The sequence below is a fragment of the Brachyhypopomus gauderio genome, chromosome 6 (genome assembly GCF_052324685.1).
Source record: "Brachyhypopomus gauderio isolate BG-103 chromosome 6, BGAUD_0.2, whole genome shotgun sequence".
NCBI classification, from domain to species: Eukaryota; Metazoa; Chordata; class Actinopteri; order Gymnotiformes; family Hypopomidae; genus Brachyhypopomus; species Brachyhypopomus gauderio.
The window spans coordinates 8,804,066-9,031,565 of NC_135216.1; the positions used below are offsets into that span (position 1 = coordinate 8,804,066).

Sequence of the window (227,500 nt, forward strand, 5' to 3'; positions counted from 1 at the left end):
TCCAGAAACCCATGTGGGTGCAGGTGGCAGATGGCAGCCATGCTATAAAGCAGCACTACGACCATAGTGAGGAGCAGGAGCAGCTAGAGAAACCTTTACAAGGGCTAGTTGTGCATGCCTTTCAATGTTACGACCACTATCTATGCAGCAATTCAATCACCGGAGATGTATGTGTGCATATATACTGTTTTTTATGAGGAAGACCATTTGTTTATTAGCAGTAACTGCTGTTCACATATCATGCATGATCTTTGCAAAAATATATATCTAATCTCTCTTCTAGCTCTTTTTTGACAATTAGTAAACAATAATTGATCATTGGTTACTAGGTAGTTAATCAAGGTAGGTACAGCTGCTTTTCAGTATACAAAACAAAATAAAACACACCTTGTCACCTGGAAGTGAGTGCGCCCTCCTGTTGTCGTGGACACCACGGGTAGCCCATGTGAGTAGAGGTTTCAGATCTTCAGTGTTTACAGCTGTTTGGTGTGCACTGCAGGAGGACCTCACGAGACAGACACTGGTTCCACAATAATTCAAGATTAAATAAACCAAAGAATCACACACACGCACACACACACACACACACACACACACACACACACACACACACACACACACACACACACACACACACAGTGAAATATCCTATGTTGTACATTTAGGTTTTGCACGGTGATCCTAAACAGAAAGGGATTTCACAAGATCCTATTGTGATTTGCTGTCTAAGATTTTAATAATGTTCTCTGGGGTCGTAATTATCTACTGTTACATCACAGAGATGTTAATCAGTCCAGGGATGTTGTGACAGATTGCATAGCACACCTAGCTAGCAACGACGATTAGCATCTTATCTGCTTTGCTTACTCAAACACTGTAATATTACACCTTGCATTAAAGGTGCCGTTTTTCCCCTTCAGTGCTTTTGTAGCCTAAATATTTATACATCAAATGGTCATCTATACATTAATGATCATAAGATCATAAGATTTGTATAGTGAGACACAGTGTTGCCATGTCTGCACTAACATGGCATAACCATACCCACAATTACTGACATCAAAATATCTATCATTTATGAGCTTGCTGTGTTGTGAATGACGTAGTAAACTGATCACATTCAAATGAAGTTTTACTAAATACCCCTCCAGGATTAGCGGCACTGATGGCGTGATGATCAGGGGCAGATGTAGCCTACATTCCCTCGTGCCCCTCTGCACTCTGTGTTATGTGAAGGGGCCTGGTCTACTTGATCTTCATCCAGCCCCTCACCTTCGAGCTCCACCGTTTAACCACACCTCTGCTGAACGTGGCCCGTTCATGTCCTCAGATAACGCGTTTCTCAAACAGGGCCGATCCGAAGGTGCGTCTCGTCACCCAATGTGTCATTTCATTCATTGTGATTCATACACAGTTTCCAAACATTTTCTTCAGTGTGAAGGAGAATAACGGGAGACGCGGGGAAAATGTCTAAAACTCACAACCCGTTCTTCTGGGACACTGCTCCTCGCTCCCCCCCGGGTGGGCTGCAGACTGCTAAAGACCTGCCGTGGATGCTCAATGCTAGAGGCAGAGGCCCTAGACTCATCCCCAGAGTTCCCACAAACGCACGTGTACACATGTTCGTGTGAGCAGGCGCCCAGTGAGCCGGCGGTGACACAGGGCTACTGTCTTGCTAACACTCACCGCTGGTATTTTTGCAGCATGCTTTTCCTCAAAAAAAAAAGGAAAGAAAAAAGAGAGAGAAGTCTATTTTGAAAGCAAACTCCCACACCTCGAGGACCTGTCAACGACTGTCTGCTGTTGAGCTCCTGCACTATATCAAGCTAATGGGGGGGAAAGTGGGTCATCATGAATTATTCACTAGCTTCCTCCATCTAAAAGGAGATTTTTTTCAATATGTCTTATGGAAATACTGGATAATAGGCCCGGAATTGCAATGTAGATAAGGCCGATTATAAATCAAACACAGTCATTAGTTTAAACTGCACCGATACATGCGTGCATACTGTTTTTAGATGGCATGGTAAACTCTAGGCAATTAAAAGTGCAACGCTGCCACCTTAGACTGGCCAAATAACTCATTAATTTCTGCAAAATGAAGGAAGCTGTCACTTCCATCTGCAAGGATTACTCCCAGCCACCTCTACACCTCAGGCCGCCATCCAGGGAACCAGGCTCATGTAAGGAGGAGTGACATTTCGAGGAAGGTTTTCTACCCTCCACTGTCTCCTCTTGGGCATGATGCTGACATTTAATTAGTAGTAGAATGGAGACAGTACTCCAGATTGAGCTTGTACTAGCTCTGACCTTTTCAGCCCTTTGCTCTGCTCTGTCATTAGAATACCAATTCCCCCCCCCCCCCCCCCCAAAAAAAACACTCTCACGATAAGAATGCCAAATCATCGGCCTTGGTGTGGACAGCGGCTCAGTTTAACGCTCGACCACTAAATCCTGCGAAGTCCATTCAGTCTTCCATGGGAGGCTTCCTGGTAATAGAGTGATATCAACACTGCATTTCAGTAGTCTTTCTAACATGTCCGCACACACTTCGCCTTGCCATGTCCTCTTGGGGGAACCACTAACGCCATCTTCAGGGCCATTCCACTGAAGTGAAGTGCGTTAGACTTCAGAGGGGGGCGGTGAGCCGAGGGAACACACATGTCACGTCAGCAGCAGAACTTACCCAGAAAGCATTGCATCCATATCAACAGTGAAATCAATGACAGACAGAGCATGATATAAAACAAAACTTCACTTTGACTTCAATTATTATTATATTATATCAAATTATTAGAAATTATGGAAAAATTAAATAAACTCACCCGATGTTCAACTATTGCAATCAGTTGCTGAACTCTTAGACTTCTCACCAGACTCTGTAGACAGTCCTTCACAAATGTGAAAATTGCCAAAAAGAAATAATAATCTCAGTGGGATGTGGTGTTTGTGTTTACTGCTGAGAGTGAGCGTGTTCCAGATTGAAAACACGATCCTGCTTCCCTCCTTATACTGTAAGCATCCACTGGTGTGACGCAGGCACTACGCACTTGTGAGCTGTCGGTGGAAATAGACGAGTGCATGTTAAAAAGACGAAGCGGACAAGGCGATAGGTCACTTCATCTTTTACGTCACGACCCGGGCACACTCTACCGGTCATGAACACTGAAACTAAGTGCAAGGCAAAAATATTCGAACACAGAACGCTGACATTTTTTTTTCCATGTGTAATTTGGACCATCAACAATTATTTACGCAAGACTCTTTATCACTGCTCCACCGCCAAAGGTAATTATCACAGCATCCAGAAATCACTGTAGTGCTGCAGTGGTTCGTTCTGTTTCTGTAGATGGCATAGAACCCTCGGGAAACATTAAGGGCGAACAGTTCATTCCTTCATGCTTTCATCCCTATCAAGAACCATTTAAAAACCCTTTAAGTCCCCCTTAAGGATACAGATCTTAACAGGCAGAAGTCATGAAAAATTAGAACTGGCTGTTGCTCAATTTAAAAAGATGACAGTGTGCAAACATAAAGCCCATCTGCTGCTAATATACCCACTCTAAGCTATCGAGTAGGTTCATAATGATCAGATATGTGGGAGACCCTGTAAGGGGGGGGGGGGGGGGGGGTCACAGGAGAAAGGGGTGGACATGTAAGTCAGTGTAACTACACTCCTGATATTTTCACATCATTACATCACCCAATCGTGGGATGAGGCGATTATTACTGTACCTGTCGTCTGTGAAGAGAAACATCAGCTTCCAGCCAGTTCGAACCGGTTCTGGTTGTTTTCCCCTGCTGTCAATGGTGTCACTAGCATGTTTTTGTGGGTAGAACATGCAACGTGAGAACCCCCTATATGTTCTTAAAATGGCACTCCTTACCCTGTCATACCCACCAGCCCTTGGAAATGCAACCCCGATACCAAGGACCATTGAGACTTGGCATAGCCTTGGCAGTCAAAAGCACCCAGATGTCCCTGCGATTTTGGGCATGAGTCCAGCTCGTCTGAGAGGCCTGAAATACTTCCGTTGCGTACAGATGGCAAGAAGGAGAGTAAAAAAAAAAAGAAAGTCTGAAATGGCAACAGGAGCAAGTGAGGGCAGGAGAGAAGGAGAGAGGGGGCAGAAAGGATGCAAGGGAGGGAGAGAGAGAGCAGGAAAAAGAAAACAGCAAAAGGTGAGTGCAATGTGGCAGGCAGATGAACATGACGGATGGAAAGAGGAGACAGGACCAAAAAGAAGACAAATCTGACCTGTGGATGCTTCCTGCGTGCATGCGTGCGATGGGCAGGGGGTCAGGACACTGGACATATGGTGGAGAGTGTCATGGCTCCTGTCCCTGGTCCTCAGAGGAGGCAACACGCTTGCGCAACACGTCTGGCCAACCATGGACCACCATGTTCTGCATAATTTAGCAAGCAAGGCATAGGATCGGGCAACGGGCTCAATTAGCCATGTTTACCCAGACAGACGAGGGCATGATGGAGATGCCTGGAGTGGCTTTAGCACTATGGGAAAGTGTGGGAGAAACGCAAGGCCTGTCCTCATACTTATTATGGATATCAGTCAACACCTTCCTCCCACACCAGAAACACCTCTGCTCCCTTGAAACACTTAACATGTTCATGGTGTAAGCAGGCACAGCTGGGGACTCATACCGCGTCTCAAGTCTGACTGGAATGTATGCAGACGTTTCAAGAGTGCCCGCAGAGAAAGAGACGCGGGGACATCTTGGGATCTCAGTTTGTGGGCTCTCAGCAAAACCAGCTCCCGTTTCTGTCTCAATCTTGGTCTTTTCAACTAGCAGACTCGCCCTGCTGTTTGAAGGCAGCGAGTGTAATTTAAATAAAAGTGCCACCTTTTAAGGCATTCCATCCAACGCGCAGACGAGGTTCCTAGGGCCCGTGGAGCTGCAAATTCTCCTGGACTTTGGCACCAAGAGATCGTTAGACTCGTCTCAATAAAGCATCAAAGATCACGCAGAAAACAGAAAGTCAAGGGGGTTTAAAATCTTCTATGCTGTCAGCGATGGCTTTTCATGCGGCCCCATCTTCACTCCTCCATTTTTCATTCGTCTCCATCCCTGTCGCTCGCTCTCACCTTTCCTCCACTTCACTCCCTCTCTCCCTCCCTCCGTCATATCTCGCTCGCTCTCTCCTCCCTTTCTTTCTTTCTCTCCCCCCCCCCCCCCCCTCTTTACTTCTGACACCTAAATCATGGCGCGGGATCTGACAAAATGATGAAAAAGCCAGCACCCCATATCGTTAGGCCCATCAAACGCAGTGAGCTGCGATGTGTAGACAGCCCCACCGCCCCCCTCACCCAGCCTCTCTACCCCCCCTCCACACCACCACCACCACCACCACCACCGCCACCACCTCCACCCCCCACCGGCACACACACTCCTCTCTCCAGCAACGCACTCAACCAAAGGAGGAAAATCAAAATGGCAGGGGAAAAATATTCCCCACACTGCACTGAAGGGAGGCCTTTTCTGGTGTGATGTGGAAATACAAATTGCCCCAGCTAGCTTCCCCCTTGTGTAAATATTGGTGCTCATTAAAAAAGAGAGAGATTATTAAAAGTGATAGAGCAGGGAAGGAATGGTGAGGCTTCCTTCAGATTAATAAGAGAGAAAACCTCTAGGAGTTCCAGCTCAGTAAAACTAAAGAAATCTGGAGGGTTTTCATCAAAGAGTCTGGGATTTCTGTGGGAACAGACGTAGCCGCAATAGCTTTTAAACAAGCAGGATAAATGTGTTTATAGAAATATTGGTTTGACTCGTCGAGTAGGAATTCACAATGTTTCAGGTTCTACCAAAATGAGCGTTGTGCTTGAGTATTTAATCACAGACAAATTATTAAATCAACTAAAAAATGAAAACCAGGGCACAAATATGGTTTATTATCTGCATATTACTCACAGGTTGGTAGACAGTAGTGACTTGTTCTGTGCCCAATCCTGGTTCCTCGTGAGTGATCTCTTCAGAGTCAAAGCAGGTGGTGTCTGGGTATTTCTGGGATGTGCAGTGCAGTCAACAGGCAACTGGACGATATATTGTTGTTTACTCCAGAACATTCATTTTGAAATAAAACAATGAGTATGGCTTCAAAGGGCAGAATGCAGCTTTAATCTGTGAGTATTTATCACACAGCCACAGTATATTGTGGCATAATATATAGGAGGCACAACCATTTTTATACATTGTGCCCCATTTCAGAGGACTTTAATTTGACATAATTTTTACATGTCATTTTTAGAACTTGGTTGCAAATCTCTTACAATTGATGCCCATATTTCTCCACACGCTGGATATGTTCCCAGAGGAGGCTCTGACCTGTCATTAATGCAGCCATTTTTATTTTCTGTTTGTTTCATGAACTTGTTGCCATTGGTCTTGTTTTCAGGAATTAAAGCGCATGTTTAAAATAGCCCGGGTCAGGTCACCAGTTTTGCCGGATGAAAATGCTTCATTCTCCAGATCCAAGTCTAGCTTGGTGTACGTCATACATAGGAACTACAGGAGTGGCTTTCTATAATTGTTCCCAGCCTCAATTCTCAGGCAAAACCCTAATCTTAACCCTAACCCTAACCCCTAACCCTAAACCTAAACCTTAACCCTAACGCTAACCCTAGCCTACCCATCTAAAATATATTATCTTTGGATCATCACTAACCAAGCAGTTTTCATGGACAGTGAATGTTTGCATAAATACTATATAAATGCATTTTTGAAAATCATAAATATGTATGCTAATATGTATAAATGAATATTAAAAACAGACAGCTAACACCTGCCTTTGGTCAAAACATGGTCATGAAAGACACTGTAATGCACATAAGTCAGAGGCGAATGGATGCATATGCTGGAGTTATTTTATTAGGGCAGCAGGGGTCAAAACATGGTCAGCATAATCATAGCAGAATCCATGAAAAACATCCATAAACAGGCTACCAGGGACAAAAAATAGAAACTTCTAGAAAAGCAACGGTGAGGAGAAAAGGAGGAACCAAACTAGAAACGTGACTCAGAATCCTGAACACAAGCAAGACTTCAAAGGTCAAAGGTCATTACCACATGAAGTCTCGCAGAAGAGACAGGAAGACGTGGAGCTACGGGTTGTCAAATAAAATAGCACGTAATTAAAAGTGAGCCCGGCTGGTCCATATTTTCAAGTTTGTCATTGTTTGGGATACCTGACTTCTTTTAGCATACAATAGAATAGAATTTCATCATATACTTTAAAGTACATGTCTTAAATTGCACATACTACCTAGCTTAACGAGGAGCATATACTCTGATAATCATAGCACAATTTCAGACACAGCTAAAGACTAAGTGGACCTATTCAGGTATGATAAGGCCGTAATGCAACCACAGATGAAGAAATGGATCTGGGGCAGATTTAATGGAGAAAGGAAGGAGTCCTGTCCAGGAAAGGCTGGTAAGGATAATAAGATTCCAGTGGAATCAGTTAACTGATGGGATGCCAATTAGTTACAGATACAGAGTGGGGAAACTTAATAACATGAAATGTTTCACTGGCAGTTAGTCTTTGTTCATTAAAACTCACGTCAACCAAGTTACTTTTCTCATACGTACAACATGCTCTCATTTGTCACACGCCGTTCCGGTGACACGTTTTAACCAGTAAGCTCACGACACCGCAACCTTATCCCCTGCTATTCTTAGGGAGGCGTCGTCTTCTCCCTTCCCAAAATGCTCCACTGGCTTCTCTCTCCTTCCCCCCCTTCCTCCTCGCTTGGACCTTGGAGCTTCCCGAGCCCCGAGCCACAGCAAAGGGCATGCACAGAGGAGAGGCTCCCATTAAAGATTCATGGCCTGCCTGCTTATATCTGTCACATATTAATGTGAGCAAAATGCATGGGGGTCTGCTGGGGATTGTTGGCTATGTCACCACAGGTGGAGGCTCGCTGACAGAAATCAATAGAGCTTCTTGTCCAGTCCTTACACAGGGTACCTCGGAGGCAGAAATAAAGGGAACACAGGGAGAGAAAGAGAAAGGCCGAAGGAGTTGGAGTAAGCAGATTTTTATTTTTACATTTTTTTATTTTTTTTGCGGCTCAAGTTTAGCTTTCGCTCGGACATGAAGACCGGCATGGCACTGGGCCAAACCAGCAGAGATCCGGCATGCGTGCTGTGGTCCAGACGTCCCGAGCAAAGGGGCTGGGTGAATTTTCCCATGCCATAACCTCGTAAGCTGCTGAAGAGAGATCGGAGGGGATACGTCACGTTCACCTCTAAGTGTGAACGTAATATCTGGGAATATCTACTGCGTATGATGTTCCACTGCACATTATCACAACTAGTCAGGATCTACAATAACTGAAGCATATTCCTTATGACAGGGTTTGATTACACTGGCCAAACAAAGCAGTTAAAGCTAATGGGATTACACATGGCAACTGAGAGAATTCCTGCTTGTCAATATGTCAAAAGAATCACCAAGCAATGACTGTGGAGTGAACTTGGGTCTCCTCAATTTTGCGTTGTGAATGTTGATAGCCTATTGTCGGTTGACTTAAATGTAGGCGGCTTTAATCTTCTTCTGTGGTTAATGTACTGGCAGACAATCCTAGAAGAGGGTTATGGGTTTGTCTGTGGCAGCCCCATAGAGCCTGTCCTGCCGTGAGGACGAGTGGGAGCATATGGACTGAAAGAAGATGCCATTTATGACTGCTGATGTATGGAGCTGCCTCGTCCAGGGGAAGAGAAAGAGAGAGAGTGTGTGTGTGTGTGTGTGTGTGTGTGTGTGTGTGTGTGTGTGTGTGTCTGTTAACTCTAGTGCATCATCATGCTGCTAGCCTAGCACTGACAGTACTGTTGTCTGTAACACCTGCTGCTTCTATCCATAAACAGACAAGACTTAGTAGAGTCCCACTATGTCCCAGTGTGCTCGTGTCTTCCCGCATGTCCACAGAGTAGGGAGAAGACGTTCGAGAGGGACGACGAGCCCCTAAAAAGCCCGAGACACCTAGACATGTTGAGGCAGAGATGGCTGTGTGAGAAGAGAGAGTGTGTGTGGATCTGGGGCTAGCTGGATGTGTGGGTGGGAGGTAATTTTGCCCGTGGGGCAATGAAACAGCTCAGACGTGCATCGTGCTTATGTGTGGCTAAGGACAGGTGCACTCGGGTGCTTAATTGAGTGGGATCTACGCCAGCCTTGGGCATAATGGTCCCTTCTTTCACCCAGCCCCAGTCCCTCCAGACCAGGCAATCGCTATTACAGGCTGCAGTCTCATACATATAGACCACTGCCTGCATTACACTCACACGCTTCATACTTAAACTCCAACTAGATATTACTCAATATTAATCAATTACATACTGTACTTTCCAACCATATATTGATCTATCATACACACACACATATTGAGAGATAGGTAATGTAGATAAGTGTAGATATCAAGACCTAGCTGGGCAACTCTTTCCGTGCCCATGGACCAGTACTGCTGAGGTGAGACTAAAGCAGACAGGTTATGACAGGCGGATTGATTCCTCCAGTCTGGCTCCATCACGTACCGTTCGACGCAACTACCACTCGCCCTTGTCCGCTCCGCTGCTGGGAAACACACGGTGCGATGGGAAGGGTCGCAGGAGAGGGGAGATGTGAAGACCTTGCCCGACGCACCACCTAAAGGGCAACGGACGTTTTCTGTGAAGCAGAAACAGAAGGGAGATAAGGCAGCAGAGTGGACACAGGTCCCCTCTCACCAGCAGACTGCAGGGCATTTACTTCCAATACGTTTCACCCTTGCGCTCGCTGGTTTGGTTAAGAATCAAGGCGCTGAGGCACTTCCAGGACTGGATTAGTCGCACGCTCCGATAAATTCCAGTGAAGAGCTTTGCTCCCACCTCTTTAAGAAAAGAGAATTAGTCATGCTGTCTGTCGTCTAGAGCCTGTGTGATGTTGCGGGCTCATTTTCCGCAAAGAATGTAATCGCAACGTCTTGCTTGTGTCACAGAAAAAAGACAACAAGGCAATAGCACAAAAGCAGAAGGATTGAGTAAAGGTCACCACCTGGATCAAGACAAAGATCTGTCTTACCTTTAAACTCCTCATTATACCACATACAGCAACACGTAACTAAAGGTTATCAGTAATAGTGACCTAAATGATGGAGACCTCCACAAGAACACATGATCAAAACTTCTGAATTTCCAAAGGGTCTTCTTCATGAGGAAAAAAGGGCAAAATGTGATGTTTGATTACAGTAGCAAAGACAAACAAACACAGCAGGATTCATAACAAGCAGACATAACCTGCTTAAAGGTTCAAAGTCTATGACCTCTCTTTGGCTTTTAGCCCACACCTACCTGAATCAGATCCTTTATCCTCTCCAAAGCAGTTTACCCTTTATTACCAGGACATCACCAGAGCTTTTCCTAACGTCTCACTTTGTATGTGCTTGCATCAATAAAAAATGATAAAGAACACATTAAAATAGTAAAGAACACATTTTAGAGCATTTTTAAACAACTCTCCCCAAGGGCAGAGCCGGAGTGGCTAATCGGGAGATTCGGGAGGATTCCCGATGGGCCGGCTCATGTCAGTCTCTAGTTTGGGCCGATTGGGAGGGAAAAATAATTTTGGGCCGGATTTGGACATGAAACTCCCGGGCTGAAAATGTGTCCCACTCCGGCCCTGCCCAAGGGTATCATGGATTTATATTACATATGAAGCCATCACAATCCATCTGTGATTGTCTAATTGACTTGTGAACCACTGGTCTTCCCACTCTCACTGGAGCTCTGGAGCCCTGCCCGAGCTCACTCTCCTCCGTCGTGCCTACACCTGTTTGTCATTCGTGGCCTCATTAGGACTCAGTTATGCGTCATATCATGGGTCAGTCTTTTGTGATGTTGATTACATTCATACCTCAACCTGTTGTCTACCTGTTGTCTACCTGTTGGTTGCTGTGATGCTGTGTTGTCCCTGTCCTATTTCACCTGGGTACATTTCCCAGTTATATATTTGAGTACACTGGTGGATTTGAATACTGGTTCCACATACTCTGCCTATATTCTTTATCCAGTGTGAGCCCTTATGATTTCCCCAGTAAACCTTTAAATGATTGATATCTGCATTCCTGTGACTTTCTCCACTCTCTCTTCTAGGTCAACATTGAAAACTGTATTGTAATTACTTGTGTTACAATTTTCACAGCTTTAGTGACATAACTGAGCAGGAATTCGTACACCACCACCACCACCACCACCCTGGTCTTGATCTCTCCATGGCTCCTACAGGTGTGGGGTCTTCTACCTTGGTCACTTCATCCCACAGACGCATGGACTCTGTTGTACCAGCTGGCATTGAACTTAGCACCAGAAACCTTTTTATGCTTATGTCTTGTTAGACTACCATCTGTTCATACTTTATACCATCTTATAAACCCACACATACATCCGTATATGCATGCAAACACCTTATTTAGTATTATTTTAACATAAATTGGTTGCAAGAAACACTCGAACTAGCTGTCAAATCTGTGCAATTATTTACAATATCATCCTGCAGCTAGCTGGAAAGGCTGTCACGGAGTTGTCTTCACCTCGACTCACGCAGACAGAGTTCATAAGAAAATGAGCTGTAGTCAGACTATTCACATCTATATACTGAGATCTGGATCAAAAGCTACTTGAAAGACTCTCGGTTGATGGCAACTCTGTGTTTCAGGACTTGAAACTACTACCATTCTTAAAGGGCATGAATTTCAAAGTAGTACGCCCTCAAGTAGAAACTAAATACACACAAACAAACAGAAGAAAGGATTCAATCTGTGTATTTGTGTCATTCTATGTATCGTGGTTTTCTATTGTGGAGGACCACGATCAGTAGAACACTAAAAATCTGGAAAAATAAAACAAAACCATAGTCAAAATATTATCTCAAAATCAATTGTTTGGTGCATTATTTAGGAGCAATAACACAATGGTGAACTTAGCAACAAGAAAAGAGCATTAGTGCCTGAATGAAAACAAAGGGTTGTCAGGGCTTGAGCACACGCACACGTCTTGAGCATGCACACTGCAACAGCAGAATAGATCTGGAACTCGTGAACTGTAGACAAGCTCTTTATCCACTCCGATGCGATCACTTCCAAACCCTTATGTACGGTTGACGGCTTGAAACTGTGGGGTTTTTGGAGGGGCGGGGCAGGATGGGGTGGGGGTTCTTTACTGGCCAAGTCAATTACCCCTCCCTAGTGCCAGCATCCATTTCACCCCAGTGGGGAACCGTCAGGGCCCTCTACGCCCTCTCAGAGGGCCTAAAATATTCTTAAAACATTATATATATAATTATCCAATTTTATTTTATCTACTTACAGTTTTACAATCGACATCTAAACAATTACAAAAATATAAGCAAATAAAATATTCAACCGTGTCTATTCAATCTGTGTTGGAAGGTGAGGGGTTAAGTGGAAGCCCCTGTGTCTCCCCCTATCAGGACTGTGATGCCCGCTGTTCGTTTACAGAGGGCCTGGCAGTTATAATTCAACGCAATACCAGTTTCAAATGACAGTAAAATTGACCAATCATATCTTCCCTCTTAGTGGGCGGGATTAACTGTATGATAATTTCCGCCCGCTGTGGCGACGCTAGCTGTCGTTACCCTACCGCCGCTAGCTAGTTTCGATTCGGCCCTTTGACGTCCTCATTTACATATTCCGCTTGCGAGAACCACGGAGCTGTGAAACCTTATTTTGTTTGGAAACTTATTTTGCTTAACAAGTTATCTAGTACAAATGTTATTTGAACGCACTACATGCGTTTCTAAAGCTATACTGTCGGTTTTTTCTTTATTCTTTAGTGCAGTTTATTAGGAGAGGAAAAAAAATCGGGGGGGGGGGGGTGTAGCGGGCCCAGGTTTAATGGTCACGGTTCGCTACTGTTTCACCCACTAAAGACTCAATCTCCAATGTGGCTGAACTGGACCGCAGAGTGTTTCTAAAGGAGATATCCAGTGTCTGGAGATGTCTCTAGGTCACAGACTTTAAGTAGTACACATGACACACTTAGTTTATGGATAGAGTATGAAGGGGTTTATGAAATGTGTGTGGTTCACTTGGCATATACAGTATGCAAATAACCTGAATTTAAAACTAGCACTTCACACTTTAGCGTCCTGGTTATTGTTCCGTGCGCAGTCCCACGTCCTGGGGTCCAGACTCTGATCACGGAGAGCCGATCGCAGTGAGCCGAGCCTACCTTCCAGCTCCAAAAGTGGTTTACACTGGCGAAACTCCACGCGTTCATTAAGATGCCAAACAGTTCAGGTGAAGCTTGCAGCGTGTTTATCATTCCACAGCCAAAACCTCAGATTCTCCATTCATTCATTTATTAAGAGAAAGCGGTTATACATCCAGTGTTTCAGGATAGCAAACGCCGCCCACGTTTTAAAAGTGTTTTCATGCATAGTTTGGCATAAGGCTGCATGTCTGCCTGTCTACAGCAGTTATTTGTTTAAGTGAAGAAGACATCAGATTATGCTGTGTTCTGTTCACAACAGATATGGTATGTCGACACACATTTACTGGCGTCTCTTACCAGCTATGCAAGCCCTCCAGAGAAGAATGACAGCTCAATCACACCATGCTTTGGTTTAGTAAAAAAAAAAAAAAAAACTCTTTTGAGAAAACAGGCCCAGTCTCTACTTCAAACGTTACTGCTCAGTACGCTCTGCTATCAAAAGCAGGCGTGCCATCGCAGATTCACACAAACGGTTCGGTTTCTTAGATTCTATCATAATGTGACACTTCAGCCAAGGATTGCCAGCAAGAAAGAAACCCAAGAAGTGTGCTTCAGATACCTGCTATAAATAGCCTGGATCCCATGAGAGCAGTCAGTGTGTTAGAGAGGGAATATTTTTATTAGAGGATCTGGGGACATATTCAGGTTAGTCTGATGTGGCAGAGTTCAAAGACAGAATCGGAGGACTTCAGGCAGTGTAACATTCTCCTTATACGTCAAGCTGTTAGCCCGGACTACATCTATAAACACTCCATCATAATCAGAACTTTTTAAACTATTATTATTATTATTCCGTAATGCCTTTAACTTTGGGGAGAGGTTCAGGACAGTTCTTCTGTTTTTTCTGCTGCTGCAGTGCCCCCATGACTGTGCAGGTTAATCCATTCCTTTTGAGCAGCCGGTGCTGGATGGTGCTTTCAGTCGTGGGTCCTTCTTCCCGTCCTCTCCCTTCCCTTCCAGCCCTCCCGCTCCGCTCTTATCTGCTCATCCAGCAGGCCCGACACGCACGGCTCCGCCTCCCCGACCCCCAAACTCTCTTTCTGGCCCTCACAATACTAAGAGTGTAAACCTTCTCCTCAGCTCGTGGAACGCCGCTGTGTGTTGCCGCCTTTGGCCCAATTATTTGATAGGAATCAGATTATTTCTATTTGTGTTCACCAGTAGAGCAGAAGCTGAACACCGTGGAAGTATAAAGTATAGGGTTGTTACCAACGATTTCAGTTGTTGGTGTTATCAGGACAATTAAGTGCATTATTGAACTTCAGATATGGTTTGTGAAATTACTGGAGCTAATAGAGATCTCACAAGTCTTCATCCGTGAGTGGAGAAGGTTACATGTTCACAAGTGGGATTAGTCAGTAAGAAAAGGTGAGTAGATTTTACCACATTATCTTGATCATTTGTTTTTAAATGCAACAGTAGCTTAGAGCTTCGAGTCTGACTCATAGTAAAACTTGCCAAAAGGCAGCATCCTAACCACTTAGGGCATTAATTAACACCTCCCTTTGTTTATTTTCACAAATTTCAACTGTAAAGCTTCCGAGGTGCCAATATCAACCAATTCCCACTTATATTACTATATACACAAATATTAAAACAACCAGCTGACTGTAGAGCTACAGCAGGGAAGCAGAAAGTATGTTGACCAGAGCCATGACAAATGACAACGCTGGATGGTTCCAGATCGATAGGCGAACTAACGTAAGACCCGGTCAGAAGCGATGTGCAGTGTTAACTTCTTATCTGCATTTTGCACTGGACACAGTGGTCCTTCAGAGAGCAGGAACGCTCAGGCGCAGGACAACACGCAGGCGTGTGAAGACTTCTCTCCCTGTGATCTGCCAGTGCGATGCAATCAACAGCACCCTCCAAACCCGCTGAGCAGAGGATTTAAAAAGAGAGGGGAAGATGAAAATACAGAGAGGCCTCTCTTGTGTTTGTAATAACTCTCTCTCTCTCTCTCTTTCTCTCTCTCCACTGGAGTCTGTCTCTCACACTGTCAAAAGGACAGCAGGACACCCTTGCAGTGAGAAAGCATGTGCAGTCATATACACCACGACTGTGACTCCAAACCGAGGAGAAAGGCCTCCCGCCATGCTGCAGGGAGCAGGCGTCAATAAAGAGGGGAGAGGCAGAGTCTGTTACCAAGCAAGCAACGCTCTCAGAATCACAAACAAAGGAAAGCACAGTCATCTTTGTCTGAGTTCCCAGGACAGAGATGAGACCGGCCCACTAAGGCCCAGACCACGACTGCATTAGTATGGATTGAGAAAGAGAGTGACCACATCAATGGGGAATTACTGGCCTATTGCAGCTCCGGGCCTGTCCTCAGTCTGTATGGCTGAGCCAATCTGATTCCCACTCGGTGAGTTTTGGGGTGTTAAGGTGACTGCAGTGCTCAGAGCTGCTGTCCAACTATGCTTCACAACGCAATTCAGGGGAAATTGTCCAAAAAGTGGGAGAGTTGTGAGAGAGTTAAAAAATCATCAGTTGCAGTTAATCAAATACAGGCTTCTCTGTCCATTACATTGTAAAACAAAATATAACCTAGACCTTCCTGAAGTAAAAACTAAAGTAAAAAAGTTGAGGAGATCAAAACACTTTATTCATTAGCTCATCCTCGAGGCTTGTATAAAACCTCCCACTCATTTTGTCCGAGGTCTCCAGGGCCTGACTCCAGGAATCAGTCAAACTGAAAACTGTAGCTCTAGAATAGTTTTATGTGCCTTTTAAGCACATCGTTTGTAAACCTTGTTTTTCAATTTAACAAGACTTGCAGTGGTGGTCTGTTTGACCTCTACTGTAGTATTACACTTAACCAGAAAAATTCTAAAACTTTTTTTAGATTTTGTAGAGCACTGAAAGTAAGCTCAGTAAGTCCAGCAAGTCCATATATATACTACATAAATACATACATACATACATACATATATATGTATGTATCATATATATGTGTGTGTGTGTGTGTGTGTGTGTGTGAGTGAGAGAACAAATGCAGGGATGAAAAGAGATGGATGCATGGAGAACAAAAATGAATTGAGAAAGAAAGGAAGGAATAAAATGGAGAAATTAATGGAGAGGAAAAGGAAAGTGAGAGAGAGATGGAGAGAGAGACGGAGAGAGGAGGAGAGAGGGGTGGAGAGAAGAGGAAAGAGATGGAGAGAGAGGAGGAGAGAGCTGGAGAGAAGACGAGAGAAAGATGAGAGAGAGGAGGAGAGATGGATAGAGGATGAGAGAGCGATGAAGAGAGGAGGAGAGGGAGATGAAGAGAGGACAAGAGAGAGACGGAGAGAGGAGGAGAGAGACAGAGAGAGGAGGAGAGATGGAGAGAGGAGGAGAGAGAGAGATGGAGAGAAAAGAAAGAGGAGGGGAGTGGGGGAGTTGAAGAGAAAGGAAAGGGAGGAGTGATTGAAGTAACTTGTGTTGACTGGATGTGTTTGCAGGCCGGCTGTCCCCCCGGCTGTGTAGTGGGTTACCATGATGGCCTTGAGTGGAGACTCTGATGGCAGAGCAGTTGGTCATTTCACAGCTCCTGCTTCCTACAAAACAATGCTGAAGTAATTATTCTTAATTGCATCCTAATCACTCCCTTTGCCTCTCATGTCTTTAACTGGCTGCTGCTCTCATCCACTCCAGAGCTCAGTTTGTTAATAAAAGCACCGTGCGCAGATGTGCACACGTGTATCTCTGGAGGTTGATGTCAACGTCACGTTAAAAGCACCTCTCATTCTGTGTTTTTACTCTGTGCATTGTAGTTTTGTTTTCTTTTATTGAATTGCATTCCTTCTGAAAGATATATTTGCTAAATGATGTGTGATAGTGATTCAGGGCACAGTCCTGCGGGAGCAGAGGTCCTATCCTGTGATAGGAAACATGACCAATTTTACATTCCTCACTGGCTCTTTATGTGAACCTTACCTGCTTTTGACATTTTGGCTTCATGTGAAGAGAAAAAAGTTGTCTCTATCCCCTCTGAGCAAACACCCCCCACCCCTCCTCCCCAACCCGTCGCCCAGAAATCCACAAACGGCTTGTATCACACATTGGCAAGTTTGGGGGGGGGGGGGGGGTTTTTGCTCTTTTTACAGTGAGTGGTGAAGCAATTCAAAAATAAAAAATAGGAAATTATGTCACATAAAACAAGGAGAGATGAACTTGAACTTTATGAACTCAAACAGATGGGATTCTTCATCTGTATCCACAGAAAATGTTTAATCACTGAGTACAATTCCCAAAACAACAGGATGTATTGCCCAGAAAACATGAGAAAACTCCACTGGCATACACTCCTAAGACTGATTCTCCAAATATGGGGCCCTTGGAGTAAACCTGCACCACACGCACACACACACACACACACACACACACACATACTAAAATTAATAATTCATCTTAACATTTACAACCCAGGTCACATGCAGTAAGGCGGCCCATTGTCTATAATATTCTGTACATCTTTTACTATAAAGCACAGCCAATTTCACCCTGTTCTAATACTGCATGTTTCCTAAGTGAATCCCCTGCAATGATACACACACACGTCTACAAAAACTTTGACTGCAGGACAGTGAAGCTTGTTAGATCTTCAATGCAATTAGAGGCCAGTGAGCACAAAAGCAGGCTTACCCACTGCTCAGCACACTGCATTATTTATTTATTTACCAACAATTTATGGTGTTAAATTTGCAGTTCCAAGCATTATGAAGCAATTCCAAACATCTCAGCTATCACTCCAACACAACCCCCCGGGAACACGACAGATTGGAAACAGAGACGCTCGCAGATAACATCAATCGAAGAGGTGTTATTATCAATGGGATTATCCCGAGCCATGGTCAGAGGACACGCGCAGATCAGAAAGGATGCACGCGGAACATATGGGGGTAGGCAGAGGAAACAGGAGAACAGGTTAGTGAACCACAGATCAGTCCAAAAGAGCGAACCGAGCAGGGAGGGATTAGTCAATAACCAGGGTACAAAACCTTAAGCAGTAAGACGTGCAGAGAGACCATTCAGCGTGTACGAGACAGACCCGACGATGCTTCACAAAGTAAACGCAGAAACAATCAGGTTTAAATAGGCAGGTTAATGACAGGAGTGACGACAATCGATAATCACGGGAGGCAGAACAGATGAGATTGAGGCATTTGGTGGAACTGGATGGAGTGACAGATGAGCTGCTAGCAGGTGCATGCTGGGAAATGTAGTCAGGGCCAGGGAGCACAACACCTCCCAAAAAGAGAGGGAAACACATAAATAAAATTGTCTGCTTATTGTAATTATAACACTGCCAACACTATAAGGTTTAATAGATTTTTACATAGCATATACAGTTTAAGCAAATATTACATAAATAAAAGTCTTCCCTGTCCGGATCTGGTAACCAAACGTGACCATGTTAACACCTAAAGGGAACCAACTATTCTATTAATATTAATCTATTAATAAGTAGAAAATGATACAGAAGACAGCAGGACAGAGCCACAGATATGCTCAGCCAAGCACACGCTATGAACCAAAGTGTTCCAGCTCAGTGCAATAATCAGCAGTAGAGTAAAATACATTTTATTTCAAGGTTTTCTTCTTCTCTTTGTAATAGTCTGCACAAACAGGTTCCAGTGCTATAAGTAAATCTGGTCTGATTTCCACCTGGTGGACTGAAGCTGCCTTTGGAATATGAAGTACATTCATTTCATTTCCACCCTTGCCATCAGCAAAATAATGTATTACCATCATAAAAATATTTGTTTGGCTTCAGGTAAACTATCTACTGTTATATTTAATGATGCTGGTGTTGTCACGGTGATGGTATATCAGCATTTTAGTTTTTTGTTGTGTTGTTTTTTTCAGTTTTAGAAACACAACCCGACCACCAATATCACCACCAATAATAGTAATAATAAAAATAGCTGATGGCATATATTAATTAGACAAACACACATGTTGTGCAGGTCTTCTGTTCAGAACGCTAGTTCCCCGTGTCTGTGGAGGCAGTACTGGTTACCTATGAGCAGCACACAGCTGGGCTTCAGCAGAACACCTGTGCCGGGCCGGGCCGGGCCTGGTGGAGCCCTGTGAGGACAGGTGCGTTAGGGGACACACATGCTGTCACTCCTACAGCCACTCTGGGCCAAACTTTTGCCCCAGTTCTCTGTTTTTGCTTTTGACAGGTTTTGTTTGTTTTTTCTTTTTCAGTCTGACCTGCTCTCTTTGTCACAGAGGTGGCATTTGACAGCTATGTCAAACAGTGCATCAGGACTCACATTTGTACACAGGCCCCCAGCTGGTCCTTGCCCGCAGTGGGTTCGTTTTGGGGGCGAATCCCTCTAGCTTGGCAACATCCCCCCCCCCCCCCCCCCCCCCCACACACACACACAGACACACACCCCCGAGCAGCTGTCAGTCCGGACGGAGCGTGCAGGGCTCGGGGTTGGGGAAGCACTAGACAGAGGAGAGTGCCTCAGAGCTGAAGTACATGCCTCCAAACAGACGACAGCATCTAAATATGATCACGTTATTGATGGAACAACAAAAGGACGAGAGTGCCCACAAAGTAAAGCCAAACTCTCAGCAGAGGGAGCTGAGTCTAAAGGAGATGTCTAAAGGAGTCTAAAGGGATCTAAAGGAGATGTCTCTCTCTCTCTCTCTCTCTCTCTCTCTCTCTCTCCTACGTGTGTGTCAGCATGTACTTGTGTCTTGTACTGTAGCATCTGTCCCTGTGCGCATGACCATAGGACATCATCAAAATGGTTTAGTGCCCTCATAATTGAGACTTAAGATCTGACCATCACATTTCTAGGGATGAAAACGTCTGCTTTAACGTCACATACAGAGGATTATCTGTTCCTTCTTTGCGTTCTCATTTTTTATGCCAGCTTTTCATTCAGGTGATAATCCACTCTTCCATTTCTTAAGTCACAGATGAACATTATGTCGGATGTGGCTGTCTGTGGTACACACACATGTGCCTACACACGGTCACACATGGGCCCTGCCCTGACCAAGTGTCACCAGACTCAGGTCTTAGGGGACTCGTAGGAGTTCCATACCAAAGCTGGTTTCATTACTGTACATCTGTTGCCTTGAGAATGAGAGTCACCCGTAGCAGAGAGGAAGCAGCAACTGGCAGAGAGCAGTTTAAATACTTCAGGATGTCTGTCAGAGACGAGCCCCCACAGACCACAGAGAACACATACAGGAGAACAAGAGAATTCCACTATCACTCCACTCCCTCTCTCTCTCTCTCTCTCTTTCTTGCCCTCCCCTGTGTGACATATTCGTCTCTGTGTCTAACTCTGACATGGTGTTGACCAAAGAGACTAAACATTTTTCAGTTTCAGTTTTTTTTATTCTATTCTGATCACTCAAAAAAACTAAAACATTTGGGGGGGGGGGGGGTATATAAGCTTAGTCTTCTAATCCACTTCAGTAAATTTCATACTGCTAACATTTTGTTCACCCAGACAGCTTATGTATGTGAAATAACACTTAAATAAAAGGCTCATACACTCAACACTGAACGGGGCCTTCAGAGTAAAAGTTGCTACATACAGTTTCAAGGTCAATCTTTTAAGAAATAAACAGGCACTTCATTTACACTATAAAGCGTCCTTTCAACTCAGGATTCTGTCCAATTGCAATGCACACCAAGCTCTCCCTGTGTGTGTGTGTGTGTGTGTGTGTGTGTGTGTGTGTGTGTGTGTGTGTGTGTGTGTGTGTGTGTGTGTGTGTGTGTCTTGCAAACTATGGTGTCTGGGAACTGTTCTTCGAAGCAGCCTGTCACAGATTGTGTAGGGTTATGTGCTGAACTGGGGTGGGTGGGGTGAATCAGCATTCCTGAGTCCCCTAAAGGGGTGCTCTTCTCCACACATTAACAGAATGGCACACACACACACACACACACACACACACACACACACACACACACACGCACACACACAACTTGACTTTCTGGAGCTGCAGGCCTTACAGTCTAATGGTTTTTTGGGCGTTTAAAGACTCTCCTTTCAGGCAGCAGGAGATAAACTCCAGGCTTTCAGATAGACTGTGCTGTGAAGAAGAGGAAGAGAGAGAGAGAAAGCAAGAGAGAGGGCAAGAGAGCACGCAAGAAAAGAGGCAGTGTTGGACAGAGCTGCTGTGATGCTTCTCACTGAGAGGATTGTAAAAGGGCGAAGAGCAGAGGGGAAAGAGTGGGTGAGAAAACGAGAGAGTGGAAGAGGTGGAGGCAACGGGAGTGAGAGAGAGAGGGAGAGAGAGAGAGAGAGAGAGAGAGAGAGAGAGAGAGAGAGAGAGAGAAAGCCCTTTAGATTCTTTTGGATGTATAAAAAGCCTGTTGGGAAGACGTGAAGTGAAATCGGGTTCATGTTTGCTGTGTTCTCTCTACATGCAGGCTGTCCCATGCTGAGCTGACAGACAGTTATATGCACACGTCAGCTTTATTAATGCCATTTGTCTTTATGAGCGCCAGTTATCCTGTGCGAATGAGGGCTTGGACTGAGTTTGAGAGGAAATCAAAAGCATTCAGACCAAACTGTGGCAGCTGGAAATGCACTGACCTCAATATCCTCAACACCGTGGCGCCCAGGCACACAGTAACTCCTTTCCCAATCCAACCAATGCCATAGCGGCCTCCTTTAACAAAATAAGCATAAACCATATAAAGATAAAGGACTGTTGCATTGATGTGCAATCATGTAACAAGTTTTACTGTTCCAAGACCAAAACGGAGTGTGACATATCCGCTGGGGAGATGCCCAAACTCAGCTAGACAACACTTAGAACAGAAAGCAATGCTATGATCATACCACTCTATGACTTATATACATGTGTGCGTCTCTCGTTCTGTCACTGCCTCTTTGATTCTTTTTCTCCCACACACACTCTCACATGTGTAATAAGAGGAGTGCATTCGCTCTCTGTATCTCTCTCTCTCTCTCTCTCTCTCTCTGTCTCCCTCTCTCTCTCTCTCTCTCTCTCTCTCTCTCTCTCTCTCTCTCTCTATGCATATTTAGATGCTTAGTGACTCAGTGAAGAGGTGAGTCTTCAGTCTTCATCTTGTCAGTGACTCAGCTGTACAGGAAGCCAGTAGAAGTTCATTTCACTGCCTGGGTGCCTGGACAGAGAAGAGCCTTGATTCGTGCCGTATGTGTGTGTTGAGGGATTGTGGTTCAAGTAGAGCAGTACTAGTGGTTCCACAGCAGTGTGGTGCAGAACGGAACTTGATTTGGGTTTTTAAGTATGTGGGATGTGGTCCATTTATGGCTTTTAGAGATCATGTGAGCCACTACGCCACGTCAATGGAGGTAACACAGCAAGGTCGTCACGGAAATGACATGGGAGAAGCTGAAAACAAGCAATGCAGCTGCATTCTAGATTAGTTGCAGGGGTCTAAAGGCACCGTGTGGAAGGCCTGCTAGGAAGGAAGCTACAGGGTGACGAGGGACTGGACAAGCACCCGAGTAGCTTCAGAGAAGTGGCCAGACTTTCCTGCTGTGGTAGAGGAGGAACCTGCAGGAACCATTCAAGTTAGCACTATGAGAAGGTTTTGATTTAGGGAAACATCTCCAGTAATATACAGAAGCTGAGGTTTTGCTTCAAGTGATGAGCTGTCATCCATAATGAGATATCAGCTAGGCATCCCAAGACACAAAGGGATGTAATGGAGAATATCAGTTCAATACCATTAGCATAGAAATGATATGAGAAACCATGTATGGATAGAACTTCACTAGTGGTAGAGTGGAGAACAAGAGAGAACCAAGCACTGAGTCTTGAGGGACACCAGAACAGAGTCTCTGTGAACAAGAAATGGATCTACTCCATGTTGTCTGATATGACCATCCCTCAAGTTATGAATCAAACCATCGCCTGAGCTGTGCCAGTAATGTCTGGCATGTGGTTGAAGGCTGTTGGGAGATGAAGAAATATCAGAACCAATGACAGCTCGGCTGATACAGCTGCGTGCACCTTCTCAGTAACAGCTACAAGTGCCACTCAGGTAAAGCATGCCACTTTAAACATTGACTGGATCCTGAAGTTCATACTGCATAAGGAAGCTGATTAAAACCAGAACATTCAAGAATATTATAAAGGAAAGAGGCCGGCCTGTGGATGCAGAGAGCTAAGCTATTTCAGAATAAGACATGTGCTGTTTCGAAGGCCCTCGGTACTTGACCAGATCACAAGGAATTATTCACGGTGGATGCGTTCAGACACAAACACACACTCACTCACATGTGTACGCGTGCACACACACACACACACACACACACACACAAACATTCTTTCCAGTACCTGCAAGCCATCAACCAGTTTTACATGTAAACTAGACTCTAAAAAGAGGAGGTTCAAATTGGGCCCAGTGTGGGGTGATGGTGGGCCCAGCTCCAGGGAGCTGCCACTCAGCAGTCCTCCCCAACACAGTCGGTGCTCTAACTCATCTTAGTTCGTTTACTTACATTTATTTGGTTCAGGCTCTTTTAAAAGATTTCCCCTGTGAATATGTAAGCATCAAACACAAGCACACACACAAACTCACACACGAACAAACAAAATCTTCTTCTGTGCAGGAGCTGTCAGGGTCCTTATCTGTACAGCATTAGATCTGTGTGCAGAAGGGTTTGAACCAGTATGGAGGCATCTATATATGTTCTCCATACAGCACCGTCACTGCGAGCGAGGTCTGGTTCACTCCATCACCCACGCAAAATACCCCACACTGATGATTCACCAGTAACATACATGGAGTTTACTTCAGAGGACACATCCCAGTTGTTTCATAAATATACATTATTTGCTTATTGTTTCTGATGTATTAGAGTTTCCAAAAGCCTATAGGAGATACTATATATATGCACTGTATATATGTGTATATATATATGGAGAGAGAGCAAGAGAGAAAGAGAAGAGAGAAAGGAGAGAGAGAGAGAGAGAGAGAGAGAGAGAGAGATATTAAAAATTGTAGTGTACCCAAAGTTTAGTGTACCCAGAGTTTCCAGGACATTTCGGACAAAGGTCCTTCAACAGCAAGCAAGCAAAGTGCTTCTGAATTAATAGGAGGAGGAGCCCGTTTATACAGGAAAAAGTAGATGTTAAAATCATCACATTCATTTCGTAGGGTTCTAAAGGACAACAACGTGCTATGCAAACAGATATGGCGTTAATATAATGTCCATTAGTATTAAAATGACTTGCCACTGGAAATGACATACTTAATCCTGATGGTCTGAACGTGTTCAACAAACCAATCAGCAAGTCTTCTGTTGATTTCTCCAATATAACACTGATTACATCTCTTGCAAGTAATACAGTAATTGCAAGTAATTTCCTGCAGAAATGCATGATGATGAATGTGGGATGACAATAGATCCTTTTGGGCCAGTTATTTTTGTGGCTATGTGAATTAATGTACATATAGCACATCTAGATCGGTAGAAGGCTACAGTACCACAGGTGAAATCTGAATGGTCATTTATATCGCTCTTAATGAGCACATCTTTAACTTTTTCTGTCTAGTCTATGAGATTAGTGGATGATGGGTCTGTGTGTCATCCTGGAGGATCCTAAAGTATAATATTAGTCACTGTTGTATGATGAGTCTCCACCAAAGAAATTATTATCTTGTTAATATCTTGTTAATTGTTATTTGGTCAGTGCATCTACTCTCTGAATAGGGAAAATATGAGCAAAAACACCATCTACAACTTCCTCAGGAAAACCACAGTTGTGAAAATTTAGCATTTTGCCATTGGAGGATTGTCTTCATTGTCACTGCAAAAGCACTTAAGATTGAGTAGTTGCGAGAAAGGAATGGAGCTTTGCAGTTTTTGGACTGTGAAGAATTGTATTGTAGATAGGAGTGAGTCCATATTATTTAAATTATTATCATTTATGTATAATAAAACATTCATGATAATGCGATGATGTGTTCCTTCTTCACCTCAACACTACTTTGGTGTCAGATTAGGATGCAGCCACGAAACGAAGAGAAATGAAACGAACATGGAACATCGAAACGAACATCGAGTATCTAGCATTACGCCAGTGCCCTCCCGAATGGGTCCAGCCAGCCGAGATCAAAACGGATGTCTGGAGAAGATGGCACGGCGAAGAGAGCCCAGCTGGCACCTGGTGAGAGATAGAGAGATAGAGAGATGACATCCATGGCAGAGACAGCAAGCATCCATCTTCCGCACTACAACGGCACGCTCGCCTGCGGACCGTACTCCGCACAGCTGTCGTTCAGCATCACGGCCGTGCGACGGCCGTCACCGTGGTGCAGCTGTCTGGTGGCGGAGGGGAAGGCAACAGGTGCTCGCGGATCCGCTCGGCACGGCGAGCTAGCGCCGTTGACCGCGGCCCTCCCTCGGGCAACTCTTCCGGCAGGTGGCGGGGGTAAGGACCGGTCAAACGGCTGCTTCCAGAGAGGAGGAAGCGGCAGGGAGGGCAGATAAGCATGCCGACTGTGGAGCTGAGCACGATGGCAGAGCTGGTGTTGAGGAAGTCTGCACAGATAGAGCGGCCCTCGGCAGCCCTCGGCGAGGCAGAAAGATCTCGGTACGGCGTAGGGAAGGACACGGCGCTACATGGCGAGAGGTGGCGGAGCAACTGGTATGACGTCAGTGCAGGAAGTGAGGATACCGTGTTAGTCGGGGTCACGACCTCTCGACAGCAGGGCAATGAGAGCAGACAAACTGTTTGTGTGTGTGTGTGTGTGTGTGTGTGTGTGATAGGAGAGTGCATATTCTGGCTTGCAGGTATACGATGCAAACGAAGCTGTCATCGGCGACGAGAGGCAGAGAGCAAGTCCCTCTCTGAGGACGAGCTGAAGACGGCACGTCAGAGCCAGCCGGCGGGACAGGACAGCCCCGTTGGCATGGACACCGCAGCAGACGACGGCAGACACTGGAGGAGGGGGCTGAAAGACGAGCTGCTCCTGCAGTCGTTGTCCACGGCAACACCAGACCGGACAGCTGTGAGCTGTGAGGAACTCCTTTCCTGTTTCTGCGTGCCAGGTCACCCGATACCAGCCCCGTGGGCTCAGGACTGGCAGAACCTTGGGGAGAGCGCGGCGTCTTCATCTATCACAGACCAAACATGTGGGCCATTTGGGAGAGCAGAGAGCAGCAACGAGGACTCCCAGAATGCCTTGCAGCTCTGCAAGTGTATTTAATAAAAAATCTGTTTTAGATTTTTGAAAATGATTTAGTACATGTACACATCTGGTTTTGTTAGTCATATCTTTTATTTAATCCTGTGTTGAAAATGTCTTACAGGCTTCGTGGCACATTTTTCTACTGAGTGACCATCAGCTGTTTCCCCCATTACTTTGACATTCCTTTGTGTAACGGTGTGTAATCTGCTGCCGCTAATAAAGTGTTCACTGGAGCCGAGATATCTTCTGACTCGTCCTTCTCCGGGCCGACAGTATCCTTCTTTCTCTGCCAATCACTCCTTCTGGCTTTCTGACTCACTTTCTTTATTTACTTTGTTTCTCTCATGGACACCTACACACACACCTACAGACACGGAGACTGAACAGATAATCACAAAATCCCATTGTTATGGTCAAGTAAAAAGGGTGTGCATGTTGTCATTTTGGAAGCTTGAACACTATATCATGCAATAGCTTCCTCTGTCAGTCATAGGGGCACGAGGGGGAGAGTGTGACCCAGTGAATACAGTAAGTGAAATGTGGACACAAAAAAAAGTGCCCCAGAATCAATTCATTTATTAAGTCTGTTAGAGTTTATGGGCCAGTGTACAGTTTATTACTTTTCAATCTTGCCAATCTTGAATAATAAAAGTGCCATTTTTCATTTTCTATTTCTTTACAGTTCCGATCATTGAATGGTTCAAAATTGGTATATAAATTTACAAGAAGCTTGGAAGCGTTCAGCGCTATGGTGTAATGGAGGTTGTTTTATTAGAGTGCATGTTTCCAGGAAGCAAATATTAATGTGAAAGTCGTAAGGCTGTAGTGATCTCAGCGAGGACCCATTCTAACTCACTACAGTGCCTGAATCAACGTAACTCTACACTGACAGATCATGAACTGAATCAAATGTCAGCTTCAGGTGAGTTAACAGTTTGCTTAGCATGTGCACACACACAACAGCTCAGAACATCAGTACAGTGTAATGTACACAGGGCATCTCTCATCTCCCTGGCGAGAGTTCTCCACCGCTCCTGCCATGGAGCTCACGCCTGCTACTCCTGCAAGTCTTAATGTCTCTGTGTGCACTGTTGTCTTCCTGCTTCTCCTCTGCCAAAGGTCTTAAATATCAGTCACGTATCCTTCACACTGCCCTAATGATATGTATGAGGTAACCAGGTCATTGGTGTCCACTGTGTTGGTAATGGAAGTCGAAAGGATCGTTGAAGACGCTACGTTATTTCTACATGTGATAGAAAAAGAGAAAGCTTTAAATTGACTTTAACTGAATTTAACTTTGAATATTGGTTCCACACGAATTGTTTGGTTCAATCCCCTATACATCTATGCTTTCTTAAACACTCTAAGCTTCAAACATTTATTTCTTAAAATAAAAACATGCTGTCTGGTCTATAATATTCAACAGTGCTCCATTTCAGTCCTTCCAGCGTACGAACATAATCAATGGTTCACTTCACATTTTTAATGCCCACTGTGTACAATGGTGTTTCAGCACCCTGTGGTTTCTGTGGTCAATAGCCCTCACGCTTCCTGACTAGAACAGCACTCAGACCAATTAGAATAAACAGAGAACTCCCTTGCATTCATTGACCCTCCTTACATCTCTGCTGCATTCATGATCTTACCCTTTTTTACCACTAATGCCATTTGGGATGTATCTTAATCCCTGCAGGCAGTGAATAAACACGTGCCTCTGTCTCCATGATTACACGGAGCCTACACAATCCCACAATCCCACACTCCCAACTCCCCAGGGTCCAGCTTGTGCTGAACTGGAGCGGACAGTAATAGATAGTCTTCAAAACAGCTTCTCGAACCAGGCCAGTTAAGGTTTAGGGACAGGTATCATCTCACTTGTTGTCTTTTGTAAATGAAAATACCCATTTATTTTAACTGCTGATGGCTTATGGTCAAATAAACCATTTGAATAAACCCAGTCAGGCTTGTTCTCAGGAACGTCAACAAGGATCTTGTCCTTGTCAACCCCTGCTGACTAATAATATGTAATAGCTATGCTCACATTTTTTTTTACATTGTGTAGGAGGGGTATAGGTTATATAGATATCACTTTGCGCATACAGATGTAGACTGACAGACAGCTTAGGGCTAATGATAGCGCTATCAGAGCCTCTGTCGTGGCCACAGACTGGTGCACTTACTGTGGGATGGTCTTGACTGACAGGGACAGCCCACTTCAGCATAAGCTGTTATCTAGAGGCCTGCAACACGACGACTGGATGGGAGAGGAGTGTGGCTGAGGGCCCAGAGGACCGACATGTCCTGCTATATCCTGACACAAGCAGGACGGTACCAGACTTCAGATCCATTAACATCATGTAAGATCATACTGGCAAGGCCAACATGTGACTGAAATAAATAAAAAAACAATTTAAAACTATTTCTATTCTGATCACAAAACATTTTTTACAGAGTAACTCTGAATCAAAACGTTTCTTTTTATGTAAGTTTACCCTTACGTAAAACAGCTATGTATATTCAAGAGGATTTCACAGAACTCAAACTAACCATTAGGTTTATTCTAAGAAAAGACAGAAATAGTCAGAGTCAGAAATGCAGTTCACAACAGAACACTTTTACCATCTATCTAGCCTAAATCACATCAAGGCCCACGACTACAACGCAACCCATCATCAGAAACCCAGAAAGTACCCAGTGAAACTCCATGTGCTTATATTCCAACACAAACCCCTTTTGACTTCTATTTTAGTGTAGTCACCTTGAAACTAATGGGTCTCAGCTGACAGTATATCAGAGCAGCATACTCAATTCTCATTTAGGCCACTTTATTAACTCACACGTTTTATGATCTTCTTTGTCTAAAGCAATCACTTCCCCTATCAATATCAAGAGAAATGTGGTTCAGTAAAGAGTTAGTATGAACTCCTGAAACATAGGATAATAGTTAAAGTTCATAAAAACAGTATATACAGTAAAAATGATAAAGAAGGGGCTACGTGACTAAAGGTCATTAAGTAAATGTGTGTTATTTGACACCGTGGGACACGTGAGATCGGCCAAGTGACGTGAGCTTCTCACACTGAACCGACAACTAATCCCTCCTAGCTGGGTTACCTAAGACTGCCGTGACTAAACAGCTTCTCTCTGCCGTCCTGGGAGGAGGTGGGGGGGGTATGAGGCTAACGCGTTCCTCGATGATGAAAGGAGAGAAAATGAGCTGCTGGTGGGGAGAGAAACCGGCTCATTAAAAACACGTGTTGCTGGGCTGTTGAACGGGACCCAGAACAGAATCCAATTATCACCTGCCACTTTTCCCACCGCTGCATCAATAATCCATTACAAAAGAATCCTCGGCAGAGATGTGCTTCAGTGGGTGGCCACCCCCCTCCGCCACCTGTTCCGCTCCGGAGCCGCGGTGCCTTCTCCGACGCGGCCCTCTCTCGGAGCGGCAGCCATCGCTTGTCTCTCGCTCTCTTCCCCCGCTGCCGTGGGCCCGGGGTCCTCTAGCGCCCCCCTTGGCCACGCGGCCGCCACGCCGGTGCAGCCCGGCTGCACTTTACAGCCTTTTGTGGAGGAGAGTGGTTATTAAACAGAGGCAAGAGTTTTAATGGGATCTTCACCTCTTTCATCAGACGCAAACACGCATAGACTCACTCTTTCAATAGAGAGTCATGGAGCTGAATGCCTCCCTGTAATATGGTGGGAATGCAATTATGCCTTTGCAGGCACTGCTAAAATATGCAATCTTTTTATCAGATGGCTTTTATAGAAAGCAGATCATAAGCATAATCTAAATTGATAGGTTTTCACAACCACACAATAATAACATGCCAAAAATTGGATTATATATGATCTGATCACTACTATTTAATTCTTTGTTTAGTTCCTGTGTTTTTTTATTTATTATTATTTATAATAACAGCAAAGTACAGTGAAATACAGGCCATGAACTTGACAGTGAATCAAACGGAAGACAACGAGTTGCCAACCTGACAGAGCTGGTATGTGAAATGTTGTGTGATGCTGAAGGAAGGTGCATGGCATATCGCACCTACGCCCTGAAGGTCTCTCAACATTACACTCACATCTCTAACTGCCTCATCCGGCATCCTGCCTTTCAAGATGAGACAAGTTCAATGATGCCTTCTGTAATGCCGTAAGCCCTTAGGACCTTAGAGGAGAATATCTAAAGGGCAGAAGGGTGGGGCAGATCAGGTCAGACCACTCATAAATCGCCTGCTTGTGTGTGTGCGTGTGTGTGCGTGTGTGTGTGTGTGGGGGGGGGGGGGGGGTGCAATCGATCAGCTGCTCAAGCAGATCGTCCAGCTGCTAAGAGATCTGGGGAGATGGCAAAACGAGAGGATCAATTTAAGGCCTTGTTTTAAAATGTCATTATGAATTGCTGGATCATTGAAACTGTCATTAAGGTTACTTATCTCAATAATTACATATAATGACCGCACGCATTCTGATCTTATGCAGGATAATAAATGTGATACCATATGGCAATTTGATACAGTGCAGAGTTTAAGTTATATTAAACCTGGAGTAGAAAAGTACCAAATTGAAATCAACTACATTTTCTAATCAACATAAAACCACTAACAGTGAAAGTATTTTGCGACTGAATTTCAGACACTGAAATAACAAAAAGAAAGAAATAAGAAAATACAATATCTGAAACAAAGGTCATACATATGGTCATACATATGGTCATACATAGGAATAGTGTGAAAGATGGCGGTAGACGGAAGAGTCTGAGAGGTTTAGCGAATAGCGGAAACTCAACCACAAAATCATCAAAACTGTAATGAACATTGCACATCCTTGGCTGTGTCTGACCTGAGCAATCTATCTAAGAGAGCTCATGCTTGGGACAGAGCTGTCACCTGAAAATCAGAATTAAATCAACTAAGCACAACCTGTAATCCAGATTACATTACTCTTTAGGATCAAGGCGACCTGTGCCAGTCTGAGTCTTCTAAATTTGCAATGGCTGGATAGTTTATTTTTATTAATATTAAAAAACCCCTGGCCACTCTGTCTGTGCCCCATTTTGGTAGCAGATGTTTTATTGTCTTAAATAACTCAAAGCCAGAAACTTGCAGTTCAATTTATTCATGACATTTTTCCACTGAAAGATTAAAGGCATAGTAATCCCGTTATTCAAGTTAATGACATTACTTATGACTCATTTATGATGCTTGTTATACCTTATATAAATCGGTGTCAACAATTTATAACGTCATTTTCTTATGTAAGTAATCAGTTATGATATTTATTGCTTGTCATATTCAGATGTAAGTGTGAACAGTTCAGTGAGTTCAGCAACAAATGGTGCACGAGTGAAGAGTCATAGTGCAGATCGTGTGTGATCGTACAGTGCTGGCTGAAAAGGTTTATCCAGGGCAGAGCAGTTCCTGCACTAAACAGTTTATCGCAAATCCAACAATCTCACACATCAACCAGAGAAAGAACTCACAGGGAGAATAAATGCGCTGTAATATCTCCGCACTAGGTCTACAGTTCTAACACTCAGCATTTCTGCCAGTAATGTTCTGTGCTCTTATTCCTTATTTCTGCCACACTATTTAATAAACAATCTGTTCACCGGCAGAGGCTGAACGCAGACTGAACGCAGAGACAAGATGGACCAGCAAAAGGCAGGCTTCTTTCACAACAGATTAATCATAACCTGGAGGGGGGGGGGGGAGACAGAGGCAGAGAGAAAGAGGAAAAGGTAGAATGAGAGAAAGAGGGAGAGAGTGAGATGGAGGGACACAGAGTGACCTCATTAGTAGGCAAAGTACACTTAGACCCGAGCCCTTTATGTGACACTGTGTCTTGACACATTGCCATGGAGTTCAAGGAGAAACACAGTCCCATGGTTTCCATTTCCATTAGAATCGCTCCCAGGCAGACAAGCATGTCTCTGGTGTCGGAGTGCTTATGGCGCACGTAAGCTTAAGTAACAATCTGCGGCGTTAATGGCTGTAGTGTTCGAGGCGGCTCTGACACCTCTCGGCGCTGTAGCCAAGTCTTGACGCTGCCAGCTGTGAGGTGGGGGGGTTGACCGTTCAAACCGCGGCAGGTCAGAGAACGGGTTGGGGGGGGGGGGGGGAGGGGGTGTCCAGGCAGCCCACGGAAACAAGCAGACATGCAGACATGCAGGAGCTTTTCACACTCAGATAGGCTTCTGCTGCACAATTAGCCTAATGGAGAAAAGAGAAACCAAGGGGGAGAGGAGAGGGGAGTGAGGAGAGGAGGGGAGTGGAGGAGAGGAGAGAGGAGGGGATGGAGGGGAGGAGAGAGGAGGGGATGGAGGGGAGGAGAGAGGAGGGGATGGAGGGGAGGAGAGAGGAGGGAACTTGAACGGGAAATGGATGTAGATATTATGTACCAGTGGATGGTGGGAAATCTGAAATATTTACCATTAAGGATTATCAAATCCTGGATAAGTAATAAAGATTACCAAAAGATTACGGCCTTTTAGCATCCATCCTCTGCTATCCATCTTAAACGAAACCATTACAAAACATTGCAACCATGCATTCCCCGTCCACCTGTCCATCAAACCGGGGGTTACGTGCTGCGAATGAGAAGGAGCAGTGGGATCGAAGCCCACAGCCGGGGCGGTGAATAGGGCCAGTGTTCTACAGCACCCTGCAGTAGTGGAGCCAGAACCGCACCACAGCCACACGGAGCCCCCCCCCCCAACGCGTCGCCTCCCACTAACGAGCAAAGAAAAGACTGGGGAGATCAATTAATTGAGTGGAGCTGCAGGAGCCTGAAACTGGCAATGCTGTGACTCGGGGACAGGCAAGCCTGTCTGAGAGAGTATAATACCAAGAGAGACTGAGGTGGACCAGCAGAGACAGAACCAGTGAGGGACGGAGGTTTAGCGCGAGACATGGGGACTGAAACGGGGGAAGAGCGATGGAGAACTGCAGGAAGAGGTGAAGGAGTGTTGGGTAGTGTGGAGGGTGATCTGGGTAGAGAGAGATTGGGAGAGAGGGAGAGAGAGAGAGAGAGAGAGAGAGAGAGAGTGAGGGAGTCAAATAACCATGCTGGTCAAATGCAGTGAAATAGTCAAGTTGGTGGTCCTCTCTCTGTCCTCCTTTCTACACCTAAAAACATTGCGGCTTGCTCTACCATCCGCTGGTAGATTAAACAAATCTATTTCCTCTTCCTCTAAGACACCGAAACCAGATGCGACTCAGTTCCAACTGACAGCTAGAAGAAGGAACGTAACAGAGATGGAACAGCAGATAAATTCTCATTTCCCCCAAAGTAGGAACATTTCCGTACAGGACTGTACAGAACAGATTGTATTGCTGAAGCTTGTGTCCAGCTGCCTGTAGACTGGGGAGGTTTCATAACAAAGTGTTAGGGATTCTCCCAAGACACTCCTGGGGAGGATTAAAGCGGTTGGTGCTGCCAGGTCCTTTGCTCTGGGCATGCTTACCATCTGCAGGCTGTTGGTGAACGTGGGAGGTCTGGAATTAAGGGGCTGATTTAATTTTTTCAGTCATGTATTTCTGCAATGAATTATGTTGATGTCTTCATTTGTGAAGTACAATCTTCTAGTTTAGGGTAAACAGCTGAACACTTGGTGTGAGAGAACGAGAGGGAGATGTAATTCATGTTCTTGCCTAATCTGTGGTGTTGAATTGGAGAATGTTTTAGATTTCCACAGATGATAGAAAAATAAACCGACAGCTACACAGTCCGGAAGAGCCTCCGAAAATAGCACACATAAAAAGACCTTTGGTCTGGGAACTGGTTTAAGATATAAAATACAAGATACAGATTGACTTCTGTTTTATTCAGAATTTATACTAAATACCTGAATACTGTATTTATTAAAAAAAACAGAAAATACAATAAATCCTGAGCTTTTCCTTAGACCGATTCCTAAACTGGATATGGGTCGCATGGATTCTGTTACCGTGGTGACTGGATGGGTAATTAAGATTGCAGGCTGTGTGCTACTGAAAGAGCTTCCTGTGTTTGCCTGGCCAAGCACACATCGCACCCTCTAAAATTAGAGCCCTTCCAAGGGCAGGGTCCGGAGACGTCCAGGCTCCACACACAGCCACACGAGAGGACAGAGACTGGGGGTTGGGAGGAGAGTGCAAAACTCAACAAAGCAGGATAAAAGGAGCAGGTAGGAGTGCAAAACCTGTGTAAAGTAAAGAGATAGGACAGAGAGAAAGAGGGGGGGGAGAGAAAGAAAAGGAACCTGAGTTGGTCAGCATTATGGCTAAGGCACAGGGACATTGCCGAGGCCAGGGCTCAGTAAAGCTGCTTTTCCCCTTCAACACACACTCCTTCCACTGCAGCTACTTAACAGGAAAATGAGCTCATATAGAGACCCAGATTGTTTTTGAGGGATTTGCCCCTGGAGTCTGGACTCGAGTGCTGCAGTTAATGAGAGACCCTGAGTTTCCATGCTAACAGAAATTAGAATATGTAGGGGGATTTGTTTGTGTGTGTGTGTGTGTGTGTGTGTGTGGGTGTGTGTGTGTGTGTGTGTGTGTGTGTGTGTGCACGTGCTTGTCACAGAGTCCTGTAGACCACAAAACTGACCTCTGATTAACCTTCTAGCTGAGCCCTCAGACCAAAATAGGATTTCATTTTGTTTCGCCTGCTCCAGTAGAAGCACGGCAGGAGTGCACGCACGTCTTATTACGAAAATACCGTGGCCATTTACATCGCATTTGCACTACAGCAACTAAATAAATGGCACTGAAGCAACTTTAGAGTGTTAGCCAAAGGAAGTGTTCACGGACGACATCAAATTCTGCACTCCAGAGTACTCCACTGAAGCCTGGCTACAGTGTACCGCCAGGAAAGCAAGTCACCAATCTGTTATGCTGCAATTACTGCGTGGTGGGTGTCAAGCTTAAAGTGATTCATATTCGAGTTCGGTCCCTCGCAAAGAGACAAAATCTTTTCCATCCATAACTAATGTACAGTGCTTTGTGTGGTGAGAGAATGGAGGCGCCTCCTTGCCCTCAGAGTGCACAGCGCAGGAGGAAGAGTAAATGTCTCATTGATCCCCGCCTGCCACAGCATTAGAAACCGGAGAGGCCATGGTGCACCAGTGAATGCACATCCCATTAAAACGTCTAGACTTTCACATAGAACCACTCTCAAAAGAGCGAGGTCATTCAATAAGCCTACTTTCTACTGAACATAAGTTTCTGAAGTTGAAAAGGACCGAGGTTTTCTGGACTAGGGGTTGGTGGACGGTGCTGGGGAGGCTGACCAAAAATCTAGAAAAACTTCAGAGTTCACTATGGTAACATTTTTTGGTGTGGCTAACCAGATAATCCAGCACAGCAACCTGTTACTCTTAAGGACAACTGATGTCAGTATAAATGTGATTTGACTAGATTGCTTATCTGAGAATGTGTCTGGTCTTCCACAGAAAAGTAGTCTAGACTTAACTAGTGGCGCTTAACTTCATGTCGCAATATCATTATTCGAAAGAACACAAAGCGACAGTAAAAACATACTGCCTCTGACTTAAAACAAGGCCACACATTGATAAAGTCGCTTACACGAACACGTGCGTGCGAGTCCCCACAGCCAGATGCAGCTCGCCCCCGCCTGCGCTCAGGAGATGTTTATGGGGCTCAGATATATAAGTATTTCATAAGAAAACTGCATGGTTTAGAGCCACGTGTCTCGGGGACCCGCACCAGGGGAGACAGGTTTGCACGACTGAGTGCTAAGCAAGCATTGACTATGTTATCAGTACGTGTTGGCCAGAAAGACGTTAGTTCATATCACGTCCCTCTTTCTGTGGCGTTTGCCGCGCACTCTTGGCCAACTACTCTGAGATGCCTTCACGCGGCTTTGTTAAACCTCTACTTATCGTTGTACGTTTAATAAATAAGTTATACACACCCTATGGACAATTTCTTTTCGACTCTTCTGCTGCTAACTTGCTGCTTCTAAACATCCCACTGCTTAGTCTAAAGGTTTCAAATGAATCATGCAATTTCAAGAGTCAGTCAGAATACGTCTGAACCATTAAACAAGTCCAACTGTTTGGATGAACAATAAAAAATAACACACTAGTATATCCCCACTCATGATGCTTTTTACAAAGTGACGAGTATTCACTACGTGATTGTATCTAGATGTTCTCTATTGCACAAGTGAGCTGAAAACGCGACCACCTTCGGCAACCCCCTTCTTGAATCATCTTCGAGCGCCTGATGAAAGGGCAATGCGCGCGGAGGCCACGAGCCAAACACGCACGCGCGCGTGCACGTGCAAAATAGCGCTCGCGACATCTGCACTTTTTTCTGCTTCTGTATGTGGAGAACGCAGCTGTTCCGCCAAACCACTCCAGATACACACAGATGGGGCCTTGGGTCACGCGTGTACAGCGTACAACATCATATCTCTCTTTCTGTCTCTCTCTCTCACACACACACACATTCTTATTTATTTATTTAGGATAGCCTACATGGAATCGTTAACTGCTGAAATATGGCCTCGGTGCTGTGTTTTTCCACAGAGTTCTCCCGTTTACCCTCAGCAGAACCATGAATGCATTATTATGTCCATTATCTGCTGTTCCTCATTGCGGCGGAGGCAATTTGGAGACCGGGCACACCACCTACCCACACAAACAAGGTTGCCCAGTTGTTCGACGGAGCTTGAGCGCTCGTTAATGCTTATTAAAGTCCGGCAGGAGGAATGTGTGGCATCGAAGAGAATAACGGAGAGCCCCGTTAGGTTGTCAGTAATCAGTAAAATCTCCTCCAGTGGATTGACTGATCGTCAGCATTAATTGCCTGGAACGACATGCAGACCACGCTTTCGTGTGGGGAGATGGGTCTATGAAAGGACATAGAAATACCTTTATTCTTTAGTTCTCAGACAATACAGACCTGCTTTTGATGTCACGGTTTCTCTGACTAGTAATAATGCTCTTAAACTAAAGACCAAAATGTTAACCAGAAGATACATTGATTAATTGACTATTAATACGTGCCATGACATAGGAGCTTTCTACAAGGATCACGCAACCCTGTTCCTTCTCCTGTCAGAGATTGTGTTTTCAGTTTTATTTCAGACACTTTTTAAACATCTTTCCTCAATAAATATCTGAATGTGCTCCATTCAGACATTTTAAACCACGATTTTTAAACAGGGATGTCTGGATCCAAGTTTGACTAGAACCTAGTGCAACAAAATCTTTTTGCAAAAGATGCAAAAGTGTACATGCACTCAAGTGCACAAGGAAAGGCCTATTGATAGCCATATTAGTGCTACACTTGTAGGAGAATAAAATCACTGGTGTGTATTTTCAACACACCCTTTCCCCAAAAGGGTTAGGGATTATTCCAGCTCAGTGGAGCTCCAAGCCCTGGTAACACCAGCCACAATGAAATTGAGACGTACTTTTATTAAAACCAACAGAGTAACTCTGATATTTCCATTTGTTGAGTGAGCTGAAGCACATACTGTACGTCCACAGACCAAGAGAACACGTGTCTTACACAAACATGCCACTTGATTTTATGAAGCAATCTTTTCTATTGTGTGGGAGTCACTGTGATACTCAATGCAAATGTTCAATAATATTTTATTATTAAATTGTTCATAAAAACTCATACATACACTAAAGCCTGAGGTGCCCCTTTTACATTTTCAGTTGTTCACACATTGATCTACATGCAAAGCAGCTGCAGAGGCACACAGGCTTAACCCACTCAAAAGGAAATCTTTGGCACAGAAGAGCACAAAAGGAAATCAACATGGCGGCTAGAGTGCACAGACCCACGGGCGTGCACGCTGCTCCAAGCGTGCACGCCCCCAGGTGCGAGACGGGAGACAGACCTGAATTGTAGAGTCAAATACTGTGCCATTATCTGAGGTAGATAAGCAGAGCACGAACAGGTGGATATGTGGTTATGTTTGGGGGTCGTCATTAAAAAACAACAAAAAAAACTACAATCGTCATTTTTAGGACTGCATGTGTGTGTGTGTTTGAGCGTGTGTGTGTTTGTGAGCGAGTGTACACTAGCACAGGCTTTAGGACAACACTCCAGGACAAGTAAGCTCTTTTTTGCTCCAGCTCAATAAGTGGTTCCTTCTGGATGCTTTGGCAGCAGGGCTGAAGAGCATCGATTTCCTTTGTCTTCCCTTTTAAGGTTGTGCCGATGCCCTTTGCTAGCACTCCACTCTGGCCTTTTGAAAGATGTCCAACGGAACTTCTGTTCAACTCCGTCTCTTGGAAGTCTTGTGCTTTACTCCAAAAAAAGTGGTGAGGTTCAAAAGTTTGAGCTTCTATAGCACAAATCAAGAGTCCTCCCTGTAGGAGACGTGCAATCAAGTCAGCAAAAGTGACCCGGAAAGGTTCCGATAGCTGCAACACAAACACGAAGCCTTCAGAGGACTCAGCCCGGCTGGATTAACCTCCTAACATGCATGAGTCAGCACAGAGCATCCACGTTATTATTACCAACACCTACACGATCTGCTCTCCATTACACACCTCATGTACAGGCACATTTTATAGGTGCACAACTACATCTGTGGCCCATCTGCAAGCTCACCTGTACCCACGGCCCAGCTCATTAATTACTGGCCACAATCATTGCTGAACAGATATGTTTTTTATGTGAGACTTTTCTCAGCTCAAGGATGCTATGGTGGTATTGGCATGTTAGTGGCTGTTACGCTGGTTTAAGTCCATCACGAACAGCAGTTTCACATATTACAGTCACTGCTGGTTTGATGTTTGATGTATGTCTCTTACCCACCACATGTGCTACAGTGCTAACTTGTTAGGCATGCTAACCTAAACCTAAAAACCCTAGTTTTCTAATAAATTTGGTAGCATTGTATACTCTTTAGCCTGCACATCAAGGCATTACAATACAGCATTTATGAGAGTAACTTGCCTGAGAAAGGGGCAGAAGCAGAGGTAAACCCCCGAATCCAGGCCTGGCGCTCTTGAGGAACCGTTCCCTAAGGGAAGAGAAGAGATTCTCTGAGCTCCACGTCATAACTGACCACAGTGCAGTGCAAAAGAATCAGAAGCAATCTAGCAGTGATTTGTGTGTCATGCAACTCGAGCATTTCGAGAGCTTCTCGTTAAAAGCACAGGAAATGTTTAACATGTTAACAACTTGTACGTCGATCGTGCAAAAGAAAGGAAAAAAATGTAGCAGCAGCGTTTCCTGCGGACACAGATACAGATTCAGTGCTGACGACTTTTAGCAAGAGTTGCATTACAGTTCTGATCTAATATGTTAGTATACCAACATTTTGAAAAAAAAAAAAATATATATATATATATATATGTATTACAGTGTATTTGAGTAACATTTTGTCTATTACTTTTATTTTTGTGACTGAAGTGTTTAATTACACGCCAAGAGGTTTATGGAAATGTAAGCCATAACACACTGGCCATGTACAGATTTAGATTTAGAGCTACCATTTCAATGCTGCACATACTGTTTATCATTCCTCTCCCGTGCGGCACCATTACTTTCATTAATAAAAGCAGTATCAAACTTGACATATAAAGCCTGACTAAACTTTATTAAACTCAGTTATTTCAAGCTAGTCAATACATTTCCCATTGTAAGACCAAAAATAAAATGTCATTCAAAAAAAGTTTTATACATACCCAAGCACCCAATGCTTAGCTGTCTAAAGACATTAGGAAGCTATCCGGGTTATTTTAAAAGGCACAGGTCTTACCTCTAGGGTCCTTTTTAAGTATAAAAAGAGAGAAAAAGATTAAAGTTGTGCTTTTTATTATCAAATGAAACACTTTAAACACTTTAGCGTTGTTTACGTCTCCAATCTACATGCAGTTTTAAATTTAAAATTTCTTTTGAAGATGAAGAAAACGTTAAGGCAACTAATGGTTATAAGTTATTTAAAAGGGCATTTCAGCTTTTAAAATGACAGAAAAGGAAAAATAAACCAGGTTAAAGTTTCATAAAAAACAAACTAGGCTTTATTGACAACTGCTGCAAAACATTTTTTGGACAGATTTAGTTACCTATTTAGGCAAGCTTACACACGTAGCATTCTGCATTTTATGGAGACTGTACAAAGACTAAAAGGCAGTACGTACAGTTTAGGCGGTTTGTTTTTTTAATCTATGTACAAAAGACTTGGATTTAGCTGCAGTATCCCTTTACATTAGAAAGAGACGACCCTTGTAGAGATTGTTGTCCCAATCCTTCTTAAGCAGTTGCATGCGGTTTATACGACATGAGATCCTCCATGAAAATCTTATTTTATCTTTTACAGTTTTTTTACTTTTTTTTTTTACTACGCAAGTAGCCAAACACTAGTCATTCTACAGAACAGTTTTGAAGAGCCATGACTTATTTTAACAAATTAAGGATTTGAGGACAGTCCATCTCAACAGTGTCTAATAGGGCTATATTTCAAAACTCTAAAATAGAGTGAAAAATATTGAAGCCTAAGTCTAAATTTACAACTTTTAAGACTATTTAAAACAAATAAGAAATAATCCATGGTTGTTGGCAATGTCATTAAAGAGTCTTTTTCCTCTCCTTAATTAAGGTTCTTTACATTACATAAAATACATGATTTGGTTTAATGGCCTTTTGATTTCCTAATATTGAGCAGAATTTTGAAATGTAGCCTAAGTGGGAATCTGCAACTCCACCTCTATAGATTCTTTTAAAAGCAACACAAATTAAAGTGGTGTCCTTGGACACCCAACAAGTTATACAGTTGTTAAGCTTCAACATTTTTAAATTAAATATTTTTATCCAACCACTAAGGAAAAAGAAACAAAAAAATAATCTATCAACAATGCAAAAAAGCAAAGAGAGAGCAGGAGAGAGAGAGTAGCAATGTAAAACTTAAAAGAACAGCTTTCCGTATTTAAATATCTAAACACTTTTAATCTGTCTAAAAACTTTCGATTCTTGAAGCTTTTCGGTTGCCGATTTGTGGAGTTTCCTTTAAAAAATGTCCGGAGTAGAAAAAACGAAACCAAAAGACGGTCAATTACTTTTGTCTGGGTTGCTTAAAGCGTGAGCTGCCGTGGGAGACAGTCGTCATGGAGACACATTATGGGTGACGTTCTGTTTGATGAGTTCAGTATCGTCCATATGGGTGTTCCCTGTATGCACTCTTGGTTTGTCTCTGAGCAGCAGCCTTCCCAGCAGCAGAGGTCCTCTGTGTCCCATTCCAGTCATCCTGAGCTGTGCACACACACACACACACACACACACACACACACACACACACACACACAGAGTATAAGCCTATAGCATGAAGAACCTAGTTTCAGCTGTACTACTTATTTTTTAAAAATCTAAGTAATATATGTAATACTCCCAATATTGATTTAAAATCATGATACATACCATAACTCTCATACCCCTCCTGAGTCTCCCCGTGTCCATAGTCATAGTACTCTGGTTCTCTGGAAGAATTCACGCACAATGCCAACACTTCAAAAACAAGCAAAGTGCCAAGAACGACTCCACATACAATCAGCTACAGCAGGCTACTGGGATTAAGACACAGTGTCTCGCCGGGAGAGACGGAATGTGGTGCCGTTTCAACTTACGCCTGCGCCTGACTGTAGTAACTGTCGTAAGACTCGTACGCCGGTTCCGTGTAGCTCTCCTCGTAGGACTGGGTCGAGCAGGAGGGAAACGCAGTTGCTGTGTTAGCATGTCTCTGCTCTAAGCGTATATGCATAATTAGTCCTCGCGGAGAAGAACGGTGCACACACAGCACCCCGAGCATGCTGGGTACTTACATATTCATCGTACGTCTCCTGGGCGGGAGGCCGTGGAGGCGGAGGGGGCATCCGTTGGGGTCCAGGGGCAGGGGCCCGAGCACGGCTGGCCGCGGCCCCTCGGGTCGGCTGGGCCGGGGGTCCGCCTCGGCCTGCCGGGGCCCCCCTCACTGCTCCGCCTCTGGCGGGTCCACCGCGAGGAACCCCACCGCGCAGTGGAGGCATGCCCCGCCCCCTGACAACAGGAGTCAGAAGAACCGCCAGCATCACAAATTACGCATTACGTTTGGAGGTCCGGCATGTAACAGGTTTATGGAAACCCTGTGTGTGTGTTATACCTGGGGGCAGCAGTAGGGGGCGGGTGTGCTCCTCGGCCCCTGACGAGTGGGCCCCCTCGGCCCCTGGCTCCATGCTCCTGATTGCCATTCAGATAGCTCATCTCCATGAACTGCTCCTGGCAGATTTCATCCATCATATCCTGCAGAAACGCACACAATGTTCCTGAAGAGCCATCAACACAGACAGCGGGGGGAGGGGCGGGGGACACACCCCAGGTGCACACGAAGCCATCAGGCATTGGGATTTAACACAGTCACTCCCACAGCCCATAATCAAGAGCGAGTAATGGCCGCCACTATGCAAATCTGACTTCCGTGCGGCTAAGAGAGGACAGCACGAAAGCGATTTACCAGATTAAATATTAATCTGTAGCCAACGGCAGAGCGAGCCGAGCTCTAATTCAACAGTGTACGCGGTTAAGCAGTGTTAAACAATGACTTCTTTTGGGTCTAATGAACGAGGCGGTGCGGTGCGCTGGGAAGCCGAAGTATCCCCCGCCGCAGGGGGTAATCCACTGAGGCCAGAGGCTCTGAGCGGACGCTTACGGGGAACAGGAACTTCTTGATCTCCTCCATGGCGTGGGCCATGCGCAGGTAAGCCTCGGGAGCAGGGGCGAACACCTCGATGAAGACGTGCAGCTCCATGGACAGGTGGGCGTACTTGGGCTCGCCGCTCCGTCTCAGGTCCTCCTCCTGATGGAAGGAAACGCAAGAACTTCTTAAGCATCGCGAAACGAACGCTTCCTTCTGCCCGACGAGGCTTTAAAGTGAAAACCGCTGACAATTTCCAGAATAGGAGTCTTAAAGGTTAAAAAGCAAAGCATCGGTTTACGGGTCAGTGCCACGATTGCCCTGCCGACAGACATGTGGGAGAGAATCACACATTCTTCTCTCATTCTGCACAAGACACAAATCCTCCACAACTGACCCTTGCTAACTGTCCAGACGTAGCACAGTGACTGGTGAATACCGTACATTTAATTTATTTAAAAAAAACCTTTTACTTTAAAAACTGGATGTATTTTATGACCTCACTCTATTGTTAAGCTAAGACACTAAAGGGCCAGACAGAATGTGTAGGAACAGGTCTTATTTAAAACCATTAAACTCGAGCCATAATAATGACACATTACCCCAAAGACAGATAGTGACAGGGTTTTGCAAAGAAGCCACCAGTCTATCCTAACAGGCCTGACTGCTAATCCATCACAGGGATCTACCGTCAGTGTCTGGAGAAAATACAACAAGTTCATGTCTGCACTGTAGGGCAATCCCATTAACAGGGGTCAGATAGAAAAACCCTAGTCTAGACACTATAATACAGAAAACATGGACCAAATCATTTCAGCCATCAACAGTCTCACATGATCAGATCCCGGATATCATTAATGTCCCATTATAGTTACATGTTAATTGTTTTTAGAAAGCCAAAATGGAGAAAAATTGATCTTAGTAGCAGCACATGTTGATCTGAGCGTTTCATTTCACAATTCTCTCCAGCAGAAGGTTTCTTCTCTTCAAGAACAGGGATAAATGTGACATCCAGCACTGGAAAACAAAATACCACATGTACAACAACAGGAACCGCAGGCTACAAGACTCTAGTTGATGTATCCCGACTCACAGAGAACCTCAGAGCAAGCGTTTGATTCCATGTGCACAAGAGAACTTTCCAGTGAGGGAAACTTCCACCTCTTCATCAGCCCTGGACGCAGCTTCTCCGAGCTGCTTTAAGCTGTGGTAACCAGCATCTAACCCTGTCCATAATCCACACGCTCACAGTGGTGTGTACCAATGCTGCACACCCAGAGTCTTTGATGCATGTGAACTGCAAACAAATATTCCGATGGCGTACTTTTAACAAAGTGCATTTTACAATATATCTGCCACAATGGGTCTGAGGGACAGAATATTTAACAGTGGGTACTGGGGAAATGGCTGGAAACATCCTGGCATTTTAAAGCCCACAGAGCTTCTACAGCATGAACATATTGTTCTTACACTAATAGTTGAATCAGGTAACTAATTCCACCATTAAGCTGCTGAACTAGATACCCAAGATCTGGAAGGTAATCGAAGACAACTACAGGCCTCTGTGTGTGTGTGTGTGTGTGTGTGTGTGTGGTCAGAGCTGGGATGCTCAAACTGCTTCTGAAGATGACCTTGTGTCTGAACAGATTAGCTATAGTAAACAAAGTCATTGTAGAAAACTAAATGGACAAATTGTCCTAATCAGACACGGCTGCGTGCCTGTGTGGCAGTATTTCTTTATCAAGTGTAACAGTAAACCGTCTCAGTTTAGAAACAAATGATGAAACTGTCCTTATGTGGAAACGCAGCAAGCTTGGGTAACAGCAGTATCGGTATGTGCACACAAGCACATTTTACTGACAGACTGATCACATTTTACACGACTACTAGACTGTATGAAACAAAAAGTTCACTGCTTCAAATTGTGGGGGTTTCAGGTTACACAGATTTGTCTGCATTCGAGTGAAGGAAATTGTATTTGGGGTGGGGGATGCAATTCACGCTTACCAAGGCTCGGTTAAATATCACTAGCTGACTGTTCGGGTCTTCAGGTCTGACTCTTAGCTACACAACAAAATGATCTTCAAGTGCTCTTCAAACAAGCCTCTGATTTGGTTGGCAGCAACATGTTGACATGACCACCACTCTGCTCTGAAACGAGCTGGGAAAAACAAGCCTTTCAAGCACTCGTTTTCCTTGCAGATAACATTTTAACCCCTCAAATGCTCGTCTTTATGGATGAGCTGCTTGGAGATTCAGACCGATTACACGGTCATGCATCCTGCGACCGAATCAAACTGTGTTTTCCACAGCGGCGCACATTTCTCCACAGCTGTCCCTGCGTGAACCATTACTAACGCGTGAGAGTGCCACGTGCACAAGTGAATAAGAGCGCTCGGGTGTGACGTCCTGCTCCGGCGAGAAGCGGGCCCTCGCCATCCCGCGGTGTCTGGACTCTGCTCACCTTGGCTTTGTCCCTCATGGAGCCCTTCCCCAACACGGAGATCTTGGCACCCGTCTCCTCCTGCAGTCTCTTGATCGTGTTCCCCTGAGGCCCAAGAATCTTCCCAACAAAGTTAAACTGCAAAAAAGGCAAAAGGCAAGAATAAAAACAAAATTAAACTCTGAGCGTGAAGGAAGTGCTTCACTCAGCCTGGCTAGACTTATTCTCAAGGTATCAGCATTCAATAATATTTTTATCTGTGTGATTAAGGCCAGATTAAACACAATAGAAAACCAATCATTGGCTCTGCAATAAACCTAAGAAGGATATAAGAACGCTCAATAGCCTCCAGGAGTCTCTGCTCCAGAGCACAGCCACTCCAACGGAAAGCAAAAGAACTCAACGAAAAGAAACTCCGGTCTACCAACATCTGGGCTGCAACGTGGGAAACATAAACCTGTTATGCCACCCAGAGCTTGCCGCGGAAAATCCGCCTTTCTGATAAAGACGCTTCGGCTGGTCTGATACCACAGGCTATGACGTGAACTCTGACAATGACATCGACTTTCGGTAAGAGCACTGGCCACAAGGGCTCCAAGACTAAACACCCTCTGCTTCAATTCAGAGCTGGACAGGCTTGTTCAAAGGAGAATACAGCTGGGAATATAGCTCGTTCTTCTTTTAATACTCAACCTAAACTAAAGGAATTCCATCTGCATGACTAAAAAGGGTGGAAAGACTGGGAGGAGGAAAATCTAACAGAAAGGAAACGAACACAGAGCAAACACACGTTTGCAGGGGAACCATTTTACACGCTGAGGTGTAAATGCACAGCATTGTAAAACATTAAACCCAAAGCTTTAAATGTTATATTAAGCCACTATTGACAAATCCTTGAAGTAGGCTATATCTGAATGTCTCCCATTTTCAACTTGATTACATAATTTGTTCGTTCGTGTTTAAAAGGACACAGACAACAACAGAGAATGAAATTCAGCATCAGAGTGTGGGAAGGGAAGCACCAATAAAATAAGAGGAAACCATTTGACAAATGCAGACATATTTCTCATCGGAGACATTAGTTCAAGATGTGCTCCCTCCATAAATTAATGCATCACAGATCAACGGATTACATTGAACACCACTTATTCAATGCACTACCCAACTGTAGGTGCAGAAATCACTCAACCTCTCAACGCAGACCATCTTAATCTCATTAGGGCTCAACAATGTGCACCACGTACCTTTGGGTATTGTTTAACTGGTATAAGGACTCTTTCCTTCAATTTGATATTCTTTGTTGTAAAGAGATCCAAATATGTTTCGGTGTCTTTTTCGGTCTCCTGTTTCTGAACCCTCTCAATTTCTGAAAGGGAGAGGGGGAAAAAGACAATTAGCACCCTGGCTGTCGCAGCTGTCGGCGTTGTCTGTAACCCAGCATACCGCATTGTGGGTGAGACGGCACACTGGAATCACAGCTGCTGAGGGCTTTCAAACAGCACACATGAGCTTTAACGCGGGGAAACAGGCTACATTCAGCTGCGCTGGCAATCAGAGGCAACACTTTCCTGACGATCAATAAGTCATTTTAAATGTTTTGGATGCCACTTACAATAAACAGTGCACTTTCTCACCTTCAAAAATCAAGAAGAACAGACACAAGGGTCAAAGGTTAAGTAAGGCTTAATGTTCGAAGTGCTAATACCATCTTTAGACATTCCCAACAAAGTAGAAATGCCAGGGGCTACGGCTGTGATTAGTACTTAACCTCAGCATAAAGAACAAACTCTCTAGTCATTCCCCCCTGAGCCCCAGCAGTCATTAGCCACGCATGTCCTGAAAGCGTGAGTGTCTATACATGTCATATCTCAGTTAACGACAGCACAAGTCAATGTGTATGCAGCAGTTTGATTAGACTGGTCAAACTGCTACTGCAAAAACCTTGAGAATTTCCTGAACAACAAATTGGGAGGTTTTAACCTAACCATCCTAAAATCTTAGTATTCCCGAACATAGAATGATATACATTTTGAGTATATTATTATTGTATTACACTGTTCACTGCATAGTAATTACATGTAGTTCATAATGAGTTGTCACAACTACTTTAAAGATATAATCGTAACTACAGGTACTCCAAAGATAAGACATAGGTCAAAACGTCCTTTCTTTGGGGTCAATGCAAATCCTCAAAAACTGCTATGCGACCGACACATGTGAAATTAGAGGGTTAATCCGTTACAGCCCTGTTGGCTGATAATCTGAACCATCTGGAGGAACAGTACCAGATCTGGTGAAAAGAGTACATTTCCTTTTGGGAAAAGAGATCATGCTTCATAGTTCACATTCAACACTTCCCATACTATAGCTGAAGGACTAAACCCTTCTAAACCGCACAGCCGGGCCAGATCAAGAGAACCACACACTCCAGATGAACTAGAGCTGGACAACCTGTCCTGCAGTTAACAGGACATCAACCATGTGAACCCAGAACAACGTAAGGGGCAATACAGCTTCATGAATCATAATACAGCCCCATGTATCATAATACAGCTTCATGAATCATAACACAGCTTCATGCCCAGTTGCAAGACGTTTCCAAATGGGTATTAACTTTATTAGACTTCAACATCTGTGTAGTACCAAATAAATGGGCAGTACTACTTTCTGTGGGCGCTACGAACACGGTTTCCCCCGAGCAGCCCGTCAGGATGACGGGCGGCACGAAGGCGGCGAGCCGGCTCGCTATTCGCGGGGAAAAGCGAAGCCACGGAGACGGGGGACCATAACCTGCCGCAATTCTACAACTAAATCACATATAAAAGGGGGATAAAAACAGTTCGTAGAGGCGAGGAAGCCAAATTCAGGACGTTAAAACGTTAACGTGTGTGTGTGGTCGCCGTTTCGCCTCAGAAAATGTTGCACGGGACTTGGAAGTCGCGCGAACAGATTGTGCACGCGCCCCCGATGCCAAAATAAAGGTCCCGTCCGCTCTGCTACGCGGGACGGTCCAGCTGGCGGACGTGCTTCAGTACTAGTTTAAAACGGACCTCCGTCCTGGAAGCGTCATCCTGTATTATATCACCCCAGGGAGAAGCCCGTTAAAGCGTTAAAACAGTAACTACATAACCACAGCAGGACTGGGTCTAAAAAAAATAAAGAAATACAAGCAAGAAATTGAATTTACCTGCAGATATAAGTTTCATTGCATGTATGAACGAGGAGTCCAAGCTGTCTCTCTCGGCCAGCAGCTGCGGGAGGTACTTGCTCTCATTCTCCATTTTGAGTTTGTGAATAAGTTAATAAATCAATCTAGCTCGTTAGGAACCTCGATCGGAGAACAAATCTGTACCGGTCCAGAGACGAAACTACCGAATATCCACTTTCCAAGGGTGATATACTCTTGCTTTGCGTCGACGGCGTGGTGCGGGAGCGACCTGCGGACGGCGGCACGGTTCGGCGGCGACACTTGCGCGGCTCTCCGGGTCGCGCTGGAAATGGAAGAACAATAAACGCGACTCACACACACGAGCCCCGCGAGCGGAAGTGACGTCACACGAATGAAAGTCTCGCAGCCCCGCCCCAATCTGAAAGTTTCTCACCGAGGTGTCCAGAAAATAATGATATATACAAATTAGGCCCTTTATATAACCGTCTTTATCTTCATTCTGTTATGTGTATAAATAAATAAAATTATTCAAACGTGAACTGGTTTTTGATTAATAATTGATTTTTTAATCGAGTTATTTGTATTAAGTACACTGTTAAAATGAGACTTAGAGCAACTGTCACTTAAAGCAACATTTATTGTGCACGTATATGCAAAATTAAAGGATTGAATAAAGTATTATTTATTGACAAATGTGCGCACACTTGATCAACGTTAGTTCAGTGTTTTCAGACTAGAATTAATGTGCTGACAAGATGTATGAATTATGTTACGAGAAGAAAATCCCATGTACCGAAAATAATTGTAGGTAAAAGACTAATGTTTGCTGCCCCCGTGTGGCTCAAATGACGTTAGTGAGGCCTGTAGATTTCCGCCATGTGTTCAGTATAATCGACAATAATGTTTGTAGTAATAAAACTGTAGTATGCTTTTCATAATCATAAGTAAAAAAAAAACACTGAGTAAAAATTCTTCCAATAAGAGTATCTGCTAATTATAGATTAGATTTTGATTATAGTAAATTCATTTTGATTAAATGATCAATGTGTTCATCAACCAACAAAAGCTATGATGCAACATTGAAATGTAACTATATTACATCAATAAATAATAATTCATTTCCCACAATGCCACAAGTAGCTTCTATCACCCAACCAACAAGTGCTGAGCACATGTAGTAACTTTTTCAAGTCTGTTGGACAACCATCCCAGCTCACTCAGATCTCTGAAAGAATGCCAAGAGTGTGCAAAGCTGTCATCAAAAGATGTGGCTGCTCTGAAGAATGTAAAATGTGAGCTAATTTATGTGAGATAACACATTTTATTGGTATTTTATTGGTTTTACTTGTGAACCATATGTCTTCACTATTATACAAAAGTGTGGAAGGAAGTAAAATGCAACCATTGTGTATTGGTTGTTCAGTCATTTGATGATGAAAGCTGCCTCATGTAATAACATTTTAATAAAACTGACAGAAGTATCCTTCCTACACGTCAGGTACACTCTCTTTCCTCATGATCTGCCAATCAACCAATCTACTTTGACTGTCAACAAGCAAGGACATTATGGTAGACTTATCTCCTAACCAAATTAGAAAGTATGTACCAATCAAACTGTATTAAATAAACTAGTAAACTAGTTTTAGACTAATTTAATGCGAAGGCTAGGGTATTTTCTATTAAAATAATTTTCCTCTCTGTAGGTAGAGGCACATGGTGGGGTCAGGGATAGGGTCAGAAACAATTTAGCATCGCTTGGAGGCCAGAAAATCTCTTTGTCCTGTGAAAGCTCTCATAGCTGTCAAACCTGCTTAGTTTTTTACCAGAATACTCCCCATCCATTTCTCTCTCTCTCTCTCTCTCTCTCTCTCTCTCTCTCTCTCTCTCTCTCTCTCTCTCTCTCTCTCTCTCTCTCTCTCTTTCATAGTGTCTCAGTCTGCAGACTCAGGGTCAACTTATTTTTATAGCTTTATATTAATCTGTCCTTATCCCTGTTTTTCATGTCTATCAGTTCTGAAGTAAGATAATGGATGCAATCTGGGCAGCTATACTACCTTGGAATCAGTAATATTTTCATTCAGAAATACCTGGGGGCTTACAAGTATTCAGGACTATGGTGTGTGTGTGTGTGTGTGTGTGTGTGTGTGTGTCTGTGCAGGGGTGGGTGTTAATAACTAGTCAGACAAGCCGAGCTAGATTTGGGTAACATGAAATGAACTAAATGGAATGAAAAGTATATTCTCCTCTTAAACACACCATTCACACTACTGCATACATCAGTCACAATATTAAAACCACTGACAGGTGAAGTGAATAACATTGATTATCTCATTACAATGCCACCTCTCAAAGGGTGGGGTACATTAGGCAGTAAGTGAATACTTTGCAAGCATATCAGCATATCACCATAGGGACAAGGTACAAATTGTGATGGCTGTACAGTTGAATTAGGACATTTCTAAAACTGGGGTGTTCCTGGTACTCAGTGATGATTAGTACCTGCCACGTTTTCCAACCAGTGAAGAAGCAACAGGACCACAGGTGTCCAACAGTCACATGACTGTGTGGGGAGTGACTGGTAGCAGCAGTAGTAAACGCTGAAACAGTTCATGCTGGCTGTGTTAGAGACGTGTGCGTCACACAGCTTGTCGCATGCGTTGCTGTGTAACCGCGGAAACTTCAGAGCGCACGTCGTCGCCCTCTATACACCCGCAGTGGGCACACGAGCCTCAGAACTGAACCGTGGAGCAATGGACCAGGTGACCTGGTCCAATGAGTCACACTGTCTTTGATATTGCGCAGATGGGTGGGTGGACGTGCATTATTTACCTGGCAAGGAGATGACATCTAAACACACTCCAGGAAGAAGGCAAGACACTGAAGGCACCATGATCCTCTGAACCCAGTTAATGACACAGTGTTCCCTAGCAGCAATCATGTCCCAAGGAGTATCCGTGGGGAAAGGCCTATATGTGAAGGCACCACCTCACAACTTACAAGACTTGAAGAATTTGATGTTACAATGTTGATTTCAGCCCCTGCAGGAGTCAGAGGTCAGAGGTCTTGTGGAGACGTGTCAGGGTGGCACTGGTGGCACGAGAGTCACCTATGCAATATTAGGCAGGTAGATTATATGTTACGTATGATCTGTGTTCAAACCACACGGAAAAGTGAGGTATTGAATACTCTCAACGTGCTTTTGATTTTTATTCCTGGTTTTAGCAGCTCAAAACTGGCCCAAACATTTAATGTACTACAATGTTATATTACTAATCTTTGAAAAGCTTAACTGCCCATGCAATTCACTTGTACATGCAAACTGTAAGAATGTTGCTTTAGATTCACCAGGCCGAAACACTTGGACAGGAAAGGCTGGTGTGCATCTGCATGGAGAGGCACACAACTAAAGACAAATGCAATTCGGAATCCTTTGGTAGTGCAGATGTGCTTGCATGCTTCTGTAAGTACGATTACAGAGGGAAACAGACATGCTGAGAGCTTGACTTTGTTCAGGTCTCAGGCTTTGCTTTCTCCCAGCATTGTTATATCAGGAGTCGTCCTTGTAATGTGATTGAAATGAATAGTGCCTTGATTTCCCATGTTAGTGAGGAAATTCTTCGAGTGCCTCCATTTCCCAAAACCAAGTACCACTGACACCGATCATTCATCATTTTAATCTCTCTCTCTCTCTCTCTCTCTCTCTCTCTCTCTACCTCTCTCACTAACTTTCAGTGCATGCATTATTCTCGTTTAAAATTGCACATAAAAAAGTGAAAGCCTTCCAGTTTTTTCAGTGTTTCAGTATCGATGTTTGTTTAGACTCAAAAGAGAAAAGCACCCAACCGGAGAAGCAAATTAATAATATATTCCACGCAGGGTATGTCCACAACAGGCTACTTTAAATGACACTTTTCAATTTTTTCACAGAACAGCAAAAAAGTCTCTCATACTGCATTGGCACAGAACCATAGAAATCCACTCATTTATCCATGCAAGTCCTGATCCCTTTTTCACCTGCGAAATGCCTCAAAGTAGTGCGTGTGCTGTTAGACACATAAAATGAGTGACACATTCTCTGATACACTAATGACAGGAATGATCTCTTCAAAGAGAATCATTTTCAAATGACTCTAACATGCGCAAGCTATGGCGGACCACGCAGGCTCACACTCCCTCTATGAGGGAGAGAGGACAACAGACTGTAACCTGCTTTTCCCCCAGCGCTGTGATCAGCATGGCTGCACATGTCTGCCCACAGTACCGTTTAAGCCAGAGCTGTGACGACGCGGGAGTTGGGGGGGGTATGGAGGTGGGGGGGTTGAGGGTGGAGGTGTGAGAGACCCCCCCCCCCCCCCCCACTCAGGCGCAGAGAAGCTGAGGTTATCAGTCACTGTAATGATAGTCACAAATTCTAGTCACAAATGCTAGAAAGCAAATGGTATGCCAGTCTGATTTACAGAATTTCCAAGTCATAATAACTATGACTATTTAAGTATTTAAGTTGTGTGTGTGTGTGTGTGTGTGTGTGTGTGTGTGTGTGTGTGTGTGTGTGTGTGTGTGTGTGTGTGTGTGTGTGTGTGTGTGTGTGTGTGTGTGTGTGTGTGTGTGTGGATCTGTAAGTGAGTAGATAAGTAAGGGGTGGTGTTTGTGATCCAAATATTGGTGTGTGTTTTAACACAGATATAGCCTAGTGCAGGGTACTAAGAGGAAATAAATATGTAATTGATTGCATTGCAAGATATCAGAACTGACTGTAAATTTCTGTGACATTGGCTGGACCCCTACTGTATGGGAGTAGTGAAATGATTGGGTACGCTTGGCAAACCCGGTGTATGTTCTCAACTTCTACATTTATTTTCCTCTTCCCCTTCTGTTCAACCGTTTGTCTGTCTATCAGTGAATAATAAAAAACACAGTGACACTGTAAATGATAAGAACAAGAAAATTAAAGTGCATGGATTCATGCATATGCATCTTACACGATGTTCATTACATGAATCCTCTTTGTATTACGATGTGCAGGAGATAAGGTGTAATTAGCTTCAGCTTAATTGCCTGCCATATCGCTTCATAGACCTCACTGCAGTACGTCTGCAGTGTGTCCTCTGCAGTTATAGCACGAGGCTTCAGCTCTCCACTGTCTCTCATTATCAGTGCATTCATGAAGCTTCACCTCGAGTCCATGAGGGGACGGACACTGTTGTAGCATCAGTTAGCTCTGGCCTTTCAGATGAGTTTACTGCCCCAGGCCCAATGATTGCAGCTCCCTAAATCTTGCATATTGAGCCCTGTGTTATGCAGTGATATCGAGCCTTAGTCCTGTGTTATGCAGTGTTATCGAGCCTTAGTCCTGTGTTATGCAGCATTATTGAGCCTTAGTCCTGTATTATGCAGTGATATCGAGCCTTAGTCCTGTGTTATGCAGTGTTATCGAGCCTTAGTCCTGTGTTATGCAGTGTTATCGAGCCTTAGTCCTGTGTTATGCAGTGTTATCGAGCCTTAGTCCTGTGTTATGCAGCATTATTGAGCCTTAGTCCTGTGTTATGCAGTGTTATCGAGCCTTAGTCCTGTGTTATGCAGTGATATCGAGCCTTAGTCCTGTGTTATGCAGTGTTATCGAGCCTTAGTCCTGTGTTATGCAGCATTATTGAGCCTTAGTCCTGTATTATGCAGTGATATCGAGCCTTAGTCCTGTGTTATGCAGTGTTATCGAGCCTTAGTCCTGTGCTATGTAGCGTTATTGAGCCTTAGTCCTGTGTTATGCAGCATTATTGAGCCTTAGTCCTGTGTTATGCAGTGATATCGAGCCTTAGTCCTGTGTTATGCAGTGTTATTGAGCCTTAGTCCTGTGTTATGCAGTGTTATCAAGCCCTAAGTATGGGCTGTGCTAAAAAGTCAGAGTGGCGTCAAGTTGTTTTCATTTGTTTGTTTGTTTGTTGTTGTTGTTGGTGATGGTGGTGGTGATGTTGTGGTTGTTGTTTGTTGGCCATGGTCAATAGTTTCTAATTAGTTTTCCTTCCCTTGGAGTTTGTTTTGTCCTTGAGTTGACCACCATATGCACTGATTGTCATTCATGTCACTCAACCTTGTCCCTCATTGGGCAGCCAGCCAGTGCATTAAGAGCCCTTTTAATTACCCGCGAATCAGGATTAGCTCCCTGGTTGCCTGTCTGAACAGTTTTCGTTTTTTTCACCCTTTCCCTGACTCCAGGCAATCTATCTATCGGAACAGAGTAGGCAGTTAAGCAGGTCCAAGGTCAGTGGCTTTATAGTTCCACAGACGCTCCTGGGGAGGCGTGGTAGTGGTTAGCATGCTAAAGGTGTTAATTAACTAGGTCAAGCAGCAGTGACTGTTCATAGAGCTGACAGTGCGGAGAGCACTGCCTGGTCTTAGAGAGGAAGGGAGGAGAGGAGGGGAGGAGAAGAGAAGAGAGGTGAGGAGAGGGGTAGAGAGAAGATGAGGAGAGGAGAGGAGGGTGAGAAGAGAGGGGAGGCGAAAGGAGAGTAGAGGAGTGGAAAAGAGAGAAAAGGAAAGAAGAGAGGGGTGAGAAGGCAGAGGAGAGGAGAGGAGAGGAGGGGAGTGACCAGACTAGCCAGACAGTGTCTGATCTTAATCGCTTGTCAGCAATTCAACATGAGCTTGTGGAACTTGACAGCTTGACCTTGACTGCAGTTATCACCGCCAAGTCCTTCCTCAATGGCCTAACACACACACACACACACACACACACACACACACACACACACACACACACACACACACACACACACACACAATTGCAGTCAAACAAGCCAATGCTCAAAAGATGGAGGCAGTAAATGACCTTTTGCATAGGATGTGAAGAGAGGCAAGACTGAGATGATATCACATCACACTCCTAACAGCCAGCACCGGTTCACACACTCACAGAGGTCTGCAGACATGACCACTGGAAGGAGCAAACTAGAGCCTTCCACCAAAGTTGTTTGTTTTGGATGGTTTTTACACACCAAGAAAAAGAGCTAATTGCTCAGATCAAGCTTCCAATATTTGTAATGATAACATTGAATGATGAATGCTCACAGTAGTCACACTCACAGAGCTATTTGAGCATTTTTTCATATCATAATGTGGAGCCATTTCCATCAAGTCTTTTCTACGCGTATCCTAAAACTGTTATCCTTGAGCCAAGACTCCTGCTGATTAGAGGAAGGAAAACCTCTGAAAGACTCTGTTGTAAATGGATGGTTTCCTGTAGTTGAAGATTCTCAACTCTAAGCTGCCACAACAGGTTGCTAAAAATCTCTGCGGCTGTGACGTAAGTGAGAGAATGCACATTCATGGACAGCATAGAGGGTGGTGAGAGCAATAATGTGGAATAAATGCATGTTTAAGAAAAGGACGAGGGCACCCATAAGAGGCCAGAACTACATATCTTGGTGGCCTCATACTGAAATGGTTCTCCTCTGGTCTGACAGCAGTCCTGTCACGGTGGGTTGTATTTACATGCTGTGATGTGTGCTGTAGGTCTCCAGTAAGGTGAAGCTAATGTGCTCAGGGACATCACAGTGCTCATTAATTTCATTTTTTCCCAATTATAAAACTTGGTCTCTCTCCAGGTAATGCTTATGGTATAATTTACATCTTTGCATAAAATATTTATTCATATATATATTTTTCCACAGGAAGTTCTGCCTTCCTCTATGACACTTTTAATCCTTTATTACTGACACTAAAAAGGAATGTTGAACAAATGACATGTTCTCCTTTGACGGATTTTCAAGGAAGAGTGAAGTGAACTACCACTGGGCCCTTTCAGGCAATCATGATAGAACTTTGCAATTCCTGATCAAAATGCAAGAGGCAGCTGATAGAAGCTAAAAGAAAAAATCAACAAGAATAGAAGAATAAAAAAGCACCATGACAAAAAATACTCTCTAATCACCTGCTAGTTTTTATCAAGTCCTAAAATGAAACTTGTATTTCATGATCCTTGGAACATGTTTGAGGTGGGGGGGGGGGGGGGTGTTGGGGGGATTTGTTTTATTTATAGGTCCTCCACATGCCGTCCCCACGCCGTCCCCACCCCCCAACACTGCAGGTTGGTATCATACATATTTTAGAATATGCATAATATACATGATAGCAGTTGGTGAAGCAGTTAGTGTGGCCATTTCACCACATAGATTTTTGTGTTCCCATTGTTCATATATGCACTTCATATAGATTTTATATATATAATTAATCATGCTGTGAGGTTAGTACATTGTGCCAATGTTTTAGCAGCACATCAGCAGTTTAAAACAATTCTATGTGAAACTCAGTTAACTCAGTTAGCAGAGTCCCAAAGTCCCAGCTGAGGACTGTGGGACATGTAGTATAGAACAGGAAGTACATTAAAGGACAGGAGAGATAGAATAGAGGACTGGAACAGAAGTCTTTCCCGAAAAATTAGGAGAAACGAGATCCCAAATGCATTGTAAACTGTGAAGTGAATTATAAGATCGCTAGTTCTGTAATCAGCATTTTCTCACTGAGACGTGACTAGCGCAGCAGTTCGTCTGCAGGTGTATCAGTGACCATTATGTCCAAGGGGAGGTCAAGGAGGGAGAGCAGGAAGAAACAATGTGGGGGGGGGGGACATGTTTCCCTTCAGGTTCTGAACAGCCCTAGAAGACGCTGAATAAACCATGGTCAAGTACTGCTCCCTAGTGGTGAGTCTGGGAAAACATAATGCAAAAAGATGCTCTCTCTCTCTCTCTCTCTCTCTCTCTCTCTCTCTATATATATATATATATATATATAGATATATAGATATATATATATCTATATATATATATATATATATATATATATATATATATATATATATATACCTTTAAATTATCCTCTCCTCTACTCTCCTCTTGGAAGATTCGAGGTAAGTAAGGAACTGCAGTGTACTTAGGTAAAATATCTAAAATATAGTTTTATATATTTTTTGCCCGCTTACCCCCTTAAATATTTCAACCCCTTACACTGGAACGTATTTTAATGCTAATAAACGTTACATATTACGTGTGGACGCTCGCCTGTAAGTCAGAGTAATTGGTGTTTTATGCAAGCGAAATTAACCAATCAGGTCACATGGGCGTTCCCGTCTTCAAACAGGGTGGCCATGTTGGATAAAAAAACGTCTGTAAAGTATTAGCAAGGGAAATATCTGTTGTTAATATATACTAACAAGTTAAATGTATAATGTATTATTCTAAAAGAAATCAGATAAGTATTGTATGGCAGTTTAGAAAGATTGGAGATTGGCTTACGTCTGTTTTGATCTAAATGTGCTTTTCTAATGAATGTATTATACTGCTTAATAGCCAAGCATAGCACGTTATAGTAAGAATGAAGAAAACAGAACTAACCTGAAGCTGTGCTGATTTTCTAAGTAAAAAATAATTAGTGGAAAAGTTTTATTATTGTGAATTATTAGCCTAATTTATTCTTAATTATCAAGACATTTTCTAATCAGAGAAAATTCAACTCAAGTAAAAACAAAAAAAAATCATTTTTGCAAGTCAAATCTACATTGAAGGCTGCGTGCACAAATTTTGGTAGCGATAAAATGCAGTCAGCGGCATCCTCGTGTAACTTCAAGCGTACAAACGACCAGTCCTACCAAACTACCGCGCAAAAGCCACCTGGAATGTCATCGATGCTTTTGGAGGATCTGGCAACCTCGCACGCAAGACCGCTTGTGCTGCGTTCTAGTCTGACGCGTTATTTACCCACCGGGATATTGGCTCGAGCTCCGCGCTGTGCTTTGAAATTGTATTTATTGGAGTATTTGCGTGTCATGTCACTGCAGTAGGTGACTGAGGTTTAGAGTACGCGTAGTGTTGTGAAGAAACCGCTCAAGATGGGCTGCGTGGGATTCACCTGCTCCAGAAACTCCCTGTGCGCACTCAACATCCTCCACGTTGTGAGTGGTTTCACACTACAGACCCATATGGACCCGTTTATCTGCAGCTTTAGGAACCTTTCCTCCGGGTTTACAGACATAATTCTGCAGTGGCGGCGTTGCTGATGAATAATAGCAGCAGTGTGAATTATTTATAGTGCCTCATTGTGTGCATTAGGTCCATGTTTGATGAAACAGCGGTTCGGTTTCAGTCCCGGGCGGTTCGGTCCGCTTCCACACACACACTTGGGGAATAACGGAGTCTTATTTGCGTTTCCTTTTAGTCTTCCACTCTGGGCACAGACACATCCTGTCTTTGTCCTGTGTCTGATTAGAGATCATGTTCTCTTGAGCCTTTGTAGCTGTGTTCATTGTGTAGATTTTACGACGAATGCATTTTAAGTCCTGTTTTCACATCGTGTAGTGGTTATGGTGATGGAACATGTTTTGACCCAGTTGTTGGACTGTGATATTTGTGTGACCACGTTCAGATTTCTGATTTTACACTCTTAATGATCGCGGTTGTGTAAACGGGACCCATTGGGCCAACGTCGAGGTCTCTTCCTATCTTAGCGTCCCACTGGACCCATTACATCATCATCATCTCCAGTTTATGACAGGTTACTTGTCACATGTTGTTTTCACCGGATAAGGTTCATTTGTGGTGACGAGCTTTATTTTAGCTTGATACTATTTCATTTTTGCTTCCAATATGTGCAACCACTGATTATTTTGGTGGATAATCCTAATTAATCCTACTGTTTAAGGTTAATGTAAACGTAGTTTAAATTGGTCACGTTATTTCTTAAGTTAAATAAAATGTCTTGGTGGCTGAATCTATTGCAGAAGCACTTAATTTTACACCTGCCAGCCGTGTCTTGTTTTACATTTCCCATAGCATTTCCCATTCCCTTGTCCTGAGGTACCTTTAATGTCTGTTGTCTTTGTGTTTTAACTCTCCTGTTCTTTCTCCTCCTTCTTAACTCGGCCCTCCCGTCTCTCCTCCTGCAGATGGTGAGCATGTTAATGATTGGTATGGCTGCCTGGGGAAAGTGGTTTGGCTTGGTCTCGAGTTTCCAGGTGGTGGGGGGCATCATCGGGGTGGGGGTCTTCCTCTTCCTGGTCGCCTTGGCGGGTCTCGTTGGTGCCATGAAGCACCACCAGGTTCTTCTTTTCTTCGTATCCTTAACCATGGAGTTGTGCAGACGTCTTCACAAACACGTGAGCAGCCTGAGGGGCAGCCATTTTCCCAGCTTGACTGGGGCTTGCAGGACTTACCCTCCAGTACAAGGCAAACGCAACATGACTGTTTTTCTTCTTTCTCCTTGTCTCACTCAAAGGTGCCTCAGTGATTTGCATGATCTTAGCTTTTTATGTTATTTGATGTTACTGTTTGTTCTAAGAGTCACAGAGGTCTGTTGCTTCTGGTCAAAGATGGACACTTTTTTCCATCTACATATGCATGACATATTTTTATATATATAAAGAAAATTACTCAGTGTTCAGCTTTGCACTGAAATCAAGCCATAGTACAAACACTCCGTTAAACTCTGTCGGAAGAAGACATGGAAGTGCCCAATTTCTGTTTGACTTCCTGCACGCTGAACCATTACTCCACCCTCCTTAATTGACGATTATTAGTACATGATCATCCTGTTTCTAGTTTTTGTGGTCCAGTTCTCTGTCTCCAGCGCCTGCCTGACCATCAACAAAGAGCAGCAGGTAGGGATACTCGGTCTTCTGGGTTCTCACACCACAGTCATCCACTGCAGAAATATAAACACTCCCTCCAGCCTGAGCCTTTTATTTAGTACACATCAGCTTCACTGACCTCAAAAGCATGAAGTTAATTAATTATTAGCTATTACGGCATTGTATTGCATACAGCGGTGAATTAATGAGAAGAATTGCAGTCTGTTACTGGCTTGAGTTTTCCTGGTAGCTATTTGCATGGTCATTTAACCATGCTGAGGAGTTTTACAGAACACAGTATGTTTTTAGAGACATTTTTTTAGAGACCTGCTAAACTACTGTTAATGTTTTATTTTTGCCAACACAGCATTTTATCTCCTGATGTTAACTGGGTGCTTAGTGTATTGTGTAGATAAATAAATCTTTGTTTTGTTGAATGAAATATGAAATGATTTTTTTATATAGCATGACTTAAATTCACACCATGTTATATGAACTTTTAATTTATGGCACAATGATTGATAGCGTGCATGCTTTTCTTTGCGTTCCCGTGTGTGTGTGTGTGTGTGTGTGTGTGTGTGTGTGTGTGTGTGTGTGTGTGTGTGTGTGTGTATAGAGTCAGTTGTTGGAGGTGGGCTGGAACAACTCCAAGTTCACACAGCTGGACGTGGAGAAGAGCTTGAACTGTTGTGGTTTCTACCACATGGCTCTCAATGAGACCTGCACTGCTGTAATTCAAACACATGCACGCTCAGGCACTTTTTTCACTTTTTTTTTAGTTATTAGTATTTCTGAATCTTGGCCTTTGCCTGCTTGCGCCCCCTGCAGGCCTGTTTCCCTCATGCAACCTGTGACACCTGTGCGGTGAGGATCCAGGAGCATGTGGGTGAGGTACTGCGCTTCGTGGGAGGGACTGGACTTTTCTTCAGCTTCACTGAGGTAAGCTTCCTCCTCCTGTAAGCTTCCTGGTCCCTCTGGGTTTCTCCACTTTTTCTCTGGTTTTCTCCTCTTTTTCTCTGGTTTTCTCCTCTTTTTCTCTGGTTTTCTCCTCTTTTCTCTGGTTCTTATCTCTGAGGCTTCATTCAGATGTTATATTGTTATTGGAAATGAAAATACACTTTTTATGGCTTTCAGTTTTCATTGTCTGATCTAAAATGGGCATGTTCCCTTTGTGCATGTGAACGATCAACTCCCTAAGGATCATTTTTCTCTTTGCCTTCCTGTTTCAGATCCTGGCGGTGTGGTTAACGTACAGGTACAGGAACCAAAAAGACCCACGGGCCAATCCCAGTGCCTTTCTGTAATCCACGCCATGGTTGTCACAGTTACTTCCTCTGGTCTGTTCTGTGATGTCTAACCACTGGACTTTTTACTGGAGCTCTGTAAGACAAGAGATGTGTGTCTACTTTCCCTGATATGGAGATCCGTGCTAGTTTTGCTGGTTTATGTGTGAGCGTTTGTGTGCGTGCCTGTGTGTGTGTGCGCATCAGTGTGTGTGTGTGTGTGTGTTAGTCATTTTTCAAAGGTGCAGTGTGCTGAGGCTAAATAACGCCTATATATTATAACGATATAATTTTGTTTGGAGATGATTTCTGAATTGAGCTACTGCGAAACCAAATGTAATATTAGAACTGAGAATTTACGTTGTGCTGAAAACCTTCGTCACACATATGGACTAAACGAAATATGTATTTACAAGTTTATACTAAAACATGGATATCAATGTGGAAAAAAACATCACTGTATTACAGTAAATGGGCTATCTGTCTAAGACCAATGTGTGCGTGCATGACGATATTCATATTCCAAGTGGGCCAGGTAACTTTTGATTGGATGAAAACTTTTAATTGCTAGAACCTAAGAAATTAGTTTTCTTTATATGCAATATGCATATCTACCACATGGATAGAGTCCTGTGTACATGCACAAAATCAGTCACTCAGAAGTTGTAGGTAACGTAAATGCAATAAGTTGTCATCATGCATTTTTCCTTTTTTCTTGTCAGGCTTTGTGCACTTTATGTAAACTTATGCCTGATTTTATTTTTTTTTTTAGAACTGATTATTTGCTTCGCGTATCTGATTATGATAAAGATGAAAAGATGCTGATCTTCATGCATTATCAATTAACAGTTAAACAATGCAATCTGACAGCCATTTTAGTTTATTGATATTAGTTTGACACAGTTTGGTAATGGCAAATTTCATCTAATAATTCAATGTTTTATGGAGTCTCTTTATTTTGTGCGTGCGTGTGTGTGTGTGTGTGTGTGTGTGCTGTCACTGCTAAAATTGTGTGGTTTTGGCCTTTTGCATGATGTCTTCACTACAGTGTGCATCCATACCCTATGGTTCTGTGAACTATGCACTCACACTAAAACAAGAAAATCACACACCAGAATAAAGAGTAGATGGATAATCCATGTTTTGTTCAGTCCAGTTTTTATTCTGCATAATTGCAGGGTTGCTATAAGGCTCAGAGTTTAGGTTTTCTTCTCTTACGCTCAGTCAGTTCCCTCGGGCCCTCTGACCAATCAGAGACTGACACGCGACTCTTTGTGCATCCAGGAACTCCCTGGAGAACAAAAGGTGCTCTAGGCTGCATAATGGTAACCAGGCAACAGTGACTCAGGAAGGCACCTCACTGGTTTCACTCTGGCTCCTCCTTGCAAGATATAGACCAGACCTGCGCACTCCAGGCACACTGATCAAACGTCGTCCAATTCCACCAATTCTAGTCATTTTTCACTTTCCTCAATTAACGTTACGTTCATTTCTGTTACCAGTAGAAATGCCAGCACAAGTGTGTTTTGAAGCAATGTATTTTTTATTTATTCAAAAAGGAGTGCATCACTGATGCAGTACATTTAGATGAATAGCTCGTCTTTAAGGCCGACCGTAACATAGGGTCAAAAAGGACATGTCCAAAGTGAATTCAGAGATTTACAGTGTTTTTCTTTACATCAGTAAACAGGACGACAAACAATAAGCACTCAATGGGAAGAACGTCCACCGTGGCACGAAGGCACCACCCGCTCTCACTTCACAGCTCTGTTTTCAGGAATTTCTTGGCTCTCATCATGTTGCTCAACACTGTTAGAATGAATAGAAAACGTGCACAATTACATGTTGGAGTCATTTCCGTAATGCACATAGAACGATTTTGGGATCTGTGAAACACTGAATTGCAGAATTACGGGGTGGGGTTTTTTTTTTTTTTTTTTTGTACTTACAGAGTTTCATGTCAGATGTTTCGTAGGCGTACATGCGGTTGGAGTAGCGGCCAGTGATGTCAGCGCGAACTGTCATGGAGGGGTCTGAGGAAACACAGAGAATGATTCAGTCATTTGTAGAAGAAAAACTTGCCTTATCTGTATTGAACAGCCTACATCTCACATATGATACACTTACCGACAAAGAGAATTCTGGGAACATACTGCCCATCAGGGGACAAATGCTTGTCTGTGGTTTCATACTGTGGAGATTTTTTTATATATCAGGTTTACAAGTATACAAACATGTATTTCAGTAGCATAAATGTGTGCTTTTCACTTCATTAGTATAAAATAAACTTAAAAACTCACCACCAGGTTCAAGATAATAAAGTCTTCGTCGGCTAGCTTTTGAATCTCCTTATCCTCGGCAAAAGCCTTCTTCACAGCTGATGAAGTAACAGAACAAATATTTGCTTTGCTAAAGTTTGAGGAAGCTCCTCATAACCCATTAACATGCACAAAACTTCAGAAGAGCAACGAGCCCTAAGGAACAAGGTCCCGTTTGAGTTCCCCGTCAGTTGAGGTTAGACTCTTACCCTGACTGTGTGGGCAGTCCTCCAGGTGGAAGATCACCATGAGGGGCTTGTTCCTGTGGAAGTAGTTTGGTTGATTAAAATCGCAGCTTGCAGTCAGAATACACGTAGACACAAACGTCGCATGGGCCACCAGAAGGTACTAAGAGAAATTAGGCAGCATCGAATGAAATGAATATGTGAAGTGAAATGAGTGAAGTGAAGGTAAGCTTCTCACTGGGAGCGTGCCCAAAAGAGAGCCTCTTCATACGTCTGGGCCCAGATCAGTTGATCACCCCATCCTGCAAAGGAAACGGCGCAATTCAAAACCACTCATGCAGATTTCACTGTTCAAAGGCTGTTCAGAGATGAACAGGCAAAGCCTTGATGTCCCCAGACTCAGTGGCCAAGGGGTCTCACTGGACGTACTGCGGACGTAGCTACAAATACGCCTTCGTGTGGACAAAAAGCGTGTTGGAAAAGAGCGGCTGACCTCTGGAGAGAGTCTGAGGCACACGTTTCTCCTTCTTCACCGCCGCTTGCTTCTCCGGCTTGCCCAGGGTTGAGCTCAAGGCCACCAGGACCAAAACTACTGTCAACAGTTCTCTAGTCATCTTCTCAAGCTGGTCGGAGAAAATCAGTCATCACGCAGCAGTTAGAAAAAGAGTGAAAACCATTTTTGCCGTCTTGCAAAATTTCCTGGAAACAGCAGCTCAACAGATGATACAGCACATTCTATGCCTTAAAAATGACACTGATAAAGATACTGGCTCAAATAGCTAATGTCTGAGTGAACAGCAGTAAAGCAAAAGTGAAAAACGTAAGGTTTAGTGGATGTGGAGAACTCTCACCTGTTCCCTGGTTTCCCTCTCGTGTGTGTTTACACTCAGGTTCCTGATCCTGCTGCAGTTATGCCCTCACCTGAGGGGCATTTATACACCTGAGCACCTGTCTGTCCCACCCCTTTGCTGTCCTCTTCTGGAATGTGTGATTCAATGACCCGGGTGCTTTCGTTAAGACTATTCCTATATATTTACATTAATATTGTTGCATATGGCACAGCATTTGTTGTGAATTATAAGTTCAATGACGTTCAAAACTAAATGGATTTTGAAGGTTTAGTGATCTTCAAGGTTGAAATCAAAGAAATAGTTTAATTGAATACATTTTGGCTTTGGTCCAAGGACAGGTCAGCATATGGTAATGAAATTTAACTGGAGAGTACAATGATTAGGCCTTCTATGATTGGCTTAGATCTTGTCTGTGATGTCAGTTTTGCATTAATAACCTGTCATCATAGTTTTGGAACATCTATGATGTTTTAGTCTGAGTAAAAAAGTTTAATAAGTAATTTACTGCATTCTGCTTATTTATTATAACTTTGAATCTTTGAATGAATCAAATAAATGAGAAAATTTGTAAATTAGATAATAAAAATCATGCAGGCATTTTTCTGTTATAATCAAACCAATGTACAGTACTTTACAAAAGCCTTATGACAGTATTTATTGTTTTACCAATGGTATAATGACCATAGATAATTATAAATGATTATTTCTCACAGTCTCTTTATTAGAATACAGCCAGAAAATACAGGAAAGTTTTAGAAATGTAACATAAGATTTAAACATACAAATATAGATATTAGTTATCATCTTGTAATGAAGATGAATAAAATCTGGATTTTTTCATGAACTATTATGTATCATTGCACCTCCATCTATATCATTTTCTTTATATAGATGAAAATATGTCATGCATATGTAGATGGAAAAAACGTCCATCTTTGACCAATGTTAGACTTAGACTTGGGAGTTTGTTGGGGTGCTTGAGCACATATGGTATTTTAATCTAACGTTTCATCATTGCTGCATTATTGTTGAAGCTGATGTCTATCTATCTATCTATCTATCTATCTATCTATCTATCTATCTATAATCATCTATTTATTTTTTCTCACATCACATAATATATATTAATGCCTTTTAATAAAAGAAGAAATAACTCTCTCTCTCTCTCTCTCTCTCTCCCTTTCTCCATCTCTCTCTCTGGTAAAATGTTGGGTGTGTTTTATGTACAGAACTTTAATGTGTTCATGTCCATAGCAACCAGCAGGAATCAACTTTTGAAAGCCCATCCCCCAAACCGAATGGGGCACCCAGGAAGCAAGTTGCTTGACACATTTAGTAAATCTTGACGTGTCCTTACAAGTGTTGCTTCTCTAATGACATTTGATACAATGACACATTATATAAGCTAAGATAACATAGTTTATAAGTTGTAAAATAATAGCTAAATAAAGCCTGCAGAAGCAGTAGAGCATTTCGCTCATAGACGAACACCTCCCCGTTCACATCGTAAGCAATCCACCTCTCTGAAGGAATAATGCTGCGATTCAGGCCTGACAAAGCCCTTTCCTTGCTGGGGTCCTGGGATACTATGACCACTGTGAATCAATGCTGTCTTTGTCTCAGGTTCAAACATCTCCAGGGCCAATAGCACGACAGCAGAAGTGAGCTTTTTGTGTTATTACGTTTTTGTCCTTCAGAAACCCCCCCCCCAAAAGTGTGTTTGGGTTGTTTTTTTGTTTGTTTATACTGCAACCTCATTATGAGGTATCTTCAGGTTGACCAGACGAATCTCTGAATGAATATCTACTGTTTAAGTCAGGAAAGGAAGCATTGTGCACTGCTATGGAGATGTGCATGAAAATTCACTTTTTGGTGAATGGGTTTGCTCATCCAGTCATCAGGACATTTTTAATTATGTGCAGTATTTACCAAATGTGTTTTGTTCCATCATCTTGGAGTGCTACATATAATTCAGACATTCTCCAGACAGATCACAAAAAGCATCTGTGAATGCGCTGATATGCTATGGGTGCTTTGCTGAGGTGTACTAAAACCCGTAAAAGCTCTCCCTACTTCATGTCAATATTTGTCTTCAAGGGTGGGGAGCAGAGACCACTCCTGTTCACACACTGCTCCAGTCATCTTTGCTCAGTCCCGCCTTTAGAACACGGATATGTCATCCAGGAAGTCAAATGCCAGGATATCTGATTGGGGGAGCAGGACATTATTCAGCCCAAACTATTGGCCATCAGCGCTGGCAGGTGCAGAGGTCAAATACAGCCCTGCTAGTGGTTGAACAATGAGGATTTTGAAGGTTGAAAAACAAACAAAGAAAAACAAAGTGAGAGTGAACACTACTTTGGTTTTATCAATGACGGAAATGTGGGCTGAAATATTTGACATTATACAACAACTTCCATCAGGAAAAAGGAACTATAAATTTAGAGTTTTTTGAGCTTAGAAATACTGCAGCAATAACTACATAAATTGATTTTGTAACATTTATTAATACACGTAGAAAAACCTTTTACAGATATTTGAATATGCTTATAAATGTGTTTCTGCACTATACTCTGACCATAAACAGACTTAGGTCTCTAACACCTCAATTGGATAGAGGCAAAAAGAAAAAATATTACTAGACTTTTAAGAAAATAAAAACATAAGGAAAAAAAAATTTACAGAAAAAAATTTGTCCCAGAAGAGACACAAAGGCCACTGTTTTCACAGAAAACACTTTGGATAATGTTGGCCCAGAGAGTGGTTCCAAGCCCAGGTTAGGCCCAGTTGAACACTGATGGACGAGAAAATACATGACTCAGCAGTGACTCATGTCCAGAGGTCCAGTCATGCCGTACAGCTGAGCGTGTGAGTACATGGACACAGGCTGAGTGATGAAATGAGAGCAAGAACATTGACTGGAAATGAACGAAATCTATTCACCTTGATTGTCACACTGTGTATCGGCTGTTTTCTTTAAATAAGTTTGGTTTATGTGGCTCAGACATATTCAACAGTGTTCCAAAAGCTTGTGTTTCCCATTATTCTGCATCTAATCAACACCTTAGTAACGATACGGGACAGCAGGGCTCCTACATAACGTGCTCTTCGTAAACACCTTCTTATATATTGTAGGACCTGTGAGATCTTCTGCCAACATCACACACACACACAGACAGGGAGCCTGAGCTCGGTATCTGCCAGTCAAGGGCCAAGGAAACCTGCTTGGCCAAGATGGGTGGGTGGAGAAGTGTGGCATTGCATACAATACGGATTAAGGTGCTTTTCAAGCCAAGGGGTTAAACCTGCGTCTAGAGGTGAACAGCGAATCATTCCACCTCTTCCACAACTATAAAAAAAAATAACACATTTCTTTCACAATGGAGATTATATGGCAACACATCCAGTCTTCTCAAGTTTTGTAGTGCCTAAGCAAATTCAACCCCCCCCCCACAAAAAAAATGATATAAAAGGAAAGAGTTCCCAATAACACAGAGAAATACAACTCCGCTTTTACAGTCCAAAACAAAATCCAAGACTTCCTCATAGTGGTCATAGAGTGAGTGGGACATAATCTTCAGCAGTTATTATAGTACATATAATCACAAAAATATATATTATCTACACAAATCTTCTCGCTAAACACGAAGAGTCTTGTTTTACACAGGAAGCGCCTGCGTCTGCCAGTGCTTACACTCTCGCCACTGACATTACAGAATCACCATCACTTTCAAGGGTTGAATGTTCAGGTCTGGTTATCCAGTCATAGCTTTTATTTCCAAGAGAGAAGAAAAACAAGTTGATATCAGGACCAGGTTGGTGCTTTGTCTTCATCTCTGAGTAGGCAGCTGTAAACACTGAAGAGGGGTTAATGGCCTTGTCTCGTCAAAAATGATCCCGTTTATCCTCTGGGGCTCATTTTAAGTCCTACTGCCCCCTGGTGTGGATGTAGCACCACTAGTGTTGGTGTTGGGAAGGGATTGGTTTACATTAATGCCCGTGTTGTGGGGGCAAAGGTGGTCCGTTCACACCCGGGTGGTAGAATGCACAGTTGTTTTCATATCTGCAGTTACCCTTCATCATGAAATGACGACACACTGGCCTCTTTGACATGTCTAGGCAAAAGGAAGAGCAAGCAATTAAAACGAGCTTACATTTCAAACAAACACCATTTTGCATAGGATCGTGCCAAGAAAATGGTCCAAGACCTAATACTTTGATCAGACCGACTTACCACCCATGTTGTTGTGACCCCCTCGTGGCCCCCCTCGACCTCCTCTTCCTCTGAAACCTTGCTCTCCTCCTCTTCCTCTGCCACGGTGAAAGTGGCCTCCCCGGTGTGGGCCACCTCTCATGGAGTCGTCGCCCCAGTAGTTGCCGTTGTCTCCTCCCCGGCCCTGGGGCCCAGGTGGAGGCCCCATCATGCGAGGGCCACCGCCTGCGTTGAAGGGGGGTCCGTGGCCGTGGGGTGGAGGTGGGTGATTGAAGTGAGGGCCAACGGGGGGTTTGTTTGGGGGGTAGCCCCCGTTCATGGGCATCTGCATGTTCATGGTGTTCATGTTCATGCCTGGACCGTGGCCCAGCAAACCCGTGTTCACTGTAAGGAGAAGGCAGCGGACATGACTGTTAGTCTGGGACAGTGACACTGTTGTGTGAAACAAACAAACAAACAAACAGAAACAGTTCAATGCTGCTGTAAATATTACCGTCTAGTTAAGTGTGGCTGGATTTATTATGATGGAAACGCTTACTGGGTGGAGCATTGACTGGTGGGTTCTGGTTCTGGTTCTGATTCTGGTTCTGCTGTAAGGAGCCCAAAAGCTGCTTGATCTTGTCAGAGAAATCGGGCTGCTTTATCAGATCCTCTGCCGACTGGTTGGAACCTTGTGCACCCTAGAAAAGACATCACACAGAAACAACTCAGATGCAGGAAGCTAAAGAAATGGACAATTAAGAAGAAGGCGATTCCTAAGGTAGCAATAAGGTCAGAACTAGACCACTCCGCTCTGCTTTACCCACCATGATGGAGTTGAGCAGCTCATGGACGTTGACTGCAGGGTTGTTGGGCGGGGCCGCGGGACCCTGTGTCTGGGGGCTGCGGCTGCTGTTGCCCAGGCTGCCCATCAGGTTAGCCAGGACGGGGGGCAGCTTTGAGCCCTCCTGAGTGGCGGAGGGAGCTCCCGCCCCGGCCGCACTTTCGGCCGTCTCCATGTCTTCCATCATAGTGCAGTCCTGGGTCGGCAAACACAGGCAGAAACTCGTCAAATTCTATTTTAAACGTTGCTCCAATTCGCCCTGAGCAGAAAGTGACACACTTAAAAGTGACTGAAGGCTGTGAAAGGGGTCGTACCTCGTCCAGAGGAATGAGTCGTGGAGGCATGGGCTCGTAAGGCTCCGGGTCGGGTTCATGGGGGCTGTCTGGAACACTACACACAAGAGTGGCAGGGACAACAGCGTTACACTCCACACTTAACACATAAAACACAGAACTGCTGCAAACAGCCACAGTGACACAAGACTCATGAGAACCCCCCTCCCACCCAGCAGGGCAGACGGACGGGACGCTCACCTCTCCTTGTTGAGGAAGATCTCCTGAAGGATGCCCATCTCTCGGTCCCTCTGAGTCATCTTCTCGCTGCTGTTGGCGCCCGAGATGACCAGGCAGCCCGACAGGGTGAGAGGTCGCGGGGGCGTCCAGGGCACTCTCTCCTCCATGGTGTCGTGCGAGAGCCGGCGGGCCATCTCGAACGTCTGCCTGTCCATCATCAGCTCCCTTTTGGCCGCCTCGCCAAAGTCCTTAATCTTATTCACGTTCACTGGGCAGAACGGAAAGAGCGTGAGGCTCATTACACCATATTTAGGCACTTAATGGGAAGAGCGCTCACCACCGCGAGAGACACGGTTCCTTCCTTACCTCTCTCGGTCTCATCCAGGTCAAAGTAGAAGTACTCTTTGAGGTGATCTTCTTCTGCCCAGCGGACGGTCTTCTTTTTCTTGCCTTTCTTTGTCAGGCTCTCTTCCTCTCCACGTGGCTCTGAAAGTGCATTGGGTTTATCTCCTGGGATAAAGAAAGATGGGGAGAGAGGGAATTTGTATATTAATTCGTCACCCACGACGTACAGGCAGAAGGTCGCGTAAGACCCTGAACGGTTGCCCCGGGACAGAACTTCAAGCGCGCCTATGCGCGGCCTGCACGTCGGTTCAAACGACAGTTTGGGGGCTGTGGACTTTCAGGGCGGTGCGTTAACGCACCTGTGTCCATAGCCTCAGGGTCCTCTGTGGGCACGGGTGTGCCAGGCTGCTCCAGGTCTTGGGGCTCGTGAGGAGGGGTCTGAGAGGCTGGAGCCTCAGGGGAGTTGGGCTTGGCAGGCATGCTGGAGTACACCTGAGGCTTGCTGTCAAACGGACACGGCTGTGGGAGAGACAAAAGGGTCAGGACAAAAGAGTGAGATTGGGGCGGGCGGAGGACAGGATGTGAGATTTTGCTGAGACACCAAAGTTGGTCAGGACATCTGATTCTACCTTATTGGAGGTAGGAGAGGCTGCCTTAGGTTTTTTCTTCTTGATCTTGATGCCAGGCACTGGAGCAGAGTTAAGAGCATCAAGGAAGCCAGGGCTCTCCATAGCTAAGGGTATAGAGAAACAGTCAGTGCAAATTTAGTACTGATTGCAAGGCAAATCTTAAAATAGGATTATTTCAATCTTTACATTAGAATAAGTTTCAATTAACCCAAGGAACATTACATTAAATGAACAAACAGCATATTTTAAGGTATGAAGCAATGTGGGACAAATACAGAAACGTGATGAAAATGCCTTGCACAAGTAATATAATATTCATTAAAAACTAGTGCTTACGTTGTGGAGGTATGAGCTTGACTTTAATCTCTTTCGTAGAGTTGGGGGTGGTGTTTAGGGGCTTGTATTTCTTTTCCACAGGAGGTGCGTCAGACAGTGAGGAACTGGAGAGGACAAAGAAGTGTCAAGATAAAAAATTAACCAAAAACACCAGAGGGGATCAAATGCAGTCATGCACTGCTTAATGTTGAGGTGTGTTAAATCAACGACAAAAAGACATGAACGAAGAGTTTTATTTACTTCGGCCTTTTAAGGACAGCTGGTTTGATCATGTACTTGTCCCCAAGCTGAGGCACAGTGGGAGCCTTTTTAGTAGGGACTGGTGTTGGGGTCTCCACCTCCAAACCTATTGAAATTTAGATAAACAAATTAATACACCTAAATAAAATACACATAAAACACCCAAATATGTGCATTCCTACAGGTGGTAAAAGAAAATGTTTCTCTATAAAGCCATCCTGCTGATGACTGGTTTGTTCAAAAGTGGGAGGCGGACCTGTGGAGCGGATCTTGGCGTGGCTCGGAGCGTGGGCTTTGGGCTTCTCTCTTTTTCTCTCTTCTTCAGCGCTCTTCTCCCCAACCTTCACCTCAGGACGTACTCTACTCTCTTCTTTTTTTCGTTTCTTGTCTGAAAAACAAGGCAACGATGGTGACTAACAAGGCACAATCCATGTGCACACACACGGCATTCATATTGATGAGGCAACAAGTCCGCGCGAACATGAACTACAAGAAGGCGATGAAATGGCTGCCAGGGAGAAGATAGGTTTAGGAAAGGGAGACTGGGACAGGGAACAAGTACCATTGGGGGAGGCTCCACTGGTAACGCTTTGAGAACGAATAATGGCCATCCAGCCATCCACAAGTACCGAGGCAAGCTTCCTCAGTTCTGAAAGAAAAACAATAAATACACAAATGAAGATAAGCACTACGCACCAGAGAGAGCTGTGCGAGTGGGCCGCTGTGGAAGACTTCTAGGCATGATCTGAACCGTTCTTACCTTCAGTCTCGCCACTCTTACTCAGATGCTTAACCAACTTGGCCGTGTTGTTCTAGGATGCGAAAGCAAGCATATAGCGATAAATAAACAAATTCTGAAACGTGTTTTGTCAGCAATGTCACAGTGCCAGATGAACGGTGGGATCGGAGAGCTACCTGTTTGAGGTGGTCGACCGTGAGGGGCAGCTTCTGGAGAGTGAGCAGAATGAGCTGCAGCTGGGGTGTGTTGTTGGTGGTCTTAGAGTAGGTCAACCACGAGTTCAGCAGCTTGTAACCGCCCACACGGATAAATCTGTGGGGTGGAATCAAACAATTTGAACTTCTTCAAATAAAAAACAAAAATATGGTATTGTTGTACGTCATTATTATATATGGTTCTACATACCGGTTAAGGATGTCATGAGACTTGGTCTGCATCAAGATGTTGAGGTACATGCACCTACTGACCATTTTATGAGAGGCCTTCATGAGACTGTTCCAAAAACAATAAGGAAAACATGGTGATTAGGCTGTGTAAGCAGAGGAAGACCAGCAATCTGTCGTATGTACTTTATTGCATGTTTGTGTGCACGAATGTTTCCACATTTCTCACCTGAACACTTTGGCAACACCTTCCAGACTGCGGAGCTCTCCATCCTTTCCAAGCAGAGACTCCACCCCTTTCAGCACCTCCCTAGGGTCCACGGCGCCCACCGCCATTACAGGATACTGGCAGACCCAGGAGAGAGGGAGGGGGAGATTAAGTGACATTTATTATTTTCCTTCCATGGACAGCATACCCAAAAATGACATGGACTGTTTACCGGGGACGGTCTGTGCAGGACGTGATTCACTTGGTCACTGTCGCTGAATATAAGCAGGTTGTAACGGGGAGCTCATTGGAACAAGGCGATACACACAGGGCAAAAGCCGACTCAAAACACCGCAAAAACCAACTCATTCCATGACACTCGGTCCCACTTTTGTGCATATCACAAGAACGTCCACAGAAAATAAAGCCTCAGAAAACGGAGCTCGCGATGAACAAGGAAATATGGTCGCATGACCAGTCATACCAGGCACATTGCAAACATAATTGCCACCTCAATGTAGTCAGTCCAGATGAAAACCTGTCTGTTAAGATGAGCTGTCAAAGTGCATATGTCTGTAGTTTAGTCATGATTTTAGATAGACAACACAAATTGATAGGAATGACCTTGTATGGCTGTCTGGATCCTGTGGATGATAGTCACCATAGCCACTATAACAGTATTCATAATCTCAATTACCTCACTTCTGAAGCAACATGTCATTTTTATGAAATGTGTATGCAGTTTCACTGACACAAGGTCCGTTTTGATCCATGGACTGCCAAAAAATGGGATGGTAATGTACACAAACTTATACTGTAACAATAACAAACCTGTACACACTTGTAACAAACCTGACTGCCAGTTTCCCCAGACTGTCCTCTAGCAGATAGCATGGGTATGTTTTCAACAAACTATATACATTTTATGATACGATACATCTTATATTTTGTGTAATTAAAGGCTAATAAGCAAATTTCATATACCATCTCAACACTCACACATACTGTTCAAAACAGACTAAGGTAGTTTAATGCATCTTCAATCCTGAAATCACATTATTGCTACTTTGATCCATCAGAAGACCCACCTGATATCCTTATGTGTATATACATGCATTTTAGATGGCAGGTTCCCTTAAAAGATATAGCCTAGGGTCAAACACACATACCACACACACACACTAATATATATATAAATAAATAATACACACATACATACCTACATCTATATGCATTATATGCATACATACATCACTTCTCATTGTCAGAATACCAAGTCAGTCATGTGCAATGTTTTTACAATACAGTTGTAAGTTTTACCAAACAATGAAAACATATTGGAGAAGTACATAAACTAAAGGTGGGTGCTTTTTTATTCATGGGCTTTCTATAAGCATAATAATGTGATCGTTGTCAGATTTTTCTGTGTAAAGTCGTGGTAATTCAAGAACACACTGACAAAAAATGTGATTATCTAATCAAATCTTTACAAACCTGCTGAAAAATGAAATTAAAATTTAAAAGAAAGCATGTGAATTACTCAGTCCAGCTACCTAGAACACACACGTGTGGCGTTAAACCTGTTTCAGACAATAAATGTTTTCGGATAGTTTCTCACAAAACAGCTCTCATTGGCATCAGTGAACAGGATTAATTGTTTTGCTAAGATTTAAACTCTGAGGCACACAAACTTGAAGGCACAAATTTTACATCCTTTACTATGAATATTGAAGTACATTTATTTATATACACGTTTACTATTAATAGTTTTGTATTAAACAAATATACATTTTTAAATGAAAATACTTCAGGTTTATTCATTTGTGCCTTTATGGAACTGATCTGTCTCCATCTTGTGGTTAAAATTATGACTAAATCAGGTCAAGGTTGAAGGGGTTTACAAACAAACCATAAGATTCCCCCTAAGTGTTGCAAGAGCTTTAAAACCCATATGTTGTAAAATAACTGAAAAGGCACAATTACAAATTTCATTAGACGTACACATTTGTTGCAAATTATGCTGCCATTATTTACAAGGTAAATGAATAGAAAAACGAACTGCGTCAGCACTACGTGATTGTGACCACTTACGACTCATACAGCCCATTACGAAATCATGCTTTTTGAGGAAGCAACCTAACGCATACCCGAAAGCCGAAAGGGGGTGGAGTGGCGAGGAGCATAGACGTCATTTTGCCCTGCCCATGCAGGGGCATTGCTCTTTAAGACTCTCCTCACTTGATAGGCCTAAACAGAACGGAGATCTCTGAATTCCACTTTCGGCGAAACATGTGTTACTATACCCAGGCAAAATTACACACACAAAAAAAAAACCTGCCAACTGCTACACGTTCTCTGTACAAACTGGGGTTCAGCATGCAACTTTTCACTAGTGCATTATTCTGTTTAGTCGTCGTATGCTTATATCCCGAGGGAGCTGATAAAACTAGCCTATGCGTAGAGAAATTGAAAATAAAATCTAATAACTAATAATTTGTTATCGGACAAATGTCATGTGAGAAATCAGGTTTTGTCTTACCCGTAAAAGTGTTGTTGTTGAAGTTTTTATAGTCTCAGAACTCCATTACATGGAACATTAAACACAACTCCTGAAAATGTCACAACTGTTATAAACGTAAACACAATAAACAAGTGACAATCAGTCTGAAAACCAATGTGTTTACACTGCAACCAGCAGTGATAAACATTTCTACCACTGAGGAAAAACGAACTGGAGATTTTCATGATCAGAAACCGCTGGTTAAATTGCCAAAACATTACATATATTTTGAACAGTATCTCATACATGAAAGTGCTCTTTGCACCACTCCCCCTCTGCACTTCACATCCATCATTACCAATTTTATCTGTGATTTAGTAGAAATGTCATGCCATCTTCTTTATGTTTCACGTTGTTTTTGAAATTACTCAAAATCATTCGGCATGACAAAATATTTGACAACAATATACTGCACTAAAGACTTAGTTATATAATGGGAGCCCTAACAGCTTACTGAGTCCGTTTTCGCCATCTGTCGGACTCCCGCCTTCGTAAGCTCGCTAGAGGACGGCCCCCGAGTTGTGATTCGCCGAATCCCGATCTAAGCCCCGCCCTCCTTTGTTAACCAACTGTTATCAAGTGAACTCCAAACAAGGAACCGTGATGAAGAAGCAGCTCGGGCGCCATCTTGAAATACAAATAAAAAAGCTCAAAAATAGTTACGCTATACAAATAAAAGCTCAAATAGTAGTAATTTCATCCGACGTCCGTTCACGCTTGCAGTTTAAGCACACACGGAAAGTCGAAATGATTACTCTTGGTTGTGCCACGACACACAACACCAGACAACCGAGCTGAGCAAATAAACAGCCTAGTTTCAAAAACAAAGCCACCATTGCCTGCAGTGATACCAGCAAAGGACAACCTGTCCGCCATGTTAGAGCGAAAAACCGACTAGACAAAATAGCCTGTTCTACTCGGAATTTCACGGCTAACTTCAACCGCTTGCTAATCATAATAGGCACAGGCGCAATCTTTATATCAAGACTGCCGTATATCCTTAATGGGAGGTTTATTTCACCTACAACAAAGGTTCGCCAGTATCGACCGATAGAAAAACACGTCGCTTTTTCAGTCCCGTTCGACTAAGTCCAGTCGCCAAACTTGCAATCTTTATGTGTAGATTGCGTTGTTCCAATGAGCTCTCCTCTCGAACAAATTAGCACGAATTTAAGACATCCTGCCTGTGTTGAGGCAATCTTTATGTACAGATTGCTTATGAGAAGCGATCGCTAGCTTATGTCCTTGACTGCTAGAGTTGCAGATCCGTCTCACACACAAAGAGAAACAGGGCTTTCCGCCACTGCTAACTTTGCAGTGTGAGCTCATACGCTAGCTGGCTTACTCGCTTTATCTCCATTTTATGTTTGCCACATTTAAAGGGCTAACTGACTCACGTTAGCTATAGATGCCTCGTTTTTATATCATTTTCAAAAGACAATTGATTAGTTATCTCTTAAATTTCGATTCAAATTGGTTTGAAAAACACTTACTATTTATAAATCTCCTCTGCGTCACGGGTACCTATATATTGTGCTTAACAGCAACAATTTTCAGAATTTAACAGTTTAAGAGAGCCTAAACTGTTATGTCTTTACATCATTATGGCTGAAAAATGGCTTAATGGGCGGGATTGTGGTGGCTAGGATATAATCTAGCTTTTCTCTTCTTGGAGCCAAAAATAGTAAGCAAATGTCCATTACTCGAGTAGAAAAAACATGTTTTTTGGGGGTTTGATCTTCAAACACAGTTGAAAAATCCTCGACGCCAGATCTTCACTGAGACCGTTTTAGACCTGCAACAAAGAACAAGAATAAACGTCGATTATAAAAATAGCCAGGCAAATGGAAACGAGTTAAAACTCAAAAATATACCAATACAGCTTACATGTGTCGAAATCTAATCGAATACAAGCAAGAACGTTTAAATTAACGTTAAATACGTCGTTTGAAAATCGTGGAAACCACCTCTAAACCCCTACTTACCTCAGACAAATCCAGGAATGATCTAGAAGGGTGGGACTCACTATATGTACTTGTGACGATTTTCACGTCACAACATGTTTCGTGAACGAGCGTTCGCGCGTGCAGCAGAACGTTGCACGCGCAAATGCTAGATCACGTGGTCTCTCGAAACGACCTCTCCCTTCGTCAAGGACAACCCATCCCCCCTCGTTGAATGGCGCGTTTGAGAATGGTGTGGACACAATGTACTACATAACAACACAATAAGTGTCATTCTCTCAGTAGTTTAAACATGTAGTTATTAAACATTATTATTATTACACATTGTCACATTATGGCATTGATTTTAATATTGCGAGTAACACTGGTTAGACTATATATAACGTAAAAAATATATATATAATGTAAAAAATAATAATATATAAATAATATATATTATTAATGGAATCTTTTCTGAATGTGTATATGTATTGCAGAAAATATTCTGTTACGCCTTAAGGAGATGTACAAAAATATTCTGCGCACATTATTGACTCTTCTACATGAACTTTAACCTCCTCACCGGGACAAAATGGCAGCCTCCGCTCATAGCATCGTGAGAGCTACTTGTCGCATCTTTCCCGTTGTTTTTCAAAGAGCTCACCTAGCCCAGGTTTGTTCAAAAATATGTAAGCAGTTAGCATTTCATATGTCTACTATTTTCATATGCTATACTAACTTCATTGCATGTTTGTTTGAGAACAGAGCATTGTTTGCTAACTAGCTAGCTAAATTGTTGTTGATGAGTAATGAAAGGCTGTGTTGTATTTCAGAAAATACACAGAGTGTTTAGGGTACAGTTTACTGCTCCAGCCGCACGACACATTTTCTGCTCTGCAAATTTGACATCTGATGGAATCGGTGGTCCTGAACATGAATCCATAGAGGCGCTGTCCCGTTACAGAGACAGGCCATGGGAGTACTTGAAAAGCGAAGGTACAGGCTACTGCTTTGTTGGAAATGATGTGTAAATATAAATTTGACAGCTTCTAATACAATTAAATTCTTCTCCAGAGTATATTGAGCGCTACGGATTAAAACCTGTATGGACTGGCTACAGACGAAACCACAAAGGAGGAATACCTCCTCAAAAGACAAGGAAGACTTGTATCGTAAGTGATTTTTATGTATAATTATTTTGGTTATTTCAGTATTCACATGTAAACTTTAGGTGGTGTGTGAGTGTGTATAATCAGTTACTGGAAGTTGTTTCTTATTGCAACAGAGGGGAGATAAGATATGTGGGAACCCTTGTCCAATCTGCCGTGATCCAAATATCATCATCCATCACCAGGTTTGCACACACATTCTTATTAGTCATCGTATTGATTAGTACAGTTTTGACTGCTCTTTCATGTACCTCGTGTAAAGTAAGATGTTTACTTCTGCAGAATGTGGACCTGTTGCAGCAGTTTCTAAATCCTTACACAGGACTTGTATATGATCCCACTAGGACTGGTAAGTCAAATTTTAGTATATTAGACATTACTTCCTTTTTTGTGGATATTTTCTAAGCCCTCACCTAAAAAGAGCAACTTTTTCATTTTAGGTGTATGCATGAAACAGCAAAAACTCCTTAACACAGCAATTGAAACTGCAAGAGCTCATGGTAAGAAAACATTACAATTGCTTTGTGTGTGTTTCAATGGCATATACTGCAAGTACTTTGAGAGTATGCATTTCTTTTCAGGCTTGATTCCCTCCCAGTTACCTTTTGTTGACTACTCTGGAGAGGACTATTCAAATTCCCATGGAGCTGTGGGACGTACACCTCCTCCACCCAATTACACCACCGCTGAACCTTGGTATTCTTGGTATGGCAACATAGAACCAAATGAACAAGAACTGGCTAGAGTGAAAAAGACGTACAAAGCTTACCTGAAGTCCTAAAGATTACAAACCCTTTCCAGGTCAAGTTAAATTTAGCCATGGATCAATTTACTCTAATTTTTCACCAGAAATCCAGTATTGAGAACCTTTGAACAGATTACTAAATATATACCTTTCTCCATTAAACCAAGAATACATAGTTAAGGGAAATATTTATATGCAGGGTTCATTTAAAATACTGGGGGATGTGGGACTTGTACTAGAAAAGGCTTGTACAATAATCACATGTTTAAGCTGGGTTGAGTGCTTGAATATGTAGAACTTCCAAACTTTGTGTGGGTTTGTGTGAATACATCCATAATAAAGTCAAATGAAATACTGCAAAACTCATTTATTTTGATATTCCATATCAATATGCAAGTGCCTACTTCTCAATGACGTTAGTTTCTTGTCAATGGTTATTTTGCATTCTTTTTTTAACATAGTCTAGCCAATATGGATGCAGTACAGATTATTCAACCATTCTGAAAAACACTATAGTTTATAGCAATGGCTTAAGGGCCTAATAAAGTTCAACCCCAAAGCCTCAGATACCACAAATGAATTTAACCACCACTTAATAGTGAACTTTTCATTACGTGCCCAAGTCAAACCTTGTCTTGATGGAATCAACATTTGGGACAATGCAACTGATTACAGTTAAGCTCAGCCTGTATTAGTTCATTTCTGTTCTAGTCCTGTTGTGAGCTGGCACCAGTCCTGTAGATATGCATTACACAACAACTATGCTGAGATGGTAATCATAAGATATATTGTACATTATATAGTCTCAGATGCCAAGACTAAAGTACTGATGTTTTTATCTTCCCCCATTAAATTGGCAAATTAGTACATAAATGTCTTTGAAATGCTTCTGTGATGATGTCTGATGTCCTTGGGGCTGGTTTTATTCAAGGTCACTCTTTGGACTTGCTAACCAAGGTTTCTCCAAGGGCCTCGAGCACTTCCCTCTTATAGTCTTCGAAGTCTCCATCAATCTGGTTTATTGATTGGTCTTCCACCACCCACAGATGACACTGGGTCTCGGTGATCAGTCTGGCGTCATGGCTCACAATGATCACAGCTGGAATAGACCAGTCAGTTTAGACAAGAAATACTGGGCCCTTCATCCCCAAATCATATCAGTACACTTATCACAAAAACAATTGAATACATTTAGTGTTGACCTAGTACATATTATAATCTGTCTTTACACCGCTGGTACAGTTATAACAATTATTCCAAAAGAAACATAAGACCAGCCTTAAATACATATTTACCGTGGTAGGAGAATAAATACAGCAACTGAATTTGTATTGCAGTCATGGACACTGCTAAAACTCACCTCCTTTGTATTCATTGATGGCTTCGGACAAGGCATCAATCGACTCAATGTCAAGGTTATTGGTGGGCTCATCCTTTGCAGCAAAATAAAAGCGTACATAAATAATATTAAGGAAAAGAAACATTTCCTCAACTTCATATAATTGTATTTATGTTCATTCAGCATAACAATGAGCCCTGCTTACCAATATTAAGACATCAGGTTGCCGACAGGCCAGTTCAGCAAATACCACTCTTGCCTTCTGGCCACCTACAAAAGATTGAAAAAAGTAGTGGTGGTTAATTACTACGTTTACAAAAGAGTTGGAGCACTCTAGTGAATGGCTTGGTTCCGTACCAGAGAGTTTGGAGATCTGGATAGTGTGTGCGTGGCTTTCCAGGCCAAAGCGGCCCAGGCACTTCCTGCTGTCTTGATAGGGCAGGTTGAAGTTCCTCTGTAGATACTCAGTGGGCGACTCTTCCATGTTCAGCTGGTCTGCGTACTGCTGGTTGAAGAACCCTACTTTCTGTAGATGTAGAACGAAAATTGTTTTATTTACCTCAAACCCACTAAATTTCTACATTTTCAACAATTAAAAACCTCTACTCACCAAGCGGTGATTCTTCCTCATCTCGCCTTTAGTCTGAAATGTAAAGGTGAATACTCTATCATTACCATGTGCACAGATTACACCGAATTAACCCTGTATTCATTTTACAACTGTAAAAGCAGGTCAACTCAAAAAAGGTCCTTGCATTATGCACATTTCTGCTTATGACTATAACACAATAAGCACAAAAGGATCACAAAACAGATCCTATTACATAATACACAAGCCAGGAATTTAAAGACTACTTACTGGAGTTAATTTTCCTGTCAGTAGGAGGAGGAGTGTACTCTTTCCAACACCATTTGGTCCAACAATACAAACTGAAACAAGAAATGCAAGTTGTAATTGTAAGTTCTCCGTAAGTATACCATGCAAGTTCTACGTTTAACTCATTAAATGGGCCAGGAACAAGACAAATGTTAAATCAGCGGATTTCGATTTTTAAATTTCTATTCAAAACAATTCTGGATTTCTTTTCGATTCCTCCCACTTTATTGTCTTTTGGGTCCTTTCTGGTTTTCCCTCCACGGACTTCAAAGAACCCATTCTCTTGTGCACACATTTACATAGCAGGATGCTAAGCCTCATCTCACAGTGGTATGCTAAACATCTTGGTGCAAACATGAAAAACTGACCTCATTCAGTTTTGTTTTGTTGAGAAACGACCTGAGAAATGTCCTAATGAATGGTCTACATCAGATTCATGATGTTCTTAAACCACAGAATTGTTTCTATCTTTGTCTTCGTACTTATAATGAATCCCTATGCCATCATGAATTTGAATACTTGTGCTAACAGTTCTTGATTAGCATAAGTAAGCAGCCCACCAATCCCTGTAAAAGGGCATGAAACTGCAGGGCTGTGTACGCACCCAAATCTATGGAAGCCCATTTTGACCACAAACCATTTTCCTTTCTTTTTTATTTATTGGACTTTATTTCTCAGAATTCCAATTTTGTTTCTAAAAATGCTGTCTTTAATATTGGTAACTCCAAGTTTATTTCTTTTTTATTTAAATTCTGACTTTTTTTCCCCTAAATTACTAAATGCAGACAAGCACCATGGATGGCACTCATGTGAACTGAGGTACTATAGTAATGTTTATTTTATAAGACCATTATGCTTTCTATGCTTTCTAATGAAAATTATTCAAAATATTATAAATTATAAAAATACCAGTAATTAAATCCTATATTATACAACTGTAGAATGGAAGACGGTGTGTAGAACTGAACAAAAAAGCAATGGATTATATTTTACACAGACACAGTGCTCAAGTGTGTGTGGGTTCTGCCATTACCCAAGAACAAATCCCATTATAAAAACACCGGTCAATGTCAGAATCTTTGTAAAAACTGTGCAAGTGTGTTTTAAGAACTTTCTTCTTGAATGTTAATTCCATTAAACCCCAACAGAATGCCAAATTAAGCCCTTTTAGTCAGTCTCCAGATCCAGAAGGACCTGTGGCGCTGAGCACTCATTAATGGTGCTAGTGGGCTCAGGTGCTGGGCAGGCGTTTGGATTTTATGGGTTAGGAAGCAACTGGCTGCATGGGGCACTGCAGTATTGTTTGCTACAGTCTACATGAAAGGCAATGAGTGTGCAATGGCCATGTCAGTGAAGCTGCACTCAACCTTATTCATCAGGGAGGCCAGTTTGGGTTGAGGCTCAGCTTGGTTTACAAATGAGCCACAGATGAACACAGATATTTTTTGCATAATCCAATCAGCCCCAAAGGTGCCAGAGTGTAGTTTCCTGGATCTCTCTCTCTCAGCCCCAAAGGTGCCAGAGTGTAGTTTCCTGGATCTCTGGATATCTATCTCTCTCTCGAAGGGGCCAAGACAAAAAATATATATATATCCTATATATATCAAATATCCTATATCTACCTACATATTAACACCTCTCTGTATTACCATAAGCTGGGTCACATCTCTGTTCACTCTGCTGCAATCTTGTTAATTATGCTACCTGCCTCAATGTGACTTTGCCTAAACTGGCTTTTTCTTCCAAATTGACGGTGTCCTTTTGACACAACTTACTTCTAGACTCCATGTCAATTCCAAAGTCCACACTTTTGAAAAGAGGTTTCTGACCCTCGTAGCCAAAGTTCACACCTGAAAAGAAAGAAATAAGCATTAAATTCTGTTCCCCTCAACAAGAAATCATGTGACGAAACCAAATTACCAAGTGAACTGTCAAAGTGGGCTCTTAAGTACTTAACTGTACTAATTGAACTCTTAATGTAATTATCATAATGTATGCAATGCAGTTTTAAAACTGGTTTAAAACAGCAGTGCTTTTTAGTTGTATTTAATTGTGAAGTTATGAGCAACAAGATTAGTTCAACAAAGGTTTCCTCAAAACCTTCCTTAATTTCATCTCCTTTGAAGCTAAAGTATTTGTTCTACCTGGTAAAATCTCAAGCCACGTTTATTTATATAGCACTTTTTACAATTTTTTCAAATCCTTCTGAAAATCTGACTTCAATCTGCAACTAGCTTTATGCGGACATTTAAACAATTAATCAATGACAACTATGTCATTTCAATGTCTATAGACATTTGCTGGGAGCACATTTTTTGTTAAATGTTATAGGAGAATCTGGTGAAATGTGTTTACAATCCAAGCACAAAGTTAATTTATGACAAAGTTGATTTGGCACTTTGAGTACGTAACATTTTGACATAGTATTTTGAAGTATTTTTGCTCTATTCAGAGGATTTCCTTTTCCAAAAGTAATAGTATTTTTGTTTGTTTAGGATTTTGCAGGACTGGCTAGTTCAGAAAGGTGTTTAGTAAAACATTACTAATGTTTAGTAAAACATTACTACAGCCAGTGTGCTTGCAGCTACTCACTATATATTTCTGAGACTACAAAACACTTTAAGCCACCCTGAACAAGAATGTCTGGTAAATACTCTACATTTAAATTAACACGATCTGTTATAAGCCTATTCCAGTTACCAATGGGTAGCATAGTGGAGCGGTCTAAATCACTGGATCTCTTTGAGGACACGAGTTGTGTCAGGTTAGGAATTGCTTGCACAGCCATCAAAACATCATATTCTGTCATCGGTCTAATGTTGAAGGCACAGGTTTAACTTTCAGGGCAAGTTTGGTCTATTGCTGATAGCATGTAGTGCTCTTACAAAGTAAACACACTAGTGCCAGCTTTCTAGAGGAACAATATGATGCCTTTAACCCAGTGGTTCCCCCTAGGTGGGGCGCGGAGCTTGGAAGTAAAACGTGCACGTGTGTCAATATTGGGGGGCTGGTTTAATCATTCAGAATTTGTGGTTATCCTTCTCTGAAAGACCACTGCAAATCTGCTGAGGGTACCAATACTTGAAATAATCTGAACGCACGTCAGTAAACCATGAACAAGAAGGAATAAGATGGACAGGGATGCAGCACTCACTGTGCAGACCGAGAATGGGTGGAGACAGGGGTGGAGGGTTTGGGAAGGTGAACTTCACGGTGTATTCTTTGGGCCTCTTCAGTAACTCCGGGGCTTCGTGGCTCTCCTCCTCTTGTCCTTTCTTCCTACCCTTCTGCTGTTTCCTGGTCAGGGCCTCCTTGGTCTGCTTCTCCTGAGAAGAGACCGAACGAGCAACAGGGGTCCATCAAACACGCATGACACGCAGGAAAATGTTCAAGCGGTTGAAACATTTTCATCAAAAGGTAAATGAAGAGTAGCTCACAGCCTGTTTAGTGGACTTGCCCCCTGCTTTCAAGTCTTTGAGCTTTTTCTCTTGTTTCTCATATTGTTTCAAGAGCTCCTTCTGTTTCTGCACATACATCTTCTTAAAAGTCACTAAAAACAAAGGGGAAAATTTCTCACAGGCACAATTTTTTCTTACCTCACATATGTAATATCTTTTAAAACATGTTTAAAGCTCTACAGATAGGCAGTAATATTTCTAGAGAGCCAGTTTGAGGATACAAAGTCTAGATTGTTCTGTGCCAACTAACATTTTGAGTACAGTGGTACTCACGGTAGTTGCCCCTGTAGTAGTAGAGTTTTTGGTTATCCAAATGAATAATATCTGTACAAACATCATCTAAGAAACTCTGGTCATGGGACACAATCAGAAGGGTCTTCTTCCAACTCTGCAGGTAGCTGGGGAAAAAGGAAAACAGGAGACAATCACTTTAGACGGCATCAGTCAGAGAGTTTTAAACCACAGAGAAAACCTTGTAAATGTTGTCCATTTATAATGGATTTAAAACTGAACCTTATTACAACATGAGTGATTCAATGAGGAAAAAATGCACTGAAAAATTCCTACTGAGAAAACTGAAAAGGACATTCTATGTAATCTCTGAAGCCATAATGAAAATACACTCATTCAAATATTAGAATGCATTACCAAAGACACCTGCAGTTTTGTGCTTGAGGGACATCTTTTAAAGTCAAAACCATGAATATGAAATGTGTGTAACCAGCAAGTGCCTGCATACCACATTAAATGCATGCAACTGAGAACTCATATAGGCTAAGCAGACACAGCCCTAACCCTAACTCTATCCCCCAACCCTTGCACTCAGACATCCAGAGTTCATGTTTGGACGTTACTTATTGAGCCAGATGACAGCATTAAGGTCCAGGTGATTTGTTGGCTCATCCAGCATCAACAAAGTGGGTTCCATGAAGAGAGCTCTGTAGAGAAGACAGAAGCACATTCAATTCAAAATGGGGACGTGACCAAGTCCAACCAACGTCCTGCCAAACCCCCCCCCCCCCCCCCCCCCCCGCCCATTACACGGATACTGAATAGTGAAAGGCAACATTTTCCTGGACTCTTAATGGCAGAGACCATATTTTCTGACCTGGCTAGTGACACTCTCATCCTCCAACCACCAGAAAACTTCTTAGTGGGTCTGTTCTGCATCTCTGGGGTGAAGGACAAACCAGCCAGGATCCTACGGGCTTTGGCCTCTGCTGCTGCGGCTCCGATCGCCCTCAGCTCTTCATACACCTGGCACACGTGACCAAATGGGCATCATTGTTATTATTATTAGTTTGTTTTTATACGCGATGCACTTGTCTACTATACATCCCCTCTAAGGAAGCTTTTAGAGGCCTTAAACGTGGGGCTGGTGGCGTACGCACCTTCTCTAGCCTCTCGGAGGCGCCGTCCTCCCCCCTATCCAGGAGGTTCTGCAGACGCCTCTCCTCCTCGAGGAGCTTGAGGCGCCTGGTGTCGGCCTTCAGCACGGCTTGCACGGCCGGAGTGTCGTCGGCGGTCACCTCTGAGGAGAAGCACAGCTTAATACGCCGGTCAGCCCAAACACGGACAGAGCAAAGCACAGCGAAACAGCAGAGAACGCGAGAGGAAAGGGTCTCTGTGGCATACGAGGCTTACAACTTACCCTGTTCGCAGAGCAACACGTCGATATTGGGGGGGATGCTGAGAGCCCTGTTGGAGATGTGCTTCAGTAAAGTGGTCTTCCCTTTCCTGACGAGAGGAAGATTAGCATGTTGAAAGTGTAAAAGCAATACAAGAAATTCATTCGCATTTCTTTTTTAATGCTTTGATATGGCTGTTCAAATTAATAATCGATTCAACCAGTTTGTGGTCCACTAACCCATTTGGTCCGACCAAGCCATAACGTCGCCCTGCTACAATCAGAAGATCGGCATTGACAAACAGCTCCTTGCCGTGAGCAGAAATGCTGAATCTCTCCAGCTACGAATCAACGAGACAAATCTTTATCTCAAAAATGACCAAACTACATAAAAAAAAACAGACCTTAAATCACTTCTGGAATAATAATGAATAATAATACGCAATAATAAAAATAACCTGAATAAGTTCAGTGAGCACACTTTTCCTCAGATTAAATAGTTTTTTTGTTTGTTTGTTTGTTTGTTTTTTTTTTTTGTGGGGGGGGAACTGACCTTAATATCAGATGCATTCTCCAGCATGGCTTGTCTCGAAGACATCTCAGCCTGAGACACGGAGAAGTCTTCCTCCGCAGCGCTCTGAGCGCGGACACTAGCCACCTGCCGCTCATACTCCATCTGTAGAACGCAACACAATGAAGTATCTGTGGAAAAATACTTAGCATATCGCAGCAATCCACAGTAGGTTAAGTGCTGCTGTTATGTCAAGAGACATATACTCATATACCAGTCATGCTTGGCTATTACCACATAACCATGTTGACTGGCATAAATGAAATCGTGCAGCAATTCAATAATCTCTCCATTCCAATATTCACCATTTTCTTTTTCTTCTTCTTCTCCTTTTTACTCAGGTTGGCAAAGGGGTCGTCATCTTTTGCTTGGCCTTGTTCTGCTGCAAGAGCATCTTCTGCGCTCTACGGGAGGGGAGAGGCAGAAACGTGAGTTCTGGAGCACCAGAGAACAACAGCATGGTCACCAAATCACATGGGTGACGGGTGAGGCTACCATCATGGTGTCGTTGTCATCACTCTTGTCCTCCTCTTCTTCATCATCATCACTAGGAGGAGGACGAGCGGGCTTGCCTTTCTACAAATGAAATGGTGACGGGTTGACAATTTGGAGTTAACATCTTTGGCATTTAACACAAACATGTTAAAGCTGATGCTGAACTCTTCCAAGACTTCAGAATTTGTGTTAAGAGGCTACGTCATGGAGCACAGGTCAAAGTAGGTGGGTTTTTTTTACTGAGTAAAACAAACAAACAAACAAACAAACAAACAACACCCTCCACTCACCTTTGGCTGTTCTTTCTTTACTGTCTTCTGAGACTGTACCTCTTTACCCTCATTCTCCTCCTGCAAATATTTACTTTTACTTCACTTATTTCAAAATGTACAAAAAAAGAGGATGGAGACCCCTAAGGCAATAATATTTAGCAGACACCATTATTCATGGCAATTATTACTACAAGGATATTGGATTACATATTTATATATTCCTAGAACAGCTTGAACTGGCTTTGAAACAGGTTCATGTTGAAGATGTAGACAGCCCCAAAACTCCTCCGCATTTTCAGCACCAAGCACTCCACCAAGCTCTCAGTATCGTACCTTCGACGGTCTGCTGCCTGTGTTCTTGTCCTTTTTCATCTCTTTCTTCTCTTCCTCATCTTTCTTCTCCACATCTTCATTGCGTTTATCCTCAGACACCTCCTGTCAGAACAGAAAATGCAGAAAGAGAGAGACCTTCAACCTGACCTCTTTGGTAAGTCTGCCCATTGAGGGTGACAGGTTCCAAAATGATTCTCCAGAATCGGTCTGTAAAAGATTGTTAGTCAAAGAAAAAAGACAGACAGCAAGAAAAGAATAGGGGGTTATTACACCAATGTGTTCTGTAACTATATATATATAGGCAAAATTATAAAAATTTGTGTGCAGGCGGTAAGTCAGAAATAGAAAACATGTATGAAACATTGCCATGTACCCACCTTAGGTTTCTTATCTTTTTTCTTTCCTTTGGAAACCTGCTCAACCTGAATCACATACATACAGTTATAGACACATGTACACATATCGAGTGCTTCTGTCAACCACCATCATTTGAAGTTGGATGTGGATCCATGTTACTTTAAATCAAGTATGGTCCACCTGTTTTCACACCAACAGGGCAAATCTCAGAAAGAATGTCAAAATTAAGACCATCCATCCCACAATCAAAAACAGAACTGTACTGTGAAATGGTGAGTGGCAATGCTTCTAAATGCAAATACCCAATATTTCATTTAATTACCGCTACAGACACTGAACTCATCAGGTTTCATTCAGCTTTGGTATGAATGTCAGAAGGAATGTCATGAAAACAGAGAAAAGAATAAGGGTTTGAACATCTTCAGCACAGGGTTGCAGGCATTCACTAATGTAATATTTTTTGTCAGATTATGATTCTTATAATAATACAACATTTACTCAGTATAACTAAATGCCTTTTTTTTAAACCATTATTTCCCTAAGAAGTAGAATGTTTTCATCAAACATGAATGGTATTACTGTCACTTATTATTAGAATAAATAATTTCAAGCTATATATCTTCACATACTTCTGCTAGCAAACCTGGGGCTAAAGTCTAGTCCAGTGTCTTCCTGACTGGCACTTCAATATCATTATTCATGACGTTATTCATCGATGCTATTTAAATTGTGGCAAAAGGAAAACCTCAGGCTTTAACCTGAAATGCATACAGAATCCAGCAGACAGGTGGCAGTGCATATACAGCACACACGCACACACACGCGCGCACACACACACACACACACACTGTGCAGACGCTCACCTTAGTGTTTTTCTTATTCTTGGGTTTTTCATCATCATCATCATCATGCCCATCCCTGTCTGCACCGTCTTCTTCATCTTCATCACTCTGACTAAGAGCAGCAAATATGTTGCCACCCTGAGAAAGAAGGGAAATGGGAAAAAAAACACTCAAAACAAATTTATGCACAATGACTAGGGGTGCACGATATGGACTAGAATTACGATGTGCGATAACATTGTTGGATATCCCGATATCGATGTGAACCACGATAAATTAAGATTAAAATACAGAGATGTAGTGTCTCTCTGAACAGCAGCACGTTAATTAGTTTTTTTTTTTTACTGTGTAATGAATCCAGAATAATTCCAAATATTTTGCAGGTTTATTCAACAATAGATTCAATCTAGGTTTATACTTTCACGAGTGACCGTAGCGCGACTCCGCACACCTCGCGTAAACCTCCGCGAACGACGGAAGCGTTTAATCTTGCCGTGTCACATTCTTTGCAGTGTTGTCCGAAACGATATGTAGACCTAGTAGTATAAAAAAAACACCTCTCAAATACAGGGGAATGAACATTTACCTGACCAATTTTAATGTTGCTTTGTGTATCAGGTTTGAAAAGTGCTGGAATTTAGGCTAAAGTACTTGAAATTGTAACTACTTCGTTTCACAACAAATATCTGTCTGACTGAAGAGTTCTCTTGTAATTACATTAACAAATACGAGCCTCTTGTAATTCCAGGACGAAACATGAAAGAACGTGAAGACGTTAAGATTGGGCGTTTTGAAAATAAACAGCCATTAAATAATGTGATAAAAAAGCGAATTATTTCGAATCATAGAGTATATGTATAAATATTTAACTCAATTAAGTTTAACGAGCTGGAAATTATTGAAATGGACCTTGAAAGTGACGTACAAGTGCTTTAATTCCACCTTGTATAGGTGTATGAACCCGGCAAACATGACTGTTCTCATTGCGCTGAGACGCGGCGCGCGCGAACTTACAAAATTCGAGAGGTGCACGACCTCGTGAATCGACAGCGCGCGAGACCATCGCGCACGGGCGAAGCCACCGTGATTACGTTATTTTCGCCTTGCGGACCCTCGCGCTGCGTCAAGTGTAAACCAGGCTTAAACCAAATCGCGTGTCTGATGAGCGTGTTCACCTCACTCTGCCTCTTGCCTACTTACGTCACGTGATCATAGTCTGCAGCGCGAATAGCTCCCTCTATTGCTGGACGAGGATAATGCAATTTGAGTTTGCTGTTATTCAAGGAGTTATCGTGGCTCTTTCGATGTGTTTATCGTGAAACTTCACATCGCGATAACGATAAAAATACGATTCATCGTGCAGCCCTAACAATGACAGACAAGAAAACTGCCTAATCTAGAAGAGTTTGACCACATATTGTACACCAGATGTCAAGATGTCATGAAACAGCCTAATCTAGAAGAGTTTGACCACATGTTGTACACCACATGTCAAGATGTCATGACACAGCCTAATCTAGAAGAGTTTGACCACATATTGTACACCAGATGTCAAGAAACAGCCTAATCTAGAAGAGTTTGACCACATATTGTACACCACATGTCAAGATGTCATGAAAGAGCCTAATCTAGAAGAGTTTGACCACATATTGTACACCACATGTCAAGATGTCATGAAACAGCCTAATCTAGAAGAGTTTGACCACATATTGTACACCACATGTCAAGATGTCATGAAAGAGCCTAATCTAGAAGAGTTTGACCACATATTGTACACCAGATGTCAAGATGTCATGAAACAGCCTAATCTAGAAGAGTTTGACCACATATTGTGCACCAGATGTCAAGATGTCATGATTCAGCCCAATATGACGGTGAGAAATAAAGACTTGCCTTGTTTCTCGTTCCAGCTTTCATAGGAGCTGCTATATAAAGAAAAACGTACAGAAAGTTCATGAAAACACGTTTTATATTATGGACATCATGAACAGGCTAAAAGTGATTTTCTTTGTTGCCACTACCTTCAGCCTCTTCCTCTTCCTCATCACTAGGCTGTACAGACAGCTTCTTGAGTCGATGCATGACGTCTTCATCTTCCTCATCCCCTTCTCCACCTCTCCCTTTCCGCCGATCTTTTTTTTTCTTTTGAGGCTAAACACATAATACAAATCTAGTATTCTTCCTAAATAGTCTGCCTCTTGGTTTACTCAACACTGATGCTCCTAACTTTTGTAATTAAATCTGACACCTAAGTTCCATTAGTTTAACTATCCAACACCATGATATTTCCAAGCAATGGCAATAAGGCAAACCACCATTTTCTCATAAATTCTTAATCTAAAATGTACATTGTAGAATGTATAAGCAGGTTTATGACAGAACAAATCCACAATTGAGAAAAACCTCAACCTAAAAAAAAAATTGAGATAATTAAACATACCGTGCAAAGAAGTACAGACCAACTTACCTGCTTTCCTTGTGTCTCTTTCACTGCCGTCTCATCTGTCTTCTCTGATTTACTGTCTGAAGCCAGCTCATCAAAAAACTACAAAAAAACACAGAAAGAAAAAAAACACCAGCTAAAACAACACCTGGTACTAGGCCTACTTACTTGAGGCCTCACTCAATGTTTAATGTCTCATTCAACCGAAGCGCATTGTTGCAAAATTTTGACTTACGCTCTTCTTCGCTTTCTTGTCTTTCTTTCCTTTCTTGACTGGTTTGTCTGAAAATCATGACATTGAAAACTTTTTAGGGTATCCATCTTTAACACCCAAGTCATTAACAAACTGTTGTCAAGCTAATGAAACATTGTTGTAAAGTCCTGAAATTCAAATAAATTGCGTGCTTTAGTTTTGCCCGTCATACAACACAACGAGAAAAATGAGTGAATCTGGACAAATGAATCTGGAAAGTTTGTGAACAAACTAAGTTAGCTTGACAAAACCCATTGTGACAGCATGAAAATTATGTTAAATGATAATTAGAATAGTAGTGGTGGTTTATTATGGGAGAATGGAGGGATGAATAAAAAGATAGAAGGGGTGGATCACGAGTCCCATCAGTATGAAGTGCACCATCATGATAGTGCTTAGTAGTTCAATCAGTTTGTCAAATGTAGTTGTTCTATGTTTAGAGCTGGTGGAGTTATGAAATCAGTGGATTCCTATGGGGGGATGGAGGGATGAAAGAATGAACAGAAGAAAATAAAAGGCTGTTTAACTATCCAAGACCATAATTAGCATATATACAGTTGAGTCCATATCATATATAGCTGTACTACCAAAACAGCTGAAGAAGTTATAAAATCAGTGGTTTACTATGGCAGGATGGAGGGATGACTTAAAGGGTAGATGGATGAATGCAGTCAATATAGAATATAGCTTGGTGTTTGGGGTCAGCTATTTGAGTACTTTCACCAGATTAGATCACTGTAACTTGAACATTAAGGGACTGATCAAATCAATGGTTTCCTATGGGAGGATTGAAATGTGTTTGAAAATTTGCCATGTTTAAGTTCAAAAGTGGTTGGTTGGATGCACAGAGATGAGGCTGGTATATCTCTTAAAAAAAAGAGAGATGCGGCTGGTATATCTCTAAAAAAGAGATATGCGGCTGGTATATCTCTAAAAAAGAGAGATGCGGCTGGTATATCTCTAAAAAAGAGAGATGCGGCTGGTATATCTCTAAAAAAGAGAGATGCGGCTGGTATATCTCTAAAAAAGAGAGATGCGGCTGGTATATCTCTAAAAGAGAGATGCGGCTGGTATATCTCTAAAAGAGAGATGCGGCTGGTATATCTCTAAAAGAGAGACGAGGCTGGTATATCTCTAAAAAACACAAGCACGTTTTTCGGATATAGGGCGGAGGTGCCAACAAAGATAGGTGGTCCTAGCTATAAAACTAGAGGAAATAGCGTTGTGATCTTCGTAAACGAGCTTGTCCTGAGACATCAAATATATTATGTATATATAATACATATTATATAAAAGGAGCATTTGCTGCTGTGTCGACAAATGCCACCGTAACGAGAATCAATAGTAAATTGATGCAAATCTACAGAATTGACCTCCTCATTTGGTTCCGTTTCCAGTTGTGCATGTCCCATAAAGGTGCAGCCTAACTCTCACAGAGTTATCTTTTAATAACATAAGTTATTAAACTGAGTGCTGTAAGACCACGGGAAGCATGTTTGACATGTGTTTATTTTAATAAATGAAGGTGTAGCATATCTGGATAGGTCCATATCCACGGATTTAACCAGCCAGCACATGTGCCACAACAAATCTGTGACTAAACATATTTTTTATATTAAGAGTAACTGAGCAGCTGACAGAAGTGTGCCGCCTCAACTCACATATTTGATTTATTCAGCCGATGATGCTAAGCTAGCTGGAACAGTCACGCGAGCTAGCGCTCGTGAGCTCAGCGTTCTGTACACTATTACTGGCGTGACTTCACTTACCTGTCTGTGGTTCTTCATCGCCCTCCCACTGTGCCACGTCTTTAGACTTCTTTGGCATCTTCGACTTTTAGCCCCAAAACAAATGAAAACGGCAATTAATTCGTGAAAATGAACTGAGGATATAACACTGCGACTGATGACTACACAAGCAGCTGTACGGGAGCCCACATGAGGCCTAACTCACGCCTAACTCACTACAGAAAAAGTACCACAGAGTTTCAGACGCCGGCTGTGTGGTACATGACAGCGACCGCGACAGGAGAGGCGCGGTAACTGCGTGGCTAGAGTTTATGTTTGTATTAATTGCTATTATGAAACTATGTGATATTACTTAATATGCAAATAATGACAGCAGCGGGGTGCGAATATATTTATTAGGGATTTCAAAATGAATTCCTTAATTCGCTTTAGTTAAATAAGATATAATTAAATATAGGTCCTTAGCTCTGGAAAAGTAGTTTTTTAAAGGGCAACAATTAAGTATAACAATAAAATAAACCCCATTATAGGCTACATCGAATCCCTTAATTAAGACTCTAGGACAAATTCCACCAATGCAATATCGGATAAAATAAAGCGCGTTCACAAAGTTTTGGGGCAGTCGCCAACGGACCTTTATTTTGCACAAGCCTGTCAAATTACGTCACATCCGGCATGGCTGTTGCTCAGAGATAGGTGGGTTCCGTTGTAGTTCACGCATGCGCACTACCGTTGCGGTGGGCAAGGGCATTGAAGAGATGTGACATTTGAGTAACGTTAGCGAGAGATTCTGATGTTATAATATTCATATTTCAAAACACTCTTATCGATTCAAACATTCCTGCACAAAAGTGACTCTTCACACAAGTGTCTGTGTACAGGTACGCGTCAAACTACATTTGCTAGGAGTCAGGCTAGCTACTTTACTTGGCTAAGTTAGCCGACGCAGCTAGGTTAACTAGTTGTGATTAGCCGTGTAACCAGCTGGTTAGCTAGGCTGGCTGTTAGCTCTCGGCTCGGACGTTTGTGTGTCTTGTGTTTCTGCAAGAAATTCTCGATATAAAATCAATCTAAGCTACACTGACATCTCACTCTCATCAGTTCAGATGCAAACATTGTCCAGTTTGTGTGTGTGTGTGTGTGTGTGTGTGTGTGTGTGTGTGTGTGTGTGTGTGTGTGTGTGTGTGTGTGTGTGAGAAATGATACTTTAAAAGCTGAGATCATTCTTTTTCTCTTTATAGATAAGCTGGATCACAGATCGCACGCTGACAGTGGATGGTAAATTAAACTTTTCCTCATCACTGATTTGTACAACTATGCCAGTTTACTGATCGTCTAATATTGTTGGGTTCCCCAGCACCCTGACCTGAATGGCTGTGTGCAGAAGGGGGGTCTCATTTTGGGTGGGTTGTATCAGGAGCCATTGTAGCAGACAACCAGTAAAGAAACAGAGCTGGCAGGTAGATACACGTCTGTTCTTTTGATTACACTGTAAAGCTATTCATGTACTTAGAAACTAACTATGTTACCTTATTTGCAGAAACTTGGTTCCCGGTTGAATGGCACCTGTAGAGTTATTAGCAGTGCATCATGGGCTTTGGCGCCCCCAAATAGCCTGAATTACCAATCTGCCAAGAAGCCAATCCTTTCTTACCCGCTCCACCATGCCTGCCAGCCGTGTAGGGTGCACAGTCTGGATGAGGAGTGGGAGGAGACCGTTAGCCTGTGTGTGCTGTTTACACCCAGGGAGAAGAATGAGCAGTGCACCCTGGTCAAGGTGCCCTTGTTTGGACAAGTCAAGTTGAGTGAGCTCCATGCGTTGGGAACCAACTGTCCCACTGACCTTTTTTTCCCCTTAACCACTGTTGACGGGAGGAGAGACGATGACATTAGCGTTACTGGAAAAGTATGGACTGAGAGCAGACCGCAGAGGGAGCAGGTCTCGTTCCGGAGTTTGTTTGAAACCGAAGGATGTCCCAGTCCGTTCGCTTTGGGCTCGCATTTCTTTAGCTTCCATTGCCCCGGGATGGAGGTTGCAGACAGCCTGAGAGTTGGACATGAAAGACAGGCCTGCACCCCGATGTCCCAGCTCTCACTCTGCAGTCACGCACAGATGGGGAGCACGCAGAGCGGATTGAGTGAGAAAAACAAGGAGAACGATGAGAAACTTGCACTCATGTACGAGAGACTCAGGATTGAGGTAACACTTCAGGAAGTGAGCCGTGCCGGCTTTCTGTATGTTTTAAACTGGGTTCGCTCTTGAGTCACTATGTGGTCACGTTGTCTTCCAGCTCCCCAAATTTTTTGTGAAGAATCACGACTACAGCATGTATTCCAGTGATTTAGAGTTTATCAATGGTCTTCTCAACACCAAGACTAGGTGAGATTTTTTTTTTTTTTTTTTTTTTTTTATGAATTACATTCATGACCACTTCTTTAGTATATTTATTACGTTTTGGTAGAGTAAGTGTTGCAGACAGCAGATGAAAGGCAGCGTTCTTCTCTCTACTTCCTTAGAGGCCGTTGGGCGTACCAGCTGACCCTGTCGCTGTGGCGATTGCTGTGTCTGTGTTATTATGCGGACACGCGCATGGAGGTGTTGAAGTTGACGAAGCACCCGGAGGACGGCTCCATCAAAGTGCGCTGGCGGGTCAAGGGCCTGCCCTTGTACCTTCTGCTGCTTCGCTTCTACAAGAAGGACAAGACCCAGCTTTATAGGTACAGCTGTGTACAGGGCAAGGCTCTTTGTGTGTGTGTGTGTGCAGTATCCCTATGAGAACTTGTTTTTTGTTGCTTTAACAGGACATATGACGCATTCTCCACCTTCTATGTGGGCTCCGACGGACTCGTACGCTGTCATAAGGTCGAAAAGGTCAGAGTGCCAATCTTTTGCTTGCAGTGATTCTGCTGGTCTTTGCCGATTGTGGTAGTCATGAGCACTAAAACATGGCCGACCTGGAAAGATGGATTCTGAGTCATTGATGGTGTTTTTTGCACCTGCAGGTGATGCAGGCCCAACCACCCGTGCTTCCCAAAGTGACGACGCTTCTGGCGGGGGCCCTGGTGGCCCTGGGTGTTCAGGAGCCCCGGCCCGCCCTCAACCTCCTACCACCACTGCTCTCCTCCGCCACACAGAGCCCAGAGTAAGGAAGGGAGCGCAGACAAGATCCTGGGTGTCCGGGCGTGGCTGTGTGTGCCGGAGAATGTTGTTACTGTCATCAGTGAGTGTGAAGAGGAAACGTCCTCGAGAAAACCTGAAAGAGAAGGCAAATTAGAACTGAAGTGAAAAGCCAACAACCAAGGATAACAACAGCTGGAAATTGAAACTATATCACTAGAAAACAGCTGTCGGGTCCACTGTCTTACCTGTCTGATGTATTTAATGGAATACTGTGCTATGCCTCAAGCCAAATCTCTGTAGCTCCGTCTGCTAATGCCTATAGGCAGCGTCTCGTGCACTGGAAACCACTACTGCAAGCTTTTTTCCCCCGCGCCCCCCATTTTCTTACATTGTGTTTACTGTGTCAGGTGATGACAAGCACACACAGCTCTAGAGAAGAAGAGTGGTGAAGTTACTGAGCTTATGTCAAGGAACAGATTCATGCTATTCATTCATTCTCTCTCTCTCTCTCTCTCTCATATATATATAAATTCAAAATGCATTTCACGTGCATACCAGTCATTTTTCATACAGCTTCATTAATCAAATACAGTAATGTGAAGCGTGTCCTGCTGTCTGCTTCGTATACGCGAGCTGCTGCCACCCACCAGATGTACACCAGATGTACTCCACTTCCACAGTGATCCTCACGGCACTCAGCGTGTGTCTGCGGCATTTCTATCACCTCCAGTAAAAGCAGCACTCCTGTTGTAGCTGTAACCTGTTGGGACATGGACTGAAACACTGGTTCCATTTATGCTATGCTTCAATGTGTTTTGCCTTCACAAGCCATGTCTTCACCGTATGCCATAGCTTATATGGACAAATTACAGCACAGCCCAGTTATTGGATTGGTTAAAGTGAATTAGATTCCTGATTAAATGCAAAAATGGAGGTTTGGAAGGGTTGAAGCCCCAGTTTGGAGTAAAGTTGGTAACTGGTAATGAAATACACTAGTAGAGTGGCATTACATCATTGGCCTTCTCTTGAACTGAGCTGGAGCAGCCAATGGAAAGGTGTCCAGCATGCACCCAGACACAGTGTATTAAACCATGTTGTCTTTGCACAAGTATCACACCTCTGCACTACTAGCATGTAAACTGCTTTTGTTGGTGACCCATCCTGTCATTGTAGAAAAGCAAGTAAGCATGTTGTGGATGGGTGGGTGGTTCTTACATAAATCTGAAGCCTTGGCCTCTTATTTATCATTACTTCCCAATACAAATGGAGGCTCATTTGTTTTGCCTTTCTTTGGTGTCTGATGAGCTACCATTTTTTTTTGCTAATCATTTATACCGTTGAGATTACAAAGTGATAGTCATTTTTCTTTAACACCCAGAGGTAATAGATAGCATTTTCAGATATGTAAATTTACCAGTCGATTCACCAATCTAAATGTTTTGTGGTTCATAAAATTGAGAACGCAGATTGCATTCATAGATGGTAAAACACATACACTGAGGATACACACTTAATCTTGCTACTGTGACAAAGAAAAACACAGGCATAGCTCTTTTCTGTGGTTTCTGTGAGTACAACATACTGCTTGCACTTTAAGTTATTGAGGCTTATAGAACTATTGCAGTTAAACTTTCGATAATTTATGAGTGTTAGGATCCATAAAAACTTTATCATTCTGCTAAATCCTTGGTCTGTTGCTGTAATATTTATTTGCTGATGTTAACACAAATTTGGGTATGAAAGTGTGAATAAAGTGTAAACACAGCATTAACTACTTGGAATGTCAAATTTGATCATGATTATGATTATGAATAATAAGTGGAAAGGTACTTTGTTGAGTTTGTCTTTAGTTTTGGGTTCATGTGTGTAAAGACAGATCAAATTCAAATGATTGTGTTCACATCACATTACATTCTCCTGAACATATTAATACAGACATCATGCTATTTGTTAACCTTTAAATGTTAATTTGAAACAAGTTTCATAGAGGTTGAAATGAAATATTTAGGGCTACATTTTTATTGTAGAACAGCCACATTCACAAGCAACATTAACGTGTAGATTTTGAATTTATGAAAGAAAAGTGGTAGTCGCAAGTCCCAAGCACCGGGAGTTAAGCACAGGGAGACAGTGATGGAAAAACCACAGCAGTTTGAGGTAAATGCTCATCATAGTGGGCTGACTTAAAACCATCCATTTATCCCGCTAAAAGAAACCTGATTGGTCCTTTTTATTAAAAACCTCAGACCACTCACTGGTCATCCTGTAATGGAGAAAGTACACTTGTTTCAAGTGTGTATGGTAGCACTGAGGCTGCATTTATTGCCACTAATAAAAACAAATTACACCAATATACAGCTAATTTACAACTGAAATTACACAGGAAGCCTTGAGGATATACACAGATGCAATAAGAGTGAAACTGGATAGAAGGTAACTGGTCCCAAATACATGGTCTACCAAGAAGATTAGGAAGTGTTCACAATAAACGTTGCCTTCTGCATACGAAGTGAAGAGTGCGAGGATCAGTCACGTTCACAGAAGAATCCAGTTCCTCTATTGCCCGTTTGAGTCCCTAATGGGTCATGTGAACATCTGAATTGGTAATCGCGTGCAAAATGAATCTTTACAGTTAGGAGTCATCCGAGAAAACCTTGTGCGTGTTGGGGAAACGCTGCGAGTTGTAGTCGGGGTCTTCACTGACTTTTTTCTTTAGGTCACTCTTAACCTGAAAGGGACATACAAGGAAAGAATTTTGTTCAGAAACTTTCATATCCACTTATTCATAACTTTCATATCTTACTGTACCGCTCCAGCCCCATGTTTTTGTGGGCTGTAATGTGTGCTCCCCCCACCCCCACCCCCACCCCCACCCCCTTATTTCCAGACTAAAAGTACAAAGATAAAACGAAGCTTAGTTGAAGATACTGAAAGCAAAGCACTGGTAAAACGAGCCATTTAGATCCTGCGTCACCTGATTTGTATAGGCGTCCTGAAGTTCTGGTGTTTCTAGCTCCACCTGCAGGCTGTCTGGGGTAGTGACGGGCCGCACTCCTACGGTCCTGGCAGCACGGTTCACAGCGTCGGAGAGAGAAAGGTGTGGTCCCTCACCCTGAGCAGTCTTCACGACACAGTGCAGACTATCATGAGTACGGTTCATACAGTGCACCTACGTGTGTAGTATCTTTCTATAAAACGTGGCACATCTTTCAGGATTCATTCCTACACTAAAATCCAAAAGGTTGCCAGCACCAACCTTCCTCCTCTTTGCAGGCATTCCCTGAAGGTAAGCATCCGACATGGGGGGCTGAGCCTTCATCTTCCGCTGGGACAGCATGTCGTGCCTAATGATGGGCACCCACTCCTGACAGAACACACACACATACACACACGCGCCTCTGTCATTCGGAGTAACAGCAGACCTCCTGCGAGAGTCTCGTTGAGAAGTATGTAGTGAGAAAGTGAGGAGGGAGGGTCTCACGGGAGGGACGGCGGCTGCCCACGGCTCCGCCTGCATGCCCGACTCCTCTCCGCCTCCTGCTCGCGTCTCCCCTGACGACGACCTGTGAGGAGCGAGGTCCGCGGCAGGCTCCGCCCCGTCTCTACTGGCGCTCTCGCCAGACGATGCCAAGGCTTCTTCAGCGGTGGTGGCAGGAGCTGGAGACAAACCCTCCTCCATCTGTAGGACACAGTCATGAATCACATCAGTCCTGCATCTGTGCATCTTGCAAGGCGTTAAAAAAAAATGTCCATAAAACCACTGACTAGTTTCACTGAACATAATTGAACTTGATATTATTTAACATGTATTAAGAATAAGCAGGTTAGTGTTGAAACAAACATTTCAAACAGTGTTTTGTTTTATCAGACATTCTATAGTGTGATGATAATCATTTGTTGAAATATGTGAGCAGATGTATTACATGGCTTTCAACATTTTCAGTGATGGACTGCAATGTTAGAAAGCTTCCACTTGTGTTATGACCTACATGTTCGTTTAAACTCTGAAGATGTGAGCGGGTAACTTCCCACAGATATTTAATGTAGCCTTTGCAGTGAATGCCATTTAGTTATCTGTATGTCTGCTAATGAAAGATACACACTAGTAATTAGAAACGGCACATCTCATTAGAGCTCTTCTGCATATTCGTTCACCTGCACATTCTGGCCCTCTGCTGGTTGGCCGTCTTGAGCCTCTGACTCCTCCCTCTCAGCAGATTCAGCCTATAATTAGAAGCAACAAATATATTTAGAAAAACAGGTATGGAGAGCTAAATTAAGAACAAGTGTTTGAATGAGTTCTGAAGGCATTCGTATGACCTGTGTGTGGACTACATAATGCTGGATCTGGTCCTCTGTAACTGGGTTGTGGTCTAGGATCACATGGAGTCTCATTGACATCATGCTGGTCAGCCAGTTTACCAGACTGGGGTTCACCTCCGCAGACATCCTCCTCTGTACGAACAAACACAGTTAGAGCGTCAGTTGCCGTCCTTCAAAGAGGAACCGGCATCATCAGAGAGCGAGTGTGTGGACGCTGAACTAACAATGCGGTGGTTGATGACTGCAGTCAGAGCCCTCTGTTCTCCTCGTAAACAGCACAGGTTGAGAGCCAGACATTCAAACAGGCCCTGAGTGCACAGGAACAGCAAACGGGGACCGAAGGTGTGATCTGCAAAAGGAGAAATCAAGACACTCAGTGTCTATAGTGTTATGGCAAATCACTTAATAGTGGATCAGATGTGACAAAGCCTCCCCTATTTAGACTATCCTGCCTCTTACGGGACTCTTATCCTGAGTGTATTCATGCTGATCATCAAGAGAGTCGTACGTCTTCTCAACAAATAAGTACACGTACGCGTACGGTCTTATGCAAACGTGGGTGTCTTATACAAGCACGGTGCATGGCCGCATTGTGGTTTTGGCCTTTGGCGAAAGCGACTCACTTTACCGTGTGCCTGCTAAAACACAGATGGCCCATGTGTGCACTGCTGTAGGTGGAGCCGGTGGTACCTGTACAGCGGAGGACGTGTGTGGCCATGCGTGTGAACTGCTGCCTGAGGAAGGACATGTTGGTCTGGATGATGTCCACCCCCTCTCGCACCGTGACTGTGGACTGACACCCAGCCATCCAACAAAAACGTCAGGTCTCTTGTTGCGAAAACGGTTCGAAACGGTGGTACGCGAGTGTGTTGAACTTACGAAGCTCTCGGCAATATACTCCTCAAGTCCATTGATCAGGTCTTCTGCGGCAGTCTAGAGGGAAACATATATGACAAGTTATGACAATAACCGGGTCAGTTTTTGGTCCATATCTGCAATAAATAGTAGCCTGAACTAATTCTGCACTCAAGTCTGGTAATAATGGGGATGGTAAATATAATGACTTCTCGGAACAGAACAAACATGGGGACGGACGTTTACACTCCAGCGCAGTGATGGTGCGTGGCAACTCCGCGGATGTGGGTTGCTTACAGCGATGTTGGCGTCGGTAGGCTCCACACCCTGGAGATAGTGCTGGGTGAAGAAGGCTGTGAGTTCGGGCTGGATGCGAGCGAGGGGCTGGGGATTCCCGTGCAGCAACAGCACCATGTCTACCATGGAGAAGCTCTGACATACCAAAGACAACAGGTCTCCAAAGAAACCTGGCACGGAGACACAAGAGCGTGAGACCCCCGCGCAACAGCCGGGTCCCCTAACCCATGGACACGCCGTCCACACTGGACCGCTGGTTTTTATTCCAACCAAGCAGAATTACAGCCCATGTAAAGAACCACTTGTTTGCGAACCATCCAAATGGTTTACTAATAAGGATGCTTGTGACAAAAACCAAAATGCTGAAAACAATGCTGCCCTTTGTGGATAAAACTGCTCAATACTTCCCCAACAACCTTGACTGACTTAAGGCAGTGTCTTATGTGTAAGTATAATGTCTAAAGGTGAATGAAGTTTACAGTGTTCCTTAATCACAGTTCAAGTACCACACACACACACACACACACACACACACACACACACACACACACACTCACCCACAGCATCCCCAGTTCCGGGGGTGAAGAGGTTACTGGTCTGGGACAGCCTCTGGATGAACTGGGCGATGCTCTCGCTGTTCCCCTGCCCTGCACCCAGAGAACCCATCATGGTGGACAGCACACCCTGCACAATTCCCGTGAACAGCTCTGGGCTCAAAGAGTCCCCTGTTCCACTGGGCGGGGCCTGTTGGGGGCTGACGGGCGACGCTGACGGTGCGGGTGGGGCGGCAGGGGCGGGTGGAGGCTGGTTTGGGGGAGGGAATACAGGTTCATTGGCCTGGAGAAAAAACAACATAAATTCTGTAAAAACTTGCTATTTTTAATACGTGTGGGTGAATCTATAGGAAAAACACCAACACTGACCTGGATGAAATCAGACAAGCCCTGGATGAAGGCAGGAACACCAGGCACAGTCACTGTAATGGATGGAGTGCCTCCAGAGATGCCCCCACCCACTCCAGCAGCTCCTCCCAAGAGGGACCCAAGCAGGTGGGGCAGATTCCCCTCCGGGACGCCCTCCTGAGACTGGCCTACGGAGGCTGTGCTGGTCGTACGAGTGGTCGTCTGGCCAGACGTGTTGGCCGAGGGAGGGGGAGCGGTTGCGAAGGACGGCGAGGAAGAAGATGAAGACGTGGAGAAGGAGAATGAGTGGGATGAAGAGGTAGTTGAAGTTTGGACGCCTGGGAAGGGAATAAGTCAAGTTCAGTTGACGGTCTTGATCAACATCTGACAAGAAAGCTCTGGTTCCAACGTTAGTCATCAAATGAAGAACAATAAAGGCTCAGTAGGCAGAGGTAATAGCTTGTTGGCTTGTTGTTATCTTGAATACAGTTCTGGGTTCATTTCCACTTCTTCATGACAGAAGGTGCGATATCTTTCATAATGTGAACATTGTACAGGGACTCCAAAGAAGGTGTTGGGCCAGAGATGAGGTGTGTTTTGGCTATAGAGCACGCCAGGCAGGAGTTACGCGTGGAGATCTTACCGGTGTGCATCGGCATGAGAAGCTGCCCCACCAAGCCGCTCACCATCTGAGTGAGAGGAGAAGCAGCCATGGTGTTGCCCTGGAGACAAGAACGTGCGACACAATGACAGAGGTGTCAAACTACAAATAAAAACACGTACAAATTGTGTCTAAACTAACTGAACCGAAGAGCTTCACAACGATTCACCTGCCCGGGCTGCTGGCCGCCTGTAGGGGGCACTGCCGCGCGCAGGTTGATGGTGGCTGCTCTGGTGCCAGCGGGCTGGGGCACGCGCGGGGTGAAGGAGGGTCGAGTGATGACGACCCTGGCCTGGGGAGGGGGCGGGGCAGCTTGGCCTTCTACGTGCTGAGCGGCAGGAGGCGGAGCACCCGGCTGGTGTGATGCTGATGCTGCCGTCGCCATGGCAGCAGCCTGCTGAGAGATCTGGTGTACGATGGCCTGCATGAACTCTGGAGGCAGGCCCGGGATGTGGATGGGCGGAGTTCCTTCGGAGAAAATGAGAGACAAGCAAAAAATAAATGAATGTTGATACCAAGAACACTGAAAGAAACCACCGATACCAAGTGAAATCCACGTTGCTGGACAAAGGACACTTCTACATCTATAAGGAATACTATAACATCTATAGCAAACATGTATAACCAACAATAACAACATAAAATGTTATTTGGATTTAAGCAATAGCAGATTCCTGAGATCACTGTCCCCAGGAATTGCTGCATTAAATCTCAAGGTGAGTGTGGTTAGTTTGCACTTTGAGGAATAGTGGACACTCACCGGCCTGTCCAGCAGCGGTGCCGTTCTGCTGGACCGGGACTTGAGGTCCATTGCCTGAATCTGTTGCACAAAAATGCACAGATCAGTGGATTACACTACTGCCCCAACCAATCAGATAACCTCTGTTGACATTCTGCTCAGTGGAGCACATATACCAAAACCGAAATACGGTCAAATGAATGACAGATTATTGTGCCAGTAGTGAAATGAGACAACGGCATTCGTTAAATAGTTTCTGCCAGACCAGGAATGGACAGCTGAACTATAAGACTAAACACAAAAACACTGAGAGTGACTCTGGACGCACCATCCAGGTTCATCTGCATCATCACCACAGGCTCCATGGTCTGGTGAGTGATTCTGATCACCCGAGGAGCTCCCTGACCAGGCTGTTGATTGGCTCCATTGGATGGAGGAGGTTGTTCCTGTGCCTGATTCTGCACCTCTGATTGGCCGGATGGTTGAGATGTTGGTGGCTGACTTTCACCTGCCTGTCTGCCGTTGGAGGTCATGGTAACAGTTGTGCCAATGTTCATCTGTAAATAACAGCGACACAAACACTTGAAAACAGACATTCTGCACATTTCAAAAATCCACCTGGATCACAGACAATCATACTCACAATAGCATAAACCAGGGGTCACCAACGTGGTGCCCGCGGGCACCATGTCGCCCGCGAGGACGTTATGAGTCGCCCGCGGGCTTGTTTTAAAAACAGCTCACTATATTGCCATGCACCAAAGCGCTGCATCGTTTATGTTTTTGCTGCTATTAGCGATTGTCCGCGGTTGCTAGCAGTCTTCACATACCACCCCCCCCCTACCCCCCCGCTCAACAACTTTCGTTCGCGCCCCCCCCCCAACAACTTTCTTTCTGGTAGCCCTCCGCAATAATTGGTATCCAAGAAGTAGCTCCCAACTTCAAAAAGGTTGGTGACCCCTGGCATAAACAAACAAATAAGTCTGGTAGCTCACCGGTATGGGCATGTGGGGCAGTCCACTCTGCAACAAAACGGGGGACGTATAGTGGGAAATAGGCCGAACCACATGCAGGTGGCGGGGAGGTTGAGCAGCCAGATTACACCGGAGATCGCTCAAAGCAACCAAGGTGTTGCCTAGGAGACGGAGGGATTCTCCAACCATATTGAGAGTGCGCTGATCCTCCTCGCGCTCTTGAGTCTATTAAAGAACGGAGCGCAGTACGTGGATTTAGAGCACATCTGATTACAATATTACCGTTTCTCTGACCAATGTTAAATTGTACGTGTGTATTTTGTTATACGTTGTTATTGTAATCCGCTGATGCAGCAGCTCCCAGTATGGAGTGGGTTCTCTCCATGAAGGGGCGAAGTCTCTCCTCCACCCTCCGCACCTCAGACAGAACCTCTACCAGCTCCAATGGACTTGGATGACTGATCACAGACGAAGGAAAGAAAAACAACGTACTTTACAGCTCTGCCATGCAGTTTCGATTTTCCACATAAATGTTCTAGCATTCTATGGTGCAGCACCTTTCAATGAGACTAAATCAGATCATCAAAGTCAAAGGTCTTACTTTGGTCCAGAGTGAGGGGGTCCCTCTGTCTGCGTGGATGCAGAGGAGGAAGAGGAGGCAGGAGGTGGTGGTGGAGAGGTGTCCATGGGTTGCATGGATGAGGAGGAAGGTGTGGAAGATGGCTGAGGAGCGACAGACGCCTGATGGGTAGATGCTGCGCTTGGTTGACCCTGAAACCAAATTTATATTTTACCGTAACTGAATTCTTTATACTGTCACAGTAACCAAGCACATCAAGGAAATATACATAACTCAATGACCAGTTCTAATGGTTGTTACAGGCTGTCGAGAGAAGACCACACCTCCAGTCTGTGGATCAAAGACTGAGTCTCTCGCAACAGGTTTTCAGCCAACTGGAGCCTTATCCTTGGTTCACTGTGCACTGATTGGTCCAAGTTGATATGCACATCCACAGATCCATTGCTCTGGAGGTATGAAAACCAGTACACAATTGTTAAAGCTCCAGTCTGGATCTACGGAAATGTGTCATGGACACACCAGGATCAACTCCGGCTTTACTAAGACAAAACCTGATAAATATATATATTCAAGATTTTATTTGTAAATCCTCTATTACTGCAGTACAAATAACATACTGAAAGTTCTACTGAACCTCTCAGGTGTCTTACCCCAGTGCTGGTACTGACTCTGGGATTCCGCCCAGCCTCCCCAACACCAGCCATCATCTGTTGCACAGACATCTAGTAGACAACATATTAATGTTTAATTGTTAACAACACGTAACTTCCCATGCTAATAGTTAGCACTAGACAGTTCTGGGCTCTGTACTCAGCAATAACAACCAAACTACAGAGTTCCACACAAGGAGGAAGTTCTCACTGCCTGTTTTTATCTCGCAGTGGATAGAAAGGCAGGGTGAATAGTAAGTCTCCAAATTTTTGAAGGGAGGAGCATTGGAAAATATATTTTAATGGAAATCATAGGATTGAAGAGAGAGGGTTGATTCTGTTGACGGCTAGGTCTGGCAAAAGTTAACCTGAATCTGCTGGGGATCCATGATGTTAACAGGGAGGTTAAAGGTTCCCAGCATGACGTAGCTATTGCCGTTGCGGTCGTGCGGAGTTCCTTGGGAGGTGGAGGTAGAGGAGTGAGAAGAGCTGGAGCCTCCATCTGCTCCTCCAGATGAGCTAGCCTCCGCTCCTCCCCCACCTCCAGACTGTGCAGTCTGAGGCGGGGCCCTCTCAACGAGATGAATAACCTTTCCATCAACGTCTGAGAAAAAACAAAGGATACAATGCAACAACAAAATGTGAGAAGTCACATACCACTTTTTTTATGATCTTCGTGCCTTCAGAGTAACCAAAAGTGATGAGGACTACTCTACAAAACCTGTTGGTGGGCTACATCTTAGTACCTAAGTACTTTAGTACCTTTTTGAGACATTTCTATGTATGCAACGAGACTCACTGTATTCTGTTAGAGTCCTTTCATCCTGCAGCACCCTGCCCTGGTATATCAGCCTTTGCTTATCCATAGGGATCTCAACCGAGGAAGCAATATGCTCTTTAAACTCTTTCACTGTCCACTGAAAAAAGGAAAGAAATAATGAATTAATCAGAATATAAACAAATAAAGCTCAGTTAGGTCTTCATGATATGATCTGCATCAGTTTAGGTCAAGCCAAGATGTTTTTCCATCTCCATAGTTAATACTCTCACTAATAGCACATATATAATAATAATTGTTTATGTTATTAGTTACTAGTTACAGAAAGGGTGTTATTAGGTGAAGTTTAACTGCTGACCCAGGCAGGATTACATTACCTCTCCCCGGACAGTGTAGCTCCTGCTCTGAGAGTCTAGAGTTTTAACAGTGACCTCAATAGCCCCCGGCTCCTCCATGGACCCCCACTGCCGAGACAACCGTGTAAATGTAACTAGTTCACCTCTTCCTCTACCTAAGAGCTGGTTTAAGACCACAAGGTGACCACACGTACTTTTCAACGCTGTACTATATAAAAACAGAGACAGTTACAGGGGCACAACATTCAGGTTTTAGCGCCGCTTCCTCCTCACAGTCAACAATGGGCGCAGTGAATGAACTCCACCGACCCACTAACACTTAGCTGGCTAGCTAACTAGTTAGCCGGTTTAACTGCTAGCAGCTGGCTAGCTAGTTACTATGGATACATCACGAGACATTAGGGTCGCGAGCCAAGCGGGTAGCTCGAGTACGTTAGGCTGCGTTAGCTAGCGGGCTAACTAACTAGCAGCAGGTTTAAATGGCTACGGCTAACTAGCCCAGCTAACGCAGCCGGCGATTAGATGCATTTGATAAGTGTAACCTTGCCGCGTAGTATAAGAAAACAAGAGAACACGTCTGACTACAAAACGACCCAGTTGGGATCAAATACCTTGTTTCCCCTGTGCTATTGTGGGAAGATTAAGACGAAAGGTCCTCTTTTTAATCCCGATTATTTGATGCCAGCTAACGGGACACAGCCAGCTAGCTAGCTAACCCACAGTTGCGTACGCCGTCACCGCGACGTGATGACGCACACGCGCGATCTACACCGACTACGCAGCGCCAGCTGGTTCTCGCCATGGTGTGAAGATCAGCGGATTTGCGCTGCGCTTCGCTACGAGCTACGAACCGGGTATAACAAATTAAGGTGACAAAGTTAATATTTCGGTTTTAGTCTTTGAACATAAAGGTCGTATGAATATTAATTTGAAACAAAATAAACGATAATATATACGATTAAGTAGATAAATATTTTAAATATAAAAATAGGGCTATTTCTTAATACTGCATTTCTTGTCATATTTGTCACAAAATTGTTTATGAAACTTATATGTTTATGAATCATATACAATATACTATTGGGATTAATTCAATAATGGCTTATCATTTTAATTCCTAATTGACGTTTTATTTCTTCAGAACATTAAAATATATCACAAATAACCATATCCTCATACAATAATCCGATCCCTATACGTTGATAAATTCTTATAGCATTTGACGTGTTATCTAGTTCGCCTTTTAAGAGATTTTGAAAAAAAATGCCAATATTGAATCCCTTCTCCAAATACTGGTCACAACTAAAAGAAGACTCGAGTTCTACCCGGACCACTATTACAGTTACACCAGGTTAAAAATGTCCCGCCGTATGCAGCCACTCGGAGAAACGGGCACAAATTAAGACATTTTGTAATGTCGGATAAAGAAGTAACGCCGATGGAAAATTTAGAGGAGTCAAGGTTGCGTATGTGCGACAAATTTGCTCATGTCACTGGGTCGGACAGCGCTGTGGCTCAGTGTTACCTTGCTGAAAACGAATGGGATATGGAGGTTGGTAACGTTACAGGTGTACTAGTGTAACCTGTTACCCCGTTAAAGGCATACAGGCCTGAGTGATCGTTATATCCACCCATGTGTCTCCCCCTCTTTCTTTAGACAGCTCTGAATTCTTTCTTCGAAGCGCATATGGAGTCCGTTTTTGACTTGGAGGACACAGAGGAGAGAAAAAACAGACCGTTAAGTAAGAGAAAGGACGCAGGTCCCCCAGAGAAGGCTCATTCCCCTGAGCCAAAAAGGAGGATGATCTCTGAAACTGATTGGTAATATATAGCTAATTCTGCATCACTGCACTACAATATATATATATATATATATATATATATATATATATATATATATATATATATATATATATATATATAATTGCTGCCCTAGTCGTGAACATTGGGAATCATAATTTACAGCTCATTAAATTGTCTTTTACTTTTGCACTCCAATGTCCTACATAGTCAGCCAACCAGGATCATTATCATGTGTTTTTTTTCTAAGCTTTTAAGTTTCAGTTGAAGAAGAATGATGATTTGATATATTTATCATTTATATTTCTCTGGATGGAATTGAATTGGCTCATTTTGCACTGTCTAGTATTGACCTGACTGAGGATGAGCCTGCGTGCACCAGCAGTACTGGGTCCAAAGCCACTGGTACTGATGAAGGTGACCACAAGCTTTCTCTTGTCTCCTGGAATGTGGACGGCTTGGACACATTAAGCATTGTGGAACGTGCAAGGGGCCTTTGTTCTTATCTGGCTTTGTGAGTTCAATTTGATGCTCGATTTAAAATCTGAACCGTTATGGACAAAATGCTGTATTGTGAGTGTATTGCTACATTGCTATATACAGCAATGCATATATATATATATATATATATATATATATATATATATATATATATATATATATATATATATATATATATAATGAAATATATATTCATGTTCCAACATTAACACGAGATCCCCTGATGTGGTTAAAGACTGGCCTTCATTATTTTGAGAGAATGTTTGAAAATTGTGTTTCTTGGACCATTGTGATTCATCAAAACATTCTCAGAGCAGATATTTAAAATGTCTCAAATGTGTGGTCAGGATGCCCACAGTACAGATGGGGACTGCAGCTTTCTGCATATCAGTATTGCTAAATGTCAAACAAATGACAACACTGCAAATATTTGTATAACATTACTGCATTAATGATTAAGAAATTGTATTTTACATTAATTATAATTAACTGTGCTTTGGCCTCTTGCAGATACACTCCAGATGTGGTATTCCTACAAGAACTTGTCCCATCATATATTCAATATCTTAAAAAGCGTGCTGTCAGTTACCTGTTTGTTGAAGGTAAAAAAAGGAAAAGTTCTTCATATGTATGTTCATCTTGTATGCTTTGGAGTGTTGTTTTGATGAAAGCATTTTTTTGTGTTATCCTTAAAGGAAATGAGGATGGATACTTCACTGGCCTGATGCTGAAAAAATCAAGAGTAAAACTACACAAAAGTGAAATTGTTTCATACCCAACAACACAGATGATGAGAAATCTTTTATGTGCCCAGGTGGGGTTTTTTCTAAACGCTGTTTGTTATGTAGCACCATTATAAGTTTGTTTGGAATTTCCCTAATGCATGTGTAAATAGGCCCACAAGAACTGTATCAGTGATTGACTAATCCACATCTAACCACGATTCTGTACTACATAGGTAACTTTCTTTGGTCAGGAGCTGTATTTGATGACATCTCATTTGGAGAGCTGTAAGGACCAAGCTGCAGAGAGAATGAAACAATTGAAGGTGGTTCTTCAGAAGATGAAAGAGGCACCAGATAACATGACCGTCATTTTTGGAGGAGACACCAATCTTAGAGACCCTGAAGTAATTTTGTACTCTCTCAAACAAATTCGTACATTTCCTGATACCGATAAGGCTCTTTTTCTTTTTTTCTTAACTAAACCATTTAAAAAAGATTCATAATAGCATTCAGAATTCACATTGATACAGAATTGTAGATATATAAGCTCTGAAAGACACCAGAGCCATGCAGTACACCCATGCAGAAATGTTGAGCAAGAATTTTAGTTCTAGAAGTTTTAGTGAGCTAAGAAGTCCAGAGGTTTTTGTAAAACTGGTGCACATTTAAAACTAAAGTGGAGTTCAGTAAATATGGCCCTTGAAGTGACTGAAGTGTTGTCTTTAATGTCATAATTTACTATAGTTTGTGTCAAAACTTAGATCACCATAGATGTATAGTCACTTATCTTTTATTACACTATGTTCTGTCTCTGAACAGGTGGCAAAGGTGGGAGGTCTACCTTCTGGTGTGACTGATGTGTGGGAGGAGCTTGGCAAGCCAGAGCATTGCAGATTTACATGGGACACCAAAATTAACAGCAATAAGGGAGTATCTTATGTCAGTAGGTGTCGCTTTGACCGTCTCTACCTGAGACCTGCTACAACAGGCCCTAAGATGACTCCTGAACACATGGCATTGATTGGAATGGAGAAACTGGACTGTGGCCGTTACACAAGCGATCACTGGGGAATCTACTGCACTTTTACAACTTGATTTTTCAAAGGAGAAAGGAGAGTCATAGTTGGCGGTCTTTGAAAGATTTTAAGAGCATTTTCACAAGAAAACTGAAGAGTATAAGAAGAGTATAATTTCACTTTGTTTATTAACGGTTTGGTCACAGTTTGGCTGTTTGTTTCCACTGGTTTGTTGCAAATTTGACTACCAAAATGTATAAAGAGGCATGCGGGGACGAAACCCGTCGGGTGCTTTAGACCAAGCAGATTAATGTAGGCATGCTAAAGGGTCTATTTTTACTTTACTGCTCTTCACAGTTTTGATGGTTTTTAAAAAATCTTTTCATGTCAGTGTTTTTTTTTTATTTTTTGGTTTTTTTTGTTTTTAATTCACTTCCATATTACATATAGCATATAATATTTATTATGACATGATAAAAGCTTAATAAACTAAATGAATGACTTCAATTTACTGAAACCTTACTTAAATTCAGAAGTTCCTTATTTCTAATAATTCTAAGGCACCTTGCATTCTAAGTCCAAAAAAAAATAATTTAAAGAATAATATTTAATATCTAATTTCTAAACAATCATATACGTCAGTGTCACACACACACACAGTGATCACACTTAAGGCAGACAAACACTGAAACGGCCATATGTGGACGAACGTAGACATTCCCGAAGGGACAGTTGTACAGTGACAGTTGGCATGACAATATTGTCTTTTACAAATCTAATTAGGCAGCAGGCTACAATATGCTAAAGAGCCTTCAAATTAACATTTTTTAAAATGCTTTGAGTATTTTGTCTCAGTCCTTCCAGATATTATTTCTTGTGAGAAATCATGGATCCAACATTACTAAAGTTAATGTGGACCAATCAATAGGGTCAGTTCTCTGCAAAAAACATTCAGTTGTGAAATCATTATGTACCCCTGTGTAGTAGCATGTTTGCACCTTGTTTGACCTTTGCAACAGCGTGAGTTTACCCATGCATGGATTCTGGCATGCAAGAATGATTATTTTGCATAGTTGCTACAAATTGACCAACTGAACAGTCTCTGCACATGCTAGATGGGGTTGAGATCTGTGGAGATTGTACGGTTCACTAAACCAATGAAAACCTGCTGTCATGATCCTGGATGCATTCAGTGAGTTCCAAGTGATTCCAGAGATTAACAGTAGCCCTGCTGTACTTTAGTGCCTTAAGGGATTGGGAATTGTAGTCAACAGCCATAGTTTGATTTAATTTCATTCAGTTTCATTGAATATTGTTCTTTTAACAAAGTCTTCAGTAGCTTCACACAACTCCTGGTATAATCCAAAGGTGATGGTGACAAGTAAAACTGCCTCAGTGACATTAAGAAGCAGGAGGGGCCAGCTTCAAAAGGAATCCATCTTTGGACAAAGGGTAGCACCAATCAAATTAATGTCCCTTATGTAAACAGAAGAAGCCACAAGCCAAATGTTGATAGTCTGGTATCTAGGTGGTCAGTCTGCCAATTTGCCGGTAAATATTACTCATGATGATGAAGCCTGTCAGATATGAAGTACGTGTCATATCAGGCAGGAGGAACTACAGCAGTCATGCAGGTTTGGTCCAGGATGAATTACCTAATGTTCATCTGTTGGGGAAAGACTTGGATCATGAAGCTGCACAGTGTCACGTGACTGGGGATCATGTGCAAACATCATGTATTCCAGAGGGCAGAAGGAACCACCAGTTGAATCACACCGCAGTGGTGCACCAGCAGTATGTCATCGCAGTAGGAACACGTATACAACTCAGCAGACGTAACTAATGCACTGAATTTGCTGCAGTTCCCACACGATACATATAGACATAGTCAATGCAAAATTTAATACACAGCCAGCATAAATTGATATAAGTAATCAATGCAAAACTAATAAACAGCATAAATCGAATAAGAAGTATAATAAATAAAGCTGTAACTTTGTTAGAGACCTGCATTCTGAACTAGCCCAGGCACTCAGGGAAAGTCCGTGGGGCAGCCATCATATGGCAATAGTCTAATCCACAAGGAAGCAGGTACTAGTTCCTTCGTCATGCATTGTTATTTTGGATACGTCTCTTAAACAAAATGCAGTTTTAGCGATGCTACTTGGATGGAATTCCAATGAAAGACCAGCATTAAGGATTACAACACCAGTCCTTAATGGTCACTTTTGGGTTTTACAGATTAATCATCAAGGTTTGGGGTCAAATTTAACTACAAAAAAATAATTTTGAGCAATAGTAGCAGTAGTAACCCCATCACTTACAACTGGATATTGGATGTTCCTACAGGTCTTGGAATAATGCTGAAATGTCAAAATGACATACTTGTGAAAATGGCCTGTACTTGGTCCATGAAGTCCAACAAACTGATAAGCATGTAAGAAGGGGCAGATAAGAAGTGTGCTATAACAGGCATTGCTCATACTAAGTTTGTACGTTTTTTAGTATCTTAATAATTGTGTACAGAAACTACAGCAGGTATTCATCCAGAGGTTCAGAAAGTCAGACCTAACCATATTTCCCATTTTATTCAGCAATTGATGAGACACATGGACTTTAAAATCAGATAGCAGGCTCTTATCTGAATGCACTTTGGAGGGAGCAGTTCAAATGGTCTGAAATTTATTAGCAGACCTGCTGGAATGAGACTTCTGAGATGTGGACAGTGTATTTTTTGTTATCCCTCTTGGTCCATAGCTGATTTTGAAGTAGCTAACAATCAGTGAAGATTGTGGCAGTAACTATCTTGGGTAAGACAGACTTGTGACTGTGTGACCTAGAGGCTGATCAGATATTAAGGAGGTGGCATATGCAACATTATACGATCATACCTACATTATACCTTAACGACGGCAAAGCGTCATTAGATCTGTATCTAGCAAACATCTCTGCTTTATGTTCTATGTGATAACTCTAGATATTAGATCCAAAGTATCGCCTTGGGCATTATTTTACTGCTCTTTTATTAGACACCACCTTGTCCAAAAGTCCACCTTTGTGGTTTATGGCCCTTTCACTTCTGATTATATTCTTATATCAAACTAGTTCATCAAAATTTCAGTGTAGCTCTTTTTTCGATGTCATTAGTCCTTTGTAGTTTGAAAAGGATATTAACGTACCACTATGACACCATGGAAGTACTTTTAGTGCTGTGTAGTTACAGATCAGTGCCACAATGTAGAAACTTGTATTTCTGTGTGTAAATGTAATGTTTTACAAACTATCTACATATAGAGTGGAAAGATTACAAGTATCACTTACACTTGTGCTCATACATTTACATACCCTGGCAAAATTTGTGATTTTCATATTTTTTCAGAGAATAATAATGATAATACAACTTTTATTCATGTTTAGTGGTGGGGTCAAGCATTTATTATCAAACAATTGTTTTTGACCTTTTTTAAAATCATGACAACAGAGACTACCCAAATGACCCTGATCAAAAGTTTACATACCCTAGTCCTTAATACAAGGCATATTGCCTTTACCATCAATGACAGCTTTTGAGCTCTTATCTGGTAGTTCTGGACGAGGCACCCATTCTTCTTGGCAAAATTCCTCCAGTTCCTGTAGATTTCTAGGCTGTCTTGCATGAGCTGCACATTTGAGATAACCCCAAAGTGACTCAATGATATTGAGATATTAAGATATTGACATGGCCATTCCAGAACCTTCACTTTTTTTTCTGCTGTAGCCAATGACATGTCAACTTGGCCTTTTGTTTTGGATCGTTGTCATGTTGGAATATCCGTGAACATTGCAATGCGCAGCTGATGAGTGCAAATTTTCTTCCATTTTCTGATAAAATACCATATTCATCCTGCCATCAATTTGAACCAAGATCCTTGTGTCTGTGTAGCTCACACATCCCCATAACATCAGCAATCCACCTCTGTGTTTTACAGTATGATGTATTTGTCATCTTTGTTGACTCCTCTCCAAATGTTGCCTTTATGGTTTTGGCAGATCAATTTTGGTCTCATCACTCCAAATAACTTCCTGAAATTTCTAAGCTTGTGGTGTTGGTGTAGTAAGGGCCGCCTTCTTCTTTGACCATGCAGCCCATTGTCTTCGAAAACTATTTTGAATAATTTTCCTAGCTGAAATTTAGTTTGAACACTACTGACTGGCATCTATTTCCTTTTCCTGTTTTGTAAAGTTCAACTATCTTCTCACGCAGATCCTTTGATCATTCTTTTGCGTTCCCCATGTCTCATGCAGGGGTCTGTCAGGGGATGAGTAACTTACTGATTCTTTATACACAGAGTGATTGACAAGCAAACAGACCACAGGTGAGGATGGTTACCTTTAGTATGTATTAACTTGTGTATGTTATCATGCCAACATGTTCAAGGTATGTAAACTAATGATCAGGGTCATTTGGGTGGTTTATATTGTGATTATGATTTTTAAAAGGGCAAAAGCAATTGTTTGATAATAAATGGCTTGACCCAACCACTAAACATGAATAAAAGAAAAGTTGTTGTATTATCATTATTATTCTCTAAAAAAAACCTTTAAAAAATCACAAATTCTGCCAAGGTTTGTAAACTTGTGATCACGGTATGTGAACTTTGTCTTTGAAAAAAATGGAGTTAAGAGAGAAAATGTTTAAATCCTCAGTATGTAATCATAGTACCCCACTTTCAGCCAGTGATAACGATTATCCAGTTTCTACTAAATAATGTCCTTTATTCAATGGATGTACTGAACGCTAAAAGTAAACGTGATAATGTCAATACTCGATAATCTTGCATTGAAACAATCACTTTATCTTACATTTTTATTTCATAAATAACACAGAACAAGCATGGTACAGCGATATTCATGTACACACTGTAAGAACCTGTATTAAAAATACAGTATAATTGTAATGCACTTGTTTCATGGGGGCAGAGGTTTCAACAGTACCTGATATGACGTTATCTGAAATTACATCTGTACCTTATTTTGAATGTGCTGTAGCCATATGCGTAATCTCAGATAAAAGCTTGTCAAGAACCATGTAGCGTTACCCCCACATCACATTTCATAGAGCGCCTTGTTGCATAATCCGCCTGCAAATTGGGCATATGGATTAAACAAAAGACACCATATATCTCTCTCTATAAATTTTTTGCATTTGACACCATATCATGTCCTTTAAACTCAACAGAACTCCATGACCATAGTGTTGGAGCATGCCACAGGCTAGTGTCCTGTAACTCAACAGAACTCCATGACCATAGTGTTGGAGCATGCCACAGGCTAGTGTCCTGTAACTCAACAGAACTCCATGACCATAGTGTTGGAGCATGCCACAGGCTAGTGTCCTGTAACTCAACAGAACTCCATGACCATAGTGTTGGAGCATGCCACAGGCTAGTGTCCTGTAACTCAACAGAACTCCATGACCATAGTGTTGGAGCATGCCACAGGCTAGTGTCCTGTAACTCAACAGAACTCCATGACCATAGTGTTGGAGCATGCCACAGGCTAGTGTCCTGTAATGTTAGAGGCAGCAAGAGGTTCAAGGCAGGTTGACATCGTAACACAAGACCAGGAATGTTGGATTTCTCCATTTAACTCAAGGATGTTTCTGCAAGTTCCGCTTTCAGTTATTGCTAAACTCAGAAAACAGGGCCCCATTCATTTTCCAAGGTATAAATTAGTTTGGGGAGATAAAAAAACAAAAAATATCATCCAACTGATTTGTACAGAAAGACCAGCCAGGAATGTGTTCTTTTGTGTGCCATTTCATACGACATGCAGGTTAAAAAACAAAAGTAACAAATAATTAGAAAAGTTCTTAGGTCTACCTACCGGTGTTATTAATATGAGTTTCAAAATTAAGTTGCAATAGTAATTTGAGCCCTTATCAGCATTTTACTCAGACCCTCAAGTCTAAGCAGCAGCACAACAACAACATAAAAGGTGTAAATACAGGCACATGCACGGAGTCATGGAGTTCAAAATCATCAATGTGACACTTAACACGTCGATTGTCAGTATACAAGAAGAGAGGATGCACTTTGATGTCTGTGACAATTTTGGAAGTATCAAATACTGCCATCCTGTCAGTTCCAGGAGTACATTTCGGTCAGTGTTCAAACCAGTTACTTTTTTTGCAAACTAAAAACCTATATTTATTTTATTTTGTGGGGAGACGGCTGCAACTTATAGCAAAAATCCCTGCAAATGAACAATAGTTCTATTATCAGCCAACTGCTTTTGCTATGTGAAATGCAGTTTACACATACTGTCCTTTGCATATATATTAAAGGGACTGAGTGAGAGTTTTGTGTTTTTTTTAGGTTATATATTAATAGCTCACTGCTGGACATCTGATTGATCACATGACTTGTAATGAACTGTAATTGAGCTGTGGCTCTTGACACCATTGGAGGGGGCGGCACTTTCCTCTTTGTGATTAAAGGTACTATCATGTGATGGGGGAGGAAGCCTACACTGGGAATTGATAAAAATCAGTTCACAAAAAGAACAAAATCTCCCCCCACACCACAAAACACCAAACCAACCAGAAAGGCAAGGACGTGCACCCAAACCTACATTCATTAAAACCCTAGTATCCATTTATTCTGATGCTATGACCTTTGCTACCCCTCCCCCAAAATCAATGTTTGTGTCAACGTTATGCTTAGAGTACTTATAAATCAACACTATCCAATCATTCCAGTAGTTATTATTATTTGTTGCACTGATTTTGCCAAAGTATGAACATGTTCAGGTAACATTTTACATTAGACCACTACAGTTACAGTGTAACTACACCATTACATGCAACATACTATACCAAGTTACAATCACTGTTGTTACCAGAGGTGGGGACTCGAGTCACATGACTTGGACTCGAGTCAGACTCGAGTCATTAATATTAAGACTTTAGACTTGACTTGAAAAAATATTCAGAGACTTAGACTTGACTTGGACTTTTACACCAATAACTTGGGACTTGAATTGGACTTGAACCTGTTTACTTGCAAAGACTTGATTTTTTTTACCCCAAATCTAATTTTAAAAACGCATATTAATATTTATAAAGTGCGCCCTATTAATTTCATTTCCGTCCTTCTGACGCAGACCAGTCCTCTGCTTTTCCACACTCTGTACGTGTGTGTGTGCATGAGCTGCAGCACAACCAATCAAATGGGGGGTTGGCGAACGTAAATTTTTACCGGGCGGGGTGTAAAATGGACACAAATTAAGTATTATATCGCGATCGATCGATCGCCAGTGGTTGGTACCAGCGTGAGAAATCGGATGTGTGGCGTGAGAGCGTGTGAAGACGGTCAAATGCGTGTGTCTCACGCTCAATGCGTGAGAGTTGGCAACCCTGGGTTCTGTATCTGAACTCGGGGAAGAGAGCCTCTCTCTGTCACCATCATAATATCCAGTTCTATCTCAGCATGGATTGTGTATTTGAAGACATCTACGTCGAGAAAAAAATATATTGACAAAAGTGGAGCGAGTTTTCAGCTATGTGGACATCATTCATCGTGCACAAATGACATACAGACTTTTGGCCAGCAAATGCAATGCAGAATAGTTTACTGAAATGTCTAAAGTTGCAGATTCCTGTTAATTCTTCAGTTCTTATATTTGTTTGTCTTGTGTCACTCATGTTCTCCAAGAAACCAGATAAGAGAAGAGAGGGAAAATGCTGTTATGGTTCTTTGTATTGTACTGTGAAAATATCAGCACTTTTTATTTGAACATGGAGTTCTACTTATGACTTTTTCACAGAATATTTATTTCTGGAAAATTGTAGTTTAAAGTATGAATATTTTTGCAGCTAAGTTTAACAAATTGAACTGTGCAATAAAGAGGTGTAATTTTAATTTTTTTTTTATACTTCGTGTTTTCAGTTGCACATGTTTTATCAAGATTTGAGGAGAATACAGATTTAAAAAAGAACGCATGTCTATTATTTACATTTAAAATATACCTGCAACATTGGTAAAAAAAAAAAAAAAAAGACTCGAAAGGACTTGAAATTGAAGGTTTCAGACTTGGGACTTGACTTGACTATTGCCTGTCTTGACTCGAGACTTGACTTGACTTGAGTGTCTTTGCTTGAGACTTGACTCGGGACTTGAGGTATAAAGACTTGGACTTACTTGAGACTTGCAAAACACTGACTTGGTCCCACCTCTGGTTGTTACACATTGTTACCCTGTATATTATACTGTAAATAATAGTACAGGTACATGCAACGGCAGTAGTGCTGTGTAAAGTGTTACCAAATGACTTTTCCAGTTTTATATATAATAATTTAGACTACCTGAAATATTAACAGAGATAGCCTAATAAGTATTGCACAAGATAAATAATGCAATGCAAATTTGTTCCATTGTAAAAATCTAAATAAGTGAGCTGAGAGAAAAAAAAAAAAAAATTTCATAGCAACCCTATAAAGCTCTCCGTTAAATAATAAAAGAAAAAAAGGCCAGGGGCTTGGACAATCCTCTGCATAGCAGAGTATGAGAGACTGAACGCAGATAAAATCCCACTGTTCAGTTAATCGTGCTGTATTCGAGGCCCTTGGCAGTATATTAATAAATATCCTGCTGAGAAACTTTCCTTCCTTCCCATCTGTCCCTAACAGAACGGTAGAACTGCATAAGTGATCCTAGTTTGTCAAAAGCAACAAACGCTTTTCTAGCCAGGTGGTACAATTCCTCCCATCTTAATAATAATAACAATAATATCACTTTGTTTATGGTTTTGAGCAATACCAAAAAGAAGGCTAAAAACAGACAACATTTAGCATTTACAGCTAGGGTAATTAACCTAATATTAGACCACTAGAGATCTCTATGTTGCTCACTGAGCACCATCTGATATACAGTAGTGGCTGAGCCCTCTACATCGGTATCTTCTAAAACACTGTAGTGTTCTTGTACACACAAACTTTGAACCTGCTCCAGTTTTATTTAAAAATTCTAGTTTAAATTTATACCATATAAAAAATAACTAATTCCAAACCAAATGTATCAAAGAAACTATTAGGCTCTGCTTTAACTTGCGTCTTTCAGTAGAAAACACTGGCCCTGTGTCCAAGTCTTCGGGGCGACCTATTCAAGCGGTGCTGGTCATGTCTGGAGAGGGTCTTCAGCGGTGTGAACTTCCACAAACCAGCATTTAACCCTCTGCGTGTCCGACTGAGCAAAGCAACAGCTTCTCCTGCTGGCCCACACGCGAGGACATGGGCTTCCTGATGCTGCCTGGCGAGCCCCGGTGATCCATCTTCTCCTCAGTATTCCCGTCAGGGAATCTCGTATCCGGCGGCAAAAGGCGCTGGCGACGGGCGGGATGTTGACACGAGGCATCAGACCACGTTAATCCCCCCACCTGCTGAGGCTCTTTTGCTGCAGTAGACGGAGGCCCCGTGGCTCGCCATGCTGCCGTTCATACGCGAGCTTTTCATCTCCATCTGACAGGCAGCGATGGCTGCGTTCAGTTCCACTTGTGCGCGATGCACGACGTAAAACATCAGACCGATACTGATAAAGATCTGTGGAGAGAAAGAGAGTAAAGGCTTTTCACAAAACAGACTTGATGGATTTTTTGTGATTTCAGCATTGTTCTGACGGCCTTGTATTTAGCGGCAGCTTCTTCTACTTCTACAGTCAACAGAACATCGGAATCTGTTGGTGTACATTTCTAGAGAGACATCGGTCACAGATATGGAACAAATCCTTAAAAAGTTCAAAGGTTGAAGTTTTGATAATAGCCACTGAAATATAATGAACACAGAGGGGGGTTTGGGACACTGAGTCACAACAGCGCTGGCAGGGTAATTGAAGGTTGCTTACTTGTAGACTGAACACGAAGTAACCACTGACGCTCTGCTCAGCTATAACGTCCTCCATTGTGCGTAGTGTAGTCCCTAAATAGGAGTTTAAGAGCTGGGTGGGCAACAGACCCACAGAGGAAGCCACCAAGTAGTTTGGCAAAGACACATCTGTTATCTAAACAGAGGGAGAGCAGAACATATTGAGAAAACCTGCAGCAGATATGTCCTCCACATCAAATTGTAATTATGCAATTCTCCATCATAAAAAGCAGCATGTGGGATTTTATGTAACACTAACTAGTCATGTTTGCAGATGAACAAAAACTGGCGACAATGAATCTGTGTTCACACTGACTTGGCGTCCCTAGGACAACTCGACAAACACTAAAGACACAGCGAAGTAAAAAAAAAAAAGTTAAAAACCCAAGAAATTAAAAGTCAGCTTTATATATCTACCATTTGTTTTTGGTTCAAAAATAAACCATTTTGACTCATAATATTTAATGACCCAGACAGTCTCAGACATTGATACGTCCTATCATTTTACCACAGATGGTGTAGGCCTACACGTTTGTATCCCAAAGTCATGGCTCACCGTCAGCCTCTAGTTTTGCTAGATAGTTAAATTAACCATCAGTGTCATGTGCACCCATAGTTAGAGTGGTTGGAGTGTATTCTTAACACCTTTAGACATGTGTAAACTTACACCTCCTTTCATGCAAGAAACATAAACCTGACTTACGGTAAGGATTTACAATCCCTGTCTAATGAATAATAGACTGGGATCTAATGTGAAGTTTGAAATCAGAGAACAAGGGTTTGTCATGCAATAAGACGGTGGTTCACTGATGACTCACTAGAGCGATGAAGTCATTTGGCAGACTAACGGTTTCTTTTTTTCCTTGGGCTTTCTTGTCAATTTTTTTTGGAAAAGACAGAAACTGTGTAATACATTAAATAATAATATAATAATAAACAAATTATTTGTTAGTATTTTGGCATTGTGTGATGCTTTATAGGCAAATCACTTTAAAACTCTATAAAGTGACGAGATATCACTACTGTTCCTGTATGGCCCCTCTCCCTTAAAGCAATGTGCCCTCCAAACTGTGGCTCCAGCCCACACAACCTCTGTAGCATGTGTTCTCATTATGCTAATGAGTTACAAATGGGTCACATCCCGTAGCCCAGCGTCACAGGCCAGCTCGTCTCCTTTCCTGACCTTTCTTCTTTCTGACAAAAAAAGAAGTCTGGGATCTTTTGAGGAGGACCATTTTGGTGTCTCCTCCACCTTTCGATCGTCTATTTTCTGTTTCAATCCAACAAGCGGAATGACAGTTTACATCCACTCAGCCATTTTTTTGCCTAGCATGCAGTCCGCATCGTGTTGGGTTACTCACATAACGCAGCATATTCAACTTCAGCGGAAAATGCAGGACACTGTGTAATGTAGACTACATAAAGTGCTTACTGAAGGCAAGTTCAGCATCATTCCTGTATGACTGGTTAAGTACACATTATATGATGGGCCGGTCACACCTCTGGTTATGTAAAATGAAAAAGCATAAAGTGTTCACGCCTCAGTGTGAATTCTTAAACGCACATTTTCAATTACCAATCTACAGCTAGAAGTCTGTCACCTTTCAATGGCGAATGTTAATGCATGTGAATTGGAAGTTTTAAAAGATAATTGGAAAGCCACCCAAGATATAAATCTACCAAACTTACCGCAGATGCAATCTGGACAAGAACCAAACTGCCGTCACACATTATTTAAATATTTTGTATTCATTTTAAGTTCCTTTAAGGAACTTTCTACATATGACGCACACCGTAGTTAAGGGAGTGATGTGTGAGTTCACACCTCATTATTTCTCTGACCTTGGTCATCTCAAATGGTAGCATTTCTCTCTCATGTATCAGTTAATTAAATATTGATAAATGTACCATACGCAACACTTCAAGGAGCACAAATACTATGAAAGACAGACGGTGCTCTTCAATGTATAAAGAACATGTCCCACTTAGTAAAATAAGAGGGAATAATGAGATTTATAAAATTATTTTACTCCTAAGAAGCTTCAAGGCACCAAGTCTTCTCTTCAAGTTCTTCTCTTCAAGAATAAACACATGTGTCCGAACCTGTGTGGACTGAGAGTGTTCAAAAACGTCCAGAAACACCATCATGAGGGAGTTCATACCTGATATTCAACACACTTACCGAGAACACCGCGTTTTGGAGCCCAAAAGGTATCGGGGTGAGTCTGGCCAGGGCCACCACTTTGAGCCCACTCCCACCCTCCACGACCCGGATGACGGCGCCCAGCTGCTCGCTGGTTCCGACCCTGTTCAAAACCCAGTCGGCCAGCAGCCGTTTGCAGACCAGGTGCGCCACGAAGGTCCCGATCAGAACCCCCACCATCACCAGGCCCATCCCCAACACGAACCCGTACAGGTACCCCGCGGCCACGTTCAGGACGATGTATCCCCATCCGCAGGGGAACGACACGGTGATCAGGCCCACCACGAAGAGCAGGGCTCCCACCAACCCGTCCAAACTCTCGACCCACACCAGCAGGTCCTTCAGGTACTGGCGAACCAGGGCCACGGAGGAGAAGCACAGCGCCGTTAACACGCACGCCAGCAGGGCGCTTCTAAAGCAACAGGTCGGAACGCAGCACGGATTCCTCAGGTCCGTCAGCCCGGTTCCCCCCACACCCCCCAGGTCCGGTTCGGACCTCCCGACGCTCCCTCGCTCCTCACATATCAACACGTCCATCTTCTCACAGTCCACCGGGTCCGGGGTTCGCCGCAGCCACCGACCCAGCTGGACGTGTCCCTTCCCCGCTGCGTGTTTGAGGGACTTGACCAGAACCTGCTGGGTGGCCGCGGCCAGACTCCACATGGTCCCCGGTTCGGGTTGTCCGGTCCGGTCCGGTCAGTGTAACAGCCCAACTTCCACCACTCCACACACTAGGCTGTAGTCCAAAGTCCCCGCACTAACGAGTCCCGCGGTCATTTCAACGATGTCCAGTCATGTATTATGTGAATGTTCTGGATATTAAGCGAGGTTCTGTTGGGTCCAACACGTCCATACGCCGCTAGTCCGCCATGTCGAACCACCGAACCAGCCCACAACACACTAACGATGTTGACGCGAACGTAGCACTGTTTATTTCCCACAATGCCACGCGCTCCCCCCTCCCCCCCCCCATGATCACGTCTTCTTATGTGTTATCGCGAGAACACGCGAGTTCACGTGGACCCAATAAACACGTGTTCATTTAGGTTGTCCAGCTGATACACGCACGATCTCTAATGCCGCGGGTCAAATATGATACGAACGAGAAGAATGATTGATGCAATGTATAGAAACATTATTTTCTATTGATGCATTCGCCTAGGTCGTCTGAATATAAAATTAGCCTATTTTAAATGACTGTGCAGTCGATCGTTCAAATGTTCTGAAAAAAAATTCTGAGGCTGTAAAAAAATCCTTAAATTCTTTACTGGAATGTCTTAAAGTAAATCGATCCTTTTCATTAATCACGTACGTACGCACAAAATGTTTCTAAATGTTCCTGGCCTAAGGTAGGCTTACTTTGTCAGCAATTCAAAATATATATAGCTATAAAAAGGTAAGATATTTTAATATTTTGTATTTTTTGATTTTATACGAAGACTGTTAGGCAGAGAACTACAAGTATATATAACCCAGGAAGTTTGAGCAAAATCCTGGTGAGGACTTTTCTGAACCTGGAATGTCTAGGTGGAAAACGTATTTGAAAATGTCTGAAGTATTTGAAATGACAAACCTATTACACACCTCCTGTAGCATATTAGTTGTAGGCCCCATCTACCGTAGCATACGCTCCAGAAATGAGATCAGGGTTACTCTGCTCTACCACAAGGTGGCACTGCGGTTTAAATTCCCCCCTTGCAAGCGTCAAACGTTTTTTGACGCGTGTTGTAGCTTATTTGTAGGCGAGTGTCCATTTGGGATTTATTATTTAAAAATGCAGTCAGCGATCAAATATGATTACTAATTTAATACTGAGAATATTGATTGAATACCTTCTACTGAATACTAGGAATACAAATGACTGTAGGCCATGCACACTACATATATTTTTATTGCTTACAATACTCTCTTTTTATAAAAGCATTAGAAAGATATCTACCTTGTTAAATAGCATTTGAAGTATGTTGGTGTCCAATAAAGTGCTGTTCTAATAAAGACGCGTGTACCAATGTTGTTTGATAAAATGCACTTAAGATAAACCTTACTTGTTGATCTCTTCTGTGTGTCAGAGTACAACGACTTAACCGAAAATGGCAGTTTTATAAAGCTATTGCTACAATACGGAGATCTAGCAGACGTACACAGAATCACGCATCCTCTAGGGTTATATGTCCTTATGGTCCATATGTTCTTCCCCCAGCAGCGTGCACCGAGTACATCTTTCACGCGCAATTCGCTCGAGACGCGCATAGCCGCAACCAGCTGCGCGCGAGTTCAGACTGCAGACAGTTGTTGGTATTTATAGTGAGGGTAAGAGCGTTATTATACTGTTATTTGCTGCAGTAATTAAAAATGGATTGCTCAGAAGAGGTACAGCCACTTTCGGATGAAGCCAGCACTCCGGTGGAGTTAAAGAAAGGAATGTCAATATTTTTGGATGTAAGTAAAACCAGTATCTCAGGTGACATATTCGATGGAATGGCTCCTTAGTAATATAATGTATACATGCAATGAGTTACCAAATGTTAGTTGACCTCATGAGCTTTTTTTCAGTTTATTGGCATTTTAATTGAAATATTGAATTGGCTTTAAGAATTTGGTTGTTAAATAATTTGGTATTTTATCGTCGTTTATTTTATTGTTTGAGTTTGTATTAATCTAATTAATCTAATTTAATCTAATAATGTAATCGAATTTATTTAATTGCTTAATTTATTATTAATTTATAAGAGATGACATCAACCAAAGTTTTGATGAGAAATCTAGAAAATGATTGCAAGGTGTGCTTAAACACTCTGAGAAGATATGATCCAAGGTTTTTATTCTTATCCAGGGAGTTTGTGCTTGACATTGTTACCTCTTGCTAAAGCCTAGACCTCTTTAATGTGGAAATCGTATTTAATGGCGTTTTATAAAATTTGGCAAAGTTTATGCAGACATTTGCATGATTTTAGCTGAGAAGGTACTATTTTGTGTTTTTGTTGTTTACTGCATATATTAATGGCATATGAATTTTATATATATATTTACACACACACATACATGCACGCACACACACACTCACACACAACACACACACACACACATCCACACATAAGTGTGTGTGTATTATTGTGTTAACCTTTATATGAATTATATTCATGGGATCTAGATTAGATTTGTAACAACATCATGCATCTCTGTCAGTCTATTGACTACAGTGCTATTGACACAGTTAAAATAATACAACACAACATTATTGTTTCAATTAATTGGACTAAAACCTTTCAACCAGATCTACAACCTTTTGGTAAATGTACAAAAGAAAAAAAGAAAATATATATTTAATTACAAGAAAAAGCATTGGCCTACATATTTAAGTTAAAGTAAACTGGGCTAATCATATGCCCAATCACTGATATAGCAGTGGCATACATTCACAATATTGCTCAAAAGGAAGCTAAATATAGTCCACTCTTGGCATGCACACCAAGGAACCATTTTTAGGGTGTGAATACTCCTACTGTGTAATAAAACCGTAGTTAATGGTGTGCTATTGAGCTTTGGGACTATCCTTCAGATCCGTTCTGTTCTTAGACGCTTCGTGGTAATACACGTAACGTATCCTCAGGCATCCCTCAGTATTCTCTTTAATGGTTAAACATGGTCTTAATACTTTTGCTCTGTAAGGTACAGCAATGTTTTCTTACATAATAAAAGACCAGTTTTTTCTCTTCTTTTTCAGATACTGAGAAGAGCTGATAAAAATGGTAAGGCTTAAGAGCTCATGCATGTCTTTGCTTGTAACTCAACACCTAATTCATTACAAACATTTATTAATGTTAGAGGATACTGGCCATTTGAGGTCATAAGTCATTTGTTATGGAAAATAAACAAATCAGTGGTCACATCCTGACCACAGGGCTGCTGTCAGCTACGTATTTTTGCATGTCAAACCACTCTTAACCCATTCAGATATTGATGTATGTAAAAATCTTAGCAGCACTGTTGTTTTTGACACATTCACTGTCACAACACACACGTCAGTCTCATTGTTGTGTTGAGAATGGCACTGCACCCCCAGTTTTACGCACGTGATGAATTGGTTAGATTGGCTGACAAAGCATTAACAACAATATACAGGTTACAGTCTATAGTTACACACTTATGCAACTATACACTCATTGGCCACTTTATTAGGTACACCTGTCCAACTGCTCATTAACGCAAATGTCGAATCAGACAATCACATAGCAGCAACTCAATGTATTTAGGCATGTAGACATGGCCAAGACGATCTGCTGCAGTTCAAACTGAGCATCAGAATGGAGAAGAAATGTGATTTAAGTGACTTTGAACGTGGCATGGTTGTTGGTTCCAGACGGGCTGGTCTGAGTATTTCAGAAACTGCTGATCTACTGGGATTTTCACGCACAACCATCTCTAGGGTTTACAGAGAATGCTCCAAAAAAGAGAAAATATCCAGTGAGCGGCAGTTCTGTGGGCGCAAATGCCTCGTTGATGCCAGAGGTCAGAGGAGAATGACCAGACTGATAGAACGGCAACAGTAACTCAAATAACCGTTACAACTGAGGCATGCAGAAGAGCATCTCTGAATGCATAACATATTAAACCTTGAGGTGGATGGGCTACAGCAGCAGAAGACCACACCGGGTGTCACTCATGTCAGCTAAGAACAGGAAACTGAGGCTACAATTCGCACAGGCTCACCAAAATTGGACAACAGAAGATTGGAAAAACATTGCCTGATCTGATGCGTCTTGATTTCTGCTACGACATTCGGATGGTAGGATCAGAATTTGGCGAAAACAACATGAAGTCCAATACTGCCTTGCATCAACGGTTCAAGCTGGTGGTGGTGGTGGTGTGAGGGATATTTTCTTGGCACACTTTGGGCCCATTAGTACCAACTGAGCATCGTGTGAATGCCACAGCCTACCTGAGTATTGTTGTTGACCATGTCCATTCCTTTTTGACCACAGTGTACCCATCTTCTGATGGCTACTTCCAGCAGGATAACCCACCATGCCATAAAGCACGAATCATCTCAGACTGGTTATTTGAACAGGAGATTTGCATCATGGATGTTCAGCCAACAAATCTGCAGCAACTGCGTGATGCTATCATGTCAATATGGACCAGACTCTCTGAGGAATGTTTCCAGTACATTGTTGAATCTGTGCCACAAATGATTAAGGCAGTTCTGAAGGCAAAAGGGGGTCCAACCCAGTACTAGCAAGGTGTACCTCATAAAGTGCCCAGTGAGTGTATGTTCATGTAATAATGTCCTTTGAATGTAATAATCATTGGTGTTTCTTATAAAGAAACACCAAGTGTATATGTTGTATGTGTATATGTTGCACATAGCCAACTAATGCCAAAGCATTTAGATTGATTCAGATCGGATCTGTGCAAGTGGACCTCTTCACCCAAAAACTGCTGTGTTGTCATGGAAACACTGGTCTTTCCATATGTCTCTTAATGTCAGTCAATATTTTAGTGCTTTTAGGCAAGTATATGGGCACTAAAGAAATGTCAATGTGTTCTTTCCAACACTCTGCATGCATTATCTTGTTGTGCCACATTGCACTGGTGTTGATGTGAGAGAAATTCACACATTAGGCTTTAGAGGCATATTCTTCAGCTGAGTATGTTTTGTTGAGTATGTCAGTACAGTTGAAATGCTCACACTGCTCTCTCTACCCCACCACACTGCTCTCTCTATCCCACCACACTGCTCTCTCTTCCCCACTACACTGCTCTCTCTACCCCACCACACTTCTCTCTCTATCCCACCACACTGCTCTCTCTTCCCCACCACACTGCTCTCTCTACCCCACCACACTGCTCTCTCTACCCCACCACACTGCTCTCTCTTCCCCACCACACTGCTCTCTCTACCCCACCACACTGCTCTCTCTACCCCACCACACTGCTCTCTCTTCCCCACCACACTGCTCTCTCTACCTCACCACACTGCTCTCTCTACCCCACCACACTGCTCTCTCTATCCCACCAGTGCTCTCTCTTCCCCACCACACTGCTCTCTCTACCCCACCACACTGTTCTCTCTATCCCACCAGTGCTCTCTCTTCCCCACCACACTGCTCTCTCTACCCCACCACACTGCTCTCTCTACCCCACCACACTGCTCTCTCTATCCCACCAGTGCTCTCTCTTCCCCACCACACTGCTCTCTCTACCTCACCACACTGCTCTCTCTTCCCCACCACACTGCTCTCTCTTCCCCACCACACTGCTCTCTCTACCCCACCACACTGCTCTCTCTTCCCCACCATGCTACTCTCTCTTCCCCACCTCACTGATCTCTCTTCCCCACCACACTGCTCTCTCTTCCCCACCACACTGCTCTCTCTACCTCACCACACTGCTCTCTCTTCCCCACCACACTGCTCTCTCTTCCTCACCACACTGCTCTCTCTACCCCACCACACTGCTCTCTCTTCCCCACCATGCTACTCTCTCTTCCCCACCTCACTGATCTCTCTTCCCCACCACACTGCTCTCTCTTCCCCACCATGCTACTCTCTCTTCCCCACCTCACTGATCTCTCTTCCCCACCACACTGCTCTCTCTTCCCCACCACACTGCTCTCTCTACCCCACCACACTGCTCTCTCTTCCCCACCATGCTACTCTCTCTTCCCCACCTCACTGATCTCTCTTCCCCACCACACTGCTCTCTACCCCACCACACTGCTCTCTCTTCCCCACCTCACTGCTCTCTCTTCCCCACCACACTGCTCTCTTTTCTCCACTACACTGCTCTCTACCCCACCACACTGCTCTCTCTTCCCCACCTCACTGCTCTCTCTTCCCCATCACACTGCTCTCTCTACCCCACCACACTGCTCTCTCTACCCACCACACTGCTCTCTCTACCTCACCACACTGCTCTCTCTTCCCACTACACTGCTCTCTCGACCCCACCACACTGCTCTCTCTACCCACCACACTACTCTCTCTACCCCACCACACTGCTCTCTCTTCCCTACCTCACTGCTCTCTCTACCCCACCACACTGCTCTCTCTACCCCACCACACTGCTCTCTCTTCCCCACTACACTGCTCTCTCTACCCACCACACTGCTCTCTCTTCCCCACCACACTGCTCTCTCTACCCACCACACTGCTCTCTCTTCCCCACCCCACTGCTCTCTCTACCCCACCACACTGCTCTCTCTACCCCGCCTCACTGCTCTCTCTTCCCCACCACACTGCTCTCTCTACCCACCACACTGCTCTCTCTACCCCACCACACTGCTCTCTCTACCCCACCTCACTGCTCTCTCTTCCCCACCACACTGCTCTCTCTACCCCACCACACTGCTCTCTCTTCCCTACCACACTGCTCTCTCTTCTCCACCACAGCTGGTTTTTCCTTCAATTCTCTTGCACATCTTTTTTTTTATTGAATATTACTGGCTGTGTCTCTCCTGAACTATGTGTTTATTCTATTTTAAGTGCATGGTAGTATGACTCATCCCAGTACACACTGTATGGCATCGTTTGAGACCAACCTGAGGCTAACACAAGCGTCCTGCACTTGGGCTGTGACTTCCTTTGCACACAGTTACAGAGTGCCCACCCAGAAACCTCTGCATATCCACACTTTCATCTGACTTCGTGAAATGGCTCTGAATGTTTAAACATTTTGTTCACCCTCACAGATGATGGCAAGCTGTCCTTTGAGGAGTTTAAGGCGTATTTTTCAGATGGGGTTCTGTCAGGTGACGAATTGAAGGAGCTATTCCATACAATTGATACGCATAACACAGAGTAAGTAGCGGGCATGACATGACTCAGATATTTCCTGTTTGCACTTATCCTTACATGATCCACGAATGCTTCATACGAGTGCTGCAGTGTGACTTCCACATTCAGTGATTGTAATTTCAACATGCTGATTGGCTAACATCTCTGCCAAAAAAAACCAAACAAGCATAGACAGAGGTTTCCGTCTATGCTCCTGTGATTTGATCTTTGCTGACAGAGCTGAAGGCACTGTGTCATGTGTCTGTACCTTGCGCACTGTCTGTGTTGGCTGATGGAGGCCTTTGTGTTCCTGAAGTCCTGCATCTTCCGTCCCCTGCCTCCTGTGATAGAAGATGTCGTGGCCACAGGTTCTGCTGTGGCTCTCACAGCCTGCAGTATTAGGGGGCTTCTAGCTTTTTCAGAAAAACTCCAAGGACTCAACCTAACACCTCCAAGACATAACGCAGCTCTGTGATCACAGCTGAATATGCGTCCTCTTGTGTAAAGAGAAAGTGCGTCAACTTTCTTTAGCATCATTAACAGAAGCGTGCTAGTTTAATCATTTGCTAAAAGCCATAAAGTTGATGCATTGCAAATTTAAACAGATGAATACTGATTACATCCTTGGGCATGAGAAAGGTGCAATTTAAATGAAACATTATTATTATCGGTGCAGTTTTACTTTCATGCATATTTTTCTCATAATCTTGCTCTCGCTGAATTAAGCTGTTTATTATGCATAGTGCAGGCATATAAACACATGTTAAGAAGTACTTTATGATTGATCTGACATCTCCACGTGATTGAATTGCTTATGACTGAAGTCATCTTCGTTTCCATGGCAGCAGCTTTCTCAAATGGTTCACAGACCTTCTGTAGTATACGGTTTTGAATATGTGAAAATGACATTTTGTTTTAAACCACACTGGAACTTCTTCATGTATGTGGTTGTGCTTTTATTAAACACATGTGACCTTTTTTAAAAGCTGTAAAAGCCATAATTAGCCTTAAAAGCGGAGCAGCCAAGGTCCATGAGGGTCATGTGAACGGGGTGAAGTTTACTTGTTTACAAGTGACCATGCACATGCCCAACAGGTGTGCACGTGCAGTATGATCCTCAAAAACAGGGAGCATGCTCTTTTTCTCCTCTCAGCACACAGGCTGTTTTCTTCGGTTCTCTGTCCAGTGGCGGGAAGAGCTGCTAACTTAGCTGCAATCAAAGCGGAATAGCTCAGTTTACCTTGACCTTTAGAAATGCCCCTCTGAAGACCTTTTTGTTTCTCAGAGAAATAATTACCTACACGTTTGAACCCAGAGCACACTGAGCTGCACAGGGTGAGACGTCAAGTTCTTTCCCATAGAAAGTATCCACTTTAAATTCTAGTGTGTAGTCAAGCATGGTGTGAGATGAAAAAATGAGCTAGTATAATAACCCTAATTAGTAATTTTTTTCTTTGGATTGATAAAATCTAAGGAGTATTCAAAACCTGGAAACCGTCTCTATGAATGAGTCATTGGTACAGATTTCCTTATCAAGGTTTTCTGATTGTAAATGATCGTGACTCAAGTATTACACTCACAGGCGATGTGTTAGAAAAAATAGGATGTGTTATACTGGTGTGTTCTTTTATTAGTGTCCTCTGGTTGTAAAACTAGAATCTCCAGGGCTGAGGAGATCTCAGTCTTGAATATGTCCATGGAGACCAGTTCAGTGTGTTGCGTAAGAGGCAGCCAGGCTGCGTTCGAGTGTTTGAGACACACAGTGTGACAGTCACACAGAAATAATAATGGTGATTTAGCAGTCTTTTTCTAAACAGTTTAAACCCTTAATTCTCACGCTCTATAATCCTTTAATTCATTTAACACTTTGCTCTGCTGTAATTTAGTATCATGCTGTTATTTTCAGTGTTTCGCCAAACAAAATTGGAGTGTTTTGTAACTTTCTAACTGACAAACATTTTCTCCTACGAGGCTTAATGACAAGGTCTGCTGTTTTCTGCTTCTGTCAGTTTGTTTACTGAATTCTGTGCCAGCTACCGGTTCTGACAAGGTATAGGCAGCAGGGTGTCCCATGATGCCAAGCCTGAGCTCTGGTTAGGGCCCGTGGAGCTTTGTTAAGTTCTGCCTTTCCCTGAGGGGTCCAGTGAATGCAGTCTTTACTACTAGAGGACTGCCAAACTTTACACATCCTGATAGGAGGATTAAAACAACTTTACCTCACCTATATTCAGATCAAAACAACAGATGAGACATTTCCCTCCTTCAGTTGCTAGAAGAGAATCCCTCAGAGTTGCAACGTCTGGAGACCGGTGCCATCTGCCAAGTACACTTGTGATTGATACAAACTGTTAGTGTTAGATCACAAGCTAAACCTGCTCATCACTGTCAAATGGGAACAACCAGTTTGCTCTGGCATCGAAATGTGTGTCTTTTAGTAGAAAGCATTTTATGATTGTAATATAGAAATATAGTATGCACTGGTACACCGTAGGAGTTGCACTCTAGGTAGTCTTTAAGATGAAAAGATGTCTATCTTATCATGAGGGCTTTTAAATGCACAAATGCTCTATTCATTGTTCTAATTCTAGTGGCTTAAATAAATTTTATAATTATCTTTCTCTTCCAGCAATGTGGACACAGATGAATTATGTGGTAAGGAAAGTTTTTTTATTCAACATACAGTTGATGTTTTATGGTCATGGTATTAAGGATGTATATTAAGGATGTACTTTATATGTTATTTTTGATTGTGAAACTGCTGAAATTCTCCACATTTAATGTTTGATATCTGCTTTTGAAACCTTAAAATAGCCACAAAGCAGTGGAAGGTATAAAATGGCTCAGAGATACAGGATTTAAAGGTATTGACAAGGTGGCACTGGACCACGTCTGTTAAGGAATCTCTGTGTCCTTAGACTATTTCTCTCAGCATCTTGGAGAATATGAAAACGTCCTTGCCGCCTTAGAAGACTTGAATGTCTCTATATTGAAGGCTATGGACAAAACCAAAAAGGTGAGTCAGTGTTGTGATTTCCTCTGCATTGTGGGGCTCTGTCATCTCTATTGTGTCAGTGTGCCCTGGCTTGTCACAAGTTTATTTAGTGTCCCTGTAAGGCTCCCATCACACTGGAGGCGTGTCCTCACCACATCTGTACATCAAACTTTGTTGCAGGCCTGTGTTTGTGCTTTTTTTGGGGTTGTTGATGCTGATGACAGGTTTGTGGTCTTGCGGTAGGGCCCATGTAATTTTCCTGTCAAAGTCACGTATGAACAGTAGAATGTTTTTGCACGTTTTTTTTTCCAACTCTGTTTAATTTATGTTTTCAATCACACCAATTTAGAGTTTTTTTTAGGAAAATCCTAATATTGATTTTTCTATTTTTCTTCAGCCAACATTTCTGAGTTATGATTCTTTGTAATTTTTTTCTTTCAGAATGCAAATTGTTGGTGTCTCTTTCTCCACGTTTCAGATTAGTTTCCTTCTAGAAGATTTAGAAAGTATTGCAGTGAGGGCAGGAGGTTGCTGTTGCTGGCTTGTAGTTATGACCAATACAAACTGTTCACCTTAATATTTGTTTTAATCCTTGTGTAAAATCTGATGCCCGAGTACAAGTTTTTTCTTTTCAAAATGATAATGCACAGAAAACTATCTGAAATAATGCTTTCTCCATTCATACTTGTCTGTTATCATTTGGAGTTAGATCTGATTGGTTATTCATACATTACTGTCTCATTTTGTATGGGGAGGGGGTTATTCTTGTGTTCTTGTAGGTCCTATAATCATCAGGTACTATGGATATTTGCTCGCTTGTCTTTTTTCTTGTCTAGCTTTCCAGGAAATTAGAAGTGAAAACTAAGGATTTTCAAAATAAGCATGACTAAAATCATCAGCAGGTTCTGTTCTAACTCTTTGAGAGAGGGTTAGACATGAAGCGTTCCATATCATATTGCAGCCACTCAGCCAGAACACGTCCTACTGCCACACGGCTATACTGCCACCCACGCACTCAGACCACCACAGCTCAAGATCTGTGTAAGTGGATCTTCTTGACCTGATCTTAGATCGGGCATTTTCAGAATATTACGTTAGCACATTAATTCAAAAATATGGTTGTGGTTATTTTCATTACTTACCAATTATAAATTAATACAGCAAGTCAGTACTGGAAGACTGGAAGTTTCAGGTTTCATTCTGCATCAAAAGACAGATGAATGCAAGATTATGTGCCATTTTAAAATGACATTTAAAGGACATTTGGTATTCATTGTTATTTGTTACGACCTCCATCCCAAACCGGTCTGCTACGGACTACGTTTCCTAGAAACCTCTAGGGTGATTCCAATCACCAGAGTTCTAATATTGCCTATTCATAATTAACCACTAATCTACATGCCTATATTAAGACTCTTGTTACTAGGTCCATTTGCCTAGTCTCGTTTCGGATAGCCAAACATGTCTGAGCCTCATACGCATATCATTTTGTGGATTATTTAGAAATACATACCTTTTGTCTATTTATACAGTTTGTCTTACCTGTCTTTTTGCCCTCCCTGGTGTGGATCTGTTCATTGTTCCTGGCTATCAACCCGGTTGTGTTTCCTGGTTTTTGCGCTGGGCCTCCTAGTCATTGGAGCAATAAGGCCCTAATAATGCACTTGTGAGTTACTCCCATTTTGTCCAGAAAATATTGAAAGTAAAGTCTATCACAAAAGTGTACCTGCATTTGGACAATTTGGAAAAAAGTGAAAAATAAAACACTTCATTCAATTTTGGTTAAATATGGGTCACAATAGGTTGAAATTGTTTGCCACTGTGAACACTAACCTAAATGCATAACCTCAAACTATGTGCTGTTCACTTCGAAGATTGAATATATATATTTTTCTTAAGATTAGTAATTCTACTCGCATGCCTTAAAACCCTTCCTTTCTTATATTTATTATTAATTATGATGCTGATATATATATATCCCCTCATTATTCTGTTTCTGTTCCTAGCAGAGCCAAGTTTGCATGTCTCTGTTATCATGAAAGGCCAGTCTTAACTGTTAGGGGAATTCTTAGGTAGGAAATACATGCTTCATTTGGCTAGAGAGGCACTTAACTGAGTCTGGTTGCTGTGTTGCTCAGATAACGAATTGCAGAATCATTGGCTAGAAGCCCCAGTAAATGCCTACCTGTGTCTTGGGAGGCCAGATGTGAACATGGAGGCACAGTGGTGTTTGTTATTTCATTATACCGTCACGCTGTAATTTATCCTTCTGTTCAAAGCTGGATGTAGATGCTTGCCTAACCTATTTAGCTCATCCATCTTAATTAGCATTTGTTAATTTCTGTACAACACTGGATATTTTTTAAAAGCTTAATTCAAATTGTTTTACTTTCAGTCAACTGGAACCCTAGATTTTTAATGACTGTAAAAAAAGCTCAGTGTATGAACCCTGATACAAGGAATACAGTTACTTCTTAAATGTTGAAAATAATGAGATAGTAAGATTAGTGATCAAATAGGTGCAGAATATTTAAACTGTATTCATATTTTTGAGAAGAAGTTTGATGTTTTATCGACATGTAAAAGTCCAGTTTAGACAGCATTAGAAGATATCAATGGTACACAATAAAAAGGCGGAAACAGACAACAGATGACTGCAATATCTAGAATTAGGTTACAAACAGGATACAGAGATATTGATGGGCGAAAAAGCTTCAGGAAGAGCAACACTAACTTGATGAATCCCTGAAGATAAATTCTGAAGAAAACAGTTAAATGCAGTTTGCGTCAGCGATCATTTATTATAGTGTAGATTAGATTAGTCCCAGTAAACATTAAAGCCAATTGGATAAAACAACCAATAACCATCACCATCCACACTACACCAGTTTCAGGCTTTTATGTTTTCAGCAAGAAAATGTTTGACTGGGTCTTATGGAGTCACAGCTATGAACAGTGTTGCCATAGTTACTTTGAAACAGTAATCCGACTACTGACTACTGACTACTTCTTTAAAAAGTAGCTCAGTTAAGTTACTGACTACTTGCTTTTAAAAGTAACTAAGTTAGATTACTTTTAGTTACTTTCAGCAGAGGCTGATCCCCCGCCCCTATAACAGGAAAATGACTACCAGTTCTGCCAATACTCACTTTATTGACATGTATTTTAACCGGAACATCAAAAATGACACTGGCATTTGTAAACTTTTTCTTGAAATAGGCTTTGTTGTTTTTAAAATAAATAAATAAATAAGACAGTCTTTCTGTTCAACTCCGCCCACTTACAGGGTTGCCAATTCTCACGCATTGAGCGTGAGACACACGCATTTGACTGTCTTCACACGCTCACACGCCACACTTTCGATATCTCACGCCGAAAAAAAATCTAGTTTATTTACCTCTGATCCATATCTATGATTCAATGAGTTACTAGTTCGATCTGGCGCCAACCACCGGCGATCGATAGATCGTGATATAATACTGAATTTAGTCCATTTTACACCCCGCCCGGTAACAATTTACGTTCGCCGCCACCCCCCGGTTTTTTTCAGGTTTGACGTTGTGTTTTTGAAAGTAGACAGCACTCTGTCGCCAGCACAGAGTGTACAACGCACCTTAATGTTGTCATCCTTAACCGAAATAAAATCAAAATAATGCCTGTATTTCCAGCTGCTAAAGGCGACCCTCTCCTTCCATCTGACTTTGGCGCCGCAGAAATGACATAACCGCGCAAGAAACGTGTAGCCAAAAAATAAGAATGAATAACCTACGTTCCCCCGAAATGCAGAAATAGTAACGCACGATGTTTTAGATAAGTAACTTTAATCTGACTACTAGTTTTTAAATAGTAGTTGCGTTAGACTACTCGTTACTGAAAAAAGTAGTCCGACTACAGTAACGCGTTACTAAGTAACGCGTTACCGGCATCACTGGCTATGAATAATACTGAGCAAAAGAACTGAGGGAATAGTGAAGAACTGAGGGAATAGTGAAGAGCTGAGGGGAATAGTGAAGAGCTGAGGGGAATAGTGAAGAGCTGAGGGGAATAGTGAAGAGCTGAGGGGAATAGTGAAGAGCTGAGGGAATAGTGAAGAACTGAGGGGAATAGTGAAGAGCTGAGGGGAATAGTGAAGAACTGAGGGGAATAGTGAAGAGCTGAGGGAATAGTGAAGAGCTGAGGGGAATAGTGAAGAACTGAGGGGAATAGTGAAGAACTGAGGGAATAGTGAAGAACTGAGGGAATAGTGAAGAGCTGAGGGGAATAGTGAGTGAAGGGGTAGATATCTATGGGTACATTAACCTTTTCTGTCTCTTTGTAGTGATTTAAGGACACTGCTGTGCATACAGGCTGTAATGCCGTAGGTACAGAGTGATCAGAGGGCGGACACGCACGCTGAGAAGAGCAAGAACAGTCATTAGAACAGTCTAGGATCAATGTACTTATGTGTAACACGGAATGAGACATGTTTAACAACGAACACACTGAAAAACAAAGAAAACAGGAGACTAGAAAAGATTACCTGAAAGGGTAAAAACACACAAGAAAATGAGGGAACTGAACCAAACACAGGTGACACTAATAACACTAAGAAGGGGCGGAGTTACTAATTAACAGACATGAACCAATGAAATGACAACACAAGCACATGGAATATGACTGACAAGTGGGGGCGGGGCCAGGTGTGATACAGGATGTAATATCCACAGATTACAATGGAAAGGTTATTATAAATTTTTTAATTATTTAATTTAATTTTATTGTATGTATTATTTATTTATTACATTTTATTAATTTTTATTTTAACCATTCACCTCAAAATCAATTAATTGTTAACTGTTTTATATCTGTGTTCTGTGAAGATCCTAAGGCAGCTAAAAGACTGCTGTAACCAGTGCAGTGTGTTCCATATAAGGCCTTATTTGACAACATACATGGGCAATGAAAATGGAAAGCTGCTTTGTAGAAGATGTTGGCCTTGTATAGAGCCATTTGGGATATGAGTTTTCTGATGGATAAAATGGCTGGCAGAGATGGAGCTCCAGACCTCTGTGATTCATGGCTGCACTCTTAAAGGTCACCTCTCTGTCTCTATCACTGCCTCTCCAAACTCTCTTCCACCCGCTTTGATCTCTGCTCTCCAAAACATGTGGTAGGGCCACTAGACTCTGTTCACACTGAATAGATTGAGTGGAGATTGGGTTTTTCAACATGGTGTCAGTGGCTTGTGAATGTTAGCAAATGTAGTTCAGCACCTGCTCCATTGCTGCGTCTTCAGGAAAGTCCATCTTGTCGTCATTTGAAGCTGTTGTGTTTAATTTTAGCTGTAGTTGGTGGCAGTGTCTTTTCTCTTCAGCTGACACCGTGTTCCTCTAAAAGGAACAGCGCTCATACAATAGGGACGTGTACCTCATAATAATCATACAGCTTGAAAATATCACAAATAGTCTCTGGAATCCACCAGGCAAATCCAATTGAAAAGCGATAAAGAGGCAGCTTGCACTTTCACTTATCATGATTGTGATCTGGCCCTTCTATTTAATTGTAAGACCCGACACATGACCACAGTTACCGGTCACCCTCTCTCTCCACAATCAGATGCCTGACTGACTATTTCCCCTAGGGGATTAGATGTTTGGCATCAGGTATTTGTACTAATTTAATTCTAATGCATTTTGGTTCACTCTCTTTCATCAGTTTCATTCTGTGGACAGGGAGTGCTTGTAGATATTCACAGTTTAAAATAAGATCTTCTTTGATAATTTTTTATCAAAGAAGCAGTTTTACTATTTGACATAGCAGTAGTACTTCTGTTTTATCAGTAGGCATTTCTACTAATTCAAGCTTTTCTATCTCTAACATAGTAGTTGAACTGTAGAATCTAGAAGCCTAGAAACCCAGAAACCCAGAATCTAGATGTACTCTGGTACCTGGCACACTACACAAGGTTTGGAAGACCCCCCATGACAGCCGGTGCTGTTTCTGGAGTGAGCACACGCTTCTTGCATAGACAAATACCAGTAATATCACTTGCCTATGCAGTAATTAGCCCCAGTTTCAGAACCCATATTTATTTCAAAACAAATATCATGGTGATCAGATGTAACTTTGTGGATATAATGAGTTCATTTTCATGCCATATGTAATGACCAGACCAAAGGTGTGGTTAGATTTGTGTGCAGGACCTATTACGCTGGGAGACAAATGTATAGAAATGCTGTCCTTAAAGGGTCAGATATGTTCCCTATATGTACTTGAAGTCACTAACAGCTAAAAAAATGAAGGAGAGCTAATACTTCATGAAGTTCTTCTCTCTGATGTGCAGGTGTACCAGGAGGCCACGCACCTGGAGCAGAGGCGGGATGGGAGCTGGTTCTTCATGAAGTTCTTCTCTCTGATGTGCAGGTGTACCAGGAGGCCACGCACCTGGAGCAGTTTGTCACGCGCTTCCTGCTGAAAGAGACCACCAGCCAGCTGCAGTCGCTCCAGAGCTCGCTGGAATGTGCCATGGAGACTACGGCAGAGCAGACGCGGCAGGAGAGGTGAGTTCCTCACCACAGCACACCTCCACCACCCCAACACACCTCCATCACCCCAACACACCTCCACCAGCCCAACACACCTCCACCAGCCCAGCACACCTCCACCACCCCAGCACACCTCCACCAGCCCAACACCCCTCCACCACCCCAGCACACCTCCACCAGCCCAACACACCTCAATCAACCCAGAACACCTCCACCACCCCAGCACACCACCACCACCCAAACACACCTCCACCACCCAGCACACCACCACCACCCCAACACACCTCCACCACCCCAGTACACCTCCACCACCACAACACACCTCCACCACCCCAGTACACCTCCACCACCTCAGCACACCTCCACCACCCCAGTACACCTCCACTACCCCAACACACCTCCACCACCCCAACACACCTCCACCACCCCTGTACACCTCCACCACCCCAGTACACCTCCACTACCCCAACACACCTCCACCACCCCAGCACACCTCCACCACCCAAACACACCTCCACCACCCCAGCACACCTCCACCACCCCAGCACACCTCCACCAGCCCAACACACCTCCACCACCCCAGCACACCTCCACCAGCCCAACACACCTCAATCAACCCAGAACACCTCCACCACCCCAGCACACCACCACCACCCAAACACACCTCCACCACCCAGTACACCACCACCACCCCAACACACCTCCACCACCCCAGTACACCTCCACCACCACAACACACCTCCACCACCCCAGTACACCTCCACCACCTCAGCACACCTCCACCACCTCAGCACACCTCCACCAGCCCAACACACCTCCACCACCCTAACCCACCTCCACCACCTCAGCACACCTCCACCAGTCCAGCACCTCCATCACCCCAACACACCTCCACCACCCCAACACACCTCCACCACCCCAGTACACCTCCACCAACCCAGAACACGTCCACCACCCCAACACACCTCCACCACCCCAGCACACCACCACCACCCCAGCACACCTCCACCAGCCCAACACACCTCCACCAGCCCAACACACCTCAATCAACCCAGTACACCTCCACCACCCCAACACACCTCCACCACCCCAGTACACCTCCACCACCCCAGCACACCTCCACCAGCCAGCACACCACCACCACCCCAACACACCTCCACCACCCCAGTACACCTCCACCACCCCAACACACCTCCACCACCCCAGCACACCACCACCACCCCAACACACCTCCACCACCCTAGTACACCTCCACCACCCCAACACACCTCCACCACCCCAGTACACCTCCACCACCCCAACACACCTCCACCACCCCAGTACACCTCCACCATCCGAACACACCTCCACCACCCCAACACACCTCCACCACCCCAGTACACCTCCACCACCCCAGTACACCTCCACCAGCCAGCACACCACCACCACCCCAAAACACCTCCACCACCCCAGTACACCTTCACTACCCCAACACACCTCCACCACCCCAGCACACCTCCACCAGCCCAACACACCTCAATCACCCCAGTACACCTCCACCACCCATACACACCTCCACCACCCCAGCACACCACCACCACCCCAACACACCTCCACCACCTCAGCACACCTCCACCACCCCAGTACACCTCCACCACCCCAGTACACCTCCACTACCCCAACACACCTCCACCACCCCAACACACCTCCACCACCCCAACACACCTCCACCACCCCTGTACACCTCCACCACCCCAGTACACCTCCACTACCCCAACACACCTCCACCACCCCTGTACACCTCCACCACCCCAGTACACCTCTACTACCCCAACACACCTCCACCACCCCAGCACACCTCCACCACCCAAACACACCTCCACCACCCCAGCACACCTCCACCACCCCAAACCACCTCCTTTACCCCAACACACCTCCATTACCCCAACACACCTCCACCACCCCAAACCACCTCCTTTACCCCAACACACCTCCATTACCCCAACACACCTCCACCACCTCAGCACACCTCCAACAGCTCAGCACCTCTGTCAGCCCTGCATTCCCACCATCCAGAATGACCACTGTGCAAATACTACTGTAATCCAAAATGAGTTCCTTTGCAACCTGCTTGCTAAAATATGGTTTCTGAATAGAGTCCACCTGTTGCATAATCACTCGGTCAACTGGCCCTGTTTAAATCCGCACAAGATTTAAAGAGGAACATGTATTTTGGGTCCCACATTTGACACTGCATGTCATAACAAAAATAACTGTGTACACTGCTGAAAAAACAAACATAGAAGCACACAGTATCAGTTGAATACCGAGTCTACAACAAAATGTGTGAAGGAGTTTTACTTTCCTTACCAGACAGTTTTTTATAGCAGTGTGAGTGTAAGTCTGTGCCCTTAAATAATGAGGATGTCTCATACACTTACAAAATAAAAGCTTTTCCTGAAATGTTTTTTTAAATTATTAAATATCCCTCAAGAATCTTCTTTCAAAGATACCTTTCAAAATATGGAGAAGAAGCTATTTTGGGTGAAATAATTTTATGCCCTTGTCACCATTTATCACAATTGTCCTTGTCAATAGTTCTGCATTAGACTAGCTGGCCTGACACCTGTAATTACCTCTGCCATTCAAAGGCTTTCAGATCTCAAGTAGGTCCAGACACAACCCACCCCCCCCCCCCTTCGACCCCCGACCCCACGCACATTTATTGCAATCATGCAGACATATTGCCTGAATGTGTATGCTTACTGATTTTTGCTTTTTCCTTTTTGAGAGCTTACTATAATGTGTCTCCACTCTATAATGTGTGAAACCATGAAACATGGTACTCCCACGTTATTGTTCATCAGTGTATGTCTAATACAACCACAGCTTCACAGGACTTGAGCAAGGTTGATATAGTGAGCTGTTGTAAGCCTTTATGGAGCTGCTCCGTGTACTAAAACATCGCAATAATTGCACGGCTCATGCTAGCAAAGAGGTAAACCCAGGTAATGTTTTGCAAAGCCGTGCGCAGAAAAAGTGACGTGTGGAATTGCACAATTGATCTGCAGCTCAGATATATGAAAGCAAACCAATGATAATAAGTCCCTGTAGGAAACAGGTGTAGAGTCCTGGGTGTAGACGCAAGTGATAAGAACAAACACACCTGTAGAGTACAGAATGAACTGGTTTGGTTGGTTTCAGACCAACACTTGCATGACTTCACGGCCTAGAATGATGTGTATGTGTGACAGTGAGCACGTCTAGTATTTTGCCCTTTCCTGTGGCATCATTATTAGCAAACTGATCGCACACGCATTGAAAGTGTGGCGGGGGCAGGGCCCGGCCCAGGAAGCACCAGAACCCCTCTCCCGTCTTCTGCAGGCTGAGAGGCAGCATCAGCCACCCTCACAAAGGGCGTGCGGCCTCTTCAGCACTCCCACAAGGCCACTCAGGGTCTCCTCCACTCCAAACCCGTCTGCCTTCCAGCGCCACTCAGCTTAGGGAGACTTTTGTTTCATACACAACATGAGCGGATAATGGTTTCCTCTGGAACAGTGAAGAAAGGGAACAGAATAAAAGGAATCAAGAATGGAACGTCACCTTTATTAATATTTGTATACGTTTGTGAAGTGTATGTGTTATGTATGTATGGTAATCCTGTAACTATCTAAGATTCGGGAACAGAACATCGGTATATCTGTTGTGTGGTGGGTGTTGGTGATGTGGGTTTGATTCCCCGTGTGTGAAGCTGTGTTTAAAGTGTCCAGTGACCATAGCAAATTGAACCAGGGCAGCCGATTGTCTATTCTGTGTGAAGTGTTCAGCTGCACTCTCTTGGGAGAGGCACGGTGCGGCACGATGAAACGTGGGGGGTGAGTGGCGGTCTGTGGCCGCTCTTTATTGGAGCGCTTCTGGTGTCTGCTCGTCTGCCATGCACCTTTCATCTGAGCCACACACACACACACACACACACACACACACACACACACACACACACACACACACACACACACACACACACACACACACACACACACAAAGGCTCTCTTAGATGCCATTAGGTATCATTCCTGCTGATGGTCCACTCTTCTGAATACGAGTACTGAGTATCAGAAAATAGGGGTGGTGTATCAAAGGCACTGCTCTGCTGGTTTTTGACTGAAACCACACCACACTCCTGGAGTCACTGGCTGTGAAATTCCTTTGACTCCTTATTGTGTTAGAAAAGTGTGATTTTCAGATCAGCATTAAAGATTTGCATAGTCTAATAGGGTGTGAAGGTATAATGAAGGCCCAGCTGAGCGGTAATCTTTACACCTGCTTCCCCCTGTTTGTTTCAGCTGAGCAGTGTTCAAAAATAGACTCAGTACTCTGTCGCATGAAGCTAATGGGGAGAAATTCCCCTCTAACTGGCAAAGTTAGATGATACTAATTATTCAAATGCTTTACCAAACCCCATGACTGGCACTTTGACATTTTGTAAGGAATAGAGTCACTAGAAGATATCTTAGCCGTTGTAGCGCACTACTGTATGGTCTTTTGAAAGTTTTGGGAGCGCCAGCAAAACATTTAAAAACATGGCTAACTTTTAATGGCTAATAGCAAACTAACTGATGCTAGGTGATGACATCGGATGTGACTAACGATTTATTGATATGTGCTTATTTCCCATAGGAGACTGAAAGAGGTCTAGATCTGATATAGCCATTCTCTGTTCTTGCCCTTTCCACTTTGTTTGTATGTGTGAGGGTTATCTCTCTCTCTCTCTCTCTTCTCTCTCTCTCTCTCTTTCTCTGTGTGTGTGTGTGTGTGTGCGTGTGTGTGTGTGTGGTCTCAAATCACAGACAGGGTCCCGTGAAGCCTGAGGTGCTGTCGATTCAATGGTCAGGCAGGCGATCCAATCGGAGGCTTCAAAGGAATAACAGCTTGTCTCCAAACAACCCACTTCTCAGTCTCGTCAGTTCAGGTGTTTATTCTTAGTCCCGGCACTCCAGAGGACTCCATCCTTCCCCCCCCCCCACCCCCCGTCTGGGCCAGGACACAGGAGGGGGTGATGACTCGCCTCACCACATCTAGCGCTACGGCTTTTCTAAAGGAAATTGTAGTATCGATCCACTGGGTCTTTGCAATTTTTCAATAGTGCTCTGGAATGCCTATTGATGAATGTTATTTAGCGTGAAATTGCATGCGGTCTCCAGACAGAAGGCGTGCGTTTGGCACAATTGTCACGATTAGCAAGGCAGTCTAAGGGCGGAAAGGAAAGACTAGCACAGAATTCTAGTGACTTTGTGCCATAACCCTTAAAATCTCTCACATACTTCCAGACTCTAGCACCACTGGACTGGATTTAATTTAATTTAGATCAGAGCAGCCCTGAGAGATACAGAGAGAAAGAAGAAAGAGAGAGGGAGAGCTTGAAGTACAGAAATATTTACTTCTTCAGGTCTATACGAGGAGGACAACCAGTGGATAACCCAGGTCAACAGACTGCAGAAGCTAATCGATCGCCTGGAGAAGAAGGTATCTGTTGGTGTGCTGTTACGTACATATACTGTCATCTGCACAATTATGTGTAAGGGTGGGCTTGGGCTCGTTACATACATTTCACTGTTCACTCTTCACCCTCTCTCTCATTATCACCCTCTCTCCCTCTCTCTCCCCTCTTCCCCATTCTTCCTCTGTCTTCCTCGTCCTCACACTCTTTTTTTTTATTTTAAATTGCCCTGTGATTTTGCCACACGTGTCCTGATGTGGGGTTAATCATGCAGTGTGGCGTGAATGTTTCGCGAGGTTTCTGTGTTTTACACTCACTGTGCTCTTTCTTGTCAGGAGCTGCGTCTGGAGCCAGTAGAAGAGGAAGTCTTGGAAGGCACCACCAAATCAGTAACCCATCTACACCTTTCTCTCTCTCTCTCTCTCTCTCTCTCTCTCTTTCTCCCCTCTCCCTTTGTCCCTGCACTCACTCGACATTCAGAGTCATTTCTACACACTCTAGATGCTGTTGTCTAGGAAACAGTGGAGCTCTCAAGTTGTTCTTTTTTTCATCTCCGTCTGTCCATTTTTCTCTCAACTGGCTGTTCTATTTTTCTCAAAGTACTTTTCCAGCCCCATATTGCAGAGTTCAGGGACAGAATATAGTATGGATGTGTGTGAGAAAGAGAGGGAAGGAGAGAGAGGCAGACAGACAGAAAGAGAGAGAGAGAGAGAGAGAGAGAGAGAGAGAGAGAGAGAGAGAGAGAGAGAGAGAGAGAGAGAGAGAGAGAGAGAGAGAGAGAGAGAGAATGGAAGAATGTAAAAAAGCCCTGTGGTCCCCTGTGGTGATTGGTGGTGAGCAGTGGAATGTGTGAGAACCTGAGAGAGAGACAGCAGGAGGTTTATTTTGTTCAACAAAAGTAAACAAATTGAGTGATATGAAAACACATACACACAGATTCAGGAAACAAGAAACCAGGTACTGACATCATAGCGTTTCTCAGACATACACCTCCAAGTAAAAACACTCCCCCCCCCCCCCCCCCCACCATTTGAGAATCTGTATGCTGGCCTGAACCATGAAGGCCACCTTCCAGACTCATTAAGCCTAGTATGACAACTGGGGGACAGGACTGTGTTAACGGCCAGGAACCAAGCAGAGGCTCAAGAGCACACACACACACACACACACACACACACACACACACACACACACACACACATACACATTATTCAAACACTAGTGATGGTCTAGAGCTGTATCGTTAACCAGAAAACGGCCCTAACTGAGATGACCTCAGGTACAGTTCTCCCTCTGTCCCAGGGTGAAGATGCTCTTTCCCATCACAGCAGCTCCCACACTAGAACCCCCTGGAGCCTGTGGAGACAGGGAAGAGACTAAATCTCAACACAGGCTCACCAGCACAGAGTCCCAGCACCTTTACTCCAGTTCCAGACCTGCTTCTGCCGTCCAGTTGTCTGGGCTGCTGCCTCTACACTGCGTGTCTGATACATCTCTAACCCTCAGATGGTCACTGGCCATCTGGCCCTGTGTTCACACAGAACCTCCGAGCAAGAGTTCTGATCTTCTGAAGGTTGTCCCTCATGTATAAGGACCATGTCTCCTTTACTGAAGGGAGATTGATTGAATTCGGCGGTCAGTTCTCCTGCACTGAGATGCTGTGAGGTGCCGTGGTGTGAGAGGGGTTTATTACCCATCTCTGAGTCTCAGCTCAGTCCTGCATCTTCCCTCTCCGTATCTCTCTCCCTTTCTCTCCCTCTCTTTTTCTCTCTCCCTTTCTCTCCCTCCTCCAGCACATTCTGATCGTGCAGCGCCAGCTGCGTGTGCTGGAGGACGGCCTGGACGACTTCCGTCTGGCCCTGCGGCAGTATGTCGACTGTGCTAGTGCCCAGACCGGATGCCTGCAGTGAGTATGCCACCCCACCTCCACCCCTGGGCCTCCGCCCCTGGGCCTCCGCCCCTGGGCCTCCGCCCCTGGGCCTCTGCACCTGGGCCTCCGCCCCTGGGCCTCTGCACCTGGGCCTCCGCCCCTGGGCCTCTGCACCTGGGCCTCCGCCCCTGGGCCTCCGCCCCTGGGCCTCTGCACCTGGGCCTCCGCCCCTGGGCCTCCGCCCCTGGGCCTCTGCACCTGGGCCTCCGCCCCTGGGCCTCCGCCCCTGGGCCTCTGCACCTGGGCCTCCACCCCTGGGCCGTCTCTGTGCTACATAGCTTGTACACGCAAGAAAATCAAAGCGGACAAAAAGTCGAGGTCGAAATTTTAACTCTGTATTTATTGGGTAAGGGTAAAAATGAAAGCAGAACTCTGTGTCTCACTGTGTGTCCTCATGTGTGTCTCGCTGGGTGTCCTGCTGTGTGTCTCGCTGTGTGTCCTGCTGTGTGTCTCGCTGTGTGTCTCGCTGGGTGTCCTGCTGTGTGTCTCGCTGTGTGTCTCGCTGTGTGTCCTGCTGTGTGTCTCGCTGGGTGTCCTGCTGTGTGTCTCGCTGTGTGTCCTCATGTGTGTCTCGCTGGGTGTCCTGCTGTGTGTCTCGCTGTGTGTCCTGCTGTGTGTCTCGCTGTGTGTCTCACTGTGTGTCCTCATGTGTGTCTCGCTGGGTGTCCTGCTGTGTGTCTCGCTGTGTGTCTCACTGTGTGTCCTCATGTGTGTCTCGCTGGGTGTCCTGCTGTGTGTCTCGCTGTGTGTCTCACTGTGTGTCCTCATGTGTGTCTCGCTGGGTGTCCTGCTGTGTATCTCGCTGTGTGTCCTGCTGTGTGTCTCGCTGTGTGTCCTGCTGTGTCTTGCTGTGTGTCTCGCTGTGTGTCTCACTGCGTGCCCTGCTGTGTGTACTCATGTGTGTCTCGCTGCGTGCCCTGCTGTATGTCCTGGTATGTGTCTCACTGCGTGCCCTGCTGTGTTCAGCCGTGCATCCTGCCGTGTGACGGTTCACGTGTCTATTCGTTTGTGCTGCAAAGATGACTCCACATGTTTACAAGTCCCGAATCCCGGTCTGATGTTTAAAACTGGGTTCTGATGAAGAGTGTCAGACAGCATGCTGTCACATGATTAGATTTTTCCCATGACCCAGGGCACCAGGGGCGTAATCATCCGCTCATCTCCAGATTGACATTAATTGCCCCTTAGAGTACGAGAGTGCAGGGAAAGATATGGAAAGGTGTGGGAGTGTAGATACAGATGACTCAAGCTGACTTTAATGTCTCCCTCCAAGCTGATAATTGAGAGCGAACCTCTCATATGGAAAGCTAATTACTCAGATTCACACATATTTTTCCGTATTTTATTTCAGTATCATTTTTGTTTTCCTATGTTATTTCTAGCAAAATCAAGCTAAGGCACTCGCATACTGAATTAAGATGAGCTGAGCTCAACTCGGCTCTAAGGCTAGTGAGGGGTGACTAGTTCGGTTTGCTCTCAGTGAGAGGAATGCATGGTCTTCACTGATGGAAGAACTATTCTGGAAGGCCTGGGTTTATTTCCTGGGGATGGTTTGAGTAAAAGAACCTGGCCAGTCCAGCACAAAGCAGTAAAATCCAAAGACCACATCTGACTCTAGACTTCCAGGATTTGAGCTGGACACTCCTGATTTAGTTACACAGAGTCCAGGAGGTGAGGAGCAAGAGAATGACTCACTCTCCATTCTGAATGACCGCACAATTGACGTTCACTGCTTGAGTACACCATAGCGAAGTCTCAAAGCCAGAACGTTATCTAATCATTGTGTCACCTTGTTCGAGCAGGTTGAACTGTACTGGGCTATTCATCTAGGTCCACGAATGATGTACTATAGCGCTAAAGGTTATTCATTTGCATGTTAAGGATTTTACTTTGCAACAGTCCTTTTGACAGAAAAGAAAGACTTGAACGGTGCTACTCACAGGTAATAATCCTAAATTTGTTTCTCTGTTCCATGAGCAGTATTGCAGTCCAGAGGATTGCTAATGAGTCTTGCTTCATACTGTATGAATTCTGGGAGCACAGCAGCGTGTGGAAGAAGTAAGCTCAGTTTTCATTCCTTATTTCTTCTTCTCTGTCCATTTGATTCCTTCCTGAATATATATACACAGTTGAAAAGATCACCAGTGCATGTCACTGTGTTTAATTAGATACTGATGTATTAATGCTCAAGTATTATTGCTCGAGTATGCATTTCTAAGTTGTTTATTGTGTGCTAGTCATCTGCAGACAAACTACAGCAAAACCTTCCAGAGGGGTAATGTGGATTTCTTAGAGACTCCAGAGATTACAACCACCATGCCGGTACCAGGTATAGTGGATATTCTCTATGGTGGCATAATCATCAGCCTAATTCACTGAGTTATCCAAGAAGGAAATGAGAACCGATCATATAATTTCACTAAACTGCTAACTTCTGTTGTAATCGTGTTTCTCCACAGCATCATGGTGGGTCCTGAACAACAATTAGAATCACGGATATTCTGACAGAAGTTACAAGGTTCTAAACAAAACCAGTATGGCATCGATGTTTCTTAATCATCTGGAAACGCACCCTTGTGTTAACGTTTGGTGTCAAGTCATGGTGATATATCATCAGATACCCATGTTGCTACATCATTAGCTCCTTAAGCTCTATACATTCCTAGATGTTAACTTCTTAAGCAATGACCCTGTCATTTGGATGGTGGCTCACCGCGCCATCATCACTCTCTTGATGTGTCATCAGGATTAGCACTTCAATCTGTCACTGGACAGCACCGCTATGTGTGAGCAGCAGTATCCTGTGCTGTTATAGCCAGTCTGTGTAAGTGTCATGGCCAGCGTCAATGCCTCCTTATGTAGCAGAACTTGTGAGCTGATCAACGAACAAGATTTGGACTCTGCTGATTTTGCATAAAGATGCACTGTTCTTGCTGTACGCCACGTAGTTTGTATACTTTGAATAAAGATGAGGCTACTGTACTCTTTTGCTTTTGTTCGGAATAGTATCATGAGCTTGGAGCTGTTTTGAGATCCTGCAAAACTCAGACTGTCCCGCATCAGTCTTGCAGATCAGGTATTACTGTAATCCTCACAAGGACACTTGACTCATTCATGTCAATCAATATGGATATGTAAAGATAGATATGTAAAGATGTATAGATCTGCATCGAGTGCTTTTATTTCTTAAATTACAGAACGAGGTTACTCATCAATACCAATTTAGTGATACAACACTGCCTCCCTGTGGAGGTTTATGATAAACAAACCTTGGTTTAACACAGGATACACACTATATCAGCCAAACCTTTTGAAAAAGTACATCTCACAAAACAAAACAAACAAAGCAGTGATGCAATTATGTCGCCCCCTCTTGTCTTGAAGAATCTGATGCGGTAATAGAAGCACTGATACATGACAGACTGCCTGTACGTCTTACACCATGACATGCATCAACATACCTTGAGAGAAAGGACTCACTCAGAATAAGTCGGGTTAAATGAGACTGCAGTGGAGATTAAGCAAAGAAGGCCTTATGAAATGCATAAAGATACACATTAAATAAAGTCCTTCGCTTTAAAAGTCAGATTACACTACAATTGTTATCAAGGTAGGACCTCTGTAATAAATAATCATTTCTTTGGCTTTGGGTATAGATATAAAAAAATCCCCCTGAAACACTTTCACATTATATAACATTTGACTGACTACACCATATGAGCTGGAATTATTACGGAGTCAAATTCACGCAAAGTTTTCCCACGCAATCTATAACCATCCTTTTCTTTGTAAATTACCGTCACCATGGAGGAAGAATGTAAATGCTCTTAATTACACACAAAGAACCACACATATGGTAGATTTTATTCATTTTATTGATAAATTATCATTTTTAAAAAGGCCCAAGCCATTTTTCAACTCAAGCTACAGTCTCCGTGTACGGAATATACTATGTACATGTATCGTGTTGTCACATTGAGAACAGGATTAGCAACTACAGTTGTGCCCGTTTGTCCTGACGAAGTTAGGGCGACCACGGCGACAACAGCCAGCTCTGACCACACTGGAGCCGGGCAGGCGCCAGGGGCCAGCAGACACCCGTGGTGCCCCGTCAGCGGCCCAGAACCAGAACACTGCTCTGCGGTACAAATGAACCAGGCTAAAATCATGCAGTATATGTACTTCTCGCTTACACCGATGATTCAAACTGGGAGGTTGCAGCATTTGTGAGCATGCTGTTCATCGTACTGGGAAAGACACGAGACTACAAGCTTATTGCTCACGGTTGAGTATCACAGAGTGCTTTCATCGAAATGGATCTGAGGAAACATCTCCATAAATTTGAAAGAACTAATGCATTTTTCATTAAGCAACCTCCCCTAAGACACACAAATAGGAATATTGGCACAGGACTGTAAGGAAATTTACAGATAACTGAACATTTGAACACAGTACCTTGTTGGGTGTGGGTTAATACGTAACGTTCAGCTAGCAGCAACAAAAACATAATAATTGCATAAAATTGTAGTGCAATGGGCAAGTTGTTCATACAAGATCATTTCTTTTGGTCAAGTCAGTAACAAAATGTATGTCCATCCAGTAGGGGTCATAATGACTCCATGCCAGTCAAAATCCACCAGGAATACCAAGCTGAATTTAGGAATTCCATTCGATCAAAATGAATACCTAACACCACAAATTTAAACGTATTCAAAATTCTTAATTTATCGGACCATTTCTAAGGTTAATTCAACAAATATCAGAGCCAATCGGTCTTTAAGCGTGTTTTCATGTTTACAACCCAGACTGGATTTCAGCTCTCCTAAACGGCCATTCACACGTACGCCTTTTAAAATCAGGATAAAACGAAATCCTTAAAAGGGCTCCTTAAGAGGATGGACGGCGTTTATGCGAAGGTGTTTTCCGGATAGCTGACTTTAATCGCTCCCCAGTAACAGGCTCGTACCAGGCAGATGAGACCCAGCAGATATGCGAAGACCCAGGACACATAGGTAGCGTGGTAACGACTAGCAAAGTCTTGAGTGCCCACCTAACAAAGGTGAAAAACAGGAGATTAACAGGTAATGGGCATTGGATGCAAACTAACACGATACATGAGATCTCAACTTTGAAATCTGTAAAGCTTTGATATAACGCTTACATTTTTCAGATTTTTTTTCACCGTGCATGTTCAGTGCATACTCTTAAATGGGTCAGAGCAAAGTGGATTATTTTGAACCGCATATAAGAAACAAGCCCTTTCTTGTTCAGTCATGTAACATTTTAAGTCTGGCATGTTACCGTCAGAGGATTTTAGAATTTTAAATCCACTTAACGATCATTACAAAATGTTCATAAATCAGTAACATACATGTCAGTAACATACAATGCGACTAGAACTCTCTCTTCAGGACCAGTTTATCAAAAATGGACAAATACCTTTATCCTTACAAATGCTAAGATTTCACTGATCAAGTATACAGTCACTTGCATATTACTTTATAACATAAAAAACTGGTTTTGGGGCAAAAACTCTACTGCCATTTGGGTAATCTTACATGTAGGGTGAATAATGCATTATTTGTCATACAAAAACAAAAAGACAGAACAGAGTGGAAAAGAAGAAAACACCATTGATCCAGTTGATCGAGTACTCACCGTTAATCCAATTCCGATGAAGATGCAGATCATTCCTACCGTGATGTAGGCACAGCAGCGTCTCCTGGGCAACGCACTGCCAACGGATGAGCTAGGGATGAGGATGGCATACAGGGTTAGGCTGAGGTCAAGGGTCAATGCCCCATATGGTGCCAAAACAAAGAAATCACAGCAAGCATCATCCCACAACTGTACACATCAAAAGGATCAGGAGCTTTAGCAGAACAACTAAAAGGGTCTGAAAAAGATTACCAGACATTATCAGACACTGCTAGCTGCGGCCATCCATCTGACAATGTCTGATCTGCCCTGTGATGGTTTTTGTCTTCGTAAGGCACTACTAAAACCACTGGGTATGTACCGGTAATTCTTCATATATCTGCTGTACAGAAAGAAGCAAGGGGGCATATAGTCTTAACCTGTTCTCTACAGGCCAGATGTAGGGGGGGGGGGTGTTGTACAAGCGTTTGTGATCAGATGAGGAATCACATGTCTCCCTCCCCCACTATGAAGGGTTCACAGCAGCCTTCACATGCCTCTCATGTGACTGGCTTCTCTTTTGAAATCACAGCGAATCACACGATGCGTAATCCCCCCGCAGATTTGCTGTTTAATTTAAGTTCCTGTCCATCGGTCCGTTGTCTCAGTGGTGTCTCAGCGGCGTCTCAGTGGTGTCTCCGCTTCGTCCTGCTCTTGCTGGTGCCCTCTGTGCTGGGCACCTGGTATCACATCGCTCTCAGCATGGCACAGCCACCCCAGGGGCATCTGCCCTCCCTCTCCCCAATACCCCCTGGGGTAAGTCCTGACCTCAGGCCAGTATTTCATGTCACACGCTTGGCCTGCGATGTGCAAATCAGACGCTGGCCTTGAAACACAAACTCAGCAACTCCAGGCATAAGAACCCAACTGCAAGAACCTGAACAGGGAAGCCAACATCGCCGTCATCCCAATATTGGGAGCCTGCACATTTGGCATAAATCCACATGGCAGCAGGAAAAATGAAAGCCACTTACATTTTTTTGCAATGCGGGCACTTGGCCAGTGTGTTAAATCTCAACTCCATCCACTGTGGGTAGAACAAAGAAAGTTTCAGAATCGCAATGAATCAAATAACAAAGAAAAAAATGTAAATAAACAATAATAATTTAAAAAATCACCCACTCTATTATGAGGTTAATAATCAAACATTAACTGGACATTTGATTATGACGAGAGTACAAGATGCTAATATGAGTTAGAAAAACTAGCTACCTTTGTTTCAACAAAATCAGTTTTTAAGATAGTGAAGTAAATGACACATTAAATTTGGAATTTCGAGAAGGGAAAATTAATGTTCAAAGGCAAAATGCAGTTATACTAAACAGGGTACATTTAAAATTACCCTTAAATATAAAATCACAGGAAACAATAGAGATTAAGAAAGAATAGAAATCCTTTTAGTCCATTTTATAAGGTCCTGCATGATGCCTCTGTACAGGAGACCAGTGATACGCTGGCAATTTACTGCTCATTTCTACACGATCATTAGTCTGTATGGGAGCAGAGAACGACTGAACACAGGGAGCATTAGGACCTGGAGGGCAGCGGAGGCACCATCAACAGGCCCACCAGGGGGGGACAGGGACACAGCCGCATCACTGTCCTGACACACACACGCACAACAGCAGTGTTCAGTGTTCTGCCGCACGTAGCAGCACAATAAAAGGGTGTGGAGAGTGAGGTCACCGGAGCCTCCTGTCAGGGAGGAACCTAGTACACTTTCATGTGTACTCTGGAGCTGGACGGGCCGGTTAAAGTCAGGCTACGGAAACCCGATGGTGTGGTAGGGAGAGAAATGTTTGTGAGGATTACACAGGACAAAAAAACTCAAAGCGGCTGACAAAATTCCTGGATATTTCTAAAGCACTATCGATTCTGGGTTGAAAAAATGTAAATATTTCCCCCAGCGCCGTGTACCGAGTACAGCGTGAATGCCTGGTGAGCGCGGGTGCGTGTACGTACGAGGAAGGTGTTACCGCAGTGGCCGCAGACGACGCGCAGGCCCTCGGGCTGCACGGGCAGGGCCGGCTGGGCGGGCTGTTCCTCGGGGATCACCATCACCGGGCTCAGGTTGATGATGCGTCTGCTGGTGGGTCAGTGGGAAGAGTGATGTTGAACACACAGGTCTCCCCAACCCCCCCACACTACTTGTGTCGTCGTACTACGAGTGCCCCTGGCTGTTTTTTTTTTACATCCATACTTAACGTCTAGACTCTTGAATACCGACAAGAACATTCTGGAAGCACCACTAAGAATACAAGCGCTTTTATACGGTTGAAACATGGAGTCACGCCTCACATGGAGATGTAAGCTTTGATGCTGGAAGGAGAGCATGCGTCTTGAAGAACGGACTCTGTATCGCCACACAGCACCGTGAGCTACCTGCCTGACGTTCTCAAAGGCCTGCCTTCTCTTCTTCTCCGGGGAACGGTGCGCTGTAGCCAATTTCTCACACTTACCAGTTGGGCCGAGGGCATCCTATCCTTCTGGACGTGTCTTTGCAGATTAGCAGGCAGTTGCAGGGACATCGAACGTACTTCTTTCCTGTTGGTGGGTTTTTGATGGGCTGCAAAAAAGTGTATAAAAAAAAATTAAATAAATAAAAGAAAAAAGTAATGCCACATTTATTAACATTTCATTTCACAAAGACCAAATGTAAAATCTTATTAAAGCCCCCCCCCCCAAAGTGAAAGTTTATCTAGGTGAAAGCATTATTTGCACATAAAGTTGCTGCCTCTGTTGAAATGTGTTTTATAGGCATGCTCCTTCATAATGGTTCTATGGTTACAGACGCTGCAGTATTGTCAGCGTGAAGATGTGCCGAGTCATAGCTGTGGAGCTCAGGCGAACACACGAAGCCCTCTCGTTTGAGTTAGACAGAACACCTCCGCACTCAACACTACCACATTAACGAGGTCAACTTGTTATGCAAATGGATGAATATTTAATCCATCTGAGCTACGATTTAACCAGCAGTGCGCAGACTGAAAGAGAGAGACACTCTAAAATGTTTTGACTCATAATGTCGGGAAGGAACTGAAAGGCAGGAGAGGAAGTGAGCACAGGATTACTTGATATACAATAACGCATTTCACATTCACAATAACAGGTTACAACACTCATCTAATATATTTAATAATGATCAATAGGATTGTACATGCAGGAATAAAAATATTGAAAGCATTTTAAAATGTTATACATGTCACAAAACATCTAGTATATATCTTTGGCCTGACCAGTACAGGTGATATACTATATATTTTTATCCAAATTCTCTTGCTAAAGATACAGAATGACCGAGAATCCATTCAGAATGCATTCTTGTTGAATGGTTGTAAAGTTTTCATCCGTCACATCGAGTTCAGACTCCTGGTGGACTCTCCCAGCCACATATAGTCCGAATCCACGAAGAGAAAAGATACGTGAAGCCACTGCGTTTCCCTGAACTCAAGGCCACGATCCCCTGTTGAGCATCCCAGTGATCTTGGCGCAGTACAACTTTAGATGACCAAGCGTGCAAGCTGATTGGCTGGTGAACTGCTAAGTGCCGAGAGAAAGAGGAAGTAGTCTTGGATGAGCCATTTGGACGTCCGTGTTATCGTGAAAGAAGTGGGTGACTGATGAAACCAGCCTTGATCTTCTTGGACCTGGACAGCCAGATCTCCGTCAATGCGACTAGAACACAGACTCCATCACACAACCACCCAATTTAGACTCCATATTATGCAATAGTCATCAGTGCGAGATTCACAATGCATATTTGTAAGAGCAAATGTGCATGTGCCTCACTTTAAGGAACACAGTTCCAAAGTTCCAAATCCAGCAGTAGGAGGATGATTGAAATCTGATGTCCCACGTTGGGTGCCCAGACTATGTCATGGGTGTGTGGGAATCCTGAGAATTCTGACCTTTGAATGACAGAGCCGTCAATGCCTAGCAGATCTCATAGCTTCCAGTGATAAATGTGTTCTGTTTTAGGCATCAACAGTATCAGTAATGTCATTGACAAAGTAGCTGTATCCCAATCTGTGTGCAGAATGCAAGTTTTGGGGATAAAACATCTAGTTTGAAGAAAATAAATACACAAGGCAGTGAGAAGTGAGAAGGAGACGGAGAGAAGGACACAGGGAGATACAAGATGTCTTGTGACTCCAATTATATTCTACTGTTCTCCTTTCCTGTGTAGGATTTCCTTATTTCAAGAGGTCGTTTAGGTCTTCACTCCCTGGATCCCAGAGAGATGAGGAGAATAAGATGACCACAAAACAATCGAAGGGCCATCTGGTCCTGAACCGACAGCACACTGTTAGCTGACTACCAGCTCAGAGTGACTTACAGTGAGGAAAATATATATGATATTTATTTGTGTGTTACTGCTCGGTGAACACAGCCTGATCATCCAGACTAGCTGATATAAGAAAGCACGACTACCCAGAGATTAGAGGCTCTGCCTGCAGCGCAGTACTGAGAAGGCTGCACTCTCTCAATGAATGAGAAACATCCGAGCAAATAAGTCAAATTTAATTTACAAATTTACGAAAGTTGAGATGATACACCTTAACTGTGTTTCGGTATAATGCTAACAAATATAATGCCCATTCTGTTCAGAGAGAAATGAGAAAGTAGCAATTTGCCTGGGTTATATATACGTATGTGTCAAAAATCATGGGACAGGAACTAGTATGATGTAGGCCCAGAAAAGTACAGCGGTTCAACGTATCGGGGACTCCACAAGTGTACAGAAGACGTCCGGATACAGTTTGTACCAGAGTTGCTCTTCTGTTCACACAGAAAGTTCTAGCCAGATGTCACTGGTCTCGTTCATTAAGCCCCCGTGGGTGGCTGGCGTGTTGCTGACCACTGAGGGTGGTAATGCCCTCTACGACATCTTCACGCTGTGGTACTGAGGACTGAAATGTTCGCACAACTTTGGAAATTGAATGTCCTGTCCGTCAGGGACTCACCACCATGCTTTGCTCGAACTACGATAATTCACACTGCCTCGCCATGAGCTGCCCAGGGTATTTATTTATTTACTTACACACCCTTCTTTTCATTATATCATCCCAATTGGAGTTCTTTTCAAGTATTACAAAAGTTACACATTTCCTTAATTGCAATGATCTACTCATGTTGTTTTGCTGCAATGATGCTTTGGCAATGCCGTGGTCATACCAATAAAGCTTACTGAACTGAAACAAATAGAGATTGAGACAAAGAAGAAAACTTGGAGAAGAGAGAGATTCAAAGTGCGAGAGACGCAGAAAGAGTGAGTGGAGAGACATGAGTGGAGAGAGGCCGTCTTACCGTGGCCTCGTTGCAGACCGTACACTTCACCACGTGCTGATGGAGTTTGCCATCCAGGTTTATAAGAGACTGGCACACACGGCAGTTAATGACAGGAACCCCTCCTGCATCTGGACTGGCGATGGCTGTGTACGGGGGAGGAAGCTCAGCTAATGGGGTGGAACCACACACACACACACACACACACACACACACACACACACACACACACACACAGCTGTTTCATTCCAAAGTTTTATATACTGCTACCATGGGCATCCTGATCCTGTTCATCCAACACTGATAGTTTGTTGCTAGCGTTTCTGACACCGATGTGCTTCCTTAAAATGAAATGAGGTGAGTGCGTGTCAAGCGTGAAAGCATGCCAAGGCTAATACCTTTTGAATACCTTGCAAGCAAGATATTTCAGCAAACTCCACCGCCTAAAAATAAGTGTGTGTGTACAATCATGACAAGATCTCATCTGGCACCACAAATATAAACTACTGCCTCAAATACTCTGAATTTTGGCTGCATGTTATAGTGAAATATAGGATTAGCAGTTATATTGCTTTATATTGAGGTTATGATATTCCACTTATTTCAAGCTTTTGCAATATCAGTGTTGCCACGAATGTTTAACAATTACTTATTACACAGCCCTCCCCTCAAATATTATTATTATAATATGTTAGGATACACTGTTCACTGCTGATGTTTGCTTTTTGATTCCATAGTTTACAAACAGTGTAATGAAGCTATTAAGAGTTTTCACACATTTAATCAGATTATTAAGCATTTGGTTTTGACTCTGAGGCATGACAGGGGCACCGTGGCTAAACCTTTGCACCACACTGCCCAAAACTAACATGCACACAGAGTGCAGCATTACTGTAAGGAATAGTATGATCCTATAGGTATACTGTTAAAACAAAGGCCCAAACCACGCCTTTACTTGGCTAATTAAACATTGAGCTATGTCCCCTCACTGAAGTCTAGACAGAGGATAATTATAATCACTATTATGATTACATTTCAGGTCAAATAAATGTCCTAAATACTAAAACAAAATTCTGGTTGATTTCAATGAGCCGTTTATAAGATTTCGGAGGATCGATTTGTAGAAAAGAAATACACAGGGAGTGAGTCCTCTTCCAACAGAGACTGCCATGTTGTGCCACCATGTTTTTACAGTAGCCCACAAAGGCCAAACCAAATATTGGCTCTACAGTGTGCCTTTCACATTTTTAGGTTGAAACGGCAGCTTGAATTTAGCGAACATGAAGTAGCAAAACAAAATTAGGACAGGTGATTGCAGAAAACACTGGAGTGGCTTTTCCCAGATTGCTGATGAGGGACAAATGTTTCCAGAGCGATCCTAATTTACCTGTTTTCTGCTAGACAGGTGGCCTAATTTAGTGTGCTAAAATAAATGCAGCATGTTTGATAGCTTAGAAAAACATTAATTGGTACCAAGATTCATGTAAAATGCATAATTTTACATTTATGCAGCAATTTATCTTAATATATCTGGTTGTTGATACTGTAAATGGGAGAAAATATACCGGTAGTTATATTCTGAAAACGTACTGGACTAAAATAAATAATATTTTTGCCATTAGCATGTAAAGCTGTTAGTTCCTCTTAGCAATAAAGTACAACTATAACGGGGAACAATTAACAATATTTACTACCTTTCATGGACTCTATAAACCTCTAGTTTTACAGACTAAATAATTAAATGCAACTTCTGTCTACCTAAAGTAACCTCATTACTGCAGGGCTGATTTTGAGTGGCAGTCCACTCTCAGCAGTGACAGTGATGTGTAAAAACTCTGATGCGCTCGTATCAAATTCACTGCTGTACTGCCACCGTGTCAGTGTTGTTGATTTGGTACATGGCTTACATCACTTCCTGTCAACGGGAGCCCTGTGGTTCTCAGTGTGTAATACAGTATTATTATTTATAGGTATTTATAATAAATGTAAAAAATATATATAATTTTCTTTTCAAATGTTTGAACATAGGAACTATTTGCTACATAATCCTATGCTGTAAAATAATAACAATTTATACATATTTAATAGAGACAGGAGAGAGAGAGAGAGACAGGAGAGAGAGAGAGAGAGAGAGAGAGAGAGAGAGAGATATTTATAGTGAATTCAGCACATACACAGTGTAAATGATTCATGGTAATGCCGTGATGTTAGCTTTTTGTGTAAGAACAACACTGTCATGCAGCAACCTGTGACTAAACACATGTTGTCCAACTCCAATATTGGCTAAAGCAGTCTAGTTAGAATGCCTTTTGAATCCACAGACCTGGCAGTTTAACGGACACCGGACAACCCAACAATAATGCCTTTTTATTCTTTCCTTCTTGTCCGAGGACTCTCTTAGGATTCCCCATAAAATGTCCTGGCATCAGTGTTACATCGAGCTCAAATAGATTGGTCACCTAAAACATTTCAGTTTTTAGGGTTACAACAACAACCACTGAACTCAATGGAATAAGTTCATCTTACTAATGGTCAACACCAACTATAACTATATACCCAAGCTAATGCAAATAAAGGACTACATGAGATCTCTAGAACTGCCCCCCCCCTCCAATAATAGCAGATAAATTCACAATATTACATTGCTAAAGAATGGCAAATTTCCATTTGGTTTGTGATATACAGTTATACAATTAAAATGGGACCAGTTCACAGACACTTTAACTGTGGACTTGCAGGCTTTCTTTATGCCTTAAATACCAATATAGCATCTGCCTGTCCTGGTATGGGGGCATTTAGTTTCTGTGCCATTACTTTGCACTCCATGTAAAACGAGAGGCCTATTCCCAAGAGAGCGAAGAACCCTGGAGCCAGCTGCTGCCCAACCTCAAATCTGCACATGGCAGAAGACTTCATGAAATATACATATCGAGTCGTGTTTGGTACTGAACGTTTGGCAATTTCACTTGTAGGTCTCCACGTCACCCTTAAATATGCAGATCTATTCTTGATAGTTTACTTGCTACATGCTAACTTATGGGGCAGGTTTTATGTTCATTCATAGCACCGCTGTCTTAATGTTGCTTTGCATATTAAAGTAAAGGAATGTGGCTGCACTGCATGGCTTAGCTATTGCTTTTCTGCAGGGTAAAAACAAGAATAGCTGTTGTAGGGTCGTTTGTTTGCAGATTTTGCAGAGATGTTTTTTCTACAAAGCCTCTTTTGTTTATTTGCAAAGCCTCTCCGAGACCTGCTGAAAATCACAATCCAAATCACAAGAACGGAGTCCTCTGACTGGACTTCAGTTCTGTTATCCTACAGCCGTAACCAGAAGCTGATAAAACAATTCACAGCTTTCTAAAGACTAGCTCATAGATTTCTTAATTGAGTACTAGGTTTATCTCAAAGTCAACACAGTATATGATTCAGTAAGTGAAAAACAAAGCCTTTTAGCGATTGTCATGGCAAGTCACTATTTTAAGAGGAGAAAACCTTGTCATCCTCACACATTATTTAGAATATACATTTAAATTGCATACTTATCACTGGAATAAGAATAATTCTATTCAGCGTCCTTATACTGCAGAGCAAGAACAGTGTTGCTGGGATTGGTTTCCACATGCTTGCAAGGAAGAGAAATGGAAAGTCAAACAGAACCACAACAATTACAACACTAACCAACACTGTCCCACACTGACCAGAGGTCAGCCGAGCAGTTAGTTCTTCATTAGCTGTGGCTCATGCTAAGCTCTCTTACACATCAGAATTAAAGCGTGTAGGTAAAAAGAAACAAAAATTAGCTTTAATACAGCATTTGGAAAATTACTGACACAAAAGCTAAAATCTCAGCATAAACATCTCTCATGCATGCATTGGACAGAATGTTAGTAAAACTATCCTCTACAAATAAGAGGTTTCAGGTTTCATAGGCTGCTCCTCAGATGTGTGTACATGCACTTTATTGTAAAGGAATATTTCTTGTCTGATTCATATCATGACCCTGCAAACACAAAGAAAAACACCCTGATGCTCACTGATCACTGGGGGACTGAGACTGAATAGACGATAACTGCAGGTCTATCTCAGCTGATCCACTTATACATTTATGGTCCTTCTACAAGTCATTTTTTTATTTTTATTTTAGTTAGGTCTGTAACAAGCTGTAACACAAAGCAATAATCAATGCACTGGCCCGTTTAAGATGATAAAAATGATGGAGTGAATGGACTGTTCAAAATGGAGTCTTGCAGTGCTAATGGGTCTGGACCAAGCCTCAAACTTAGACTGGGCAGGATGAGGAACCCAAGAGGAACACATGTTGACTGGGGGCATTTACAGTTTAATTCCAGTACAAGTGGCCGTCATAAACCACCCAAATCACCTCTGGTCATGTCGTTACTACTTCTGTGTGTCCCAAGCTGATTTCAGCCCCTAACGCACGACAGGAGGGGCGGTAAAGACTCGCCGGCGTCCTTCACACAGCCGACAGAGACTATATCTCAACCAAAAACCCAACATAAAGACCGAGAAGATAGATGTACGTGCGTGTGAAAGCTTCTCGTTGATAAAAACCTGCAGCTCAATTCACTCGCAGCGTAACGGCGGCAGGCTGCAACAACCCGGCGCAAACCTGCATCATTACTACAATTTCTCCTTTATTTTGGGCCTTGCGCTTTCCTGCCTTGTCATTTTATTTTATTTTATTCTTTTTATTTCCCCGGTACTGGTTGTGTAAGGTCTCGGACACACGTTATGTGGATAAGGGAGCTCGGCGTGGTTCACCGCGCTACGCCCGAAATGATTCAGCAGCTCGGCGGGTGTGTGTATTACCTCTGGGGCTGGTCTCCTGCAGGTACGGCGGGGCCGTGGGGGTCACGTTCCCGGAGTTGTGTGCGGACAGTAGCGGTGAACGCTCGTCCATGCCGTCGGAAGCCATTATTAGCAGCGGTTTGACTGAGAATTACAAAATAAACAACGTCTATGACTAACCGTTCCGGCGGTACAGAGTGGGGGGCTGCGAAAATCCAGCGTCGCTCCAGCAGCACGAAGATGAGGCAACGGAGGCGGGATCAAGGGGCGGGGCTGAGGGCGGGGCCAAGGGATGGCAGGATGGGGAAACGTGGGGGTCTCCCGCTAACCCGGAATATTCCGTGTACAATATGGTAATCAGTGTTGTGCCTTTAGCTTTACTGATTACTGATTGTTGGCTGTTGTCTTCCTTTTCTAAACACTGTATATTGACTTTCAAAGGCCGACAATAACAACAATAATAATAAATGTTTATGCGGCTTTAAGAAAACCTCAAGGACATAAATTCCAGAGCACGACGGTCTGTTGATAGGTGAACACGGATGATGAGAACTGTATCATCTCTCACAAACCTTTGATTTCTCCAAACAGGGCGTATCTCCAGTGGATAACAACTCACAAGTTCAGCTCCTAATGTTCTGGAAGTTTAACCTGTGGCTATATACAAATGATCTAACCATGGCTGAGCATTGGTTCATACTAAAAGATGTTGTAGGTGTTGCTATTAATGAATATTGGTGGCTCAGACTATTTCTCATTATTTAGTGTTGGGTTAGATCTTCTTCTTCTTCTTTCAGCAATTCCTGTTTAGGGGTCGCCACAGTGGATCAAACTCCTCCATCTGGCCCTGTCCTGAGTGTCCTCCACTGACACACCAGCCACTCTCATATCCTCTACCACTGCATCCATAAACCTCCTCATAGGTCTACCTCTACTCCTCTTGCCTGGAAGTTCTATCCTCAAGACCCTCATACCAATATACCTCTCCTCCCTCCTCTGTACATGTCCAAAAACATTTTAATCTCGCTTCTCTAACTTTATCTCCAAAACATGCTACATGTGCTGGTCCTCTAATAAACTCATTTCTGATCCTATCCTTCCTCGTCACTCCAAATGAGAATCTCAACATCTTCATCTCCCTCACCTGTCTCTTTGTCAGTGCCACTGTCTCCAGTCCATACAACATAGCAGGTCTTACTACTGTCCTGTAGACCTTTCCTTTCATTCTAGCCGACACCCTTTAACATTTTAATATTACAGTGAAAAAATACAGCAATATATATAAATGTTTGAAAAAATCCTGAATATATAGACATTCAAACATAAGCACAAACACAATGTCAAATAAATATGTAAAACAAATCAAAAGACCTATAACTAGATTTGAAATTGATGAGTATTATGCTGTTTTTAATTTGATTGTGATTGTGATTTGAATTAAGACCTCGGGTTTTGTGGTACAAAATTCCGGCCAATACCAGAATGCTATGGTAAAAGGTTCTTACTTTACGAGTATAAATACATTTTTGTGTATAACTTGTTTAAAAAATGACTTTGTAAGTTATACATTTCTCAAAACTTTGTATTCACATTATACCATTAAACTTTACAGATAACAGCTAAGATATTTACAGGAAATGATCTACAGGATATTTCTTTAAATATTCCATAGTGCAGTTTGGCACACAGTCAGACAACAGGCTTATTAATTCATGGGACTGTAACTAAATCTTATTTATTTTGTGAAACGACACAACATTGATTGCTTATCATTTATCATTTATCTACCTGTTTTACATTTAATTGTTTGGCTTATAGTTTGGCAATGATCGACAGTTTAAGCGTACAGCACCCCCTAGTGGACTGTATGACTCAATGTAACCTGGATTTGCATTTACTTTGCATTTAGCCCATGTTAGATGTTACACAAGGTGGTGATTCAGCATGAAACATGAGTGGTTATAAAGTTCATGATATTCAGACTTGCAATCCAATCCCATTAAACAATGTAATTGTCACAGATTGTTGCAGTAATAAAAATATAAACCAAACATAAAGACTTTAATACTTAGGCCTATAATACAATATAATAGGATAGTTTCTATAAAATGTGTGATGGTTGTTGCACATTTTACATAGAAAAGCATGAGCCCCAGTAAACACAAATTAGTGATGTTTTATGGATTATTAAAATGTCAGGAAAATGTTCTTATTAAAGCCTGCAAGCAATGACATTCAACAGTGAAATAGCAACTGTGGCATTTCTAACAGTGAATGAACATCTTAACTTGAATCTTCTGTAGCATGGCTACTAGTGTTGTGCCAGAGCAATATTTTGAAAGGACAAAATGAAGCTCAGTAATCAGTCACTTTTCTTTACATTACCTTACATTACATTACCTATCTTTACAAAACTTTGTAATGGCACTTTTGTTATCATGAGAATGTGACTTTAAAGTCTATACGTGTGTAATATGCCCAGGGTTGAGGGCATGGAGCTATCGTGAGGCTTGGAAAGCCCTCAACTATCACACGTAATTCCTCCTTATCAGAGGACACCAGACTGGCGTGAAAACACGCTTTAAAACTCACAGCCAATCAAAGGTAAGACAGGACTCTCTAATCCAAATTGGTGGCCACCAGGGGAGGGACTTATCAAGATAAGTTGTTTATGAGAATTTGTTTCACTTGCTCAGTTTCCACCATAACTCAACCACCAGACTACTACTACCCGGTTTACAGAATTAATTCAATTCACCGAAAACACCTGAAAGGTAAGCCTATAAAGTAAGGCTTTGCCTGTAATGTAGGTGTTGAATACAATATGCAACATATGAAGACTGTTTAATTTGCTTGTCTCAGAAACAATTTTTAAAATCCTTATATAAACATTCATCATAAAAACTGCATGCAGTATAGCATTCCATTGCAAAAATCCCCTAACATGATGCTGCAGAAATAGAATGTGCCCTATTTTTAAATTCTTTAAATGTGTTTCATACTAATAAAAACAAAACAAAAAAAGTTATTGTTTATACATCTAATCTTTATGCTTATGAGATGCATTGTAGGAAGCATCTTTTTGCTTTTGTTTATGAAGTCAAAATATGTCATACATGTATTATAGTAACAGTAAATACATTTTCCTTTGTAACCAGTTCATGCATTAAATGGGCACCTCTCCTGGCAAGCAGCCTTGTATAAGCCATGGCAGAATCCAGAGACTACGGTAAAGTATTAATAACATACTGCATCCCACTATAATCTAAAGCAGGGGTCACCAACCTTTTTGAAGCCGAGAGCTACTCCTTTTTGAAACCCTATACAGCATTCCTGGTACGAGGTAGAACAGGCTGTACAAAGCATGTCAGTACCTTTATTTAATTTGTCTACATGTGACACCTAGTGGGTCTGTACCATGACGGTTCTGAAGTGCACAATTAGATCACTGTGTCTAATAAAGTACATTTATTTCATTTAGGATACTTTATTGTCATTGTGCTGCAGTGCAACAAAATTAGAGTGTGGCACCCCATAGTGTACTTTGCATAACAGTGCATAAAATATACAATGCCAGTAACAATGCCAAGAAACTATAAACTCTAAAGATATGGCTATAAATGTACAAACAATTTGCAAACATTTCGAAAATATACAAAGTATTGGACATTTTGCAAACATTTATTGCACATTGGTTTCATATTGCACATAGTAAAGTCATGTTATATTTAGGATAATTTTCATTAACAGGATGAAGAAAACATCATGTTACAGTAGTATTATCCTTCTGCATTTTAAATACATTTACAAATATATGTAGTGTGCAACATTTCCTCCTGAAGTAACTTCAGTGGTGTTTTCCTCGATCGCTTGTGTGATGTGATGTTTGACTGTTTAATGCTATGCATCATTGAGAGCCTGATCCACTGCTTATTACAGTTAATATAACTAAACCAAATAAGGTTATAGCTAGATACAACACTAATAAATCAGCCTCCAACAATCTGGCGCCTCCAAAACCAAACGGATGATCATTAGTAGTAATGGAGACAAAGTAGAGAGAGAGAACCCAGGTTCAAAGACTCTTCCTGTTTTGGAAGGATGTTGGCAATTACAATGCACATATGTAAATGTACACAATTTATGTTTATTTATGTAAATGTATTTATTTGAACAGTATCTGCTGTACATCCAAGTTTACTGGAAATATACTTTATTCCATCCATAATGAACTGGTATTTAAAGATGTTTTGCTTTCTCTACCTCATTTTTACAACATTATTTTTCAACATTAGTAAATTTAGAAATAAACCCATTACAAGGGTATATGTTATGTAACTTTCAGTATCCAGTATCCTATAGTTAGTTTATGACTGTGTGAACTATCCTTTATTTGTAATGCATAATCACACCTTCAAATTATGATGACAGACTAAACAACCATATCACTGGATTTTGCCTGTTCTGTCTGAATCTCTCACAGTTGGAGAATTCCTCACAGAATTCAAAGAACAGATCATCCAACGGGTGACACGGGTCAGTGACATCACTGAGGCCGTCATTTCACAGAGTCTGATCTGTGACGGGGCGGCCCAGCAAGTCCAAGATGCTTCTGCTGGACAGGAGGCAATGAGGCTTCTGTTTCAGGCCTTGGAAAGAGAACCTTCCCAAAACAGAGTGTCCTTTCATTTAATACTAAGAATGACTGAACCTGAACTCATTCAAGAGCTAGGTGAGTTTATGCTATTTTTTTTATCACTAATCAATAATCCCTCAATTACAAAACATGTATTTTTGATTTAATTGCAATGGCTTTCATTATTTATTATATGTATATATTGTTAGCATTTACTAATGTAAAATCATTACACTTTGTGCACTCTTTTTTTGTTTGTTAATGTAAAGCATTTACATAAATTTTGTGTAAATGTGCACAGCATTTATAAACTTCCTTTGTCTTTACATTATCATTGAATGAAAATTAGCCACATATGATTAGTACATTGATTAAATGAGATTCTTCCTATATTCCTAACTGCAAAACACAGGTATGTCTTGAGGTGCCCTTGAGCAAGACACCTAACCCCAACTGCTCCCAAGGCACCGGGCTAGGGCTGCCCACTGCTCTGGGCACATGTGCACCACAGTCCTCTAGTAATCACTAGTGTGTGTGTGTGTGTGTGTGTGTGTGTGTGTGTGTGTGTGTGTGTGTGTGTGTGTGTGTGTGTGTGTGTTCTAACTGCACAGATGAGTAAATGCGGAGGACACATTTTGATTGGGGCGAAAATCACAATTGACAAATATGGCAACTTAACTATGTCTGATGCCTCTGATATCTCTCAAGACTTAACCCTTCACTCTAACTCACTGTTATGGAACTTGCTTATGTAGTTTTGCCTGTATTCAATTTCAGAATTAACCAACTTTGCTTTAGTTATGCAGTAACTGTGAAAAAAAAACAAACCAAAACAGGAAACTAGAAACAGTCCATTCTTTTTAGGCCAGTGTGTCAAAACCTGAACCTGAGAACCCAAATGTCTTTATAGTACAGGGATTTATAGTGAGATGTTTAAGACAAAGACATTCAGATTCTCAATTTGGGAAATAAACCTTAACTAAGCCAAAGTGCTTCTTCAACAGAACAGAGACAACGAAACAGCAAGCATACACAGACAGAAATGGATCCATCTTCCAGAGAAAAGAAAAAGGAGGATGATAAGTGTGGACAAACGGATGATGGACAGACAAAGAAAGACTCGCTGAAGAGAAGAAGATTGGAAACGATTCAGGCCATAGAGCACATTGAGAAACTTTGGGAAAGAACAAAACACGAGAGAAGTGAGACTGAAAGGTTGAAGGAAAGAATCCACAGACAGAAGGACAAATTATCCAGGATGACGGAGGAGAAAAGACAGCTAGAGAAGATGGTGGAACAAATGAGGAGAGCTCTAGAACATGACAGAGAAAAGATGCACCAGGAAAGGGAGGAGATAAACCAGGAAAGGGAGGAGATAAACCAAGAAAAAGACAGGATTGAGCAAATAAGAGCTGACCTGCAGATGGAGAGGAAGGTACTGGAAAACAAGTCTGATGAAATAATTAGAGAGAGACAGAACGTAGAAATGATTAAGTATGAACTTGTGCAGGCCAAGGAGAAAATGGAAAGTTGTCGTGATGCAACAAGGCACGAGACAGAGAAAATGGAGCAAGCTAAGACTGACCTACAGATGCAAAAACAGGAAATAGAAAAAAAGGATGAGGAGACTAAACAGGCTAAAGAAAGGATGGAGCGAACCAGAGCTGAGATCAAAGAGGAAAGGAAAGATCTAGAAAGGAAGAGGGATGACATTAAGAGGCAGATCGAGCAACTAGAACAGATCAAATATAACATAGACAGAGTGAAAGAGGACGTGGAGCAAAGATGGAACGAAATAGAGAAGGGGGAACTGGAACAGAGGTCTGTAGTCCAAAGAGAGAAAGATGAACTGAGAAATGCACAATCTGAAGTTCGGAAGGCAAAGGAAGAGGTTGAGAAGAGCAAAGAAGAATCGAAGAGACTTGAAGAGCTGAGGGATGAGCTCCAGATAGTCAAAGTGGACATACAGATGAGCAAGAAAGAGATACAGCAAGAGAGAGAGAGTCTTGAAATACTGAGAACTCAAACCACAGAGAACAGAGAAGCTGCAGCTCAAAAGTTGGAGGAAGCGAAAGAAAAGCTTGAGGAGTTAGCGAATGTTAAAAATGAGATAGACAGAGAGAAAGAAGACATTCAGAGAGATAAAGAGAGAATCAGACAAGAGTTAATCGAAATTAGCCAAATGAAAAATTATCTTCGGATTTCAATGGCAGAAATTGAAATGAAATCTTCAGCAGCAAAAAGAGCCAAAGATGAGGCAGATGAAGTCAAGCGTAATGCCAAGGAGACAGAGCATCTGCTGAAAAAGCAAAGAGAGGAGATGGAAAAGAGAAGATATGAAACAGCGAAAGAGGAGTTAGAGCAAAGAGCTGAGATACAGCGAAAGAAAGAAGAGTTAGAGCAAATACACGACGAGCTCAAAAGAGCTCAGACAGCACTGCAACAAATAAGGGACACAGAAAATAACACTGCTCAGCAGATGTTACCATATTCAAAGCATGGGCGAGAGGATGCTCAGCAAACCAAAATTACACTTCAGGGAGAAATGGTCATTCAGGAAAGGCTGTCAGGGGAGATGGAAACATATAAACAAGAGCTGGAACAGCTTCAGATCCAGATACAAGAGAAGAAAGAGGAGCTAGAAAAGAAGCAGTATGAGACCATGAAAAATGATCTAGAACAAGAGGCTGAGCGACAGAGAGAAAAAGAAGAACTCAATAGGCTCCGGGTTGAACTAGAGATGGAGAAAGCTGCTGCAGACAGAAGCAGACAGGCCACAAGTCAAGACAAAGAAAAAATAGAGCAGATGATGATTGTGATTCGGGAGCAAAGAGAAGATATCGCAAAAAAACTAGAACAGACCAGACAAGCAGAAGATATGATAAGGCAAATGAAGGAAGAAATTGATCTTGAAAGAGAACATTTAGAGAGGATTCGGATGGAAACAGAGATAGAGCCCTATGAAAAAGTTAAGGACGAACTAAATAGACTGAGACAAGAAATAGAGACACTGTGGGATGAGGCCGAAAGAAGAGAAAAAGAGGACAGAGACACATTTCTGAAGGAAAAGGAGGAGATTAATAAAAAGACAATAGAGATGAAGACTGAGATGAGGAACATTCAAGATATGAAAGCGGAGTTAACTAGACAGAGGGATGATGTCGAAGCCAAAATGGAGAAGGCCAAGCAGGAAATAGATAAACTTGAACAACTGAAGGAAGACCTGCAAAGACAGAGAGAGGAGGTTGAGAACAAAATAGCAGAAACTAAGAGTGAGCGAGATGAAGTGGAGCAGATGAGGGTTGACATGTTGAGGCAGAAAGACGAAATTGAATCTAAAATGCAACTAGCAAAAATTGAGATGGAAAAGATGCAACACATCAAAGGTGAAATACAACAACAGCGAGAGAGACTGGAGGAGAAGATGTGGAGGGCAAAGAGAGAGATGGAAGAGATAGAAATCATGAAGAAAGAGATGGACAGGAAGAAGAAAGAGCTTGATCAGAGAATAAAGCGGGACATGAGAAAAAAAGACGAAATGGAAAGAATGAGAGAGGAGTTTCAACGATCAAAAGGAGGAATGCTACGTAAAAGATTTGAGACTGAGAAAGAGAGATATATAATGGAAAGTGTTAAGGCTGATAGCCAGAGAGCACAAGAGGAATTTGAGGTTAGTGCTGTGGAGAGAGATCTAGGTCTTGAAGGAAAAGAAGAGATGAATGCAGAGATCATTGATCTGATTGATCAGATTGAGAAAACCAGAGAAATGGTATGGAATACAAAGTTTCACATAGAAAATGGGATGAGGGAAAATCGAGTAGAAGCGTCAGACAAAGAGCTGATGAATGCGGAGATGCAGAGACTTGTTGCAGAAATCGAACACATCCAAGAGGCACTTCGAAGGCTTAAAAAAGAAATGGAGCAAAACAAGGAAGTCATCAGGAGGGAAAAGGAAGAGCTGAGAATGTTGAAGTTTGAGGTGCAACGAAAAACTAGATACCTAAAATACAAGGAAGAAAAAATTCTCAGGGAACAGGGAGAGTTGGAAGTCATGAGTGCCAAGATACAGCAACAAAGACATGAGCTGGAGCAACGAAAAGAAGAAGTGTTAAGGATGACTGAGAAGAGAGAGCTGATGAAGGCAAATACGCAAAGGGATATGGAGGAAACATTGGATACAGTGGTGACACTGAAATCAGATATGCAGGTTCAAACTGAAGACTGGGGAAGTATAGCTGATATAACAACAAAAGAGACCTACAAGGAAGATAAAACCACAATGATCAAGAAAGAACTTGAGAAAGAACGGGAGGCACTGGAAAGACTGCACGACGAAATTCTTTTGCAAAAAAGTAATTTAGTGCAACTGAAAAAAGAAGTAAAGCTGAGAGAAGATGAACTTGAACGTAAACAAGCTGCAATTCAGCAGCGGCAACATAAAGAAAAAATAAATATCCAGGAAAGAGAGGGCAGAGGAGATATCTTGAATAAGGAAATCAATGAATTAGAAAAGACAAAGTTAGAAATAAAGAAAGCAAGGGAAGACCAACATGCTCAACATTTAAAAGACATAGAAAAAGAAGAGGTGCTAAGAATGGAATTGGAGCAAGAGAAAGAAAGACTAACTCAGCTCAGTTTTGATATCAAAACACAAAGACAAACTATAGAGGATGATCAACATAAACTCAAACTTAAAGATGAAGAACTGAAAAGACTACAGAACAAACTGCAACAGCAGCAAAGGGAAATTGAAGAGGCGCAAACAGCTAACAGTACTGAGAAGTGGGAGCTCGAAAAAATAAAAAATGACATAAGTGTACAAGAAAAACAATTAAAAAGTATACAGGATATCAATAGGAGAGAGAAAGATGATCTTGAGGAGCTAAAATCTGAAATTGTTATGGAAAGACAAAAAATACACGATGGCCTAATTGAAGAATTGAAGAATGAAAGGGAAAAACTGGAAAGCATAAAACTGGAATATGAAGCTGTAAAACAATGGAAGATCAGAGTGGAAAATGATCTAGAATTCCAAAAACAAATGACTGAACACGAGAAGAAAATATCAGAGCAGATGAAATCCCAGGTAATAAGAAAAGTTGAGGACACGACTGAGAAGTTGAATCAGGAATCACAGGAAAGACTAAAAAAACAGGAGATGGCTGCAAAACCTCAAAGAGAGAGGGATAGTATAGTTGGTCTTGCTGAGGAGACCAGAAGGAGAAAAGAAGGCCTGGATCTAACGCAGGTGGAGATTCAGGAAACTGAGAAGGAGAAAAACGTGTTTGATAAAGACCAGATTCAGAAAATAAGACATGAGATGACGGAACTGGAACTCTTGAGGACTGAGATTAATGTGGAGAAGAAAGAGCTTGATCAGAAGGTGAGACAGGTTATGAGAAAAAAAGACGAGATGGAGAGAGTTAGAATTGAGATAGAAAAGGCCAGACAAGGACTACAACGGGATAAAGAGATGATTGAAGGAAAGAGTTATGAACTTAAACAGATGAGAGAAGAAATTAAAAGTGCAAGAAATTATTTTGAACTCTTCATGCAAGTGGATAGAAATTTAGATCAGGAAGACACAAGAGTACAGATACAAAAACTGACTATAGAGGTTGTGGGAATCATAGACATGGTGCGGAATTTAAAAACTGACATGGAACAAAGAATTGATATGAGCAAAACTGAGACAGAAGACAGAGAGAAAGTGACAACTGAAATACAATGGTTGATTCAAGAGATTGAAAAAATCAGAGAAAATCTTGCAAACATCAAGGAAATGGGAACTATTTGGAGAATAGACAAAGAAACGAGAATTATTGGGACAGCTGAATGTGACATAAAGGGAGAACAACCAGATATCACAACTGCAAACCTGCAGCAAGAGCAAGAGGTGTTGGATGAAGTAACACATGACATATCTACACAAAAGGATATGAAAAGCAAAAAACAATTGTTCAAAAGACAAATGACAGAGGACACAACAAAGGAGGATAAAGACATAAAAACTACAGCAGGACAGTTACAAAAGCAAAGAGAAGAACTTACCAGAGTCAACGAAGAACTCCGGATGTGTAAGCACGATCTAGAAATGGTTCTAAGAGTTACACAGGGGCAAAAGCAAATTGCAAAAGACATGGAAGACATGCTGAGAGAGAGAAAGAATGAACTGGATGTGATAACATCAGAAATAGAAAGGAAAGAACAAACTTTTGAAAAGCAGAAATATGACAGAAAAAATGTCAGAAAGATCAAAGAGGAAATTGACAGGAAAAAGGGTATCCTAGAACAAATAAATGCAGAGATATTAAGAAAAAGAAAATGGTTGGAAAAAGAGATGGAAAGCATTAGAGTAGAAAAGAAAGAATTAGAACTTACAAAAGTAAAAGTACAACAACAGATGGATGATGTGCAATTACTAAGAAATACTACACTTCTAGAAAGAAAAAGATTACAGCAGCTTCAGGAAGAAGCTCATCATCGAATACAAGGAGATAAAAAGATCAGGCATACAGCAATAGAGCAGAGAGACTGGCAAAAGACGTCATCTGAAATGGAGGGTGTAAAACTTGAGTCTGAGAATAAAATGAATGGAAGGATTCAGATAGAACAACAAAAATCAGAGGAGCGAAGACGTGAAATTAGAAAAGAAAATAATACACTTGAAAAAGAACGAAACAGGATTCTTATTGAAGTAACAAACAGAAAGAATGACGACCTGGAGAAGATGGTCGCTGAGATAGCAAAGCAGAAACAAGAAATTGAAAATGCCAAAGAGAAATTGGAGAAGGAGAGGGAAGAAGTTGAACAATTAATAAGAGAAAATCAAATGGAGAGGCACAACATTTCAAAGGATAAAGACATTACAACAAAAATGATAAATGAGCTAGATGAAATGAAGGCAAAGATAGATGCTGAACAAGAACATATTGACCTGGAAAACGAAAGAATGCTGCATGAGAGACAAGATTTTGAGCAAGTAAGGGAATCTACACAGAAAGAAGTTGAAGCTATGAAGAATGATTTGGAGAAGGCCAGGAGTGACATGAAAAAATTGGAGGAAATAGTGGCCACACTTGAAAAAGACAAAGAAGAAAACAGGATCCTTGTTGAAGTAACAACCAGAAAGAACGACGACCTGGAGAAGATGGCCGCTGAGATAGCAAAGCAGAAACAAGACATTGACACAACTATAAGCATTCTTCAGGAAGAGAAAGATGAATTTGAAAATAAAAGATTAGAGTTACAAAGCAAAGAGGAAGAGTTGCATATGCAAATACTAAAACAAAATGAAAACATGAAAATTGACAAAATAGGAATGGAAGAAAAGAGAAAGGAAATTGAAAAAGAAATGACCTTGATCCAGAGACAGAAAGAAGAGATTGGTAAAGAAAAGGAAGACATGGCAAGGAGGCGGCAAGAACTAGACATGATGAAAGATGAAATGGAAAGGGAGAGAGAAGAATTAGAGAGAGTCAAAGCCAAATTAGTAACCGAAAAAGTTTTATTGGACCAAAAAGTGAAAGATCTAAGCCAAGAAAATAAATTACTGGTGGAAAAGCTGAATGAAATAACAAAGGAGAGGAAGGAAATGGAAAAGACGAGGGCTGAACTTGATGAAAAACAACAAGAAATTAAAATGATGAATGAGACAGTGAAACAGGAAAGAGAGGATCTTACTCAAAAAGCGAATGAAATTGAAAGACAGAAGCAAAGCATGAGATTGAGTCCAGACTTTACAAGCCAACTGAAAAATGAGGTGGAAGAAATGAAGACCAAGTTGGAAGCTAAGCAATATGATTTTAATCTTCAAAGGCAAAAACTGGAAGATGAGAGAAATACTTTACAGCAGTCAAATGCATCTATGCAAAGAGAAGTTAATGATTTGAAGAATGCTTTAGAGAAGGCCAGAATGGATATTGTGAAGAGACAAGAACATGAAAAAGAGCAACACAGGATTCTTGAAGAGGAAATGTGCAGAAAGAGTGAAGAATTGGACAAGATGGCTGCTGAAAGAGCAAAGGAACTCAAAGAGTTTGAGACCAAGAAAGTGCTTCTTGAAGCTGAGAACCTTGAGCTCAATAGCAAATGGCTGGAGTTACAGATGACAGTTGAGGAATTGCAATCGCAAATCAAAGGGGACAAGGAAAAGGAGCTCACTGACAAAATGACATTGGTACAAGAGAGAGAATCTCTTGAAAAAGACATGAGGGAAATAAGGAGATGCAAAGAAGAGATGGACAAAGAAAAAGAAGACATGGAGAAGAAGTGGAAAGAATTAGAAATCATGGATTTGCAAGTGAAAAAAGATCAATACGAAATGGAGAAAATCAACAGCAAGGTAATGAGCAGTCAAATGATACTCGATGAAAGAGAGGCTGGACTGAATCAGAAACAGATATTTCTGAATGAAAATCTGAAAGAAATAAAGAAAGAACAAAATATGCTGGATAACATTAAGGCTGAACTTGAAAAGCAAAAAGAAGAAATTGAAAATGCCAAAGAGAAATTGGAAAAGGAGAGGGAAGAAGTTGAACAATTAATAAGAGAAAATCAAATGGAGAGGCACAACATTTCAAAGGATAAAGACATTACAACAAAAATGATGAATGAGCTAGATGAAATGAAGGCAAAATTAGATGCTCAACAAGATCATATTGACGTGGAAAACGAAAGATTGCTGCATGAGAGACAAGATTTTGAGCAATTAAATGAATCTACAAAGAAAGAAGTTGAAGCTATGAAGAATGATTTGGAGAAGGCCAGGAGTGACATGAAAAAATTGGAGGAAATAGTGGCCACACTTGAAACAGACAAAGAAGAAAACATGATCCTTGTTGAAGTAACAACCAGAAAGAATGACGAGCTGGAGAAGATGGCCTCTGAGATAGCAAAGCAGAAACAAGAAATTGAAAATAACAAGGAGAAATTGGAGAAGGAGAGGGAAGAAATTGATCAATTAATGAGAGCAAATCAAATGGAGAGGCAAAACATTTCAAAGGATAAAGACATTACAACAAAATTGATGAATGAGCTAGATGAAATGAAGGCAAAATTAGATGCTCAACAAGATCATATTGACCTGGAAAACGAAAGATTGCTGCAAGATAGACAAGATTTTGAGCAAGTAAATGAATCTACAAAGAAAGAAGTTGAAGCTATGAAGAATGATTTGGAGAAGGCCAGGAGTGACATGAAAAAATTGGAGGAAATAGTGGCCACACTTGAAACAGACAAAGAAGAAAACAGGATTCTTGTTGAAGTAACAACCAGAAAGAATGACGAGCTGGAGAAAATGGCCTCTGAGATAGCAAAGCAGAAACAAGAAATTGAAAATAACAAGGAGAAATTGGAGAAGGAGAGGGAAGAAATTGATCATTTAATGAGAGCAAATCAAATGGAGAGGCAAAACATTTCAAAGGATAAAGACATTACAACAAAATTGATGAATGAGCTAGATGAAATGAAGGCAAAATTAGATGCTCAACAAGATCATATTGACCTGGAAAATGAAAGATTGCTGCATGAGAGACAAGACTTTGAGCAAGTAAAGGAATCTACACAGAAAGAAGTTGAAGCTATGAAGAATGATTTGGAGAAGGCCAGGAGTGACATGAAAAAATTGGAGGAAATAGTGGCCACACTTGAAACAGACAAAGAAGAAAACAGGATTCTTGTTGAAGTAACAACCAGAAAGAATGACGAGCTGGAGAAAATGGCCGCTGAGATAGCAAAGCAGAAACAAGACATTGACACAACTATAAGCATTCTTCAGGAAGAGAAAGATGAAGTTGAAAATAAAAGATTAGAGTTACAAAGCAAAGAGGAAGAGTTGCATATGCAAATAATAAAACAAAATGAAAACATGAAAATTGACAAAATAGGAATGGAAGAAAAGAGAAAGGAAATTGAAAAAGAAATGACCTTGATCCAGAGTCAGAAAGAAGAGATTGGTAAAGAAAAGGAAGACATGGCAAGGAGGCGGCAAGAAGTAGACATGATGAAAGATGAAATGGAAAGGGAGAGAGAAGAATTAGAGAGAGTCAAAGCCAAATTAGTAACCGAAAAAGTTTTATTGGACCAAAAAGAGAAAGATCTAAGCCAAGAAAATAAATTACTGGTGGAAAAGCTGAATGAAATAACAAAGGAGAGGAAGGAAATGGAAAAGACGAGGGCTGAACTTGATGAAAAACAACAAGAAATTAAAATGATGAATGAGACAGTGAAACAGGAAAGAGAGGATCTTACTCAAAAAGCGAATGAAATTGAAAGACAGAAGCAAAGCATGAGATTGAGTCCAGACTTTACAAGCCAACTGAAAAATGAGGTGGAAGAAATGAAGACCAAGTTGGAAGCTAAGCAATATGATTTTAATCTTCAAAGGCAAAAACTGGAAGATGAGAGAAATACTTTACAGCAGTCAAATGCATCTATGCAAAGAGAAGTTAATGATTTGAAGAATGCTTTAGAGAAGGCCAGAATGGATATTGTGAAGAGACAAGAACATGAAAAAGAGCAACACAGGATTCTTGAAGAGGAAATGTGCAGAAAGAGTGAAGAATTGGACAAGATGGCTGCTGAAAGAGCAAAGGAACTCAAAGAGTTTGAGACCAAGAAAGTGCTTCTTGAAGCTGAGAACCTTGAGCTCAATAGCAAATGGCTGGAGTTACAGATGACAGTTGAGGAATTGCAATCGCAAATCAAAGGGGACAAGGAAAAGGAGCTCACTGACAAAATGACATTGGTACAAGAGAGAGAATCTCTTGAAAAAGACATGAGGGAAATAAGGAGATGCAAAGAAGAGATGGACAAAGAAAAAGAAGACATGGAGAAGAAGTGGAAAGAATTAGAAATCATGGATTTGCAAGTGAAAAAAGATCAATACGAAATGGAGAAAATCAACAGCAAGGTAATGAGCAGTCAAATGATACTCGATGAAAGAGAGGCTGGACTGAATCAGAAACAGATATTTCTGAATGAAAATCTGAAAGAAATAAAGAAAGAACAAAATATGCTGGATAACATTAAGGCTGAACTTGAAAAGCAAAAAGAAGAAATTGAAAATGCCAAAGAGAAATTGGAAAAGGAGAGGGAAGAAGTTGAACAATTAATAAGAGAAAATCAAATGGAGAGGCACAACATTTCAAAGGATAAAGACATTACAACAAAAATGATGAATGAGCTAGATGAAATGAAGGCAAAATTAGATGCTCAACAAGATCATATTGACGTGGAAAACGAAAGATTGCTGCATGAGAGACAAGATTTTGAGCAAGTAAATGAATCTACAAAAAAAGAAGTTGAAGCTATGAAGAATGATTTGGAGAAGGCCAGGAGTGACATGAAAAAATTGGAGGAAATAGTGGCCACACTTGAAACAGACAAAGAAGAAAACAGGATCCTTGTTGAAGTAACAACCAGAAAGAATGACGAGCTGGAGAAGATGGCCTCTGAGATAGCAAAGCAGAAACAAGAAATTGAAAATAACAAGGAGAAATTGGAGAAGGAGAGGGAAGAAATTGATCAATTAATGAGAGCAAATCAAATGGAGAGGCAAAACATTTTAAAGGATAAAGACATTACAACAAAATTGATGAATGAGCTAGATGAAATGAAGGCAAAATTAGATGCTCAACAAGATCATATTGACCTGGAAAATGAAAGATTGCTGCATGAGAGACAAGACTTTGAGCAAGTAAAGGAATCTACACAGAAAGAAGTTGAAGCTATGAAGAATGATTTGGAGAAGGCCAGGAGTGACATGAAAAAATTGGAGGAAATAGTGGCCACACTTGAAACAGACAAAGAAGAAAACAGGATTCTTGTTGAAGTAACAACCAGAAAGAATGACGAGCTGGAGAAAATGGCCGCTGAGATAGCAAAGCAGAAACAAGACATTGACACAACTATAAGCATTCTTCAGGAAGAGAAAGATGAAGTTGAAAATAAAAGATTAGAGTTACAAAGCAAAGAGGAAGAGTTGCATATGCAAATAATAAAACAAAATGAAAACATGAAAATTGACAAAATAGGAATGGAAGAAAAGAGAAAGGAAATTGAAAAAGAAATGACCTTGATCCAGAGTCAGAAAGAAGAGATTGGTAAAGAAAAGGAAGACATGGCAAGGAGGCGGCAAGAAGTAGACATGATGAAAGATGAAATGGAAAGGGAGAGAGAAGAATTAGAGAGAGTCAAAGCCAAATTAGTAACCGAAAAAGTTTTATTGGACCAAAAAGAGAAAGATCTAAGCCAAGAAAATAAATTACTGGTGGAAAAGCTGAATGAAATAACAAAGGAGAGGAAGGAAATGGAAAAGACGAGGGCTGAACTTGATGAAAAACAACAAGAAATTAAAATGATGAATGAGACAGTGAAACAGGAAAGAGAGGATCTTACTCAAAAAGCGAATGAAATTGAAAGACAGAAGCAAAGCATGAGATTGAGTCCAGACTTTACAAGCCAACTGAAAAATGAGGTGGAAGAAATGAAGACCAAATTGGAAGCTAAGCAATATGATTTTGATCTTCAAAGGCAAAAACTAGAAGATGAGAGAAATACTTTACAGCAGTCAAATGCATCTATGCAAAGAGAAGTTAATGATTTGAAGAATGCTTTAGAGAAGGCCAGAATGGATATTGTGAACAGACAAGAACATGAAAAAGAGCAACACAGAATTCTTGAAGAGGAAATGTGCAGAAAGAGTGAAGAATTGGACAAGATGGCTGCTGAAAGAGCAAAGGAACTCAAAGAGTTTGAGACCAAGAAAGTGCTTCTTGAAGCTGAGAACCTTGAGCTCAATAGCAAATGGCTGGAGTTACAGATGACAGTTGAGGAATTGCAATTCCAAATCAAAGGGGACAAGGAAAAGGAGCTCACTGACAAAATGACATTGGTACAGGAGAGAGAATCTCTTGAAAAAGACATGAGGGAAATAAGGAGATGCAAAGAAGAGATGGACAAAGAAAAAGAAGACATGGAGAAGAAGTGGAAAGAATTAGAAATCATGGATTTGCAAGTGAAAAAAGATCAATACGAAATGGAGAAAATCAACAGCAAGGTAATGAGCAATCAAATGTTACTCGATGAAAGAGAGGCTGGACTGAATCAGAAACAGATATTTCTGAATGAAAATCTGAAAGAAATAAAGAAAGAACAAAATATTCTGGATAACATTAAGGCTGAACTTGAAAAGCAAAAAGAAGAAATTGAAAATGCCAAAGAGAAATTGGAAAAGGAGAGGGAAGAAGTTGAACAATTAATAAGAGAAAATCAAATGGAGAGGCACAACATTTCAAAGGATAAAGACATTACAACAAAAATGATGAATGAGCTAGATGAAATGAAGGCAAAATTAGATGCTCAACAAGATCATATTGACGTGGAAAACGAAAGATTGCTGCATGAGAGACAAGATTTTGAGCAAGTAAATGAATCTACAAAAAAAGAAGTTGAAGCTATGAAGAATGATTTGGAGAAGGCCAGGAGTGACATGAAAAAATTGGAGGAAATAGTGGCCACACTTGAAACAGACAAAGAAGAAAACAGGATCCTTGTTGAAGTAACAACCAGAAAGAATGACGAGCTGGAGAAAATGGCCGCTGAGATAGCAAAGCAGAAGCAAGACATTGACACAACTATAAGCATTCTTCAGGAAGAGAAAGATGAAGTTGAAAATAAAAGATTAGAGTTACAAAGCAAAGAGGAAGAGTTGCATATGCAAATAATAAAACAAAATGAAAACATGAAAATTGACAAAATAGGAATGGAAGAAAAGAGAAAGGAAATTGAAAAAGAAATGACCTTGATCCAGAGTCAGAAAGAAGAGATTGGTAAAGAAAAGGAAGACATGGCAAGGAGGCGGCAAGAAGTAGACATGATGAAAGATGAAATGGAAAGGGAGAGAGAAGAATTAGAGAGAGTCAAAGCCAAATTAGTAACCGAAAAAGTTTTATTGGACCAAAAAGAGAAAGATCTAAGCCAAGAAAATAAATTACTGGTGGAAAAGCTGAATGAAATAACAAAGGAGAGGAAGGAAATGGAAAAGACGAGGGCTGAACTTGATGAAAAACAACAAGAAATTAAAATGATGAATGAGACAGTGAAACAGGAAAGAGAGGATCTTACTCAAAAAGCGAATGAAATTGAAAGACAGAAGCAAAGCATGAGATTGAGTCCAGACTTTACAAGCCAACTGAAAAATGAGGTGGAAGAAATGAAGACCAAATTGGAAGCTAAGCAATATGATTTTGATCTTCAAAGGCAAAAACTAGAAGATGAGAGAAATACTTTACAGCAGTCAAATGCATCTATGCAAAGAGAAGTTAATGATTTGAAGAATGCTTTAGAGAAGGCCAGAATGGATATTGTGAACAGACAAGAACATGAAAAAGAGCAACACAGAATTCTTGAAGAGGAAATGTGCAGAAAGAGTGAAGAATTGGACAAGATGGCTGCTGAAAGAGCAAAGGAACTCAAAGAGTTTGAGACCAAGAAAGTGCTTCTTGAAGCTGAGAACCTTGAGCTCAATAGCAAATGGCTGGAGTTACAGATGACAGTTGAGGAATTGCAATTCCAAATCAAAGGGGACAAGGAAAAGGAGCTCACTGACAAAATGACATTGGTACAGGAGAGAGAATCTCTTGAAAAAGACATGAGGGAAATAAGGAGATGCAAAGAAGAGATGGACAAAGAAAAAGAAGACATGGAGAAGAAGTGGAAAGAATTAGAAATCATGGATTTGCAAGTGAAAAAAGATCAATACGAAATGGAGAAAATCAACAGCAAGGTAATGAGCAATCAAATGTTACTCGATGAAAGAGAGGCTGGACTGAATCAGAAACAGATATTTCTGAATGAAAATCTGAAAGAAATAAAGAAAGAACAAAATATTCTGGATAACATTAAGGCTGAACTTGAAAAGCAAAAAGAAGAAATTGAAAATGCCAAAGAGAAATTGGAAAAGGAGAGGGAAGAAGTTGAACAATTAATAAGAGAAAATCAAATGGAGAGGCACAACATTTCAAAGGATAAAGACATTACAACAAAAATGATGAATGAGCTAGATGAAATGAAGGCAAAATTAGATGCTCAACAAGATCATATTGACGTGGAAAACGAAAGATTGCTGCATGAGAGACAAGATTTTGAGCAAGTAAATGAATCTACAAAAAAAGAAGTTGAAGCTATGAAGAATGATTTGGAGAAGGCCAGGAGTGACATGAAAAAATTGGAGGAAATAGTGGCCACACTTGAAACAGACAAAGAAGAAAACAGGATCCTTGTTGAAGTAACAACCAGAAAGAATGACGAGCTGGAGAAAATGGCCGCTGAGATAGCAAAGCAGAAGCAAGACATTGACACAACTATAAGCATTCTTCAGGAAGAGAAAGATGAAGTTGAAAATAAAAGATTAGAGTTACAAAGCAAAGAGGAAGAGTTGCATATGCAAATAATAAAACAAAATGAAAACATGAAAATTGACAAAATAGGAATGGAAGAAAAGAGAAAGGAAATTGAAAAAGAAATGACCTTGATCCAGAGTCAGAAAGAAGAGATTGGTAAAGAAAAGGAAGACATGGCAAGGAGGCGGCAAGAAGTAGACATGATGAAAGATGAAATGGAAAGGGAGAGAGAAGAATTAGAGAGAGTCAAAGCCAAATTAGTAACCGAAAAAGTTTTATTGGACCAAAAAGAGAAAGATCTAAGCCAAGAAAATAAATTACTGGTGGAAAAGCTGAATGAAATAACAAAGGAGAGGAAGGAAATGGAAAAGACGAGGGCTGAACTTGATGAAAAACAACAAGAAATTAAAATGATGAATGAGACAGTGAAACAGGAAAGAGAGGATCTTACTCAAAAAGCGAATGAAATTGAAAGACAGAAGCAAAGCATGAGATTGAGTCCAGACTTTACAAGCCAACTGAAAAATGAGGTGGAAGAAATGAAGACCAAATTGGAAGCTAAGCAATATGATTTTGATCTTCAAAGGCAAAAACTAGAAGATGAGAGAAATACTTTACAGCAGTCAAATGCATCTATGCAAAGAGAAGTTAATGATTTGAAGAATGCTTTAGAGAAGGCCAGAATGGATATTGTGAACAGACAAGAACATGAAAAAGAGCAACACAGAATTCTTGAAGAGGAAATGTGCAGAAAGAGTGAAGAATTGGACAAGATGGCTGCTGAAAGAGCAAAGGAACTCAAAGAGTTTGAGACCAAGAAAGTGCTTCTTGAAGCTGAGAACCTTGAGCTCAATAGCAAATGGCTGGAGTTACAGATGACAGTTGAGGAATTGCAATCGCAAATCAAAGGGGACAAGGAAAAGGAGCTCACTGACAAAATGACATTGGTACAGGAGAGAGAATCTCTTGAAAAAGACATGAGGGAAATAAGGAGATGCAAAGAAGAGATGGACAAAGAAAAAGAAGACATGGAGAAGAAGTGGAAAGAATTAGAAATCATGGATTTGCAAGTGAAAAAAGATCAATACGAAATGGAGAAAATCAACAGCAAGGTAATGAGCAATCAAATGTTACTTGATGAAAGAGAGGCTGGACTGAATCAGAAACAGATATTTCTGAATGAAAATCTGAAAGAAATAAAGAAAGAACAAAATATTCTGGATAACATTAAGGCTGAACTTGAAAAGCAAAAAGAAGAAATTGAAAATGCCAAAGAGAAATTGGAAAAGGAGAGGGAAGAAGTTGAACAATTAATAAGAGAAAATCAAATGGAGAGGCACAACATTTCAAAGGATAAAGACATTACAACAAAAATGATGAATGAGCTAGATGAAATGAAGGCAAAATTAGATGCTCAACAAGATCATATTGACGTGGAAAACGAAAGATTGCTGCATGAGAGACAAGATTTTGAGCAAGTAAATGAATCTACAAAGAAAGAAGTTGAAGCTATGAAGAATGATTTGGAGAAGGCCAGGAGTGACATGAAAAAATTGGAGGAAATAGTGGCCACACTTGAAACAGACAAAGAAGAAAACAGGATCCTTGTTGAAGTAACAACCAGAAAGAATGACGAGCTGGAGAAGATGGCCTCTGAGATAGCAAAGCAGAAACAAGAAATTGAAAATAACAAGGAGAAATTGGAGAAGGAGAGGGAAGAAATTGATCAATTAATGAGAGCAAATCAAATGGAGAGGCAAAACATTTCAAAGGATAAAGACATTACAACAAAATTGATGAATGAGCTAGATGAAATGAAGGCAAAATTAGATGCTCAACAAGATCATATTGACCTGGAAAATGAAAGATTGCTGCATGAGAGACAAGACTTTGAGCAAGTAAAGGAATCTACACAGAAAGAAGTTGAAGCTATGAAGAATGATTTGGAGAAGGCCAGGAGTGACATGAAAAAATTGGAGGAAATAGTGGCCACACTTGAAACAGACAAAGAAGAAAACAGGATTCTTGTTGAAGTAACAACCAGAAAGAATGACGAGCTGGAGAAAATGGCCTCTGAGATAGCAAAGCAGAAACAAGACATTGACACAACTATAAGCATTCTTCAGGAAGAGAAATATGAAGTTGAAAATAAAAGATTAGAGTTACAAAGCAAAGAGGAAGAGTTGCATATGCAAATACTAAAACAAAATGAAAACATGAAAATTGACAAAATAGGAATGGAAGAAAAGAGAAAGGAAATTGAAAAAGAAATGACCTTGATCCAGAGACAGAAAGAAGAGATTGGTAAAGAAAAGGAAGACATGGCAAGGAGGCGGCAAGAAGTAGACATGATGAAAGATGAAATGGAAAGGGAGAGAGAAGAATTAGAGAGAGTCAAAGCCAAATTAGTAACCGAAAAAGTTTTATTGGACCAAAAAGAGAAAGATCTAAGCCAAGAAAATAAATTACTGGTGGAAAAGCTGAATGAAATAACAAAGGAGAGGAAGGAAATGGAAAAGACGAGGGCTGAACTTGATGAAAAACAACAAGAAATTAAAATGATGAATGAGACAGTGAAACAGGAAAGAGAGGATCTTACTCAAAAAGCGAATGAAATTGAAAGACAGAAGCAAAGCATGAGATTGAGTCCAGACTTTACAAGCCAACTGAAAAATGAGGTGGAAGAAATGAAGACCAAGTTGGAAGCTAAGCAATATGATTTTGATCTTCAAAGGCAAAAACTAGAAGATGAGAGAAATACTTTACAGCAGTCAAATGCATCTATGCAAAGAGAAGTTAATGATTCAAAGAATGCTTTAGAGAAGGCCAGAATGGATATTGTGAACAGACAAGAACATGAAAAAGAGCAACACAGGATTCTTGAAGAGGAAATGTGCAGAAAGAGTGAAGAATTGGACAAGATAGCTGCTGAAAGAGCAAAGGAACTCAAAGAGTTTGAGACCAAGAAAGTGCTTCTTGAAGCTGAGAACCTTGAGCTCAATAGCAATTGGCTGGAGTTACAGATGACAGTTGAGGAATTGAAATCGCAAATCAAAGGGGACAAGGAAAAGGAGCTCACTGACAAAATGACATTGGTACAGGAGAGAGAATCTCTTGAAAAAGACATGAGGGAAATAAGGAGATGCAAAGAAGAGATGGACAAAGAAAAAGAAGACATGGAGAAGAAGTGGAAAGAATTAGAAATCATGGATTTGCAAGTGAAAAAAGATCAATACGAAATGGAGAAATTCAACAGCAAGTTAATGAGCAGTCAAATGTTACTCGATGAAAGAGAGGCTGGACTGAATCAGAAACAGATATTTCTGAATGAAAATCTGAAAGAAATAAAGAAAGAACAAAATATTCTGGATAACATTAAGGCTGAACTTGAAAAGCAAAAAGAAGAAATTGAAAATGCCAAAGAGAAATTGGAAAACAGGATCCTTGTTGAAGTAACAACCAGAAAGAATGACGAGCTGGAGAAGATGGCCTCTGAGATAGCAAAGCAGAAACAAGAAATTGAAAATAACAAGGAGAAATTGGAGAAGGAGAGGGAAGAAATTGATCAATTAATGAGAGCAAATCAAATGGAGAGGCAAAACATTTCAAAGGATAAAGACATTACAACAAAATTGATGAATGAGCTAGATGAAATGAAGGCAAAATTAGATGCTCAACAAGATCATATTGACCTGGAAAACGAAAGATTGCTGCAAGATAGACAAGATTTTGAGCAAGTAAATGAATCTACAAAGAAAGAAGTTGAAGCTATGAAGAATGATTTGGAGAAGGCCAGGAGTGACATGAAAAAATTGGAGGAAATAGTGGCCACACTTGAAACAGACAAAGAAGAAAACAGGATTCTTGTTGAAGTAACAACCAGAAAGAATGACGAGCTGGAGAAAATGGCCTCTGAGATAGCAAAGCAGAAAGAAGAAATTGAAAATAACACGGAGAAATTGGAGAAGGAGAGGGAAGAAATTGATTATTTAATGAGAGCAAATCAAATGGAGAGGCAAAACATTTCAAAGGATAAAGACATTACAACAAAATTGATGAATGAGCTAGATGAAATGAAGGCAAAATTAGATGCTCAACAAGATCATATTGACCTGGAAAACGAAAGATTGCTGCATGAGAGACAAGACTTTGAGCAAGTAATGGAATCTACACAGAAAGAAGTTGATGCTATGAAGAATGATTTGGAGAAGGCCAGGAGTGACATGAATAAACTGGAGGAAATAGTAGCCACACTTGAAACAGAAAAAGAAGAAAACAGGATCCTTGTTGAAGTAACAACCAGAAAGAATGACAACCTGGAGAAGATGGCCGCTGAGATAGCAAAGCAGAAACAAGACATTGACACAACTATAAGCATTCTTCAGGAAGAGAAATATGAAGTTGAAAATAAAAGATTAGAGTTACAAAGCAAAGAGGAAGAGTTGCATATGCAAATACTAAAACAAAATGAAAACATGAAAATTGACAAAATAGGAATGGAAGAAAAGAGAAAGGAAATTGAAAAAGAAATGACCTTGATCCAGAGACAGAAAGAAGAGATTGGTAAAGAAAAGGAAGACATGGCAAGGAGGCGGCAAGAAGTAGACATGATGAAAGATGAAATGGAAAGGGAGAGAGAAGAATTAGAGAGAGTCAAAGCCAAATTAGTAACCGAAAAAGTTTTATTGGACCAAAAAGAGAAAGATCTAAGCCAAGAAAATAAATTACTGGTGGAAAAGCTGAATGAAATAACAAAGGAGAGGAAGGAAATGGAAAAGACGAGGGCTGAACTTGATGAAAAACAACAAGAAATTAAAATGATGAATGAGACAGTGAAACAGGAAAGAGAGGATCTTACTCAAAAAGCGAATGAAATTGAAAGACAGAAGCAAAGCATGAGATTGAGTCAAGACTTTACAAGCCAACTGAAAAATGAGGTGGAAGAAATGAAGACCAAGTTGGAAGCTAAGCAATATGATTTTGATCTTCAAAGGCAAAAACTAGAAGATGAGAGAAATACTTTACAGCAGTCAAATGCATCTATGCAAAGAGAAGTTAATGATTCGAAGAATGCTTTAGAGAAGGCCAGAATGGATATTGTGAACAGACAAGAACATGAAAAAGAGCAACACAGGATTCTTGAAGAGGAAATGTGCAGAAAGAGTGAAGAATTGGACAAGATGGCTGCTGAAAGAGCAAAGGAACTCAAAGAGTTTGAGACCAAGAAAGTGCTTCTTGAAGCTGAGAACCTTGAGCTCAATAGCAAATGGCTGGAGTTACAGATGACAGTTGAGGAATTGCAATCGCAAATCAAAGGGGACAAGGAAAAGGAGCTCACTGACAAAATGACATTGGTACAGGAGAGAGAATCTCTTGAAAAAGACATGAGGGAAATAAGGAGATGCAAAGAAGAGATGGACAAAGAAAAAGAAGACATGGAGAAGAAATGGAAAGAATTAGAAATCATGGATTTGCAAGTGAAAAAAGATCAATACGAAATGCAGAAAATCAACAGCAAGTTAATGAGCAATCAAATGTTACTCGATGAAAGAGAGGCTGGACTGAATCAGAAACAGATATTTCTGAATGAAAATCTGAAAGAAATAAAGAAAGAACAAAATATTCTGGATAACATTAAGGCTGAACTTGAAAAGCAAAAAGAAGAAATTGAAAATGCCAAAGAGAAATTGGAAAAGGAGAGGGAAGAAGTTGAACAATTAATAAGAGAAAATCAAATGGAGAGGCACAACATTTCAAAGGATAAAGACATTACAACAAAAATGATGAATGAGCTAGATGAAATGAAGGCAAAATTAGATGCTCAACAAGATCATATTGACGTGGAAAACGAAAGATTGCTGCAAGAGAGACAAGATTTTGAGCAAGTAAATGAATCTACAAAGAAAGAAGTTGAAGCTATGAAGAATGATTTGGAGAAGGCCAGGAGTGACATGAAAAAATTGGAGGAAATAGTGGCCACACTTGAAACAGACAAAGAAGAAAACAGGATCCTTGTTGAAGTAACAACCAGAAAGAATGACGAGCTGGAGAAGATGGCCTCTGAGATAGCAAAGCAGAAACAAGAAATTGAAAATAACAAGGAGAAATTGGAGAAGGAGAGGGAAGAAATTGATCAATTAATGAGAGCAAATCAAATGGAGAGGCAAAACATTTCAAAGGATAAAGACATTACAACAAAATTGATGAATGAGCTAGATGAAATGAAGGCAAAATTAGATGCTCAACAAGATCATATTGACCTGGACAATGAAAGATTGCTGCATGAGAGACAAGACTTTGAGCAAGTAAAGGAATCTACACAGAAAGAAGTTGAAGCTATGAAGAATTATTTGGAGAAGGCCAGGAGTGACATGAAAAAATTGGAGGAAATAGTGGCCACACTTGAAACAGACAAAGAAGAAAACAGGATCCTTGTTGAAGTAACAACCAGAAAGAATGACGAGCTGGAGAAGATGGCCTCTGAGATAGCAAAGCAGAAACAAGAAATTGAAAATAACAAGGAGAAATTGGAGAAGGAGAGGGAAGAAATTGATCAATTAATGAGAGCAAATCAAATGGAGAGGCAAAACATTTCAAAGGATAAAGACATTACAACAAAATTGATGAATGAGCTAGATGAAATGAAGGCAAAATTAGATGCTCAACAAGATCATATTGACCTGGACAATGAAAGATTGCTGCATGAGAGACAAGACTTTGAGCAAGTAAAGGAATCTACACAGAAAGAAGTTGAAGCTATGAAGAATTATTTGGAGAAGGCCAGGAGTGACATGAAAAAATTGGAGGAAATAGTGGCCACACTTGAAACAGACAAAGAAAAAAACAGGATTCTTGTTGAAGTAACAACCAGAAAGAATGACGAGCTGGAGAAAATGGCCTCTGAGATAGCAAAGCAGAAAGAAGAAATTGAAAATAACACGGAGAAATTGGAGAAGGAGAGGGAAGAAATTGATCATTTAATGAGAGCAAATCAAATGGAGAGGCAAAACATTTCAAAGGATAAAGACATTACAACAAAATTGATGAATGAGCTAGATGAAATGAAGGCAAAATTAGATGCTCAACAAGATCATATTGACCTGGAAAACGAAAGATTGCTGCATGAGAGACAAGACTTTGAGCAAGTAAAGGAATCTACACAGAAAGAAGTTGATGCTATGAAGAATGATTTGGAGAAGGCCAGGAGTGACATGAATAAACTGGAGGAAATAGTAGCCACACTTGAAACAGAAAAAGAAGAAAACAGGATCCTTGTTGAAGTAACAACCAGAAAGAATGACAACCTGGAGAAGATGGCCGCTGAGATAGCAAAGCAGAAACAAGACATTGACACAACTATAAGCATTCTTCAGGAAGAGAAATATGAAGTTGAAAATAAAAGATTAGAGTTACAAAGCAAAGAGGAAGAGTTGCATATGCAAATACTAAAACAAAATGAAAACATGAAAATTGACAAAATAGGAATGGAAGAAAAGAGAAAGGAAATTGAAAAAGAAATGACCTTGATCCAGAGACAGAAAGAAGAGATTGGTAAAGAAAAGGAAGACATGGCAAGGAGGCGGCAAGAAGTAGACATGATGAAAGATGAAATGGAAAGGGAGAGAGAAGAATTAGAGAGAGTCAAAGCCAAATTAGTAACCGAAAAAGTTTTATTGGACCAAAAAGAGAAAGATCTAAGCCAAGAAAATAAATTACTGGTGGAAAAGCTGAATGAAATAACAAAGGAGAGGAAGGAAATGGAAAAGACGAGGGCTGAACTTGATGAAAAACAACAAGAAATTAAAATGATGAATGAGACAGTGAAACAGGAAAGAGAGGATCTTACTCAAAAAGCGAATGAAATTGAAAGACAGAAGCAAAGCATGAGATTGAGTCAAGACTTTACAAGCCAACTGAAAAATGAGGTGGAAGAAATGAAGACCAAGTTGGAAGCTAAGCAATATGATTTTGATCTTCAAAGGCAAAAACTAGAAGATGAGAGAAATACTTTACAGCAGTCAAATGCATCTATGCAAAGAGAAGTTAATGATTCGAAGAATGCTTTAGAGAAGGCCAGAATGGATATTGTGAACAGACAAGAACATGAAAAAGAGCAACACAGGATTCTTGAAGAGGAAATGTGCAGAAAGAGTGAAGAATTGGACAAGATGGCTGCTGAAAGAGCAAAGGAACTCAAAGAGTTTGAGACCAAGAAAGTGCTTCTTGAAGCTGAGAACCTTGAGCTCAATAGCAAATGGCTGGAGTTACAGATGACAGTTGAGGAATTGCAATCGCAAATCAAAGGGGACAAGGAAAAGGAGCTCACTGACAAAATGACATTGGTACAGGAGAGAGAATCTCTTGAAAAAGACATGAGGGAAATAAGGAGATGCAAAGAAGAGATGGACAAAGAAAAAGAAGACATGGAGAAGAAATGGAAAGAATTAGAAATCATGGATTTGCAAGTGAAAAAAGATCAATACGAAATGCAGAAAATCAACAGCAAGTTAATGAGCAATCAAATGTTACTCGATGAAAGAGAGGCTGGACTGAATCAGAAACAGATATTTCTGAATGAAAATCTGAAAGAAATAAAGAAAGAACAAAATATTCTGGATAACATTAAGGCTGAACTTGAAAAGCAAAAAGAAGAAATTGAAAATGCCAAAGAGAAATTGGAAAAGGAGAGGGAAGAAGTTGAACAATTAATAAGAGAAAATCAAATGGAGAGGCACAACATTTCAAAGGATAAAGACATTACAACAAAAATGATGAATGAGCTAGATGAAATGAAGGCAAAATTAGATGCTCAACAAGATCATATTGACGTGGAAAACGAAAGATTGCTGCAAGAGAGACAAGATTTTGAGCAAGTAAATGAATCTACAAAGAAAGAAGTTGAAGCTATGAAGAATGATTTGGAGAAGGCCAGGAGTGACATGAAAAAATTGGAGGAAATAGTGGCCACACTTGAAACAGACAAAGAAGAAAACAGGATCCTTGTTGAAGTAACAACCAGAAAGAATGACGAGCTGGAGAAGATGGCCTCTGAGATAGCAAAGCAGAAACAAGAAATTGAAAATAACAAGGAGAAATTGGAGAAGGAGAGGGAAGAAATTGATCAATTAATGAGAGCAAATCAAATGGAGAGGCAAAACATTTCAAAGGATAAAGACATTACAACAAAATTGATGAATGAGCTAGATGAAATGAAGGCAAAATTAGATGCTCAACAAGATCATATTGACCTGGACAATGAAAGATTGCTGCATGAGAGACAAGACTTTGAGCAAGTAAAGGAATCTACACAGAAAGAAGTTGAAGCTATGAAGAATTATTTGGAGAAGGCCAGGAGTGACATGAAAAAATTGGAGGAAATAGTGGCCACACTTGAAACAGACAAAGAAGAAAACAGGATCCTTGTTGAAGTAACAACCAGAAAGAATGACGAGCTGGAGAAGATGGCCTCTGAGATAGCAAAGCAGAAACAAGAAATTGAAAATAACAAGGAGAAATTGGAGAAGGAGAGGGAAGAAATTGATCAATTAATGAGAGCAAATCAAATGGAGAGGCAAAACATTTCAAAGGATAAAGACATTACAACAAAATTGATGAATGAGCTAGATGAAATGAAGGCAAAATTAGATGCTCAACAAGATCATATTGACCTGGACAATGAAAGATTGCTGCATGAGAGACAAGACTTTGAGCAAGTAAAGGAATCTACACAGAAAGAAGTTGAAGCTATGAAGAATTATTTGGAGAAGGCCAGGAGTGACATGAAAAAATTGGAGGAAATAGTGGCCACACTTGAAACAGACAAAGAAAAAAACAGGATTCTTGTTGAAGTAACAACCAGAAAGAATGACGAGCTGGAGAAAATGGCCTCTGAGATAGCAAAGCAGAAAGAAGAAATTGAAAATAACACGGAGAAATTGGAGAAGGAGAGGGAAGAAATTGATCATTTAATGAGAGCAAATCAAATGGAGAGGCAAAACATTTCAAAGGATAAAGACATTACAACAAAATTGATGAATGAGCTAGATGAAATGAAGGCAAAATTAGATGCTCAACAAGATCATATTGACCTGGAAAACGAAAGATTGCTGCATGAGAGACAAGACTTTGAGCAAGTAAAGGAATCTACACAGAAAGAAGTTGATGCTATGAAGAATGATTTGGAGAAGGCCAGGAGTGACATGAATAAACTGGAGGAAATAGTAGCCACACTTGAAACAGAAAAAGAAGAAAACAGGATCCTTGTTGAAGTAACAACCAGAAAGAATGACAACCTGGAGAAGATGGCCGCTGAGATAGCAAAGCAGAAACAAGACATTGACACAACTATAAGCATTCTTCAGGAAGAGAAATATGAAGTTGAAAATAAAAGATTAGAGTTACAAAGCAAAGAGGAAGAGTTGCATATGCAAATACTAAAACAAAATGAAAACATGAAAATTGACAAAATAGGAATGGAAGAAAAGAGAAAGGAAATTGAAAAAGAAATGACCTTGATCCAGAGACAGAAAGAAGAGATTGGTAAAGAAAAGGAAGACATGGCAAGGAGGCGGCAAGAAGTAGACATGATGAAAGATGAAATGGAAAGGGAGAGAGAAGAATTAGAGAGAGTCAAAGCCAAATTAGTAACCGAAAAAGTTTTATTGGACCAAAAAGAGAAAGATCTAAGCCAAGAAAATAAATTACTGGTGGAAAAGCTGAATGAAATAACAAAGGAGAGGAAGGAAATGGAAAAGACGAGGGCTGAACTTGATGAAAAACAACAAGAAATTAAAATGATGAATGAGACAGTGAAACAGGAAAGAGAGGATCTTACTCAAAAAGCGAATGAAATTGAAAGACAGAAGCAAAGCATGAGATTGAGTCAAGACTTTACAAGCCAACTGAAAAATGAGGTGGAAGAAATGAAGACCAAGTTGGAAGCTAAGCAATATGATTTTGATCTTCAAAGGCAAAAACTAGAAGATGAGAGAAATACTTTACAGCAGTCAAATGCATCTATGCAAAGAGAAGTTAATGATTCGAAGAATGCTTTAGAGAAGGCCAGAATGGATATTGTGAACAGACAAGAACATGAAAAAGAGCAACACAGGATTCTTGAAGAGGAAATGTGCAGAAAGAGTGAAGAATTGGACAAGATGGCTGCTGAAAGAGCAAAGGAACTCAAAGAGTTTGAGACCAAGAAAGTGCTTCTTGAAGCTGAGAACCTTGAGCTCAATAGCAAATGGCTGGAGTTACAGATGACAGTTGAGGAATTGCAATCGCAAATCAAAGGGGACAAGGAAAAGGAGCTCACTGACAAAATGACATTGGTACAGGAGAGAGAATCTCTTGAAAAAGACATGAGGGAAATAAGGAGATGCAAAGAAGAGATGGACAAAGAAAAAGAAGACATGGAGAAGAAATGGAAAGAATTAGAAATCATGGATTTGCAAGTGAAAAAAGATCAATACGAAATGCAGAAAATCAACAGCAAGTTAATGAGCAATCAAATGTTACTCGATGAAAGAGAGGCTGGACTGAATCAGAAACAGATATTTCTGAATGAAAATCTGAAAGAAATAAAGAAAGAACAAAATATTCTGGATAACATTAAGGCTGAACTTGAAAAGCAAAAAGAAGAAATTGAAAATGCCAAAGAGAAATTGGAAAAGGAGAGGGAAGAAGTTGAACAATTAATAAGAGAAAATCAAATGGAGAGGCACAACATTTCAAAGGATAAAGACATTACAACAAAAATGATGAATGAGCTAGATGAAATGAAGGCAAAATTAGATGCTCAACAAGATCATATTGACGTGGAAAACGAAAGATTGCTGCAAGAGAGACAAGATTTTGAGCAAGTAAATGAATCTACAAAGAAAGAAGTTGAAGCTATGAAGAATGATTTGGAGAAGGCCAGGAGTGACATGAAAAAATTGGAGGAAATAGTGGCCACACTTGAAACAGACAAAGAAGAAAACAGGATCCTTGTTGAAGTAACAACCAGAAAGAATGACGAGCTGGAGAAGATGGCCTCTGAGATAGCAAAGCAGAAACAAGAAATTGAAAATAACAAGGAGAAATTGGAGAAGGAGAGGGAAGAAATTGATCAATTAATGAGAGCAAATCAAATGGAGAGGCAAAACATTTCAAAGGATAAAGACATTACAACAAAATTGATGAATGAGCTAGATGAAATGAAGGCAAAATTAGATGCTCAACAAGATCATATTGACCTGGACAATGAAAGATTGCTGCATGAGAGACAAGACTTTGAGCAAGTAAAGGAATCTACACAGAAAGAAGTTGAAGCTATGAAGAATTATTTGGAGAAGGCCAGGAGTGACATGAAAAAATTGGAGGAAATAGTGGCCACACTTGAAACAGACAAAGAAGAAAACAGGATCCTTGTTGAAGTAACAACCAGAAAGAATGACGAGCTGGAGAAGATGGCCTCTGAGATAGCAAAGCAGAAACAAGAAATTGAAAATAACAAGGAGAAATTGGAGAAGGAGAGGGAAGAAATTGATCAATTAATGAGAGCAAATCAAATGGAGAGGCAAAACATTTCAAAGGATAAAGACATTACAACAAAATTGATGAATGAGCTAGATGAAATGAAGGCAAAATTAGATGCTCAACAAGATCATATTGACCTGGACAATGAAAGATTGCTGCATGAGAGACAAGACTTTGAGCAAGTAAAGGAATCTACACAGAAAGAAGTTGAAGCTATGAAGAATTATTTGGAGAAGGCCAGGAGTGACATGAAAAAATTGGAGGAAATAGTGGCCACACTTGAAACAGACAAAGAAAAAAACAGGATTCTTGTTGAAGTAACAACCAGAAAGAATGACGAGCTGGAGAAAATGGCCTCTGAGATAGCAAAGCAGAAAGAAGAAATTGAAAATAACACGGAGAAATTGGAGAAGGAGAGGGAAGAAATTGATCATTTAATGAGAGCAAATCAAATGGAGAGGCAAAACATTTCAAAGGATAAAGACATTACAACAAAATTGATGAATGAGCTAGATGAAATGAAGGCAAAATTAGATGCTCAACAAGATCATATTGACCTGGAAAACGAAAGATTGCTGCATGAGAGACAAGACTTTGAGCAAGTAAAGGAATCTACACAGAAAGAAGTTGATGCTATGAAGAATGATTTGGAGAAGGCCAGGAGTGACATGAATAAACTGGAGGAAATAGTAGCCACACTTGAAACAGAAAAAGAAGAAAACAGGATCCTTGTTGAAGTAACAACCAGAAAGAATGACAACCTGGAGAAGATGGCCGCTGAGATAGCAAAGCAGAAACAAGACATTGACACAACTATAAGCATTCTTCAGGAAGAGAAATATGAAGTTGAAAATAAAAGATTAGAGTTACAAAGCAAAGAGGAAGAGTTGCATATGCAAATACTAAAACAAAATGAAAACATGAAAATTGACAAAATAGGAATGGAAGAAAAGAGAAAGGAAATTGAAAAAGAAATGACCTTGATCCAGAGACAGAAAGAAGAGATTGGTAAAGAAAAGGAAGACATGGCAAGGAGGCGGCAAGAAGTAGACATGATGAAAGATGAAATGGAAAGGGAGAGAGAAGAATTAGAGAGAGTCAAAGCCAAATTAGTAACCGAAAAAGTTTTATTGGACCAAAAAGAGAAAGATCTAAGCCAAGAAAATAAATTACTGGTGGAAAAGCTGAATGAAATAACAAAGGAGAGGAAGGAAATGGAAAAGACGAGGGCTGAACTTGATGAAAAACAACAAGAAATTAAAATGATGAATGAGACAGTGAAACAGGAAAGAGAGGATCTTACTCAAAAAGCGAATGAAATTGAAAGACAGAAGCAAAGCATGAGATTGAGTCAAGACTTTACAAGCCAACTGAAAAATGAGGTGGAAGAAATGAAGACCAAGTTGGAAGCTAAGCAATATGATTTTGATCTTCAAAGGCAAAAACTAGAAGATGAGAGAAATACTTTACAGCAGTCAAATGCATCTATGCAAAGAGAAGTTAATGATTCGAAGAATGCTTTAGAGAAGGCCAGAATGGATATTGTGAACAGACAAGAACATGAAAAAGAGCAACACAGGATTCTTGAAGAGGAAATGTGCAGAAAGAGTGAAGAATTGGACAAGATGGCTGCTGAAAGAGCAAAGGAACTCAAAGAGTTTGAGACCAAGAAAGTGCTTCTTGAAGCTGAGAACCTTGAGCTCAATAGCAAATGGCTGGAGTTACAGATGACAGTTGAGGAATTGCAATCGCAAATCAAAGGGGACAAGGAAAAGGAGCTCACTGACAAAATGACATTGGTACAGGAGAGAGAATCTCTTGAAAAAGACATGAGGGAAATAAGGAGATGCAAAGAAGAGATGGACAAAGAAAAAGAAGACATGGAGAAGAAATTGAAAGAATTAGAAATCATGGATTTGCAAGTGAAAAAAGATCAATACGAAATGCAGAAAATCAACAGCAAGTTAATGAGCAATCAAATGTTACTCGATGAAAGAGAGGCTGGACTGAATCAGAAACAGATATTTCTGAATGAAAATCTGAAAGAAATAAAGAAAGAACAAAATATTCTGGATAACATTAAGGCTGAACTTGAAAAGCAAAAAGAAGAAATTGAAAATGCCAAAGAGAAATTGGAAAAGGAGAGGGAAGAAGTTGAACAATTAATAAGAGAAAATCAAATGGAGAGGCACAACGTTTCAAAGGATAAAGACATTACAACAAAAATGATGAATGAGCTAGATGAAATGAAGGCAAAATTAGATGCTCAACAAGATCATATTGACGTGGAAAACGAAAGATTGCTGCAAGAGAGACAAGATTTTGAGCAAGTAAATGAATCTACAAAGAAAGAAGTTGAAGCTATGAAGAATGATTTGGAGAAGGCCAGGAGTGACATGAAAAAATTGGAGGAAATAGTGGCCACACTTGAAACAGACAAAGAAGAAAACAGGATCCTTGTTGAAGTAACAACCAGAAAGAATGACGAGCTGGAGAAGATGGCCTCTGAGATAGCAAAGCAGAAACAAGAAATTGAAAATAACAAGGAGAAATTGGAGAAGGAGAGGGAAGAAATTGATCAATTAATGAGAGCAAATCAAATGGAGAGGCAAAACATTTCAAAGGATAAAGACATTACAACAAAATTGATGAATGAGCTAGATGAAATGAAGGCAAAATTAGATGCTCAACAAGATCATATTGACCTGGAAAACGAAAGATTGTTGCATGAGAGACAAGACTTTGAGCAAGTAAAGGAATCTACACAGAAAGAAGTTGATGCTATGAAGAATGATTTGGAGAAGGCCAGGAGTGACATGAATAAACTGGAGGAAATAGTAGCCACACTTGAAACAGAAAAAGAAGAAAACAGGATCCTTGTTGAAGTAACAACCAGAAAGAATGACAACCTGGAGAAGATGGCCGCTGAGATAGCAAAGCAGAAACAAGACATTGACACAACTATAAGCATTCTTCAGGAAGAGAAATATGAAGTTGAAAATAAAAGATTAGAGTTACAAAGCAAAGAGGAAGAGTTGCATATGCAAATACTAAAACAAAATGAAAACATGAAAATTGACAAAATAGGAATGGAAGAAAAGAGAAAGGAAATTGAAAAAGAAATGACCTTGATCCAGAGACAGAAAGAAGAGATTGGTAAAGAAAAGGAAGACATGGCAAGGAGGCGGCAAGAAGTAGACATGATGAAAGATGAAATGGAAAGGGAGAGAGAAGAATTAGAGAGAGTCAAAGCCAAATTAGTAACCGAAAAAGTTTTATTGGACCAAAAAGAGAAAGATCTAAGCCAAGAAAATAAATTACTGGTGGAAAAGCTGAATGAAATAACAAAGGAGAGGAAGGAAATGGAAAAGACGAGGGCTGAACTTGATGAAAAACAACAAGAAAATAAAATGATGAATGAGACAGTGAAACAGGAAAGAGAGGATCTTACTCAAAAAGCGAATGAAATTGAAAGACAGAAGCAAAGCATGAGATTGAGTCCAGACTTTACAAGCCAACTGAAAAATGAGGTGGAAGAAATGAAGACCAAGTTGGAAGCTAAGCAATATGATTTTGATCTTCAAAGGCAAAAACTAGAAGATGAGAGAAATACTTTACAGCAGTCAAATGCATCTATGCAAAGAGAAGTTAATGATTCAAAGAATGCTTTAGAGAAGGCCAGAATGGATATTGTGAACAGACAAGAACATGAAAAAGAGCAACACAGGATTCTTGAAGAGGAAATGTGCAGAAAGAGTGAAGAATTGGACAAGATGGCTGCTGAAAGAGCAAAGGAACTCAAAGAGTTTGAGACCAAGAAAGTGCTTCTTGAAGCTGAGAACCTTGAGCTCAATAGCAAATGGCTGGAGTTACAGATGACAGTTGAGGAATTGCAATTCCAAATCAAAGGGGACAAGGAAAAGGAGCTCACTGACAAAATGACATTGGTACAGGAGAGAGAATCTCTTGAAAAAGACATGAGGGAAATAAGGAGATGCAAAGAAGAGATGGACAAAGAAAAAGAAGACATGGAGAAGAAGTGGAAAGAATTAGAAATCATGGATTTGCAAGTGAAAAAAGATCAATACGAAATGGAGAAAATCAACAGCAAGGTAATGAGCAATCAAATGTTACTCGATGAAAGAGAGGCTGGACTGAATCAGAAACAGATATTTCTGAATGAAAATCTGAAAGAAATAAAGAAAGAACAAAATATTCTGGATAACATTAAGGCTGAACTTGAAAAGCAAAAAGAAGAAATTGAAAATGCCAAAGAGAAATTGGAAAAGGAGAGGGAAGAAGTTGAACAATTAATAAGAGAAAATCAAATGGAGAGGCACAACATTTCAAAGGATAAAGACATTACAACAAAAATGATGAATGAGCTAGATGAAATGAAGGCAAAATTAGATGCTCAACAAGATCATATTGACCTGGAAAACGAAAGATTGCTGCAAGATAGACAAGATTTTGAGCAAGTAAATGAATCTACAAAGAAAGTAGTTGAAGCTATGAAGAATGATTTGGAGAAGGCCAGGAGTGACATGAAAAAATTGGAGGAAATAGTGGCCACACTTGAAACAGACAAAGAAGAAAACAGGATCCTTGTTGAAGTAACAACCAGAAAGAATGACGAGCTGGAGAAGATGGCCTCTGAGATAGCAAAGCAGAAACAAGAAATTGAAAATAACAAGGAGAAATTGGAGAAGGAGAGGGAAGAAATTGATCAATTAATGAGAGCAAATCAAATGGAGAGGCAAAACATTTCAAAGGATAAAGACATTACAACAAAATTGATGAATGAGCTAGATGAAATGAAGGCAAAATTAGATGCTCAACAAGATCATATTGACCTGGAAAACGAAAGATTGCTGCAAGATAGACAAGATTTTGAGCAAGTAAATGAATCTACAAAGAAAGAAGTTGAAGCTATGAAGAATGATTTGGAGAAGGCCAGGAGTGACATGAAAAAATTGGAGGAAATAGTGGCCACACTTGAAACAGACAAAGAAGAAAACAGGATTCTTGTTGAAGTAACAACCAGAAAGAATGACGAGCTGGAGAAAATGGCCTCTGAGATAGCAAAGCAGAAACAAGAAATTGAAAATAACAAGGAGAAATTGGAGAAGGAGAGGGAAGAAATTGATCAATTAATGAGAGCAAATCAAATGGAGAGGCAAAACATTTCAAAGGATAAAGACATTACAACAAAATTGATGAATGAGCTAGATGAAATGAAGGCAAAATTAGATGCTCAACAAGATCATATTGACCTGGAAAATGAAAGATTGCTGCATGAGAGACAAGACTTTGAGCAAGTAAAGGAATCTACACAGAAAGAAGTTGATGCTATGAAGAATGATTTGGAGAAGGCCAGGAGTGACATGAATAAACTGGAGGAAATAGTAGCCACACTTGAAACAGACAAAGAAGAAAACAGGATCCTTGTTGAAGTAACAACCAGAAAGAATGACGACCTGGAGAAGATGGCCTCTGAGATAGCAAAGCAGAAACAAGACATTGACACAACTATAAGCATTCTACAGGAAGAGAAAGATGAAGTTGAAAATAAAAGATTAGAGTTACAAAGCAAAGAGGAAGAGTTGCATATGCAAATACTAAAACAAAATGAAAACATGAAAATTGACAAAATAGGAATGGAAGAAAAGAGAAAGGAAATTGAAAAAGAAATGACCTTGATCCAGAGACAGAAAGAAGAGATTGGTAAAGAAAAGGAAGACATGGCAAGGAGGCGGCAAGAAGTAGACATGATGAAAGATGAAATGGAAAGGGAGAGAGAAAAAATAGAGACAGTGACACAAAAGGACAAGGGGCGCATGGCGGACATAAGAAGTCAGACTGACACCTCAGCTCAGATCCAAGAGAACCTTAGAGCAAAAGATAATCTAGACCCCCAAGTACAATCTCTACGGCCCCGACAAGTAGAGCAGGACCAAGTCAAGACTGACGTCCAAGAACAAACAAATTCTTTGCAAAGTAACACAGACATGAAACATATTCATATGGAACAAGAGGTGATTAAAATAGACTGTCAAACACAAACAAGTAGAGATGATATTATAACACTACCAGACAAAGCACTAGCAACTGCTGCAACAAGTGGAAAAGCTCCATGGGATGAAACTGACTTCACAACAGATTCTCGGAAAATAGACGAAGAGAGAGTGATGGTTGGCACTATTGCTGAATTCAGAAAAGACAGTTCTTTATCTGTGCAAACTGAAGAGAAGGGTGGATTTAAAGAGGTAACCGACGTGCTTGTAGAGACACTGAAATATATAAGGGAGAAGTCAATAGCAGTTAAAGAAGCAGAATTAGGTATGGATGAGAACAGAAAGATGGCCATTGACTTCTTTGAGTCGGTGCATCCAAAGTTAGAAGAACTGAAGAATATAACAGAGGTAATTAGAACTGAGAAAGAACAAATAGAAAATGTAAGGATTGAGCTTGAGAGAGAACGAATGAAAACTGACAACATTAGGGAAGTGCTGGATAAAGAGAGACATGAGCTAAAGCATATGAGACTCACTACAGAAACAGAAAAAGAAGAGTTAAAATATGTACAACAACGCCTACAAAGCAGGAGTGAAGAGATGGAATCATGGTTAAAAACAACAGAAGCACCAGAGAGCGTCTTAACGAATCTTATAAGAGAGAAAGACAAAGTTGAAGAAATGTTAATCCAGCTTACCAAAGAGCAAGAAGAATTGAAAAACATTCTAGATGACACAAATCAGAAGGAGACTCAGTTGAAACTCATTGAAAAAGAACTCCACTCCAAAAAGCATGCGTTTGAACTAAAAGAACAGGAACTGGATGAGATTAGAAGGATCACAGAGAGAGAAAAACAGCAGTTGCAAAGAAAAACTACAGAGCTTGAAGACATGAAGACAATACTAGAAAATGAAAAAATAGTGGTTGAAAACATGAAGGCAGTGTTGGAGAAGGAGACGTACCACCAGAAACAAATTATGGGAGATTTAGAAACACAGAAACAAGATGTAAATAAAAAGACTGAGGTCAATTTTCAAGAAGCCAAGCAAATGATTCTTAACTTGGAGCTCATGAATGGTCATTTAGAGAAGGAGAAAACTGAATTAGATGCTCAAAATCAGATGCTCAAAATGCAAAATAGTGACTTAGAAATAAAATTGCAAGCATTAAAACAAGAGGTTGATGAAATGCACATTATTTTACATAAACACACGATTGAGAGGGAGGACAGACAGAAAGAGGAAGACACTCTAGAGCAGATTAGGAATGAAATCTTGAGACAAAGAGAAGAAATTGCTGAAGAAAACAAAGATTTAAATACTAAGAAAGAGGAGCTGCTGGTGCTTCAAGATGAACTGCACAACCAGAGCTGCATGATTGAAGGACTGAAGGCCACTTTCACAAGGGAGAAATATGAGTGTAATCAGATGATGGATGAATTACATAAACAAAAACAAAATATGGATGACATGCTGGAAGCCTCAAGAAAGGAGCTGCTAGAGGCACATGCTCAAATCAAAATATTGCAAGAATACATACCTGAACATACAAAGCAAACAGTTGAAACGATGAAAGAGAAAAGCGATGTTGAAAGTACAAAGGAAAAAGTAAATGCAGAGGTGGAACACCGTGACAAAATTCCGATCCAGTTGGATATTGAAAAAGAAGAGATAGAAGCTCAGAAACCGAAGCTAAGACATCAACCTGAGTACAACCTGTATCTGACTACATCTGAGCCACAAAGAAAAGCAGATGCAGAGAAACTCATGGAAGAAATTAATACTGAAAAAAAGATAATAAATGACAAGAGGAATGAACTTAAGCAGTGGGAAACAGAACTACTGCTACAAAGGACTGAGATGGAAGCAGTAAAGAATGCTCTAAAAGCTGAGAAGATTCATTTTGAGAAAAAAGAAGCTGAAATTAAACAGTGTCAATATGAGTTGGAAAGTGTTTTGGAGGCTACAAGAAAAGAGAAGTATGTACTTGAACAGATAAAAGATGAACAAGAACAGAGATTAAAAGAGTTGAAGACCATGATGAAGGAACAAGAAGGACCTGATCATGTGCTAGCAATAATCAGAACAGATGCTCAAACACAAACCTATATTGAAGAAATCAGTGAACAAATAGAAGCAGACCAAATGAGAGCAAAGAAACAGGACAAAACAGACAAAACCAAAATGCCCAGTGCTGCAACACAAACTCCTACACTCAAACTACACCAGCAGGAGCTTTGGAAAGGTATTGAAGAGACCATAAGACAAACAGATGGTGCTAATCTGATAAGACCTGACACAGAGAGACAGGAGGCAGATTTTGATAACAAAATGAAAGACTCAAAAACAACTACAATGGTCAAGATGGAAAAAACAGAATATGAATGCAGAGTTGCTGAAGCAAAAAGGAAGGAAATCATGGAGAATATACAAATGAAAAGTAACGATCTACAGGAGATTATGATGGAAATACAAAGACAGAACGAGGTCCTAGAACATCTGGAACAAGAATGTCAAAACAGAAGACATATACTCCAGAATATAGATGGATATATACACCATCAAAGCAAGAGAATGAGAGAAGAGTTGACTGAGGTGCAAACATACATGCACAAGCCACTTTTAGACCAAGAGTCTAAAATCGGACAAAAACATGGGGAGGCAAAAGATGTTTGCATAGAGTGTAAAATGGAAAAACAAATGCAAGATGCAAAAACTATGACTGAACTTACTATTGTGGCTGAAGAAAAAAATACGCAGACAGACAAACAAGATGTTTTAGGAACTGGAGATCAGACCACTGACAGAGACCTTCAGACCTCCAAAAAGGAGATAGAGAACATGGGAAGAATCATCAAGCAAATGAAGGAAGCACTGGAGAACAGATTACAAAACATTCAACGGAATGAAATGGTGAGAGTTGGAATGCAGCGAGAGAAAATTGAGATGGAGCTGAGGAAAGCAGAAAAGAAGAGAAACCTCGAAATGCTTTGGGGAGAGAGTGAGACGGACCAGCAGAAAGTCATGGAGAAGGAGAAAGAAATAATTATGTTGAAGGAGTGCATACTGATGGAGATTAACAAGCTAAAGAGCAAGAGAACAGAAACAAGTGCCGAGTACCTGGAGAGGATCGAGCGATTGATCAGTGAAACGGAGATAAAAATAGACCGCTTCAGACAGACGACAGACAAAGCTGTTCAAACACGGACGGAAGAGAGACAGCGGGAGCAGAGAGAAGAGGAAACAGCGACGGGCCAGCAGACGGAGGCCATGTGGGCACATGAGCGATCTGAACGGGTGGAGGCAGCCAGATCGACTCTGCGTGAGGACGGGGAGAAGGGCCCGGGGAGAGCGGTGCGGACGGGAGCCCTGGCTGGGGAAGTGTCGGGCAGATGGCCCCTGCCCCGGTGGATCAGGAGATGCTGCTCCTACTGCCGTCGCCACCCTATAGACAGTGATGAAGAGGAGCAGGGTGTTTCATGACTGAGACCACAAACACAAATACATGTAAACCTAAGAAGCAAATGTAATCTATTTTCCAATATCTTCTTACCAATTACCTCCTTTGTCTTTACATGTGCTTTCAAACTACTTAAGCTGTTACATTAGCTAAGGTGAAAGCTTGTTTTTTCTTAAATTAAATCAGCATGCACAGTTATAATAGAAATATTGTTCATGTAAGTATAATGCATTTTCAGAAAAATATATATTTTATATATTTCTGCATACATATTTGTGTACATAACGACCGGAGACATGTTAGCATTTGCCTTTCCAGACTTGCACTGTCTAATGATGGATGAAAGATTATGTGATTTTGCCTAAGTGATAACAAGAACAAGCAAAGTAGATAAACCTCCATTCATATGGGGGCCAGGTAACCCTTACAGACCCTCCATTTGGGCTATAACTGATTGTTAAACAGCATCATAGACTGTAAGGGCACATATGCCATGAGATGTGATCTCCATCTATATACAGTGGTTGAAGTAAATGTCACAAAACCCCAAAGCACCATCTGCAAACTGCTATACATGGCAAAGGCAATAGAGATTGACACCTAAATAGGAAAGGAGATGTTAATTCCATAACAGATTTATCAGTTATTTTCTAAGCAGAACAATTTAATACTAAAGGACAATAAATATATATTCTATCCCATAACAGCATGTGTACCAAATTCACCTGTAATTAAATCTATTGCAATAAATGTCATTTTTATTCAGACTTGACTGATATTCATGTCAATTTATTTTTGAAGAATATATAATAGATTTAGTGTAAGAGCTCTTGGTTAAATTTTCAGATGTTTGGCACAGTACCGTTCTCAAAACACTATGTTAATTCTATAAAAAGTAACCAAGTTTAGCAGTCATTTTCACCATTGTCCAGACATGAAAAACCAAGGCACTGAAACATCAAGGAATGGTTATTTATCTAAATAGTCTTGGTTCTTTTGGCCTGGGTTTTGCAATGCTAAATTTATCACTACAAGGAACGGTGTTCCTCCTCAGAGGTGGCAGACATATGTAATTCCCTTTCTCAAGTATAAGTACAAATCGTCTGGTAAAAGTATCTTTTACACTAAAGTGTAGACGTAGCCTACATGCAGGGATGCATCACCACATATTGGGCCCCCAGCACAGTAAAGTAATAGTTTGCCCATAACTCTTTTCTCCCACCTCCCTGCTGCCACGAAAATAAAGAAAATACAGAAATATATGTAACCAGGTGGAAAAAAGTGGTTAACTGTACAGTGTTCACTGTAAATCCATTGTATTATTCACATGCTGGTTGAAGTACCTTTGTAGGTCAGAGGGTGGCGCCATCCCCAGGTGCAAGGGTAATGAGTATCAGAAAGTACAAAATCCTTTTACGCACTTTTGGGACAGACGTGACGAGCACGTTATTTCAATCCGAGACAGTTGGTGTGAGCGAGTTAGGCTACCTGAACAAATGTTCGAGAAACTCGAGAGGCCACTGCCGTTTTTTCTCTGTTGTTCATTTCGTTTCATTTCATTTTTTTATGCAAACGTGCCGCTGCACGCTAGCGCGCCATTTCGAAACAGATAGAGCACAAGTTGCCTGTTTTTGCTAACTCTTTATTTTACGAGCTCGGAGAACTTAAGTGTTTGATGAGAATAAAGAACCCCTTTTCGTATTTGAAGTCTTGTGTGTTACATTGACCCGGCTTCATATATATATATATATATAATGTAATTAAAGTGATTTCATAATAAGGTTGGTCGTTATGCATTTAAGGGGTAAATCAGAAATGGAGGTGTTTGGGCATGTGATTATACAATTGAATTTAAAGAAATAACTGTTTTGGGACGTCTTTAGCTAGCAAATTTAGCCTGCAGTCCAACCCCACCTGTTTTCGGAAAGAAATGGATCCAAATTTGCCTGCTTTCACTTTTTTTCATCTTTCCACTCCTGAAATTTCTGAAACCTTGGTTTTGGTTAAATTCTAACCAATGGGTATTTCATAAAGAGATTTTAGTAACTGACTCGAGTTTCAGTTAAGAGAGAAACGTTATGGTAACACAAGGTAAATGCTAGTTAGCTAACTTAACTAGCAGGATTACTGGCCATAAACCAGAACACCAGACGATTAATTTGACATTGCAGCTCATTTTACTGTTAGCCATTACCCTTCTTTTAAACATTTTATGACCATTTTCATTAGCCTAGCTGCCATTTCCAGCCGGATTATTCTTTTGGATGTTCATCAACGTTTCATCTCTGATCCACGCAGGACAAATCACATAATTCTGAAAATCACATAATTGTGAACAAAATCTCACGATTATCGTTGTCACATGTAAACGTTCCTTTTTCAACGAGTTTGACTAATTGACTAGGATAAATGTGACAGCTGCCCTATTTTATTCCAAAATAAAAAAAAACCTGCAGGCACCCACACAAACACATGATGGCAGTAATACATAGGTCATGAGACGGGAGACAGGCTTTGTTTCAACTATGGGTGGAGAGGAAGACTGATCATCCCAATCCCTCATTAAATTTGTCTTAAATGAATAGATTTCTGTATTAGACAGAGGACATCTTAAACTAAAACCTGTTAAACATGTTGTATTTGCATGATAGTGTGCTTTCCTAGCCTAAATGATCTATAATCATGCAGCCATATTTTGAAGGTTTGGAAAAAGGTGGAGATTTTGCCTACAACTGATGAAAAACGTCTGATATGGAAAAAGATATGTTAATTCAGTAGGTTATGTAAACAATATTATTTTCATCAGCAGAGATAATCTGTTTGTACATCAAATAAAAACAAAAACAGCATTAGCCTACATAGGACGTCAGGCAGGGTGTTACACATGGCATTGATATAGCCGGTTTCAAATGCACCTTTCTCACATTTACATTTTTCTAACAAGGTGGGAATACCTCTAGGTTATATTCTCTTATCTGACAGCATCCTCTTGACGGCCTGTTAAACACTCGATCTGAACTTGTTTTAACATTAAACGTACTCGAACATAACGAGCTTGCAAACTTTCACTAGTGCTGCGTGTTAATATCCGTCAGGCGAATTACTGAGGTGCCCCATATTGATACTTCTGTAAGATTGTAACGCATTCGTTATAGTAATTTTGCATTCAAATCTGAGCTATATTCCACTGACACACTTTCTCCACATATAATAATTAAAAAAATTCATTATAGCTTTAGTGATGGTAGTAGGTTTCATTCATATCACTTTCCAAAATCCAAACGGACTGTGGTTGAAAAACTGGGATCATATTTTACATTAGACGTGCACTACAGTGCGGCCCAGCCCTTATCAGGCTACAGTTGTTAGTAGTTGGACATTTCCAGCAGTTTCCATGTCTTGTATACCTACTAGTTAATATATGATTTCATATTTTAGAACTGAATGCAAACTTACATTTTCATGTACATTTTTCAAACTTTGTTTGCATTTGCCCGGGGAAAATGTTGGAAATGCATGAATTATCAAACCGAAGTCACATACATTATGCCTTTGCATTGTGGCAAAAAAAGAAAAAAAAGTTTAAGATAATAATACTACAATTGGCATTGCAGAGCAGATATGAATAGTGACATTGCAGTCTGGCAGTGTGCTGGTCTTGTGTTATCAGTTTGGAATGAAAAATTCATTAGAAGTATTCTGTGACGTCTGCATGTTTCACCAGGTTGTGAGTGGCTGTACTCAATGAGATTTGCAGAGAATGCCATTTCATGGAAAAAACCCAATGTATTTTGTTCTTTTCAGTCTGACTGAATGTGATTGATTGAGTGTTATAAATGTGGGTCATTTTGGACATGCTGATTTATAGTATGGACTAGTTGTGTGTGTGTGTGTGTGTGTGTGTGTGTGTGTGTGTGTGTGTGTGTGTGTGTGTGTGTGTGTGTGTGTTTGTGTGTGTTTGTTTGCGTGTGTGTGTGTGCAGATGCATGAATGAATGTGTTTACTTCATTGTTTCATAGCTGCTTCCTTCAATGCACTCATTCTTTTTTGCTCCTCTTATGTGTGTGTGTGTGTGTGTGTGTGTGTGTGTGTGTGTGTGTGCGTGTGTGTGTGTGTATACCCATATATGTATGTGTGTCTTTTCATTCCATTGCATTCTATTTGGAGCTGTACCCTGTAGACATTTAGGGTCGAGTACCAATTATAAGGTCATAGAAAGAATTGTACAACATTGTGGTTTATAGGACATAAAAACTGAAGGAGTGACACACATTATATTTCTGTAAAGCATTTGTGGGAAGTGAATAGAAAACAAAACCTTTCCAACATTGTGCTTAACTAACCAAAAGATTTTGTAAAGGGTTTTAATGGTGTAAATTACTCTAGCATTGTAGCTGTTTAATTTGGACCAATATCCCACATATTTACTGTGTTCTTTTGAGTGAGAGCTTTCTTTCTACTGTTTGATAGGGTGACCAATAATCTTTCATGAGACATTTAACCTTCTTCTTATAGACAAGAAAATAGATTATACTCATTAATTTTGATAGTTGTGCTTCATTAAACATAAATATATGAAGTTATGATACAAGCACTTTTTTTATTTCTATCCAAATGAATGAATTGAAGACCCTTTACCTTCACAATGGGACATTAATTGCCTCTGTTTAAAGCAATGGTTGTGTAACTGCCATTAAATATTAAATTGCCTTTCACACTGCAAAGCAGTGCAAACAGTTTACATGAATTTGTAATTGCAACCAACTCAAAGGAAAGTGAGAGCACAACCTTTATAAGTCATAAATATTGATGGGCTAAGTACACATTGTTGGTTTAATTATCCATACTGATAATGAACACAGAGGACACAGTGTCAGATAGGAGAGTGGAAAAACTGCCATTTCCTAGTATATTGCTACACAATGAATTATTTGGGAAAGACAGTAAAGTTGGGGAGGGGGGGCATTAACAGTTAATACTGGGATCATTAAATGTGGAATAGCCCTATCATGGAGAAAGGCCTAGTAGAGCCATGGGCCTGGAGTCCCAGCATGGAGGGAGTGCCAGTAAGGGCTTAATGATTGACTCAGCTGTGTGGAAGAGGCTCATTAGTGAGCTGTACTGAGAGTCCTGCACCCCAGGGTCTTGTCTCTCTTGTGAGGGTCCCCTCTGGCCATGCAGGCTGCAGAGATGGCCCACATCAGCAGACAGAGAGGCACTGTGTCACCATGGGTGAGTCACGCAGTTTTACGCATGGGTCTCTGGATTATATACGATGTTAAAATGGCACTGTGATACAGTGCAATATCTTGAAGAAACATTTATGCATTGTGATGTGTTTAGACTTACAGTATACACACAATCACACACACCAGCACACCGTTTTGGTCCAAATTTAGCACGGTTTCACGGGAAATCACTGTCTTCCTGATTCCACATTTAAGGTTTGCACAGAGGAGTAAATGGTGATTCCCTCTGCTGTAGGGAAGCCATATTTCTTACCAGCACAAGGGACAGTATGCTCACTCTTCAGCAAATGAAAACAAAGGTCACTCCCTCTATTGCAGAGAGCTGTCACATATCATCCCTTCACACATCGTGGGGGTGAGACACAGGAGAGACACGCACGGACCAGCTCTCCCTGTGTCAGACCCCACCAGCAGGCTGCTGTTATGCCTGAATGGCTTTATCTACTTGTTTCTATTTGTTTATTGTTTATTTATTTACGTTTATTTTAATCAGGATAAGCACCTGACTAGTTGATGTAGTGGTGGACACACTACCAGTTAATGTAGTGATTCATCATTGGCTATTGTGTTTTAGATAGAGCGCGTTCATTGAGTGCACTCCGCTGAGAGCTTTTATTGCTGTGTGTTCAGCGTGTTGTTAAAGCACGTGTTCTATTGTCAGTCTGTGTATGTACCAATGAGCTGACAAATAGACTCGTCAAGTAGCATACGTTTGTACGTTTTGCTGTGTTTATCTATGAATGTAAAAAATTCAATTTACTGAAATAAATGTATAAAGACATTTAATTATCATAACTGGGTAACCGTATACTTCAAAGATTGCTATTTGGAATAATGGTCAAGCTCAAATATGAGAGATGACCTGGAGCACGTGTTTTTAATGTATTTGCAGTGTTAAATCCCAGGTGACTTAATGATGTTGGTTGGGAAGTTACTTCTGTCTCTATCTCTGCCTCTCTCTCTCTCTCTCTCTCTCTCTCTTTCTGGGCCTTAGTGTATTTCTCCCTCTCTTACTCTCTTCATCTCTGCCTGTTTCTCTGTCTGTCTGTTTCTCTCCTTTCCAGATGTGCTTATACTGCGCTTGCCTGCTGCCGTATGTGGAGGTGAGATTGGAGGTGTGGCGTTCCGAGTCTGCCTGCTGCGAGACACACATGGCTGCGTTTGCTCCACTGGCGAATGGATGGCCCACTTAGTCCGCCCTTGCTCCACATCACAGAAGGAAGGTTTTAAATTCGGTACTGTTGTTTGTTTTCCAGGGCTGTGGTAAATGTCAAATTGGGTCAGAAAACAACAGCATAATGACAAACTCCCTGTCTCCGAGCCCCCTTTGGGACCTATTCCATTGTCCCTCGTTGGAGGTAGAGGAAGGGGGGTGGATTATATGTGCTCCCTCCCTCCCTCCCTCTCTCTCTCTCTCTCTCTCTCTCTTTCTCTCTCTCTCTCTCTCTCTCTCTCTCTCTCTTTCTCTCTCTCTCATAAACACCCACCACTCACTCACATTCATCTTTGCAGTGTTATGTAGAACCAGGTCCACATGCATTCACATGGTTATGTGATAAAAAAAATGCATGTAATCTACCCCATAAAACACATCTCATAACAGACTGTTTTTTGTTGATAGTTAGCTGTTCTAATGAAGTCCTGCCTTCACAGATACGGCTGGTCCAGTGATTCTGCCAGTTACGTTATGCTTGTGTTTCTCAGTGCACAATATTGGTGAAGCTAGGCACTTCAGTACCATGGAGAGCGCCTGTGCCCTTCTACTGATAATGAATACAATACCCAAATGTGCTAATTCAGCACATACCTGCTCACCTTCTCGAGAAACACTGTTAGCTTCGCAATGGGGTGCAAGTGTCTGTGTGTATGCATGTTTTAAAATACCTGGACAGATGTTTTAAATTGTCTAAGGGCATGCTTTATGAAAGTCTGTCTTTTCCTGTGGTACCGCTTTGTTTCTACCGCTTCTGACTGTAGTTCAGATACTGTCCTGATACTGTAAGCATGTAAATAACAAGGCAGAATATTTTCAACCACTGTTCAATATATAGAGACCATGTTCTTTCAAGTGACACAGGCTCTGCATATTAGGGAAGTTGCAGTGAGCAAGAATTTATTGGTAACACAAAAATATAGAAATTATCAAATAAAAATTAAACTTTTGTTGTATTTGACTATTTATTTGCTATTTTTAATGCCTGTTGAAGTATTCAGTATTTTTTTGTTGAAATCCATATGAAATGACATTAATATGATTTATAACCATCCGACTTTAATCCAGACAATGCTAGATATTGGCGACTTTCAGGTCCTTATGCATAATCTACCTGTTTCACATAATGTATGCAGCAGACAGTCATCATAGTGATTTGAAAACTCTTTATGAGTCCAAAATATAAAGTGCCTTCAAGGATTCCTCTGCTTAATGTATCTAACTCATGAATATGAATGCATGTAAACTCCAGACTAGGGACAAAGGGAGATGGCTGTCTGGATGAGAGAGATGGCTGTCTGGATTATTCATATATTTCTCACTGTTTAGGTCAAAAGTTAATCATGCACTCCTGTATATCACACCTGTATAGCATCCCTGTTACTGGCACCAAGGGTAAAGTCAGTCCTTAAATGAGAACATTCCAGACATTTTTGCTCTCTGGATCCTAGTTGTTAATATTTTAACTCAAGATTTGTCTGTACACTAACTGAAGTGAGGCGTGTGGAGATCTTTCTTGGTTTGGGCAGGGGTTTAGGCAGGGGTTTGGGCAGGGGTTTGTCCAAAGGCGAGATGGTGGTGGAGTTTTGAAAGTATGCTCATAAATTGCTTGTGTTTGATATAAAAAGATCTGCTGAAGACAGATTGTGATAATTACTCTCTGTGCAGATAGTGCTGTCTGATCAGTGGATATGTAAAATTACAGCTTTGCAGTCCGTGAGTCAGATGTTAATGTGATTTCCCTCACATTTGCCATCCAGAGTGCTTTTTGATGGAGCACATTAATGGCTGCATTAGTAGCTGGAGTGCAGACCCATGCCTGCCTGTCCTAATGAGCTCCTTCAGATTTGACCTGTTATTTTATACTGTATAGAAGAAGAAATAATAAAAAAAAATCGAAGTTTTACAAAATCTCACTGCAAAACATTTTAAATGATTAAAAAGTGCAAAGATTATAGAAGCCAATTTTTCTAATAATGTACACCTACACAAATGCTAAAATGGATGTTTAGAGTCACGCTACAACCTAATTTATATGTTTTTTCAAGTAACTATCATATAGTGAATTAGATAAATTAGCAGTGACTTCACATTCAATTCTTAATAATATATTGCAGAGACAGCACCCTCATATCAAACACAAAACCAAACCGCCCTTGCACTCAACAGATTCTTAACTTCTGCCCTTTTTGAAATGTGTCTGATTGTATATGCTGAAATATTATGTTAATAATATAATAACCATGTGCATCACGCGATCACACAGTGCACATGCTAAAGTTGAAATTATATCAGGGCTGGTTAGACACCATGTGACTTTGTAACGATCTGCGCTGGGCAGAACATGGAGACGGACACAAACGCGGAGGAGAGCGAGATTTAATACAGGAAATTCCAAAAGCAGAGTCGTAGTGGCAGGCAGGGGTCATAACGGGAAGGCAGTCCATACAAGAAATAACAACAGACATACTCGGACAGATAAACCAAACACGACGGGGATACACGGAACAGGCAGGAATGCAGGCAGCGGAAACAATACTCACAACCAACAGGCAACAAAGCACAAGGCACGAAGTAGACAAAATCACGGATACTGGACTGGGGAAATACTGGGACTTTATACAAAGAAACTAACTAGGGACAGGTGATGACAATGACACTGGGGCGTGGCAACAAACAAGGAAACATCAAAACCAACGAGCAGGGCGGGACAAACAGGCAGGGAACACGGACATGAGGGAACCCAGAGTGACAGCTACGAGAGGGGGCGTTGCCCTACGTGACAGAACCCCCCCTCAAAGCGTGCCACTCCGGGGCACGCAAGGGCAGACAGGACAGGGACAGCGGACACAGGACAGACCGGAGGGACAGGACTAGACAAAACAGGACGAGGGACCTGGGACACGGCATGACACGGGACACAGGGAGACCGGATAGGGCCAGGGTGAGGCAAAGGAGCAGGGCTGGACAGGACAGGACCGGGGACAGACACTGGAGCGGGGCCAGGGGACAGGGCAGAGGCTAACACTGAGACAAAAACGGCTTGGACTACAGAGACCGGCACAGGAACAAAGTGGGTCAGGACTTGGGGAACAGACACGGGGACAGGGACCTGGAGGAAACGACCAGACACAGACACAGGGACGGGCACGAGGACACGAACAGGTACACACACAGGAACTGGGACCAACACAAAACCAGGGACAGAACATGGGAGCAAGGGGAACATGGGCAACGAGACAGGGGCACATGGCAGAGCAGGGGGCACAAAGAGTCCAGGCCCAATAGAGGGCAGCACAGTCTCTGGGGACACAGGCGCGGCCGGGCGACGGGCAGCGGGCACAGGCGCGGCCGGGCGGCAGGCAGCGGGCACAGGCAGGGTCCGCTGGCGGGCAGCGGGAACAGGCAGGGTCCGCTGGCGGGCAGCGGGAACAGGCAGGGTCCGCTGGCGGGCAGCGGGAACAGGCAGGGTCCGCTGGCGGGCAGCGGGAACAGGCAGGGTCCGCTGGCGGGCAGCGGGAACAGGAGCCGGCGTGGACGACCTCTTCTGGGTCGCGGGGACAGGAACCGGCGTGGACGACCTCTCCTGGGTCGCGGGGACAGGAACAGGCACGGACTGCCGACGGGCAGCAGGGACAGCAACCGGCGTGGACGACCTCTCCTGGGTCGCGGGGACAGGAACCGGCGTGGACGACCTCTCCTGGGTCGCGGGGACAGGAACAGGCACGGACTGCCGACGGGCAGCAGGGACAGGAACCGGCGTGGACGACCTCTCCTGGGTCGCAGGGACAGGAACCGGCGTGGACGACCTCTCCTGGGTTGCGGGGACAGGAACAGGCACGAACTGCCTACGGGCAGCGGGGACAGGAATCCGAGGTGAGGAGATGCACTCGGGGGGCGGAGCCACCAAGCCGACGTTCTCGGGGGGCGGAACCGCCATGCTGACGTCCTCGGGGGGCGGAACCGCCAAGCCGACGTCCTCGGGGGGCGGAACCGCCAAGCCGACGTCCTCGGGGGGCGGAACCGCCAAGCCGACGTCCTCGGGGGGCGGAACCGCCAAGCCGACGTCCTCGGGGGGCGGAACCGCCAAGCCGACGTCCTCGGGGGGCGGAACCGCCAAGCCGACGTCCTCGGGGGGCGGAGCCACTATACTGACGTCATCGGGGGGCGTGTCCGCCAAGCCGACGTCCTCGGGGGGCGGAGCCACCATACTGACGTCATCGGGGGGCGTGTCCGCCAAGCCGACGTCCTCGGGGGGCGGAGCCACTATACCGACGTCATCGGGGGGCGTGTCCGCCAAGCCGACGTGGCTTGTACACCCCCCCAAAAAATACTTGGGGGTGTCGTGATGTATAGCTGGCGGGGTCAGCGGCGGTAGGTCCTCCTCCTCAGGGTCCTGGGTGAGCCTGGAAGAATACACAGACACAGAAGCCCCTCGGCGGCTCTCTCTGCGACGGCTCCGCCTCCTCTGAGGCGTCGGGAGCTCGCAGACGCCATCGAGAGCCAACCGAGGGTTAAGCAAATGCCAGTCTGTGCACTCAATCCGTCTGCCTGCGACTTGTACTATAGGTTTCTCCTCCCTATAGTGATCAAGCCGGGCAGACACGTAGCGCTCAACAGGAGTCTCGACGCGAAAGCCAGTCGAAACCGAAAGTGACTGGGCTTTCGTTGGTGCGCGTCGAGACTTCCGTGTTCCCACAGCGCCAGGGGAATTTCTGTCTCTGGTTCGTTCACGCTGCGATATCGGAGAGTTGAACTGGACCGAACCAGTCAACATCTCATCACAGCGATTAAACTCACCAGAGTCTCGCTCCCTCGCTGTGTCCTTGTAAGATCCGTGATTATGTAACGATCTGCGCTGGGCAGAACATGGAGACGGACACAAACGCGGAGGAGAGCGAGATTTAATACAGGAAATTCCAAAAGCAGAGTCGTAGTGGCAGGCAGGGGTCATAACGGGAAGGCAGTCCATACAAGAAATAACAACAGACATACTCGGACAGATAAACCAAACACGACGGGGATACACGGAACAGGCAGGAATGCAGGCAGCGGAAACAATACTCACAACCAACAGGCAACAAAGCACAAGGCACGAAGTAGACAAAATCACGGATACTGGACTGGGGAAATACTGGGACTTTATACAAAGAAACTAACTAGGGACAGGTGATGACAATGACACTGGGGCGTGGCAACAAACAAGGAAACATCAAAACCAACGAGCAGGGCGGGACAAACAGGCAGGGAACACGGACATGAGGGAACCCAGAGTGACAGCTACGAGAGGGGGCGTTGCCCTACGTGACAGACTTTTAAAATAAATATTTTATATAATCAGTTTTTCTGCTATTCTTGCATGCCAATTTATACAAGAATTGATTACATTTTTATAATAATAATAATAATAATAATTTTTACCCAAATTATACATTGGGACATCATTGATGTTGTATGTTATCAATCTAGGTAATTATTCTTATTGTGACTGGCAGGGTGAGCTAACTTAAAAGCAAGCGATCACGCCAAGTCTCAGGGAAAAAGGATGGTTTAATGAAGAAAGTGCACAAACCAAAAACCTGTAAGTAGATCCGAATGAAGGATCCTCCTTGTTTCCTCCTGCACAACCAGCCCGTCTCCCTGTGTGCTGCAGAATGTACATCCTCTCAAAGCTCCCAGTAGACAAAAGATGATTTTAAAGGCTGGAAGTTCCCAGTGCCACCTGAATATCATAGATCCCTTCATGCTTTTTTATGGCTATAGGTGCTGAGTAAAGTTGATTTGAGTTGTAAGGATTCTGCACCACATTATTCCTTATAGCTCCAAACTAGCTGTCGCAATGTGTTTTAAATTCTTGTTTACAAATCAACTGGTTGACTGTATCATTGCTGTCTTTTTCTGTTTCCTGTGATATAAATTATGGTACAAATTGAATGTGATATACGTTGAATTGACAATATTAACATTTTGTGCTAGCTGTTTGATTAATATGTACATGTGAGTCTCTGTCCACGTTCACTTTAGAGAGAAAAATAATAATTAAAATGAGCAAACCATCTGTTATCATTTGAGAATAACCTTGATGGAAGTGTATAGGGTGATATATGTATAGGGTTTGTGTTTGTGTCTCTTTCTACATGCTTATGTGCATTCATGTGTGAGTGAGCTGATTTTGCTCATTCTCATTGGCTGCTAGGCCGAGTATCAGTGACCCACATTTCACAAATGTCACAGATGCAGATCATGAATGTTAAAGCAGTGGGATCCATCCCACTGAGTGTGTTTTCACTGGCAAAAACGGCAAATAAGTTATACTGACGTGAACTAGAATAGTATATATATTTGTATATATACAGCGTAGTAGGCCTATATATGCAGTATAATATATAGATATATATATATATCTGTGGAAACTTTGTGTTCTTCACTCCAGCACTACAATTTTTAATATCTCTACACATCTAACTTAAAAAAAAGTTTACTCTGAAAAACTGAAAAAGTTTTCTTTAAAAACTTGGAAACTACTTTGTGTACTACATCACTGCAAGTTCTAATCTCTCTCTCTCTCTCTCTCTCTCTCTCTCTCTCATTCTATATATATATACACACACACACACACACAAACACACATGTATATACATACTTTCATCTGATGTCTTCCTACACTATGTCAGATGATCCATCTCTAACTCTTCTCTCTCATTAATTGGCTCTCCTCTCTCACGCTCCTCTTCCCACATGTGTCCGTCTCTCCCGACAGACACTGCCACCTGTTTAGAGAGTGAAATGTGTTCTGATCCAGCGGGCAGCCTGCTGAAGCACATCCATCACCTGAGTGCACGCGCAAACACGAGGCTCCCATTAACCCTGCTAGACTGTTGGAACCCGTCCAGCCCCCGGGCTCCCTGTGCTGGGTAGTGGTAGTGCTGGGTAGTAGCAGTGCTGGGTAGTGCTGGGTAGTGGTAGTGCTGAGTAGTGGTAGTGCTGGGTATTGGTAGTGCTGGGTAGTGGTAGTGCTGGGTATTGGTAGTGCTGGGTAGTGGAAGTGCTGGGTATTTGTAGTGCTGGGCAGTGGTAGTGCTGGGTATTGGTGGTGCTGGGTAGTGGAAATGCTGGGTATTGGTAGTGCTGGGTAGTGGTAGTGCTAGGTATTGGTAGTGCTGGGTATTGGTGGTGCTGGGTAGTGGTGGTGCTGGGTAGTGGAAGTGCTGGGTATTGGTTGTGCTGGGCAGTGGTAGTGCTGGGCAGTGGTAGTGCTGGGTATTGGTAGTGTTGGGCAGTGGTAGTGCTGGGTAGTGGAAGTGCTGGGTATTGGTAGTGTTGGGTAGTGGTAGTGCTGGGTATTTGTAGTGTTGGGTAGTGGTAGTGCTGGGCAGTGGTAGTGCTGGGTATTGGTAGTGCTGGGTAGTGGTAGTGCTGGGCAGTGGTAGTGCTGGGTAGTGGTAGTGCTGGGTATTGGCAGTGCTGGGTAGTGGTAGTGCTGGGTATTGGTAGTGCTGGGTATTGGTAGTGTTGGGTATTGGTGGTGCTGGGTAGTGGTAGTGCTGGGTAGTGGTAGTGTTGGGTATTGTTAGCCCAGCACCAATTTGTAGTGTTGGGTAGTGGTAGTTCTGGGCAGTGGTAGTGCTGGGTATTGGTAGTGCTGGGTAGTGGTAGTGCTGGGCAGTGGTAGTGCTGGGTAGTGGTAGTGCTGGGTATTGGCAGTGCTGGGTAGTGGTAGTGCTGGGTATTGGTAGTGCTGGGTAGTGGTAGTGCTAGGTATTGGTAGTGCTGGGGCAGTCATGGCCTGGCGGTTAGGGAACTGGTCTTGTGACCGGAGGGTCGTGGGTTCAATTCCCAGACAGGCCATGACTGAGGTGCCCTTGAGCAAGGCACCTAACCCCAACTGCTCCCCGGGCGCCGGGCTAGGGCTGCCCACCGCTCTGGGCACGTGTGATCCACAGCCCCCTAGTAATCACTAGTGTGTGTGTGTGTTCTGACTGCACAGATGGGTTAAAAGCGGAGGACAAATTTCGATTGGGGTGTAAAAATCACAATTGACAAAATATGGCACACACACAACACACATTTGCTGGGTATTGGTGGTGCTGGGTAGTGGAAGTGCTGGGTATTGGTTGTGCTGGGCAGTGGTAGTGCTGGGCAGTGGTAGTGCTGGGTATTGGTAGTGCTGGGTATTGGTAGTGTTGGGCAGTGGTAGTGTTGGGTAGTGGTAGTGCTGGGTATTTGTAGTGTTGGGTAGTGGTAGTGCTGGGCAGTGGTAGTGCTGGGTATTGGTAGTGCTGGGTAGTGGTAGTGCTGGGCAGTGGTAGTGCTGGGTATTGGCAGTGCTGGGTAGTGGTAGTGTTGGGTATTGGTAGTGCTGGGCAGTGGTAGTGCTGGGTATTGGTAGTGCTGGGTAGTGGTAGTGCTGGGTAATTGTTGTGCTGGGTATTGGTAGTGCAGGGTAGTGGTAGTGCTGGGTATTGGTAGTGCTGGGTAGTGGTAGTGTTGGGTATTGGTGGTGCTGGGTATTGGTGGTGCTGGGTAGTGGAAGTGCTGGGTATTTGTAGTGCTGGGTAGTGGTAGTGTTGGGTATTGGTGGTGCTGGGTATTGGTGGTGCTGGGTATTGGTAGTGCTGGGTAGTGGTAGTGTTGGGTATTGGTGGTGCTGGGTATTGGTGGTGCTGGGTAGTGGAAGTGCTGGGTATTTGTAGTGCTGGGTAGTGGTAGTGTTGGGTATTGGTGGTGCTGGGTATTGGTGGTGCTGGGTAGTGGAAGTGCTGGGTATTTGTAGTGCTGGGTAGTGGTAGTGCTGGGTATTGGTAGTGCTGGGTAGTGGTAGTGTTGGGTATTGGTGGTGCTGGGTATTGGTGGTGCTGGGTAGTGGAAGTGCTGGGTATTTGTAGTGCTGGGTAGTGGTAGTGTTGGGTATTGGTGGTGCTGGGTATTGGTGGTGCTGGGTAGTGGAAGTGCTGGGTATTTGTAGTGCTGGGTAGTGGTAGTGCTGGGTATTGGTAGTGCTGGGTAGTGGTAGTGTTGGGTATTGGTGGTGCTGGGTATTGGTGGTGCTGGGTAGTGGAAGTGCTGGGTATTTGTAGTGCTGGGTAGTGGTAGTGTTGGGTATTGGTGGTGCTGGGTATTGGTGGTGCTGGGTAGTGGAAGTGCTGGGTATTTGTAGTGCTGGGTAGTGGTAGTGCTGGGTATTGGTAGTGCTGGGTAGTGGTAGTGTTGGGTATTGGTGGTGCTGGGTATTGGTGGTGCTGGGTAGTGGAAGTGCTGGGTATTTGTAGTGCTGGGTAGTGGTAGTGTTGGGTATTGGTGGTGCTGGGTATTGGTGGTGCTGGGTAGTGGAAGTGCTGGGTATTTGTAGTGCTGGGTAGTGGTAGTGCTGGGTATTGGTAGTGCTGGGTAGTGGTAGTGTTGGGTATTGGTGGTGCTGGGTATTGGTGGTGCTGGGTATTGGTGGTGCTGGGTATTGGTAGTGCTGGGTATGGCTAGTGCTGGGGTGTTATCTCAGGAATGGAGAGCTCCCTTGTGTCTCACTCTGTATTGTCCCTCTGAATGAAAGAGATCAAAGAGGCACTGTACAGTTTGCAGTAAGCAGTTCACCTCTACGCCTTAAGGGCAGCTGCCTTTGCACTTCCGCTTGGCACTGATGTGTGGGAGGAGTTCTTGGTTCTTCTGTTTTTGACTTGCAGGAAGGGAAGTGATGTGGTCTGGACTGAGGGATGGCAGCTGATGCAATGCAGGTGCTGAAGGATGTGTTGATGGAGGTGCTGATGGAGGTGCTAGTGGAGGTGTTGATGGAGGTTCCGATGGAGCTGCTAGTGGAGGTGTTGATGGAGGTGCTGGTGGAGGTTCTGGTGGAGGTGTTGATGGAAGTGCTGGTGGAGGTGTTGATGGAGGTGCTGATGGAGGTTCTGGTGGAGGTGCTGGTGGAGGTGCTGGTGGAGGTGTTGATGGAGGTGCTGGTGGAGGTGCCGATGGAGGTGCTAGTGGAGGTGCTAGTGGAAGTGTTGATGGAGGTACTCATGGAGGTGCTGGTGGAGGTGTTGATGGAGGTTCCAATGGAGGTGCTAGTGGAGGTGTTGATGGAGGTGCTGGTGGAGGTTCTGGTGGAGGTGTTGATGGAAGTGCTGGTGTAGGTGTTGATGGAAGTGCTGGTGTAGGTGTTGATGGAGGTGCTGATGGAGGTGTTGATGGAAGTGCTGGTGGAGGTGTTGATGGAAGTGCTGGTGGAGGTGTGGATGGAGGTGCTGATGGAGGTTCTGGTGGAGATGCTGATGGAGGTGCTGGTAGAGGTGTTGATGGAGGTGCTGGTGGAGGTGTTGATGGAGGTGCTGGTGGAGGTGTTGATGGAAGTGCTGGTGGAGGTGTGGATGGAAGTGCTGGTGTAGGTGTTGATGGAAGTGCTGGTGGAGGTGCTGATGGAGGTGCTGATGGAGGTTCTGGTGGAGATGCTGATGGAGGTGCTGGTGGAGGTGTTGATGGAGGTGCTGGTGGAGGTGCTGATTGAGGTGTTTACTTCCCATTCTCATTGAACTATTAACATGCTGATGTTTTAGAAGTGGATATTAATTCTGTCATTTATTTTTATTTTACTTACTTAATTTGCTTACAGTATCTAGTCATTACTTTCATGCTACACAATCTTATGAATATTCACGCTAAAACAAGCAGAATATTTTTGCATTCTTGAGCGTGATCTGACTGTGAAACTTCCACATTTAGTTTTCTAATCCATTTCCTGGTCCAATTCATGGTTCGTTTAAACTGGGAGGCTTCTCACACTACCAGTAACATTGGCGTGTAAATGGAGAGGGCTCAGGGAACCAAGTTATTGATCGCATTTGTCCTTGGGCTTGGCTAGGGACACTGTTCCAGAAAACAGCACCACACCAGACAATCACCACAATTAGAAAATGAAACATTTTGCCTTTTTATTTTTTATAAACATTTTGTTTTATTTGTCACGTTTTTATTTAGATTTTCTCTATACACCGTTTTTGGTGGATGATATTCACTGTATATGTCTGGTGTGTATTTGTCAGAAGTCCACATAGTACATGAATGTGAGGGCAGCCAAATTTTGCTCACACTTTTCCTTCACCAGCCCAACACACATATATTAATGCCTGTGTCTGCATGGCTATGTAAGTAAGAGTGCAATCTTCAAGCGTGCATGCCGTCGCCAGGCGTGTCTCGTGTCTGGAGGGTAAAGGGGCATGAAAAACCTTCATATTGCGTGTGCTGTACCAAACAGGAAGTCTGTGATGTTAAATCATCAGGGCTTGCTGTCTGATTGGTGTTGGGCCCTGTGGGTGGAGAGATGAAGGGAAACGCCCCAGACCCAAAGCCCACTGTCTCCGGGAAGGAATGCTGGTGATGCTCACTCATTGGCAGACCCATGCAAGATTCTGGGGGTCATGGATGCTCCAGGGTAGGGGGGTGGCGTGGGACTGGGGAAAAACAGGGGGGTGGGGGTGGGGGGGTATCTGGCAGCATGTTCCCAGAGTAAGAAGATAAAACAAGCACATAGCCACACAGCATATATTCTCCCACTGTAATAGAAGCGAATGGCGAGGAACCTGCTGCAGTTAGTGTCTGGATCTGTAAGCCGGATAATTAGTCTTCAGCTTAATGCTCAGTTTCCGATACCTTGCGCTCACATTTGCAGCATGTCCCTAAGCGCTCCGAAGATTCCTGACAATGCTTTTATGTATCCAATTACAAACCACGTCGCTAATAAGAATTCTGGCATTTGCATATTTCAGCTAATTTCTCCTCCGTAGCTTCTTCTGCTATAGTGTGGTTCAGTGATGGTGTTATGTTATTTCTCTGCTTTTCAGCATTGGGATTGTAGTGTTTGTGGAGTTTCATTGCCTGGTGAAGTAAGTAGTGCGGGAGTGAGTTTACCTCCAGACTTTTTAAAGCACACAGTTGGAAGCTGTTTCTGTAGCCAGAGTGTCCTGAAGTCATGTGAGATACAGCAGAAGATGCCCCCTTTTTTAGCCCTGCTGTTTCACACAGCGCAGGGTTAGAAGGTAGCCCATCAGCTGTTGCTAGGAAACTCCATGCTTTGAGAGGTAGGCCTCTCACCTGATAACTGGCAGGAGTTGTAAGCTCCAAACACTGAAGACAGGGAGCACGGTGAACACAACAGCAGGACAGCCAAGGGTATAAATACTTCACAAACTGCAGCAGAGGTTCCAAGCATGATCCTCTAGGCTCAGTAGCTTGTTTCGTGAAACAATTCTTAGCACATGTAATGTGGTGCTTCATAGCACATGTAACATCTATGAAATTATTCATGTTCCGATTTTTGGAAACGTTTTGAAAATGCTGAAATGTAGGTCACCTCATTTCCTCCAAAATCAAAGCTGACACAGGATTCCCCCCCCCCCCCCCCCAATGCACTGACTCCGCCCCTTCCCCTCCTTCTCCCTTCCATTCCTCTCTCCTTCCCCTCCCCTTATCTTACATCGATCCCTATCACTGTCGATAGCTCGGCCTTTGATTCAAGGCAGCTTGGAGGCAGCCTCCATCAGCACTTGTTCAGGTTCCGCTAAGGGACCAGGAGACAAGAACGCCAGACCAGCGCGTTTAACTGTGAAACATCCTACTAATGGTATTAATTCGGAGGGAATGAATTGAATTAGGAGTCAGAGGTCGACATGAGACCATTGAGGCATGTGGCGGGCCCTGGTGGGGGTGTGTGTGGGCCCTGGTGGGTGTGTGTGGGTGTGTGTGTGTGTGTGTGTGTGTGTGTGTCGGGGGAGGGTAGGGAGTCCTGCCCTCCTTTCCGGCCTCCTGTTTTTAGAATTACAAAATCAATATGTCAAATCAAGAGTGTGAAAATGTGTGATAAGAGACAGAGTGATACCCTGCCAATGTGCATGCTAACTGATACTGTTTATGTGATCGAACCTCCCTGATGCCGCATATACTACTTGGTTCATGTAAATGAATCTAAAAATCTCATTTGATTCAAATCTCACTGACCAAGGTAACACACACACATCATGTTTTAAAAGCTGAGTCAGAGATATGGAGGTCAGTAAGAAGGACTACATGCTATTAGTACACAGGGATAGTAGATAATTAAAAATTTTATACATGTACTGTCTCCTGTGGGTCTTGTCTTGATGCAGTCTGAGTGCTTCTACTTGTGCCAGGTTGTTTGTGTGCAGACGCATGCGTGCACATAAATAAATTATCCACGTCATCATGTGTGAAGGACACACGTCTCACCTTATTGTCTTTACATAGCTTGCTTGTGTCGCTGGGCTGTCTCACGATAACCCCAGCCAGGACTTTGGTTTGGTCCTGACTGGCTTTCTGGAGCCAGTGGCCAACCCCCCCAGGCACTGCTGGACGATGATTGAGTGTATCATCCTCACGAGAGTGACCCTAGAAGACTAACAGAATACACACTCCAGCATCAAACCACCCCCACTGAGTGGATAACACAGGAATCATTACAGTTGTGTCTCCATTGCTATATGGCATTTACTCAGTGTCTGAATAAGTGTCCTACCACACTGGACATTACTGAGCCATTGGTCGCTATGCCATGTTGATACAAAATGGTATAAACCATTAAACCATAGTTTATTCTCAATCCATGTGTCTTCTATTCATGTACCAACATAAAATATTTAGGGAGATATTTGGTCTATTAACATTGCTGGCCTGATGTCACAGGAGCTTTTGCGATTCATATTTTTGTGTGAAGAGTTATCCTTAATTTAATTTCTCAG

General features: G+C 42.2%; 13 protein-coding genes and 1 long non-coding RNA gene across 26 annotated transcripts in view; 6 read left to right on the forward strand and 8 right to left on the reverse strand.

The window, feature by feature from the left end:
- The window catches only part of LOC143516206 (uncharacterized), a 5,554-nt gene extending 1,775 nt beyond the window's left edge, over positions 1–3,779 (reverse strand). The window contains exons 1-3 of one of the 2 annotated variants that reach the window (XR_013131605.1): positions 3,736–3,779; positions 2,826–3,057; positions 388–520 (exon numbers count right to left, since the gene is read on the reverse strand). This is a non-coding gene — a long non-coding RNA (uncharacterized LOC143516206). Of the gene's footprint in view, positions 521–2,825; positions 3,058–3,735 lie in introns of both variants that reach the window. The other variant, XR_013131604.1, reaches the window with a different exon arrangement.
- A 34,250-nt stretch (positions 3,780–38,029) lies between these two features.
- On the reverse strand, positions 38,030–49,046 carry khdrbs1b (KH domain containing, RNA binding, signal transduction associated 1b). Of its 3 annotated transcripts, none has more exons than XR_013131772.1 (11): positions 48,709–49,046; positions 46,766–46,887; positions 45,543–45,659; positions 43,094–43,240; positions 42,548–42,687; positions 42,231–42,444; positions 42,036–42,103; positions 41,830–41,888; positions 41,472–41,664; positions 39,367–39,433; positions 38,030–38,774 (listed from the first exon to the last, which is right to left on the reverse strand). XR_013131772.1 is itself a non-coding variant. In XM_077008499.1 (9 exons), exons 1-9 carry the CDS (start codon positions 48,800–48,802, stop codon positions 41,558–41,560), a joined length of 1,068 nt encoding a protein of 355 aa, XP_076864614.1. In that variant the 5' UTR covers positions 48,803–49,045; the 3' UTR covers positions 40,687–41,557. The 3 variants fall into 3 exon arrangements, 1 of the variants encoding a protein (XP_076864614.1); XR_013131771.1 differs by having other exon boundaries at positions 38,030–38,828; XM_077008499.1 differs by lacking the exons at positions 38,030–38,774; positions 39,367–39,433 and having other exon boundaries at positions 40,687–41,664; positions 48,709–49,045.
- An 8,905-nt stretch (positions 49,047–57,951) lies between these two features.
- Positions 57,952–62,072, forward strand: tspan13b (tetraspanin 13b). Its single transcript, XM_077008500.1, has 6 exons — positions 57,952–58,630; positions 59,621–59,788; positions 60,251–60,331; positions 60,918–61,031; positions 61,130–61,240; positions 61,531–62,072. Exons 1-6 carry the CDS (start codon positions 58,568–58,570, stop codon positions 61,603–61,605), a joined length of 612 nt encoding a protein of 203 aa, XP_076864615.1. The 5' UTR covers positions 57,952–58,567; the 3' UTR covers positions 61,606–62,072.
- A 1,035-nt stretch (positions 62,073–63,107) lies between these two features.
- Positions 63,108–65,049, reverse strand: agr2 (anterior gradient 2). The gene is made up of 8 exons (XM_077007774.1): positions 64,939–65,049; positions 64,581–64,710; positions 64,326–64,389; positions 64,112–64,164; positions 63,885–63,961; positions 63,712–63,775; positions 63,534–63,617; positions 63,108–63,393 (listed from the first exon to the last, which is right to left on the reverse strand). The coding sequence occupies exons 2-8, from the start codon at positions 64,699–64,701 to the stop codon at positions 63,344–63,346; spliced, it is 513 nt and encodes a 170-aa protein (XP_076863889.1). The 5' UTR covers positions 64,702–64,710; positions 64,939–65,049; the 3' UTR covers positions 63,108–63,343.
- A 2,376-nt stretch (positions 65,050–67,425) lies between these two features.
- On the reverse strand, positions 67,426–77,742 carry ppp1r10 (protein phosphatase 1, regulatory subunit 10). 3 transcript variants are annotated; one of them, XM_077008502.1, is made up of 19 exons: positions 75,906–77,742; positions 73,599–75,613; positions 73,388–73,503; positions 73,181–73,267; positions 72,952–73,087; positions 72,797–72,848; positions 72,599–72,685; positions 72,293–72,424; positions 72,037–72,142; positions 71,797–71,900; positions 71,461–71,564; positions 71,191–71,350; positions 70,853–70,996; positions 70,508–70,754; positions 70,289–70,364; positions 69,958–70,170; positions 69,690–69,831; positions 69,173–69,535; positions 67,426–69,053 (listed from the first exon to the last, which is right to left on the reverse strand). In XM_077008502.1, the coding sequence occupies exons 3-19, from the start codon at positions 73,492–73,494 to the stop codon at positions 68,929–68,931; spliced, it is 2,385 nt and encodes a 794-aa protein (XP_076864617.1). In that variant the 5' UTR covers positions 73,495–73,503; positions 73,599–75,613; positions 75,906–77,742; the 3' UTR covers positions 67,426–68,928. The 3 variants fall into 3 exon arrangements, with proteins under 3 accessions (XP_076864617.1, XP_076864616.1, XP_076864618.1); XM_077008501.1 differs by lacking the exon at positions 73,599–75,613 and having other exon boundaries at positions 77,420–77,742; XM_077008503.1 differs by lacking the exon at positions 73,599–75,613.
- A 643-nt stretch (positions 77,743–78,385) lies between these two features.
- mrps18b (mitochondrial ribosomal protein S18B) lies at positions 78,386–80,138 on the forward strand. Its single transcript, XM_077008511.1, has 7 exons — positions 78,386–78,542; positions 78,703–78,865; positions 78,944–79,041; positions 79,155–79,223; positions 79,321–79,387; positions 79,479–79,538; positions 79,620–80,138. Exons 1-7 carry the CDS (start codon positions 78,462–78,464, stop codon positions 79,817–79,819), a joined length of 738 nt encoding a protein of 245 aa, XP_076864626.1. The 5' UTR covers positions 78,386–78,461; the 3' UTR covers positions 79,820–80,138.
- abcf1 (ATP-binding cassette, sub-family F (GCN20), member 1) lies at positions 80,136–94,671 on the reverse strand. 2 transcript variants are annotated; one of them, XM_077008508.1, is made up of 27 exons: positions 94,420–94,670; positions 92,633–92,679; positions 92,422–92,499; positions 91,976–92,105; positions 91,848–91,879; positions 89,976–90,092; positions 89,133–89,177; positions 88,756–88,857; positions 88,441–88,500; positions 88,151–88,231; positions 87,961–88,059; positions 87,638–87,760; positions 87,325–87,425; positions 87,109–87,194; positions 86,849–86,988; positions 86,566–86,714; positions 86,312–86,395; positions 85,731–85,855; positions 85,437–85,549; positions 85,154–85,325; positions 83,775–83,849; positions 81,982–82,052; positions 81,733–81,765; positions 81,480–81,648; positions 81,328–81,392; positions 81,144–81,216; positions 80,136–80,882 (listed from the first exon to the last, which is right to left on the reverse strand). In XM_077008508.1, exons 1-27 carry the CDS (start codon positions 94,475–94,477, stop codon positions 80,716–80,718), a joined length of 2,595 nt encoding a protein of 864 aa, XP_076864623.1. In that variant the 5' UTR covers positions 94,478–94,670; the 3' UTR covers positions 80,136–80,715. The 2 variants fall into 2 exon arrangements, with proteins under 2 accessions (XP_076864623.1, XP_076864624.1); XM_077008509.1 differs by lacking the exon at positions 89,133–89,177 and having other exon boundaries at positions 94,420–94,671.
- A 430-nt stretch (positions 94,672–95,101) lies between these two features.
- On the forward strand, positions 95,102–99,290 carry c6h6orf136 (chromosome 6 C6orf136 homolog). Its single transcript, XM_077008510.1, has 8 exons — positions 95,102–95,279; positions 95,640–95,676; positions 95,756–95,858; positions 95,939–96,598; positions 96,690–96,778; positions 96,916–97,116; positions 97,201–97,270; positions 97,402–99,290. Exons 3-8 carry the CDS (start codon positions 95,769–95,771, stop codon positions 97,543–97,545), a joined length of 1,254 nt encoding a protein of 417 aa, XP_076864625.1. The 5' UTR covers positions 95,102–95,279; positions 95,640–95,676; positions 95,756–95,768; the 3' UTR covers positions 97,546–99,290.
- Positions 99,291–99,734: 444 nt separating this feature from the next.
- bag6l (BCL2 associated athanogene 6, like) lies at positions 99,735–109,393 on the reverse strand. Of its 3 annotated transcripts, none has more exons than XM_077008507.1 (25): positions 109,246–109,393; positions 108,656–108,742; positions 108,300–108,417; positions 107,869–108,104; positions 107,501–107,572; positions 107,174–107,296; positions 106,872–107,041; positions 106,599–106,728; positions 106,292–106,495; positions 105,625–105,853; positions 105,318–105,377; positions 104,727–105,025; positions 104,540–104,618; positions 103,918–104,234; positions 103,552–103,798; positions 102,995–103,164; positions 102,722–102,775; positions 102,533–102,635; positions 102,067–102,191; positions 101,840–101,974; positions 101,675–101,743; positions 101,001–101,198; positions 100,776–100,883; positions 100,494–100,640; positions 99,735–100,247 (listed from the first exon to the last, which is right to left on the reverse strand). In XM_077008507.1, exons 2-25 carry the CDS (start codon positions 108,731–108,733, stop codon positions 100,152–100,154), a joined length of 3,567 nt encoding a protein of 1,188 aa, XP_076864622.1. In that variant the 5' UTR covers positions 108,734–108,742; positions 109,246–109,393; the 3' UTR covers positions 99,735–100,151. The 3 variants fall into 3 exon arrangements, with proteins under 3 accessions (XP_076864622.1, XP_076864619.1, XP_076864620.1); XM_077008504.1 differs by having other exon boundaries at positions 103,552–103,831; XM_077008505.1 differs by having other exon boundaries at positions 103,552–103,831; positions 108,656–108,796; positions 109,246–109,379.
- A 394-nt stretch (positions 109,394–109,787) lies between these two features.
- Positions 109,788–113,099, forward strand: tdp2b (tyrosyl-DNA phosphodiesterase 2b). 2 transcript variants are annotated; one of them, XM_077007775.1, is made up of 7 exons: positions 109,788–110,186; positions 110,292–110,455; positions 110,781–110,948; positions 111,446–111,537; positions 111,631–111,749; positions 111,894–112,064; positions 112,480–113,097. In XM_077007775.1, exons 1-7 carry the CDS (start codon positions 110,049–110,051, stop codon positions 112,753–112,755), a joined length of 1,128 nt encoding a protein of 375 aa, XP_076863890.1. In that variant the 5' UTR covers positions 109,788–110,048; the 3' UTR covers positions 112,756–113,097. The 2 variants fall into 2 exon arrangements, with proteins under 2 accessions (XP_076863890.1, XP_076863891.1); XM_077007776.1 differs by having other exon boundaries at positions 110,010–110,186; positions 110,296–110,455; positions 112,480–113,099.
- A 4,334-nt stretch (positions 113,100–117,433) lies between these two features.
- Positions 117,434–125,708, reverse strand: tmem64 (transmembrane protein 64). The gene is made up of 3 exons (XM_077008512.1): positions 124,757–125,708; positions 122,555–122,710; positions 117,434–122,253 (listed from the first exon to the last, which is right to left on the reverse strand). The coding sequence occupies exons 1-3, from the start codon at positions 125,438–125,440 to the stop codon at positions 122,068–122,070; spliced, it is 1,026 nt and encodes a 341-aa protein (XP_076864627.1). The 5' UTR covers positions 125,441–125,708; the 3' UTR covers positions 117,434–122,067.
- A 1,112-nt stretch (positions 125,709–126,820) lies between these two features.
- necab1 (N-terminal EF-hand calcium binding protein 1) lies at positions 126,821–152,456 on the forward strand. The gene is made up of 13 exons (XM_077008513.1): positions 126,821–127,216; positions 128,502–128,526; positions 132,468–132,576; positions 135,179–135,204; positions 135,468–135,565; positions 141,947–142,083; positions 146,895–147,016; positions 147,494–147,570; positions 147,880–147,933; positions 149,338–149,450; positions 151,455–151,532; positions 151,712–151,803; positions 151,934–152,456. Exons 1-13 carry the CDS (start codon positions 127,130–127,132, stop codon positions 151,960–151,962), a joined length of 1,047 nt encoding a protein of 348 aa, XP_076864628.1. The 5' UTR covers positions 126,821–127,129; the 3' UTR covers positions 151,963–152,456.
- An 864-nt stretch (positions 152,457–153,320) lies between these two features.
- pip4p2 (phosphatidylinositol-4,5-bisphosphate 4-phosphatase 2) lies at positions 153,321–165,522 on the reverse strand. Its single transcript, XM_077008514.1, has 7 exons — positions 165,288–165,522; positions 160,479–160,627; positions 157,631–157,737; positions 157,134–157,257; positions 156,146–156,198; positions 155,133–155,223; positions 153,321–154,524 (listed from the first exon to the last, which is right to left on the reverse strand). The coding sequence occupies exons 1-7, from the start codon at positions 165,391–165,393 to the stop codon at positions 154,381–154,383; spliced, it is 774 nt and encodes a 257-aa protein (XP_076864629.1). The 5' UTR covers positions 165,394–165,522; the 3' UTR covers positions 153,321–154,380.
- A 2,436-nt stretch (positions 165,523–167,958) lies between these two features.
- Positions 167,959–208,066, forward strand: LOC143516731 (uncharacterized). 4 transcript variants are annotated; one of them, XM_077008518.1, is made up of 6 exons: positions 167,959–168,040; positions 168,425–168,495; positions 169,750–169,998; positions 170,907–189,202; positions 189,623–197,962; positions 198,383–208,066. In XM_077008518.1, exons 2-6 carry the CDS (start codon positions 168,474–168,476, stop codon positions 207,320–207,322), a joined length of 35,847 nt encoding a protein of 11,948 aa, XP_076864633.1. In that variant the 5' UTR covers positions 167,959–168,040; positions 168,425–168,473; the 3' UTR covers positions 207,323–208,066. The 4 variants fall into 4 exon arrangements, with proteins under 4 accessions (XP_076864633.1, XP_076864632.1, XP_076864631.1 ...); XM_077008517.1 differs by having other exon boundaries at positions 189,623–194,974; positions 195,395–208,066; XM_077008516.1 differs by having other exon boundaries at positions 189,623–191,986; positions 192,407–208,066.
- The last annotated feature ends 19,434 nt before the right edge of the window (positions 208,067–227,500 follow it).

Excerpts from the sequence above, each read along its gene's own strand:
- LOC143516731 (XM_077008515.1), top strand. The coding sequence starts at position 168,474 with ATGGCAGAATCCAGAGACTACG. Across the intron at positions 168,496-169,749 it reads GGCAGAATCCAGAGACTACG|TTGGAGAATTCCTCACAGAA; the intron begins GTAAAGTATTAA and ends AATCTCTCACAG. Across the intron at positions 189,203-189,622 it reads CAACCAGAAAGAATGACGAG|CTGGAGAAGATGGCCGCTGA; the intron begins CTGGAGAAAATG and ends AAGAATGACAAC.
- necab1 (XM_077008513.1), top strand. The coding sequence starts at position 127,130 with ATGGATTGCTCAGAAGAGGTACAGCCACTTTCGGATGAAGCCAGCACT. Across the intron at positions 135,566-141,946 it reads CTATGGACAAAACCAAAAAG|GTGTACCAGGAGGCCACGCA; the intron begins GTGAGTCAGTGT and ends TCTGATGTGCAG. Across the intron at positions 149,451-151,454 it reads GCCCAGACCGGATGCCTGCA|TATTGCAGTCCAGAGGATTG; the intron begins GTGAGTATGCCA and ends TTCCATGAGCAG.
- c6h6orf136 (XM_077008510.1), top strand. The coding sequence starts at position 95,769 with ATGGCTGTGTGCAGAAGGGGGGTCTCATTTTGGGTGGGTTGTATCAGG. Across the intron at positions 96,779-96,915 it reads CTTCTCAACACCAAGACTAG|AGGCCGTTGGGCGTACCAGC; the intron begins GTGAGATTTTTT and ends CTACTTCCTTAG. Across the intron at positions 97,117-97,200 it reads GACAAGACCCAGCTTTATAG|GACATATGACGCATTCTCCA; the intron begins GTACAGCTGTGT and ends TTGCTTTAACAG.
- ppp1r10 (XM_077008501.1), bottom strand. The coding sequence starts at position 73,494 with ATGGCGGTGGGCGCCGTGGACCCTAGGGAGGTGCTGAAAGGGGTGGAG. Across the intron at positions 71,901-72,036 it reads GCTGTCCTTAAAAGGCCGAA|TTCCTCACTGTCTGACGCAC; the intron begins GTAAATAAAACT and ends TGTCCTCTCCAG. Across the intron at positions 70,755-70,852 it reads CCTGGATGAGACCGAGAGAG|TGAACGTGAATAAGATTAAG; the intron begins GTAAGGAAGGAA and ends CGTTCTGCCCAG.
- bag6l (XM_077008504.1), bottom strand. The coding sequence starts at position 108,733 with ATGGAGGAGCCGGGGGCTATTGAGGTCACTGTTAAAACTCTAGACTCT. Across the intron at positions 107,042-107,173 it reads CTTTGATCCACAGACTGGAG|GGTCAACCAAGCGCAGCATC; the intron begins GTGTGGTCTTCT and ends ATTTGGTTTCAG. Across the intron at positions 101,744-101,839 it reads ATTATGTAGTCCACACACAG|GCTGAATCTGCTGAGAGGGA; the intron begins GTCATACGAATG and ends TTCTAATTATAG.
- agr2 (XM_077007774.1), bottom strand. The coding sequence starts at position 64,701 with ATGACTAGAGAACTGTTGACAGTAGTTTTGGTCCTGGTGGCCTTGAGC. Across the intron at positions 63,776-63,884 it reads TTATTATCTTGAACCTGGTG|TATGAAACCACAGACAAGCA; the intron begins GTGAGTTTTTAA and ends AAATCTCCACAG. Across the intron at positions 63,394-63,533 it reads AACATCTGACATGAAACTCT|TGTTGAGCAACATGATGAGA; the intron begins GTAAGTACAAAA and ends TCATTCTAACAG.
- tdp2b (XM_077007775.1), top strand. The coding sequence starts at position 110,049 with ATGTCGGATAAAGAAGTAACGCCGATGGAAAATTTAGAGGAGTCAAGG. Across the intron at positions 110,187-110,291 it reads AAAACGAATGGGATATGGAG|ACAGCTCTGAATTCTTTCTT; the intron begins GTTGGTAACGTT and ends CTCTTTCTTTAG. Across the intron at positions 111,538-111,630 it reads CAGTTACCTGTTTGTTGAAG|GAAATGAGGATGGATACTTC; the intron begins GTAAAAAAAGGA and ends TTATCCTTAAAG.
- mrps18b (XM_077008511.1), top strand. The coding sequence starts at position 78,462 with ATGGCAGCCTCCGCTCATAGCATCGTGAGAGCTACTTGTCGCATCTTT. Across the intron at positions 79,042-79,154 it reads AGACAAGGAAGACTTGTATC|AGGGGAGATAAGATATGTGG; the intron begins GTAAGTGATTTT and ends TTATTGCAACAG. Across the intron at positions 79,539-79,619 it reads TGAAACTGCAAGAGCTCATG|GCTTGATTCCCTCCCAGTTA; the intron begins GTAAGAAAACAT and ends ATTTCTTTTCAG.
- abcf1 (XM_077008508.1), bottom strand. The coding sequence starts at position 94,477 with ATGCCAAAGAAGTCTAAAGACGTGGCACAGTGGGAGGGCGATGAAGAA. Across the intron at positions 91,880-91,975 it reads GGAAGAGGAAGAGGCTGAAG|CAGCTCCTATGAAAGCTGGA; the intron begins GTAGTGGCAACA and ends TTCTTTATATAG. Across the intron at positions 86,396-86,565 it reads ATGAGAGTGTCACTAGCCAG|AGCTCTCTTCATGGAACCCA; the intron begins GTCAGAAAATAT and ends TCTTCTCTACAG.
- khdrbs1b (XM_077008499.1), bottom strand. The coding sequence starts at position 48,802 with ATGGAGAATGAGAGCAAGTACCTCCCGCAGCTGCTGGCCGAGAGAGAC. Across the intron at positions 45,660-46,765 it reads CAGTTAAACAATACCCAAAG|TTTAACTTTGTTGGGAAGAT; the intron begins GTACGTGGTGCA and ends CCTTTTTTGCAG. Across the intron at positions 42,445-42,547 it reads CCCCCTACTGCTGCCCCCAG|GGGGCGGGGCATGCCTCCAC; the intron begins GTATAACACACA and ends TCCTGTTGTCAG.
- pip4p2 (XM_077008514.1), bottom strand. The coding sequence starts at position 165,393 with ATGGCTTCCGACGGCATGGACGAGCGTTCACCGCTACTGTCCGCACAC. Across the intron at positions 160,628-165,287 it reads GCAGGAGACCAGCCCCAGAG|CTGAGCTTCCTCCCCCGTAC; the intron begins GTAATACACACA and ends CCACCCCATTAG. Across the intron at positions 157,258-157,630 it reads GGATGCCCTCGGCCCAACTG|CAGACGCATCATCAACCTGA; the intron begins GTAAGTGTGAGA and ends CTGACCCACCAG.
- tspan13b (XM_077008500.1), top strand. The coding sequence starts at position 58,568 with ATGGGCTGCGTGGGATTCACCTGCTCCAGAAACTCCCTGTGCGCACTC. Across the intron at positions 58,631-59,620 it reads CACTCAACATCCTCCACGTT|ATGGTGAGCATGTTAATGAT; the intron begins GTGAGTGGTTTC and ends CTCCTCCTGCAG. Across the intron at positions 60,332-60,917 it reads CCATCAACAAAGAGCAGCAG|AGTCAGTTGTTGGAGGTGGG; the intron begins GTAGGGATACTC and ends GTGTGTGTATAG.
- tmem64 (XM_077008512.1), bottom strand. The coding sequence starts at position 125,440 with ATGTGGAGTCTGGCCGCGGCCACCCAGCAGGTTCTGGTCAAGTCCCTC. Across the intron at positions 122,711-124,756 it reads TCCAAAACGCGGTGTTCTCG|ATAACAGATGTGTCTTTGCC; the intron begins GTAAGTGTGTTG and ends CCCTCTGTTTAG. Across the intron at positions 122,254-122,554 it reads ACTTCGTGTTCAGTCTACAA|ATCTTTATCAGTATCGGTCT; the intron begins GTAAGCAACCTT and ends TTCTCTCCACAG.